Below are 288,358 nucleotides of genomic sequence, written 5' to 3' on the forward strand. Positions count from 1 at the left end.
ACTCTGCCACCCCAGTTCAGACATGGCTATATGCAAATCAGTGACCATGTGCCTCATGGGAACATTCCTGCCTGAACTGCCAAGCTATGTCTTCCATAGACCGGAAGCAAGCTTCCAAGGACCGGTTTCAGGCATTCCAGCCATCTTCAGACCGGCTTGCTTGAATACAGTGGCAAAGTGAGCAAGGGACTCACATCTGAGCGTACCCTGCCACACTTGTGGCGGCCAAAAGCGGTACAAAAGGGGGTGGTGATGGACAGAGCATCTGAATCAATCCAACACTCACACTCAGTCAAAAGATCTGGGTTTAGTCCATCACCGTTCTTTAGCCCACTCTGCCAACCCAGTTCAGACATGGCTATATGCAAATCAGTCTGACCCTGTGCCTCAAGGGAACAGTCCAGCCCGAACTGCCAAGCCATGTCTTCCCAGGACCGGAAACAAGCTTCCGAGGACCGGTTTCTGGCATTCCAGCCATCTTCAGCCCGGCTTGCTTGAATCCATTGGCAAAGTGAGCAAGGGACTCACATCTGAGGATACCCTGCCACATTTATGGCGGCCAAAAGCGGTACGAAAGGGGGTGGTGATGGACGGAGCATCTGAATCAATCAAACACTCACACCCAGTCAAAAGATCTGGGTTTAATCCATCACCGTTCTTTAGCCCACTCTGCCACCCCAGTTCAGACATCGCTATATGCAAATCGGTCTGACCCTGTGCCTCATGGCAACATTCCAGCCCGAACTGCCAAGCTATGTCTTCCCTGGACCGGAAACAAGCTTCCGAGGACCGGTTTCTGGCATTCCACGCCGTCTTCAGCCCGGCTTGCTTGAATCTAGTGGCAAAGTGAGCAAGGGACTCACGTCTGAGCATACCCTGCCACACTTATGGCAGCCAAAATCGGTGCAAAAGGGGGTGGTGATGGACAGAGCATCTGAATTAATCAAACACTCACACCCAGTCAAAAGATCTGTGTTTAGTCCATCACCGTTCTTTAGCCCACTCTGCCACCCCAGTTCAGACATCGCTATATGCAAATCGGTCTGACCCTGTGCCTCATGGCAACATTCCAGCCCGAACTGCCAAGCTATGTCTTCCCTGGACCGGAAACAAGCTTCCGAGGACCGGTTTCTGGCATTCCACGCCGTCTTCAGCCCGGCTTGCTTGAATCTAGTGGCAAAGTGAGCAAGGGACTCACGTCTGAGCATACCCTGCCACACTTATGGCGGCCAAAAGCGGTGCAAAAGGGGGTGGTGATGGACAGAGCATCTGAATTAATCAAACACTCACACCCAGTCAAAAGATCTGGGTTTAGTCCATCACCGTTCTTTAGCCCACTCTGCCAACCCAGTTCAGACATGGCTATATGCAAATCAGTCTGACCCTGTGCCTCATGGGAGCAGTCGAGCCCAAACTGCCAAGCCATGTCTTCCCAGGACCGGAAACAAGCTTCCGAGGACCGGTTTCTGGCATTCCAGCCGTCTTCAACCCGGCTTGCTTGAATCCAGTGGCAAAGTGAGCAAGGGACTCACATCTGAGGATACCCTGCCACATTTATGGCAGCCAAAAGTGGTACGAAAGGGGGTGGTGATGGACGGAGCATCTGAATCAATCAAACACTCACACCCAGTCAAAAGATCTGGGTTTAATCCATCACCGTTCTTTAGCCCACTCTGCCACCCCAGTTCAGACATGGCTATATGCAAATCAGTCTGACCATGTGCCTCATGGGAACATTCCTGCCTGAACTGCCAAGCTATGTCTTCCATGGACCGGAAGCAAGCTTCCAAGGACCGGTTTCTGGCATTCCAGCCATCTTCAGCCCGGCTTGCTTGAATACAGTGGCAAAGTGAGCAAGGGACTCACATCTGAGCGTACCCTGCCACACTTATGGCGGCCAAAAGCGGTACAAAAGGGGGTGGTGATGGACAGAGCATCTGAATCAATCCAACACTCACACTCAGTCAAAAGATCTGGGTTTAGTCCATCACCGTTCTTTAGCCCACTCTGCCAACCCAGTTCAGACATGGCTATATGCAAATCAGTCTGACCCTGTGCCTCATGGGAGCAGTCCAGCCCAAACTGCCAAGCCATGTCTTCCCTGGACCGGAAACAAGCTTCCGAGGACCGTTTTCTGGCATTCCAGCCGTCTTCAGACGGGCTTGCTTGAATCCCTTGGCAAAGTGAGCAAGTGACTCACATCTGAGGATACCCTGCCACACTTATGGCTGCCCAAAGTGGTACAAAAGGGGGTGGTGATGGACGGAGCATCTGAATCAATCAAACACTCACACCCAGTCTAAAGATCTGGGTTTAATCCATCACCGTTCTTTAGCCCACTCTGCCACCCGAGTTCAGACATGGCTATATGCAAATCAGTCTGACCCTGTCCCTCATAGGAACAGTCCAGCCCGAACTGCCAAGCCATGTCTTCCCTGGACCGGAAACAAGCTTCCGAGGACCGGTTTCTGGCATTCCAGCTGTCTTCAGCCCGGCTTGCTTGAATCCACTGGCAAAGTGAGCAAGGGACTCACATCTGAGGATACCCTGCCACACTTATGGCAGCCAAAAGTGGTACAAAAGGGGGTGGTGATGGACGGAGCATCTGAATCAATCAAACACTCACACCCAGCCAAAAGATCTGGGTTTAATCCATCACTGTTCTTTAGCCCACTCTGCCACCCCAGTTCAGACATTGCTATATGCAAATCAGTCTGACCCTGTGCCTCATGGGAACAGTCCAGCCCGAACTGCCAAGCCATGTCTTCCCAGGACCGGAAACAAGCTTCCGAGGACCGGTTTCTGGCATTCCAGCCGTCTTCAACCCGGCTTGCTTGAATCCAGTGGCAAAGTGAGCAAGGGACTCACATCTGAGGATACCCTGCCACATTTATGGCGGCCAAAAGCGGTACAAAAGGGGGTAGTGATGGACGGAGCATCTGAATCAATCAAACAGTCACACCCAGTCAAAAGATCTGGGTTTAATCCATCACCGTTCTTTAGCCCACTTTGCCACCCCAGTTCAGACATGTCTATATGCAAATCAGTCTGACCATGTGCCTCATGGGAACATTCCAGCCCGAACTGCCAAGCTATGTCTTCCCTGGACCGGAAACAAGCTTCCGAGGACCGGTTTCTGGCATTCCAGCCATCTTCAGCCCGGCTTGCTTGATACAGTGGCAAAGTGAGCAAGGGACTCACGTCTGAGCGTACCCTGCCACACTTATGGCGGCCAAAAGCGGTACAAAAGGGGGTGGTGATGGACGGAGCATCTGAATCAATCAAACACTCACACCCAGTCAAAAGATCTGGGTTTAATCCATCACCGTTCTTTAGCCCACTCTGCCACCCCAGTTCAGACATGGCTATATGCAAATCGGTCTGACCCTGTGCCTCATGGCAACATTCCAGCCTGAACTGCCAAGCTATGTCTTCCCTGGACCGGAAACAAGCTTCCGAGGACCGGTTTCTGGCATTCCACGCCGTCTTCAGCCCGGCTTGCTTGAATCCAGTGGCAAAGTGAGCAAGGGACTCACGTCTGAGCGTACCCTGCCACACTTATGGCGGCCAAAAGCGGTACAAAAGGGGGTGGTGATGGACAGAGCATCTGAATCAATCAAACACTCACACCCAGTCAAAAGATCTGGGTTTAGTCCATCACCGTTCTTTAGCCCACTCTGCCAACCCAGTTCAGACATGGCTGTATGCAAATCAGTCTGACCCTGTGCCTCATGGGAGCAGTCCAGCCCGAACTGCCAAGCCATGTCTTCCCTGGACCGGAAACAAGCTTCGGAGGACCGTTTTTTGGCATTCCAGCCGTCTTCAGCCCGGCTTGCTTGAATCCATTGGCAAAGTGAGCAAGGGACTCACATCTGAGGATACCCTGCCACACTTATGGCGGCCAAAAGTGGTACAAAAGGGGGTGGTGATGGACGGAGCATCTGAATCAATCAAACACTCACACCCAGTCTAAAGATCTGGGTTTAATCCATCACCGTTCTTTAGCCCACTCTGCCACCCCAGTTCAGACATGGCTATATGCAAATCAGTCTGACCCTGTCCCTCATGGGAACAGTCCAGCCCGAACTGCCAAGCCATGTCTTCCCTGGACCGGAAACAAGCTTCCGAGGACCGGTTTCTGGCCTTCCAGCTGTCTTCAGCCCGGCTTGCTTGAATCCATTGGCAAAGTGAGCAAGGGACTCACATCTGAGGATACCCTGCCACACTTATGGCAGCCAAAAGAGGTACAAAAGGGGGTGGTGATGGACGGGGCATCTGAATCAATCAAACACTCACATCCAGTCAAAAGATCTGGGTTTAATCCATCACTGTTCTTTAGCCCACTCTGCCACCCCAGTTCAGACATTGCTATATGCAAATCAGTCTGACCCTGTGCCTCATGGGAACATTCCAGCCCAAACTGCCAAGCTATTTTTTCTCTGGACCGGAAACAAGCTTCCGAGGACTGGTTTCTGGCATTCCAGCCGTCTTCAGCCCGGCTTGCTTGAATCCAGTGGCAAAGTGAGCAAGGGACTCACGTCTGAGCATACCCTGCCACACTTATGGCGGCCAAAAGCGGTACAAAAGGGGGTGGTGATGGACAGAGCATCTGAATCAATCAAACACTCACACCCAGTTAAAAGATCTGGGTTTAATCCTTCACCGTTCTTTAGCCCACTCTGCCACCCCAGTTCAGACATGGCTATATGCAAATCAGTCTGACCCTGTGCCTCATGGGAACAGTCCAGCCCGAACTGCCAAGCCATGTCTTCCCAGTACCGGAAACAAGCTTCCGAGGACCGGTTTCTGGCATTCCAGCCGTCTTCAGCCCGGCTTGCTTGAATCCAGTGGCAAAGTGAGCAAGGGACTCACATCTGAGGATACCCTGCCACATTTATGGCGGCCAAAAGCGGTACAAAAGCGGGTAGTGATGTACGGAGCATCTGAATCAATCAAACACTCATTCCCAGTCAAAAGATCTGGGTTTAATCCATCACCGTTCTTTAGCCCACTCTGCCACCCCAGTTCAGACATGGCTATATGCAAATCAGTGACCATGTGCCTCATGGGAACATTCCTGCCTGAACTGCCAAGCTATGTCTTCCATAGACCGGAAGCAAGCTTCCAAGGACCGGTTTCAGGCATTCCAGCCATCTTCAGACCGGCTTGCTTGAATACAGTGGCAAAGTGAGCAAGGGACTCACATCTGAGCGTACCCTGCCACACTTGTGGCGGCCAAAAGCGGTACAAAAGGGGGTGGTGATGGACAGAGCATCTGAATCAATCCAACACTCACACTCAGTCAAAAGATCTGGGTTTAGTCCATCACCGTTCTTTAGCCCACTCTGCCAACCCAGTTCAGACATGGCTATATGCAAATCAGTCTGACCCTGTGCCTCAAGGGAACAGTCCAGCCCGAACTGCCAAGCCATGTCTTCCCAGGACCGGAAACAAGCTTCCGAGGACCGGTTTCTGGCATTCCAGCCATCTTCAGCCCGGCTTGCTTGAATCCATTGGCAAAGTGAGCAAGGGACTCACATCTGAGGATACCCTGCCACATTTATGGCGGCCAAAAGCGGTACGAAAGGGGGTGGTGATGGACGGAGCATCTGAATCAATCAAACACTCACACCCAGTCAAAAGATCTGGGTTTAATCCATCACCGTTCTTTAGCCCACTCTGCCACCCCAGTTCAGACATCGCTATATGCAAATCGGTCTGACCCTGTGCCTCATGGCAACATTCCAGCCCGAACTGCCAAGCTATGTCTTCCCTGGACCGGAAACAAGCTTCCGAGGACCGGTTTCTGGCATTCCACGCCGTCTTCAGCCCGGCTTGCTTGAATCTAGTGGCAAAGTGAGCAAGGGACTCACGTCTGAGCATACCCTGCCACACTTATGGCAGCCAAAATCGGTGCAAAAGGGGGTGGTGATGGACAGAGCATCTGAATTAATCAAACACTCACACCCAGTCAAAAGATCTGTGTTTAGTCCATCACCGTTCTTTAGCCCACTCTGCCACCCCAGTTCAGACATCGCTATATGCAAATCGGTCTGACCCTGTGCCTCATGGCAACATTCCAGCCCGAACTGCCAAGCTATGTCTTCCCTGGACCGGAAACAAGCTTCCGAGGACCGGTTTCTGGCATTCCACGCCGTCTTCAGCCCGGCTTGCTTGAATCTAGTGGCAAAGTGAGCAAGGGACTCACGTCTGAGCATACCCTGCCACACTTATGGCGGCCAAAAGCGGTGCAAAAGGGGGTGGTGATGGACAGAGCATCTGAATTAATCAAACACTCACACCCAGTCAAAAGATCTGGGTTTAGTCCATCACCGTTCTTTAGCCCACTCTGCCAACCCAGTTCAGACATGGCTATATGCAAATCAGTCTGACCCTGTGCCTCATGGGAGCAGTCGAGCCCAAACTGCCAAGCCATGTCTTCCCAGGACCGGAAACAAGCTTCCGAGGACCGGTTTCTGGCATTCCAGCCGTCTTCAACCCGGCTTGCTTGAATCCAGTGGCAAAGTGAGCAAGGGACTCACATCTGAGGATACCCTGCCACATTTATGGCAGCCAAAAGTGGTACGAAAGGGGGTGGTGATGGACGGAGCATCTGAATCAATCAAACACTCACACCCAGTCAAAAGATCTGGGTTTAATCCATCACCGTTCTTTAGCCCACTCTGCCACCCCAGTTCAGACATGGCTATATGCAAATCAGTCTGACCATGTGCCTCATGGGAACATTCCTGCCTGAACTGCCAAGCTATGTCTTCCATGGACCGGAAGCAAGCTTCCAAGGACCGGTTTCTGGCATTCCAGCCATCTTCAGCCCGGCTTGCTTGAATACAGTGGCAAAGTGAGCAAGGGACTCACATCTGAGCGTACCCTGCCACACTTATGGCGGCCAAAAGCGGTACAAAAGGGGGTGGTGATGGACAGAGCATCTGAATCAATCCAACACTCACACTCAGTCAAAAGATCTGGGTTTAGTCCATCACCGTTCTTTAGCCCACTCTGCCAACCCAGTTCAGACATGGCTATATGCAAATCAGTCTGACCCTGTGCCTCATGGGAGCAGTCCAGCCCAAACTGCCAAGCCATGTCTTCCCTGGACCGGAAACAAGCTTCCGAGGACCGTTTTCTGGCATTCCAGCCGTCTTCAGACGGGCTTGCTTGAATCCATTGGCAAAGTGAGCAAGTGACTCACATCTGAGGATACCCTGCCACACTTATGGCTGCCCAAAGTGGTACAAAAGGGGGTGGTGATGGACGGAGCATCTGAATCAATCAAACACTCACACCCAGTCTAAAGATCTGGGTTTAATCCATCACCGTTCTTTAGCCCACTCTGCCACCCGAGTTCAGACATGGCTATATGCAAATCAGTCTGACCCTGTCCCTCATAGGAACAGTCCAGCCCGAACTGCCAAGCCATGTCTTCCCTGGACCGGAAACAAGCTTCCGAGGACCGGTTTCTGGCATTCCAGCTGTCTTCAGCCCGGCTTGCTTGAATCCACTGGCAAAGTGAGCAAGGGACTCACATCTGAGGATACCCTGCCACACTTATGGCAGCCAAAAGTGGTACAAAAGGGGGTGGTGATGGACGGAGCATCTGAATCAATCAAACACTCACACCCAGCCAAAAGATCTGGGTTTAATCCATCACTGTTCTTTAGCCCACTCTGCCACCCCAGTTCAGACATTGCTATATGCAAATCAGTCTGACCCTGTGCCTCATGGGAACAGTCCAGCCCGAACTGCCAAGCCATGTCTTCCCAGGACCGGAAACAAGCTTCCGAGGACCGGTTTCTGGCATTCCAGCCGTCTTCAACCCGGCTTGCTTGAATCCAGTGGCAAAGTGAGCAAGGGACTCACATCTGAGGATACCCTGCCACATTTATGGCGGCCAAAAGCGGTACAAAAGGGGGTAGTGATGGACGGAGCATCTGAATCAATCAAACAGTCACACCCAGTCAAAAGATCTGGGTTTAATCCATCACCGTTCTTTAGCCCACTTTGCCACCCCAGTTCAGACATGTCTATATGCAAATCAGTCTGACCATGTGCCTCATGGGAACATTCCAGCCCGAACTGCCAAGCTATGTCTTCCCTGGACCGGAAACAAGCTTCCGAGGACCGGTTTCTGGCATTCCAGCCATCTTCAGCCCGGCTTGCTTGATACAGTGGCAAAGTGAGCAAGGGACTCACGTCTGAGCGTACCCTGCCACACTTATGGCGGCCAAAAGCGGTACAAAAGGGGGTGGTGATGGACAGAGCATCTGAATCAATCAAACACTCACACCAAGTCAAAAGATCTGGGTTTAGTCCATCACCGTTCTTTAGCCCACTCTGCCAACCTAGTTCAGACATGGCTATATGCAAATCAGTCTGACCCTGTGCCTCATGGGAACAGTCCAGCCCGAACTTCCAAGCCATGTCTTCCCAGGACCGGAAACAAGCTTCCGAGGACCGGTTTCTGGCATTCCAGCCATCTTCAGCCCGGCTTGCTTGAATCCATTGGCAAAGTGAGCAAGGGACTCACATCTGAGGATACCCTGCCACATTTATGGCGGCCAAAAGCGGTACGAAAGGGGGTGGTGATGGACAGAGCATCTGAATCAATCAAACACTCACACCCAGTCAAAAGATCTGGGTTTAATCCATCACCGTTCTTTAGCCCACTCTGCCACCCCAGTTCAGACATGGCTATATGCAAATCAGTCTGACCATGTGCCTCATGGGAACATTCCTGCCTGAACTGCCAAGCTATGTCTTCCATGGACCGGAAGCAAGCTTCCAAGGACCGGTTTCTGGCATTCCAGCCATCTTCAGCCCGGCTTGCTTGAATACAGTGGCAAAGTGAGCAAGGGACTCACATCTGAGCGTACCCTGCCACACTTATGGCGGCCAAAAGCGGTACAAAAGGGGGTGGTGATGGACAGAGCATCTGAATCAATCCAACACTCACACTCAGTCAAAAGATCTGGGTTTAGTCCATCACCGTTCTTTAGCCCACTCTGCCAACCCAGTTCAGACATGGCTATATGCAAATCAGTCTGACCCTGTGCCTCATGGGAGCAGTCCAGCCCGAACTGCCAAGCCATGTCTTCCCTGGACCGGAAACAAGCTTCCGAGGACCGTTTTCTGGCATTCCAGCCGTCTTCAGACGGGCTTGCTTGAATCCATTGGCAAAGTGAGCAAGTGACTCACATCTGAGGATACCCTGCCACACTTATGGCGGCCAAAAGTGGTACAAAAGGGGGTGGTGATGGACGGAGCATCTGAATCAATCAAACACTCACACCCAGTCTAAAGATCTGGGTTTAATCCATCACCGTTCTTTAGCCCACTCTGCCACCCGAGTTCAGACATGGCTATATGCAAATCAGTCTGACCCTGTCCCTCATAGGAACAGTCCAGCCCGAACTGCCAAGCCATGTCTTCCCTGGACCGGAAACAAGCTTCCGAGGACCGGTTTCTGGCATTCCAGCTGTCTTCAGCCCGGCTTGCTTGAATCCACTGGCAAAGTGAGCAAGGGACTCACATCTGAGGATACCCTGCCACACTTATGGCAGCCAAAAGTGGTACAAAAGGGGGTGGTGATGGACGGAGCATCTGAATCAATCAAACACTCACACCCAGCCAAAAGATCTGGGTTTAATCCATCACTGTTCTTTAGCCCACTCTGCCACCCCAGTTCAGACATTGCTATATGCAAATCAGTCTGACCCTGTGCCTCATGGGAACATTCCAGCCCAAACTGCCAAGCTATTTTTTCTCTGGACCGGAAACAAGCTTCCGAGGACCGGTTTCTGGCATTCCAGCCGTCTTCAGCCCGGCTTGCTTGAATCCAGTGGCAAAGTGAGCAAGGGATTCACGTCTGAGCATACCCTGCCACACTTATGGCGGCCAAAAGCGGTACAAAAGGGGGTGGTGATGGACAGAGCATCTGAATCAATCAAACACTCACACCCAGTTAAAAGATCTGGGTTTAATACTTCACCGTTCTTTAGCCCACTCTGCCACCCCAGTTCAGACATGGCTATATGCAAATCAGTCTGACCCTGTGCCTCATGGGAACAGTCCAGCCCGAACTGCCAAGCCATGTCTTCCCAGGACCGGAAACAAGCTTCCGAGGACCGGTTTCTGGCATTCCAGCCGCCTTCAACCCGGCTTGCTTGAATCCAGTGGCAAAGTGAGCAAGGGACTCACATCTGAGGATACCCTGCCACATTTATGGCGGCCAAAAGCGGTACAAAAGGGGGTAGTGATGGACGGAGCATCTGAATCAATCAAACAGTCACACCCAGTCAAAAGATCTGGGTTTAATCCATCACCGTTCTTTAGCCCACTTTGCCACCCCAGTTCAGACATGTCTATATGCAAATCAGTCTGACCATGTGCCTCATGGGAACATTCCAACCCGAACTGCCAAGCTATGTCTTCCCTGGACCGGAAACAAGCTTCCGAGGACCGGTTTCTGGCATTCCAGCCATCTTCAGCCCGGCTTGCTTGATACAGTGGCAAAGTGAGCAAGGGACTCACGTCTGAGCGTACCCTGGCACACTTATGGCGGCCAAAAGCGGTACAAAAGGGGGTGGTGATGGACAGAGCATCTGAATCAATCAAACACTCACACCAAGTCAAAAGATCTGGGTTTAGTCCATCACCGTTCTTTAGCCCACTCTGCCAACCTAGTTCAGACATGGCTATATGCAAATCAGTCTGACCCTGTGCCTCATGGGAACAGTCCAGCCCGAACTGCCAAGCCATGCCTTCCCAGGACCGGAAACTAGCTTCCGAAGACCGGTTTCTGGCATTCCAGCCGTCTTCAGCCCGGCTTGCTTGAATCCATTGGCAAAGTGAGCAAGGGACTCACATCTGAGGATACCCTGCCACATTTATGGCGGCCAAAAGCGGTACGAAAGGGGGTGGTGATGGACGGAGCATCTGAATCAATCAAACACTCACACCCAGTCAAAAGATCTGGGTTTAATCCATCACCGTTCTTTAGCCCACTCTGCCACCCCAGTTCAGACATGGCTATATGCAAATCAGTCTGACCATGTGCCTCATGGGAACATTCCTGCCTGAACTGCCAAGCTATGTCTTCCATAGACCGGAAGCAAGCTTCCAAGGACCGGTTTCAGGCATTCTAGCCATCTTCAGACCGGCTTGCTTGAATACAGTGGCAAAGTGAGCAAGGGACTCACATCTGAGCGTACCCTGCCACACTTGTGGCGGCCAAAAGCGGTACAAAAGGGGGTGGTGATGGACAGAGCATCTGAATCAATCCAACACTCACACTCAGTCAAAAGATCTGGGTTTAGTCCATCACCGTTCTTTAGCCCACTCTGCCAACCCAGTTCAGACATGGCTATATGCAAATCAGTCTGACCCTGTGCCTCAAGGGAACAGTCCAGCCCGAACTGCCAAGCCATGTCTTCCCAGGACCGGAAACAAGCTTCCGAGGACCGGTTTCTGGCATTCCAGCCATCTTCAGCCCAGCTTGCTTGAATCCATTGGCAAAGTGAGCAAGGGACTCACATCTGAGGATACCCTGCCACATTTATGGCGGCCAAAAGCGGTACGAAAGGGGGTGGTGATGGACAGAGCATCTGAATCAATCAAACACTCACACCCAGTCTAAAGATCTGGGTTTAATCCATCACCGTTCTTTAGCCCACTCTGCCACCCCAGTTCAGACATGGCTATATGCAAATCAGTCTGACCCTGTCCCTCATGGGAACAGTCCAGCCCGAACTGCCAAGCCATGTCTTCCCTGGACCGGAAACAAGCTTCCGAGGACCGGTTTCTGGCATTCCAGCTGTCTTCAGCCCGGCTTGCTTGAATCCACTGGCAAAGTGAGCAAGGGACTCACATCTGAGGATACCCTGCCACACTTATGGCAGCCAAAAGTGGTACAAAAGGGGGTGGTGATGGACGGAGCATCTGAATCAATCAAACACTCACACCCAGCCAAAAGATCTGGGTTTAATCCATCACTGTTCTTTAGCCCACTCTGCCACCCCAGTTCAGACATTGCTATATGCAAATCAGTCTGACCCTGTGCCTCATGGGAACATTCCAGCCCAAACTGCCAAGCTATTTTTTCTCTGGACCGGAAACAAGCTTCCGAGGACCGGTTTCTGGCATTCCAGCCGTCTTCAGCCCGGCTTGCTTGAATCCAGTGGCAAAGTGAGCAAGGGATTCACGTCTGAGCATACCCTGCCACACTTATGGCGGCCAAAAGCGGTACAAAAGGGGGTGGTGATGGACAGAGCATCTGAATCAATCAAACACTCACACCCAGTTAAAAGATCTGGGTTTAATCCTTCACCGTTCTTTAGCCCACTCTGCCACCCCAGTTCAGACATGGCTATATGCAAATCAGTCTGACCCTGTGCCTCATGGGAACAGTCCAGCCCGAACTGCCAAGCCATGTCTTCCCAGGACCGGAAACAAGCTTCCGAGGACCGGTTTCTGGCATTCCAGCCGTCTTCAACCCGGCTTGCTTGAATCCAGTGGCAAAGTGAGCAAGGGACTCACATCTGAGGATACCCTGCCACATTTATGGCGGCCAAAAGCGGTACAAAAGGGGGTAGTGATGGACGGAGCATCTGAATCAATCAAACAGTCACACCCAGTCAAAAGATCTGGGTTTAATCCATCACCGTTCTTTAGCCCACTTTGCCACCCCAGTTCAGACATGTCTATATGCAAATCAGTCTGACCATGTGCCTCATGGGAACATTCCAGCCCGAACTGCCAAGTTATGTCTTCCCTGGACCGGAAACAAGCTTCCGAGGACCGGTTTCTGGCATTCCAGCCATCTTCAGCCCGGCTTGCTTGATACAGTGGCAAAGTGAGCAAGGGACTCACGTCTGAGCGTACCCTGCCACACTTATGGCGGCCAAAAGCGGTACAAAAGGGGGTGGTGATGGACAGAGCATCTGAATCAATCAAACACTCACAATCAGTCAAAAGATCTGGGTTTAGTCCATCACCGTTCTTTAGCCCACTCTGCCAACCCAGTTCAGACATGGCTATATGCAAATCAGTCTGACCCTGTGCCTCATGGGAACAGTCCAGCCCGAACTGCCAAGCCATGTCTTCCCAGGACCGGAAACAAGCTTCCGTGGACCGGTTTCTGGCCTTCCAGCCGTCTTCAGCCCGGCTTGCTTGAATCCATTGGCAAAGTGAGCAAGGGACTCACATCTGAGGATACCCTGCCACACTTATGGCAGCCAAAAGAGGTACAAAAGGGGGTGGTGATGGACGGAGCATCTGAATCAATCAAACACTCACACCCAGTCAAAAGATCTGGGTTTAATCCATCACTGTTCTTTAGCCCACTCTGCCACCCCAGTTCAGACATTGCTATATGCAAATCAGTCTGACCCTGTGCCTCATGGGAACATTCCAGCCCAAACTGCCAAGCTTTTTTTTCTCTGGACCGGAAACAAGCTTCCGAGGACCGGTTTCTGGCATTCCAGCCGTCTTCAGCCCGGCTTGCTTGAATCCAGTGGCAAAGTGAGCAAGGGACTCACGTCTGAGCATACCCTGCCACACTTATGGCGGCCAAAAGCGGTACAAAAGGGGGTGGTGATGGACAGAGCATCTGAATCAATCAAACACTCACACCCAGTTAAAAGATCTGGGTTTAATCCTTCACCGTTCTTTAGCCCACTCTGCCACCCCAGTTCAGACATGGCTATATGCAAATCAGTCTGACCCTGTGCCTCATGGGAACAGTCCAGCCCGAACTGCCAAGCCATGTCTTCCCACGACCGGAAACAAGCTTCCGAGGACCGGTTTCTGGCATTCCAGCCGTCTTCAACCCGGCTTGCTTGAATCCAGTGGCAAAGTGAGCAAGGGACTCACATCTGAGGATACCCTGCCACATTTATGGCGGCCAAAAGCGGTACAAAAGGGGGTAGTGATGGACGGAGCATCTGAATCAATCAAACAGTCACACCCAGTCAAAAGATCTGGGTTTAATCCATCACCGTTCTTTAGCCCACTCTGCCACCCCAGTTCAGACATGTCTATATGCAAATCAGTCTGACCATGTGCCTCATGGGAACATTCCAGCCCGAACTGCCAAGCTATGTCTTCCCTGGACCGGAAACAAGCTTCCGAGGACCCGTTTCTGGCATTCCAGCCATCTTCAGCCCGGCTTGCTTGATACAGTGGCAAAGTGAGCAAGGGACTCACGTCTGAGCGTACCCTGCCACACTTATGGCGGCCAAAAGCGGTACAAAAGGGGGTGGTGATGGACAGAGCATCTGAATCAATCAAACACTCACACTCAGTCAAAAGATCTGGGTTTAGTCCATCACCGTTCTTTAGCCCACTCTGCCAACCCAGTTCAGACATGGCTATATGCAAATCAGTCTGACCCTGTGCCTCATGGGAACAGTCCAGCCCGAACTGCCAAGCCATGTCTTCCCAGGACCGGAAACAAGCTTCCGAGGACCGGTTTCTGGCATTCCAGCCGTCTTCAACCCGGCTTGCTTGAATCCAGTGGCAAAGTGAGCAAGGGACTCACATCTGAGGATACCCTGCCACATTTATGGCGGCCAAAAGCGGTACAAAAGGGGGTAGTGATGGACGGAGCATCTGAATGAATCAAACAGTCACACCCAGTCAAAAGATCTGGGTTTAATCCATCACCGTTCTTTAGCCCACTCTGCCACCCCAGTTCAGACATGTCTATATGCAAATCAGTCTGACCATGTGCCTCATGGGAACATTCCAGCCCGAACTGCCAAGCTATGTCTTCCCTGGACCGGAAACAAGCTTCCGAGGACCGGTTTCTGGCATTCCAGCCATCTTCAGCCCGGCTTGCTTGATACAGTGGCAAAGTGAGCAAGGGACTCACGTCTGAGCGTACCCTGCCACACTTATGGTGGCCAAAAGCGGTACAAAAGGGGGTGGTGATGGACAGAGCATCTGAATCAATCAAACACTCACACTCAGTCAAAAGATCTGGGTTTAATCCATCACCGTTCTTTAGCCCACTCTGCCACCCCAGTTCAGACATGGCTATATGCAAATCAGTCTGACCCTGTCCCTCATGGGAACAGTCCGGCCGAACTGCCAAGCAATGTCTTCCCTGGACCGGAAACAAGCTTAAGAGGACCGGTTTCTGGCATTCCAGCTGTCTTCAGCCCGGCTTGCTTGAATCCATTGGCAAAGTGAGCAAGGGACTCACATCTGAGGATACCCTGCCACACTTATGGCAGCCAAAAGAGGTACAAAAGGGGGTGGTGATGGACGGAGCATCTGAATCAATCAAACACTCACACCCAGTCAAAAGATCTGGGTTTAATCCATCACTGTTCTTTAGCCCACTCTGCCACCCCAGTTCAGACATTGCTATATGCAAATCAGTCTGACCCTGTGCCTCATGGGAACATTCCAGCCCAAACTGCCAAGCTATTTTTTCTCTGGACCGGAAACAAGCTTCCGAGGACCGGTTTCTGGCATTCCAGCCGTCTTCAGCCCGGCTTGCTTGAATCCAGTGGCAAAGTGAGCAAGGGACTCACGTCTGAGCATACCCTGCCACACTTATGGCGGCCAAAAGCGGTACAAAAGGGGGTGGTGATGGACAGAGCATCTGAATCAATCAAACACTCACACCCAGTTAAAAGATCTGGGTTTAATCCTTCACCGTTCTTTAGCCCACTCTGCCACCCCAGTTCAGACATGGCTATATGCAAATCAGTCTGACCCTGTGCCTCATGGGAACAGTCCAGCCCGAACTGCCAAGCCATGTCTTCCCAGGACCGGAAACAAGCTTCCGAGGACCGGTTTCTGGCATTCCAGCCATCTTCAGCCCGGCTTGCTTGAATCCAGTGGCAAAGTGAGCAAGGGACTCACATCTGAGGATACCCTGCCACATTTATGGCGGCCAAAAGCGGTACAAAAGCGGGTAGTGATGGACGGAGCATCTGAATCAATCAAACACTCATTCCCAGTCAAAAGATCTGGGTTTAATCCATCACCGTTCTTTAGCCCACTCTGCCACCCCAGTTCAGACATGGCTATATGCAAATCAGTCTGACCATGTGTCTCATGGGAACATTCCTGCCCGAACTGCCAAGCTATGTCTTCCCTGGACCGGAAACAAGCTTCCGAGGACCGTTTTCTGGCATTCCAGCTGTCTTCAGCCCGGCTTGCTTGAATCCATTGGCAAAGTGAGCAAGGGACTCACATCTGAGGATACCCTGCCACATTTATGGCGGCCAAAAGCGGTACGAAAGGGGGTAGTGATGGATGGAGCATCTGAATCAATCAAACACTCACACCCAGTCAAAAGATCTGGGTTTAATCCATCACCGTTCTTTAGTCCACTCTGCCACCCCAGTTCAGACATGGCTATATGCAAATCAGTCTGACCATGTGCCTCATGGGAACATTCCAGCCCGAACTGCCAAGCTATGTCTTCCCTGGACCGGAAACAAGCTTCTGAGGACCGGTTTCTGGCAATCCAGCCGTCTTCAGCCCGGCTTGCTTGAATACAGTGGCAAAGTGAGCAAGGGACTCACGTCTGAGCGTACCCTGCCACACTTATGGCAGCCAAAAGCGGTACAAAAGGGGGTGGTGATGGACAGAGCATCTGAATCAATCAAACACTCACCCCCAGTCAAAAGATCTGGGTTTAGTCCATCACCGCTCTTTAGCCCACTCTGCCAACCCAGTTCAGACATGGCTATATGCAAATCAGTCTGACCCTGTGCCTCATGGGAACAGTCCAGCCCGAACTGCCAAGCCATGTCTTCCCAGGACCGGAAACAAGCTTCCGAAGACCGGTTTCTGGCATTCCAGCCGTCTTCAGCCCGGCTTGCTTGAATCCATTGGCAAAGTGAGCAAGGGACTCACATCTGAGGATACCCTCCCACATTTATGGCGGCCAAAAGTGGTACGAAAGGGGGTGGTGATGGACGGAGCATCTGAATCAATCAAACACTCACACCCAGTCAAAAGATCTGGGTTTAATCCATCACCGTTCTTTAGCCCACTCTGCCACCCCAGTTCAGACATGGCTATATGCAAATCGGTCTGACCCTGTGCCTCATGGCAACATTCCAGCCCGAACTGCCAAGCTATGTCTTCCCTGGACCGGAAACAAGCTTCCGAGGGCCGGTTTCTGGCATTCCACGCCGTCTTCAGCCCGGCTTGCTTGAATCCAGTGGCAAAGTGAGCAAGGGACTCACGTCTGAGCATACCCTGCCACACTTATGGCGGCCAAAAGCGGTACAAAAGGGGATGGAGATGGACGGAGCATCTGAATCAATCAAACACTCACACCAGTCAAAAGATCTGGGTTTAATCCATCACCGTTCTTTAGCCCACTCTGCCACCCCAGTTCAGACATGGCTATATGCAAATCAGTCTGACCCTGTGCCTCATGGGAACAGTCCAGCCCGAACTGCCAAGCCATGTCTTCCCTGGACCGGAAACAAGCTTCCGAAGACCGGTTTCTGGCATTCCAGCTGTCTTCAGCCCGGCTTGCTTGAATCCATTGGCAAAGTGAGCAAGGGACTCACATCTGAGGATACCCTGCCACACTTATGGCAGCCAAAAGAGGTACAAAAGGGGGTGGTGATGGACGGAGCATCTGAATCAATCAAACACTCACACCCAGTCAAAAGATCTGGGTTTAATCCATCACTGTTTTTTAGCCGACTCTGCCACCCCAGTTCAGACATTGCTATATGCAAATCAGTCTGACCCTGTGCCTCATGGGAACATTCCAGCCCAAACTGCCAAGCTATTTTTTCTCTGGACCGGAAACAAGCTTCCGAGGACCGGTTTCTGGCATTCCAGCCGTCTTCAGCCCGGCTTGCTTGTATCCAGTGGCAAAGTGAGTAAGGGACTCACGTCTGAGCATACCCTGCCACACTTATGGCGGCCAAAAGCGGTACAAAAGGGGGTGGTGATGGACAGAGCATCTGAATCAATCAAACACTCACACCCAGTTAAAAGATCTGGGTTTAATCCTTCACCGTTCTTTAGCCCACTCTGCCACCCCAGTTCAGACATGGCTATATGCAAATCAGTCTGACCCTGTGCCTCATGGGAACAGTCCAGCCCGAACTGCCAAGCCATGTCTTCCCAGGACCGGAAACAAGCTTCCGAGGACCGGTTTCTGGCATTCCAGCCGTCTTCAGCCCGGCTTGCTTGAATCCAGTGGCAAAGTGAGCAAGGGACTCACATCTGAGGATACCCTGCCACATTTATGGCGGCCAAAAGCGGTACAAAAGCGGGTAGTGATGGACGGAGCATCTGAATCAATCAAACACTCATTCCCAGTCAAAAGATCTGGGTTTAATCCATCACCGTTCTTTAGCCCACTCTGCCACCCCAGTTCAGACATGGCTATATGCAAATCAGTCTGACCATGTGCCTCATGGGAACATTCCTGCCCGAACTGCCAAGCTATGTCTTCCATGGACCGGAAGCAAGCTTCCAAGGACCGGTTTCTGGCATTCCAGCCGTCTTCAGCCCGACTTGCTTGAATACAGTGGCAAAGTGAGCAAGGGACTCACGTCTGAGCGTACCCTGCCACACTTATGGCGGCCAAAAGCGGTACAAAAGGGGGTGGTGATGGACAGAGCATCTGAATCAATCCAACACTCACACTCAGTCAAAAGATCTGGGTTTAGTCCATCACCGTTCTTTAGCCCACTCTGCCAACCCAGTTCAGACATGGCTATATGCAAATCAGTCTGACCCTGTGCCTCATGCGAACAGTCCAGCCCGAACTGCCAAGCCATGTCTTCCCAGGACTGGAAACAAGCTTCCGAGGACCGGTTTCTGGCATTCCAGCCATCTTCTGCCCGGCTTGCTTGAATCCATTCAGAAAAGGGGGTGGTGATGAACAGAGTGTCTGAATTAAGCAAACCACTCTTACCCAGTCCAAAGATCAGGGCTTGATCCATCACCGTTATTTATCTCACTGCACCATCCCAGCTCAGAACCTGGCTATATGCAAATCAGTCTGTCCTTGGCCCAGTGCATCATGGGAACAGGGCAGACTAAACTACCAAGCCAATTCTTCACCAGAAAGGAGACAAGCTACCGGGGACCGGTTTCTGGCATTCCAGCCGTCTTCAGCCCGGCTTGCTTGAATCCATTGGCAAAGTGAGCAAGGGACTCACATCTGAGGATACCCTGCCACATTTATGGCGGCCAAAAGCGGTACGAAAGGGGGTGGTGATGGACGGAGCATCTGAATCAATCAAACACTCACACCCAGTCAAAAGATCTGGGTTTAATCCATCACCGTTCTTTAGTCCACTCTGCCACCCCAGTTCAGACATGGCTATATGCAAATCAGTCTGACCATGTGCCTCATGGGAACATTCCAGCCCGAACTGCCAAGCTATGTCTTCCCTGGACCGGAAACAAGCTTCTGAGGACCGGTTTCTGGCATTCCAGCCGTCTTCAGCCCGGCTTGCTTGAATACAGTGGCAAAGTGAGCAAGGGACTCACGTCTGAGCGTACCCTGCCACACTTATGGCAGCCAAAAGCGGTACAAAAGGGGGTGGTGAATGACAGAGCATCTGAATCAATCAAACACTCACACCCAGTCAAAAGATCTGGGTTTAGTCCATCACCGTTCTTTAGCCCACTCTGCCAACCCAGTTCAGACATGGCTATATGCAAATCAGTCTGACCCTGTGCCTCATGGGAACAGTCCAGCCCGAACTGCCAAGCCATGTCTTCCCAGGACCGGAAACAAGCTTCCGAAGACCGGTTTCTGGCATTCCAGCCGTCTTCAGCCCGGCTTGCTTGAATCCATTGGCAAAGTGAGCAAGGGACTCACATCTGAGGATACCCTGCCACATTTATGGCGGCCAAAAGTGGTACGAAAGGGGGTGGTGATGGACGGAGCATCTGAATCAATCAAACACTCACACCCAGTCAAAAGATCTGGGTTTAATCCATCACCGTTCTTTTGCCCCCTCTGCCACCCCAGTTCAGACATGGCTATATGCAAATCAGTCTGACCCTGTGCCTCATGGGAACATTCCAGCCCAAACTACCAAGCTATTTTTTCTCTGGACCGGAAACAAGCTTCCGAGGACCGGTTTCTGGCATTCCAGCCGTCTTCAGCCCGGCTTGCTTGAATCCAGTGGCAAAGTGAGCAAGGGACTCACGTCTGAGCATACCCTGCCACACTTATGGCGGCCAAAAGCGGTACAAAAGGGGGTGGTGATGGACAGAGCATCTGAATCAATCAAACACTCACACCCAGTTAAAAGATCTGGGTTTAATCCTTCACCGTTCTTTAGCCCACTCTGCCACCCCAGTTCAGACATGGCTATATGCAAATCAGTCTGACCCTGTGCCTCATGGGAACAGTCCAGCCCGAACTGCCAAGCCATGTCTTCCCAGGACCGGAAACAAGCTTCCGAGGACCGGTTTCTGGCATTCCAGCCGTCTTCAGCCCGGCTTGCTTGAATCCAGTGGCAAAGTGAGCAAGGGACTCACATCTGAGGATACCCTGCCACATTTATGGCGGCCAAAAGCGGTACAAAAGCGGGTAGTGATGGACGGAGCATCTGAATCAATCAAACACTCATTCCCAGTCAAAGGATCTGGGTTTAATCCATCACCGTTCTTTAGCCCACTCTGCCACCCCAGTTCAGACATGGCTATATGCAAATCAGTCTGACCATGTGCCTCATGGGAACATTCCTGCCCGAACTGCCAAGCTATGTCTTCCATGGACCGGAAGCAAGCTTCCAAGGACCGGTTTCTGGCATTCCAGCCGTCTTCAGCCCGGCTTGCTTGAATACAGTGGCAAAGTGAGCAAGGGACTCACGTCTGAGCGTACCCTGCCACACTTATGGCGGCCAAAAGCGGTACAAAAGGGGGTGGTGATGGACAGAGCATCTGAATCAATCCAACACTCACACTCAGTCAAAAGATCTGGGTTTAGTCCATCACCGTTCTTTAGCCCACTCTGCCAACCCAGTTCAGACATGGCTATATGCAAATCAGTCTGACCCTGTGCCTCATGCGAACAGTCCAGCCCGAACTGCCAAGCCATGTCTTCCCAGGACCGGAAACAAGCTTCCGAGGACCGGTTTCTGGCATTCCAGCCATCTTCTGCCCGGCTTGCTTGAATCCATTCAGAAAAGGGGGTGGTGATGAACAGAGTGTCTGAATTAAGCAGACCACTCTTACCCAGTCCAAAGATCAGGGCTTGATCCATCACCGTTATTTATCTCACTGCACCATCCCAGCTCAGAACCTGGCTATATGCAAATCAGTCTGTCCTTGGCTCAGTGCATCATGGGAACAGGGCAGACTAAACTACCAAGCCAATTCTTCACCAGAAAGGAGACAAGCTACCGGGGACCGGTTTCTGGCATTCCAGCCGTCTTCAGCCCGGCTTGCTTGAATCCATTGGCAAAGTGAGCAAGGGACTCACATCTGAGGATACCCTGCCACATTTATGGCGGCCAAAAGCGGTACAAAAGGGGGTGGTGATGGACGGAGCATCTGAATCAATCAAACACTCACACCCAGTCAAAAGATCTGGGTTTAATCCATCACCGTTCTTTAGTCCACTCTGCCACCCCAGTTCAGACATGGCTATATGCAAATCAGTCTGACCATGTGCCTCATGGGAACATTCCAGCCCGAACTGCCAAGCTATGTCTTCCCTGGACCGGAAACAAGCTTCTGAGGACCGGTTTCTGGCATTCCAGCCGTCTTCAGCCCGGTTTGCTTGAATACAGTGGCAAAGTGAGCAAGGGACTCACGTCTGAGCGTACCCTGCCACACTTATGGCAGCCAAAAGCGGTACAAAAGGGGGTGGTGAATGACAGAGCATCTGAATCAATCAAACACTCACACCCAGTCAAAAGATCTGGGTTTAGTCCATCACCGTTCTTTAGCCCACTCTGCCAACCCAGTTCAGACATGGCTATATGCAAATCAGTCTGACCCTGTGCCTCATGGGAACAGTCCAGCCCGAACTGCCAAGCCATGTCTTCCCAGGACCGGAAACAAGCTTCCGAAGACCGGTTTCTGGCATTCCAGCCGTCTTCAGCCCGGCTTGCTTGAATCCATTGGCAAAGTGAGCAAGGGACTCACATCTGAGGATACCCTGCCACATTTATGGCGGCCAAAAGTGGTACGAAAGGGGGTGGTGATGGACGGAGCATCTGAATCAATCAAACACTCACACCCAGTCAAAAGATCTGGGTTTAATCCATCACCGTTCTTTTGCCCCCTCTGCCACCCCAGTTCAGACATGGCTATATGCAAATCAGTCTGACCCTGTGCCTCATGGCAACATTCCAGCCCGAACTGCCAAGCTATGTCTTCCCTGGACCGGAAACAAGCTTCCGAGGGCAGGTTTCTGGCATTCCACGCCGTCTTCAGCCCGGCTTGCTTGAATCCAGTGGCAAAGTGAGCAAGGGACTCACGTCTGAGCGTACCCTGCCACACTTATGGCGGCCAAAAGCGGTACAAAAGGGGGTAGTGATGGATGGAGCATCTGAATCAATCAAACACTCACACCCAGTCAAAAGATCTGGGTTTAATCCATCACCGTTCTTTAGCCCAATATGCAACCCCAGTTCAGACATGGCTGTATGCAAATCAGTCTGACCCTGTGCCTCATGGGAACAGTCCAGCCCGAACTACCAAGCCATGTCTTCCCGGGACCGGAAACAAGCTTCCGAGGACCGGTTTCTGGCATTCCAGCCATCTTCAGCCCGGCTTGCTTGAAACCAGTGGCAAAGCGAGCAAGGGACTCACGTCTGAGTATACCCTGCCACACTCATGGCGGCCAAAAGCGGTACAAAAGGGGGTGGAGATGGACGGAGCATCTGAATCAATCAAACACTCACACCAGTCAAAAGATCTGGGTTTAATCCATCACCGTTCTTTAGCCCACTTTGCCACCCCAGTTCAGACATGGCTATATGCAAATCAGTCTGACCCTGTGCCTCATGGGAACAGTCCAGCCCGAACTGCCAAGCCATGTCTTCCCTGGACCGGAAACAAGCTTCCGAGGACCGGTTTCTGGCATTCCAGCCGTCTTCAGCCCGGCTTGCTTGAATCCATTGGCAAAGTGAGCAAGAGACTCACATCTGAGGATACCCTGCCACACTTATGGCGGCCAAAAGTGGTATAAAAGGGGGTGGTGATGGACGGAGCATCTGAATCAATCAAACACTCACACCCAGTCTAAAGATCTGGGTTTAATCCATCACCGTTCTTTAGCCCACTCTGCCACCCCAGTTCAGACATGGCTATATGCAAATCAGTCTGACCCTGTCCCTCATGGGAACAGTCCAGCCCGAACTGCCAAGCCATGTCTTCACTGGACCGGAAACAAGCTTCCGAGGACCGGTTTCAGGCATTCCAGCTGTCTTCAGCCCGGCTTGCTTGAATCCATTGGCAAAGTGAGCAAGGGACTCACATCTGAGGATACCCAGCCACACTTATGGCAGCCAAAAGTGGTACAAAAGGGGGTGGTGATGGACGGAGCATCTGAATCAATCAAACACTCACACCCAGTCAAAAGATCTGGGTTTAATCCATCACTGTTCTTTAGCCCACTCTGCCACCCCAGTTCAGACATTGCTATATGCAAATCAGTCTGACCCTGTGCCTCATGGGAACATTCCAGCCCAAACTGCCAAGCTATTTCTTCCCTGGACCGGAAACAAGCTTCCGAGGACCGGTTTCTGGCATTCCAGCCGTCTTCAGCCCGGCTTGCTTGAATCCAGTGGCAAAGTGAGCAAGGGACTCACGTCTGAGCATACCCTGCCACACTTATGGCAGCCAAAAGCAGTACAAAAGGGGGTGGTGATGGACAGAGCATCTGAATCAATCAAACACTCACACCCAGTCACAAGATCTGGGTTTAATCATTCACCGTTCTTTAGCCCACTCTGCCACCCCAGTTCAGACACGGCTATATGCAAATCAGTCTTACCCTGTGCCTCATGGGAACAGTCTAGCCCGAACTACCAAGCCATGTCTTCCCAGGACCGGAAACAAGCTTCCGAGGACCGGTTTCTGGCATTCCAGCCGTCTTCAGCCCGGCTTGCTTGAATCCAGTGGCAAAGTGAGCAAGGGACTCACATCTGAGGATACCCTGCCACATTTATGGTGGCCAAAAGCGGTACGAAAGGGGGTGGTGATGGACGGAGCATCTGAATCAATCAAACACTCACACCCAGTCAAAAGATCTGGGTTTAATCCATCACCGTTCTTTAGTCCACTCTGCCACCCCAGTTCAGACATGGCTATATGCAAATCAGTCTGACCATGTGCCTCATGGGAACATTCCAGCCCGAACTGCCAAGCTATGTCTTCCCTGGACCGGAAACAAGCTTCTGAGGACCGGTTTCTGGCATTCCAGCCGTCTTCAGCCCGGCTTGCTTGAATACAGTGGCAAAGTGAGCAAGGGACTCACGTCTGAGCGTACCCTGCCACACTTATGGCAGCCAAAAGCGGTACAAAAGGGGGTGGTGAATGACAGAGCATCTGAATCAATCAAACACTCACACCCAGTCAAAAGATCTGGGTTTAGTCCATCACCGTTCTTTAGCCCACTCTGCCAACCCAGTTCAGACATGGCTATATGCAAATCAGTCTGACCCTGTGCCTCATGGGAACAGTCCAGCCCGAACTGCCAAGCCATGTCTTCCCAGGACCGGAAACAAGCTTCCGAAGACCGGTTTCTGGCATTCCAGCCGTCTTCAGCCCGGCTTGCTTGAATCCATTGGCAAAGTGAGCAAGGGACTCACATCTGAGGATACCCTGCCACATTTATGGCGGCCAAAAGTGGTACGAAAGGGGGTGGTGATGGACGGAGCATCTGAATCAATCAAACACTCACACCCAGTCAAAAGATCTGGGTTTAATCCATCACCGTTCTTTTGCCCCCTCTGCCACCCCAGTTCAGACATGGCTATATGCAAATCAGTCTGACCCTGTGCCTCATGGCAACATTCCAGCCCGAACTGCCAAGCTATGTCTTCCCTGGACCGGAAACAAGCTTCCGAGGGCAGGTTTCTGGCATTCCACGCCGTCTTCAGCCCGGCTTGCTTGAATCCAGTGGCAAAGTGAGCAAGGGACTCACGTCTGAGCGTACCCTGCCACACTTATGGCGGCCAAAAGCGGTACAAAAGGGGGTAGTGATGGATGGAGCATCTGAATCAATCAAACACTCACACCCAGTCAAAAGATCTGGGTTTAATCCATCACCGTTCTTTAGCCCAATATGCAACCCCAGTTCAGACATGGCTGTATGCAAATCAGTCTGACCCTGTGCCTCATGGGAACAGTCCAGCCCGAACTACCAAGCCATGTCTTCCCGGGACCGGAAACAAGCTTCCGAGGACCGGTTTCTGGCATTCCAGCCATCTTCAGCCCGGCTTGCTTGAAACCAGTGGCAAAGCGAGCAAGGGACTCACGTCTGAGTATACCCTGCCACACTTATGGCAGCCAAAAGAGGTACAAAAGGGGGTGGTGATGGACGGAGCATCTGAATCAATCAAACACTCACACCCAGTCAAAAGATCTGGGTTTAATCCATCACTGTTTTTTAGCCGACTCTGCCACCCCAGTTCAGACATTGCTATATGCAAATCAGTCTGACCCTGTGCCTCATGGGAACATTCCAGCCCAAACTGCCAAGCTATTTCTTCCCTGGACCGGAAACAAGCTTCCGAGGACCGGTTTCTGGCATTCCAGCCGTCTTCAGCCCGGCTTGCTTGAATCCAGTGGCAAAGTGAGCAAGGGACTCACGTCTGAGCATACCCTGCCACACTTATGGCAGCCAAAAGCAGTACAAAAGGGGGTGGTGATGGACAGAGCATCTGAATCAATCAAACACTCACACCCAGTCACAAGATCTGGGTTTAATCATTCACCGTTCTTTAGCCCACTCTGCCACCCCAGTTCAGACACGGCTATATGCAAATCAGTCTTACCCTGTGCCTCATGGGAACAGTCTAGCCCGAACTACCAAGCCATGTCTTCCCAGGACCGGAAACAAGCTTCCGAGGACCGGTTTCTGGCATTCCAGCCGTCTTCAGCCCGGCTTGCTTGAATCCAGTGGCAAAGTGAGCAAGGGACTCACATCTGAGGATACCCTGCCACATTTATGGTGGCCAAAAGCGGTACAAAAGGGGGTAGTGATGGACGGAGCATCTGAATCAATCAAACACTCACACCCAGTCAAAAGATCTGGGTTTAATCCATCACCGTTCTTTAGTCCACTCTGCCACCTCAGTTCAGACATGGCTATATGCAAATCAGTCTGACCATGTGCCTCATGGGAACATTCCAGCCCGAACTGCCAAGCTATCTCTTACCTGGACCAGAAACAAGCTTCGGAGGACCGGTTTCTGGCATTCCAGCCGTCTTCAGCCCGGCTTGCTTGAATACAGTGGCAAAGTGAGCAAGGGACTCACGTCTGAGCGTACCCTGCCACACTTATGGCGGCCAAAAGAGGTACAAAAGGGGGTGGTGATGGACAGAGCATCTGAATCAATCAAACACTCACACCCAGTCAAAAGATCTGGGTTTAGTCCATCACCGTTCTTTAGCCCACTCTGCCAACCCAGTTCAGACATGGCTATATGCAAATCAGTCTGACCCTGTGCCTCATGGGAGCAGTCCAGCCCGAACTGCCAAGCCATGTCTTCCCAGGACCGGAAACTACCTTCCGAAGGCCGGTTTCTGGCATTCCAGCCGTCTTCAGCCCGGCTTGCTTGAATCCATTGGCAAAGTGAGCAAGGGACTCACATCTGAGGATACCCTGCCACATTTATGGCGGCCAAAAGCGGTACGAAAGGGGGTGGTGATGGACGGAGCATCTGAATCAATCAAACACTCACACCCAGTCAAAAGATCTGGGTTTAATCCATCACCGTTCTTTAGCCCACTCTGCCACCCCAGTTCAGACATGGCTATATGCAAATCGGTCTGACCCTGTGCCTCATGGCAACATTCCAGCCCGAACTGCCGAGCTATGTCTTCCCTGGACCGGAAACAAGCTTCCGAGGACCGGTTTCTGGCATTCCACGCCGTCTTCAGCACGGCGTGCTTGAATCCATTGGCAAAGTGAGCAAGGGACTCACATCTGAGGATACCCTGCCACACTTATGGCAGCCAAAGTGGTACAAAAGGGGGTGGTGATGGACGGAGCATCTGAATCAATCAAACACTCACACCCAGTCAAAAGATCTGGGTTTAATCCATCACTGTTCTTTAGCACACTCTGCCACCCCAGTTCAGACATTGCTATATGCAAATCAGTCTGGCCCTGTGCCTCATGGGAACATTCCAGCCGAAACTGCCAAGCTATTTCTTCCCTGGACCGGAAACAAGCTTCCGAGGACCGGTTTCTGGCATTCCACGCCGTCTTCTGCCCGGTTTGCTTGAATCCAGTGGCAAAGTGAGCAAGGGACTCACATCTGAGGATACCCTGCCACATTTATGGCGGCCAAAAGTGGTACGAAAGGGGGTGGTGATGGACGGAGCATCTGAATCAATCAAACACTCACACCCAGTCAAAAGATCTGGGTTTAATCCATCACCGTTCTTTTGCCCCCTCTGCCACCCCAGTTCAGACATGGCTATATGCAAATCAGTCTGACCCTGTGCCTCATGGGAACATTCCAGCCCAAACTACCAAGCTATTTTTTCTCTGGACCGGAAACAAGCTTCCGAGGACCGGTTTCTGGCATTCCAGCCGTCTTCAGCCCGGCTTGCTTGAATCCAGTGGCAAAGTGAGCAAGGGACTCACGTCTGAGCATACCCTGCCACACTTATGGCGGCCAAAAGCGGTACAAAAGGGGGTGGTGATGGACAGAGCATCTGAATCAATCAAACACTCACACCCAGTTAAAAGATCTGGGTTTAATCCTTCACCGTTCTTTAGCCCACTCTGCCACCCCAGTTCAGACATGGCTATATGCAAATCAGTCTGACCCTGTGCCTCATGGGAACAGTCCAGCCCGAACTGCCAAGCCATGTCTTCCCAGGACCGGAAACAAGCTTCCGAGGACCGGTTTCTGGCATTCCAGCCGTCTTCAGCCCGGCTTGCTTGAATCCAGTGGCAAAGTGAGCAAGGGACTCACATCTGAGGATACCCTGCCACATTTATGGCGGCCAAAAGCGGTACAAAAGCGGGTAGTGATGGACGGAGCATCTGAATCAATCAAACACTCATTCCCAGTCAAAGGATCTGGGTTTAATCCATCACCGTTCTTTAGCCCACTCTGCCACCCCAGTTCAGACATGGCTATATGCAAATCAGTCTGACCATGTGCCTCATGGGAACATTCCTGCCCGAACTGCCAAGCTATGTCTTCCATGGACCGGAAGCAAGCTTCCAAGGACCGGTTTCTGGCATTCCAGCCGTCTTCAGCCCGGCTTGCTTGAATACAGTGGCAAAGTGAGCAAGGGACTCACGTCTGAGCGTACCCTGCCACACTTATGGCGGCCAAAAGCGGTACAAAAGGGGGTGGTGATGGACAGAGCATCTGAATCAATCCAACACTCACACTCAGTCAAAAGATCTGGGTTTAGTCCATCACCGTTCTTTAGCCCACTCTGCCAACCCAGTTCAGACATGGCTATATGCAAATCAGTCTGACCCTGTGCCTCATGCGAACAGTCCAGCCCGAACTGCCAAGCCATGTCTTCCCAGGACCGGAAACAAGCTTCCGAGGACCGGTTTCTGGCATTCCAGCCATCTTCTGCCCGGCTTGCTTGAATCCATTCAGAAAAGGGGGTGGTGATGAACAGAGTGTCTGAATTAAGCAGACCACTCTTACCCAGTCCAAAGATCAGGGCTTGATCCATCACCGTTATTTATCTCACTGCACCATCCCAGCTCAGAACCTGGCTATATGCAAATCAGTCTGTCCTTGGCCCAGTGCATCATGGGAACAGGGCAGACTAAACTACCAAGCCAATTCTTCACCAGAAAGGAGACAAGCTACCGGGGACCGGTTTCTGGCATTCCAGCCGTCTTCAGCCCGGCTTGCTTGAATCCATTGGCAAAGTGAGCAAGGGACTCACATCTGAGGATACCCTGCCACATTTATGGCGGCCAAAAGCGGTACAAAAGGGGGTGGTGATGGACGGAGCATCTGAATCAATCAAACACTCACACCCAGTCAAAAGATCTGGGTTTAATCCATCACCGTTCTTTAGTCCACTCTGCCACCCCAGTTCAGACATGGCTATATGCAAATCAGTCTGACCATGTGCCTCATGGGAACATTCCAGCCCGAACTGCCAAGCTATGTCTTCCCTGGACCGGAAACAAGCTTCTGAGGACCGGTTTCTGGCATTCCAGCCGTCTTCAGCCCGGTTTGCTTGAATACAGTGGCAAAGTGAGCAAGGGACTCACGTCTGAGCGTACCCTGCCACACTTATGGCAGCCAAAAGCGGTACAAAAGGGGGTGGTGAATGACAGAGCATCTGAATCAATCAAACACTCACACCCAGTCAAAAGATCTGGGTTTAGTCCATCACCGTTCTTTAGCCCACTCTGCCAACCCAGTTCAGACATGGCTATATGCAAATCAGTCTGACCCTGTGCCTCATGGGAACAGTCCAGCCCGAACTGCCAAGCCATGTCTTCCCAGGACCGGAAACAAGCTTCCGAAGACCGGTTTCTGGCATTCCAGCCGTCTTCAGCCCGGCTTGCTTGAATCCATTGGCAAAGTGAGCAAGGGACTCACATCTGAGGATACCCTGCCACATTTATGGCGGCCAAAAGTGGTACGAAAGGGGGTGGTGATGGACGGAGCATCTGAATCAATCAAACACTCACACCCAGTCAAAAGATCTGGGTTTAATCCATCACCGTTCTTTTGCCCCCTCTGCCACCCCAGTTCAGACATGGCTATATGCAAATCAGTCTGACCCTGTGCCTCATGGCAACATTCCAGCCCGAACTGCCAAGCTATGTCTTCCCTGGACCGGAAACAAGCTTCCGAGGGCAGGTTTCTGGCATTCCACGCCGTCTTCAGCCCGGCTTGCTTGAATCCAGTGGCAAAGTGAGCAAGGGACTCACGTCTGAGCGTACCCTGCCACACTTATGGCGGCCAAAAGCGGTACAAAAGGGGGTAGTGATGGATGGAGCATCTGAATCAATCAAACACTCACACCCAGTCAAAAGATCTGGGTTTAATCCATCACCGTTCTTTAGCCCAATATGCAACCCCAGTTCAGACATGGCTGTATGCAAATCAGTCTGACCCTGTGCCTCATGGGAACAGTCCAGCCCGAACTACCAAGCCATGTCTTCCCGGGACCGGAAACAAGCTTCCGAGGACCGGTTTCTGGCATTCCAGCCATCTTCAGCCCGGCTTGCTTGAAACCAGTGGCAAAGCGAGCAAGGGACTCACGTCTGAGTATACCCTGCCACACTCATGGCGGCCAAAAGCGGTACAAAAGGGGGTGGAGATGGACGGAGCATCTGAATCAATCAAACACTCACACCAGTCAAAAGATCTGGGTTTAATCCATCACCGTTCTTTAGCCCACTTTGCCACCCCAGTTCAGACATGGCTATATGCAAATCAGTCTGACCCTGTGCCTCATGGGAACAGTCCAGCCCGAACTGCCAAGCCATGTCTTCCCTGGACCGGAAACAAGCTTCCGAGGACCGGTTTCTGGCATTCCAGCCGTCTTCAGCCCGGCTTGCTTGAATCCATTGGCAAAGTGAGCAAGAGACTCACATCTGAGGATACCCTGCCACACTTATGGCGGCCAAAAGTGGTATAAAAGGGGGTGGTGATGGACGGAGCATCTGAATCAATCAAACACTCACACCCAGTCTAAAGATCTGGGTTTAATCCATCACCGTTCTTTAGCCCACTCTGCCACCCCAGTTCAGACATGGCTATATGCAAATCAGTCTGACCCTGTCCCTCATGGGAACAGTCCAGCCCGAACTGCCAAGCCATGTCTTCACTGGACCGGAAACAAGCTTCCGAGGACCGGTTTCAGGCATTCCAGCTGTCTTCAGCCCGGCTTGCTTGAATCCATTGGCAAAGTGAGCAAGGGACTCACATCTGAGGATACCCAGCCACACTTATGGCAGCCAAAAGTGGTACAAAAGGGGGTGGTGATGGACGGAGCATCTGAATCAATCAAACACTCACACCCAGTCAAAAGATCTGGGTTTAATCCATCACTGTTCTTTAGCCCACTCTGCCACCCCAGTTCAGACATTGCTATATGCAAATCAGTCTGACCCTGTGCCTCATGGGAACATTCCAGCCCAAACTGCCAAGCTATTTCTTCCCTGGACCGGAAACAAGCTTCCGAGGACCGGTTTCTGGCATTCCAGCCGTCTTCAGCCCGGCTTGCTTGAATCCAGTGGCAAAGTGAGCAAGGGACTCACGTCTGAGCATACCCTGCCACACTTATGGCAGCCAAAAGCAGTACAAAAGGTGAGGTTCCGTGACAATTGTAAGTGGTGTTTTCGACTCACACGAATATGGTCGAGTCTAGTATCTATGAACCGCAAATGACGAGTTTAGCAAGTGTGCGCAGTTTCGCTGTGCTAACTTAAACCGTTCGTTTGTTATGTGGGTTTGTCATCTGTACCCACGGGTTCCATCTTAGATACGGCATCCATTTTGTCTCTTGCCCTCAAGTAGCCAGCGAACGGACGCTGTCCGCTTCGCGACCCTGGGACTCCCAAGATATTTGCGGAAGACACATGTTCTTTGAAAGTGTCTTTATGACGAGGGGGATGCTACTGTAAGGCAGATGGCGCCGCTCGAGGCTCATCTTGCCGCACGGGCTTATTGTCTCAGTTGTGCATCTCATTAGGCACGTCCCTTTGATGCCTGTATCTCGTGCTTCTCGACACCCCCCTTTTACACCCTTTCCGATCTCCCCACTGTCTCCGTCTTCCTCTGCACCTGTCTTCGTTCCTGTTTCGATCTACTTTACTGCTGATTGGAATTTGCTAATGGTGGGAAGATGGGTTTTTACAGTTGGGAACCGCCAAATGTTTCCGCACTTATGTTCCGGATCTTGTGTGTTTCAAAGTGATCTAAGCGACCCCTCTGAGAGCGACTTGTGGGAACCAGGTTGTAAACTATTGTGTATCATGTTATCCTATGGGTAGAAACTGTATAAAAGGAGCGATCCACAAATACAATTTGAAGCAGTCTCCCCGAACTACACTCGATGTACTTCTTGTGACTTCTGTGTTCCCTGCAGTAAATAAACCTTGACTCTTTGACGCCGAAGGAAGTGTCCCGTGTCTCTGTGACTTGTACGCCGGAGCAGGTTACCCACGAAGGTTTCAGGTGTTGTGCCCTGGCACCGCTGGGTCCAAAGAACCCAGTCCTTCAGTTGGCGCCCAACGTGGGGCTGCATCAGTGGTACCGGTCCAAGCCTGACGATCGTGAGGAACTTCGTGTGAAATCTCCGAGGGAAGGTGCACCCCGCTTCATCGATCCTGTTGTCGAAATAAGTGGCCCGAAGACTTTTCCCGCGAAGATTCCCGCCTCCTAACGGCTGCGACGGACTGCTACCCTGACTGTAGACCTGTTTTGGCGCCTGGCGTAGACCTTGGTATAGCGAGACGATTGACGGGCCTTCCTGAGGACGCCATTGATCTTTGAGTTAAGTATTTGTGGGTCGCTCCCAGAGTTCTTTGTTGTAAACACTTTAGCGAGTGTTTTTGTTGTAGACACTTTAGCGGGTGTCTTTGTTGTACACGCTGTGTGAGTGTTTTTGTCGGTGACACTTTGCTAGCGTACTTTGTTGTTGTTGTATTTGTTTGACGACTGCAGCCGCCAAAGACCGAGGGTTTTGTTCTTGCTGGGACTTGGTAAATCCCGTAACCCTTGAAGTTTGTGAAACTCGGCTAGTGTGCAAGATGCCTGGTCGCAGTACTTTGTTCAGTTGCTTTAGACCTTGTGGTGCGGATTCCCTGCTGGAGGACTCGTGTCCGATACCTCCGGTTGGAACTCCTACTTATGACCTATATAGCAAACATGGGCTAGGCCCGATTGCTTTTAACGATTATTGGATCAAATATACAAAGAAAGACGGCGATCTTCGTTGGCCACCTCACGGTAGCTTCGAAGCGTCGATCTTAGATAATTTGGAAATAAAGTTGTTCGAACGTAAATCAAGGCCGGCCATGTTTGATGCCTTTCGGTTCTGGCGCAAAGAAGCCCGATAGAAAGAGATCAGACAAAATAAACGTAGTCAGCGAGATACTGTTGCTACTATAGTGAAGAAAGCTGAGCAGTTTCAGCGTGATAAGGAGGATAAGGATAAGGAAGTGTTTGAGAGATTACAGCGTATGTCCATAGACAAATGCTATCCTGTTTTGTCTACGGAGTCGGTTAAGAAGGAAGAGGCAGTTGAGGATTCTTTAATGTCCTATCTTATGAAGTCGCCACCTCCGTACGTACAGGGTACCACAGTTCCTGTGGTCCCTGCCGTACCTGCTCTCCCACTTGTTATTCCTCCGCCAATTCCTCAACCTGCACCCGCTCTTCCGACTGTTCCTGCTCCTGTGCCTGTGTCTATTCCTACTGCTCCTCCGCTTCCACATACTCCTGTTCCCGCTACTGCTCACGCTACTGCTCCTGTGTTGTTAACCCCCGTCGTTGCTAATGTCTCTACTCCTTCTCTTGTTAGTCCTGTGTCTTACTCTTCTCCCTCTACTCGTAATCGTGATTCTCCCCTTGCGACAAACTTCTTTCAGTCGCTCGGACCTGTTTTTGGGTCTGCAGGTTCTGATGGTCCACAGAGACGTAGCCAGCTTCCTGGTAATAGAGAACGTGTTGCGCTATACAATATGGCGATGGGTTGGATGATAAACCCTGTTAGAAATCCACCTCGTGTTGTCCTCGAAACGTTTGATCAATTCAACATACCTACTCAGAGATATGTGTTTGATGAAATGTGCAAGTTCTTACATGATCAGATAGCGGCTGTTGCGCCTGACGAGGTGCTGACCGCCCTGTCTAATCTTTGGCTTCAGTTCGCAGCTGGACTGATAGTCGACACTAATGTCCGACGTGCTATTGAACGGTTGCTATCTCTTCGTCCTGCTCCTATTCCTCATGCATTGTTCGTTGAGGACATTGAACAACGAGATGGGTCTGGCCAATATCCTATGCGAGAAGTTCCGCCAGTTTGGGTACCCGCTGATAATACTAATGCTAATGCTCCAATACCAGCACATTTCCAGAGAGTGTGGATACACCTCCCTTGGAAACGATCGGAAGTGCTTCAGGTGAAACAAACTTTGCCTGACCCTCGCAAAAATCCTGCGGGGTATTACAAAGAATTATCGCAGCTCGTAGACGCTACGATAATGAATCTGGCCGATATCGACATGTTGTTTGGCAATGTCGTACCGCAACCGGTATGGGCCAAGATTCGTCACCAAGATCACGCGAATGAATTAGGTGGTGATTGGGCTGCCATTACAGCGGCAGACGCTGGACAAGTGGCTGCTACTAAACCCGATCAGTTGATTGAACTTCTTCCCCAGCGAATCATTACGTTAATGAAAACGCTTATGCCAGCTATGAGGGTAAATTGGGACAAGTTGTCAGCCTGTAAGCAGAAGAAAGATGAGAGTGTTTCAGACTTCTTTACGAGGTTCGAGGAAACATTCGTCGATCATAGTGGGCAGGATATGGGTACTGAGGGTGGACAGAGGTTGTTTGTGGATAAATTTGTATCGAACTTATTGCCCGACTTGTGCAATAAATTGAAGAATTCAGAAAGTGCGTGGGCCGTTTCTACCTCAGCTCAGATATTGGCTACGGCACAATATTACGAAAATAGAGAAAAAGAGGAAAATGACCGTGCCGATAAAAAGACGAAAGAGCTGAAAACTAAAGTGTTGTTACAACAAGCATATCCGCCGCGTTCTAATCAGAATGCGCCTCAGCAGAATAGATCGCAGTCGCAATCAAATCGATCGCAGCCGCGTAATGATTCATCTTTTCAGAGATCTTCGTTGGGGTACAACCAATGTGCTTATTGTAGACAGGAGGGACACATTAAATTCAATTGTCCTGCTTTAAATGATCGTAGTGGTGGTAATTCGTCTAGAGGAGGTCGTGGTGGTTCACAGAACGCATCACGTGGTAGAGGTCGTGGTGCTCAGAACGACCGTTCTGATAACTCGTCAAATTCTAATAATTGTTTCGATCAACGTGGATCATCGCAAGGACGATCTGCGCAGTACAATGTAGACGATTATTACGTCGATCAGGGAACTGACGATAGTAATTACTAGGACAGCCAAAGACAAGGAGAGGGAGTGGTATCAGTTCCGGTTGATCAGAGAGGGCCTTACGTCGCAGTTGCTACATCGGGCGTCGTTGAGCCTTTTCTGTTGGACACTGGTGCAGCGAAAAGTTCTATCATGCATTCGAAACTCCCTGGCGCACCTTTGTCTGGCTTAACAAATGTATCCGTTGGATTCTCTGGCGCCCCCGTTAGCAATCCAGTTTCGCGCCCTTTGCCCCTTAAAATTGGGCCACGTGAGCTCGAAGCTCCATTGATTTTGTCTACTGGTTGTGGCGAAAATCTTTTGGGTCTGGATTTGCTTAAACGCTTGTATGCGACTTTGTATTGTTCTCCTGCGGGTATAAAGCTTACGTTAGGAGAGAGGGTAGTCTCTCCCATGTACTTGTCCCTCGATAAGCTTCCACCGGAATTGAGTTCTCTTCCTGCATCTTTGTGGGCGACGGGTCCAAACGACGTGGGCCTACTTGATATCTCCCCTTATGTTGTTCAGTTGAAATCGAATGTGCGATTGCCACGTATTCCCCAATATCGTATCTCCCTGGATGGTGAACGAGCTTTGTTAGCGATCATCTATGATTTGATCGAGAAAGATGTCATTGAAGAAACTCGGGGAAACGTGTGCAATAGTCCTGTACTGCCCATTCTTAAACGTACTGATCCTACCAAACCGCCTGTTTATCGTTTTGTTATTGATTTACGGGAGGTGAATAAAATTGTGGTTCCTCAATTCCCTGTTGTGCCTGACATTACGGCGCTACTGACTCTGATTCCAGCTACGGCTTCATGGTTTTCGGTGATTGATTTGAAAAATGCGTTTTTCAGCATCCCGATTGCCGAAGAGAGCAGGGACCTTTTCGGTTTCTCTCTTGGTGGACGTAGCTTCCGGTTCAAACGCGCTCCTCAGGGCTACTGTGAAAGTCCATCGATTTACAGTCAAGCTTTGAAGGGTCAACTAGATGCGTTTAGGTTGCCGGTTGGTGCGGCTTTAATCCAATACGTCGACGACTTATTGGTGGCTGCTGATACTCAGGACATTTGCAAAATTGCTACAGTGTCGTTGCTGCAACATCTCTGTGAGTTAAATCACAAGGTGTCACCTTCTAAACTCCAATATTGTTGTCAAGAAGTAACCTATCTAGGTCACTTATTGTCAAAGGAGGGAAGGAGATTGACCCCAGAGAGAATTGCAGCGATTGCGCGCATGGCTGTGCCACAAACCCAAAGAGATGTGCGTGCCTTTCTAGGTATCACATCGTACTGTAGGCAGTGGATTCCTAATTTTTCATTGCTAGCGAAACCATTGGTGGCTCTTACGTGCAAGGATGTTTCGACTCCTTTACCATGGACGGAAGAATGTCAGAAAAGTTTTTCTGAATTACGTGATTCATTGTGTTCGGCCCCTGTGTTAGGTACCCCTGATTACAGCAAGCCGTTCACGTTATATGTTCACGAGAGGGAAGGTTGTGCGTTGAGTGTCTTAACGCAACCTTTTGGTGGTAAGCAACGTCCATGTGCATATTTTTCCTCGACCTTAGACCCAGTAGCTAGAGCATTGCCGAGTTGTTTGAGAGCAACTGCGGCAGCTGCGGTCTCCATCCGACAATCAGCAGGATTGGTCATGGATAATATGCTTACGGTGATGGTTCCGCATGCAGTCGATACTCTTTTGAACCGTACGAAAACTCAGCACTTGACGAGTGCGAGGTTATCTGGGTACGAATTGACGCTCTTGGCAAGCCACATTCAGATAAAACGTTGTAATGTCCTAAATCCGGCAACTTTGTTACCAATTAGTGCAGAGTCAGATGCAGTAACAGAACATGACTGTTACTTGCGGACAGAGGAGGAAACAAAAGGTCGTGTGGACCTTAAAAACACCCCATTGGAAGACCCGGATGGCACCCTGTATGTGGATGGGTCATGTTTTAAATTGCCGAATGGTGATGTGACTACTGCTTATGCTGTGGTGACATTGAATACTGTTGTTGAGACTGCGAGATTGAATCAGAATTCTGCCCAAGCTGCAGAGCTGATCGCTCTTACTAGAGCATGTGTATTAGCAAAAGGTAAACGTGTGAATGTGTACACCGATAGTCAGTATGCTTTCGGTGTAGCGCATAGTTTCGGACGATTGTGGCGAGAACGTGGTTTCTTGACGTCACATGGCACGAAAATACAGCATGGCCAGCTTGTGAACGATCTTTTGGATGCATTGACTTTGCCTGCTCAAGTTGCAATTGTTAAATGTAGTGCGCATCGTAAGGTGACGGATGATGTTGGTCGTGGTAATGCGTTTGCAGATGAGATTGCTAAGGAGACTGCCCGGAACCTTAGCACTCGAATGTATGTGACGAATTCGGTTAGGTGGCCTACAGAATCAAGTATGTGTGAGAATACTATAGAGAGTGTGAAAGCAATTCAGAATGAGGCCACCGACACTGAAAAGATGAAGTGGAAAGAAAGTACGGGAAGGTTGGATGTGAATGGTTGCTGGATTGATTTGTCAGATCAGAAAAGATGGATGTTGCCTGATGCGTATGTACTGGCCGTTGTGCAAATGGCACATGGGTTAGCACATATTAGCGCGAAAGGTATTTGCAAGTTGTTGGCTGATGTGTGGAAGAATGATGGAATTACTAAGTGTGCTGAACGTTTGGTGAAGAATTGTATGGTGTGTATAATGTACAATCCTGGCAAAGGAACCCCAACTCCCCCTGGCAGTTTTGCTCCTCCTTCGTATCCCTTTGAGGTGATCCAATTGGACTTCATCCATATGGAGCGATGCAATAACCTGAAATACGTTTTGGTTGTGGTTTGCGCATTCTCCCGATGGATCGAGGCCTATCCCCTCAAAGATAATACTGCTTTGTCTACTGCGAAAATCCTACTGAAGGAATACTTTCCTCGGTATGGAATGCCTAGAGTTGTGTGGTCAGATAACGGAAGTGAGTTTGTTGGAAGTGTGATGAAGAGTGTGTGTAAGGGCCTTGGAATTAATCAGAAATTCCATAGCGCCAATCATCCCCAGTCAGCTGGATTGGTTGAAGGGTACAATGGCACCCTTAAACTAAAATTAGCGAAGATCCAGGCTACGACTGGACTTTCGTGGCCTGACGCTTTGCCTCTAGCATTACTGTCAACTAGGGCGACTGTACACTCCCGAATAGGGCTTAGTCCCTATGAAATAGTGTTCGGCCGTCCTGCGAATGTGTGGGGGGTTCCTAGGCCAGGTATATTCGTTGATCTTGAGTACCCGATGTTGATTGACTACTTACATGACTTGACTGCTAAACTGAGGTTAATTCATCAACAGGTTTACGACGCCTTGCCGACGCAGACGGAGGGTCCAGGCCACCAGCTCCAGCCTGGTGATTGGGTTGTCACCCGAAATTTTTCGCGCAAGAAGAATCTGGACCCCCGCTTTGTTGGACCTCACCAGGTGCTTTTGGCCACGAGGACTGCCGTTCGTCTTGAGGGACGGAAGAACTGGGTACATGCTACCCATTGTAAGCGAGTCCCTATTCCTTTGCCGGCAGACCCGTGGGTGAGGAAAGGCATTGCGTCAACAGAAGCAGCGACATTGCCGGCGTTTGTACCTTTCAGTGACGCACAACTTGTTGGTGAACACTCAGTGCAGCAGAAAGCCATTGTTGGAACATTGTCAGCAAAAGACTCAAGACCAGACCAACGAACTGATCAGCAGGACGCTGTCTCTTCGACAGATCCTTTGTTTGACGAGCAGACACGTCCTGGGAAACATCGATATTCTTTGCGTTCTCATACTAAGGACAAATAAATTTTTTCCTTGCTTTGCTGAAATTGATAACTGCAATATCTTCGTTTCCCATGATCAACTTTGAACAATTCGTATCACTGAAAATTGTTTTGTACATATATCAAGATTTTTTCTTGTATCTTTTTCCTTCCACAGCTGAATTATTTGTGCTAAATAAAATACATATTGTGTATTGAGGGCCGTAGGGCCGCGCGCGTACTTCCTTCTGGACAGTAGGTCTTGACGCTAGGTTAAAGGCCGTCGGTTCCTAGGAACTCCTGGGAATTGACTATTGCTGCACAGAACGAAGTGCGTCAAGAAACGTTGCGGACGGTCGTAGGGAAATGGCATTTTTGAAGCTGAATGATTTGGAAGGAGCTCAGGCGTATAGAGTCAAACTGCAGAAACTTAGTCGTACTAAATGTTTTGTATTCCAATTGTTTGTATTGTTTTTAACTGCTTCCGCATTTTTGGCGGGTGGGGTGTATTACACTATGTCTTACTTCTTACTACCTACCCCTACTCCTACTCCTTACCCTAACATTACTTCTACTGCTTCTCCTCATTCCTTTCATATGTTACCAGAACACGAACAGGCTAGACGTGTAGAATTCCGCAACAATTCCTTTATCCAGCTCCTCCATCAGCATCAGTTAGTGGTTAACACTACTAATTGTTGGGTGTGTGGGTTGATGCCACATACTACGGGTAAGGGAATTCCATATCTGGTGTTACCGTATAGTTCCCAAGGGTCAGCTCGAGCATACCAAACAATGCTTCGAAGCGCACTAGGTTTCCACCCCTCTCCAGAACGTTCCCCCAAACCGGGTCCTACCTCATGGCAGTGGGTGGTATCGATGATAATACAGGATTTGGAAGATGAGATCTATGATGCTTATCTCATCCCTAAGGCAGAGGTACAAGCCTATAGGGCACCGAATAAAGGGGAATATAGTACGTTCACTAATGAAAAGCAGCTTAAAAGCTCGTCTCCAATATGGGTCGTACCCCACACTGGTAATCTTTGTCTTGTGGGTCGTGGCTCGCAAGCCTCACTTGGAGTAAGTGCTTGCACTGAAAGTTACGTTCTGTCAATGTCCCCGATCCCTGTGCTTCTGGCTGCCAAGGGTACGTACTTCATCTGTCATGATCGTGCATACACATGGTTGCCCGCAGACTTCATGGGCTCATGTTTTGTTGCAAATCTGTTGCCTCCGACGTTTACTGTAGATGCCGATTATCATAAGACTAGAGTTGTACGAGGCGTAATTAGTGAAGAGGATACTGCCGGTCAAGAGGCAGGAGACTTTTTCAAGGGTTTCCTCCCGTTTTGGGGACCTATGGTTAATAGTAGGAACCTGAGACATTTGACTCGAGTGGTAGAATCGACAGCTAACATTACTGCCAGTGCCCTTGGTAATATCACCACAGAACTTCAGGCGGAGAGACTTATGACATTACAAAACCGTATGGTTTTAGATGTTGTCTTAGCAGATCGCGGTGGGGTATGTAAAGTGATCCATTCGAGCTGTTGCATTTTCATTCCAGATAATGCTCCTACTGTCTATCAAGCCATCTCGAAGTTGCACAAGATCTCCGAATCCATACACGTGGATGTAGGGGATTGGACGCTACTTGGTTGGTTTTGGGGCCTGGTGTCGACTTGGGGTTGGAAGATTCTGACGATCATCGGGGTTGTGGTAGTGTTCCTGTTCACGTGTTGCCTTTGTGTGCAGTGTGGTCCTGCCTTATGTGGCCTCTGTGCTACAACGTGTATGAGACAACCATCTGTTACCAAGGGGACTCGGTTGGACAGAGCTATGCTACAACGACATCTTGATGGTCTGATGAATATCGAGTATGATTCCGACTAGTGCTTGCCTACATGAGGGCAAAAGGAGCGTCTGAGGTTCCGTGACAATTGTAAGTGGTGTTTTCGACTCACACGAATATGGTCGAGTCTAGTATCTATGAACCGCAAATGACGAGTTTAGCAAGTGTGCGCAGTTTCGCTGTGCTAACTTAAACCGTTCGTTTGTTATGTGGGTTTGTCATCTGTACCCACGGGTTCCATCTTAGATACGGCATCCATTTTGTCTCTTGCCCTCAAGTAGCCAGCGAACGGACGCTGTCCGCTTCGCGACCCTGGGACTCCCAAGATATTTGCGGAAGACACATGTTCTTTGAAAGTGTCTTTATGACGAGGGGGATGCTACTGTAAGGCAGATGGCGCCGCTCGAGGCTCATCTTGCCGCACGGGCTTATTGTCTCAGTTGTGCATCTCATTAGGCACGTCCCTTTGATGCCTGTATCTCGTGCTTCTCGACACCCCCCTTTTACACCCTTTCCGATCTCCCCACTGTCTCCGTCTTCCTCTGCACCTGTCTTCGTTCCTGTTTCGATCTACTTTACTGCTGATTGGAATTTGCTAATGGTGGGAAGATGGGTTTTTACAGTTGGGAACCGCCAAATGTTTCCGCACTTATGTTCCGGATCTTGTGTGTTTCAAAGTGATCTAAGCGACCCCTCTGAGAGCGACTTGTGGGAACCAGGTTGTAAACTATTGTGTATCATGTTATCCTATGGGTAGAAACTGTATAAAAGGAGCGATCCACAAATACAATTTGAAGCAGTCTCCCCGAACTACACTCGATGTACTTCTTGTGACTTCTGTGTTCCCTGCAGTAAATAAACCTTGACTCTTTGACGCCGAAGGAAGTGTCCCGTGTCTCTGTGACTTGTACGCCGGAGCAGGTTACCCACGAAGGTTTCAGGTGTTGTGCCCTGGCACCGCTGGGTCCAAAGAACCCAGTCCTTCAAAGGGGGTGGTGATGGACAGAGCATCTGAATCAATCAAACACTCACACCCAGTCACAAGATCTGGGTTTAATCATTCACCGTTCTTTAGCCCACTCTGCCACCCCAGTTCAGACACGGCTATATGCAAATCAGTCTTACCCTGTGCCTCATGGGAACAGTCTAGCCCGAACTACCAAGCCATGTCTTCCCAGGACCGGAAACAAGCTTCCGAGGACCGGTTTCTGGCATTCCAGCCGTCTTCAGCCCGGCTTGCTTGAATCCAGTGGCAAAGTGAGCAAGGGACTCACATCTGAGGATACCCTGCCACATTTATGGTGGCCAAAAGCGGTACGAAAGGGGGTGGTGATGGACGGAGCATCTGAATCAATCAAACACTCACACCCAGTCAAAAGATCTGGGTTTAATCCATCACCGTTCTTTAGTCCACTCTGCCACCCCAGTTCAGACATGGCTATATGCAAATCAGTCTGACCATGTGCCTCATGGGAACATTCCAGCCCGAACTGCCAAGCTATGTCTTCCCTGGACCGGAAACAAGCTTCTGAGGACCGGTTTCTGGCATTCCAGCCGTCTTCAGCCCGGCTTGCTTGAATACAGTGGCAAAGTGAGCAAGGGACTCACGTCTGAGCGTACCCTGCCACACTTATGGCAGCCAAAAGCGGTACAAAAGGGGGTGGTGAATGACAGAGCATCTGAATCAATCAAACACTCACACCCAGTCAAAAGATCTGGGTTTAGTCCATCACCGTTCTTTAGCCCACTCTGCCAACCCAGTTCAGACATGGCTATATGCAAATCAGTCTGACCCTGTGCCTCATGGGAACAGTCCAGCCCGAACTGCCAAGCCATGTCTTCCCAGGACCGGAAACAAGCTTCCGAAGACCGGTTTCTGGCATTCCAGCCGTCTTCAGCCCGGCTTGCTTGAATCCATTGGCAAAGTGAGCAAGGGACTCACATCTGAGGATACCCTGCCACATTTATGGCGGCCAAAAGTGGTACGAAAGGGGGTGGTGATGGACGGAGCATCTGAATCAATCAAACACTCACACCCAGTCAAAAGATCTGGGTTTAATCCATCACCGTTCTTTTGCCCCCTCTGCCACCCCAGTTCAGACATGGCTATATGCAAATCAGTCTGACCCTGTGCCTCATGGCAACATTCCAGCCCGAACTGCCAAGCTATGTCTTCCCTGGACCGGAAACAAGCTTCCGAGGGCAGGTTTCTGGCATTCCACGCCGTCTTCAGCCCGGCTTGCTTGAATCCAGTGGCAAAGTGAGCAAGGGACTCACGTCTGAGCGTACCCTGCCACACTTATGGCGGCCAAAAGCGGTACAAAAGGGGGTAGTGATGGATGGAGCATCTGAATCAATCAAACACTCACACCCAGTCAAAAGATCTGGGTTTAATCCATCACCGTTCTTTAGCCCAATATGCAACCCCAGTTCAGACATGGCTGTATGCAAATCAGTCTGACCCTGTGCCTCATGGGAACAGTCCAGCCCGAACTACCAAGCCATGTCTTCCCGGGACCGGAAACAAGCTTCCGAGGACCGGTTTCTGGCATTCCAGCCATCTTCAGCCCGGCTTGCTTGAAACCAGTGGCAAAGCGAGCAAGGGACTCACGTCTGAGTATACCCTGCCACACTTATGGCAGCCAAAAGAGGTACAAAAGGGGGTGGTGATGGACGGAGCATCTGAATCAATCAAACACTCACACCCAGTCAAAAGATCTGGGTTTAATCCATCACTGTTTTTTAGCCGACTCTGCCACCCCAGTTCAGACATTGCTATATGCAAATCAGTCTGACCCTGTGCCTCATGGGAACATTCCAGCCCAAACTGCCAAGCTATTTCTTCCCTGGACCGGAAACAAGCTTCCGAGGACCGGTTTCTGGCATTCCAGCCGTCTTCAGCCCGGCTTGCTTGAATCCAGTGGCAAAGTGAGCAAGGGACTCACGTCTGAGCATACCCTGCCACACTTATGGCAGCCAAAAGCAGTACAAAAGGGGGTGGTGATGGACAGAGCATCTGAATCAATCAAACACTCACACCCAGTCACAAGATCTGGGTTTAATCATTCACCGTTCTTTAGCCCACTCTGCCACCCCAGTTCAGACACGGCTATATGCAAATCAGTCTTACCCTGTGCCTCATGGGAACAGTCTAGCCCGAACTACCAAGCCATGTCTTCCCAGGACCGGAAACAAGCTTCCGAGGACCGGTTTCTGGCATTCCAGCCGTCTTCAGCCCGGCTTGCTTGAATCCAGTGGCAAAGTGAGCAAGGGACTCACATCTGAGGATACCCTGCCACATTTATGGTGGCCAAAAGCGGTACAAAAGGGGGTAGTGATGGACGGAGCATCTGAATCAATCAAACACTCACACCCAGTCAAAAGATCTGGGTTTAATCCATCACCGTTCTTTAGTCCACTCTGCCACCTCAGTTCAGACATGGCTATATGCAAATCAGTCTGACCATGTGCCTCATGGGAACATTCCAGCCCGAACTGCCAAGCTATCTCTTACCTGGACCAGAAACAAGCTTCGGAGGACCGGTTTCTGGCATTCCAGCCGTCTTCAGCCCGGCTTGCTTGAATACAGTGGCAAAGTGAGCAAGGGACTCACGTCTGAGCGTACCCTGCCACACTTATGGCGGCCAAAAGAGGTACAAAAGGGGGTGGTGATGGACAGAGCATCTGAATCAATCAAACACTCACACCCAGTCAAAAGATCTGGGTTTAGTCCATCACCGTTCTTTAGCCCACTCTGCCAACCCAGTTCAGACATGGCTATATGCAAATCAGTCTGACCCTGTGCCTCATGGGAGCAGTCCAGCCCGAACTGCCAAGCCATGTCTTCCCAGGACCGGAAACTACCTTCCGAAGGCCGGTTTCTGGCATTCCAGCCGTCTTCAGCCCGGCTTGCTTGAATCCATTGGCAAAGTGAGCAAGGGACTCACATCTGAGGATACCCTGCCACATTTATGGCGGCCAAAAGCGGTACGAAAGGGGGTGGTGATGGACGGAGCATCTGAATCAATCAAACACTCACACCCAGTCAAAAGATCTGGGTTTAATCCATCACCGTTCTTTAGCCCACTCTGCCACCCCAGTTCAGACATGGCTATATGCAAATCGGTCTGACCCTGTGCCTCATGGCAACATTCCAGCCCGAACTGCCGAGCTATGTCTTCCCTGGACCGGAAACAAGCTTCCGAGGACCGGTTTCTGGCATTCCACGCCGTCTTCAGCACGGCGTGCTTGAATCCATTGGCAAAGTGAGCAAGGGACTCACATCTGAGGATACCCTGCCACACTTATGGCAGCCAAAGTGGTACAAAAGGGGGTGGTGATGGACGGAGCATCTGAATCAATCAAACACTCACACCCAGTCAAAAGATCTGGGTTTAATCCATCACTGTTCTTTAGCACACTCTGCCACCCCAGTTCAGACATTGCTATATGCAAATCAGTCTGGCCCTGTGCCTCATGGGAACATTCCAGCCGAAACTGCCAAGCTATTTCTTCCCTGGACCGGAAACAAGCTTCCGAGGACCGGTTTCTGGCATTCCACGCCGTCTTCTGCCCGGTTTGCTTGAATCCAGTGGCAAAGTGAGCAAGGGACTCACGTCTGAGCGTACCCTGCCACACTTATGGCGGCCAAAAGAGGTACAAAAGGGGGTGGTGATGGACAGAGCATCTGAATCAATCAAACACTCACACCCAGTCAAAAGATCTGGGTTTAATCCTTCACCGTTCTTTAGCCCACTCTGCCACCCCAGTTCAGACATGGCTATATGCAAATCAGTCTGACCCTGTGCCTCATGGGAACAGTCCAGCCCGAACTGCCAAGCCATGTCTTCCCAGGACCGGAAACAAGCTTCCGAGGACCGGTTTCTGGCATTCCAGCCGTCTTCAACCCGGCTTGCTTGAATCCAGTGGCAAAGTGAGCAAGGGACTCACGTCTGAGCGTACCCTGCCACACTTATGGCGGCCAAAAGCGGTACAAAAGGGGGTGGTGATGGACAGAGCATCTGAATCAATCAAACACTCCCACACAGTCAAAAGATCTGGGTTTAATCCATCACCGTTCTTTAGCCCAATATGCAACTCCAGTTCAGACATGGCTGTATGCAAATCAGTCTGACCCTGTGCCTCATGGGAACAGTCCAATCGAACTACCAAGCCATGTCTTCCCGGGACCGGAAACAAGCTTCCAAGGACCGGTTTCTGGCATTCCAGCCATCTTCAGCCGGGCTTGCTTGAAACCAGTGGCAAAGCGAGCAAGGGACTCACGTCTGAGTATACCCTGCCACACTTATGGCGGCCAAAAGCGGTACAAAAGGGGGTGGAGATGGACGGAGCACCTGAATCAATCAAACACTCACAGCAGTCAAAAGATCTGGGTTTAATCCATCACCGTTCTTTAGCCCACTCTGCCACCCCAGTTCAGACATGGCTATATGCAAATAAGTCTGACCCTGTGCCTCATGGGAACAGTCCAGCCCGAACTGCCAAGCCATGTCTTCCCTGGACCGGAAACAAGCTTCCGAGGACCGGTTTCTGGCATTCCAGCTGTCTTCAGCCCGGCTTGCTTGAATCCATTGGCATAGTGAGCAAGGGACTCACATCTGAGGATACCCTGCCACACTTATGGCAGCCAAAGTGGTACAAAAGGGGGTGGTGATGGACGGAGCATCTGAATCAATCAAACACTCACACCCAGTCAAAAGATCTGGGTTTAATCCATCACTGTTCTTTAGCACACTCTGCCACCCCAGTTCAGACATTGCTATATGCAAATCAGTCTGGCCCTGTGCCTCATGGGAACATTCCAGCCGAAACTGCCAAGCTATTTCTTCCCTGGACCGGAAACAAGCTTCCGAGGACCGGTTTCTGGCATTCCACGCCGTCTTCAGCCCGGTTTGCTTGAATCCAGTGGCAAAGTGAGCAAGGGACTCACGTCTGAGCGTACCCTGCCACACTTATGGCGGCCAAAAGTGGTACAAAAGGGGGTGGTGATGGACAGAGCATCTGAATCAATCAAACACTCACACCCAGTCAAAAGATCTGGGTTTAATCCTTCACCGTTCTTTAGCCCACTCTGCCACCCCAGTTCAGACATGGCTATATGCAAATCAGTCTGACCCTGTGCCTCATGGGAACAGTCCAGCCCGAACTGCCAAGCCATGTCTTCCCAGGACCGGAAACAAGCTTCCGAGGACCGGTTTCTGGCATTCCAGCCGTCTTCAACCCGGCTTGCTTGAATCCTGTGGCAAAGTGAGCAAGGGACTCACATCTGAGGATACCCTGCCACACTTATGGCGGCCAAAAGTGGTACAAAAGGGGGTGGTGATGGACGGAGCATCTGAATCAATCAAACACTCACACCCAGTCTAAAGATCTGGGTTTAATCCATCACCGTTCTTTAGCCCACTCTGCCACCCCAGTTCAGACATGGCTATATGCAAATCAGTCTGACCCTGTCCCTCATGGGAACAGTCCAGCCCGAACTGCCAAGCCATGTCTTCCCTGGACCGGAAACAAGCTTCCGAGGACCGGTTTCTGGCATTCCAGCTGTCTTCAGCCCGGCTTGCTTGAATCCATTGGCAAAGTGAGCAAGGGACTCACATCTGAGGATACCCTGCCACACTTATGGCAGCCAAAGTGGTACAAAAGGGGGTGGTGATGGACGGAGCATCTGAATCAATCAAACACTCACACCCAGTCAAAAGACCTGGGTTTAATCCATCACTGTTCTTTAGCACACTCTGCCACCCCAGTTCAGACATTGCTATATGCAAATCAGTCTGACCCTGTGCCTCATGGGAACATTCCAGCCCAAACTGCCAAGCTATTTCTTCCCTGGACCGGAAACAAGCTTCCGAGGACCGGTTTCTGGCATTCCAGCCGTCTTCAACCCGGCTTGCTTGAATCCAGTGGCAAAGTGAGCAAGGGACTCACATCTGAGGATACCCTGCCACATTTATGGCGGCCAAAAGCGGTACAAAAGGGGGTAGTGATGGACGGAGCATCTGAATCAATCAAACACTCACACCCAGTCCAAAGATCTGGGTTTAATCCATCACCGTTCTTTAGCCCACTCTGCCACCCCAGTTCAGACATGGCTATATGCAAATCAGTCTGACCATGTGCCTCATGGGAACATTCCAGCCCGAACTGCCAAGCTATGTCTTCCCTGGACCGGAAACAAGCTTCCGAGGACCGGTTTCTGGCATTCCAGCCATCTTCAGCCCGGCTTGCTTGATACAGTGGCCAAGTGAGCAAGTGACTCACGTCTGAGAGTACCCTGCCACACTTATGGCGGCCAAAAGCGGTACAAAAGTGGGTGGTGATGGACAGAGCATCTGAATCAATCAAACGCTCACACTCAGTCAAAAGATCTGGACTTAGTCCATCACCGTTCTTTAGCCCACTCTGCTAACCCAGTTCAGACATGGCTATATGCAAATCAGTCTGACCCTGTGCCTCATGGGAACAGTCCAGCCCGAACTTCCAAGCCATGTCTTCCCAGGACCGGAAACAAGCTTCCGAGGACCGGTTTCTGGCATTCCTGCCGTCTTCAGCCCGGCTTGCTTGAATCCATTGGCAAAGTGAGCAAGGGACTCACATCTGAGGATACCCTGCCACATTTATGGCGGCCAAAAGCGGTACGAAAGGGGGAGGTGATGGACGGAGCATTTGAATCAATCAAACACTCACACCCATTCAAAAGATCTGGGTTTAATCCATCACCGTTCTTTAGCCCACTCTGCCACCCCAGTTCAGACATGGCTATATGCAAATCGGTCTGACCCTGTGCCTCATGGCAACATTCCAGCCCGAACTGCCAAGCTATGACTTCCCTGGACCGGAAACAAGCTTCCGAGGACCGGTTTCTGGCATTCCACGCCGTCTTCAGCCCGGCTTGCTTGAATCCAGTGGCAAAGTGAGCAAGGGACTCACGTCTGAGCGTACCCTGCCACACTTATGGCGGCCAAAAGCGGTACAAAAGGGGGTGGTGATGGACAGAGCATCTGAATCAATCAAACACTCACACCCAGTCAAAAGATCTGGGTTTAGTCCATCACCGTTCTTTAGCCCACTCTGCCAATCCAGTTCAGACATGGCTATATGCAAATCAGTCTGACCCTGTGCCTCATGGGAGCAGTCCAGCCCGAACTGCCAAGCCATGTCTTCCCTGGACCGGAAACAAGCTTCCGAGGACCGTTTTCTGGCATTCCAGCCGTCTTCAGCCCGGCTTGCTTGAATCCATTGGCAAAGTAAGCAAGGGACTCACATCTGAGGATACCCTGCCACACTTATGGCGGCCAAAAGTGGTACAAAAGGGGGTGGTGATGGACGGAGCATCTGAATCAATCAAACACTCACACCCAGTCTAAAGATCTGGGTTTAATCCATCACCGTTCTTTAACCCACTCTGCCACCCCAGTTCAGACATGGCTATATGCAAATCAGTCTGACCCTGTCCCTCATGGGAACAGTCCAGCCCGAACTGCCAAGCCATGTCTTCCCTGGACCGGAAACAAGCTTCCGAGGACCGGTTTCTGGCATTCCAGCTGTCTTCAGCCCGGCTTGCTTGAACCTATTGGCAAAGTGAGCAAGGGACTCACATCTGAGGATACCCTGCCACACTTATGGCAGCCAAAAGTGGTACAAAAGGGGGTGGTGATGGCTGGAGCATCTGAATCAATCAAACACTCACACCCAGTCAAAAGATCTGGGTTTAATCCATCACTGTTCTTTAGCCCACTCTGCCACCCAAGTTCAGACATTGCTATATGCAAATCAGTCTGACCCTGTGCCTCATGGGAACATTCCAGCCCAAACTGCCAAGCTATTTTTTCTCTGGACCGGAAACAAGCTTCCGAGGACCGGTTTCTGGCATTCCAGCCATCTTCAGCCCGGCTTGCTTGAATCCAGTGGCAAAGTGAGCAAGGGACTCACGTCTGAGCATACCCTGCCACACTTATGGCGGCCAAAAGCGGTACAAAAGGGGGTGGTGATGGATAGAGCATCTGAATCAATCAAACACTCACACCCAGTTAAAAGATCTGTGTTTAATCCTTCACCGTTCTTTAGCCCACTCTGCCACCCCAGTTCAGACAAGGCTATATGCAAATCAGTCTGACCCTGTGCCTCATGGGAACAGTCCAGCCCGAACTGCCAAGCCATGTCTTCCTAGGACCGGAAACAAGCTTCCGAGGACCGATTTCTGGCATTCCAGCCGTCTTCAGCCCAGCTTGCTTGAATCCAGTGGCAACGTGAGCAAGGGACTCACATCTGAGGATACCCTGCCACATTTATGGTGGCCAAAAGCGGTAAAAAAGCGGGTAGTGATGGACGGAGCATCTGAATCAATCAAACACTCACACCCAGTCAAAAGATCTGGGTTTAATCCATCACCGTTCTTTAGCCCACTCTGCCACCCCAGTTCAGACATTGCTATATGCAAATCAGTCTGACCATGTGCCTCATGGGAACATTCCTGCCCGAACTGCCAAGCTATGTCTTCCCTGGACCGGAAACAAGCTTCCGAGGACCGGTTTCTGGCATTACAGCCGTCTTCAGCCCGGCTTGCTTGAATACAGTGGCAAAGTGAGCAAGGGACTCACGTCTGAGCGTACCCTGCCACACTTATGGTGGCCAAAAGCGGTTCAAAAGGGGGTGGTGATGGACAGAGCATCTGAATCAATCAAACACTAACACTCAGTCAAAAGATCTGGGTTTAGTCCATCACCGTTCTTTAGCCCACTCTGCCAACCCAGTTCTGACATGGCTATATGCAAATCAGTCTGACCCTGTGCCTCATGGGAACAGTCCAGCCCGAACTGCCAAGCCATGTCTTCCCAGGACCGGAAACAAGCTTCCGAGGACCGGTTTCTGGCATTCCAGCCGTCTTCAGCCCGGCTTGCTTGAATCCATTCAGAAAAGGGGGTGGTGATGAACAGAGTGTCTGAATTAAGCAGACCACTCTTACCCAGTCCAAAGATCAGGGCTTGATCCATCACCGTTATTTATCTCACTGCACCATCCCAGCTCAGAACCTGGCTATATGCAAATCAGTCTGTCCTTGGCCCAGTGCATCATGGGAACAGGGCAGACTAAACTACCGAGCCAATTCTTCACCAAAAAGGAGACAAGCTACCAGGGACCGGTTTCTGGCATTCCAGCCGTCTTCAGCCCGGCTTGCTTGAATCCATTGGCAAAGTGAGCAAGGGACTCACATCTGAGGATACCCTGCCACATTTATGGTGGCCAAAAGCGGTACGAAAGGGGGTGGTGATGGACGGAGCATCTGAATCAATCAAACACTCACACCCAGTCAAAAGATCTGGGTTTAATCCATCACTGTTCTTTAGCCCACTCTGCCACCCCAGTTCAGACATTGCTATATGCAAATCAGTCTGACCCTGTGCCTCATGGGAACATTCCAGCCCAAACTGCCAAGCTATTTCTTCCCTGGACTGGAAACAAGCTTCCGAGGACCGGTTTCTGGCATTCCAGCCGTCTTCAGCCCGGCTTGCTTGAATCCATTGGCAAAGTGAGCAAGGGACTCACATCTGAGGATACCCTGCCACATTTATGGCGGCCAAAAGCGGTACGAAAGGCGGTGGTGATGGACGGAGCATCTGAATCAATCAAACACTCACACCCAGTCAAAAGATCAGGGTTTAATCCATCACCGTTCTTTAGCCCACTCTGCCACCCCAGTTCAGACAGGGCTATATGCAAATCGGTCTGACCCTGTGCCCCATGGCAACATTCCAGCCCGAACTGCCAAGCCATGTCTTCCCTGGACCGGAAACAAGCTTCCGAGGACCGGTTTCTGGCATTCTAGCCGTCTTCAGCCCGGCTTGCTTGAATCCATTTGAAGTAATCAGGGTTCCCAAGGCCTACATGTTCCGAAGATAACCCACTTACATTCAAGAACTGTTGGCACGGAAACTGTAAAAGTAAAAGAACAAGTTTATTAAGACCCCATGGGGTGGTGGTACACTCATACAGCACCCTTCGGTAATGCAAGAGGTATCACACCGAACATCGGTGTGACCCTTCTTTTATATGATTCTACAGGTAATAAAACGTACACGCGGCACAAAGTTACAGAACATTATGTACATATAAGGGCATATTTTGGAATACTGCCAGCTCATTGGAGGGTTTCAAACCCACTGGTCAGTTTGCGGCACATTCCTGAGGAACGACTGGTCAGTGTGAACTGCGCATGTGTGGCTTGACCAGTACTAAAAATAGCCTGTTGCTGGGCAGACTGAAGTGGTCAGTGGAACGGACAACGGACTAAAGGGCACGCCGGCCACGAGGCCGTTCATGATCTAAGATGGCCGCCAACACATACAAAATGGCGTTTCTGTGTATAGCTAATTTAAGCAGGAATCGTGTAGCAAAGCTAAGCGCTAACCCAGCCACCGTCAAAATACGACAGACGACCCTTTTAGCGTTTAGCTGAAGCTACCTCATAGTGGACATAGTCAGGGTGTTCATCTTCTATGTCAATTAGCATTATTTGTGTTACTTCTTTATGAAGCATCATTTTATCATGGGCAAGAGCTCGTCTCGAGGGTACACAAACTGACAAGCACATAGAACAAAAAACTGGGCCACACTGGATACATAAACAAATAGAAAACAGAATTCCCACAATAATACATAGAATCGTTAACAGTTTCCATCCCCAGGTGGTGAGTATTGACCAGACACATCCTGACAGAGTCCAAGTACCATTATCGGGATGTATTTCAGCCGCTATCTTATGTAGTTTAGTGATGGCATCATATACAGAAGGTGAATTATCAGGTATGTAAACGCAACAGCTACTTCCGATGATTCTACATGCCCCCCCACGATCAGCTAACACTACATCCAAGACCATCCGATTCTGAAGCGCAACAATTCTAGAAATCTGTACTTCTTCAGTGATATTTCCAAGTGCAATTGCGGTATCATTAGCCACAGCCTCAACAACACGAGTTAGTCGTCGGATCTTTCGACTGTTCAAAGCTGCCCCAACGAAAGAGAACAAACCCAAATTGAAGTCCACATATTGTTGCAAAGTAGTGTCCGTTTGGTAAACATCATCCAAGACAAGGGAGCGTTTATCACGATTCAAAACAAAGTCGTGATAGAGGATGTAGTTGTTGTGATACATGGGTGGGGCAATGAATACAGGCGGCAATACAAAAGACACGTAGCAAGTGCCTGACCATCCCAAAGGAAGCTGATGATAACCCTTCGTTCCACAGATAAAGTAAGTATTTCGGGAAGTGACAAACGATATACCAGTAGGACTATCAAACGTAAGTGTAGTGTTACATTCACTTCTCCCAACAGAAATTACACCTTTATTACGTATACATAGGTCTGCTTTGGTAGCGATAACGTTGATAACATGTGCATTCGATACATTGACATTTCGCTGGTTGCTATACATTCGTGAAGCAGACACGTTGTCAGGGCGGTACTCCTCATATTCAAATCGAGTACCCTCAGCTTGTGGATACCCATCCCGATCATGATGGCACAATTTATTCAAACGAAAAAGCACTCCCCCTTTTGTGGGCCATCTCAAAGTAAAGAGGAGAGTATAAAATGCATTACAAGACCCATTATGCGAAAACGGTAGAGGGATGAGTGGAGTACCCCCTTTCTTCTGATGCCCAGGCAACATCCCACACACCCAGCAATTTGAAGTGTTTGTCATATTGTGTGTATGATGTAGGATCTGAATAAAACTATTGTTCAGATAAGTCTGTCGGTGCCGCTCTTCATGATAGGGCAGGGTGAAATGGAAATGTTCAGATGGAGCCGGGGTAGTTGGCAGCAAATGTTCACGTGCAGGTACCACAAGTTCGACTACCCAGGCTATTGCCGCAATAACTACGATAGTCAGAACAAAGAGAATGGCACCCACGAGTCTCTTATCTCGTACTGCTGATAATGCCATAGTTCTGAAAACCTTCGCTGAGTCTCAATAATTCGATTTAGTCACAAAGTTTTACATACACGTACGTGTATACCTAAAAAAGAAAAAATGTGGTGCTGAACTCCGAGGTAGCCGTTGTTTTCTTCTCCGGGCCAAGACGGGTGTCGCTACACTGGCAGAACTGATCCCCCCCCCTTGGAATTCCCGGTTTCCGTTTCACAAACCTGGAGCGGTAACCAACCAGTTCAAAAAGGCAAAAATCTTCTTATCGAGGGCGCAAGTTGTAGCGCTCTCGTCCGGCAACCGTGTGGTCCGGGAAGGCTCCCTCAACTTCGGCCGACGTCACAGCTGGGCTCTTTTCTTTCTCCAAAATCTCTTTGTAGTCAGTCAGCACAGCAGGAGTCACCAGGTCCGGAGAGACACGTCGACAATGTGTCGAATGCACCCACCGCTTCCTGTTGGTCACTCGTACAGCGGTGCGGGTTGCAAGGAGGACCTGTTCGGGGCCCTTCCACCTGGGCTCCAGACTGCTTGCTCTCTCAAACGAGCGAATCATCATATGGTCACCAGGACGGAGATCATGGCCCTCTCCAGTAGAGTTGTCAGGGAGCGCTTCTCGAACCTGTTGGTGAATAGAGAGCAAATCATTTGTTAATCGTGCCAAATAATCACTCATCATAACACAAGGCACATCATGTATTAATCGCGGCTTGGGCACCCCCCAGATATTCATAGGGCGCCCAAACACCACCTCATAGGGCGTAAGGCCAGTTCGTGAGTGGGGTACTGATCTAAGAGAGAGAAGTGCTAGCGGCAGAGCATCTGGCCACTTCAACGATGTAGACGCCACAATTTTGGCCAGCTTAAGCTTCAACGTTGCATTGTACCGCTCGACCAGACCTGCTGACTGAGGGTGGAATACAGCATGAAACTTCTGCTGAATCCCTAACCCCTTCAGTACATATTCCACAATCTTTCCAACAAAATGAGGCCCATTATCGCTCCACAGAAACTTGCAAATTCCAAAGCGAGGAAAGAATTCCTTAAGCAACACCTTAGCTGTTGTCAAATCCGTATTATCTTTCGTGGGGTAGGCCTCAACCCATTTACTAAAAGCACATACCACCACTAGGACGTACTTCAGGTTATTGCAGCGCTCAAGTTGGATGTAATCCATTTGGAGTACCTCAAATGGTGCAGAAGGTGGAACGAACCCTCCTTTCGGAGTATGGGTCCCCTTTCCAGGATTGTGTTGCAAACATACCAGGCAGGTCTGCACTACTCTCTTTGCAGTATTAGCCATCTCGGGATGTTCCCAAACTCGTGTTAAGAGCCGAGTGATTGCAAGAGCTCCGACATGCGCCAGTCCATGTGTCATCTGGACCATCGCCTGCAAGTAAGCTGCAGGCAATTTCCACTTTTCCATGTCTTTGCTTCTCCAACAACCCTCGTCATCTAGTACCCCATCTGCTGCCCATGCCGCAAGTTCAGATTCAGTAGCTGATTTTTGAATATCCAATATTTCTGCTCTAGCATCACTCCATCGCTCAGCCTGCGATTGTACCACATACATGGGGGAGCTAGTTCGGGACATAGCCGTTTGTCTAGCTATGCTGTCTGCAAAGGCATTTCCTTGACCCACTTTATCCGTAATCTTTTTGTGGGCACTGCATTTTACTATCGCTACTTTCTTTGGGCCTAGCAGCGCATTTAGGAGATCACGCACTAGTTCTCCGTGCATAATGTGTTCTCCGTGAGATGTCAAAAACCCACGTTCTCTCCAAAGTAGCCCAAAGTCATGTGCCACTCCAAAGGCATACCGGCTGTCCGTGTATATGTTCACACATAAACCAGCACTCAGTTCGCAGGCTCTTGTTAAGGCTATCAGTTCTGCTGCCTGAGCCGACTTTTGTGGTATCCCAGCTGTTTCTACCACTGTCTTAAGTGTCGAGATTGCATAGGCTGCGGAAGTCGTGCCATCTGGCAGCCTTAAACACGATCCATCAACCCACAGTTCCCCATCCACATCTGGAAGTGGGACATCCTGTAAATCAACACGACCCTTTGTCTGTTCCTCGGTCAGGAAAACACAATCATGATGTTTTTCTTCCTGACCCTCCTCAGCCGGATAGGGCAATAAAGTGGCAGGGTTCAAAGTAGCGCATCTTTTCAGTGTAATGTGTGGCGCCAAAAGTGTCAGCTCATATCCTGTTAGCCGTGCACTCGTGAGGTATTGGGTCTTTGTTTGGTTTAACAGAGCATCTACTGCGTGAGGAACTAACACCAACAGTTTATGTGATAACACTATTCCCTCACTCTGTCGTATGGCCACTGCTGTTGCTGCTACCGCTCGAAAACACCCAGGCAACCCTCGTGCTACAGGATCCAGAACAGCAGAGAAGTATGCACATGGTCTCTGCTTATCCCCGTGCAATTGCACTAATACTGACAACGCGCACCCATCATTCTCGTGCACGTACAATGTGAAAAGTTTCGTATAGTCTGGTGTGCCTAACACGGGTGCGGAACAAAGGGCCTGCCTCAACTGTTCAAAAGCCTTCTGACATTCATCTGTCCACTCAAGGGGCATTGGTGTAGCTTTGGACAGTAATGCTAGCAAAGGTTTTATGATATGTGAAAAACCCATGATCCATTGTCTACAGAAGGACGTCAACCCTATGAAGGCACGTACATCTCTCTGCGTGCGTGGGACTGGTGTGTCTAAAATTGCTTGAATTCGATCAGATGTTAATGCACGCCCCTCCTTAGACAACAGATGACCGAGGTAGGTCACCTGAGGTCTACAGTATTGGAGCTTCTTCTTCGAAACCTTATGATTATTCTGTGCCAAAAAGGAAAGCAACGCAAGTGTACTCTGTTCACATTGTGCATAAGAGTCAGCAGCCAGCAGAAGGTCATCCACGTACTGGATAAGAGCAACACCAGACTGCAATTTAAAGGAATCCAACTGCCTTTTCAAAGCCTGACTATAGATGCTAGGACTTTCAGTATATCCCTGGGGAACACGACAAAATCTATACGATTTATTATTTAGCGTAAAGCCAAACAGGTATCTGCTATCAGGATGAACAGGGATAGAAAAGAACGCATTCTTTAAATCAATGACACTAAACGTGGTGGCCGTTGGTGGAACCAAAGTAAGCAGGGTCGTAATATCAGACACCACCGGATATTGAGGAATGACAATTTTGTTGATCTCTCGCGAGTCAATAATAAAGCGATAGATTTTGCCGTCAGTATCTCTCTTAAGGATCGGAAGAATAGGGCTGTTGCAAACATTATAAGGGACCTCCTCCACAACCCCTGCAGAAATCAAATCCTGAACAATATGTGTCAATGCAATTTCACCTTCTCTCGAAATCTTATACTGTGGCACTCGTGGTAGAGGGGCCCCCTCCTTAACAGTAATATGTATCGGTGGAATACGCATCTCTCCCACATCCGTATCTGAGGTCGCCCATAACATGTGCGGGAGAGAGGCCAAAGCTGAAATATCTGAGATTGCGTAAAACCTGTCAGGGTCAGGATAATTATCATTCAGGATAACCCGCACTCCCTCCGGAGCGCAACGTATTGTCGCTCGAAAATATTTAAGCAAGTCAATACCCAGGATATTGTCTGGGGTATGGGGTGATAACAAAAATTGACCGAAACTAAAGTATTTGTCAAGACATAGTGCAAGGGGCTTGGACAATGGGCTGGGGGAGGGCGTGCCATCAAACCCTACACATGTAATCATTTCGCCAGACAGGGGAGCCCTCGGAACCAAGTTTTTCGACAAAGCGCTACGTGTAGCTCCTGTGTCGACTAGAAATTGATCAGTAGAACCCAGAATACCCGCTGTTACATATGGACCCTGCTGATCTACCGGCACTTCAACTGATTCCTTACCCCATCCTACGCATTCCTATGCATGCACATAATCCTGGTGTTCCACATTCTCTCCCTCCAAAATCTGATATTGATTCCGCCTATCAAACGTATTTCGTTCATCCTGGCCACGGCCCTTCTCCTCAGTCTTTCCACGATCACCTCCGCCACCTCTCGCTCCCGTATAACCTCCTCTTGGCCTTCCGCCCCCTCGACCACGCTGACTACGCTGCTCACGAAGTACCGGACAATCTTCGGCCCAATGCCCAAACTCCTTACAATAAGCACACTGATCCTCCGCTATGTCCGTACGACCATACGACGTATTTCTTCCACCCCGTCTACCTCTATCATTCCCTCTACCCTGTGTTCCCCGAACCTGCGCCAACATCACCTTCGTTTTCAATTCCTTCGCCTTTTTCTCTACACTTTCTTTAGCCTCCAATTCCTGCCGCTCATAATACTGAGCCATAGTTAACAAGGACGCAGGGGTCGCCGTGGCCCAGGAACTTTCACTCAACTTCAATCGTTTGGCAATCTCCGGTAGGAGATTAGCCACATACTTATCTACAAACAAATGTCGACCCGTATCGTCTGTCAAAGATTGACCACTGTAATCATGGAATGCCTCCTCAAAACGCGTAAAGAAATCTGAGACCGTTTCATCGAGTTTCTGTTTGCACGATGTCAACATAGTCCAATCAATCTTTTTAGAGGGAACAAGCGTCTTTAATTTAGTCAGAATAGCTGCCGGGAGATCTAGAATTAACTGACAAGGCTTACATGCTGGTTCCCTGTCTAAATCTGCAGCATTAATTTCTTTCCATGTGCCCCCCAATATCGTTTCATCATTATTTTTACGAATTTGCCGCCACATATCCGGTGGCAGAATTAACCCAAAGAACAAATCTATGTCCACAAGAGTCATCACACAAGACGAAATAGCCCCTTCCACCCCTTCATAAAATGCCGCCGGATTTTTTCGAAGATCAGGTAACGAATTTTTCAACGCCATAACGTCTGCTCTATTCCACGGCGTATATACCCAATTATACACAAAATACCCTTTCGCATCCTTTGACAATTTATCATCATCCGTACCTTCCCCTTTGGGTGGAACATACAAAGGCGCGGCTTCACGCATAGGCATAACATGCAATGCAGAACTCTTATCTGAACCACGGAGAGGGCACTCCTTAGTCTGCCCATTATTTCCCGAACCGGACTCCTTTTGCCTCCTTTTCCGCTCCTCCCGCAATCCGGCTGTCTCATCCCGTAGCGCAATCAGTTGCTTGAATAGGTCGTCAACATCTGAAAGATCAAAATCACCTTTAGCCAAATTCTCACGATATACTGACAACGATTTAGATTCTAACGTATCTGAAAGTTCCCGATACGCGCCTACAACTTCATCCGCCAAACTAGACAGAAAATACATTAATTCAAGATCCGACCACGCTTTCTTTTCTGTTAACAACTGCTCCTGAGAAACACAATTCTTATTCACTTTACGAGCCCAACTCCGCAAATGAGCGGACCTCGCCGTAGTAAACCTGAGGGCAGATATACCCTTGTGATCCGACTTATCCTGTCCATCGTCCTCTGAATCCCCAGCTGGAGCCGTCGGCGAAACATACGGAGGTGGTGACCGATCTAACAAAGAAAAATCATCAATTTCATCATTAAGGACAGGATAAAGTGGTCGGCGGATAGGAAATTGACCAGTCGTCTGCAATTTACGTTCCCGCTCCTCCCTTTCTTTCTTCTCCTGAGCCTCCTTTTCCTCAAGCTGTAAAGCCTTATCCCGAGCAGCCTTGCGCTGCTCTTTGTCCGCCAAGGCAACCTCACGCTTCATTCGCTCGCGCACCGCTTTCTCCCACATTCGCACGCAATCAAACATATTTTGTCTAGACCTGCGTTGAAACAAACATTGCTCTACAAACTGTACTTTACGTAAATCGAACGACCCATGTAGAGGCCATTGCAATTCAGGATCGGCCTTTGTATACTTATGCCATAATTTGCTGTACATAATAGGGGGAAGGCCATGCTTAATGTACATTTCACGATTTGGTGTTCCCTCTGGGGGAGCCGGCTGTGCTTCCGCTAACCTAATTGAGGTACCCTCTCCAAGACAGCACATCCCTCGGAGTGTGCTGAAAACAGGCATGTTCAAAAGGTATCACAAAAGTGTGACACCGTATAAAAAGGCACTTACAGTACTTCACACAAATGTGCCGCTCAAAGGGAAAAAAACAAAGTTAGAGAAACATCTCTACATGCCTGCCTATGTGAAGTGCACTACACATATAAATTCAAAGATCACAAATTCACAATGTTAGCTAACTCAAATCAAAACGTAGGACTTCGGCAAGCGTCCGAGGACTACCTTACCGATCACAAATCACAGAATTTCAGTAAGCGTCCGAAGACTACATTACCGAACACAAATCATAGAACTTCAGTAAGCGTCCGAAGACTACCTTACCGAACACGAAGCTTACCCAAAGTCTCAAATGTCCAGATTCCAACTGCCAAAGTCTTGTAAGCCAAATCAGCCAAACGGCACTTTCTCAGCGATGCAGACACTCGAAAACTCAGTCGGAGACCGGCGCCACCTGGAAGGTCAGATCGGAAGGAAAGGAAAAAACACCGTGGCAGCCAAGACTCGGGTCACTCGTGGCAGCGCGCATCCATGGCGAATTTCCAAGCCTTCGTCACGACCTCTCCTTCGGGCATCCGAGTCGCCGATGAGTCCCTTTGTGGTCGCCAATTTGAAGTAATCAGGGTTCCCAAGGCCTACATGTTCCGAAGATAACCCACTTACATTCAAGAACTGTTGGCACGGAAACTGTAAAAGTCAAAGAACAAGTTTATTAAGACCCCATGGGGTGGTGGTACACTATTACAGCACCCTTCGGTAATGCAAGAGGTATCACACCGAACATCGGTGTGACCCTTCTTTTATATGATTCTACAGGTAATAAAACGTACACGCGGCACAAAGTTACAGAACATTATGTACATATAAGGGCATATTTTGGAATACTGCCAGCTCATTGGAGGGTTTCAAACCCACTTGTCAGTTTGCGGCACATTCCTGAGGAACGACTGGTCAGTGTGAACTGCGCATGTGTGGCTTGACCAGTACTAAAAATAGCCTGTTGCTGGGCAGACTGAAGTGGTCAGTGGAACGGACAATGGACTAAAGGGCACGCCGGCCACGAGGCCGTTCATGATCTAAGATGGCCGCCAACACATACAAAATGGCGTTTCTGTGTATAGCTAATTTAAGCAGGAATCGTGTAGCAAAGCTAAGCGCTAACCCAGCCACCGTCAAAATACGACACATTGGCAAAGTGAGCAAGGGACTCACATCTGAGGATACCCTGCCACACTTATAGCGGCCAAAAGTGGTACAAAAGGGGGTGGTGATGGACGGAGCATCTGAATCAATCAAACACTCACACCCAGTCTAAAGATCTGGGTTTAATCCATCACCGTTCTTTAGCCCACTCTGCCACCCCAGTTCAGACATGGCTATATGCAAATCAGTCTGACCCTGTCCCTCATGTGAACAGTCCAGCCCGAACTGCCAAGCCATGTCTTCCCTGGACCGGAAACAAGCTTCCGAGGACCGGTTTCTGGCATTCCAGCTGTCTTCAGCCCGGCTTGCTTGAATCCATTGGCAAAGTGAGCAAGGGACTCACATCTGAGGATACCCTGCCACACTTATGGCAGCCAAAAGTGGTACAAAAGGGGGTGGTGATGGACGGAGCATCTGAATCAATCAAACACTCACACCCAGTCAAAAGATCTGGGTTTAATCCATCACTGTTCTTTAGCCCACTCTGCCACCCCAGTTCAGACATTGCTATATGCAAATCAGTCTGACCCTGCGCCTCATGGGAACATTCCAGCCCAAACTGCCAAGCTATTTCTTCCCTGGACTGGAAACAAGCTTCCGAGGACCGGTTTCTGGCATTCCAGCCGTCTTCAGCCCGGCTTGCTTGAATCCAGTGGCAAAGTGAGCAAGGGACTCACGTCTGAGCATACCCTGCCACACTTATGGCGGCCAAAAGCGGTACAAAAGGGGATGGTGATGGACAGAGCATCTGAATCAATCAAACACTCACACCCAGTCAAAAGATCTGGGTTTAATCCTTCACCGTTCTTTAGCCCACTCTGCCACCCCAGTTCAGACTTAGCTATATGCAAATCAGTCTGACCCTGTGCTTCATGGGAACAGTCCAGCCCGAACTGCCAAGCCATGTCTTCCCAGGACCGGAAACAAGCCTCCGAGGACCGATTTCTGGCATTCCAGCCGTCTTCAGCCCGGCTTGCTTGAATCCAGTGGCAAAGTGAGCAAGGGACTCACATCTGAGGATACCCTGCCACATTTATGGTGGCCAAAAGCGGTAAAAAAGCGGGTAGTGATGGACGGAGCATCTGAATCAATCAAACACTCACACCCAGTCAAAAGATCTGGGTTTAATCCATCACCGTTCTTTAGCCCACTCTGCCACCCCAGTTCAGACATGGCTATATGCAAATCAGTCTGACCATGTGCCTCATGGGAACATTCCTGCCCGAACTGCCAAGCTATGTCTTCCCTGGACCGGAAACAAGCTTCCGAGGACCGGTTTCTGGCATTACAGCCGTCTTCAGCCCGGCTTGCTTGAATACAGTGGCAAAGTGAGCAAGGGACTCACGTCTGAGCGTATCCTGCCACACTTATGGCAGCCAAAAGTGGTACAAAAGGGGGTGGTGATGGACGGAGCATCTGAATCAATCAAACACTCACACCCAGTCAAAAGATCTGGGTTTAATCCATCACTGTTCTTTAGCCCACTCTGCCACCCCAGTTCAGACATTGCTATATGCAAATCAGTCTGACCCTGCGCCTCATGGGAACATTCCAGCCCAAACTGCCAAGCTATTTCTTCCCTGGACTGGAAACAAGCTTCCGAGGACCGGTTTCTGGCATTCCAGCCGTCTTCAGCCCGGCTTGCTTGAATCCAGTGGCAAAGTGAGCAAGGGACTCACGTCTGAGCATACCCTGCCACACTTATGGCGGCCAAAAGCGGTACAAAAGGGGATGGTGATGGACAGAGCATCTGAATCAATCAAACACTCACACCCAGTCAAAAGATCTGGGTTTAATCCTTCACCGTTCTTTAGCCCACTCTGCCACCCCAGTTCAGACTTAGCTATATGCAAATCAGTCTGACCCTGTGCCTCATGGGAACAGTCCAGCCCGAACTGCCAAGCCATGTCTTCCCAGGACCGGAAACAAGCCTCCGAGGACCGATTTCTGGCATTCCAGCCGTCTTCAGCCCGGCTTGCTTGAATCCAGTGGCAAAGTGAGCAAGGGACTCACATCTGAGGATACTCTGCCACATTTATGGTGGCCAAAAGCGGTAAAAAAGCGGGTAGTGATGGACGGAGCATCTGAATCAATCAAACACTCACACCCAGTCAAAAGATCTGGGTTTAATCCATCACCGTTCTTTAGCCCACTCTGCCACCCCAGTTCAGACATGGCTATATGCAAATCAGTCTGACCATGTGCCTCATGGGAACATTCCTGCCCGAACTGCCAAGCTATGTCTTCCCTGGACCGGAAACAAGCTTCCGAGGACCGGTTTCTGGCATTACAGCCGTCTTCAGCCCGGCTTGCTTGAATACAGTGGCAAAGTGAGCAAGGGACTCACGTCTGAGCGTATCCTGCCACACTTATGGCGGCCAAAAGCGGTACAAAAGGGGGTGGTGATGGACAGAGCATCTGAATCAATCAAACACTCACACTCAGTCAAAAGATCTGGGTTTAGTCCATCACCGTTCTTTAGCCCACTCTGCCAACCCAGTTCAGACATGGCTATATGCAAATCAGTCTGACCCTGTGCCTCATGGGAACAGTCCAGCCCGAACTGCCAAGCCATGTCTTGCCAGGACCGGAAACAAGCTTCCGAGGACCGGTTTCTGGCATTCCAGCCGTCTTCAGCCCGGCTTGCTTGAATCCATTCAGAAAAGGGGGTGGTGATGAACAGTGTCTGAATTAAGCAGACCACTCTTACCCAGTCCAAAGATCAGGGCTTGATCCATCACCGTTATTTATCTCACTGCACCATCCCAGCTCAGAACCTGGCTATATGCAAATCAGTCTGTCCTTGGCCCAGTGCATCATGGGAACAGGGCAGACTAAACTACCAAGCCAATTCTTCACCGAAAAGGAGACAAGCTACCGGGGACCGGTTTCTGGCATTCCAGCCGTCTTCAGCCCGGCTTGCTTGAATCCATTGGCAAAGTGAGCAAGGGACTCACATCTGAGGATACCCTGCCACATTTATGGCGGCCAAAAGCGGTACGAAAGGGGGTGGTGATGGACGGAGCATCTGAATCAATCAAACACTCACACCCAGTCAAAAGATCTGGGTTTAATCCATCACTGTTCTTTAGCCCACTCTGCCACCCCAGTTCAGACATTGCTATATGCAAATCAGTCTGACCCTGTGCCTCATGGGAACATTCCAGCCCAAACTGCCAAGCTATTTCTTCCCTGGACTGGAAACAAGCTTCCGAGGACCGGTTTCTGGCATTCCAGCCGTCTTCAGCCCGGCTTGCTTGAATCCATTGGCAAAGTTAGCAAGGGACTCACATCTGAGGATACCCTGCCACATTTATGGCAGCCAAAAGCGGTACGAAAGGCGGTGGTGATGGACGGAGCATCTGAATCAATCAAACACTCACACCCAGTCAAAAGATATGGGTTCAATCCATCACCGTTCTTTAGCCCACTCTGCCACTCCAGTTCAGACATGGCTAAATGCAAATCGGTCTGACCCTGTGCCCCATGGCAACATTCCAGCCCGAACTGCCAAGCCATGTCTTCCCTGGACCGGAAACAAGCTTCCGAGGACCGGTTTCTGGCATTCCAGCCGTCTTCAGCCCGGCTTGCTTGAATCCATTGGCAAAGTGAGCAAGGGACTCACATCTGAGGATACCCTGCCACACTTATAGCGGCCAAAAGTGGTACAAAAGGGGGTGGTGATGGACGGAGCATCTGAATCAATCAAACACTCACACCCAGTCTAAAGATCTGGGTTTAATCCATCACCGTTCTTTAGCCCACTCTGCCACCCCAGTTCAGACATGGCTATATGCAAATCAGTCTGACCCTGTCCCTAATGGGAACAGTCCAGCCCGAACTGCCAAGCCATGTCTTCCCTGGACCGGAAACAAGCTTCCGAGGACCGGTTTCTGGCATTCCAGCTGTCTTCAGCCCGGCTTGCTTGAATCCATTGGCAAAGTGAGCAAGGGACTCACATCTGAGGATACCCTGCCACACTTATGGCAGCCAAAAGTGGTACAAAAGGGGGTGGTGATGGACGGAGCATCTGAATCAATCAAACACTCACACCCAGTCAAAAGATCTGGGTTTAATCCATCACTGTTCTTTAGCCCACTCTGCCACCCCAGTTCAGACCTTGCTATATGCAAATCAGTCTGACCCTGCGCCTCATGGGAACATTCCAGCCCAAACTGCCAAGCTATTTCTTCCCTGGACTGGAAACAAGCTTCCGTGGACCGGTTTCTGGCATTCCAGCCTTCTTCAGCCCGGCTTGCTTGAATCCAGTGGCAAAGTGAGCAAGGGACTCACGTCTGAGCATACCCTGCCACACTTATGGCGGCCAAAAGCGGTACAAAAGGGGATGGTGATGGACAGAGCATCTGAATCAATCAAACACTCACACCCAGGCAAAAGATCTGGGTTTAATCCTTCAACGTTCTTTAGCCCACTCTGCCACCCCAGTTCAGACATGGCTATATGCAAATCAGTCTGGCCCTGTGCCTCATGGGAGCAGTCCAGCCCGAACTGCCAAACCACGTCTTCCCTGTACCGGAAACAAGCTTCCGAGGACCGTTTTCTGGCATTCCAGCCGTCTTCAGCCCGGCTTGCTTGAATCCAGTGGCAAAGTGAGCAAGGGACTCACGTCTGAGCATACCCTGCCAAACTTATGGTGGGCAAAAGTTGTACAAAATGGGGTGGTGATGGACGGAGCATCTGAATCAATCAAACACTCACACCCAGTCAAAAGATCTGTGTTTAATCCATCACCGGGTGGTGATGGACGGAGCATCTGAATCAATCAAACACTCACACCCAGCCAAAAGATCTGGGTTTATTCCATCACCGGGTGGTGATTGACGGAGCATCTGAATCAATCAAACACTCACACCCAGTCAAAACATATGGGTTTAATCCATCACCGAGTGGGATGGGTATGCTCAGACGTGAGTCCCATGCACTCCACACCACTGGATTCAAGCAAGCCGAGCTGAAGACGGCTGGAATGCCAGAAACCGGTCCTCATAAGCTTGTTTCCGGTCAAAGGAAGGCATGGCTTGGCAGTTCAGGCTGGACTGTTCCCATGAGGCACAGGGTCAGACTGATTTGCATGTGGCCATGCTTGAACTGGGGTGGTGTGGAGTGCAAAAAAACAATGGATTTTGGCCCTGATCTCTGTACTGCGGTGAAAGGAATGACATTGTTCTGCATTCTGTCCATCAACTGTGGTTTTTGCATTTGTCACCCCTTGTGGGATGGGTATGCTCAGACGTGAGTCCCATGCACTTCACACCACTGGATTCAAGCAAGCCGGGCTGAAGATGCCTGGAATGCCAGAAACCGGTCCTCGGAAGCTTGTTTCCGGTCCAGGGAAGGCATGGCTTGGCAGTTCGGGCTGGACTGTTCCCATGAGGCACAGGGTCAGACTGATTTGCATATGGCCTTGTCTGAACTGGGATGGTGTGGAGTGCAAAAAAACGATGGATTTAGGCCCAGATCTCTGTGCTGGGGTGAATGTATGACATTGTTCTGCATTCTGTCCATCAACTGTGGTTTTTGCATTTGTCACCCCGAGTGGGATGGGTATGCTCAGACGTGAGTCCCATGCACTCCAAACCACTGGATTCAAGCAAGCCAGGCTGAAGATGGCTGGAATGCCAGACACCGGTCCTCGGAAGCTTGTTTCCGTTCCAGGAAAGGCATGGCTTGGCAGTACGGGCTGGATTGTTCCCATGAGGCACAGGGTCAGACTGATTTGCATATGGCCATGTCTGAACTGGGGTGGTGTGGAGTGCAAAAAAACAATGGATTTAGGCCCAGATCTCTGTACTTGGGTGAATGTATGACATTATACTGCATTCTGTCCATCAACTGTGGTTTTTGCTCTTTGGAGGAGGTGTGGCATAGTCCCCCTCCCCTAGCCTCAATGAGGCCCCAAGGACCCCATCTCCCAGGTTGTTTCTTAAAGTAAGAGTAGGGTGTGCACACCCTTCCCCTAGCCTTAAAAGGCTTTTGTTTTTTATTTTACAAAAGGGGAGGTGGCTAGCTCACACACTGTGTCACGGGGGGCCCACCCACGGGACACAGTGGTTTCCCTCTCTGTATACCGGATACTTTGAGAACCATAGACATTTGTTTGTTATAGAGAACCTTTAACAGCTTGTTTGCAATTTGGAAATAAAGATATAATTAATAGTACTACTAATACAGTTAACGTCAGATGAATCCTTAGACTCAATGTGTGATTTAACACTTGCTTGAGTAAACACTTACAAAACCAGCTGCTTGTTTGTATAGTGCCAAGTACTGCAAGCAAGGAGATCAGGTAGGAGAAGGGCTAGCAGAGGTGCAAAATGTGAGCTGTTATCAGGCAGTGACTTTCCATAACTTCAGTTTTCTGATTTTTCCTTCCAGGTAAAACAGTCCTACAGGGATATCAGGGGGAAATGAGGCAATCAAGGTGGGGAGTCAGGAAGAAGAGCCTAACATTGATGAATGAAGTCAGTAAAAAGGGTTATTGTTGCACATGTTTTAAATGTGCCTTACAGCAAAATACCAACAAACATCCTGTAAATGAAGGAAGTCACAAGAGATCATCCCATTACTCAAGGCATCTGTGATTGCTGCTTTTTTTACCCCCTCTTCTTATCATTTGAGCCCCCTTTCTGCAACTGCCCTAGTGCAGGTCTTCAAGTTGCTCCTTGGGGCAGGCCTAGGAAAGTAGTGGTGGGTGAGCTGGGCTGCTCAGCGGATATGTGTCGCTCTCTCAGGAGAACTAGCACAGGTTAGTGCAGACCTGACACGTACATAGCACTGTGCTAACTGTAAGCTTAGAAACTCTGCTAGAAAAATAGGCATTCGAGGTGGAAAGATTTAGAGAGCCACTGGTGTTGTAATACAATCCCAAAATGAAACAGCAAGCCGAACATATACACTTCAGTATGCAAGTGACGCACGTCTACCAAAACAACAGTCCCCCACAAATAGTCCAGTATTATGAGTATTTAGCTCGTACGGTGTGCACCTCCACCACTCCCACTGTTTCTAGAGAGCAGTCACCAAGATCAATGTTACCTTTCTCACAAATTGGATAGCACCACCAATTCCAAAAGTAATTTTGTCCATCCACTGATTTTATAACAAGATTTTCTTTATTCTTCTTTTCCAACAAAAAACAGCCAAACACCCAATCCGTTTCATCTAACTTCCATGGACTTCCTCAAGGCTTAGTAAGTAAATGTAGTCTATATGGTTGTTGACTAATTAACAGAAAAAAGAATCTCAGGTACGTTATGGGTCCTTCATTGGAACTGTTCCCGCCAGGATCCAGGGTCTGTCTGATATTGCTCGGCACCTGTGCCGTGCTGAGCAGCAGTTCAGGCTGCCACATTCCATGTCCTCAGCTCGCGGTGAGGAGGACGTGGAATATGGCTGCTTGAACTGCTGCTCAGTGCAGCACAGGAGCCGAGCAATATCAAGAATATTCAATAGCATAAATTGATAATATTATTATGTACAGACCCACGTGTGAGAAGCATTTACCACACCTAACAAAGATCTTACATGAATTAGCAGAAGCCAACTTCCATGTAAATGTAAACAGATGAAGAGTATATTATACAAGGGTTAAATACCTAGGACACCTCTTAGGAAATGGCGTCATTGAATCCCAATATGTCCAATGAAGGACACATACCATACCTGTGACTCTTTTTTCTGTACATTAATCAACAACCATAGAAGACTACATTTACTTACTTAGCCCTGAGGAAGTCCACAGAAGTTGGACGAAACGCGTTGGGTGTTTGGCTGTTTTTTTTGTAAAAGAAGAATAATGTTAATGTTAATGTTAATGTTACTTTTAAAGCGCAAACAATCATCCTAGGTAGGATATCACGGCACTATGATTTCTGTGATAAGCGGTGAGTTGATACTTGAATAGTATAGAATTAATCGGATTTAGGAAAAAGAATGGTTTTCAGTTTTTTCCTGAAAGTCATGTGGCAGTCCGTAAGTCTGAGATCTTTGGGCAGGTCGTTTCATCTGGTTGCTGCCAGGTGGACAAATTGCAAACAAAACAGGTGATGGACCGAATGTGGATCAATGTCACACATTCACCCCAGTCCAAAGATCTGGGCCCAAATCCATCGTTTTTTTGCACTCCACACCACCCTGGGTTAGACAATGGCGATATGCAAATCAGCTCTGACCCTGTGCCCCATGGGAACAGTCCAGTCCGAACTACAAAAGCCATGTCCTTCCCAGAACGGAATCAAGCATCCGAGGACCGGACCGGTTTCGAGGTAGCACCTCTCATCAGCCCGGCTAGCTTGACTCCAGTGGTGTGGAGTGCCTGGGACCCACGTCTGGGCATCCCCAGCGCACTTATGGCGGCAATTGCAAACAAAACAGGTGATGGACCGAATGTGGATCAATGTCACACATTCACCCCAGTCCAAATATCTGGGCCCAAATCCATCGTTTTTTTGCACTCCACACCACCCTGGGTTAGACAATGGCGATATGCAAATCAGCTCTGACCCTGTGCCCCATGGGAACAGTCCAGTCCGAACTACAAAAGCCATGTCCTTCCCAGAACGGAATCAAGCATCCGAGGACCGGACCGGTTTCGAGGTAAAATCTCTCATCAGCCCGGCTAGCTTGACTCCAGTGGTGTGGAGTGCCTGGGACCCACGTCTGAGCATCCCCAGCGCACTTATGGCGGCAATTGCAAACAAAACAGGTGATGGACAGAATGTGGATCAATATCACACATTCACCCCAGTCCAAAGATCTGGGCCCAAATCCATCGTTTTTTTGCACTCCACACCACCCTGGGTTAGACAATGGCGATATGCAAATCAGCTCTGACCCTGTGCCCCATGGGAACAGTCCACTCCGAACTACAAAAGCCATGTCCTTCCCAGAACGGAATCAAGCATCCGAGGACCGGACCGGTTTCGAGGTAACACCTCTCATCAGCCCGGCTAGCTTGACTCCAGTGGTGTGGAGTGCCTGGGACCCACGTCTGGGCATCCCCAGCGCACTTATGGCGGCAATTGCAAACAAAACAGGTGATGGACCTTTTACTGATATGAATTGCATGAATTGCATGTAATTTTAATATATCATGTTTTTAAGGTGATCTGGATGCTGTGTAACTTTTATGGTTTTTATGAATGAAACCATGGGCTACCATGCTCTGATCAGGAAATATCGGACCCCCTATTATAAAGACCGAATAGAGGGAGCGGATAATTCAGCCAAGGAAATGTTTGCTGTGTTTAAGGAAGTTACCTCTCTGTCCAGCTCCGCCGCACCTCAGAAAGGCTCGGCTGAACCTTGTGATCGGGTGGCACAATTCTTCGCGGACAAAGTTGGCAAAATGTATTCCTCTTTTCCGGTGGAGGCCAGAACAGATGGCATGACAGAAGAGGCCAGTGTAAAATATGATGGAACTGAGTTACTAGTATCCTTCAGTACTCCCCAGAAGGACATCCTTATTGATATAGCATCTAAAATTAAATCAGGCTCCCCCAATGACCCGGCGCACGCGAAAATACTTAGGGAAAGTATTAAGATGCTGGAACCCCACATACGCCATCTGCTGAATCTTTCATTTGGATCAGGAAGTGTCCCATCAGCGTGGAAAGAGGCAGTGGTACTCCCGCTCAAAAAAAAAACTAACGTTAGCGCGGAGCAGTTAGATAATTTGCGCCCAATCTCTCTTCTCCCCTATTTCTCGAAAATTGCAGAGAAACCGAGTCACAAGAAAAAAGAGTTAAATAAAGAAAAGGGGCAGGGTATAAACACCCTGACCCTCAGGGCCAAGAAAGCATTTTTCAAGTATTTTCTGCCGGAGTTGCATAGGGCGTGCAAATCCAGCTGAAAATTGTTTTGAAAAAAATAATCATGGTCTACCGCGCTTTGTTTCTTTTAAGCCCCCAGGTGGGAAATGTCCCGGGGCCATCTTCAATTATTATGCGGGGGCCCACGGGGCGCCCGTAGCCTCGTCCCCGGGGACCACCACCTCCAAGGGCTTAAAACATGCAGGGAGGGGGGTCTTCGGGAACCTTCAATGGCCCTGGGAACTGCCACCCCTAGGGCTGGATACAGGAATGCCCTTGGGTGCCCACCCCTGGGACATTGCTGTTTGCTATGGAAGGGGGGGACTCTGCTCCACTTCATGGAAGCAAGAGCAGAAAAACTACTCTTGCTTCCATAAAGCAAATCATTTTTGGTTTTAGGCAAAGGGAGCTGCATGTCATCAGTTTCCATTGTCCAAAACCAGTGCTGGCCCCCACAGGGGGTGGGTAGCCAGCAGGGACCATGGCGGCATTGGCATTCCTCCCGCAGTCCCCAATTTGAGGGCATGCCCTGGGGCATGGGTAGCCCGAGATCGACATTGAGTAATGGGAATGGGGCCATTTGTTTTCTATCATGTTTGGAGTCGCCACCTCATTGCAGCTCTAAGCACAGCCCCCATGTAACATTGCGGTGGATTCGCGGATCCACCTTAAATAAATAATTTAATAGTATATAATTTAGAAGGTAGTGTTGCATTTGTAATTTTTTCATATAAAGTTAGTGAGATTAAAGTTATTAATCACATTAAATTTAAGACAGTTATTAATAATATAAAAAAATAAAAGTTTAAAGTTAACCTTTAAGAGTGTATTGTGTTGTAGTACAATGAATTTATGCTTTTTATTTTGCAAATCCGCAATGAGTTCACGAATCCCCCAAAAATAAAAAGAGTATATATGGTTTTTTTTAAAGATCCATTGTTGGGTTTATAGCGTGGCTCTAAAAAGATCCCTTGTTTTCATAATGACTTTGTTGGAGCTACATGTAAGTGCGGATACTCTGTTTCCTTCATCTTTGAAGGGAACTCCATCACTTCTGTAGATGTCATTCATATAAAAACATTTATTGCTGTTATAGATGGAGCCCATCCTATGGTCTCTGAGGTAAGCAGAAACAGCGTTATTGACATTCTTTCCTAAGTTTCTCAATCTGTGGGCTGAATTTATTTGACCACTTCCATTTCTGTCTTTGGCATATATTAGAGTATACAAAGACAGTTTGAGGCAAAAGCAACATCAATTGTGCACAGGTACCCTTCATTAGCATTTCCAGACCTAGCCTAGTCAAAGTGCCTAGGCCATTGCCACCACAGTGAACAATCATGAGGTCAGGGGTTGGAGAAGCAAAACGATTTTAACCAAAAGCATCAATTGGTGCCACTGTAACCCTCACTGTGCAATCCATTTAACATCCACTTTTTACAAACCTAGGTCTTTGTCAATAGCTCTGGGTTCAGCATACTTTTTGAAGGAATGAAAAGGTGCCGGTAGCCAGTTGGTAGAATAGCTAATATCTAAAATGGTAGAGAAGATGCTACTTTTGAAAAAGCTAATAAGTGATTGGCTGCTCATCAACATTCTGCACTCAAAAATAGGATGCATGGTACTTTGCTGAGGACTCATGTTTCTGATTGGTTATTACTTACATTTATTTGTGTGCAGAAAGAGAGGGAAAGTTTGCCGTTACTGGTTTCACTTTGTTTACAGTGCTGCATTACATTTATTGTGTGCAAAAAAATCTTTTAGGAGTTCCTGATGTTTAATATCCTGCAATACTATTTCAAAAGGTGAGGTAAAAATTTGTAAGGTGTGTTATGTATTATGCAGTAGTGCCTCTCTGTAGTGACATTTTTTGATTTGAAAAGCATTATTTTCAAAGTTTGGAAATTATTAGAGAAGTGTGATGTTTGAAATATGTTGTGAAATGTACAGATGTGTATTGTAGTTTGTTTTATAGTAATGAAATGACAATTGAAATAGTTTCTGCATAGTAACATGTAACATAGTAACATGTGTACATTGGTATGTGGATTAGTGATTATGGTAGTTTGTATGTATTAGTGGGAAGATGCTGATGAAGTATGCCACATCATTTTAAGTGTCTCTTTCAAATGGGAAGGATAGTCTGTCAAGTTTCAAATTCTACATGCATATGTTTTACGCATCTGAACATGTTAGATGTATAAAAAAGAGGTATATATCTATTAAATGTTTCTTTTTTATATATATAATACCAGTAGCAATAGGTACAGACAGAAGCATGCATACTTTTGATAATGTGGTGAGACTTTTAAAAGAGATTTATGAAGGGTTGCTTGTTTATATTTGGCTAGGCCCAACACTCTGAGTAGTTGCAGAATAGCTGTAAGAAGTGATGTTTTAGACATGTTGGCAGATGGATTACTGATTATGGTAGTTTGTATGAGCCTGGTAAATAGTACAGTTGAAGGATGCCACATAATTGTAGGTTTGATCTTGAAATGAGAACTGCAGTATGTTTTACTGTCTGCATGGTTTTCTGACTGAGGTATGGCTGTACTTGCACATGCATTCTCACATGTGTTGTGCATCTGAAAATGACACTACAAAAACGTACAGACATATGCATGCATGCTTTTGGAAATGTGGCTAGGTCCAACACTCTCAGTAGTCGCTGAATACCGATGCTGCAGCATAAAAGTGAGGTTTAAGATATGTTGGGAGAGGGAATAGTGATAAGAGAATGTTGTTTGAGTCTGTGAAACAGTACACTTTAAAAACGCTGCTTAAATTTAGCTGTCTCTTTTAAATGGGTATATGGGAAATGTAGTCTGACAAGTTGAAAGTCCTTTATGGTCTTGTGACTGAGGTATGCCTCTATTTGCACATGTATTCTGACATGTGTTATGCCTATGAAGATGGTAGAGGTATAAAAAAAGTATACATGTGTTTGTATGTTTTTTTATGTATGATGCCACTAGGAAAAGGTACAGACACATGCATGCTTCGTTTCTAGAATATACTGAGAGTTACAATATACACATGCAAAGGGTTGCTGCTTTATATTTGGCTAAGCCCAACACTTTAGTTGGTGAATAGTGATGCTGCAGCACAAACGTGAGCTTTTGGAGTGGTGTGGCTCACTAGTTAGAGGCGGCAGACCCGGAAGCAGAGGTCGACCCGGGACCATGGTTCGATTCCCGACGCGGCAGGGTCTTGGGCCATGATCAGTGGACTCGATCATTCTCGCCTCGGTGCCTACTCCAACCATGGGTCCCACTCAGCACCTCTGGGCAATAGCTTGCTTAATCTCTACTAACGGCCCCATCAGCGCCGGGGATGCTTGTCTTCACCTTGGAGATGCCCAGGAGGGACTATCTCACAGGGAAAGCCAGGATGGGTTCCCCAGCGGTATACAGCGCCGGGACGCCCCTTTGCTGGGGCAGCTGTGCGCTTTACAAGTATACGACATAAGATATGTTGACAGAGGGATTATTGATTAGGCAACCTTGTATGAGTCTGTGAAAAAGTACACTTGAAAAACACTGTTTAAATGTAGGTGTCTCTTTTAAATAGGAAGCGGAGTCTGACAAGTTTAAATGCCTTTATGGTTTTGTGACCGAAGTATATATCTACTTGTTCTGGTGTTATGACATGTGTTATGAGTATGAAGATGGTAGAGGTAAAAAACACAGGTATACATATATTGGTATGTTCCTTTTATATATGATGCAACTAGTAAAACGTACAGACACATGTACGCATGATTTTATGAATATAGTGAGACTACTAACAGACACATGTGCAGGGTTGCTGCTTTGTATTTGGCTAGGCCCAACACTCTCAGTAGTTGTTAAATAGTGAAGCTACAGCACAAAAGTAAGGTTTACGATATGTTGGTAGAGGGATTAGTGATTAAGTTAACTCGTATTAGTCTATAGAAATGTACACTTCAAATGCGCCACAAAAATGTAGGTGACTCCTTGAAATGGGAAGTGCAGTCTGTTAAGTTTAAGGGACTTCATGGTCTTTTCATTAAGTATGTCTCTACTTACACATGCATTCTCACACGTGTTATGCCTAAGAAGATGGTACTGGTATAAAACACAGGTATACATCTATTTGTATGTTTCTTTTATATATGATGCCGCTAGGAAAAGTATAGACACATGGTTTCTTTCTGAAATACAGTGAGAGTTACAACAGACATATGCAAAAGGTTGTTAGTTTATATTTGGCTAGGCCGAACACTCTCAGTAGTCACTGAATAGTGATGCTGCAGTACAAAACTGAAGTTTTAGATATGTTGGCAGAGAGATTAATGATTAGACTCCCCCTTATTAGTCTATGAAAAGGTACAATTGAAGTACACCTTATAAATGTCGGTGTTTCTTTGAAAAGGGAAGTACAGCCTGTTAAGTTTAAGGGACTTTATGATTGAGGTATTTCTCTACTTGTACGTGCATTCACACGTGTTAGTATCTGAAGATGGTACATGTGTGTAAGACACATATATATGTATTTGTCTGTTTCTATTATGTGTGATGGCACCAGTAAAAGTTAGATATGCATGTTTGCATGTTTTCTATAACATGGTGAGACATGTAAAAGTAACATTGCAAAGATTTCTGTTTTGCATTTCTGGATTTCTCTTGGTTCTATCTGGACTTCTGTTCACTGTTTCTGCTCCTTGTTTGCTTCTTTCTTCATTTATCTTACCTCTTTGTGCATCTGTCCTATCTCTTTGTGTTCTTCTGTTGATTTGTTCCGCACTTCCCTTGTTTCTTTCAGCACTTCTTTTGTTTCTTTGTGCAATCCTCTAATGTCTATCTGCACCGGTTTTTCCTTTTTCTTCACCTCTCTTATCTTTGTGTGCACTTCTCTTGCCCCTTTTTGCACGTATCTTGAGTCTTTCTGCATCTTCTGTTTCCTGTTGTGGTATACCTCTGTTGTCGATTTGAGCAGCTGCCTTGCTTTTTTCTGAATGTGTCTTGTTTGTTTCTGCACTTCTGTTACTTTTTTCTGTACCTCTTTGCCCCTATGTCCTCATGTCTTACATTTTTCTGCACCTCTGTTATTTCTTTTAGTATTGCTCTTGTTTCTTTCATCATTGTTCATTCCTGTTTGCGCACCTCTCTTGCCTCTTTTTGCATTTCTTTTGCCCCTTTCTTGAACCTATTTACTAATTTTGTGCATGTCTCCTGTCTTTTTAAAGTGTTGTTTTCTGTCTTTCTACACTTGGGTTGCATATTTTTGTAATTGTCTTGCTTCTATCTGTACTTTTCTTGCTTGTTACTCTTTTTCTTTTGACTAGTTTTGGCATCTCTTTTATTTCTTTCTGTAGCTGAGTTGCTTGATTCTGCAACTCACTTAATGCTTTCAACACATGTATTCCTCTTTCTACAGTTGTCTTGCTTGTTTCTGCACTTTTGTTGCTGTTTTTGAACGTCAGTTGCTTCTTTATATACTTTATATACTTTATTCTGCTTTTTTCTGTTCCTCTAAAACTTCTTTCTGCACCTCTTTGGCTTTTTTTGCAGCAGTCTTTCCGGTATTGCATTTATATTGCCTCTTTGCGCATGTCTCTAGCCTGTTTCTGCATCTCTCTTTCATATTTTTGCACCTTTGTTGTATCTTTGTGGACCACTATTGTCTCTTTCAGCACCTCTGTGACTTCATTGTGCATTTCTGAGTTGTTGTTTGTGTTTTTCGTTTTGTATTTCTTTTTGCTGTTTCTAGGCCTTTCTTTTTCCCTGTGTCTTTCTGTCTCTGTCAGCAGCTTGTCTTCTCTTTATGCAGTTGTCTTGCTAGTTTTTACACTTTTTTTTCATTTGTTATAAATGCAACAGTAATGTCATTGTAAATATTTCCTTACTAGTTATTTTCAATATTGAGATGTTATTAATTTAAAACTGTTAATTGATTAAACAAACTATTAAAACTGTTCTATGTTTTTTAGAAAATTATTTTGAATTGGAGATAGCAAGAAAACATGAAAAGAGAAGAGAACAAAGAAAACAGAGGTACCTAAACAAAACAAAAAACGAGTCCACTAAGAAAGAACAAAATATTATTCAGGATAAAGTCTGCTCTGGTAATAGTAATAAACAATTTATTAAAACGGTTGTAGAGAGATTAAAGAGAGACAATAGTAATGAAAGGAAAAAGGAAATGTTTACAACAAATCCCAAGCAAATAAAGATATGTAATGAACAAAAAACATTAAGGGGTCGATTAGGATCGCGGACGGACTTGCGTCCGTCCGCGACCCCAGAGCAGGAGGGAACCTCCGCATGGCATGCGGAGTTCCCTCCTGTGCAATTAGGATGTGACCGCCACCCTGGCGGTCACATCCTCTATTTTTAACATTGCGGCAGGTGCGGCTTCAAGCTGCACCCGCGGCAATGTTAAAAATGCACGCATTGCATTTGCATGCAGAAAGAGGCAGGCACCGCGCGGTGCCTGCCGCTTTCTGCATGCAAATGCAGGGGGGTACCATAGGTACCCCCCATGTGCACCCCCCACCCCCCCTTCACCTAGGGGGCCCGCAACGGGCCCCCACAGTGAAGTTCCGTATGCTTTTCCACGGAGGAAAACCCGCCGCGGAAAAGCATAATTTACTGGCCATCCTAATATGGTGGACGGTGTCTGGAAGACACCGTCACCATATTAGAGCTTTTCCGCCGCGGTTGTAATCCGACCGCGGCGGAAAAGCTGCGGACGGAAACCAGGACCCACCAGCCATCCTAATTTGGCGGTGGGTCTTTGGTCAGTCTGCTGCGGTTTTTCCGCATCCTCGGGGCCGGCGTTGGCTTCCGCCGGCCCCGAGGATGCGGAAAAACCGCAATCATAATGACCCCTTAATTCTGGGAAAAACAACACGTCACAAGAAGACAATTAAAAAAAAAAGTGTGCAAATTTGCTAAAACTGGAAATACATTTACACATAGGTCTAAACAATATACCTTGACGAAGTTCACCAACTATAACAGTCAGAACTTAATCTATGCAATTAAATGCCCATGTCAACAACTATATGTGGGACAGACCACCCAAAAAGTAAAAAACCGGATACTTCAGCATGAAAGCAGAATCCGATGCAAAACACCAGGAGCACCTCTGGTTGAACATTACAATACAGCCGCGCATACCCATGAGGAACTAGAATAGTGGGTTATCGAAAAGGTTGAGCTACACCAAAGAGGGGGAAATATGGCATCAAGTTTGAACTATAAGGAGTGCCTCTGGATTCATACCCTTAACTCTGTCACAGAAGGGCTAAATGAACATGAGGAGACATTTTTACAAATGAGCAAACTATGAGGTCAAATGAACCATAAAGAGGAAGGTATACAGGAAGTATGCATAAGGGATGTCTGCTACTGGGTATAATTATAACTGTAAGGTACCCTTTAGGTTACACATTAACATATTGACTTTAACTGTGGTCGGCTGATTACAGTAATTATATGTGTTTGATATGCAGTAATGACTGTTAGATTTAATAACAGAAGATGTATTTCATATGTGACATTGACTCCCTGATTGGATAAGAAATCGTTTATCGAACTGGGTTGAAATGTTTTAAATATTTGTAAATATGGAATAACATGTTGATTGTAGGTAGCTATAATTGTGAAATGGGCCTTAACATAGGTGTAACATCCTTAAATCTGACTACGCCATAGAGAACCCATTACCTGAGCTTTCACGAGTTTCGGAAGAGTATCACGATGAGATGTAATGTTGAACGGTGATGAACTGTATATAATTGTAATGTTTAACATAATAAGTGCTTTTTAAGCCATTCTGACCCTGCATTTAACCAAAAATGTTTTTACATTCAAGTGATTTGCTAGACATGCGAAGCTCGATAAAAAATTGTTAAAAATGCTTAGCAGCTGACAGGTTTGAAAACGGGTTGTAAATGATATGCTATGAATAATTGTAATTTTAGAAGGACACGAGAACCTCAGGCAGCCTTTATTGAGATTTGGCCCTTACATAACGGCCTACGACTTACACATTGCAATTCCCCAAAAAACTCCATTCCAGAGTTTACTAATAGCCGCCAGAACAGAGTAGAAATGGAACATCGTCAATACGCAATCGACGTGTATCAGGGTTTATACGTATCCGTGTCTGTTGTGGTTCAAGGATCGACCGCCGGGAAGTTAAAGTAATACAGCTCCATGGGGGAAGAATAGAAAGTAAGTTTGGGAACCTCACTCGGCCAAATTGCACGCGTGCCTGGGGACATTTTTTAAAAACGAATTCTAATAACGTTCGGATACCGAGGGGCGTCTTGTGTTAATAAGTCCTTTATGAATATAACTTGTTTTAGAGGTGCTTGGTTCTACCTGCTGTTATTAATCAATGGAAATACCGACATCGGGGGTTGCTCCGCTTCGGCAATCAAATCGGCCGCATTTGCATGCATATTGTTGAGATGTAATTAATAAACGTTTCGGCACGCAGGGACAGCTTGCTTTAGGTACTTTATAAATACTTCTTACCGTATATACACTTGCGGATACTAACAAATTACCAATGGGAAGCTCCGTATTGAGAATGGGCTTAAAGCCACAATCGTTTATTTATTCACGTGGGCTAAAACAAACATTTTATTAATGGAAATTAGATTAACTTTCATTTAATGTTTTACGATGCCTTGATGGGATAGTGAAACTTGAAAAAGGGGGGGCAAACCTCATACCATATTCATAGAATTATTTCATCAAGACCAAATACCAATTGATTAGGCCTGGTCAGGTACATTTATTTATACCAATTATTTGTATTTTTTATTTATATCCTTTTTTTTGGTGAATTTGTTTTTCATAGGCAAAAAAAGACTATACATTTAAGACATATACAGTATAACATTACAAAGTAAGTATTTGGCAAACAAAACATGAATTGAAAATCAACAGTGCATCCAATAAACACTAAACATTAAACGTTACAAAATACATTTCATTCATATTTACAAATCAGTTTCCTATTGAAGACAAACTAAGCGATATTTGGTCACAAGAGTGAAATAGTGTATAGTTGTTTTAATATATCACTCAATGATAAAGTTAACTCTTGTTGGTATGTCGACGTGTTTCAGGTTCGAGGAACCAGTTCTCGAACCCTCATCAGGGCTTTGTTAGTTGTCTTTGTCTTTTAGGCAGGCGGTATCTTCAATAATATCGACGCGGGGAGCGTTATGCTGTGCTTATGGTTAATTTGTCCGTGTGCACCGTCCGTCGCCTCTTGGAGGGAGGGGAGATCGTGCTCAATATATCTGAGTCCCTTATATTCTTATCTTGAGGTTGCCTTTATATTTTCTTTGGCTTTCAATGGCTGTTCATTATAAAAACGACCTGCATTCGAACCGAAGTTCGATGTCTCCCTCGTTTTTTTAATCCTTTTGCGGTGGGCCCCAGGGGTCCGTTCTATCCTTCTTAGATCGTCAAACGCTACCTGGACTCAGTCGTGCAGAGCCTCCACTGGCAGGTTCACTGGATCGCCTCACAAACTGTGACGGCCATCTTAGTTAGATTTTAAATGCACTTGATGGGATAGTAGCAACATTCAATTTTTTGCAATAATGGATACTGTGAAAAAATTAATGAACTCACTTATCCAATTAAAACTGAATGAGTTTACATTGATTAATTAACCGATAAGTTAGCCCCTGTAAAGCTGGGACTCTTGGACCAACTATCGAGTTAATGCAAAAAGAATAGTCGCTATGCCACCTATAATCAATAGAAGAATTGATGAGGACATATAATATGAGAATGCTCTCATTCTTTACCATATAGGTGATCGTACTTGCGGCACTTGCCCTGGATACATCCATAATTCTCTGAATTGAGATCGGTTACCTATTAAGGTATGTATGTTTTAGAGTACACTCAGTTGTAGTTAAGGTTGCCTACTTTGAGGTACAAGTGTAGTGACATGACCACTTCATTTTCAGATATCAGGATTGATTCCTCGGTGTCAGATAGTGTCGGCTGACACATTGTTTCTGCCCTGCTGTCAATGAGAAATACACGCAGGACATCTTCCAAAGCAACAGGTGAGCGGTCCAGTTTGGCGTTGTCCAACGGCCTTTGCTCTAACACTTCCACACACACAGAAGCTAAAAGTTATTCCCGTTTTTTATAGGTTGTCCACCTGTAATATAGTCCTGATGAAGACCCGCCCCAGCTGCAATAGAATCAGCACCACTGTCTAGGGTCAAAAGGTCAACGTTAAAATTTGGGTCAGTCCTTATCTAAGTTTCAATACAAAGAAGAAAAATGTATCTGTTGAAACTATTGTTTTGAGTTTGGGACTGTCACATTGTAACCTTTTGTTTGTATATATCCATCAACTCACAAATCAAAACACTTGTCACTTTTCACTAGAACACAACTTGTCACAGATATACTTTTATGTCAATTTTGTTTTGTTTAGGACAGCCATTTTAAATGTGTATATTTGATATATTGATGTCAAAATTCCAAAAATAAGATAAATTCTGATACAATCCTCTAAAAGAGGTGTGTGTGGTCCCTTCCTATAGGGTGTTTTTCTTTTCAAATATGTTGTCATTATTGGATAAAATAACGTGTCTAATAACAGTGTAGAAACATTAAGAGATTTACCATTATATGAGGTTCATGAAAGAGATTGTTTTCCCGACAGAACCATTCCTGAAAGTAATGCACAACAATAAAATGCATAATTTAAGATCAGTTCAGGAGGCGGACGAGGTGCTGGATATAATCAGCACGGGGCTTAAAGAGAAAACATCTCAGCCTGGGCTTTAGCCTAGGTCTTGCTATTGTAGCCATTTCCTTTCATTTTCCTTCTCACTAGTACCTAACAGATAGTCAAATATTGACCATGGAGTTAGAGCAACAGATTATGTAATAGTGGTAGGAAGTAGCAAGAAGTGGCAGAAATGTGGTAAGGAACTGAATTGAATTGAAAATAAACTAACACAATCTATACCCACTAGGGATTAACCATTGACCATTTAATGTTAATGCCATTTTCTCCCTGTATTTCAATATCGGCGGATAAGTACACCTTCTCCTGGTGCGTCGTGCTAAGTCTAAGCATCAGGAGAGGGAGTAGTGATGACTAAAAGGACTTATTTTCACTCAAGTTTTTCAATTTGTCCTCAGGCATTTCCTGATATGAGGGCATGATCAACGGTGGAGGAATATCTATCACCTTCATAGGTTTGAACAATCTTTTGTCCTTCTACACCTGACTGTTCTAAGAGTTCAAGATTGTATTTTTGCATCACGCCATTGATTGTATCACCATGAGTTATGGGGAAAATGAGGATAAGCATCACCATAATCATTCCAAGATACCACATTTCTTACAATTAAAATCACAAGCCGAGATGAATAGGCAATTACCCCTTATGCCTTTTAAAAACATGTATAATTCCTCCTCTAAGGCCATTACTACTATATGTCTTTATATAAAAATTAATCATTAGTATACACTGATTTCTAGTAGTTCGAAGCCTCAGAAGTTGAAAAAAACATGTATAATTCCTCCTCTAAGGCCATTACTACTATATGTCTTTATATAAAAATTAATCATTAGTATACACTGATTTCTAGTAGTTCGAAGCCTCAGAAGTTGAAAAAAACTGCAAATTGTTATAGGCTTTTTTTTTAATTAGCAGAGATGTAACTGAGACCAGTATAGCTAATCCTCCTTAGGCCTTCCATTCTGGGAAGGGGTCGTTGGAGTAAAGACTGATACAAAGCCATCAATATGGAAATCTTCAGTATACCAGGTTTCTTGTAGAATAATTTATAATAGATTCAAGCCACTCTTCGTCTTCCATCTAACTTCTTATCCATGGTACGTTCCATATAGTGACAGTCAGATTTACATATGAAAAAGTAGTTGACTTGCCATTACATAAGGTTCCTTGATTAGTGGAAGTCATTTGATCCACTTCCTCTTGTAGTCAATCAAATTCGCTACACCTCCTAAGAGGTAAAAATATATTTGACAAGGGTAGGGGAGTGTACTGGTCTGCAAGAGTAGACCCATTTCTAGCATGGAAAGATTGTTCAGCGACAGGTTTATAGAAATGCTCCAGAGGGGCTGCGATAATAGTATAATTCTGATGATTCGATGTCATTACATATTTATATGACAATTCTCAAATTAGTGCTCTTACCATCTCTGGACAACGAAAAGTTACAACAATACAGTCCCATTGACAACGCTTTATCATATTACTGACCCAGTTTACTCTACTTATCATGATAATATTTTTAAATAGAAGATTATTGCTGCACTTACTGTTTTGGCCTAGCAATGCACAGCCTTGTACCTCAGGTCCGCCCCCCAAAACTCTGCAGCCTTGTCTGCCAACTTCAGGACTTTTTTAAAACAATTATATGAGGTGTTGCCTGAGGAGGTAAATGTTAGGAGTCTTGAAAATTCCTCATTGGTCAACAATTTGTAACGAGTTCAACCTCATTGCTATAAATTGTCGTTCTAGCTACATCAGTGTTTGGCAAGTCAGAAAATCTAGTATGCATGGTTGTATTCTCTTTCATTTGACTGGAGGTCACCAAGTCTAGTAGAATGGTGTTGGTCATCACATATGGACGATGTACCACAGTAAACCTGCTATCTGAGTCTTTACTATGAGTTGTACTAGAAGTTGTGTTTAAAGAAGATAAGTCTGCAATAGCTTTTGCTATCTGAGCGACATCGCTTTTGGCCATTTTAATTTTGGCCATTAATCTCCTTTTCAATAGTATACATTTTTCCATGCAGTTTTTAAAAAAGAATTGTGAAAAATCCCCCCCCCCCCCCCCCAGATGAAAGTATTTTTGACTTTGTCTTTTTTTTACTGCATAGTAGGTTCTGTTGCTAATGCTTTAGTCTGATGTTTACTCTTTTTGGCATGGGGAGACATCAAGTCAGTATTGTTTGATAGGAAGGATATCTCCAATGGTGAAGTCGAAACACATGGTACTTTTTTAGTATGTTTCCAAATCAAAAGGCTGTCCCCTTTAATAGTATCAGTGTTAAAACCATTGAAACCAGTATCTATGGTTACAATATCAGTCCTGGTTTCTTTTATGGCTGCATTTAATGCAGTCTTTGTAGCAGCCAGGCGCTCCTCTGCATTGACAATTTCATTATTAATTAGTCCCATTGCATTTTTCAAATAGTTTGTTATTGGGGTATAGTTACCTGTATTTTTCCCTAGCTTGGGGAGTTGGGCACTAATTTCTGTTTTTTCATGACTATAATGGGTGTTTCCCTGAGGTGATACTGCTATGACGTGCGCAATTAAGCCAGTCTTCTTACCGTAACTCTTTTCAGAAAGTCCAAAAGGGGTGGCCCAGCCCAGCCTTGTCCGGCCACGGACGTCCCAACCATGTCCCATGCTGCAGGAGCCACAGGCCAATTTGTACGGCACCTCCGGTGGCATGGCAGTTTTATTAAAGATTTGAAAGTCTTTGTCAGGACTTATGCCTGTCACACTTTCCACTCGGAACAAGGTTCGTCTTTTGCTTCCAAAGTGTACCATAATTCAATGAAGTCCATGGGTGTAGACCTGCATTGTTGTTCTCCGTATAGGCCTGAGGGCAACTCTGTTGAGGAGAGAATGAAGAGTGACTTAAAGCAATCCTTAACAGCAAGAGTATTACGCACAGGGTGTGGTTGGTTAAATCATCTCTTTAGGGTTCAATGGTCATGAAATGATCTCCCTAAAAGATCTCTGGGTGGGCGGACCCCGTACAAAATACTCTTTGGCATAAAGATGTATGTTCCAGGCCTTGATGGTCCAGATGTTATGGTAACAGCCGCAACCTTTGACGTGGATAACCACTGTACTGTCTTGCAGAACCTACAAAAATGCAGTAATACCCTGGCTCAAACGCATTTGCCTGAACCTCTCTCTTCAAGTTCGGACATTCAAATTCCTGTATCCATACACACTTTTGTAACCAGGTCAGAAAAACAACAATAGTCACTTTAGTATGGAGAAAGTAAAGCCCAAGACTAACTTTGAATGATGCTCAAAGGAAAGAGGGTTGGCTACCAAACAACCCTAATTTGACCCTCAGAGACGATGGACAAATTGTACTTACCCACTAATCTGAGCACTCAAGGGTTAAGAAAAAGTCAGGATTCAATCCGACAGTAGGTGCTGTAAAGTCCACTTTAACCCACTTCATCTGTTCGAGCCACAGGAGGTGTAATCAATAAATCGTCACATAACAAAACTAGTTGAAGTTCACACAGCCAATAAAAATTCCAACCAAGGTAGAATTGAACAGCCAGCATAGAACAGTTGAGCCAACACGTGGTTCGTCGATAAGCATGTGAAACCTCGACTTCTTCAGGGCTGTGAACATTTAAATAAGAGAAATAAAAAGCAATTATACAAAACCAAAATTGGCAATTACCTTCACCCACCACAGGTGTCAGACAGAAGAGAGATAACAGGAAAAGACAAAATATGGAAAAGAAAAACAAATAGTTGACACTGAGTGTAGCAGTGTGTGCCTAGATTTTATCCCTCATGTGACTAATCTGGTATCTCAATTGCTCCCAGATGCCTAAAAAATCCTTGGCTTGGGAGTCCTGCTGGGGTTTTAAGGTTTCTTTATGACAATTTAAAGAAGCCTGCAATTGATCTATTGCAGTGCTATTTTGAGTTCTTTTATTTTAATTCAATATTATTTATGTATTCAATATTAACTGTACCTTACTCAGAAAAATGCTTAATCCTGTCTCCCTCAAAGCACTGGACCCTTTTCATCTTTAACCTGCACAGGCCTTGTCATATTGCTTGTACATACAGTGACCTGGGGTGCCTCTAGGTCCAAACCTAGGCACTATGCAATTACTGGTGCCCAAGGTCTTCAGATGTCCCCACCCTCATTCCCTTGAGCACTATACAGATTATCACACTTTATCGTACCGATTGATCAATCAATCAATCAATGAGTCAATTTGTAGAGTGCGCTACTCACCCATGAGGGTCTCAAGGCGCTGGCGGTGGTGGGTGCTGCTACTGCTTGAACAGCCAGGTTTTGAGTAGCCTCCTGAAGGTTAGTAGGTCTTCGGTCTGCTGTAGGAGGATGGGGAGGGTGTTCCAGGTCTTGGTGCTGAGGTAGGACAATGATCTGTCACCGGAGGTTGTTCTTCGGATGTGGGGGATGGTAGCGAGGGCGCAGTCGGCGGAGCGGAGCTGGCCGTTCGGGGTGTAGAAGGTGAGTCATCTGTTGAGGCATGCTGGTCCGGTGACGTGGAGTGCCCAGTGCGCGTGTGTGAGGAGCTTGAAGGTGATTTTCTTGTTGACGGGCAGCCAGTGCAGGTCTCTCAAGTGGGGTGGGATCTGGCTGTGTCGAGGGATGTTGAGGATCAGCTGTATGCATTGAATGCGTCTCCGCAGTTTGGCAGGGACTCCCGCATAGAGGGCGTTTCCGTAGTACAGCCTGCTGCCGGCGAGTGCCTGGGTGACCGATCTTCTTGTTTCGGTAGGGATCCATTTGCAGGTCTTGCAGAGCATGCAAAGGGTGTTGATACAGGAGGATGAGACGGCGCTGACTTGCTTGGTCATGGGGAGCGTTGTGTAGAGGATGAACCCCAGGTTGTAGAAGTAGAGAAGTGTGGCTCAATGGTTAGAGCGGCAGACCCTGATGCAGTAGTCTGGCCAGGACCAGGGTTCAATTCCCGCCTTGGCGGGTCTCGGGCTCAATTTCCTCGGACCTGATAATTCTCGCATCGGTGCCTATTCTGATCATGAGCCTCACTCTGCACCTCAGGGCAATAGCTTGCTTAATCTCTACAATGGCCCCAACAATGCTGAGGATGCCTGACTTCACCTTGGAGGTGCCCAGAAGTGGGCTCCTCACAGGGAGAGGCCAGGAAGCACTCCTCGGCGGTACTCGTACAAGCACTGAGATGCCTACGGATAGTCTTGCGCTATTTAAGTGCGTAATTATTGTTATTATTATTAATTAATTAGGTTGCGTGCGTGGTCGGTGGGTGTCGGTGCTGTTCCTAGGGCGGTCAGCCACCAGGAGTTGTACCAGGCTGAGGGGGTGGAGCTGAGGATGTGGACCTCTGCCTTGTCCGAGTTCAGCCTCAGGTGGCTGTTCTTCATCCATTCAGCGACGACTTTCATTCTTTTGTGGAGGGTGGTTTTTGGCAGTGAGGGAGTCCTTGGTGAGGGAAGGGAGCAGTTGTGTGTCATCGGCGTAGGAGATGATGTTGAGGTCATGCATTCTGGCGATGTGGGCGAACGGGCCATGCAGATGTTGAATAATGTCAGGCTGAGGGATGACCCTTGGGGTATGCCGCAGATAATTTTGGAGGTTTCAGAACAGAAAGAGGGAGGCGGACGCTCTGGGTTTTTCCGGAGAGGAAGGAGGAGGTCCATTCAAGAGCTTTGTCTCAGATCCCTGTGTTGTGGAGGCGTGTGCGTAGGGTACGGTGGCAGACCTTGTTGAAGGCAGCTAACCAAGAGGATGAGGGCCGCGGTTTCGCCGTTGTCCAGCAGGGCCCTGATGTCATTGGTGGCAGCGATGAGGGCAGCTTTGGTTCTGTGGTTGCTGCAGAACCCTGACTGGGAAGGGTCCAGGATGTTGTTCTCCTCAAGGTAGCGGGTCAGCTGTTGGTTGACGGTTTTCTCGATGACCTTCACCGGGTACGGAAGCAGTGAGATAGGTCGGAAGTTCTTGAGGACTCTTGGATCTGCCTTGGGTTTTTTGAGTAAGGCATTCATCTCAGCTTGCTTCCAGCTCTCCGGGAAGGTCGCATTCTCGAAAGAGATGCTGATGGCCTTGCGGAGATGGGGTGCGATGGTGGCGCTGGCTTTGTTGAATTTGTGGTGTGGGCAAAGGTCTGACGGGAAGCCGGAGTGGATGGTGGTCATGATTTTGATGGTGTCGTCGTCGTTGATGTTAGTCCAGGTGAGGAGGGGGTCGCTTTGAGTGGTGGCTGTGGGGTCTGAGGTGTCGTTGGCTGTCGGGGTGGTCAGGTTGTCGAAGCTGTCATGGATGTCTGCGATCTTGCGATGGAAGAAGGTGGCAAGGGAGTTGCACAAATCTTGGGATGGTGGGATGTCGTTGGTCCCAACCGTGGAGTGAGGCTTGGGATTCAGGTGGAATGGCAGACGTGTTGACAAGGGCCACTGCCCTGCGTTTGGTATGCTTTGTTTACTCTTGGAGGATTGGGGAGGGGGAGTTTGTTGAGGTGAGACAGAGGTTCAAGAGGTCTTTCAATAGATCAATCTCAAGCAGCTCACAGACACACTCCCCAGTCGAAAGACTGTTATGTTTTATACAAGGAGTGAATTTACAATGGTAGGCCAGCCTAAATGAGAAACGGGTGCCTCTCCAAGATTGACTGGGCAGTGTCAGTGCATGTCAGTCTACGGAGCCTGACTGCTCCTGTTCCGCCTCTATTTTAAAGGTTTAGCTGAAAAGAAGTGTAGCATGTGTATAACTCAGAACACCATATTCTTAAGGACTTATCGCCTAGTTATCTGCACTTTAGCGTTGCAAAAGTGGCAAAATAGTCATCGTCCCATTCTCAAGCTGGTGAAGACGGCTGAAATCGCCAGTTTTCCAGCGATATCTTTCACAAAAAACATTGCCACGGATGAGAGTGACAACTAACGCTAATGATATGCAGACTAGGCGATCCCTTGCAAAAACACACAAAAACACCACTTCATGACATTCTCAACTATCAGCCAGATCAGCAAAGTGATCCAAAAACAGATGATAAGGAGCGTTGGCAGCAGGGAATGAACACCTGCCTTTTACTGGTGTTAAGCAGGACGACAACCTGCAGTATAAAAGGGATCCCAGCCCAGAGCCATATCCACAGACAAACACATGTCATGGAGCTACTGATCATGCAGCTCGGAGACCCAAGAGGCCCACAACACTCACCGCCACCACCCCCAGGCTCCCCCCAGTGCACCCCGCCGGACCACCCTCCCCCCCGGACTACCACACTGAATAAGACAGCGGTCCTTCCGAAAACGCACCAGCCTCACAGATTTAATGCCAGAGAAAGTAATTGCCCACTAGAGGCTCAAAAGGACAGCCATCCTCTGCATCCTGACCCTCATTGCCCACAGGCTAACGGTACCAACACAGCGGAAACCAACATCCCTCTGCAGACAAAGCTGCTGGCTGTGCTGCATCTGTTTGCCTCTGGTACCTTCCAACTAACAACCGCCAACCGCCAACCGCCAACCGCTAACCGCGTCGGAGGAGTCTCACAGTCAGCCCTATCAAAGTTCATCACAACTGTCTTGGATGCCATTGTGTCTTGGTACCCCAGCACCTTCACTTCCCCTGCACTGCACAGGAACAGCTAAAGACCAAGCAAGGCTTCTACACCATAGCTGGCTTCCTGCACGTGTTGAGGGCAATTGACTGCACACATGTCCTACTTGTGCCCCCTGCCGACACTGCACACAATTACCGCAACAGAAAGCACATACATTCCATCAAAGTGCAGGCAATAGTGGACCACAGGGGACTCTTCACCAACGTTATTGCCAACTACCCAGCCAGTGTGCATGATTCCTACATCTTACGACAGTCCATCATCAACCAGCGCTTCCAGGATGACACCTACGGAAATGCACTGCTCGTTGGTAAGTACCAGATAAACACACTACACACCTCAACTCCACAATCATGCAATTCACAACTGTGGGAATGCACACGTTACAACATCTTATACAACATGCCAACCAACATGCCCACCTATCAGACACGACAACACAAGGAAGTGTAGTAACAGGGGCCAGCCATGTAGACAAACCATCCACGTCATGGCACCTCTGCCACACAATAGCAGGATGTGGTGAGAGGTGGGAACCAAGTATGTGTGAAGGAGGCAATTACCCATGAATCAGAATGAACACAATGCCAAGTGAGGCGGTGATGTGCTGGACAGACTCAAGTATGCAGAGCTTAGACATGTCCATGTGGACATATACTGCTGGTGTATGTAGTGTCGTAGACAGTGGACGCAATAATGTTACCTTAGACACTGGTGTAGACCTTGGACATGCAGCTATGTCGTCCCCCCTAGTAGGTGTAACCTGAGTGGGCTGGGCTAGCGTAGGAGTGGAAATTAATAGCCAGTGGCTCAGGGCGTGGTTCACTTCCGGGATGGCCACCAAAGAAACTACTGCGTGTGTCTCTGTGTATGCCATATCCTCACCAAAGGCCTACAAACACAGGGCCGACCACCTTCAATGGCCAATATCAATGTCATTGTCAGGCTTGTGGTCCTGCGCAGTTGTCATGACAATGGTGTGTTTTAGGAGTGCAAGTGATGCAATCGCGCAGCGCACACAAGTAAATAGGCTCGGAGAGAATGAGGAGCAGCTGTAATGCAACGTAATACACATGGATGCTGTTAATATGCCACATGCAAGACATGCCAAACGTGAATCCCATTCTCCCACACATCACACACCAATATACTGATAAGCCTGCCAACACCGAATGCAGAACTACCGATTGACACATCTCTCCCCCCTGTCACAGGTGATCAAGGATATGCACGCTGCCCGTGGATGATGACACCCCTCTGAGCCCCGAACACCCATGCCCAGAGGCAGTACAATGCGGCCCACAAATGCACCAGGGGCATTGCAGAGCACTCATTTGGTGTGTTAAAGTCACGTTTCAGGTGCCTGGACATCACAGGTGGAAGACTCCTGTACAGCCCGCAAAAAATGTGCAAGATGATCATTGCATGTTGTGTATTGCACAACATATGTGTGCGCACCAATGCCCCATGGATCCATGTGCCAGATGCACCGGACGATGATGAAGAGGATGAGGCAGGTGGACCACACCCCAGTGCTGCAGCAGCAGGAATAGCCCTAAGGGACACTATCATTAACAATTTCTTCACATGAGCACGTCACATTGGGACTGTCCTTAGCTATCATGAGACAGGCAAAATGACCATAGGTACAATATGTGCAAATAAATTAATTCCAAGACACATTCAATGTGTGCATGTCACTCCTCTGCATTAGAACATCACTTTGACACGTGTAAGTGCAACATTTAGTGTTGACAATTTTACCCATGTCAGGATCCTGTTTTCCTGTGGACTGTACCGTGTCTTCCTCTGCTTCCTCTCCTTGCCCTTCCCTGACCTCGGGGTCCCAGGCTGGTCCTCAGTGGGGCTTGTTGTGTTCTTGTTGTCCACTGTACTAGCTTCGGCTACCTCAATGGTGCTTAGCAGTTGTTTGTGTTCTGTTTGTGTTTTTTGTCGATGCTTTTGTACTGATTTTTGCTGCCTGACTTGTTGAACTTGCAGACATGGCACTGCTTATCACGGAATTTTTTATGTGAGTTGGGCCCAAACCAACCTTTTCGCGTTCAGGTTTGGATTTTTATCGCCGTTCCTGTAATGTTATCGCAGACATTTGACACGTTATGGGGAAACTATCACATGTTACCGCTGTATTATACAACAAACCAAAGCACACAGCAGCAGACCAAGGTTTAGCACATCAACTTTTTCTGTTTCCAAATTTCTAATGGTGCAACCACTCTCTCCATCCGCCACCAAGGATGTCCGTCAAACAATTATACAAGAAAATTTGAGAGGTGCACTCGGTAAAGTCAATGATACAAAAAGTTCATTGATTTTGTGATTGTTCTGTTCTTTCTTTAATGTGTTCTTTATTTTCTTTTAAAATACACATGCACAGCCAATGCATTTCTTTCCCTTTCGTGCCTTGGGAATTTTGTCAGGGCATACAAAAAATGATCGTTCAACTTCGATGGTCCAAAGCGTGATCGCACTTACAAGGCTAATGCTGAGGGATTGATATAGGTGATGTGGCCCCAAAGTGCCTGGATAGTGTAAAGATAACGTTTCCAGGACGGGTATCCGGTTGTAGTATCCCAAGTTGGCCACAGTAGTGCATGAAAAGCGAGAACGAGTGTAGATCCTGGCCCCCTGGATAGTGTAAAGATAACGTTCCAGGAAGGGTATCTGATTGTGGTATCCCAAATTGGCCGCAGTAGTGCGTGAAAACGAGAACAAGTGTAAATCCTGGCCCCCTTAAAAGATCAGTGTAGATGAAGGGCGGGTGGCCGCTGGTTGACAGGTAACGTCCAGACAGGCTATAGGGTCGCTCTTATGGTGCGAGACCTGTGATAGGGTCTCTGTAGTCTCCTGCTCCTCCCCGTGGAGTTTTGGAAGCTTTACACTCGTTCTCGTTTTCACGCACTACTGTGGCCAATTTGGGATACTACAATCAGATACCCATCCTGGAAACGTTATCTTTACACTATCCAGGCACTTTGGGGCCACATCACCTATATCAATCCTTCAGCATTAGCTGTGTAAGTGCGATCACGCTTTGGACCATCAAAGTTGAACAATCATTCTTTGTATGCCCTGACGAAATTCCCAAGGCACGAAAGGGAATGAAACGCGTTGGCTGTGCCTGTGTATTTTAAAAGAAAATAAAGAACACATTAAAGAAAGAACAGAAGAGTCACAAAATCTATGAACTTTTTGTATCATTGACTTTACCGAGTGCACCTCTCAAATTTTCTTGTATACATGTTACCGCTGTGTTGACATTGTGACGTTGACACAGAGTTATTTTCCCGCAATATGTGACAGTGCATTAACCTATTTTGGTGAAGATTATCGCACGTTCTGAGAATATCCCCCAGAGTCTGTTTAGCTGTGTCACAAGCTATTTTCTGAGCTTCACCTTTAATTGTGTGTTCTGTGTCGGAAGCCAAATGATATGTTGTGGAGTTCATCACAGAGTATACAGTAAGTCTCACAAAAGTGCAGAAAAGTAACTCTCCCCTTTCATGGAATTTGGTACTGGCGAGCAAACAATGAATGATATTTTTGTTTGATGGAACGGTGCAGATCTGCTGTTCTTAGGGTTTTCATTTAGCGCAATGTAATTGACATCTTATTGCTTCCTCCTTCAGATCTTTCTTTATGGTTCTGCTCTACTATAACTGTTATTAGGTGTGGCTCTCAAGAATAGCCAGCCGAGGTGAGGCACATGCTCTCACTGTTTCCTAAGCTGTGTGTGCATAGTTCACTCAACTAATGGTCTCTGCAGCATGTGTTTCAACTGTCCTAGGCCACCACAATTCCATTAAGCTTAAAGGCATGTTTTTCGTCATTAATATTTCTGACTCACACAGAGCATGGCTTAGTCACTACCATGCTCCTCCTGGCCCAATAAAGACACCCTAGTTATGAATGGGGTTACAATAGACTGCAATATGCCAGAACGGTCACATTCTGCAAAGGCCCAGAAAAATAACATGGGTTTTAAACCAACTGGTAATGGGGCTGAATTCATTGTGTATCCAGGTGTTTTCATGCAACAATAAAAATGTCAAGATAACTCTGGAATAATGGAGTCCTGGAGCAAGATCAGCGTTTTGTCTAATGACAGTTTACACAAAAGAACATGAATCACGCATATTCGCAAAACTGTATTTTATGAGGATTCGCTGGCAGTTCATCCCTTTTTACTAGCTTAATGCCCTTCTATTTCTGGTGCTTTGCAGCAGTTGTAAAGATCTTAGAGTTTTGTTTTGCTGCAATGGGTGTAATTTCTGATACATATATGTTTCCCTCATCTTCATTGTATGATTTTGCTGGCAAGAAAGTGTGACTCATGGTCGTTGAATGTCACTCATGATTACACTGAAATTATGACAATGTCACATATAAGCAGTCCGAAACGTTGGCAGCTACGAAACCCTCCTGAAGCTGGATCGAGTAGGCGGTGTCCCTGGAGGTCGAGACACCCAGACATTATAATGGGAGTCGATCAGACCTAAAAAAAAATCAATATTAAAAAGATAAACAAAGAAGTAAAAGTATCCAACTGTGATCTTGTGGGCTCCCTCCTACTGGATCAGGATATAACTGATAGGAAACTGTATGATTTCTGATCCCTCATCTGCAACCCAGTGCTTTCTTCCACGGACTGGGGTGGGACTACATCCCCAAACCAGCTGTGCGGCAGGCACGGTGGGCAGGAAGAAGGACTGTCATGGTCTTAAGTGCCTCATAGCTCCCGCAGCACTGGGCATGCATGGGTTGCGTCCGGATGCACAGGCTTAGACATTGCAAGGAAGAGGCTGGGCAGGGCCTACTTTCTTTGGCCTGCAATTCATCATCCACCATGGTTCAAGTAAGATTGTTTTATTTTTCTTTGGACTATATAGTGTTGTAATTTGTACCAGCTGTCTTGCTCCAACTGAACATGGGGAAATGAAAGGCAGGGTATGTTATGACATCTGCAACTTGTGCCAAGAAACCTAGAAAGCCTGCAAGGTATAAGTCAGGCTCCTCCCGTTTCAAAACTGATGATATTACGTTAGGTGCAATTGTTAATCTAATAGAGGAAGTGGAATCTATGCTTCAAGCCAAAACTACTATTTTTAAGGGAAAATCACCAAAGGTCCCAGCCATGTTTAATAAAGTTAAAACTTCAACTATTTCCAGTGTGGTTACCAACAGCATATGTTAAGCCTTTACTAAAGTAATCCCCTCCATTAGCGGAACTAGGTTCTATGCAGAAAAAAATATTTTTTCTCTATCGAGTCACAGAGTTAAGTTTGACGGCCACTGACACCCGCAATTGTCATTGTTCCGAATATACCGTGCACCAATAGGTTCTCTCCCTTAACCTCTGAGGAAGACTTCGACCAGTTTGACTAGTTAATAATAGAATCCATGGGACTTACCACAAAAAAGACTGCTGATCAAATAATGGTGACAGTGAATGATTGCAAACACTTCATCAAAAACAAGACTATTTAAAAAGCTTATATTTAAGCATAATTGACCAGATTACGTACTGTCATATAGTTACTGCTTTTCTATATATTGTGTTAAGTTAGCATGAGTTTATTAAATGTTTAAACAACATATTTTCCTTCGGCTTCAGTTTGCACACAACACATAATTGTTATTGTAGCTTTCAACCTAGACGAAAGATGTGATTTATTTGAGAATAATATGTTATTGCTCTGATATCAGTTGTGCTTGGTACACTTGGTACACTGTCTGCACACTGAGAACTGCACCCTCTAAGAATAACCTAACACAAGGTTGCTGGGAGGCCTGATCCTCGCACCACATTAGACATAACACAAATAATGTTGCTGCCAACATTGGGCATTAAGCGGGTTTAAGATAGAGTTACAGAGAATGCAAAAACACACTTGATGGTGCTTCGCATGCAGAGAGTTGGTAGCTGATGATGTGATCTTCTTCTGCTGACATTTAGAGGTTTGGGCCCGCCCTGCTAAAACCCAAATGAGACCTTCTTAGATATAATATAGTATGCTAAATAGGGTGCGCGAAATAGGTGATACAGATTTCTATTGATTTTTGCATTATAACATGCTATCACCGTTCGCTTACTATGGATTAGTGACTATGCTGATAACTTGGTATTATATAAGATACTGCGTTTGAGAACCTTGCATTGAAAAATAAATTTTTCAAACTTGCACGTGTGTTCTTTTACTCCCCGTTGTGGTTTGAAATGATTACAGAGCGAAAGAGTGTTCATGTGTTCCACGATACCTGAGGTAACCCAAGTTCATGTTCTGGTTTGTCTAAATCATTGGGAGTTTGTTATGACCATTGAGACACTGTAGCTAGCTCGGTAAGGGGATTTCTGACACTAAGGTGAGTTTTGGGTCATCCTAATTCACTAAGGTTCTAGATCTCTATGCACAGTTCTGTGGGAGAACGGAAACCCTGCTACAGTACCTAATAACCGGCCGGTCATTTCGGCTGTGAAGGTCCGTGCAATGGAAGACCTCAGAGTATACATCAACTCCAACAAAAAGGACCAACAGATGCTCCAGGGGAATCATCTTGGATTATACAACAATGCTCCAGTATGATACCCACACTTGATGGGAGGGGCAATTATCCTAAGAGAGAATTTAGTCTGCCAGGGGTCCACTCTTCCCTTCCTCACAAGGATTCAACAATAGCCCAGCAGGGGTATCACTGACAAACTTTAGCATTCCAAAAAAATAACTCATTGCTTACTCATCACCCTGTGGGGCATAATGAATACTATGGCTCGAGGAGCACCTATTTACAACAGCATCATACCTTGACTACCACAGCATACTCGCCATCAATCAACCCCGAAACCAATCCAAAGAAAACAATATACTTGACACGAGGGCCGAAACCAACTCCAGGTTCTTTTGAGAACCTAGACGGCCTGTCTCTTAAAGTCATCCACTGGTTTGGGACAAAACCTAAATGTCTCTCCATAATCAGACCAGATATCACTTACATCAAGAGATGAATGTCTAACTCATCTACTCACAATTACAAACTGGCTATACTGAGCAGTGATTGGTTGGCAGAGAGCCTTCTAAATTTTTAATTACATACATGTCAACTCCCAGGGGGACAAGAGACTGGAACCAGGATTAAGACCTTACCTCCAAATACAACCCCTGCAGGGGGCTACTCTACAAATGTTTGCAATCCCAGCCAGCAGGGTTCTAACGTCTTTGAGCACAATGAAGTGTCCAATTTGAACGTTGTTAATTAACTGAATCCCCAAAATTAACCAGTCACAATCTCTGCCCACAGAAACGTTTATCCCAGTGATAATAGACTTCCTGAGAAATGTTTTAATTGTGATACCAATGATGTAACTGAGCATGTACTGGAGGGGAAATCCGCAAGCCCTAAAGTCAGTAGGCCATAAGGATGATAATGATTCACAGCCTAGTCTTAATATGATCTCCTGGAATCTTACCGGGATAAAGCACGAGTAGATTGATTGTCCTATTTAGATGGGTGTGATGTTTGCATAATCCAGGAAACATGGACTACAGAGAAGGTTTATTTAAATGGATTTTCCTCTTACAAAGTTGAAGTCAAATCCCAGAAAAATGTAACAGGGCCAGCGGAGGGTTGTTGATTTTGATTAAATATGACTTTTCGGAAGGAGCGCACGCAGCGCCAAACAAGATGGCCGCCTAGCCCCTGAGCTCCGCATCGCCACAGAAATGTCGCTGTAATTTTCGCGGCTCTAGAGTCTCTTTCGTCATTGAAATGGAGAGTTTCATGCATGAAGGTGTCTCTGAGTGACACCATGTAATTTCTATGGCAGCTTTGCTTTTTTGAGGTAAAACCATTTCAATTTGCTCCAGCTTCTTTGTGGCCGCCATTTTGTTTTCCCTGAGAGGCTTTATTTGCTCTACTCTTCAGGTACAATGCTGCTTTCTTGACTTTCACCACCAAATATTGATTACCTGCTATTTTATGCCTGGCTAGACTTTTTTCTCATTTTAAAGGAGGATTACTTGATATTTAGCTGTTTGCACAGTTAGTTTTTTGAACTCGCTTCACACTCTGTGGGGTATTTGCTGGTGCCCACAACATTTTGCCTCCATTGCTCTGTGGGTAGGAGTAAGAAATTACTACTTACAAAAAAGAGTTCTACTGCTCATTCTCAGGTGTTGCACTCTCCTCCCTCTGACTCTACACTTCACAATACTAGCATTATGGTGCAAGACCAACTCCTGCTTGCAAGCAATGAACACTAAATGGGCTTCTATGTACTCTCATATTTCAACAGTGGAACAGCAAGTTGATCACCTTTAAAATGTTTCCACAAAATTGGTTACCCTTGAGAAGGAGGTCCTTTCATTGAGGAAATCAGCGAAGGACCTTGAAAATAGAAATAGGCGCATTAATCTACGCTTATATGGTCTTCCTGAGAATTTGGAGGGTGATGATCCCATTCCCTTCTTCAATAATTTTCTCTTAAAGCTTCTTGAGCTTCATGCATCTACAAATCTAAATATTCAAAGAGCCCTCAGCCTGGGCCCCCGTCTATCTTCGTCATCTGCTCCATCCATACCACAGGGTTTGATTTTTCTATTTTTTAAATTTACAGACTTACTACTAGTTTTAAATGCAGCTAAACTCATAAAACAGCTCATCTGGTCAGGCTTTAAGTTATTTCTCTCTCAAGATGTTTCCTCAGCAACAGCTAAACGGTGGAAATAATTCCTGGATCTTCGGCCAGCTTTGCATATACTTGGAGTTTAATATGGACTATTTCATCCGCGTTTATTCAATGTTACTTACCAGAACAAAACTTCTACTTTTGAGGAACCGGCAGAAATGAGGAAATTCATTCACTCACAATCTACATCGTCAATGGAAATCTCTGGCCCTCTATTTTCTACGTCCTCCATACCCCGAATTTCTTCTTTTCCATTACAGGATTTAATTCGCTTGGTTTTTCTTAATGTTTTTCTCTTCGCAGGTTATTTTTAATAACTGTATTGTATCATTTTACTCTTATTTCTTTTTGTTTTTGTTTTCTCTCCTGCTACATTTCTGCAGGTATTTATCTTCTTTAATATATTTCTTTCTCTGTTTCCTATCTATTGCATAAGATCCCACGCTGTGATGCTCCCTAACCCGGTTGGTTGTGCCATCTTCTCCCTTGTGTCGCCACTCCTCGTATTTCTCTTTTGTCTACCCTCAAAAGGTACGTATTACAGTCATCAATCCCTTTATTTTCTCATTTTATATTCCTATTTTGTAATTAGTGGTTGTCAAGTGCTGTCTTCTCTTATTATTTCTTTTTTAATTCTCCTCTTTTTTCAGTCCTTTTCCCTCCTTCTTTTCATCTCCTTCCTTTTCTCTAATGTTTCACTGACGTATGGCTTGTATGTTTGATTATATTATTCAATGCATCTTTTTTACTACTGCATGTTTTGTTTATGTATTTTCGATGGTTTTACATTCAGAGTTATTTCTTGGAATGTGAAAGGTTTTATTAAACCGATTAAAAGACAGATCGTACTATCACATCTTGCCTTCTATAACCCTGATTTGGTTCTTTTACAAGAGACCCACCTTACAGGAGCTGCTACATTAAAATTAAAGAGAGGTTGAGTGGGTTCAGTTGTATTCTCTCCTACTTCTAATAAAAACAACTGTGTTATAATTTTATCATAAGAAATTGAACTGTAAAATTATATCGCAAGAAATTGATACGAAATGCAGATGGTTGTTAGCTCAGTTGTTAATAAATGAAATTTCTTTGACAGTGTTTAATGTTTATGGTCCTACTCATCCTGATTGTTCCTTTTGGCCTCTGATTACACAGAAATGTATTCAATTTAGGGATGATTACTTTATACTAGGAGGTGATTGTAATCAAGTAGTTGATCCCTTTCTTGACCGCCAATCTCCGGTACACTTCACTCCTCACAAATCTCATAAATATTTTTTTGACACTATCTCCCAAACACATCTCGTTGACTCTTGAAGACTCTCTCACCCCAATACTCTTGACTTTTCTTTCTTCTCTCCTCACAATTTCCTCTCCCTTTTAGATTATGTTTTTCTCTCACAATATTTATCTCAAAACCTGGTATCTTCCTCTATAGAACCTGTTGTTATCTCTGATCATGCTCCAATTATAACTGACCTTGACTTACAACCTCCACATCCCAGGTCCTCTTGTTGGCGTGTTAACAATTCTCTTCTTCTTGACCCACTCTTCTCTTTCTCTTTCATTACTTTTGTTAACAATTTTTTTGACCTAAACAGGGACCCCATTACCTCCCCCTATATATTATGGGATTCCTTTAAGGTTAACGCGAGAGGTTTCATCATAGACTTTGTTTGAAAGAAAAAAGAAATTTCTTCTTCAACAACATAAAAGCTACCATGACGCTTATTAATGCCTTAGAGCATAAATTCTATACTTCATTGGCAGATTCGGTCCTACCAGTTCTTATACGTGCCAAATTAGCATTTAGCAAAGCTACGACTAACAATGCGTCTGCCATACTTCTCCCTAGTAGTGCTCGTTATTATGGAGGTCGCAATAAAGTTGGAAAACCTTTAGCGAATTAACTTAAAACCCTTAAACGATCATACGCTGATTGACTCTATTTATTCTTCAGATGGTCCTCTCCTTCACAAAGATCAGGACATCCTTAATGAATTTAAGCTATTTTATAAAGATCTTTACACCCCAGATTCTCCTCCCTTCAGTTCCCTCATCCAGTCCTATCTTGATAACCTTCCAACCCCTTCTAATTCTCATCTCAATCTTTCTGATCTTGAAGTAGACTTATCCCTTAATGAACTATCCTCTGCTCTAAACGCTATAAAGAATGGTCTCTCATCTCCTGGCCCGGATGTTTTTTCAGTTGAATTTTATTTGTATTTTTCTAACTTATTAATTCCTAAACTCTTAAATCTTTTCCACTCTTTCTTTCTCTCTGGTAAAACAAAGGGTAATTTTCAAGAGGCCACTATTTGCCTCATACATATAGAGGGACGCGATTCTATGTTTTGTCAAAACTACCAGCCTATTTCCCTGGTCAATGTTGATTATAAACTATTTGCCAAAACACTTGCTTTACGTTTAGAACCTCTTATGCTCTTTTGATTGACAAGGAGCAATGCGGTTTTGTCAAGGGGCAGATTGACCTTGAATAATTCTCACCTCTTTCTTAATGTTTTAAACAAAGTTCCTTCCCTTTCCACATCCTTGGCGGCCATGTCTGTCGATGCTGAAAAATAATTTGATAGAGTGGATTGGCCCTTTTTATTTACATCTCTAAAAATTCAATGGTTTTGGTCCTAAATTCACCTCACTTATTTCTTGATTAAATTCTTCCCCCAGAGTCTCTTTACTAGTCAACGGTTGTATTTCATCCTATTTTCCTCTTTAACGCGACATCCGTCAAGACTGCCCCCTTCCCTCCCTTCTTTCACTTACCCCCTTCTTTTTGTCTTATCCTCAATCGTAATATTGACTCTATATCTGTTTTTTTCTTATGGTGTTCAACTTACGCGGATGACATCCTACTTTTAATATCTGCTCTCGAAGTCTCCATTCACCCTTTATTACATGAATTCACTCCCTTTCCCTTATATCTGGATACAAAATCAATTCAGATAAAATAGAAATGCTCCCTCTCCCTAAATTTTGTCTTCCACATTCCTTCTCTTCCACTGGTTTTGCATGGAGCAGTTCTAAAATAAAGTATTTAGGTATGTGATTCTCCAACTCCATTACCTCTTCTATTGAATTAAATATGACTGCAGTCCTTTCTCGGATTGCCAAACTACTTTCCTCTTGGAATCCTCTCTTTCGTGCTGGGGTCGGTTAGACTCAATTAAGATGATGATTACCCCTATTTTGATTTATACTCTTTCTATACGTCCTGTCCATATTCCTGCCTGTTATTTTAAACAAATTGATTCTCATCTTTCTACATTTCTCTGGAAGAACAAAAGAGACAGTATTTCTTTATCTTTTCTTCGCAAGACAAGAACTAATGGAGGTGTAAATTTTCCAGAATTTTGCCTTCATCGTATATCATTTTGCTTTTGCCAGGCCTCAAAATGCCTCCTCTCTGAACCTTACCCTTTCACTCCCCTTTGGATTTCCATTGAACGGGCCTTATTATTACCCTTCTCTTTAAAGGAAGTTCTAGCCTTTTCTGCCAAAACTCCTCTTACCTCCCTCCCTTTGTTTAAAAACACTTGTTCCTAATTGAAGCCTTTGACCCATCCAAAATCTATTTCTAGAGAATCCTTCCCTTATTACTATCAGTAGCAGAACCATCTTTTGGAGATCCTGGAGATCAAAGGGCATAATTTGGGTTAAAAACCTTTTTGATGGCCTATCTCCATGCTCCATTCCCCAATTTCAAGCTACATTTCTTTGTCCCATCTTTCCTCAGTTCAAAATTCTCTTCTCAAGATCCTTCTCTTGCTACCCAAAGCTTCTCTTATCTATAAACATTTCTCAGCTCCTAACCCAGAACGTATTAATAGCAAACTTTCATGGGAATTTGACCTAGGATGTAAAGGGTCTTGCATCTTCTGGGACAAATTTTGGTCCAGTTCTCTCACTCAATCTATGTGCTTCCTCTATCATAGACTTTATCTTACCCCTACCTCTATAGGTAGATTTTCTCATTCTGCTGATAAAAACTGTTGCACCTGTGGCTCTTCTAATGCTGACTTTCTATGCCTGCTCTTCCTTTGCACTTCGGTTTCGAATTTTTTTGGGGAAGTTTGGTCCTATATTTCTCACCTGTTTAATATTTCGATTCCATATTCCATTTGTCTTCTTTTCTCTGGGAGTCTATCAGACTTCTTTCCCACAAACATGGTCTCTTTGACCTAATGCTTGCTTTAGCTTTCCAAAACATCAGTCTCAACTTTAATACACTTACAAAACTTTCTATTCAACACTGGTGGAATAGTCTTTGTTATTTTCATCGACTTAATATTGCTTTTGCCTCCTCCTGCAGGCCAATGGTTAATAGAGATCTCTTTTGGTTACCTCTCACTACTTATTTAGACAATCTAGTGTTAGTAATTAATTCCCATTAAATGCTGAAAATGTTAAATCTCCTTGAATGTCTATCTTCTCTGTTCCTTTTTTTTTACCTTTTATTGGCTTATTGTATATATTAATTGGATTGGGATTAATTACATTCCTTTTAAATATGCATTTTCTCATTTTATCAATGTGTTTACGTTTCCACCTCCCCTCCCTACCCGCTCCCTCCCCTTATTTCCTCAATAATTGAAATAGCTATTTCTTCTGTTTTTATACTAGCCATTCTCTCATTATGTTTCTATTTTAATATGCTTTACTTTGTTTTACTGGTTTTCTGTAAATTATTCACATAAAGCTTTATATACTATAGCTGTTAGAGGTTGATTGCCCTAACATAATGGGGATTATAGTTGCATTGCCCACAGGAATTCGACTGGCTTTTATAAATGTATATGTTCGATCCGTTCTTTATTTTATCACGTTTAGATGAGATAATCGAGTCCCTTCATTTCAATACTATGATAATAATTGGAGACATTGCAATACATCCTTTGAAACTTCCTTTCATATTAATGAGCTATTAGAGAAAGCGGACGAATTCTGGAATAAACCCTCTGTGACTGGGTAACCCTGAAGGAATTTCTCTGCTGCTGCATTGAAACTAGCTTCTATGACAGTTGTTAGAGGATTAAGAGCATGCAACAGGCGAACTACTTCTGACCCTGTGAGGACCGGCACATTTAAAAGAGGCCTTAACTGTTATTGATTGCATTTTCTTAGATGCAAGACTATGGCCACTACTGGATGATATGAGAGTGGGCCCCGTGTGGATCCGCTGCATAAAGGCCACATCTATTACATTTAGCACCAACAGATGTCCCCCACTTAGAGATCTTACTTTGGTTATAGTACATATCATACAGGGCCATATAGTGTTGAGTGTGCATCCTCCCTGTCATCAGAACCTGATTAGCAAGCCCCAAGGATTCCCTAATATTAACATCCTCAATCCCCAATTTTCTTTCCAATTTTCCTTGGCAGACATCTACATCATCATAAAATGTCTCAACTATTTGTGCATAGAATTGACCAATAGATGTTTTTTTCTTCATTTTTTCGATAAGCAGGATCTTGGCAAACTGTTGTTCAAATCCGGATCCTTGCCTATTTAAAAAGCTACGAATTTGGAGATATTTAAAGAACTCGTGTTTGCCTAAACCATATTTCACTTGCAAGTCTGCAAACAACACTAGTTGACCATCATCACATAAATCCCCTAGGCAATGAATTCCTTTTGATCCCCATCTGTTAGTCACCTGATCCCGGAAAATTATTGGAAGAAGCCTGGGAGCGTTAAATGGAGTATAAACATTCAGCTTAAAAAACACTTAACTGACCCTTAACTTGCTTCCAAACAGAAGAGGTGGCCTTAAGAATTTTTAATTTGGTTTTCTTAAAATAACTTGGTTCTATTATTTTAATGAGGTATTCATTAGTTCCGTCCCCCAGCCCAATTTCATATATTGATGGTCTATGACATGGCAACATTTCAGCCCTCTCACCGACTACCAAGGGACTAATACATTTCAGCATGGCTGCCCAATAATACAGCATAAAATGTGGAATCCTCTAGCCGCCACAAAAAAAAAATTCTGGTATTAGTTAGAGAAACGTGAGTAAGGTGGGGATTTGTGCACCCTGTCCTGAAGAAGGTGCTTCTGGCACCGAAACATGTCGATGCACACAACAAAGAGGTAACGCACATTGTCAGCGTAGTGACCTCCAACCCTCATTTTTAACAGCACCGGCCCGGGGGCTTATTAAATAATTTTTAGTCACCCCACGAGCCAGGTTCTTTTTAACTATCACTATTTCCCAAACCCCACAATACACTCACATTTATTCAAAATACCCCCTCACCAACACCACACATAGTTTAACAAGTGCTCCTACGTCTCCGTAGGTCGCAGCACGCCGTACCCCGTAGAGGGGTACGATGACCCCGATGATGAAGCATGACACCAAGGGGCCTGTTGGTGTGTGAGGGGACCTAAAAACATAAAGGTGTTCCCCACTGTGGAGGAGACACCCTTAATCTCAAGGAGTGGATTCTAACTGTTTATTTAAATTACCCTCAAAGTGGTCTCGGTTGTTTGAGCCCAATCCAAGAAAGAAATCAAGCTCCTCACATGATCGGAAGTATCTCTTCCAGGGATAAACCCATGTTGGAAATTAGAGACCAGCGCATAAATAACTCCAGCTAAGCGCCTGGCACTAATTTTAGAGTAGATTTTACTGTCAGAGTTGATTAGTGAGACTGGTCTGTATGACGAAGGCAGTAAATCAGGCGTATCCTTTTTCAAAAAAACAATAATGGTCGTTTTGCGCAAGGACTTTGGCGCAGTTCCTGTTTGCGCGGCCAAAAATAAGGTCGTAAATTCTGGTTTTAAAACTTGGCAAAACGTCCTATAAAATTCAAGGGGGATACCATCAGGACCGATGGCCTTGCCGCTTCCACTTCCTCCCAAGTGATGTCTGCGTCTAATTCTTCCATTTGATCATGTGTTAATCTTTGAATTTCCATATCCAAACAAAACTCCTCCAATTTCTCTTCTACTCCAATTAAATTGTCTGCTGCGTACAGCTGATGATAGAATTTACCAAACACATTAAGCACTTCCCTTGAAGTATCCTGAACTGCCCAATATGATCCTGAATCTTTTTGATCCTATTGGCTATCTCTTTCTGATGTAGTCTTTTGGCTAGGATCCGACCAGGGTTCTTACAGACTTCATACATTTCAGACCTATACATGGCGATCTTAGTAGCTAATTTCACAGCAAAATTCTGATATATCTTCATTTTTTGGATGGCGATATCACATAAAATTTGCTCCATGTTTTGACCCCTGATTACTGCCCTCATAAGTTCAATTTCTAATAGACTTAATTTATTTATCCCATCCTGAACTTCACCACGCACCTTTCAATGTTTATTATAGAGTAACTTAATGTTTCACCTCGGACTCCCGCCTTAAATGCACCCCAGACAATAGAATCTGAAGTGGAGCCCCGATTATTTGTAAAAAATTCAGAAATCCATCTACACATTTGTTCACAATATACTAAATCCAACAAAAGTTTTCATTCAAAAGTCCAAGCTCTTGGTAACAGTCTGCTACTAATATCCAGTTCTAACACAATAGGATTATGGTCTGATATAATCTTAGGTTTAATATCAAACCTAGCATTTCTTATTTCCTCAGATGTTATAAAGAAATAGTCAAGACGTAGATGTTTTCTATGAGGTGCAGAATGAAAGGTTTCACCCAAGGCTCCCTTACCATTAGCACACCATACATTCCCCAGCCCAAATTCTTTGACTAGCCCTCTGGTAGCTTTGAAAACTTTAGTCTTCTTACCATTATATAAGCGATCACTCATTATATCAAAACCAGCCTCCAAATGGAGATTAAAGTCCCCACAAAGGATCAACGGAGATGGCCATGCCACCAATTCAAGAGTCAGAAAATGCATTATCTCTGGATCATCCAGATTGGGACCATAAATTGAACAAATCGTCATTGGGACGCCCTCGATCCATAATTCAATATTAACCCACCGTCCCCACACATCTTCTTTAACCCGTTTGCAAGCCTCCAAACCAAATCTTTGCAAGATCGCTACCCCTCTAGTGGTCGAACTCTGCTGAGTACAACCCAATAATTCCATACCCAGATCATTCAACCACTTACAAAAATTCCATGCAATGTGCATCTCTTGTATACAGAGCAGATCCACCTGCATTGCAGTTAATATTTGGGCCATAATCCCCCTTTTCTTTATATCATTCAGGCCGGAAATGTTCCATGAGCACACAGAATGTTTACCCATCATTATACTGAGCTTCATTGGACTTTCCTTGCTTGCTTTGCCCAAACCTTAAGCTATGTTCAAACAGTAGAAAGCGCATGGTTTTATTCACCATAGCCTTGATACCAAACACATACCCAATCCATACAACACTGTGCCTTGCCCCTCCCCCAACCTCTCCTACCGCCCAAGAGCTCCCACCCCCTCCCAAACCCCTTCCCAAAAGAGGCATAAGGACTGAATAGTCCGTTTTGTGATGGAGAGAGAGGATTGTGTACACTCCTCTTACCCCCACCCCCCAGCGTAAAAAGAAAAAAACAAAAGACTGACTGCTGAGCAATGTTCCCACTATATTGGGCTTAAAAATTCCTTCGCTTTAGGAAACAACAGTGGTCCCATGCAAATGAATTTACAAGAACAATGAATATAGACACAACCGATTCTATATTGAAATGACTTGTCCAGCCGTCTAAATCTTTTACTTCAAAAGGAATACACAAGAAATTTTCATTGACAATTTCACATGGTGGGGCACAAGCCTGTACCCTACTTAAGCACATACAGATTAGTACATTCGCATTGCCATGAGGGATTGAAAACCGACTGATCCGGTACCCTCTGCAACCAACGTGCTCCAATTCAGTGACGCGTCTCCTCGGCTCCGGATTTTGGGAGTCCCAGGCTACAAACGTTCGATTCTGTAAGCTCTAGGTCATTATCCTAGGCAATAGAGGCTTGACCGAATTAGGCATTAATCAATGTCCTGATGATGATCCCCATGATTAAATAGTGGGATCGAAATGCCGTCGACCTTTAATGTACCTTATACATTGTTTATACCATGTGTTACGTAGATGTAAAGGTGCATTTTGATTTATCTGTTCTAATTGTTATTTCAGAACCTTGAAGCTTTTGCCTAAAAGCCCTGTTCTTGTTCACTGTTTTTTCGAATGTACTAATCTGTATGTGCTTAAGTAGGGTACAGGCTTGTGCCCTACCAAGTGAAATTGTCGAAGGAAATTTCTTGTGTATTCCTTTTGAAGTAAAAGATTTAGACCTCTGTCTGGCTGGACAAGTCATATCAATATAGAATTGATTGTGTCTAAATTCATTGTTCTTGTAAATTCATTTGCATGGGACCACTGTTGTTTCCTAAAGTATGCTCCCCAAGGTCCTGTGCTGTACCCTAGTTGTTCTAAATATAAAAATTCCTTCGCAGCAATCTCAGAAACAAAAAAAAGCAGTTTGAATAATTTTAAGTTTAGACGGATTAAGGAAAAAGGCCTGTGCGCCTTTGACTTGAAATAGTGGAATTAGCTGACGCAGATGTAATCTCTGTTGGACTGTAGCCTAGCAAAAATCAGCACGAACAAAACATTTGCAGTTCTTCCCAGGTCTCTTCCGGTCTGGCCTTGCTAGATTATACAAGTACTCCTTAAGCAGAAAGTTATTCAGACAAATCAGTATGGCCCTTGGTTTTCCATCAGACCCCTTGTACCACCCTGCAAGTGAAAGGGAAATCTATGCACTCTCTGCAATTCTACTTCCCACTTCCATGGACTAAGTTTGAGGAAGGCCTCTGAGAATAAGTCAATAACAAATTGTCGTATATCTTTGCCTTCTTTTCCTTCTGGAACTCCTAGTACACGTAAATTGTTCTTTCTAGAACGGTTCTCTGAATCAATGAGTTTCCAATTAATATCATCTCTCACAGAATGTAGAGAAGTTACATCTGCTTTCTGCTGCACTATCTCATCCTCGATTATAGATATTCTTGCTTCCGCTTCCCCAATCCTTGTCAACATCTCTGTACATGTCTTAATGACACGACGCACTGTATTTTGAAGTTTACGGACTGCACCCTGTGTGCGTAGTCCCTCTGCTTTAGTTTCCTCCCGATGTGTCATTATGGCTTGATAAATAGTAGACAAGGTGAACCCCTTAGCTGCTAAAGCACCAATACTGTTGGTATTTCCTGTTGCTCCAATGCCGCAGCCCAGACCTCCGTTCATCTCCCCAAGCTGTGGTGAAAATGAATAGTCCCATCCCAGTGACCCAGTTTTATTGGGTATGTTCTTAGAAGCTGATTTGGAGACATCCCTTGCTTTCCGCACAGTTCCTTCATCAGCAGAGACATCCAAGCTTGTTTCATCGTCATCCTGCAGGGCAAAGCTAGTCTTGCTTCTATCATCTGTCCAATCTCCTCCAATACTCTCATTGTCCGAGGAATTTGATGGATCTGACCCGAGTCCCCAGAGTCCAAGTCTTTCATCAAATCTATATCTAAATTCTCCATGCTAGCTCCAATTTCTTTTTGTACATCTCCAGGGTTCCCATAAACCAAAGATGAGGATAAAGATGGGGATGGAACCTTCTGAAGATTAACTGCAACTCCCGATGTTTGCTGAGGAAGAGTCACTATTTCAGGCGCCTCTGATAAATCCCATGATTCCTTCTCCATATTCACATTGATATTGTTATTCCCACCAGGTGGTATTTCATTCTGATAAATTTCAGATCTGTCACCTTCATTGCCACATCCTAAGTCTGGCACATACACAGTCTCTCCATTCACTGTTAGCACCGTTGCCCCTTGCTGCATTGAAGAAGATAGTGACTTTTGTTTCATTCTGGGCTCAGATGTGGCATTTGTTAGTGCAGTTGGTGTTGCTACTTTGTTGCCAAACAGAGAAATTACTGAAGCATCCGGTGAAACAGTATCAAGGCGCTTACCTTTCCCTTGCGTCTTTTTAAAGATCCCCGGAATTTTTAGTTTCACTGCGGCGCCATCTCCGTGTGACCCCAGTAGGAGAATTAGTCTTTTCCTAGGTACACGAGCAGCACCGCCTCATCTGTTGCCAGCAGAGACTGAAACATGTGCAGGGGGGTTCGACATAGTTGAAGCTGCGGCCCGAGTCTTGGAACCCTTGCTGGCGTTCTTGGGCGCCATTGCCGTCTGGGCGCTCCAGGCCTGAATTTCCAGCAGACCCTCTGACTGAGCAACAACCGCTGCCTCTGCCTCTCGCCGGCGGAAACCAAGCGCTCTATAGCTCCACCGATATCCAAAAGAGCGCAGTGAAACTAGGCTTGCGGAAACCGCGGGGATCTGTCTAAATACAAGTAATGCCAAAGCCACAGCATGCCCAGAAGTTCTTGAGCCGACTCTTACTTCATTAGCCGCCAAGAGGTTGGGCAGGGGGGGTTAGCGCCAAGGAGCGTCCACAACCTGCCTCACACGGTCACTGACGCGACCGCCATCTTGCCCCTAGACTTAGACTTAGAAGTAGATGCTTGAATAGTTTTCTCCCTTAAAGACACTGGAAGAGCTATTACTCTACTAGAATCAGCCAAGGCCCTAGGGCCAGATAAAATCCCTGCTGACATGTAAAAAACAGAACCCCAGATTTGGACTTGTTATGTAAACCTATTATCCAAAGCCATCTTGGATGGTAGAGAAACCCTGACCCATAGAGGAGGGCAGATGTAATTCCGATTACAAGAAGGGCGATGATGGTGCCCCTTCCAATTACAGGCCAATAAGTCTAATTGACAACTTGCAAAAGATCTCCACGAGGCAGATTTTAGACTACTAAAATAGGTGTAAGAAGAGCACATTTTATCTCCTCTACAGGCAGGATTGCACTCAAAGACCAGTACCTCTGACCAGGTGTTCGGATTCGCCACTCTCTACTGTAAATATGCTTGACTCTTACAAAAGGTCTATGTAGCTCTATGTAGAATTTATCGTTCTTAGAGTTTCATTCAACCTTATTGCCAGAGATAACTTATGGGGAGTACAGACAAATATGGGTGTCCCATAAATCGGCTCCATCTTATCATAAAGCTCCACACTAAGAACTATGCCCAACTGCGTTTGGGAAATAAAGGCGAACTTCAACTAACAGATCCCATCCCCGTCAAATGTGGAGTGCACCAAGGGTGCGTACTTACTCCAACATTATTCACTCTGTACATGACTGATGTAGTGAAAGCACACATGGATTGCAGGAATGATTCACCAACTTTGAATAATAGGAAGGTGTCCATTCTTTGAACAGATCTCCCCGAGCACTCAAATGTATATTCCTAACATATATACAAAATCTAAAACGTAAAAATAGTACATTGACACAGTCAAGAAATCCGTAGTCCATATAATGATCCAATATCACAGATGTTTTCCATCAAGGCTGATTTAATTCTCAGTAGTTCTTGCCTTCAGAAATTAGTGTCCATAAACAGCAGCCTGAACTTTTGCATGACCAGGGTTTGGAGCTCAATGCTAACAAAACTGAGTTTATGGTGTTTGGGATGGGCGCTTCTAAGAGTTTAACCATTAGAACTGGTACTCAAGAGATTACATAGTTTTGACTAATTAGGGGTCAGACTGACAGGTTCATTTAAGTAGCAAATCCCAGAGAATGGTAGCTGTGGAATAGAGGGTAGAACAATCAGTTATACAACAGTATATTTCTGGCATAGTCTAATTTCTTTCCCTTATGAACACGTACCGGTATCTTGTATATCAATAAATAGTTTTATTAAATAGAGGATTCCACGTTAGATATCCACGGCTTACTGTGCTAACAAGAGGTGGGCATATCATAGCCCCTGTTGCTACACTAACAATTGTCAAGATCTTGCCTGGGACTTTGTATACTTTGCAATACCTACGTCCAATACATGAAGTGGGACTGATATAGATATGTATATAGGATAACCCTGGCGTAGTGTGCGGAGTGGGGCTATGCGGAGCTACGCGAAGTGGGCACAAAACTACGCCCACCCGCGCACTCCGCGTAGCCCCACTATGCGCCGCCTGCCTCCCTCCCGCCCTCCCTAAATACTGCAATAAATGGCTAGAAAGCTTTTAAAAACACTTACCATGCGCATTAGTATTCGAAATGACGGCGCGAATCCAGGGACGGCGAGAGGGAGCCCCGGGGACGCGGCGGACAAGGTAAGTGTTTTTAAAAGCTTTCTAGCCAACATAGACAACATAGAGAGTTCAAGAACAGAATCTCCATGAAATTATGATTGCCACTTGTATTGTTTCATATTGTACATTCAGAGGCTGTTGTTAGATAGAAAGTCACCACAATAAGAAAATGAAATATTATTATTATATTAAATAATACGATTTTGTCTGACTAGTTGGATTACTTGCCTATGAATTGCCAAATAGAAATTCATACAGACTAGTTGTATTATTCACTGTAAATGCTATATATTTTTGTAGAGTGCTGAGGTAAATATTGTGTTGTTAAGATACATTTAAGTGGCTAGCCCAAACCACCAAGAGCAGGCTGTTAATCGAACATAGATCCAATGCCATCCTGAAGTTGTATAAAAAGACAAATTCTTATTTGTTATCACCGGCACTGTAGGTTTATAGGACCAAGGAGCAAAGTGCTGCACTTTTTGGTGCTGAGGTATGGAACTATGCAGTACTCATCAATTAGCTTCAGCAGAGAATAGCTTTGCTCTGCAGCTTGTATCTCTACCATCCAGCGCCCCACTGACCCCACTTTTTCCTGATCTGGCCCTGAAAAGAACAGCTGATCTTGGCATTATACAAGCCTTTAGCATATTGGGTCTACCTTTAGTTTACATCTGTGCTTAGTGATTGCAGAGACTCCCTTAAAGATTTCTTAAAAATATCAGTGCCAAATGGGCACCATGCTTAAAATTTGTTTATGATTGGGTCATCTAAAACATTCTGCACAACATTTTCCACAGGCTTAAGTAGAACTTCTTAAAAGTCGAATTAGAAGACCAATCCGCTGCTTTTAAAATTCCTCCTAAACTAGCCCCCCACATAAAGGCCTTGCTTGCCATAGCCCCTCTACTTGAATGTGCTTCAAAAATCCCAATGTCAATCTCTGACATCTTCATAACCTCTTTCACCCACCTGGCTAAAGTAGGTGCAGAAACTGCTTTTAAGGCATTCTGTATGAAATAAGTAACTGAGAGCAATCTAATGCTCGCAAACTCATTGTTCTTTTCTCGTATTCTTTTAGACAACGAACTACACACAAAAAGTATTATGACTCTCTATATTCGGATAACAAATAGTCTTTGACATGGTCTTAGTTCTTTTCCTTATCTCAAAACACACCCCTCCAGGCTGATGACACCGAGAAGATACTTCTAAAGCCCTAATTTCTGAAAATCTTCTAAAAGAAACTAAACACAAAAGTACTGCCAATTTCCATGATAAACTCTTGAGACTCAACTCACAATTAGGTTTCCAACTATCCAGTTCCTTCAAAATCAACCAGACATCCCAAAGAAAAACTTATTTAGCTCTTGGTGGCACTTCCAAATGAACACTCTTAAACACCCTTTTCAACAAGACATTGTGACCAACCGGCACCCTGTCAACCAATGCATGCCCAGCAGAAGTTGCTGACCTGTTCAAGTTTACTGTATTGTAAGCAAGCCCTTTCCCAAACAGGAAAGACAAATAATTCACAACCTGCGCTACATTAATCAATACGGGATCCAAATCCATTTCCAAACACCAATCACACCACTTTCTCCAAGCCGACCTTTATGCCTTTGAAGTACCATTTGCCCATAATGCATTGATGAGATCTGAAGCCTCCATTGTTAATCCTGACACTTTCCAAACTCTCCTGAAATTAGGCACCCCAGAAGCCTCAGCTGTCCTGAAATCACTAGATTGTGGACCCTCCCTTGGGGATCCAAGAATATATCCTGATAATTTGGAAATAACACAGGATCTTCCACTAACATGCTCATCAAGTCTGGAAGCCAAACCTGAGCCTGCCACAAAGGTACTATCACCACTAAGAGTGACCTCTCCTTTCTCACCTTCAGCAAAACCCTCTGAATCATCGAGAATGGAGGAAAAGCATGCAGACCCTTCGACCCCTAATGCTGCAAGAATGCATTGCCTCTTGGCCTCTAGGTCCGGTTTCCAACTGTAAAACTCCTCCAACTGAGTATTCAACCTGTTCGTAAAAAGGTCCACCTGAAAATGACCCCATCTCTCTTGTATCTTTAAAAACACATCCCTGTTCATTCTCCAATTGCTCGCATCCACCAAATACCTAGAACTCCAGTAAGCTTCCACATTGCTCTTTCCCGGAATATACTGAGCCTGCACCATAATTTGATTCTTGATGCAATACCTCCAAAATTCCTTCGCCATCTCCGCTAATCTCTTTGACCGCGCACCACCCATTTTGTTCACATAACGAACCGCTGAAATGTTGTCCATTTTCAACAAAACACAACATTTCACTTGACCCTTCACAAAGCTCTTGATCGCAAATGATCCTGCAAAAAGCTCCAGGCTATTTCTATACATCTCCCTCTCTTTAATTGTCCAAAACCCTCCTGTTGTCACTACACCACAATTTGCCCCCAACCTGAAAGGCTCGCATCCGACTCTATTATCATCTCTGGACTCTCTCCGAAAATGGCTCTCCCATGCCATGTTTCCAGATTCATTAACCACCATTCCAACTCTTCCTTTCTTTCTAAATTCAAAATGGAATCTCCTGTGCTGGTACTACACAAGATTTCTCTCTGTTCACTACAAATCCCAAATCCTCCAACACCTTCATAGCGAACTCCGTTTTATCCTGAACCAAAACTCTGTCCTACGCCATAATCAGAATGTCGTCCAAATACACTATTAATCGGATACCCCTTGATCTCAGCTATGCTACTACCGGTCTCATTACTTCTCATTACCTCCGAAAAAAAACACCAAGGGGCTGACGTGAGACCGAATGGAAGACACTTGAACCTCCAACGTCTGCCCTTCCACCTGAATTGGAGTGAATCCCTCTGCTTCACACAAACCAGAATCGTAAGATAAGCATCCTTTAGATCTAACCTTGTCATCCAATCCCCTTTCCTCAACACATCTCTTAATAGATGAATTCCCTCCATCTTGAAATGGTTGTAACAAACCCAATCATTTAACTCTTTCAAGTTTATAACTGGCATCATTTTTTATCCTTTTTCTCCACAAGAAAAATATTGCTCACAAAACATCCTTGTGTTTCTCCTACAAACTCTATTGCACCTTTCTCTCCCAAAGCAATTACCTCCAGAGACACCAACTCTTCTAGATCCTTTGCAAATCTCAAGATGGTTGGAATCCTTACCTGTTTTGGATTTTCCATGAAATCTATTTGATACTCTGCAACAGTTTGCAAAACCCATGGTTCCTGAGTAATCTCTTTCCACCTTAAAACAAAATGGGCTAGTCTGCCGCCCAATTTTACTAGGGTGGGAATATGGTCCTGTTTTTATTCTTCCTCTCCGATTGGAACGCATTTCCCTTGATCTTGACCTCTGTCTCTGAGGGAAGAAACTTCCATAATCACCTCTTGAGCTGTACCCGTAACCATAATTGTATGGTCTGAAAACCTCGGCCGGGGAATCGACCCAGCATCCGCCCGGCCGAGCCAAAAACCTTCCTGATATTTTTTTGTGCTTTTTGTATGGAATTAAAAGTTCCTACATATTTTCCCATATCTCTTACAAATTCTTTCCCAAATAACATACCCTGACTCTTCTCACCAAGCTCCTAAGAAGCCAGGTCAGCTAACTTGGGATCAATTTTAATTAATATACTCTTTCTTTGTTCCATACATAAAGCTGTGTTCGCATTGCCCAATAGGCAAACAGTCCTTTGCACCCACTGGCGCATTTCTTCTATATCAGCACTTTTACTGCTTGAATGTGCCTCTTCACACATATCGAAAATCCTAGTTAGAGGAACCAAAATATCATTCAATCTGTCCTGACAACCCTTGAGTACTTTGTCAAGACCCCTCCGTGGGTCCCTGCCAGACTTATTTAAAAATGCATCATTTTTAAATCCAACTCGAGTGTAAGCCACTTAATCTTCAAACTCGGTCTAGGACACTCAGACCTTAGATGAGTTCTTATTTCCTTTGGGATCTCTCTAAGGATCCAATATGATATATACTTTGCAAAGTGTTCTGCAGGCATCCACTGCAGAGATAATGGATCCTGAATTACCTGTGGGTCTAAAATATCTTTTTTCTCCTGTTTAATCTTTTCATCCTCAACCTTCCTCCTTTTCCGTTCAATTACATCTTCATCCATGTCATCAAAAGTTGACGAACACGTGATTTCAACGTCACCACTAGAGGATGATGAATCGCATACCACCACACTGTGGCACCTTTTTCTAGCCTTTGAAGCTAACCCTTGGGCCTTTATAGTCTTTTTACTTTCCTGAACCTTACGTTCGTTCATTTCCTTTTGAATTTCTCTGTAATTCAATATTCTTTCTCTTTGCGATCTATTTTACACCATTCTGTTTAGACCCACATGCAACAACTTCCACCTCCTCTGTGGACCAAAAAAACTCCTTTTCGTGAGGTTTGTCTCTATTTCCTTACTCCTTTAAAGTCCTCTCCACTGAACTCACTATTTTCTTATCAATACTCGCCGAAAATTCTCCAAACATTTTGTTCTTATACTGTCTCAATCTCTACTCAAAACCTGACTCCTCATTTTTATCAATTTCTCTTTTAAATTCATTTTTCTAAAATAACTATGCTTTCTTATCCTCTTATTCAAAAAACACTCCTTACAACTTAAAAAATATAGATTTATATCTCAACTGCTTTCTCTTCACGCGTCAACTCCTCCTTCACCAACCAATCGTTTACCGGTGAAGAGATTGTAACTTTCATAAACTGTCAAACTTCTTCCCAAAATATGTTTGTGCCCATTCAATAACAAAATGCCTATGCTTTCCCAAACTTTCAAAATGGCTGCCCGACGCAATGTACAGTGTACGGGAGCCGAAAAAAGCCAAACATTCTTTCCTCAAATGCGTTACAAAACAACTGTTGATAAGCGCGCATGAAGGAGTCACCCGCTCTGCTTTGCCATGTCTTCACTCGCCACAAAAACAACTCTCTAACGCGCTTCAAAACAACATCTGAAGAGACACGCTTATTATTTACACTCGCTCCGCCATGAAACATACTCCCGCTGAGGAAAAGCATGCCTGAAACACGCTCGCTCTAAATCAGCGAGTCATCAATAGAACTTCACGTGCCAAAGAATCCTGCCTCTCACGCCTCGCACCTCTATTCAAAATACGCTTGCGCTGCCAACGGTAGGGCTACTCTTTTAAATATCTTTAAAACAATTTTAACATCAGGCTCTCCTGCCTACCTATCCTAGCGATTTTTTTTGTTTTGTTTTGAAATAAACTCAAACCGAAACACTACAATTGATTTCCAAATAACATTACAACATAACTAGAGCGAAGCAAGATGGCGGACTGAAGCCGCCACAGTGAGGACGCTTCTGCCGGACTTCCCGACCTTCATGTTAAGCTGAACTAAACCAAACGGCATCAAGAAAACTAGGAGGATGGAGAGATAGAGATACGTTTCTCTTTTCGTACAATTGTACGATGTATGCAGACGAGCGGACGATCTAAAAGCCTGGGATCCTAAGCAGCTTTAAGCTTTGGCGTGCCTGGTTGTGAGAGCAGCGTTAAACTCTTTTAGTTTTACTTACTTGCTGCTGCTTGCTCGAGAGAGGAAAAACGCGGTACAAGCATCACGCTACGTGGAGTCAGCAGCAGCGGTAGTAACGAGAGTAGCGGAGTGCTGGAAATCCTGGAGACGGCGGCAGCTGTGAGACGAGCAAGGCGGAGTTAGTGGAGCTTCAGCCAACCCGTCCAACAAGTGAAACTACGCGAAGCAGAGCCACAGAAGAGCGGAGCAGAGCGCTGCTGCAGAGGGGAAAGCGTCAGGTAGGAGCAAAAGCTAGCAGCTTACCCAGTTGAGAGCTCAGAGCTCAGAGCGGCAGTGAGGGTTAAACGAAAGTGGCGAGGACCAGGAGTAAGAAGAGGCTTGAGAGCGGTGCAACAATGGCCCCTAAACAAGCACCCAAAAAACCCCCTCGCACGAATAAACTGCTGAAGGAGGCTAATGAGGGAAAAGAAACTGTGGTGCCGGTGGGGGTTAAATCAACAATAGCAGCACCAGAAACTGTAACAGGAACAGCTACAGCAACAGCGCTAACACCAATGGCTGCTACCAAGCCTGCCTCTTCCGCAAGCACTCTCACTCCCTGCATACAAGGAAACCAAATCAGTAAACCAGTAGTAACCCGCCCGCTGACATTACTGTCCCCAGAGGGGAAAGATACAGCATTAAGTGTTGGAAAGAATGTAAAAGGAAAGAATGTAAATGTAACTTTAAGCAATAAGGGGCTAGCTAGTCCTCCGGTTTCTTTTACTACTGCCCCCATGGCCAATAAACATACAGACGCTGGCTTTACCACCACTAATGGCGTGCCTATAACTATAGATGACACCACTACAATGTCAGTTAACACAACCCAGTCCGAGGCAGATGTGGTGCAGAGCTTCCCCGAAAACTGTCAAGGTCCTGAGGGGGCAAACAGGGGGGTTCAGATCCCAGGATTTGATATGGAGAGAGGTAAACTGATCAAGGATGTTATAGCTAATCAACCTGACTTACCAGCTAACTCAGACAATGATATTGTGATTACCAATTACACAAGCACAACCATAGCAAATGCCTCAAATGAGACTGCAAATGAAAATGGAAAGGGGGAAGATCTAGCCAGAATTGACCTTTCAGCAGCAGAATCTAACGAGGATGAATATGAGGACCTAGGGGATGGAGATGGAGAGGGCCCCGAGGGTGAGGAGACTGAAGAGACCGAAGATGATTCCGCGATAGTGATTAACGGTAAAAACACTGGTCTCTTAAAAAGGAAAGGGAAAGCTAAGACCAAGGTTAAGAAGGGCAGGGGCTTGAACTTTAACACTCTGCCGTCGACATTGACATCTGCCAGTGCCCGGGAAAAACTTTTGAAAGATCAGAGCCCACTACGTAAGTGGATACAGGCAAAAGGAGGAGTTAAAACCATTGCTAAACGCCTCTCTGGCAACAATAACACAAATAAACTTAAGACTATATCTGCCAGTAATAATATACCTCCAGACTCTCTGCAGAAAACTTCACTGAATGTAATAGGTAAAGGCTCCAGCTCCGCTACTATAGCGGGCGAGAATGCTGACTCCTCGTCTTCCTTTTACGTTGGCAGTGAGCCCCAGACTACTCAGGCCCCTCATACTGCATCAGACCCAGCACCGATACCAACCTCACCTCTACAACAACCATCTCAAGCAACTACAGCCTCCCCCACGGGAACTTCTTTGGATCTAATTTTGAAGACGCTATTAGAACATCGTCAAGAAGTTCAGCTCAGCTTCTCTCAATTAAGGGAGGACAACTGTAAAATGCAGAGTTGTCTACAGGAGGTTAGAGGTAAACTACACAATGTCACCGAGGAGATTGTTGAAATACAGCAGAGGATTGTCACAGTTGAGGAAACTCTTGCTACTACTGTAGTATCCTCAGAATGCCAGGATAGAGACATTCTGGTACTTAAGAATAAGGTTGAGGACTTGGAAAATCGCCAACGGCGCCAGAACCTGCGCTTCTTTGGAATTCCCGAGGGGTCAGAAGGGGCGGACACCCGGGCATATATGGTCAAGTTTCTGCACAAAGCCTTCCCTGATCTATCCGATTGGGATTGGGATTCCCAAATACAAAGAGCTCATAGACTACCTTTGTTCACGAATAAAAAAGATGGCAGATTTCCTAGACCTATACTGATTTATCTGGGAAATTTCTTATTAAGACAGGCTATTTCCATCAAAGCCAGGCCCAACAAACCGGTGACTGTGGATGATGTTACATTCTTTACGAAGTCAGACCTTAGCAAAGCTACAATGGATAAACGATGGGAGCTGCGAAAACTGATAGACCCTTTAAAATCTATGGGGGCAGTGGTCTATCTCCAGGAGCCCGCCAGGCTTAAAGTTATAAAGGCTGGCCACACCCACATATTCAATGACTTTAAAGATGCTGAACAATATCTTTCCTCATTGGCAACTGATCACTAGTTTTATTAAAGAGGGAAGGGAAGAGGAGGAAAAGGAAAAAGAAAAAAAAAGAAAAAAAAAAGAAAAGAAAAAATGATATTCGATAAAATATAGAGAGTTGGCTATCTTAAAGGGGGGGAAAAAAGTTATTTTCTTTCAGTGTACTTTTTCACACCTTTCTATTTCTCTCTACTCTTCTTATAAGGCATTAAGGTACACACGTATGATTTAATACGGAGGGAGGGGGTCCTTTAGAAGCTCCCACTGACTGGCTGCCCATCCAGCGGCAGCAGAAGATAGGGGTAGGCTTCCGGGTAGGTACAGGGTGTGGGGAGGGATGTAGGTTGAGGTTGGGGGGAGTTTGTGGGAGGGATGGGAGGGACCTAGGGGAAACTGAAAAAGGTGACACAAGCAGGCACAATGGCAGGTACAAATTTACAATCTTAGAAGTGTTCTTTTTTTGAAGCAATCGTTCAAGACATATCTGAATTAAGACATGTGTCAAGTTAACTGCCTTGCTTGGAACGTTTCAGGGCTTAATAATAAAAGTAAAAGACAACTTGTTTTCGAAGAATTAAAAATGTACAACCCTCACTTTGCATTATTAAATGAAACACATATACGATACCAAGATAGGAAAATATTGGAGCAAGGGGGGTATGAGCTTATAACATGTACACCATTGAATGCCTCTATCCGTGGGGTAGCTATACTCAAGAGAAAGTTATTTAAGGTTGAAGTTAATAGGGTAGCGTCGGACAAAGCTGGAAGATGGGTAATTGCTCAAATTACGCTATCTAATTCTAAATACACCCTATGCGCAGTGTACGGGTCTAATCATGATGATGCAGCAATATTCGACCGGTTAAACATTGAACTACTAGGTTGGGAAGGGGAGATATTACTTATGGGGGACTTTAATTGTGTTATAAACTACGCAAAAGATACTACTAAGGGCATTCCCTCACAAAGAATGCGCAAGACTAGGGCATCTATTTTAGAACTAGCCCGTATACATAAACTGAAAGATATTTGGAGGCACCTTCACCCCATGCTTGCTGGGTACACCTATCACTCTATACCACATAAAATGTACTCACGCATAGATATGGCTTTTTTTGAAGCAATCGTTCAAGACATATCTGAATTAAGACATGTGTCAAGTTAACTGCCTTGCTTGGAACGTTTCAGGGCTTAATAATAAAAGTAAAAGACAACTTGTTTTCGAAGAATTAAAAATGTACAACCCTCACTTTGCATTATTAAATGAAACACATATACGATACCAAGATAGGAAAATATTGGAGCAAGGGGGGTATGAGCTTATAACATGTACACCATTGAATGCCTCTATCCGTGGGGTGGCTATACTCAAGAGAAAGTTATTTAAGGTTGAAGTTAATAGGGTAGCGTCGGACAAAGCTGGAAGATGGGTAATTGCTCAAATTACGCTATCTAATTCTAAATACACCCTATGCGCAGTGTACGGGTCTAATCATGATGATGCAGCAATATTCGACCGGTTAAACATTGAACTACTAGGTTGGGAAGGGGAGATATTACTTATGGGGGACTTTAATTGTGTTATAAACTACGCAAAAGATACTACTAAGGGCATTCCCTCACAAAGAATGCGCAAGACTAGGGCATCTATTTTAGAACTAGCCCGTATACATAAACTGAAAGATATTTGGAGGCACCTTCACCCCATGCTTGCTGGGTACACCTATCACTCTATACCACATAAAATGTACTCACGCATAGATATGGCTTGGGCAACGACCCATATTTTGGAGTGTTGTAAAATGGAGATTTGCCCTAAGGTAACATCTGATCATAATCCCATAATGGTAACCTTCAAGATCGTATCTAAAAAGACAGAACCCAGGCTATTCTCTTTCCCCAGACATTTGATCTCTAATACGAGGTTCATTTCTTGTTTGAAAGAACATATAAAAGAATTTTTAGAGTTTAATAATGATACGGCCAAAATTAACTCAGTTTGGGATTGTTGTAAAGCTAGCATCAGAGGCTTTGCCCAACAGTTTATTATACAACAGAATGCCAATCGTAAGGAAGAGATCCGTTTAATTATATCAAGGATAAGGGGGTTAGAAGAACATTTGGCCGAAATTACTAGGAAAGAATGTGTGGGGGCCTCTCACAACCTAAACAAAGCTAAACTAGAACTTAAATTGATAACGCTACGATGTGAGACTAAGAAATTTTTAAGAGATAAAGTCATTACTAAACTACATAAATATAAACTTTTGCAATATGAGAGCGGTGACAGAATAGGTAAAACCCTCGCTTATAAAATTGCTGACGACAGAGCCACTTCTTTAATTAAGAGCATAGAAAGTGCAAACGGTATTAACTATACTCGCTCAGATCAGATATTGCAACAATTTGTAGAATACTATACTAAATTGTACACCCCAGAAGGTGTCCCCCCTACGGAGCTAGTTGAAAACTATATCAGAAACAATTGGCGGCTAGAGAAGGATATAGTAGATATGGAAGGACTAGAAAATGACTTTACTCAAGAAGAAGTAAAATTAGCAATTTTTTCTCTTCCCTCTGGGAAGGCTGCGGGGGATGACACTTTGCCGATTGAAATTTATAAAATTTGCTGCGAGGAACTACTTTCATTATTTTGTTCAGTCATTAACCAGATAAGTACAACAGATAGGGCCCCGACCTCTTGGAACACTGCAAAAATTATCTTTTTCTTAAAAAAGAACAAACCACCTACGGAGTGTGGGTCTTACCGCCCAATTTCCTTGATTAATGCCGATGCCAAGGTATTTGCTAAATTAATTGCCACAAGACTTTCTCCCCTCATGCCTAAGCTGATTAGTGAACACCAACATGGCTTTGTAGTGGGCAGAGATACAACTCAACATGTAAACACAGCTATAACCTTGTTTGACATAGCCGCCATTAATCCCTCCCCACTCGGAATGATATTACTCGACGCTGAAAAAGCTTTTGATCGAGTGGGGTGGGATTATCTCTGGGTAATCCTTAAAGAAATCGGGTTTAAAACTAAGTTTTTAACAAAAATTCAAGCACTTTATGAGCGCCCTAATGCTGTAATTGGGTATGATTGTTTACTTTCTCCTAAATTTTCAATCTTGAGAGGGACCCGGCAGGGATGCCCGCTATCACCCCTATTATTTGCCCTTGCCATGGAACCGTTTATTAATGCTATACAAGCGCAGGTGATGATAAAACCATTTACAACTGGGACAAATTCGCTTAAAATTACTGCTTACGCGGATGATTTGGCAGTTTATACAACCGATGTAATTGAAGCTATGGCAGGAATTATTAAAGAAGCAGATGCATTTGGCGAAGTTTCAGGATATAAGTTAAATTTAGGCAAGACCCAAATTATAGCCAATTACAAACCACAGATACAGGTAACTGGAATATGCCACGCTGCTACCTATCTAGGTATTAAGATAACATCCAATATCAAGGACATTTTGGCATTGAACTATGATGCTTTATTAAAAGAAACTCAGACTCTCCTTAAAAAATGGCATAAGGTGCCTTTAAATCCTATTGGGCGAATCAATCTTATTAAAATGAACATTTTGCCAAAATTTTTATATTTATTTAGATGCATTCCTTTGAAGATAAATAAAATATTCTTTAGGAAACTTGATGGCATATTGGGCAGTTTTATATGGGGCTTTAAAAAGAATCGTAGAGCAATCTCATCCTTGAAATTACCTTTCATTAAAGGAGGGCTTAACTTTCCAGATTTCAGACTGTATTACTTTGCCTCATTTTTGGGACGGTTACAGAGCTTGTTTAATTCTAGCGATCCATATTTTTTCCACCAATTTATGTTAGGATCAAATTCCTTACAATTCTTGGCCAGAAATAATGACCCGAATTACTTTAAAAGAGTTAAGTTCAAGACAGCGAAAGATATAATAAACATATGGAAGACAGTCATGACTCAGAATAAAGCATCATTCTATCACTCTCTCTTAACTCTTTGGAATAACCCGGGACTACCAAGTATTTTTAGCGATTCAGGATGTAAGATATGGGCGAACCGAGGCATAACAAGATTGGGGGACCTATATGGGTCAGCAGGATTCCTTGATTTTGATACACTCAGGCTATTATATAAACTACCGGCAAACACTTATTTTAAGTACATACAAATACGCGACTTCCTTATAGGGAAATTAAACCTTAAAGAGATCGTTGACTCAGACTTTTGGCTATGTATGTATAAAGGAACGGGGAACAAGAAAAATACTATCAGCCAAGGATACAAATGTTTTATTGAATGCAAGATAGATGACTGTCCCAAATTAGCACTGAAATGGGCTTCACGGTTTACTACCGGTATTTGTTCAAATGATATTTCCTCCTTTTTAAACAAAATCGATACATTAGTCCACTCTTCAAGCTTAAAACTACAAGCATATAAAACGATATGTCAACTTTACTATACCCCTTTACAAATAAGTAAATGGGCTCCCAACAACGCTTTCAGTGATCGTACTAAATGCCCAAAGTGCCATACTCAAGCTACCGATTTAGAACATATGCTAGTTCTTTGCCCTGTTCTTGCTCCCTTTTGGGACAATATAGAAAATATTCTGAGATCGAAACATCTAATTGAGCTTACATTATCATCAGATATGATTCTCTTAGGCCTGCAACTCAACACTTTATTATTTCAAGACCTAATTTTTATTTTATTAGCATGCGCAAGGCTGGTTATAGCTCGAGCATGGATAGCGGAACAACCACCTCATGCAAACGAATGGTGGTGCTTGGTGACAGAGATTCACCACATGGAACTACTGGTAGCTAGGAAAAGAGGTGCAAAAGCATTGGCCAAAATAGATAGAATATGGGGCTGCTTGTTCCCTACCTGCGAATTGAATTAATGCGAAACTAAGCCCTGTTCTATCTTATTATTTTGCAATTCTTTTTACTTATTCTATTCTTTTTTCTTATTTTCATCTTTACTTTTTTTTGTTTTCTTTTTGCTTCAATTGCTTCTTGTAATATTCACATAGATGATAGAAGTTTTGTTAAATGAAATATTCTGTATGTGCTCCAATTGCTTGTGCCACCTTTAAATAAAAATGTTTAAAAAAAAAAAAACATTACAACATAACTAAACAGAACATGTATACTCTTTTTTCACAATTAATAATAAAATAATATTCCATTTAACTAACATCTAGTTATCATTACATCATCAAACATTTAAAATGATTTCCTTTAAAATATTAAATCCAAACTTAACAATCCTAAAAAAGTATTTATCTCTAGTGTGAGCAGCAACAGAAGAGGAAGATTGCTGCAGGTGTTTATACAATATGCATGGTCAGTGTTTTGGAATGTTTTAATGTTCTAATTCTAAAGTTTCTTTTGCTGCTGTGTGAGGAGCAATAAAAGTATTATTCGTAATATTGGCCTCGGGCCTTTGACATAAAATTACTATTTATGCAATTCAAACCCAGCTGTGAAGCACTAGAGCGCTGAACATTAGACGAGGGCTTGGGAGACGGTCTACGAGCTTGCGTGCATCAAGTGGGGATTAGACAAAAACATGGTAGACACCTTTAGGCACCAGGAGATGGAGGGATTTGCCCAGATTCACACAATGCTGAGTGGAGCGCCGAGGCGGGCATTCGAACCTGGGTCTCCATGTTCCTCAGGTAGCAGCTCGAGGCACTGGGCCACATCTCCTTCCTCAGTAACTGTTCTGTACCCTACCATGGACAACAAAAGATAATACAGATGCGTACAAATACCACAATTAAATGGTAGCCTTTGCAAAGTCTTTAAACGCCAGCATAGGCTTTTCTACCTCTTAGTCAACCGTCTTTGGTCTTTATTATAAGGTGCCAGCCACAGCGCCTCGCCATTACAGCATGGGAAAAATACAAGAATTCCGCTACGTGTGATTCTTAAAAACGACATTTTCCCTGTTTAAATCATATGAAATGCCTCATCTAAAATCTACTACCATGTAGAAACATGTAGGCAATGGTGTGAAACACTGTGATTCGCCCAGGTTTGTCGCCAGTCTATGCTTGCCATAAGGGCTCAACTTGTGATTCACGATTAATTCAGGAACTCATATCAGTAATACTAGCGTGGCACCTGTCGCCTAAGGAAACCTGGACCCTTTCAGTAAAAAGTATTTAAATAAAAATGGTAGTGGTAAAATAATGGCTGTCCGTGCCTTTAAAACTTGCATTTCCAGGAAGTCATTCACACGTGTTTTCTCTCAATGAAAATATGTAATTTAGGCAGATTTGCCAATAAATTATTAATAAATGGTGTATGCTTAAGTATCTTTAAAAAACATTTTTTGTTTGTGCCCAAAGTGTTCTATGCACTTGGATATGAGTTAGTATTTGCTTATTGAACGGGGAAAAAGATGTATGATGCTTAGGAGCAACTTAATATGTAAATGTCTATCATAACAAGCGTGTAAATACTTGAGTGTGCACCTAATAAACTCCACATTTGTCCTAATACTAATCTGCAAGAAGCAGATCTACGCTATCTCAAAAGTTTTACATTATGCTCAGCTCCTGAGCTAGGATTTTTCAAGACCCAGAAAAACTTTACTTTTTGTCTCCCATTCATTTGGAGCATGTCCGTGGGTTATAATCTGGGGTCACATTGTGGTGAACTCCTAAAACGGCTGCCTATCACTTTAAGGCCATTTGGTACAAAATAAGGCAGGCAAAGTTTGGAGACAGACTAACCTTTCGTGACAACAAGCAATAATTTATTATTTTTTCTCTTTATAAGTAGACCCTTATTTCTGAATAACAGGTCTTTCCTTTCCTGTTTATGTAAAAACACTTTAATGTTACATTGTTTTAGGCATCCAGAGACATTGCTCACATATTTAGTCATTTCTGTTAGTGGATGCTGGGTAAGTGAATGGTCTCACTTTGTTTATACAAGTGGTTCTGCTGGCGGCTCTCGGCATCCTTTGACCTCCTTTGATGTTGAAGTTCAGACCAATAATTTACAAAAATTGTTTCAATGTCTAAAACAACTTCTGCATCTGTACTACAGAGGAATTGCACATTTGACGACCCCAAGCCGCTCTTTGACATTTATGAAATGCAAACCTACTGTTCAGTGTGCATCTTATAAGAATGTCGTTTGTATTTATGCTTTTATGAGTGTTTTACCTCGAATAAAGCTAAATTTGATTGGCATCTTATAAATGCTTGTCTAAATATCCGCAGGTCACAGAATGCACATGTATTATACTGATGTACATTGATATGTTTCAGCACCCCTAGCTCCTTTGTCGAGAATGACCTCTGAGGATTGATCAAATGTCAAAAATCAAGCGTGAAAAATAATTAACCTGTTTAGGCTTGTGGGAAATAGCTCAGATAACAAAGGTACTCTATGCCACTCTACTCCATTCTACAACTCTCTCCGCAACTCCCTCTATGCCACTCCATGCCCCTTTACTCCACACTGCTTTATGGTATATAACTGTGCTATACCCACTGTACTACAATACTCCACTCAGCACCACACCACTCTACACAACTATATGCCACTACACTCTGCGAAACTCTATACCACTCCACTCTAACACAATGTACAACAAGCCACTCCACTCTTCGCCACTGCAGTCTACCACACTGTACTCCACTCTATAGGCCATGTGTACAAAGGCATTTTGAGTTTCAGAACAGTGTGAATCGCAGTTTCAAGCTTTTAGGAAATGCATAATGCCATTTTGATATGTTCAAAAGGCATTTGTGGTGGTGCAAAATGTGACCTCTATCTAGCAGAAATCGCATTTTTAGAAATCTCTAAATATGAAATCGCCAATAGCGCTTTTTTAGCGTTAGCAAATCGCTAACCGCATGTACAAAGGATCTCCTAATTGCATATAGTTGCAAAATGGCCATTTAGGAAATGCAATTTGCCATCAATCTTGATCAGATGGCATCTATAAAAAGGCACTCAAGAAGCATCTAGCTCTTTCAGAATGGTATCCCCCTATGTTTAGCGAGGAGGATGAGGATTTTAGCTGGCTGGCGGAGAAGGTGGGGGAGACAATAGCGAATATTTAGGGTGAGGGTCACCCTGTTTGAACAGACAGAGGATGAGATTTTTGAGTAGTACAGACTCCGTATTGAAACCTCTGCTTCAGACCCCAAAACTCTGGAGCAATGCAATCCCACCACAAATACATGTATTGTGTTGCCCACACCTTTTAACTTCTGGCAGTTACCAGGAAGTCATAGAAGTGGCGGAAGGGTTGTCGCAAATTGCCTTTTCCAGGTTCTTTCGCACATTTCTGGACATCATGGTTAGCAAAGTTAACCAATGCATATATTTCCCAAACATTCCCCAATTATTGCAACAGAACAAATTAATGTTCTACCGGGTTGCACAGTTCTCCAATGGGCTGGGTTTATGGCAGCGATATAGCCAGATATCCCACCGCAGCAAAATAATACATATATAGGAACAGGAAAATCTCACTATCACTCAATATGCATTTAGTGGGTGATGGCTCCTGTATCATAACAAACCTGGTGGGCAGGCAGCACATATGACTCCTTCATGTTCCATAACAGTGAAAAACAAAATCGACTCTCACAGGGTGAATTTGGCAATGGGTATTTAACTAGGTAAGAGAAATGCTGACTCAATGAATACAGTGGCCAGAATTGTTTGTGTAATGTGACCTAAGGATTTTCCTTCTCATGCTCTTAAGGAAACAGTGCATATGCCATGCATCCCTGGATACTCACACCATACCTGACTCCAAGGTCAAGAAGTGAAAGGCAGTACAACATGGCACACAGGACAATGCATTTGATCATTGAGAGGACATTTGGGAAACTGAAGTTCAGGTTCAGCTGTCTCCACAAGACTGATGGAGAAATACTGTACAGACCTGAGATGTGCTGTAAGATCATCGCCACATGTGCCATGAGGAACGCTCTGCAAAACATGACCATTGAGGATGAATCTGACTCAGATGATGAATTACCACTACTACAGGTGCAGCACGCTGAAACACGTGCAGCAGAGGGCTCACCAACAACTATTTTTAAGATAGGTATGACAATTACAACATCTAAGAAATGGACATCACACATGATCATAATGCAAGGTGCATAACTGAAAGATCACCTTTTACTCAGGTTATGGTACTAATGTATCTTTCCCAAATCAACATTATCCATTGCCGATGTAACATTGTGTCACCTAGGTAACTAAGTATGTAATTACAAACAAAAAACATTAGTGGGTTCACTACTTCCAGCCTCTGGGGTGGGTTGGGTGCCTTGTCAGCAACACTGACCTGTGGAAGCAAGGACCTGTCAGACCCAGAAGTGTTTTGACTACTTGTACGCCTGGTACTGCATGACTCCTGAATAGATGTGCCAATGAGCCTATAGCCTTCTCTGCTCTCAGGTGAGGGCAGAATGTTGGGGATACAGAGGTTGAGGATCTGTATATTTTCAAGGGCTGTGCCATCCTATTACATGCCACTCCACTCCACTCTTTATGTCACTCCACACCACTCTGTTCTCCACTCTGCACCACTCCGCTCTACACCCCTCCACCTGACACTATGACATGATAACTAAAATGTGGAACTCTCTAGCATTAGAAATGCGACATGTGAGTAATTTTCAAAACTTCAGGAAACATCTCAAGACCTAGTTATTTAAGCAGTAAGGCTCATGTTTAGTTACCTTGTCAGTAAACAACGCCACCCAGATGTTTGGGCAATTATGTACACTATCAATACCAAATAAATAAATAACCATTTCTGCTGTGTCCACAATGAACAGCATATTCAAGCAATTGAAAACTATGAAAAATAAAAGAAAGTAACAAACCCTTCCTTCTCTCTCTTTGCAAGTCTCCTTATTGATTGAAACATTGATGATAACCACTCCTCAGAAAAGTGAAACTGTTTGTAGACAGATCTAATAATATTCTCTGTAAAGCACACTGATGTTCTTTGGAGGCAGGCCTGTTTTTTCGATCACTTGATTGATAGGTGGCAAATAAACCTACATCTACTTCCTTCTTCCACAGGACGAGACCCAAAAGGGATCCATGGAATTGTGGGGAAAAGTAGTACCAGGGTCAAGAAGGTCCACATAATTTTCCTAATGCTTTTACTATTCTTATGTTGTCTCCAGAGGTCTCGGGAATACGCTTAGCTGACCTATGTCTCTACATGCCTCATTGACCAGAAAAATCGGTGAAATTACTCAGTCCCAGAGCAACTATGCAAACATCAGAACACACCATGATTATCTAAGCAAGAACACAATAACCTAATATCTGGCTCTGAACTAGACTGCCTCTTCAACTGAAGCTTCGTAATAATACCACAGCTCTCATTTCCAACTTTAAAGCTCTTGACCTCCACTGGACCAACTTTCTTGTCAGGGCTCATTGAATCACAGCCCATTAAGGCACTAATTTCAGTGAAAGGAAACATTCTGGGTAGCTTGCTTGGCTATCACATCATCATCTTTGATGCCAACTTTCCCATTGTGCCCATTCACTATCAGTCTTCTACAAAAATACAAAGACCAGACCATGGACATTACTGAACTTGGGTGCATTTTGGGAAGAGATGTCTGCACTGATCACAGTTACTCGGTTCTACTAACAGAATCCTGGATTTTGGACTGAATGATTATTCTTAAAACTACACAAAAACAGAAACATTATTGGAGGTAGACTCACTTAACACCAGAACATAACCAGAACCCTGAAAAGAAAATGGAGAAATCCCATGACGGTGATTGAGAAAACAATTACTGAGACATCACACAATATGCAAGCAATTATCAAGAAAGCAAAATGACTGCACTACTAAGAGCATATTTTGGATGATTCATATCAAACTAAAGAAATAATATGAGTTCCATAATCAAGACAGCAACTGAGACAATGTACCAAGAGTTCCAGAATTAGCAATTATTTCATTAGAAAAGTTGACCTTCTGAAGTCTCAAAATCTGTAATTCTCCTTTTTTACTTTTTCTAAGGCTAAATATGAATTAAAAGCTTTGTACGTTCAAGGCACTCTTCAAAAATACACAAATAAGCCAGTCTATTACTGGATTCCAGCTGGTCTTTGCTCTTAAAATATATTTAAAAATATCTTCATATGATTGCCACTGTCACCTTAGCTAGAGCGATTATTATTCCATTCCTCTTAATTGGGGAGTTACCCCATAAACGTAAAACATTTGATATGAAGCCACAGCTTAAGAAGCAAGGACTTGATGAATTTGACTCAGCAAATTCGAAGTCAATATCCAATGGCTCATTCCCAGGAAAAGTCACTAAGAAAACATTCACTCAAATCTCAGATTTCCCCCAGCCAAAACAACATCTTGTCTAACAAACAGATTGGTTTCCACCCCGGAAAAGGTACAGAATTGGTGTTAATTGCATCCTGGGATAACCTCAATAACGGAGGCAACTGACTGTCATCTTCCTTCTCAGCCTGCACTCAGCATTTGACACCGAGGACCATCAGCTTCTACCCTAAAAACTGACTAAGACTGGAGTCAAACACACTGTTCTCAACTAGATTAAGATCCACCTTGCAGAAAATGTCCAAATCAGAATGCTTTCTCCAATCTCTACTTGCAGAGCGATTTCTCACTTGTTTTTTAATGTTTACCTGTAACCCTAGCCAGAATGTGTAAACAATTTTAACCTTATCTGCTCTAAATATTCTCGACCCCCAATTCATCGTAGACCTGGAAACACCATCAAGCCTAGACACTGCAGGACTTACCTAGCACTTGAGTGCAATAGACACATGGGTGCTATAGCCATCTCAAACTACAAAAACCGAGATCCTCAATGGTGTAGCATAGAAAAAAATACGACCACATCACTTCCTGCCCTATGAAAAATGGACAGCCGCCAAAAACCACCCAAAAAAGTAAAGAATGTAGGTATGTACATATATTCAACCCTCTCTTTCTCTATCCACATGTCAACCTTGTGACAAAAATGTACATTCTTCATCATGAGAATCCTACACAGGATCTTCCCCATGTGGGACTCTTTAAAAGTCCTGACAGCTAGAGTCTAAATTTTGTCAATGACTATGTAAACGGACTTCAGGTTGAGCTTCTGTAATGCTCAACAAATTACAAAAGATCCCAAATGATGTAGAAAGAGAAGTGCTAAAGTTAAACAGGTACAACCACATATGCCTTACCCTCAAGGGATTGTATGACAAAATATATTGAACAATAAAATAGTAAAAAAAGAATATTGGGCTAGATTTACAAACATTTTGCGCTGTTTGTGTGACAAAAGTGATGCAAACTAGCACCACATTTTTCAGTTTCATTTTTGTGCTGAAATGTTGCTTAAAAGTAGCGCAAAGCAGGTCCGAAATTCTGCTTTGTGTTACCTAGTGTCAAAGGGGATTTACATTCCCATGCAACCACCTATGCTTTTTGTCACAAAACCCTAACTATAAAACATTTGAGACAGGGCTTTGCGTACAGCAAACATCCAAAGCAGGGAAAGTTATAAAAGTTGTCTAGGCATGGTATTTTTTATTGGAAGGACCCCTTCAAGTACAAAGGCTATGCTAGACTCAAACACAGACCTTTTCACTATGGCGTAAAGGTGTGTTCATTGTTCTCAGCAATAAAAGTCTGCACCAGTGATAGGGAGATAGGAGGGGGATCCATTTCTTTGCAGATATGGCACTCTCCTGCTCTCTCCTTCTCATGCAGTGCAGCACAGCATTTTTGACTGCTGCACTCCATTGCATAAGAAGTTAGTAAACCTGCCCGTTGTGTAAAAAATATGATCTACATAAATAGTGAGTTTACAAAATTGGTATATAAACTACCAAATTATTGTGTCAAAAATAACAAGGATAACTCCCCGGGGCAATTTTACATTAGAATGTGTTGGGGGGGGCAAATATAAATAAAAATGTGGGGCCCTGTACGGGCCCCCTCAGCCCCGGAGTCCGCCACCTCCCTGGGACTAATAAATCTAAATAGGGGGGCCAAGCAGCCCCCCCACTGACCCAGGGGCTGCCACAGCCTGGGATGCATACTTTTCTTTTTAAAAGATGGGGAGGGCCTATGGCCTCCCCCGCAGCCCTACAGACCAACACCCCCGGGCAAAAATGAAATCATTAAGGGAGTCATTGCAGGCCCTAGGGACCACCAACTCCCCGGGCTAAATACAAGATGGTAGGGGGACCACATGGCCCCCATCCAGGAGCCCTGGATGGCACTGGGGACCACCACCCACCAAGGCCAGCTTCAGCAAAATACTGGGATGCCCACCAGTGGGACATTGCAGTTTGCAATGGGTTGGTGGGAGCACCGCTCCCCCCAAGCAATAGCAAACACTGGTCCGCCTCATGGAAGCGATAGCATGTAAAATGCTCTTGCTGCCATGAAGCGGAGCAGATTTGCTTATGGACAGATAGAGCTGCAGGTTTGCAGCTCCTTTTATTCAAAAGCAATGCCGGCTCCTGCAGAAGGTGAGGAGCCTGGAGGGACCATGCGGGCCTTGAAGCTCCCCTTGCAGTCCCCAACATGGTGGCCATGCCCTAGGGGTTGAGGTCTCCGGGGCAATATCGGCCCAGGGAGGGGTACCGCACTGGCCCCTTCCCAATTAGAATACAAAATTATTGAAGTTCTTCCCCTGGGGGATGGGGTCTTTGGGGCCTTAATAGGCTGGGGAGGGAAGCCACGTGGTGCCCTTCCTATTTATTTAAAAATGATGCCCTCCCTTTGTACTATAAAAAATTTAAATAAAGAATGGGGTCCCTGGGGCCAAAATCAGCCAGAGGGGCCCTCCCATTTTTGAAATATTTTTTTTAATGATCAGGCCCGGGAGGTTGGGCTTCTTGGGGGCTGAAATGGTTCAGGGAAGGGGGCCACGTGGACCCACCTTCTTAAAAAATATTATTTTTTAAAAAGCCTCAACTCGGGGGAGGCCAGCTCCCTTTCTCCACTACTCTGCAAATACACCTCCTGGTGCGCTCCTGGTTGAGGGATAAGGTCCCCTTGGTTGCTAAGGGTCCTTGGGTGCCAAGAAGACCTCCTGGTACCTCCTGTAAGTCCATGTGTAAAGAAAATTCCTAGAAGGTTAATATAGCCATATAGCCCGCCGTAGAGGGCTATACGGCTATTAAAGGCCCTTTCCAGTGTTAAAGGCCCCGAGCCGAAGGCAAGGGTCTTTAACAAGGGAGAGGGACTTTAATAGCGGTATAGCCCATCTACGAAGGGCTATAAGGCTATTAGAACATTCTGTCACTAGAGGACAGAATGTTCTAACAAAAAAAACAAAGTCTTTTGGGAGCGTGAGGGGATTGGAATCCCCTCAGGTTCCCTGAAGCCTTTGTTCACAGCCAGAGCTGTGAACAAAGAAACATTGGAATGTTGGAGCTCCAGGCTTATACCAGCCATTATAAGCCCTGAGCACTCCATTGTTTTCAATGGAGCTCCCAACATTCCAATGTTCTAATCATGCATCAAATCAATATTACATTTATGTCCACAATAATAAATGTAAGGCTAATAATGTATATATATATTAGACTGAACAATAAATGTTAAAAATGTTTTGCAGGGTTGTTTTATTCATCAGAGCTTTTTCATATCATAAAAAATAAGCAATATAAATACATAGGTGATTTTAAATACACAAAAAAACAACATATTATTTATAAAAACATGCAATACTCTAATACATTTTTTTTGTTTTTGTTTGTTTTTTTGGTGTCCTCATTTCGCCCTTGGTAGATGACATAGGAGCACTAGGAGAGGGAAAAGAACTATACTGTCACAGGTAAACTGGTAGTGCCATCAACCGACTGATGCAGTGTTGGCACTCAGTATTGTTCAACCTCTCAAAGATGCGGCGCAAGATGATAACCATGAAGGAGCGATGTTGCTGCAATTCAAAACCCATTGGGTAAATCTGAGGAGGAGAGTAGGAGAGTAGACCAAGCTGCGTTAATCATTGGACAGTGGGAAAAAAAAAACACAGTCAGAAAAAAAATCACCTAGACCCAATTTGGATGTACCATGTTACAACGCATACCATTACAACTACCTACCATTACAACGCTACCATTACAACGCATACCATTACAACGCATAGCGCTTAGAGGTGCTGGATAGTGGTAAGTATAATTTACTATTCCAACTCCAGTCCCCGTGGACACTAGGGAAGGTGTTGGATAGTAAATTAAACTTATTCCCTATCCTAGAGCGCCCCCCAGCGCAATGCGTTGTAATGGTATGCGTTGTAAAAGTTGCGTTGTAATAGTAGGTAGTTGTAAAAGTTGCGTTGTAACAGGTGTATACCCCCAATTTAAAAGGTGCCAAATGTCACGTTTATCAGGGTTACCAGATCTTGCTAGATCAATTTTAGAAGTTTGCAGGACTGAGATATGCCAGTCTAATAATGTAGGAGGCAGTGGCTCCTTCCATCTCCTGCAAATTTCCCTCCTGGCCAATAGGATACAATAGAAGAGGAGTTTTTTGACAGGACCTTGGACTTCTAACGATGTTCCGAAGATTACGAGCAATGCGTTGATTGGGATTTCAAAACCCAAAGATGTTATCAACTGAGTACTGATAGAGTCCCAATAAGGTAGCAGTAATGGACATTCAAAGAACATGTGTAGATCTGAGGCTGCAAGCTGCCCACACTTAAGGCATGCCACAATAGAATCAGTTGCAAACTTCGATAGCCGCTGTGGAGAATAGTACGCCCTATGTAGCGTAAAAAGATGGTTCCTATGCAATCACGCTGGCTTCACAGTATCCCACAAGATCTTAAAGGAGGAATACTAGATGTTCTCGAGGTCTTTTCCAATAAAAGAAGAGCTCCACAATGTTGTGGGAAGGATGAAATCCCTGTCGACCTCTTCCAGTAACAAGTTGTACCAGAATGAAATCTCCTTAGTTACCGAAGGTTTGTCCATCATCAAGGTCAATATACTGCTATCACCTCCCATTTGGAATCTACCCCTGACAGAGCTCTGTGTGTGGGACCAGCTTGTCATCTGTAGATATTTGAATCTAGAGAGACCTAACCCCACTCTAGCTGATAAGTAGTCCCAAGGTAGCAAGGAGCCATCTAAAAAGAGATCCCCCCAAACCTCCAGGCCAGCCTCTCTCAAGGGTGTTGCCAAGCTATCAAGGAGCCACACTGGACAACCCGGGGAATCCCACAGTGGCAACCTTCCTGCAAAATACCCCACCTTTATGGTACCTCTTAGTTTAACCCATTTTCTTGTGAATCCCAACAAAATCTTCAACTTAACCTTTTTAAAAAAACTTAGGATCCCCAAATTTAAGCAAAAAACCCTGCTGACCTACTCCCTCTCCTCTAAGTAATGTGGCAAAAATGCTACCTACTCCCACGTTTGTCAGCGTCCTGGCATGGGAGAATTGAAACCCCCATGCATATAGCTTTAGGTCAGGTGCTGCCAGACCCCCCTTTTCTCTCATGCGCCTGGTCTTTTTCCATGCTATCCGAGGGATGCGATCATTCCAGATAAAAGATCTAGGGCCGGATGTAGGTCGGTCGGTAACGGCCGAAAATCTGTATTTTCGGCCGTTACCGACCGAGATTCACAAAATGGTATGTAGGGCCACACATTTTACAGATTCGGTAAATTTACCGATCGGTAAATTTACCGAATCTGTAAAATACCGAATCGGTATTTTTACCGATTCGGTAACAATGAGATGTAGGTGGGACTCGAGTCCCACAAGCCTTACAGAATCGGTATTTTACCATGAAGTCCAACTTCATGGTAAAATACCGATTCCGGTGTGCATGCACATGTGTGCATTGCCACCTGTGCCATATGACAGGCAGACCTGCCCTTAGGGCAGGTATGCTTGCCACATGGCCCCCGAATCTTTTTTGGGGGTGCTAGAGGGTGTCAAAGGGACACCCCCTGCACCCTTGTCAAAATCGGTATTTACCGATTCGGTAAATACCGACCGGTAATGCCCCATTCATTCCTATGGGCTTCAAAGCCCATAGGAATGAATGGGGCATTACCGGCCGGTATTTACCGAATCGGTAAATACAGATATTTACCGATTCGGTAAAAGGAACATCTGGATGTTCCTACATATCCACCCCTTAGATTTACCCATTTTTAATTACCGAATCGGTAGAATTCGGTAATTAAAAATAGGTAAATCTATTTTACCTACATCTGGGCCCATGAGTTTTGGCTAATTCCAATCTCCCACACAACAGATCAAGGGCCAGATGTAGGTAGGCATTTACCGGTCGATAACGGCCAAATTCGGCCGTTACCGACCGGTAAATGCAATCTGAGATGTAGGGCCCTGTATGTTACCGATTCGGTAAATTTACCGAATCGGTAAAATACCGAATCGGTATTTTTACCGATTCGGTAAATTTGATATGTAGGTGGGACTCTTCTGAGTCCCACAACCCTTACCGAATCGGTATTTTACCATCAAATATATTTGATGGTAAAATACCGATTCCGGTGTGCATGCACATGTGTGCATGCACACCTGTGCCATATGACAGGCAGACCTGCCCTTAGTGCAGGTATGCCTGCCACATGGCCCCGAACCTTTTTTGGGGGTGCTAGAGGGTGTCAAAGTGACACCCCCTGCACCCTTGTCAAAATCCGTATTTACCGATTCGGTAAATACCGACCGGTAATGCCCCATTCATTCCTATGGGCTTCAAAGCCCATAGGAATGAATGGAGCATTACCGGTCGGTATTTCCCGAATCGGTAAATACCGAATTTTACCGATTCGGTAAAAGGAACATCTGGATGTTCCTACATACCCCCCCTTCTTATTTACCGATTCTTAATTACCGAATCGGTAAAATTCGGTAATTAAGATTCGGTAACTGAGTCCTACCTACATCTGGCCCCTAATGTGGCCTTGAAGTTTTGTTAGGGTAGAAGGCTTAAAATGCAGTGGGACAGTATTAAACAAAAAGGAGATTTTGGGTAAAATAAACATTTTAACCAGGTTAGCTCTACCCAGAATAGAAACGGGGAGCGAAGACCAAGACCTCATACGTTTTTTACAATCTCTCGCCACAATATCGAAATTCAACGGTTCGATTTTGTCTATATCCGTAACAATGGTGACAACAAGATAGCGCATAGAATGACTTAGCTGAGCCCCTGCCACCGGCTCCGCCTCATTCCACAGCTTCATCTTCGTTTTGGATGCATTGATTTGATATCCAGATATCTCACCATAATTATGAGCCAATGCAAAGGCATTTAAAGTGGGCTGGAATCGGGAGCAGGACCTTTGACCAGGCAAGACGCAATTCTATCGCACAGCGCTTAGATTCAGCAGCGCAATTTAAGTAGACAGCCTCGAACTTGTGAATATTTTTAAAATACCCGTTTTGTATTTTCTTTAATGGTTGCTTTATTCTTACCCTGTTTTAACGCCCCCTTACTTGCTCCATAATTGTTTATCACCGCATTTCGCGGGTCCTTCTTCACTCGCCTGTAATTCAGGCAGCGCCATCTTGGGGGAATTGTACACAGCAGTGCCATTCAGGGCAGCGTGCTAGGCGGCGAGAACACAGAAAGGCATTTAAAACGGCCATGCCTGCGCGCAGCGTGAGCACGCCGGAGTCACGTCAGAGTCCAGCCCGTCTGTGCCCGTCCGTGCACGGACGGGCCCAGGGCCCAGGACTCTTGGTCGGAGCATTACATACTCTTCGGATACTCTGCATCGGCTTCACGCTAATGAGGTGAGGTTATGTTCGAGTACCATCGGCAAGTGAAAAGATTTACATATCTTTAAACCCCCTAAGGCGAGGCCCAATGGTAGTCAATCTTCGTTGAAGGTTGTGAGCTTGAATACACGATCTCTCCACAAGCATCATCTCAAAATATTTACCCTGCTCCAAGAGGAAGATATAGATATTTTAACTTTAACGGAAAGATGGCTAGATGGAAACTCAGAATTGAATATCATAGCAGCTCTCCCTAAAGAATATGATGCAGTCTGGCAAAATTGTGCTAACTTCTCCCGAGGTGGAAGAGTCGCAATCATATTTAAGAAGTACATCAGAGTTGAAAACGTAATAGGGGAATCAGTGGATCTGGCAGATCTACTTGGAGTAAAGGTTGTTTTTTAATAACTCATGTTTTGTGATTCTTACAATCTGTCGGCCCCCTAACTCTACGTTTGCCCCCATTATATCAGATATCTGCACCAGATACCAAAAGGTGGTGGTAACTGGTGATTTTAATCTGCACTGGGAGAAAATTCCTAAAGACTCGGTATCCCGACAACTGGAGTTTTTTATGTCCTCAATAGGCCTGAAGCAGCTGGTAGAAGGTGCCACGCATAACAGGGGACACACGCTTGACCTCGGTTGGACTTCGGATCCTGAAGTGATCTTTCAAGGCGCCCTACCCTGCGTTTGGTCGGACCACTACTTGATCAATTATGTTATCCTTATCAATGGGAAACTTTTAACCCAAGCCCCGGAAATGAAAAAAAATCGACAATGGAAGAGGGTTGACTTACAAACCTTGACAGATACTCTTTCACATTGCATCAACCCTCTCAGCGGCAATCTAGACCAGGATTATACAAATCTAACTCAGAGTTTAATTCAGGGGATCGATCAGATAGCCCCGGAGAGGCTACAAAAAGCAAAAGGGCTGGGGAACGGTGCGCCGTGGTTCACCCCATCTCTGAGAGAACATAAAAAAGAGCTTCGTCGTGTGGAAAGGAGCTGGAGGAAGACTAAGGAGGAAACTGATCGTGAACAGTACAAAACCACATTAAACGCTTATAAGAAATTGATTCTGGTAGCTAAAGCAGAATACTTTGACACCTGCATAAAGCAGGCGTATAACGTTCAGAAAGAAACTTTTAACATCTTGACAGAATTGACAAAAAAAACGGTCAATACTGACACAAAGATCGACTGTAACACTTTCCAACAGTACTTCTTAGAGAAAGTGGAAAATATTCTCTCTGAGATTAAAAACAACATAGTAAGTGAGTTTATCCCGGCGCAGAATGCTGAAATCCCTCAACACTGTACCATCTCAAGCTTCCCTGAGATCGATTGCACAAAGCTTGAGCAATTGATGAACAGCATCAAATCAGGGTCACCAGCCGACCCCTGTCCCCCCAGGGTCTTCTGGGTGGTGCGCCCCATCCTGGAAAATCATATTGCCTCCTTTCTCAATATGTCATTGTCGAAGGGCTATCTTCCATCTAGTCTTAAGGAGGCCCGAGTTAGTGATGCTCTCGGTGCTGGATGAGCTTAGAGGCATGGCTGACAGTAGGAAACCAAGTGCCCTGATACTTTTAGATCTGTCAGCTGCATTTGATACTGTCAGCCATGACCTGCTCCTAGACAGACCGGCCAGATTTGGAATAAAGGGCTCGGCATACAAGTGGCTAGAATCCTTCCTCACAGGGAGGCGACAGAGGATCCGGCAGGGAGATAGTATCTCCGATGTAGGTATGGTGGAGTGCGGAGTCCCGCTCGGCACTATCCCCACTACTTTTTAATCTCTACCTACAACCTCTGATCGAGTCCTTAGTGCACATGGGTTGTCGAGTGTTTAACTACGCAGATGACACTCAGCTGTTATTTAGCATCGAGAACTCTACTGTGGCTCAGGCCCATGTGTAAGAGGTCCTTAGGTACACAGTCAGCTGGATGAATGCTAACCTACTGAAAATCAACCCCAAAAAGACAGAAGTTTTGGTGGTGTCTACTGGTACATCTCCTTGGGGTGACCTGTACTGGCCGCAAGAACTTGGTCCTACTCCAACACCAGCAGCAAATGTTAAAAGTCTTGGCATAAAGGTTGACCAAGAACTATCAATGTCTGCCCAGATTTCTACGGTAGTTGGAACCTGCATTGGCCTAATTAGGCAGTTGCGTAGGCTAGTTCCTCTTCTCTCCCAGTCGATGCTTCGCTCGGTAGTGTCAGCCACAATTATATCACGACTGGATTATGGCAAACAATCTGATCAATAGATTGCAGGTTGTGATGAACAACGCGGCGCATCTAATTTTCAAACTTCCCAGAAGAACTCATGCCTCCCCCTTATTGCTCAAGCTTCATTGGCTTCCCGTAAAACAGAGGGTAGAGTTCAAGAGCTTGTGTATAGCACATAAAGCAATATATGGACAGGCACCTGTCTATATAAAGGACCGTTTGATGCCCTATAATCCTAAACGATCGCTCAGATCTTCTGATGCTCAGTTGCTGGCCTGCCCTCATTTTAAAATGACAACAAAGGGCGGAAGATCCTTTTCCATACAGATTCTACAGCTGTGGAACAAGTTCCCAGATGTTCTTTGTAAAGAGGCCAACCTTCTACATTTTAGAAAGCAGCTGAAAACACTTTTGTTTAGGGAAGCCCTTGGCCCCATTTAATTATATGTCATTTTTATTCCCTCTGGTTGTTAGAATTGTTGTGTTTCCTTGGTCTAAATCGTCTTGAGACCTGTGGGTGAGTTGGCGCTATACAAACTAAAGTAACAATAACAATAATATATAAATCAAATAGGAGAGGGGAGAGGGGGCAGCCCTGCCTGGTACCCCGAGCGATGTTGAACGGGTCTGACGATTCACCATTGACCAACAAAGAAGCAGTGGGGTTTCGATACAGTAGGCTCACCGCTCTGCGGAACCCATCCCCAATGTTGAATTTCCCCAAGACCCCCAACAGGAATGTCCAATTCACCCTGTCGAAGGCCTTGGTGGCATCCAACTTGATAACAGCTAGGGGCAAAGAGTTCGCAGTCGCCATATCGATGGCTCCCACCAGATCATAAGTCAGCTCGAAGAGCTGGCGACCCTTCACAAAACCTCGCTGGTCCTGATGTAGAATACAAGGTGCCACCTCCCCCAATCTTTTTGCGAGGACAGATGCAAAAAGCTTGTAGTCCGAATTTAGAATGGAAATCGGTCTGTATGAGCTGCAGCTCTCAGCTGGTTTACCTGGCTTCAATATCAGAGTAGTTGAAGCGTCATTCCATGAGTCGGGAGGGAGCAACCCTCCTGGAAGATCTGATTGAACAACTGGGTTAGGAAGGGGACTATTGTTGGTAATAAGGCCAGATGAACTTCAGAAGGGAGGCCATCAAGACCTGATGCCTTGCCCTTCTTACTATCTGCAATGGCTCTAATGACCTCTTCATCCGTAATAGGTCTGTCCAAGGTAACTTTCTGGTCGGGCGAAAGGGTAGGAAGGGATACTCCGATCAACCAATCGTCAACTTGCCTCACCTCGATAGTTTTGTACTCATGATAGATGTCCTTAAAAAAATCACGGAAGGCACTTCTGATATCGCTGTCTGCCGAGTAAGCCACTCCTTCTAGCTTGATATGGTCTATGTTATTTCTGACTCAATCTGTTTTTACTTTCCAAGCCAGAAGCTTACCTGCACATTTTCCATATTCAAAATGGGCCAGCTTACTGGCCTCCCATCTCTGGAGAACTCGTGCATTCAGGACTGAACCCAGTTCCCCTTTTAATGTGAGTAGCTTATTTTGCTAATCTTTCAACATTTCTGGTGAAGCGGCAGGATGTAACAAAATGTTCTCCTGCACCTTAGCCATATCGGCTTCCAGCGAGGTGACCGTTTCTCTATAGATCTTGCTTTTATACGAGACCTTGTTGGTGATTAGGCCTCGCAAAAAAGCCTTAAATGCATCCCAGACGCAACCCGGGGAAGAGGACCCGATGTTGGTATCGAAAAAACTCTGAGCTTCAGATTTTAAAGAGGTGATATCGTTTGGAGCATTGAGAAGAGAGCGATCGAACGACTATGTTCTTGACGTGGTTTTTAACAGCCCAGCCAGTTCCAAGCAAATAGCCGCATGGTCAGATAGATGGAAAGGAAGATAGGAGACATTTTGCACCAATTTGACTAATTCCTGACTGACCAGAGCTAGATCTATTCTTGACTGATGCTGATACTTATAAATACGAAATGAAATGCCCTGGTTTAACCCAGATCTTAGTCTCCATATGTCCACATAACCAAACTCCCTCATTTTGTTGAGTAAAAAGGCCCTAGTTTTAGATGGAAGTGTTGGTCTATCAGACGGGGATTTATCCAAATTAGGGTCCAAGACCACATTGAACTCTCCGGCCAGAATAGTTGGTGCCGGGAAGAGGAGGAGATGAGAAAACACAGAGCTCAAAGCTGATGGATCGTCCTGGTTAGGCCCGTAGTAGCCCACTATCGTCACTGGAGCCCCAGCTATAACTACGAAGACAATGAGCCACCTGCCCCCAGAGTCTGCAAGTTTTTCAACTAGCCTTGCTTTTAAAGATTTTTTTAAAATGATCGCCACTCCTCTGGTGTTGGAGTTTTGTGCGGTAGATACACAAAAATCGACCCATCTATTTTTTTTAACGAGAGACAGCATCTCATTTTCTGTGAGATGGGTCTCTTGAAGTATAAGTACCTGGGCATCCGAGTTCCGAAGGTACTGCATTATCTTCCACTTTCTTGGACTAAAACGCAGGCCATTTATGTTCCAGGAAAGAACTTTTAGCTTATCCATAGGAACAGTTTCCACTCTCCCCCACCCGAGTACTAACAACTAAGACAAAAAACTTCTAATATAGATGCCGATGTTTACCTTGAGACATATACCTATACCTCTCCATAACCAAAAAGAAAGCTTCGAGCAAAAAATGAGGACTTTTAAAAAAAAATTTACTTGCACCCCCCCCTCGTGCCCCCCTGAACCTCCCCCCACCCCATGGGAAACCCTTGCTCTATCTATCTGGAATTACCAGAAGATAGCGCCCCTACTGAGTTCCTGTCTTAACTAACCATTCCCTTTTACATGTGCATAAGTGAGAGAAAGAGAAAACAGAAGAAAAGAATAAATGCCTCTACAGGAAGGGAAACAGGACATAAGTTTCAAATTTTGACAATATTCTTTAATTTTTACAGGTTTCTTAATCCAATGTTTTATCACTATTAGTTACACCAAATAACCTATTTTGCATATGCTAACCTGTAGCCATATATATATATATTTTTTTCCCTTCCCCACCACCTTTAACTTTACTCATGGCTATAGCTATACTTTTGTTTTTCTCACAGGCGCAATACTCCACTGTTTTAACTTGAGGTCCCCTTGTTTTTATCCTTATTGTTTTCCCTCCCCAAAGAGATCAACAGTTCATCTGCTGCCTGCACTGATCGAATATTATGCATTGTATTATTGTGCATAACCTTCAGAGCAGCTGGGAAGACTAGCTGAGCTACTGCCCCTAGACTCCTAAAGGCATCTAACCTCCTCCCAAACTCCCACTGCTTATCAAGTGTGGTCCTTGAGAGGTCGGATCTAATCTGGAAGTTGAAGCCCTTCCCATTCAATGACTTCTTCTTAAGGGCCAAACTCAAGATGGTCTCTTTAAGAGTTTAAGTGTGGAAGTTTACTAGTATTTTCCTCAGCTTTGTCCTTTGGGGGTTCCTCCTGAAGGGGTCTCTATAGACACGTGATGTATTGCTTGATATCCAACCCCTCGCTGCCTTCCGGGATATTAAGAATGCGGAGGTTGCTACGAAGCGCGTTATTCTCCAGTGACTCCATCCTCTCCGCCAACATCAATTCCTCTCGACGCCACAAAGTTTTGCTTTACCTGCCGTGAGGGGAACGGCTGTTACTCTTTCACGACCCACCAGCTTGAGGGAGACGCCGTGTGGAGAACGGCTGCCGCGCTAACGCCGCAACATCGCATACAGCCACTGGGGGGCCAATAGACTACACCTCCCAGGTGCCCCGGCGGCTGAGTCGCGTCCCTGACGCCACCTCTGCGCCCGTAGGGGCCACAAAGGAGAAGAGCGCCGAGCGCTCTGTGGGACGCCACAAAATTTTGCTTTACCTGCCGTGAGGGGAACGGCTGTTACTCTTTCACGAACCTCCAGCGCGAGGGAGACGCCGTGAGGGGAATGGCTGCCGCGCCAACGCCGCAACATCCCATACAGCCACCGGGGGGCCAATAGACTACATCTCCCAGGTGCCCCGACGGCTGAGTTGCGTCCCTGACGCCACCTCTACGCCCGGAGGCGCGACAAAAGAGAGGAGCGCCGAGCGCTCTGTGGGACGCCACAAAATTTTGCTTTACCTGCCGTGAGGGGAACAGCTGTTACTCTTTCACGACCCACCAGTGCGAGGGAGACGCCGTGAGGGGAACGGCTGCCGCGCCAATGCCGCAACATCGCATACAGCCACCGGGGGGCCAATAGACTACACCTCACAGGTGCCCCGCGGCAGAGTCGCGTCCCTGACGCCACCTCTGCGCCCGGAGGCGCCACAAAAGAGAGGAACGCCTCTCGCCCCGCGAGTCACGCACGGGAGCGCCCGGGGCTAAGCCCGGGCAAAGGGTGGGCCCTCTGTGGCCCTCAGAGGCCTGAAGAGACTGGACTGGGCCAGGGACCCTACATCATTTTAATCGGACTTCTATTGTGTATCACGCACGTGAGACTTTATTTCATATTATTGTCATATTTCTTATGAGTTAGTAGTGGATATTGCTTGTGCGTATGCTGTGTGCCTTTACTGTTTAATATGTCTAAATCCAAAACGGATAAATCTGTAGTGGGTCCCGCCACTTTAGATAACTATTTGGTTAAGAAAGTAAACCAGATAAATAATGAAAGACGTGCCTCTTTAGGGAAGGGCACTGCGATAGTGGACTTGCCAGAACTATCCCCCACTAGGATGACCTTAGACGCTGTGGCAAATACAAGTGGTGTTACCATAGTGGAACCACCAATGCCCATTACAGGGAGTGTTGAGGTTCACTCAGATCAACACGCCCTGCTAAGCGAGGAAGTGGGTGTGCCAAATGAGGCCCAACCTGATATCAGGCCGATACGAACCTGTAGGACAGCTCAACAAAAAGGGGTGGGGAAGCATAACGCAAAAAAAAGGACGGGAAAGTACTACATAGCCCTGCCATAACCCCTTTTGTATTGACAGGAAATAATGATAATGACAAAGGTCTTAATCTAAACTCTGATCAGTTTGCTTCTCTCATTAAAAACCTAGAAGCAAAACTAACAATAAAGATAGAGGAGTTAATTAAACCACTAACCAACAAGATTGAGACTCTGGTCACGGAAGTGGCCAGGCTGGGCGGTTTGTTATCTACACACCTGAGTGCACCAACTAATGGTAGCGTATACTTGGGTGTAAAAGGGCAGGAAGCAGTGAAATCTAAAGACCATTTGAATAAGGGGAATACTGTTGCAGCAGCTGCCAATGGGACAGAAGCATTAAACACATCGGCCGCCCCTGTGGCAGCGGCTCTGCGGACACAATCTAATATAGCCCCTCAAAGTGGCAGAGCCCCTGGACCCCCTAGACCCCCCAGGTATAATCGATGCCTAAATCTACCACCAGACTGTGCACCGTTTGTGGCAGTACTGACCAATGTTCCACCTTGTGGTACCCATCCCGCCTCTCCTTATGATTAATCTCACGCCTCTTTGAAAAATAAGACAGTGGCGTGGCTTAATAAAAATTGTGGCTTTCCCATTTCCTATTCGGAACAGATAATGGCAGTAAGGCGGGTAAATTGGGTAGGTCCTTCTAAAAAGACGGGCAGTGGGGACTGCATAGTCATAAACTTTAAACACCCCCAGCATGTGGCAGCTGTCCTTCTGAGAGCCTCCTCATTAGTCTACAATGAGAACAGTATTTGTGTGCGCCCACTGGGATACTTCTACGCACATTTGTGCAAACCCACACCCCAACAAAGATTAACTAGGCGGGTGTTTGAACCACAGACACCAGTCCAGGACGCACAATTTATGTACAACATCACCAATCCTTGTGGCTCAGGTGGTTTGAATGAAACCTATATTAGGATTAATAGTGCTGGACGCTATCAGTATGGGTCTAATGTTAACACACAGAACAGGTACGAAGTGCTGTCTGGACTTGAGCTGTGTGATTGACGGGGGGTACCTGCAGCTCAGGGTACTGTGGCTACAGGTGAATCTATACATATAGAAAACCCTCAGGTTATAGCGTCTGGATGTTACGTTGTTTCTTGGAATATTGCAGGCCTGGCTGCCAAAATGTCTGATGAAAATTGGGTTACCTATATAAAACAATTTATGATCATCTGCCTACAAGAAACATGGGTGGTGGGATGTGATCTCTTTCTGAAGGGTACAAGGCTTTTTATGTGCCAGCCACATCATCGATAAGGGGTAGGCCTTAGGGGGGACTTGTAATATTTGTTTCCATTTTAATATCCTGCAAGATACGAAGAATTGAATCACAGCATACAGTCGTGATGGGCCTAGTACTATCCGGAGAAAACTATCGGGTTGGCATGGTGAATTTTTATAATGCTACTCATGATAGCGCAGGCACGAGTCAAATTTCTATATTAAATTCTTTTGTTTCTAGTTCTTTGAAAGATCTTGGCCATAACCTCATGATTATGGGGGATTTTAACGTGCACCCTTGTGGTGATCCGCTGAAGAAATGTTTATCAGAGTTGCACTGTGAACGTATGGGTGGTCTCCATATGGAACATACTGTGAAGGGAGAATTATGTAATTATTTGTTGAACAACTTTGACCTTTCATTGGCTATGAAACTCAGGAACCCGCTAAAATGTTTTGATATCCCAACTTCAAAGGGCATGGTAGGGGCACCTTCATAGATCACATGCTTGTTTCTCTGACGATGCAGACTTTCTTAGATTCGTTCAGCATTGTTTTAAGTGAATTTAGTGACCATAATCCTCTAACAATCTGTTTAAAAGGTTCCTGGGTAAAAAAGGTAAATAAGAACCACTGCATAGGTAGGCTGGGAACAACAGATGGGAGGAGGCGACTTAAATGGTCAATGGTCTCTCCGGATATTCTCTATAAATATATTGTTGAAAGTTGTACAGAGGATATCAAAGACTGTATGCTTGAGGGGGGAGACCCCAGGCAGGTTCTAGCTGCTTATCAAAACGTATCGGAGAAGGTGTCAGAATTACTATCTGTCCCGAATAAGAACCAGGTAAAAGTGGGACCGAGGTGGTTTAGCCATGATTGTACTAAAGCTGCACGCAAACTTAGGTCTGCTTTGTCAGCTACCCCGAGGAACCGGGAAGATGTAAAATTATGCAGAAAGGAATACAAGGTTGTCATTGCTTCCCGCAAGGAGCTTTTAAGAAGAGAGGCCTGGGATGAAATACTTGACCCCTCCACCTTGAATTGCAGCACCAAATTCTGGTCACTGGTTAAAAAACATTTTCTGGCAGATGAACCAGGTGATGGACTTGACTGCTGCATAACGAAGGAGGAGTGGGAATGTCATTTTAAAAACCTGTACTATACTGCGGATCCTGTATCCATTGATGTTGCCTCCTATGATAGGGGAGGCGATATTAAATTTGATAAAAGCGAGGTATTGGATGCCATAGAGGGTCTCACAGCAAATAAAGCTCCGGGACCTGATGGAATCCCACCGGTTCTCTATAAATCAGACCCAGACTTTTGGGCACCCAGTCTGGTAGCAGTATTTAACGCTGCCGCTACAGTGGGTTGTCCAATGTCTTGGGGATTGTCAACTATTGTCCCTGTCTTCAAGAAAGGAGATAGGGGAAGTGCTCTCTGTTATCGCCCAATATCACTGATAGATTCTATGGTCAAGATTATGGGGAGAATCTTACTGCAGCATTTAACAAGCTGGACTGCTGATAATAACATTATGTCAAATTCCCAATACGGCTTCTGTGAAGGCCGTTCTACTATAACACAGTGCCTTAACCTGTTTCTCAAATTGAGTAAATATACTGTTGTACAGAAGGGAGCAGTTCACCTTGCCTTCATGTATCTGTCATCGGCCTTCGACTGTGTCAACAGGGGAAGGCTGTGGCAGACCATGAAGGAGAAAGGTGTTGACAGGGGGATTGTGGACTTCTTGATGGATTTGCACAGTGATACCAGAGCTAATGTTAGGTTCTCATCAAATGGGGAAACCACTGGAAATTTTAGTATTAAAAAGGGAGTACGTTAGGGTTGTATCCTGGCCCCATTTCTTTTTAATTTTTATACTAATGACTTAGATGCCGTACTACAGGAGGTGAAATCTGATTGTCCAGAGTTGGCAGTAGGGGTATTCCTGTACTTCTATACGCAGACGATGCGGTTTTAATTTCAAGAACAGAAAAAGGTTTCCAAGCACTTTTGAATGCTTTTAATGACTTTATGAATAATAGGGACCTTATGGTCAACAACTCTAAATCCTATATTATGTATGTTGGCCGTCAATCAAAAAAGAATTTTATTTTTAAACTAGACGATGTCCTGATCCCCATCACCCATACATTTTCTTATCTCAGTGTTCTATTTGACACAAAGCTTAGCTGGGCCCCACATGTGGCAAGAAAGAAGGGGGAAATGACAAGAGAAAAATGCCTCTATTTTTAACTTTGCTACTAAATTGGGGAAAAAGCCAAATGTTGCCATGATGAAACTATACAACGCCAAATCAATAGCTACCGCCATTTATGGCAGTGAGATATGGGGCTATGCCAGTGGCGATCAGTTACAGGTTACTGAAAATAATTTTTTAAAGCGTCTGCTCTGTGTCCCAGCCAGTACATCGAATCTGGCGGTACATGAAGTATTTATCCGACATAGTTGGATTAAGACCACTGACCTGTTGGGTAAAATTATGGTTAAATCATGATATTCCGTTAACCCATGAGATAGTGAAAGATCTTGTATCACATGAAAATGCAATGTGTGTACCCTGGCTTAAATATCTGAAGTCTCAGTTCCTGCAGCCTGGACGCTTGAACCTGTTTGAATACCCGAGTGAGATAGTAAAGGGTGATGTGGCAGCAATTAAGAGGGGTTTTTATATGGACAGAAGGGCCCAAAGAGAAGAAGTTGAGCTCTTGAAACCTAATGTTAGGAAATATGTCATGTATGGAACTATACCTAACATGCTCCTTTACTTCCCATGAAAAATTTCGGCTGACAAGGTTCAGGTTTAATATCTTTCATCACCTTTTAATCAGACCAAAGTTGGACATTTTTAAGAAAACTGCAGCTCCCTGTGGCTGCGATGGGAAGTCTCCACAGGATATGCTGCATTTTATATTTTTATGTAGGTTTTATGAATACCCCCGTAAACGCTATCTTGTTACCCTTTTAAAGAAACTAAATTGTAATTAAAAAAGACCTGCACTCATGTATTTACAGCTCCTGCACAGTGATCGTGTCCTCAAGGTGATAGAATTTTTAAAATTAACTATGAAAATAAGGAAATGCTTAGATGAGTGACTATATATCTCTGAAGGATGATGCACTAACGCACTTTGTTGTTTTTCGGCATTATATGCATTTTAATCGTGATTTTGGCTTTGCCTACTTACTCATTAATGACATTTGTATGATCTATGAAATATGTATCATTTGTTTTGATGTAATGGTGATTTTAATTATGAAATGTTTATTGAATTTGTGCTTTTGTGGATTGAAATATACCCGAAATAAAGTCTTATTGAATTAAGAATTAAGATCCAATCTCAGGGATTCCTTTAACAATCGAGTGATGTATTGCTTGATATCTGACCCTTCGCTGCCTTCCGGGATATTAAGAATGCGGAGGTTGCTACGAAGCGCGTTATTCTCCAGTGACTCCATCCTCTCAACATCAATTCCTCTCTTTTGAGCTTAACAATATACGTCTTGGCTTCGTCCAGGTGCAGAGACAGACCTGTCACTGTATCCTCCAATCTTTCCATTCTTGTGAGAAGGCTATCAACTTTGCTATCTAAAGACTTACAAAAGTTCCGAATTTCGGACTGGATAGTTGTCGAAGTCTCTCAGCCTTTCTTGATGTCTGCCGACAAGGATGAGAACATCAACTGAAGATATAAGGCCAGAGATGCTATCCATATATGTATCAGAGGCCGTAGCCCCCGTAAGTTCTTCTGTAGTGACTCAGTGTTATATAACAACCCTGATGACAACGACACTGGGTTAGGCGTCAGTGTCGATGGCGCTGTAACTAAGTGTGTTAAAGGAGACAAGAGAGTCGGTGGTTCCATAGAAGATTCTAATACTGTGGCAAAATTGTGATTATATTTCTGTTTTTTTCATCCTCCTCTAAGTCTTACTCAGTGGAATTCTTGTGTGCTGGTCGGAGGCCTCGCCCCCTTTCTCCATTACTCTGCAAAAGTGACTACTACTTTAAAAACCATAGAAATTGAATGAAAAAAACAAAGATTACAGGGATGTTATAGTTAGGAATTAGCATTTACAAAACCTTAGAAATTCACTGAAAAAAACAAAGGTTACAAGGACATTATAGTTAGAAATCAGCATTTCAAAAACCTTAGAAATTCATGGAAAAAAAACAAGGTTACAGGGACGTTAGAGTTAGGAATTAGCATTTAAAAAGCTTTAGAAATTCACTAAGTGAGTTTACAGATTTTACTCATGCAAAACCAGAAATTCAGTTGGTATAGTTAGCTGAGTTAACTATAACTCTCACCCCCACTATGCACTTCTTTGTACCTCACATATTAAATCACTGATGACATGGTCAGTGACATCACTCATGACATCACTCATGACATCATTGATGATATCATCCACAGCATCCCTAACGCACCCACTCATACCCCTATAGAATCTTTAATACACCCTTCTGCCACTCCCACACAATCAATCACAAACCCATTCACAGAACCATGAAGATAAGGATGGTGCACAAAATATAAAAGTCCAGAGATTTATCGTTTCGTGAAAGAATGGTTCCTTTATTCATTCAATTTTTAAAAGGCATCAGCCAACGCGTTTTGTTCCTTGCGGAACTTCGTCAGGGCTTCTTAGTTTCTTGAGAGTCCCATAAAGCGATCACAAGATCAATAAAGAAAGCCTCCAAAGTATGGCTAGGTCACGCTCTTCTTAGTTTCTTGAGAGTCCCATAAAGCGATCACAAAGTCAATATAGAATGCCTTCAGAGTATGGCTATATCATGGTCTTCTTAGTTTCTTGTGAGTCCCATAAAGCAATCGAAAGGTCAATAAAGAAAGCCTCCAAAGTATGGCTAGGTCACGCTCTTCTTAGTTTCTTGAGAGTCCCATAAAGCGATCACAAAGTCAATATAGAATGCCTCCAAAGTATGGCTGGATCATGTTCTGTATATAAAAGTAGAACCAGATCACTAAATATACGGGTAGCCTGGTGGTATATAGTTCAGGGCAGATTACAGCATGAAAGGATTGCTGATCTTTCATAATTATGTTGTCACAGTCCGCATATCGTGGGGAGACCTACCCTTAGTCTATGTCTATGTCTAAGGTCGGTCCAATAGTTCCGTACGTGCAATGTGTCACCCTTGGTAAGAGCGCCAGCAAGAAGAATAATATTACAACTGAGATAGCTAATAGACGGGCATACATAACCCCAGATAGCTATTAATAAAATCGCCCATTTACATTCGTCCTCCATGATCCCACCGCAGCAGTTCCTCGATGGTAGCCAGCTCAAGAGAACCATACCAGTACATGCACTGCTTATGACCTCACATATTATATCACTCATGACATGGTCAGTGATATCACTGCTGACATCTTAAATGACACCACTGATGATATCACCCAGAGACTGTGAGTGTTTAAAAAAAGTTTATCAGTGTTAAATACATATACTAAGGTGTGTTGGTAAACCAGTGGGTGTATGAGTGTCTGAATGAATGATTCAGCAGGTGCGTGACTGACTGTGTAAGCAAGTTGGTGTCAAAGTGGCTGAATGGGTGTCATGAGTGGATACATGAGTGGCTGTATGGGTGATTTATTGGATGCCTGAGTACCTGCATTGGTGTCTGAGTGTCTGTGTGGATGGGTGAGAGTGTGTGTGACTGCCTGTATGGATAAGTGACTGCGGCAGTCAGTGGCTGTATGGGTTAGTGATTGTGTGTGTGAGGGGCTGTATGGGTGGATGTGTGTATGGCTGTATTGGTGAGTGAGTGGAAGTATCAGTGGTATATGGGTGAGTAACTGGGTATGAGAAAGGCAGTGTAGGTGAGTGATGGGGTATATAAGTGACTGTATGGGGAGTAAGTGGCTGTGTGATTGACTGTATGGGTGAATGAGTAGGTGTGTGAGTGGCTGTATGGGTGTTTGAGTGGATGTCAGTGGCTGTATTAGTGAGTGTGTGTGTATATATCTATGAATCCGTGAGTGGGTGTGCAAGTACAGGCATGGCTCTGTGAACGGGTTTGTGAATGGTTGTGTGGGAGTAGGTGTATGAAAGGTTCTATGGGGGTGTGAGTGGGTGCATAAGTCATTTTCTGGATGATGTCATCAGTGATGTCATTTAAGATGTCATGAGTGATGTCATTAGTGATGTCACTAACCATGTCATGAGGGATGTAATATGTGAGGTCATCAGCAGTACATTGCGGTGGCAAGTGTTATAGTTAGCTCAGCTAACTTTACTGCTGGCTTTCACTGGTTTTGTATGAATGAAACCTAAATCTAACTACCATGTCTCTATAACCTTTGTTTTTTTCAGTAAATTACTACTATTTAATTTCATTTTGTAACTATAACGTCCCTGTAACCTTTGTTTTTTCTGTTAATTTCTATTTTTTTTAATGTAGTAGTCCCATTTGCAGAATGGGGGAGAAAGAGGGCTGGGCCTCTGAAAACCTTTCAGGAATTCCACTGTGTAGGACTTACTGGAGGTACCAGGAGGGCTTCTTGGCCCCTAAAGTCCCTCAATAGGTAAGGGGACTTCACCCTCTACCAGTAGTACACCAGGAGGCACGTTTGCAGAGTGGTGGAAAAAATGTGTGTGGCCTCCAAAGAACTCTTAGCAATTCCCCCATGTGCGATTTACTGGTGGTGATAGGAGGGGTAGCTGGCCCCCAAGAGCGTCTAACACAGGTGGATGGCTAAGAGCCTGTCAGAGGCCATGTCCCCTTTCTCTACCCTTTGTAAATGTACCTCCTGGCACACTACTGGTTGGGAAAATAAGCCCACTTTAGTCCTGAGGAGGCACTTTTACAGAGTGATGGAGAAAGGGTGTGTGGCCTCTTGCAGAGTGTGTGTATCCCCTTCCCTGGGTTGGATTTGGCCGTGGTTACCCCATCCCCCGGGGCCAGGCAATTTTTTAAATGGGGAGGGGGGGCTGCATGCCCGATCCTCTGTGTACCCAGTTGTTTATCTGAGAAATCTTTAAATACCTCCGTAACTACTGACCGATTTACACCAAATCACAAAAAGGCTCTTCTATGGACCAACCTCTACCTTCCTGCCAAATGTGGTGCAATTCCGTTCAGCAGTTCGGGCTGTAGCCGTGTCTAAAGGTCCTATGGGCATTAACATAGGCAAAACGCGCTTTTAAGCACCCCCTGGTTCTCGGCCCCTTGTTGATGGATCACTCCGAAACTTTCAAGACAGCTGCCGAAGTGACCCTTGTATCATTAATTCTTAATGGTTCAGAAACCCTTCTCCATCATTACCTATTACTTGTTTTACATGAAAGTTCAGCGCAATGCTCATGATATTCCACGCAAACAATACATAGAATTCATGTTATCCTTTAAGTATATTTCACGGAAAGTTCTTTATTCATTTTCTTCTTTTAATCATCACCGAGTAGACCCTTTATTTTGTCCTCACTGGACTTCTTCAGGTCTCTTTTCAAAATCCCTTTTTACTGAGGATGCTACGCTGTTGCATATGTCATCTATGTAGTGCCTATCATTTCTAGAGAGTTGGTTTATTGGGCCCTATGACTGGCTCATGTTTGTGGAAAAAGCATGTCGGTCTGCGCACTGGACAACTCTGTCGAGGGGTTCTAATTTGCTTTTACAAGTGAGATATTAAAAAAAATTCAAAGCTTGCAGATACATTTCCAATGTCAGAGTATGTGTGCTCCATGCATAAACTTAATTGAATTAAATTAGATTACATTTGTGATTGCGTGCTAGTCAAAGAAAGTAAGAAATAAAATTATTTTTTACTCTCTTTGACTTGCACGCATTTACAAATTTAATACATATAATTAAACTTCTACTAGGGAAAATAGGTGATATATGCGTATATTATGAGTCCATGTTCGCTCTACCGATATATAAACACACAAAGAACCGACTTGCTCTGAACAGTTAGCTGTATTTTGAAGACATTGTAAAAAAAAAATGTCATTGATGCTTGTATGGAATTTGGTGTATCGACGCTTTTTTGAAATTGAACAGCTGGACTAACAGCTTGGTGGCAGTGAGCAAGTCCTGTGAGGGAAGTTTTATGTTTTTTTTAAAAGCTCCCCCTATGTCAAAAAAATATGGTTAACTGTTCAGAGCAAGTCAGGTCTTTGTGAGAAGAGACTCCAGCGGATCCAGAACACCTCAGCCAGACTCATCCTCGACATCCCACGACACAGCCACATCTCCGGACATCTGAGAGACCTGATTGGCTCCCCGTCAACAAAAGAATCACCTTCCGTCTCCTCACCCACGCACACAAAGCCCTACACGATCAAGGCGCGAGCTACCTCAACAAACGCATCAACTTCTACGCTCCCAAACGCCACCTCCGATCAGCCAGCCACGCCCTCGCCGCCGCCCCCCGCATCCGAAGAACGACTACAGGAGGAAGGTCCTTCTCCTACCTGGCCGCCAAGACCTGGAACTCCCGACCGACCGACCTGCGCCTGACCCAAGACCACCTCTCCTTCAGGAAGAAGCTCAAGACCTGGCTGTTCGAGCAGTAGCAGAACCCCCCCCCCCCCCCCTCCCCCAAGCGCCTTGAGACCCTCCGGGTAAGTAGAGCGCTCTATAAATGTCTTGATTGATTGATTGATTGTGTATTTATACATTATTGAGTGTGGGGCGATCTGACTGTTTACCCACTGGTGCTCCTTTTGTGTTTTCACTCTACCGATGTACCAACAAACATACATATTTGGTTCTAGAGTTGGCCATCTCCCCCACTTGGGGTTTATTCAGAATTTTTTGAATTTTATTTTTCAATATATATTTTTTCATTTTCAATTTCATGTGCACGCATTTAGAAATTAAATACATATATCTATACTACCACTCAGAAAGATAGGTGATACATGCGTGCATCAGGTAGTCCGTGTTCGTTCTACTCTGAGCTGAGATGGCCTCCTGTGCCTAATACATCTCCCTCCTGCTTCCACAATGCACTGGGGTTAGCAAGCTTACATGATTGGTATTTAGCGCTTAGTATTTCTTCCGTGTCTTCTACCTGCATACAAATATTCTATTTTTCTGGAGATTTACTTTGTACATGGAGAAATATTACAGATGTATTCCAATGCAAGTGGGATCTTTACAAGGCCTACATCCTAATTGAAGGTACTTATGTAATACGATCCATACCAAAGTGTTTTTATGGTATTTCTAATGGCACAGTACACCTGTATGATATGTATGCTAGGACCTTCAGGGTACTATATTATTGCATGTACAGATATCGGTTAATTTATGGAAACGCAAATAGAAATACATAATTTCAGCCTATATATGTTTTTTCTTAATGTCTAAGACACATGTTGTATTTAAGACACACTGATTAGTGATGTTGTATCCATTGTGATCAAGGCCAGCAATGGCCCAAATCTGTCCTGCTATAGAGTAAAGCAGAATTTTGTATTGCACATATTTCTGGGTGAGCGTCTATGTTGGGGAAAGGAAGTTGGTGACTTTGTATGTTGATGCCGGCGATCTCGTCCCGTTTGACGCTCAACCCCTCATCCACCCCAGTGCAGAGACATCACGAGTAATTGGGATTGGAATATATATATATATATATATATATATATATATATATATATATATATATATATATATATATATATATATATATAGTCGCTCCAGGTTGTCCACCTCTTGAGTAGCACACGAGCAGCAGCTTAATTTATGTGTAGGTGAGGACGGGGATCCGCTTGTAGATGCCGCTCCGTAATGGATCTGCCGACGCGTTTCGAAGCTACATCTGCTTCTCTTCAGGGGCTTTAACGGAGGCGGTGTGCGCACCCGCTGACACACTTCTCCAATTTTCTATGACACACCCGTCGATGGGAGGCTCCGATGAGACTGTGCATTATGGGAAGTGTGGTGCGGAAAGCACACAATCAAGTCCTGTATGGACCCCACAAGTGGGCCTGTCCTCGATCCCATGTACGGCTGCTGTTTCACTTCCGTGACCCCCAAGGATATCGGGGTGGTGCATACTCCGCAAAGAGTTTGGAAGAGTAATATTTACTATTTCCTCTCCAATGTAAGGAACAGTAGGGAATGTGTTAATCTGTGAAAGGCATAGACATGTTTTTCCTACTATAATCTAAGCAACAATATGGAAAGTGTTGAACTTTGGGGAGTCAGATTAAACATCCTCACTCCAACGTAAGCAACATCCAAGAAAGTGCTAGACTTTTGGTGGGGGTTATATTTACTATTGCCACCTCGGTATGTAAAGTGTTGGTCTTTGGAGGGGCTGTATTTATTAATTCCATTACAACATATGAAAACAAATGGACAGTGTTGTATCTAGAAATTATATACATAACTTAACAATATTCTATATTTTGTCACTGAATATTTCTGTGATTATATGTTTACGATGATATTCATGTCACACAATATTTTGTTATTCATATTTCACCCCTCAAGGATTTGCCCAGGTTCTTTGTGGCCCATAAATCTCATTCAGTGCTCTGTGTAATGTCCACTGGGCCCTCCATGGAGCAGGAGTACCCTTCCTTCTACCAGAACTCAGGCTCTTCCACCTAATGAGGACTCTCAGATCCAGAATGGCACTGTATAGTCTTGTAATCTCCAGAACTGGCTCCTGTAAAAAACAGTTGGTAATCAGCCAACCCCTTGAATATCGAAGTGCTATAAAGAGCTGGTTGTATCCTGAAACATAACACCAGCTGGACCAAATCTCAGCTGAACCACTGGTCAATAAATGCAAGCCTCTATCATACACCTTCAACTCCTGTTAACTTGCAGTTTTTATATAACTCAAACTCGACCTGAAGGTGTTGTAGTGCTTTGCATGAGTGCCAGTTACGTGTGTGGTAGCCCCAAAGAGGACCTAATACACATAATTTGTCACTGTAAGATGCTATCCAAGGAACGGTCACACCTAAAGGAAAGTTATCGGTCCATGAAACTACGAACATGTAGATCAGCCATTATTGGAAGCCTGGATACTACTGCTCCAAGAATTCACTGCAAGCTGGTGAAGTTCTTGCAGGCATTTGAGAAACGTATAAAAACAATATGAACAATTAATGCTTTGAATTTTTAACATTGTAACATTTTTTTAGCGACAAATTTATTAATTTTATAATTGTGTGTGACATTCATCAAAATTGTTATGGTTTTAATTAACTAAACAATAAAATTTAAATTTCAAATTTCAAAAATTTCAAATAGTGCTTTGCATGAGTGCCAGTTACGTTAAACAAGGCCACATTCTGTATTTTTCAGCACAGGGAGATTGAGTCATTTGTCTAGAACCACAGGATATGGAGCGATTACACAGATGATTGAGGCTCAAGCTCAGGCAGCAGTTCAATTCCTTAAGCTACAACTACCATTCATGCTTGGATAGCTGGCAGGCTGTCATGTACGATAAAGTTATCCCTGGTGTTAAAGAAATGATGCTTCAGGCTTAGACTTCAGGGACCTTACTTATCCCCCAAGTTAGCAGCCAAGGTCCCATATAGAAGTATGTCATACTAAACAATCTTTAACCGCATCGCTGCTGTGGCGATTTTTGCGCTGCGCGGCTTTTTTCTCTTTTCCGCGTTACATGACGAGCTCAGCTCGTCATCAGCACACGCCACCCGTGGGTGATGACGAGCTGAGCTCGTCATCAGCATCGAAGGGGTTATATAGCAATGAGATACCTGATGCTACAAATGTCCTGCAGTTTACAGTCCAGGAATAAGACAGATGAACTGTTCTACACTGATATTAGTGCTGTGGCACAGATAGGAAAGCAATGCTGTTAGGTGCACATATATAACAGGAGTTTTCCAATCACAAATACCGTTTTTCAAGTTTTCAAGGCAAAGCTATGCTCTGAGAACTAATAGTGCAGTGGCGCGGCAAGTGTTTCTCGCACATGCAAGATGCACCATGGATTTGAGCATCCCCACACAGACCAGAAAGCAGTAAATGCAAACCTCAATCGCAAAGCACTATAACTACCTTCAAACACAGAGCAAGCTCTGCACATTGAGAGACACCGAGCAAGCTTTCTTCGCACAAAGTGACAAAGTGACAAAGTCAGCACAAGAGAGCACTTTGGGTCTCATTTTTGAGGCCACTTGCGTCACCTTTTTTGATGCTTCAGTGGCGCAGTGTGCTTTCCCATCATCAGTGATGTCATTTGAGATGTCATCAGTGATGTCATCAGTGATGTCACTGACCATGTCATGAATGATGTAATATGTGACATCATCAGCAGTGGGTTGCGGGTGCGCGAGTTATAGTGAGTACAACTAACTATAACAGGGTAATTTAAATGGTTTTGTATGAGTAAAATGTCCATCTAACTATAACTGGTGTGAAACCTATGGTTTTTCAGTGAATTTCAAAGGTTTTTTAAATGCTAATTCCTAACTATAACGAGTGTGAAACCTATGGGGCCTTATTTATGAGCCCCTTGCGCCTCCGGAACGCCACTTTTTGTGACGTTCCGGTGGCGCAGAAGACTGAGTGATATTTATCAGGTAGGACTAAGCCACTTTTTGTGGCGTAATCCTGCCTGATAAATATCAGTTCCTTTAACGCAGTGTCCTGCGTTAAAGGGGCGTGCAATGGGTGTTGCTGGGGGCGTTCCCAGCAGCATCCATGTACTTGAGTAATTTGTAGCATCCTCAAAGTCAGTCTTTCAAAAATTCCAAAGTAAAGGACATGATAATCCAAATCCAAATGTTTCTCAAGAAAAGTCATAAACCGTGTCCATGGGTCATATCTGCCCAAACGCCGATATTCCGAACGATTGAAAATGACTTTTCTTGAGAAACATTTAGATTTGGATTATCATGGCCTATACTTTGGAATTTTTGAAAGACTGACTTTGAGGATGCTATAAATTACTCAAATCTGCCCGAATTGTGTGGGTAAAATTGATACCTAGTCGCTTTGAATAAGAACGTACTTACGACTCGTCTACCTTTTGGAAGAAATATCTAGTTATATGACAACAGGATACCGACATAACTTGAAGGAAATAAGAACGCCCTGAAGAAGTTCTGTTGTACAGAACGAAACGCGTCAGCTGGCTGTGGTACATAAACTTAAGGAAAATAAAAGCATTTGAATATACACCAAGATTCAGCCCTTCAATAAGGACTCTAAGCGATATGATTTGATTGGACTTGTTGTGCAAGTGGTGCTGTGCCAAACTTTGGAATGTTCTCCAATACTCTATACTACTCACTCTCTACTACTCCACTACTCTCTAATACTCGCTCTCTACTACTCTACTACTCTCTCTCTACTACTCACTCCCTACTACTCACTATCTACTACTCTCTACTACTCATTCTCTACTACTCTAATACTCTCTACTACTTTCTCTCTACTACTCACTCCCTACTACTCACTATCTACTACTCTCTACTACTCACTCTTTACTACTCTCTACTCTCTACTACTCACTCTCTACTACTACTCTCTCTCTCTACTACTCACTCTTTACTACTCACTCTCTACTACTCTCTACTACTCACTCTCTACTTCTCACTCTCAGCTACTCTCTACTACTCACTCTCTACTACTCTCTACTACTCACTCTACTACTCACTCTACTACTCACACTCTACAACTCACTCTCTACTACTCTCTACTACTCACTCTCTACTACTCTCTACTATTTTCTCTCTCTACTACTCACTCTACTACTCACTCTACAACTCACGCTCTACTACTCACTCTCTACTACTCTCTACTACTCACTCTCTTCTACTCTCTACTATTTTCTCTCTCTGCTACTCACTCTCTACTACTCTCTACTACTCACTCTTTACGACTCTATACTACTCACTCTCTACTACTCTCTACTACTCACTCTCTACTACTCTCTCTCTACTACTCACTCTTTACTACTCACTATCTACTACTCTCTACTACTCACTCTCTACTTCTCACTCTCAGCTACTCTCTACTACTCACTCTCTACTACTCTCTTTCTCTACTACTCTCTACTACTCACTCTCTACTACTCACTTTAGTACTCACTCTCTACTATTCACTCTCTACTACTCTCTACTACTCTCTCTCTACTACTCTCTACTACTCACTCTCTACTACTCTCTACTACTCACTCTTTACTACTCTCTACTATCTACTACTCACTCTCTACTACTCTCTCTCTACTACTCACTCTTTACTACTCACTCTCTACTACTCACTCTCTACTTCTCACTCTCAGCTACTCTCTACTACTCACTCTCTACTACTCTCTCTCTACTACTCTCTACTACTCACTCTACTACTCACTCTACTACTCACACTCTACTACTCACTCTCTACTACTCTCTACTACTCACTCTCTACTACTCTCTACTATTTTCTCTCTCTACTACTCACTCTAGTACTCACTCTACTACTCACACTCTACTACTCACTCTCTACTACTCTCTACTACTCACTCTCTTCTACTCTCTACTATTTTCTCTCTCTGCTACACACTCTCTACTACTCTCTACTACTCACTCTTTACAACTCTATACTACTCACTCTCTACTACTCTCTACTACTCAATCTCTACTACTCTCTCTCTACTACTCACTCTTTACTACTCACTATCTACTACTCTCTACTACTCACTCTCTACTTCTCACTCTCAGCTACTCTCTACTACTCTCTACTACTCACTCTTTACTACTCTCTACTATCTACTACTCACTCTCTACTACTCTCTCTCTACTACTCACTCTTTACTACTCACTCTCTACTACTCACTCTCTACTTCTCACTCTCAGCTACTCTCTACTACTCACTCTCTACTACTCTCTCTCTACTACTCTCTACTACTCACTCTACTACTCACTCTACTACTCACACTCTACTACTCACTCTCTACTACTCTCTACTACTCACTCTCTACTACTCTCTACTATTTTCTCTCTCTACTACTCACTCTAGTACTCACTCTACTACTCACACTCTACTACTCACTCTCTACTACTCTCTACTACTCACTCTCTTCTACTCTCTACTATTTTCTCTCTCTGCTACACACTCTCTACTACTCTCTACTACTCACTCTTTACAACTCTATACTACTCACTCTCTACTACTCTCTACTACTCAATCTCTACTACTCTCTCTCTACTACTCACTCTTTACTACTCACTATCTACTACTCTCTACTACTCACTCTCTACTTCTCACTCTCAGCTACTCTCTACTACTCACTCTCTACTACTCTCTCTCTCTACTACTCACTCTCTACTACTCACTTTAGTACTCACTCTCTACTACTCTCTACTACTCACTACTACTCTCTCTCTCTACTACTCTCTACTACTCACTCTCTACTACTATCTACTACTCACTCTTTACTACTCTCTACTCTCTACTACTCACTCTCTACTACTCTCTCTCTCTACTACTCACTCTTTACTAATCACTCTCTACTACTCTCTACTACTCACTCTCTACTTCTCACTCTCAGCTACTCTCTACTACTCACTCTCTACTACTCTCTCTCTACTACTCTCTACTACTCACTTTACTACTCACTCTACTACTCACACTCTACTACTCACTCTCTACTACTCTCTACTACTCACTCTCTACTACTCTCTACTATTTTCTCTCTCAACTACTCACTCTACTACTCACTCTACTACTCACGCTCTACTACTCACTCTCTACTACTCTCTACTACTCACTCTCTTCTACTCTCTACTATTTTCTCTCTCTGCTACTCACTCTCTACTACTCACTCTTTACAACTCTATACTACTCACTCTCTACTACTCTCTACTACTCACTCTCTACTACTCTCTCTCTACTACTCACTCTTTACTACTCACTATCTACTACTCTCTACTACTCACTCTCTACTTCTCACTCTCAGCTACTCTCTACTACTCACTCTCTACTACTCTCTCTCTACTACTCTCTACTACTCACTCTCTACTACTCACTTTAGTACTCACTCTCTACTACTCACTCTCTACTACTCTCTACTACTCACTCTCTACTACTCTCTCTCTCTACTACTCTCTACTACTCACTCTCTACTACTCACTCTCTACTACTCACTCTCTACTACTTTCTACTACTCACTCTTTACAACTCTCTACTACTCACTCTCTACTGCTCTCTATTACTCACTCTACTACTTACTTTCTGCTACTAATAAAAGCAAAGCTAAAAAGCCATCTCATTACAAACAGAATGGCTTTAACTTAAACAAGGGCGAGATCTACTGCATTTTCAATGCTTGTTTACTTTGGTTCCATCAAGAAGGCATTCAGATGTGTCACACATTTGCCATAAATTCTGAAAGTTAGCACTCTAGTTGCTCATTTGATCACTATAGTAAAGCTACTGCTCACCAGAAAAGTCTGCTGCTGGTATTCAAAGTGCATGTTTCAGTCTGCATGTCAGAATTTTTTCAATGAAATAGAAGATGGTTTGAGAAGTCAAAATGTGCCCTAATTTTTCTTTCTTCAGCACTAATCATAATTTCTATGGCAAAATTAACCCCTTCATTTTGTTCCTTTGCAAATTAAATGTTTTAAGTGTTACCACTTTATTCCAATCATGATGACTTCAGGTGTGCCATACTTTTGTCATAAGTAAGACTGTTAGCGCTCTAGTTGTTCTTTAGAACACTCTGGGACATTCTGTTATTGGGCTATACTTGGGCTACATCTGGGGGATATTTGGGCTACATTTGGGCTCTTTAGTCTCTGGTGGCCATTTTAGGAGACTTATTTGTTATGAAGTTTCCTAATTTCCTCATTTACTAGTCTCCTCAGTAGGAAATACTTTCAGTTTTCTACTTTGATTCCATTAAGAAGGTATTCAGATGTGACACACATTTGCCATAAATTCAGAATGTTAGCACGCTAGTTGCTTATTAGATCACTGTAGTAAAGCTACTGCTCACCAGGGGAGTCTGCTGCTGGTATTGAAAGTGCATGTTTGCAGTCTGCATGTCCGAATTTTTTAATGAAATAGAAGAGGATTTGAGAAGTCACTCAAAATGTGCCCTAATTTTTCTTTCTGAAGCACTAATCATACTATCTATGGCAAAATGAACCCCCTCATTTTGTTCCTTTTTAAATTAAATGTTTTCAGACTTACCACTTCATTCCAATCAAGATGGCTTCTGGTGTGCCATACGTTTGTCATAAGTAAGACTGTTAGCGCTCTAGTTGTTCTTTAGAACACTCTGGGAAATTCTGTCATTGGGCTATACTTGGGCTACATCTGGGTGATATTTGGGCTACATTTGGGCTCTTTTGTCTCTGGTGGCCATCTTGGGAAACTGCATGTCAGAATTGTTTAATGAAATAGAAGAGGATTTGAGAAGTCACTCAAAATGTGCCCTAATTTTTCTTTCTGCAGCACTAATCATACTTTCTATGGCAAAATATACCACCTCATTTTGTTCCTTTTCAAATTAAATGTTTTAAGAGTTACCACTTTATTCCAATCAAGATGGCTTCGGGTGTGCCATACCTTTGTAATAAGTAGGACTGTTAGCGCTCTAGTTGTTGTTTAGAATACTCTGGGAAGCTGCAGTAGAACACAAAGGAATCAACTGACAGTCTCTGTCCTTGTTGGATGTACATGTTTTACTGAGAATGTCAGACTTCATTCTCACATGACTGAGAAAGATAATGTGAATTTACAGAAAATATGCTTTCAGTTTAGCTCATAGATCCCCTTCCAAACCACTGTGGGAAAAGCATGAGATAATAGTTTCTTTGAAACATGATTCATGATATCCCAGCAGAAGGCTTTTTCACATGGTAAAATCACCTTAGAACATACCACCATTCCTAAAATGAGTATGGTATCATCAACAAATGATTTATAATGTAACTAAAGTCCTAAAACCTTCTATTAACTGCAATGCCTTTTAATGAGGTGCTCTCATGTATATTGGTCCCAAGATGGCTGCCAACACTTCTTGGATAAAGTGCTGACAGCCATTTTCCGTGTCTAATCGTCCTATGGAAATTAACATGGGGAAAAAATGTTTTGGGACCCCCCTTTTTTCTTGGCCCCCGCTTGACAAATCTTCCCGAGACTTTCAGGGAAGGAGCGGGCCATCTTCTTTGAGAAATTCGCGAAGATTCAACAACCGGCGCCAAAGTTATTCCGAATAGATTGTTGCGGATTTCCTATGTCCTAACTATATCTACCTACTGGCAAAGGACAGTTCTCTGCATTCACTTAAATGTTTTCTTTTTTCCAACAATTATCCTGCAATACTATTTGACTGCATCCTACCGAGATGTTGCTAGGTAATTCTAGTCCCTTACCCATTCAATCATACTTAAATAATTTTTGTAAGTTCAATAAAAACAGGCCCTACTATTGAAGGCCTATTCAATTCATCAGTCTCTGATTGAGAAAAGTGCCATGGTGCTACAGTACTATAGACAAAAAGTGACCTGTGTCTTGGTACTAATGATTACAGTGACTGCCATTAATAAAGTGCATACATGATAATTCAAAAGTTTAGAGAGAAAAATGTGAGCAAAACATAAGTTTAAATTGATGTACTGATGTACAAATACACAGTCTGGTACTGAGTGCCCAAATTTGCAAAGCCTCCATTAAAAACACAGTAAATATCACCCTGCGACATGCCTAAAACAATTGATAAAAAGACAAATAGATACAAAAACTACCCAAAATGTCTTAAAATCAATCATTAAAAAGACCCTTTACAGAGGATCCCAGTCTGTTAGCTTTGTGTTTTAACTCATCCTCATGACAGCTAAGAGTGGTATTTTGTTCATTTTCAGAGGTCTCAACTTCATCTGTACACAACAATTTATACAATAACAAAATTATTAATAAAAGCAGTTCCGAGTAAAGTTCAAATCTTAGATCTATCATAAAAATGTGGGGAGGTCCTCTGTTGCATTTAATCCTCCTGGCCACTTGGAGTTGAACTCTAAGATGCACTTTGTCTCTGTTCATCTGAGGCAGGTTTCCCTGTCACCTCCTCTCTTTATCAGGGGGATAGATTCTATTGCATAATATCTAAGACATTTGAGATTGCTGTTGTGAACAGCCTGAAAATGTCTTGCAACAGGGTAATTCTGATCCTTGTTCGTGATTGCCCTTAGATGTTGTAAGATTCGTTAGTGCACCTGCAGTTTGGTGCTACCTATATATTTTAAATGACACTCGCAATCCAGGACATAAACACAGTATTCAGTTTTACAAGTTAAGTGTTGTTTGATTTCTCTTCTAGTCCCTGAAAATGCTGTCATATAGGTTTTTGTGTTAGGACCAAACTGACAGGCCTTGCATGTTAAACATCTGTAGAAACCCTTTCTAGACGGTAGCCAGCTATCTTTCTTGAAACTTTCCTGACTGTTTTTAGCTACCATGTTACCCATACTCATTGCTTTACGAAAAGCTATTACCGGGTTTGAGGGCATTAGGCCACCAATCACAGGATCATCCTGTATAAAGTGCCAATCGTGTCTAATAGTGCTCCTCAATTCCCGTTCTTGTTTTGAGTATGTCAATATCAAGTGGACAGGATCAGATTTGTCTTTTTCACCTCCCTGTTTGTTCTTGGATTCATATTCAAGGAGTTCCTCTGTAGGCTTCGCTTGTGATTTCCTCATAGCGGCCTCTACCAACACCAACACATTGCTTCGGGCGATTGGGCAGTCCCTCCCACGGTGCGCTTCTGCACCGATCCATCCCTTGTGTGGCCCCTATCAATGTGCCTGCAAAGGATGGTCGCTCGACCAGCCAGCGGGTATTCGGGACTATGATATCTCTGCAGCCCCACCCGAACGCATAAGTGTGCCTCACCCGAGCCAGTGTCGTGTTCGTGGTCTGCGCATATTAAACCTTAATACCAGATCTCTGGTTAAACATCATCTGTCTATCATGGACCTTATCACCGACGAGGAGCCAGATCTGTTTTTCATCACTGAGACCTGGCTCCAGGACACAGATGTAGCCATAATGAATTTGGCTTGCCCTCCAGGATATTCACTTTTTACATGGAACCGCCTGTCCAGAGGTGGAGGTATTGCCTTAGCTATAAAATCTATCTATGCGTGCACTTGGACGGGTCTGCATATTGCTGGGTGCGAAAGCGCCCTGTTTAAGATCACCATCAGTCCCCAGTTCACGCTGTCTGGGATGGTCGTGTACCACCCCCCAGGCAGTGATGTAGAATTCAGGGGAGCTTTCCCTGAGGCGGTTAGTACGCTAGCTAGTGACTGCGCCAATGTTTGCATCTTAGGTGACCTCAACCTCCATTTTGACAATGAACAGACCTCGGCTATCAGTGGTTTTTTGGCGGATCTGGAGGCCCTTCAGCTGACCCAACTTGTCACTCAATCTACACATGTGGCTGGTCACATTTTGGACCCATTTTTTACTAACTTACCAGATGTCCAAGTTTCGGCTATTTCTCCATTGGGCTGGACCGATCACTTTCTGGTGTCCGTCTGGCTACCTCTCCCCGAAACCCCCATTATTCCATCTCCTAAGCAGATCCCTCGGCGGCACTGGAATAAGCTCAGGCTAGAGGACCTACATTACATCATGGCTGAAGAGCCACTAGGCCCTCTGCTCAACGTCACCTCGGGCTACGACCAATTCTGCAGCTGGATTACCAAGGCGCTCGATAAATTGGTGCCTATCATCTTAAGCAAAACCAGCTCCAGGCAGTCGAGCCCTTGGTATGATAGTGCCCTCCGCGCTCTGAAGGGTTCATGTAGACGGGCAGAAAGGGAGTGGCGGAAGACGTATGATGTCGTCAAAAAATCCGCGTATTTGGCTTCCGTCAAGCTCTACCATCGAGCTATTTGTAGAGCCCGTGCGGCGTTCTATGCGACGGAATTCCGCAACAGCCAAAATCCATCGAAGACCATCTTCAAAGCCCTCAAAAATCTGATGGCTAAGAGAGCGGTTCCGCAAGTGGATGGTTCTACCTCCCATTGTGAGACCTTGGCCACTTTCTTCTTGGAGAAAGTTAAGACCATTTATCAGTCGTTCCCCAGCACGACGCTGCCACTCATTCCTCTGAATGGCCCTCGCAGCTGCCCGGCTTTACACTCTCTCCCTACTCTTTCCTGGGATGGGTTTGTCAAGCTGGCACTACGAGTCAAGTCCGGTTCTCCTGCGGACCCGCTCAGACCTGCCCTCTTTAGAGATTCCTCTTTTCAGGGGCGTACTGTAGTGTGTTCGCTGATTAACCTTTCCTTGACTTCAGGTACGGTTCCTGCCAAGTGGAAGCAGGCGGTGGTTTCCCCGATCCTGAAAAAAACCATCATTGGATCCTTTAAAACCGGAAAACTACCGCCCGATTTCATTGCTTCCCTGGCCGGCCAAAGTCATGGAGGCTCACGTCAACCTGGCTTTATCCGAGCATATGGCCCGGGCCAATGTCCTCGACCCTATGCAGAATGGATTCCGTGCTGGTCACAGCACGGAGACCGCCCTTCTGGCAATGGTAGAACATCTGCGGAGTGTGTTGGATGCAGGTCAAACGGCAGCGCTTATTTTGTTAGACCTTAGCGCTGCCTTTGACACGGTGTCCCATCGCATCCTTCTGCACCGCCTGGAGGACATTGGCATCTGTGGCTCTGCCCTGCAGTGGTTCCGTTCCTTCCTTAGTGATCGCTCCTTCTGCATTGCCACCCCCCCTTTTCAGTCCAAATTCCATCAGCTGGACCTGGGGGTCCCTCAGGGCTCCTCGCTGAGTCCCACGCTTTTCAATCTGTACGTGCGGCCGCTGGCTGACGTCGCCAGGCAATGGGGCCTAACCATGGTCTCGTATGCCGACCACACGCAGCTAGCGGTCACGATCAGCGGGGATGCCGAACAGGATGCCCCCAGGTTCCGAGATGGACTGAGAGAGGTGGCCAGCTGGATGACTAACAACTGTCTCCAGCTGAACGCGAAAAAAACTGAGGTGATGATCGTTGGAAGGGGAGCGGATCGCTGGGGGGACGCCTGGTGGCCTCTGGAGCTAGGGCCGGCCCCTACACCAGTGATTGAACTTAGAAACCTGGGAGTGTGGCTAGATCACACCCTTTGCTTCACTACCCACACTAAGGGAGGGGCGGCATGCTGTTTCGGTGTCCTGCGTGGGCTAAGGCCTGTGCTCAAATTTTTTGACGCTCCGACGAGACAGCTGGTTATCCAAGCGACGATTATCTCCCAGCTGGACTATGCCAGCTCGCTCCTGCTGGGAGTTAACCAATCTGAGATCGTTCGCTTGCAGCGCGTGCAGAACGCGGCTGCGAGAGCAGTGGTGGGTCTGCCGAGGTCCTGTCCCATTTCCAATACTCTGCGGTCACTACATTGGTTAGCGATCAAAAGTCGAATACACTTTAAGGCCCTCAGCCTTGCTTTTAAAATTTTTAAAGGATCGAAACCTGAGATCCTCAATAATCTCTTATCCGCCTATGTCCCGACGCGCTCTCTCAGATCTCTTGGGCAATCTCTTGCGGTTATCCCGCGTTTCAGGCTTAGCCGGATGGGCGGTCGCTCTTTCCGTGTGAGAGTTGCGGCTCTCTGGAACTCCCTTCCTTTGGAAATCCGCCTGCTAGAGGATCTATTAGCATTCCGTAGTGCCGTGAAAACTCACTTGTTTTAATTTATTTTATACTGACTTCTGCACTTTTCTGTTTCCTTTTGCGTTGTGTTATGTTCACCTTTTGCTTGCTCCAGGACGCTCCTTAGCTGGAGCATCTGTGCGCAAAATAAATGATAATAACATAACATAACATAACATAACATAACATAACATAACATACCACTCTATACCTAAAACTTCTGTCTAGGAATCTGGCTAGGCTCTCCACTTGCTTTTCCTTCGCATCCACTGCATATATGTCGAATGCGAAGCATCTCCCCATACGGTATGCTTTTTATCAAGCATGGGGGATGTTGCGTGGAGTAATGTATTACCCTCCGTTGGCTTTCTAAAAAGGGTAGTTGTTAAGATGTTGTTTTTATAAAAACCTGCACATCTAAAAATGAGTGTTTGCTGATATTAAATGTAAAATTTAAGTTAAGATCATTCACATTGATTTCATCTATAAATTTCAATACACTCTCCTCGGTACCACGCCAAACAATAAAAAGGTCATCAATGAATCTCAACCAGGAAACTATATTGTGGGTGCAGGTGTGCTCAAACTCACACCTGAGGACCAGTTTCTCCCACCAGCCCATAAAAAGACAGGCATAACTGGGGGAGAAACTGGCCCCCATGGCCACACCTTGCACCTGTTGATAAAATTGGCCATAAAAAAGAAAATAATTATTCTCTAAGCAAATAGACAACATATCCAATAACATTTTCATGTGATGTGCAAACTCCATTGGTCTAGTGCTCAGAAAATAATCAGCTGCCCACAGACCGTCTCTTTGCTTTATACTCGTATACAAAGAACACACATCCAGTGTTACCAATAATAAATAATAATTATGTTATGTCCTTAATTTTACCAAGAAAGTCACTAGTGTCTTGGGCATAGGACTCCAATTTCTTCATATGAGTTTGTAAAAAGTAATCGATGTATTTGGAAAGGTTTTCCAATGGCCCATCACCTGCTGCAATGATGGGTCTACCCGGCGGTATAGTTAAATTCTTGTGCACCTTAGGTATGATATAGATATAAGATAACAATGGATGTTCTTTGTTGATGAATTTATGTTCATTCCCACTCAGAAGTCCTAAACCTTTCCATGCTAACAGACTTTTAAGCAATGTATCCTGCATTGTCTTATATTTTATTGGGGTACTCTTTCTGTAACATTGGATGTTATTTAGTTGGCTATATGCTTCCTTTAAATAGTCTGTTAATGACCATAGGATGATGTTCCCGCCCTTATCAGAGTTTTGAATCATCAGATCTTGTAATCTGGCAATCAATTGGTTGTAATTTCTTTCCTGGTTCGTGTATTTTGTCCTTGTTCTATTGTTTGTGTGTGTCAGCTTTTTAATTTGTGCGACTAAATGTTCGTTATTATTATGTTTCTTATATAGCGCCTGAATCGACCCCCGAAGGGGTATCTCCGCGCTTGCCTTGGGAACCCGTCCTGGCTTTTTCCCTGTGAGATAACCCCTACAGGGCATCCCCAAGGTGAAAGCCAGGCATCCTGCCGCGGGGGGGCCGTTGTGGAGATTAAGCAAGCTTAATGCCCAGAGTTGCAGAGTGTGAACCCATGATTAGGTCAGGCACCGAAGCGAGAATTATCGAGTCCATGGACATTTGAGCTCAAGACCCTGCCGCGTCGGGAATCGAACCCTGGTCCCGGGTCTGACCTCTGCTTCAGGGTCTGCCTGCTTTAACCAGTGAGCCACACTTGAAGGTATCCAAGCCATCATGACCTGCCAGAGGGACAAAATTCGACTTTAATTTGAATGGGGTTACTGGTTTCTTCTGCCCACTCATAGTTGTTGATTCTTGTGAGACCCTTTCATCACCACTCGCTAATTGACACAGGTCTTGATACAAATTTAGATCTGAGACCCGAAGTCCTCTCAATTCATCTCCTGATACTGAGTCCAATATTTGTTCTGGTGCTGATTTTTGAAGGTGCATTTTCTTGAATTTTCAATTTCCGGATAAATTGATAAATATCCGCCCTTGTCCTAGTATAGTTAAAACTTGACTCCGGACAAAAACTTAAGCCCAAACTCAAAAGTTGTTTTTCCGCTGCTGATAGCTCAAGGGTACCCAGGTTAATTATGGATTTTGTTTCGTGGGTCTCAGGCACACTTCCCAGAACTGACTCATTTCTGTTTACGATTACTGGTTTTTCTGGGCACGTCCTCGGCCCGCCTCTTTGGTTTTCCACTGTTTGCGGGCCTGTCGTCTCCCCTTCTCCTCTGGTATTTTGTTTTGCCACTGTGCCTTGGAACTGTGGTCTCTGTGTGTCCCTCCTGCTCTGTTTTAAAATGTCCAATTCTTCCCCCATTGTCGGCCTAATGCCTGCAGTTTTCCTGGAACCTTAGTTATCGGATTCAGTCTCAGGTGCTGAGCTGGATATTGAGGAAAGCTCTATTGGATGTTTTTCTACCCCCTTGTTACCTTCATTTCAATTACTTGCTTTGGCCGCCCACAAGGTGTCATGGTGGCGCGCGTACGTAAAAGTCTGCCCATTGGCATAATCATCCTGATCTCTTTTAAACTTATATATTTTGCGTATCTTTATTTTTTCTTCTTCTTTCGCCAATCTGCTTGTCATGTCTTCACTCATTTTTATTTCCTGGCGTGAATCTCCTCCACCCACATATACTCTCCTCCAGGGCATCTATTTTCATTTGAAGATCTGCCCTATCAATTTCGGCATACTTTACTAAAATTTGGACCAAACGTTGTGAGGATTCAAAGTTACATTCACCCTGTTCTGCCATCATTAGGGGGTTGGGTGCCTCATAACTGGGGGCCAATATAATACGCAGCCCCCTAGGGATTCTCCCTATATCAAGATATCGCTTCAAGGAGCGTGCCTCCCACCACTTAGACTGTTCTTGTCTTTTGTATTTTTCTAGCAGCTTGAAGGAATCCTTTAAACTAGCAGAATCTGTTCCAACCTCAATGTTGACTTCCTTATTTACAGTCACTTCGTTCTTCAAGGCATCGGAGAACATCTCTTCAGCGGCGAGCTCACAGACTCTACGCACGTCGTCTAATATTATTAAGGAAAACTTGAATATATGCTGTTTTTTACACAGTATTAGCTGTTTGTTTGTGAGCTTGTTATCCAGAATCCGACCACTGGTTAGAAAAACGGTAAGCCCAACTATTTCTTCACTTATATACTGTGCGCACACCTCCTACCCGTATATCCACAGTCTCTTTGATCCAGTGCTCTTACCGAGTTTGCAGACTTTCCCGGTTGCCGCCTCGATCTTATACCTGCTTCACCGAGCGGTATTCTGAACATCAGGCAGCATCCCCGCTACTACTTAGGCACAACTGTTCAGCAGATAATGAATTTATAAAACATAGCCAACAGGCAATCTGCAGATTACAACAACGAAAATATCCAACTCAAGTCGTTGAAAGAAGTTTGGAAAGAGTTATGACTCAAAATGACAAGATATCCTGAAAATCAACAAAAGGAAAGATGAAGAACTTGATGAAGCACCTATAAGGATGATAACCACGTTCAGTGCTGAAAACAACAAACTAACAAGAATTATGAAAAAACATTGGGGAATTTTAAAACTGGACCCCTCCCTATCGCAAATTATAGGAGACCACCCGAACATAACCTATCGACGGGCAAGGAACATCGGAGACAGAATAGTACACAGTCACTTCCAAGATACCCCAAATAAGATATGGCTACAAAGGGAGGGCTTTTGGCCTTGTAAATACTGCAAAGTATGTAAAATTGCCAGCCCCACAAAAGAAATCGAAATCAGAAATGGAAATAAATGGAAAATAAACCAACATCTCACTTTCACAAGCACATTTGTGATATATATGGTGGAATGTCCATGTCAAAAACGATATATAGGGAGTACAATCTTCGAGGTGAAGAAAAGAATTTTAGAACATGTCAGCGCGACAATCCATAAAGATCGCATGAATGCGATTGCAAGACATATGGAAAAGGATCTCAATGGCAATTGGGAGACATGGAAATATTGGGCCCTGGAACAAATTCCTATGACAGAAAGAGGAGGTGATCGAACGAAAATCCTATGAAAGAAAGAATCAAAACATATCTTGAGATTCATACCCCTGGACACCAGAGGGTTAAACCAAAATGAAGAACTCTATGTACATCTTTAAAGCAAATTTAAGAACTTAAAAACCTCGACATCCTGGAAGAATGATATGCTCACTAGAGAGCAAAAAACAAAGGAACAATAATGGATGAACATCCTAACTCAAATGAGAGACTAAAACCATTGACTTTAATATCATCTCGAGCCCTCTGAGATAAAGAATATTAGAATTCTTAGTTGTGAAAGTAAATATATCGACTCACTAAAGAGTGGTGAAATATTAAATATGACTTAAAGTAGACTCTAGAGTCTATGAAACAAATATTGCCTCACTATAAATTGTAAATTTTAAACTATCACACTACGCACAAAATTCACAGCACTTAAATTTTGAAACTTACATGTTTTGCAAACACTAAAAAAGCACATTAACCACAAAGCACTTCACCAACAAACAGGAAGTAATTGTGTGCCTAGAGACATAAAAGACATCTGTCTTTTGTGCTGCATATCCCATGAACAAGCCTTATGTGAAGGCGAACAGCGTTGGGTAGGACAAGCTTGCAATAAAGCCTCTTTAAATTTCCAAGAAACCCGAGGGAGTGCGTTTTTAATGCAATCGTTGGATTGAACTGTGCTAAAATGAATACCTCTAATAAAAGAGAGAGGGACCCCAAGACCAAAGGGATAGGGTTCCACAATTGACGTTAGTCTGAAAGAAATTCCCATTGGGTAAAATAGCAACAGTACATAAGTACTCACAAGCATACGGACAACAATCAACAAGGAAGCAATGTAGATAAATAGGATTAAACCACTATATGTGAAAACACTCTCAAAACATATCAAATTATAAAAACAATTTATTAAAGATACATTACATTAAATAAAAACTGAAATTTGGGAAACATATAAGGACAGTGTAATAATCAATAAAAACAACATTCAATTAAAAAGGAGTGTACAGGAAAAAAGGATAGAACACATTCATAAGAAAACAAATATGGTTTCCTCCTTATAGTATATTCCTAGATTTACTCCTTAGGCGTCGACGCGTTTCGGCGGTGTAAACATATTAATCCGCCTTCATCAGGACAGTAGGACAATACAGTTTCCCAAATCGATTCTGAAATTTAAATAAAACCAATCTTAGGCTTACCAAGTTCATAACATATGGTAATCAGAAAAACACAATCTTTTAAAAAAACGTAATGTATTTAAATCATTGTACCAACATATTTACAATGCTTCCAAGACACAGTACATTAAGCAACTCATCAAGATACATAACATACACAGTTTAAACAACAGCAGTTCAAGGTTTGTTATTTTTCTACAACAACCTTAACAGTACTGATATTTATGTATTCAGGCCTGACGTAGAGTTCAGGAACATTTAGATTTCTTTTAGGGTATCGATACTGAAATTCCCAAGTTACATAGAGGGAGAGGTGGCACTAGATAAAGAGCATTGGTACATCACCTACCTCAGATGTATGATAGGTCTAACCAATATTGCAAGGGGTTTTCCGCCTCCTATGCGTCAGAACACGGAATTCGTCCAGCGAATTCTTTATCAGTTCAGATACTTATTCAGGTACCTATTCACAAAGAAATGAGTTTCAGAATATTGCAGGGTAGCTACTTACGAGGCTACTTCACAGAATTCACATTGGACTCTGACTTATATAGTTTGTCTGCATCGCCATTTGGGCTGTGTTTTATACGCTTCTAACTTTTGTAATGCTATGCCTGTTTATTTCTTTGCATGCGCAACTACTCGTAAATTCACCTATGTTTAATTCAACATCAAGTGAGAAAGAATGTAATTGTTAGCAGACCATTCTCAAGTCTTTTATATAGCCAGTATTATTATACATGGCGATTTCATACACTTAAACCAGAGACTTAGTTCATGTACTTACTATTTAGTTTTTAGTGATGAAAGGCGTAAGCACGTCTTTGCAGATCGTAATCTTTTCCAGTTAAATGACTGGACACTGCAAGAAATTTATATACATATTTGAGCTACGCATGTTTTACCGGGTTTTTTCAGATATTAGAGATGCGTGTTAATTCAAGTAGTATACTTACGATTGATTAAAAATGCTAGTGCATGAGCACGCAGTAGTGAAGATTACACTTTAGAATTCGGTACTGCTTAAGCGCAATCAAAATACAGCATGGGTTCCGGGATTTATCCAAAGATACCCGCTGTGCAAGGAGAATCCTCTCTCTAATCCCTGTATGATTAAACAAGAAAGAAGGGTCAAATACCGTTATTAAAAACGTACTTCTTTCTGAGAAGCGCTATTGCCATATAGCGTAGCCCCTTTCAGCGGTATGCGTACCTTAGTCTTTTGATCGTCAGACGTCCTGCGTGCTCCTCTCCGTGTCCCCGGCTAGCAATGTTTAGAGAAAACACACGGATTTAAATACCCAGCATTACGCGGGTGTGTGTTGATGACGAGGGCGGGAGAAATAGAACGGGAAAAAAGACTACTCGTCGATAATGATCGCGTCAGTCAATCACCCGTGTTTAGTTAAAAAATGATTTATTTCCGGGATATGAAGTGCACAAAGTGTTCTATATATAATAATACAATAGATGATATTTGTGATTTATAATCACGGAGCGTTTTAGTGTCACGTTAAATAATGACGAAATTAGTAAAACGTGAAAAAAAGACCGTGAAAAAGAGATATCCTCGCGTTGGTCAATAAACACATCCAATTGTAAAGACGTATTTTTTCTTCTTTATGACCACTTGTTTTTTTCATTAGGTTAGCGATTTGATTTTCTAATTTATGTTTTCTTCGATATCTTCCACGATTATCAAGGAAAAAAGGGGTTTTTTAAAAATGGGTTTGAAGTAAATTCTTCGTTAGGTTTTTCAACTCAAAGGTTATAAAATAAGGATATACTTAGAATCTAGGAGCCTGATTATTATTATGGGCAAGGGAGTTTTATTTATAGACAGATTGCTTATTCACATTAGGGAGCATACAGCTGACATGTTCATAAATTTATGCTCCAAACTTACTAACAGGAACACCATGGAGCCAAAGGTATCCTAAATTGCTCCGATGATCTTGTCCCATTCTTCTCTTGAGTTTAGCCCTCTCCTAACAGTATCTAAAAAGGAGATGTACCACTGCTCTCTCTCTTTTCTCCTAGTAACCATATTGCCACCTCGTTTGCCAATTTTTATTTTTTCCAATACGAGCCAGCCAAATTCTGAATCTTTATGGCCCTTGTCAATGAAGTGCGCTACAATTGGGGCAGTGGTTTTTTTCGTTCTTACTGCTGACCTATGTTCCTGGAGTCTGGTTCGTACCTCTCTCCCGGTTTCTCCTACATAGGATAAGCCGCAAGGGCACTGCAGTAAATAGATAACATTTCTGCTTCTACAGTTATTGTGAGTCTTACATGTTATTTTTTTTGAATTACAAACAACATCTGATCCCACAATGCATTGGTCACACATGTTACAGCTTCCACATTTTGTTGTACCAATAACCTGTGTACCGTCAATGGTTCTTTGTTTTTCTACAGATTCATCTTTGTAGGTATGGACCAATAAGTCACGAAGGTTACTATTCTTTTTAAATGCGAATAACGGCTTTTCCAGTATTATATCTTCTTCGTGATTCAGAATATGCCAATGCCTATTCACGATGTTTTTAATTTGGTTACTCATACTTGAGAATTTACTCACAAACACAACTTTGTTGAGTGGCTCTTTTTCCTTAGGGGTATTGCGGATCAGGGCATCACGGTCAAAGAACCGTGCCCTTTTCATAGAATTTGACAACAATTTCTTAGGGTAACCCCTATCTTTCAGTTTGAGCTTGAGAATTTCTGCGTGTTTGTAATAGTCGTTCAAGTCAGAACAGTTTCTCCGAAGGCGGAGAAACTGACTGAAGGGAATACTTTCCCTCTGGGACTTAGGATGGAAACTGGAAAACTCCAGTAATGTATTCTTTGCCATTGGCTTGGTGTATAATTCTACTGCCAAGGCTCCATCGTTGTTTTTTATGCATATATCGAGAAATTCGACCCTGGTGGTACTGAAAGATGATGTAAATTTCAGGTTGGGATCTCCTAGATTAATCCACAGGAGAAATTCTTCCAGAAGTTCAATTGGCCCGTCCCAAATAAAAAAGATGTCGTCAATGTAGCGGTACCAGCCCGCTACATTTTCGAAGAAAGGGGCCAATTCGTTGTGGATATGTATGTCTTCAAATTTGCCTACATAAAGGCAGGCCAGACTAGGGGCACAGGTGGCCCCCATGCTGGTACCTTTGAGCTGTTTGTAATAATCATTTTTGAAAAGGAAGATATTGTTGGTGAGAATAAGCCTCACACAGTCTACTATAAAGTCTTTGTTGGCCCCACCAAGATCTTGTTCGGACAGAATTTCGTCGATCACTTCTGTAGTTGCCTCCTGGGGGATATTCGTATAAAGAGACTCAATGTCTAGAGTTACCAGACACTGAGTCTCCTCACAGAAGGGCTTCCCCTCAATCAATGATATAATGTGCGCTGAGTCTCGCACATATGATTTTAATTTGCAGACAATGGGTTTTAAGAAGTGATCGACATATTTGCTAATTGGTTCCAGTAGTGAATCTATACTACTCACTATTGGGCGCATTGGTGGATTGTGTCTGTCCTTATGGAGTTTGGGCAGTCCATAGATGGCAGGAGTTCTAGGTTCAAGATTATTGAGAAAGCAAAACTCTTCCTCACAAATATACCCAGATTCTTTGGCATCTGTGAGGAGAGCAAGGCATTCACTCGCTACTCTTTTTAAACTGGTTTCGGTGGTGCGGACATAGTGTTCATCAACCCTGAGGAGACCCAGCATGCGTCGTTCATAATCCTCGGTATCAAAGACCACCACACCACCACCTTTATCAGCTGGCTTGATGGTCAGACAGCTATCATTTCTCAACTGCTTAATGGCTTCTCTTTCGCTGACAGAGATGTTATGGTTATGGCACCGTTTTTCATTGCTGAAAAGTTTATGGATGCCACTTTCAACTGCCATTTCGAAAGTTTCAATGTTTTTATTCACCATGCTAAGGGTGGGGGTAAATTTAGATTTAGGTTTTAGACCGGAGATGTTTGTCTTTTCTCTATACTCTCTGTCCTCAAAAAATCTTTTTAATCTAATTTTTCTGAAAAATGAACGCAAGTCTTTTTCAAATTGGAATTTGTCCAAATTCGTGGATGGGACAAAACTGAAACCTTTACTTAAAATTCCTATTTGTACATCACTCAAAGTTTTTTTCGATAAGTTAACTACTGGTAATTTGGTTGTTTCCAGTATTTCTTGTTCCGGGTGCTTAAGTATTCTTGCTGCGGAGGTGCTGGGTTGTAATTCTGTTGGGGAGGACCCTGGTTGTAGTTCTGTTGAGGGGGGCCTTGGTTGTAACTGTGTTGCCCTTGATTCTGATATTGTTGTCTCCCTCGGTTGAACTGCCCTTGGCCTCGATTCCCATTGTAACCCTGTCCCCTCCTCGGGCGTGGTTCTAAAAAAAACCCTTGGTCATATCCATTCCTACCTGCCTCATTAGGTTCTTCCTCTTCAGATCCAGAGCATGAAGAGTTGGAGAATGTTACTTGCTTATTACCACCTCTTGAGTAGATTTGTCTATTGGGGGGTCGTTCCCAACTTCCATTGTTTTTAGTTTGGAAGTAGTTCTCTTTTAGAAAGGGATAGGTTTTGTCTTCAGAATACATCTCAATATCTTTTTTTAGTTTGTTTGTTTTTTTATTTATCAGGTAGGTACTGTAGCCCTCAACATCCCTATTGATGTCAGCCAGCTTTTTCTTGGCCTCTTCAAGGGCCGGGCAGTTTTTAAGTTCATCTTCTAATTTCTCAATCTCTTCTTTTTCTAGGATGAGTAGGCCCTGCGCTGTTTCGATGATTAAGAGCATCCAGTCTCTACTGCACCTATTTGAAATAAGAGCCCAGGTCTCAAGGAACTTTCTGTTCTCTGTGAATACACCCGGTTCGTTGCGAACCTGTAGTCCAATGGGGATGATACCAGATGTTAGGTATTCTACTAAGAAGTCTGCATGGGCTTCCGTTCCGATTAGTTTTTTCTTAAGATTCACAAGCTTACCCCAGTTTTATAAAAACAATTTATTAAAGATACATTACATTAAATAAAAACTGAAATTTGGGAAACATATTTGTTTTCTTATGAATGTGTTCTATCCTTTTTTCCTGTACACTCCTTTTTAATTGAATGTTGTTTTTATTGATTATTACACTGTCCTTATATGTTTCCCAAATTTCAGTTTTTATTTAATGTAATGTATCTTTAATAAATTGTTTTTATAATTTGATATGTTTTGAGAGTGTTTTCACATATAGTGGTTTAATCCTATTTATCTACATTGCTTCCTTGTTGATTGTTGTCCGTATGCTTGTGAGTACTTATGTACTGTTGCTATTTTACCCAAAGGGAATTTCTTTCAGACTAACGTCAATTGTGGAACCCTATCCCTTTGGTCTTGGGGTCCCTCTCTCTTTTATTAGAGATTCTGTGAACAGTCCATTTGGACTGGAGAGTTGCTTCCTGCCTTTGAGCACAATATTTATATCTTAAGGGACGTTTAGCCCTGATGGATAAAATTAAAACGTTCGGCTTTAGCGAAGACCAACTCCACCGCATTATAAGCACTAAAAGCGGGAATAGGATCACAGTAGCCTCAGGTAAAGGAGAAAACTGGGGTAAGCTTGTGAATCTTAAGAAAAAACTAATCCGAACGGAAGCCCATGCAGACTTCTTAGTAGAATACCTAACATCTGGTATCATCCCCATTGGACTACAGGTTCGCAACGAACCGGGTGTATTCACAGAGAACAGAAAGTTCCTTGAGACCTGGGCTCTTATTTCAAATAGGTGCAGTAGAGACTGGATGCTCTTAATCATCGAAACAGCGCAGGGCCTACTCATCCTAGAAAAAGAAGAGATTGAGAAATTAGAAGATGAACTTAAAAACTGCCCGGCCCTTGAAGAGGCCAAGAAAAAGCTGGCTGACATCAGTAGGGATGTTGAGGGCTACAGTACCTACCTGATAAATAAAAAAACAAACAAACTAAAAAAAGATATTGAGATGTATTCTGAAGACAAAACCTATCCCTTTCTAAAAGAGAACTACTTCCAAACTAAAAACAATGGAAGTTGGGAACGACCCCCCAATAGACAAATCTACTCAAGAGGTGGTAATAAGCAAGTAACATTCTCCAACTCTTCATGCTCTGGATCTGAAGAGGAAGAACTTAATGAAGCAGGTAGGAATGGATATGACCAAGGGGTTTTTTTAGAACCACGCCCGAGGAGGGGACAGGGTTACAATGGGAATCGAGGCCAAGGGCAGTTCAACCGAGGGAGACAACAATATCAGAATCAAGGGCAACACAGTTACAACCAAGGCCCCCCTCAACAGAACTACAACCAGGGTCCTCCCCAACAGAATTACAACCCAGCACCTCCGCAGCAAGAATACTTAAGCACCCGGAACAAGAAATACTGGAAACAACCAAATTACCAGTAGTTAACTTATCGAAAAAAACTTTGAGTGATGTACAAATAGGAATTTTAAGTAAAGGTTTCAGTTTTGTCCCATCCACGAATTTGGACAAATTCCAATTTGAAAAAGACTTGCGTTCATTTTTCAGAAAAATTAGATTAAAAAGATTTTTTGAGGACAGAGAGTATAGAGAAAAGACAAACATCTCCGGTCTAAAACCTAAATCTAAATTTACCCCCACCCTTAGCATGGTGAATAAAAACATTGAAACTTTCGAAATGGCAGTTGAAAGTGGCATCCATAAACTTTTCAGCAATGAAAAACGGTGCCATAACCATAACATCTCTGTCAGCGAAAGAGAAGCCATTAAGCAGTTGAGAAATGATAGCTGTCTGACCATCAAGCCAGCTGATAAAGGTGGTGGTGTGGTGGTCTTTGATACCGAGGATTATGAACGACGCATGCTGGGTCTCCTCAGGGTTGATGAACACTATGTCCGCACCACCGAAACCAGTTTAAAAAGAGTAGCGAGTGAATGCCTTGCTCTCCTCACAGATGCCAAAGAATCTGGGTATATTTGTGAGGAAGAGTTTTGCTTTCTCAATAATCTTGAACCTAGAACTCCTGCCATCTATGGACTGCCCAAACTCCATAAGGACAGACACAATCCACCAATGCGCCCAATAGTGAGTAGTATAGATTCACTACTGGAACCAATTAGCAAATATGTCGATCACTTCTTAAAACCCATTGTCTGCAAATTAAAATCATATGTGCGAGACTCAGCGCACATTATATCATTGATTGAGGGGAAGCCCTTCTGTGAGGAGACTCAGTGTCTGGTAACTCTAGACATTGAGTCTCTTTATACGAATATCCCCCAGGAGGCAACTACAGAAGTGATCGACGAAATTCTGTCCGAACAAGATCTTGGTGGGGCCAACAAAGACTTTATAGTAGACTGTGTGAGGCTTATTCTCACCAACAATATCTTCCTTTTCAAAAATGATTATTACAAACAGCTCAAAGGTACCAGCATGGGGGCCACCTGTGCCCCTAGTCTGGCCTGCCTTTATGTAGGCAAATTTGAAGACATACATATCCACAACGAATTGGCCCCTTTCTTCGAAAATGTAGCGGGCTGGTACCGCTACATTGACGACATCTTTTTTATTTGGGACGGGCCAATTGAACTTCTGGAAGAATTTCTCCTGTGGATTAATCTAGGAGATCCCAACCTGAAATTTACATCATCTTTCAGTACCACCAGGGTCGAATTTCTCGATATATGCATAAAAAACAACGATGGAGCCTTGGCAGTAGAATTATACACCAAGCCAATGGCAAAGAATACATTACTGGAGTTTTCCAGTTTCCATCCTAAGTCCCAGAGGGAAAGTATTCCCTTCAGTCAGTTTCTCCGCCTTCGGAGAAACTGTTCTGACTTGAACGACTATTACAAACACGCAGAAATTCTCAAGCTCAAACTGAAAGATAGGGGTTACCCTAAGAAATTGTTGTCAAATTCTATGAAAAGGGCACGGTTCTTTGACCGTGATGCCCTGATCCGCAATACCCCTAAGGAAAAAGAGCCACTCAACAAAGTTGTGTTTGTGAGTAAATTCTCAAGTATGAGTAACCAAATTAAAAACATCGTGAATAGGCATTGGCATATTCTGAATCACGAAGAAGATATAATACTGGAAAAGCCGTTATTCGCATTTAAAAAGAATAGTAACCTTCGTGACTTATTGGTCCATACCTACAAAGATGAATCTGTAGAAAAACAAAGAACCATTGACGGTACACAGGTTATTGGTACAACAAAATGTGGAAGCTGTAACATGTGTGACCAATGCATTGTGGGATCAGATGTTGTTTGTAATTCAAAAAAAATAACATGTAAGACTCACAATAACTGTAGAAGCAGAAATGTTATCTATTTACTGCAGTGCCCTTGCGGCTTATCCTATGTAGGAGAAACCGGGAGAGAGGTACGAACCAGACTCCAGGAACATAGGTCAGCAGTAAGAACGAAAAAAACCACTGCCCCAATTGTAGCGCACTTCATTGACAAGGGCCATAAAGATTCAGAATTTGGCTGGCTCGTATTGGAAAAAATAAAAATTGGCAAACGAGGTGGCAATATGGTTACTAGGAGAAAAGAGAGAGAGCAGTGGTACATCTCCTTTTTAGATACTGTTAGGAGAGGGCTAAACTCAAGAGAAGAATGGGACAAGATCATCGGAGCAATTTAGGATACCTTTGGCTCCATGGTGTTCCTGTTAGTAAGTTTGGAGCATAAATTTATGAACATGTCAGCTGTATGCTCCCTAATGTGAATAAGCGATCTGTCTATAAATAAAACTCCCTTGCCCATAATAATAATCAGGCTCCTAGATTCTAAGTATATCCTTATTTTATAACCTTTGAGTTGAAAAACCTAACGAAGAATGACTTCAAACCCATTTTTAAAAAACCCCTTTTTTCCTTGATAATCGTGGAAGATATCGAAGAAAACATAAATTAGAAAATCAAATCGCTAACCTAATGAAAAAAACAAGTGGTCATAAAGAAGAAAAAATACGTCTTTACAATTGGATGTGTTTATTGACCAACGCGAGGATATCTCTTTTTCACTGTCTTTTTTTCACGTTTTACTAATTTCGTCATTATTTAACGTGACACTAAAACGCTCCGTGATTATAAATCACAAATATCATCTATTGTATTATTATATATAGAACACTTTGTGCACTTCATATCCCGGAAATAAATCATTTTTTAACTAAACACGGGTGATTGACTGACGCGATCATTATCGACGAGTAGTCTTTTTTCCCGTTCTATTTCTCCCGCCCTCGTCATCAACACACACCCGCGTAATGCTGGGTATTTAAATCCGTGTGTTTTCTCTAAACATTGCTAGCCGGGGACACGGAGAGGAGCACGCAGGACGTCTGACGATCAAAAGACTAAGGTACGCATACCGCTGAAAGGGGCTACGCTATATGGCAATAGCGCTTCTCAGAAAGAAGTACGTTTTTAATAACGGTATTTGACCCTTCTTTCTTGTTTAATCATACAGGGATTAGAGAGAGGATTCTCCTTGCACAGCGGGTATCTTTGGATAAATCCCGGAACCCATGCTGTATTTTGATTGCGCTTAAGCAGTACCGAATTCTAAAGTGTAATCTTCACTACTGCGTGCTCATGCACTAGCATTTTTAATCAATCGTAAGTATACTACTTGAATTAACACGCATCTCTAATATCTGAAAAAACCCGGTAAAACATGCGTAGCTCAAATATGTATATAAATTTCTTGCAGTGTCCATTCATTTAACTGGAAAAGATTACGATCTGCAAAGACGTGCTTACGCCTTTCATCACTAAAAACTAAATAGTAAGTACATGAACTAAGTCTCTGGTTTAAGTGTATGAAATCGCCATGTATAATAATACTGGCTATATAAAAGACTTGAGAATGGTCTGCTAACAATTACATTCTTTCTCACTTGATGTTGAATTAAACATAGGTGAATTTACGAGTAGTTGCGCATGCAAAGAAATAAACAGGCATAGCATTACAAAAGTTAGAAGCGTATAAAACACAGCCCAAATGGCGATGCAGACAAACTATATAAGTCAGAGTCCAATGTGAATTCTGTGAAGTAGCCTCGTAAGTAGCTACCCTGCAATATTCTGAAACTCATTTCTTTGTGAATAGGTACCTGAATAAGTATCTGAACTGATAAAGAATTCGCTGGACGAATTCCGTGTTCTGACGCATAGGAGGCGGAAAACCCCTTGCAATATTGGTTAGACCTATCATACATCTGAGGTAGGTGATGTACCAATGCTCTTTATCTAGTGCCACCTCTCCCTCTATGTAACTTGGGAATTTCAGTATCGATACCCTAAAAGAAATCTAAATGTTCCTGAACTCTACGTCAGGCCTGAATACATAAATATCAGTACTGTTAAGGTTGTTGTAGAAAAATAACAAACCTTGAACTGCTGTTGTTTAAACTGTGTATGTTATGTATCTTGATGAGTTGCTTAATGTACTGTGTCTTGGAAGCATTGTAAATATGTTGGTACAATGATTTAAATACATTACGTTTTTTTAAAAGATTGTGTTTTTCTGATTACCATATGTTATGAACTTGGTAAGCCTAAGATTGGTTTTATTTAAATTTCAGAATCGATTTGGGAAACTGTATTGTCCTACTGTCCTGATGAAGGCGGATTAATATGTTTACACCGCCGAAACGCGTCGACGCCTAAGGAGTAAATCTAGGAATATACTATAAGGAGGAAACCATATTTGTTTTCTTATGAATGTGTTCTATCCTTTTTTCCTGTACACTCCTTTTTAATTGAATGTTGTTTTTATTGATTATTACACTGTCCTTATATGTTTCCCAAATTTCAGTTTTTATTTAATGTAATGTATCTTTAATAAATTGTTTTTATAATTTGATATGTTTTGAGAGTGTTTTCACATATAGTGGTTTAATCCTATTTATCTACATTGCTTCCTTGTTGATTGTTGTCCGTATGCTTGTGAGTACTTATGTACTGTTGCTATTTTACCCAATGGGAATTTCTTTCAGACTAACGCTAAAATGAATACCAGCTGGACCCTGCCGGAAAAAACGCACCGCCCCACAGTGGAGCGCCAGCATCAACCAGGGTCACGCTACAGGTGAATATATATATATATATATATATATATATATATATATATATATATATATATATATATATGTATGTATATAGAGGAAGGCGTATTGAAGATTGAGTGGGTGTATAAGTGTCTGAATGGATGAATTAGTAGGTGCCTGACTGTCTGTATAAGTGAGTGATTAAACATGTTTTACTGAATGCATGGTTTAATGTCTATCAGTTGGTGTGTTAACTGTTTTATGGGTTTGTGGTAGCTAAATGAGTGTCTATGTGGGTTGTTGATTGATTGTCTGAGTATCTGTATGGGTGCCTGAGTGTCTCTGGGTGGGGGGTATGACTGTGCATAGATGTGTGAGTGGGTGATTCACTGGGTTGATAGCTTCAAGAGTGCATATGTGATAGACTGTATGGGTGGGTGAATGTGTGTATGGGTGCATTGGAAAGTGAATGAATGTCTCAGTGGTACATGTGTGAGTAACTACATATGTAAAAGTCAGTATATGTGATTGCTGGAGTATATAAATTACTATATGTGAGAGTGAGTGATTGTGAGAGTGGCTGTATAGGTGTATGAGTGCATTTGATAGTGCTGTATTGATGAGTGACTGCATGTATGAGTGACTGTATGGGTGAATGAGTAGATGTGTGTGTAGACCTAGGAATCAATGACTGGGTATATAGTAACTGCTATTGGTGTGTTTATGGTTTCGAAAATGGTAGTCTGTATTTTAGAGTGGGTGTATCAAGGTTATATTAGGGTATGAGGAGATGCATCAGATTATCACGTGAATTATGTCATCAGTGATGTCACTGACAGTGTCATGAATGATGTAAAATGCGATGTTATCAGCAGTGCATTGTGGGTGCGTGAGTTATAGTTAGCTGAACTAACTATAACAGCCGAATTTCTCTGGTTTTGTACGAGTGAAATGTCTAACTAACTATAATGTCCCTGAAATCTGTGTTTTTTTCAGTGAATTTTGAAGGTTTTTTAGATGCTAATTTCTAACTATTCCTACAAAGGTAGGACATGTGCAGAGAGAGGAAGAAAGGTGCAGAAAGAAGCAAGAGAAATGCAGAAAGAGGTAACAGAAGTCCAGAAAGATTAATAAAAATGCAGAAAGAAGCAAGAGATATGCAGAAAGAACCAACAGAGGTGCAGAAAGAGGCCTTGTTACAAAGTCATCCTGTGCCCCCAACTTTTTGCTGACTGATACTGGTGGTAACTGACTGACTACCCAGGCCCGGAGCCAGTGCCATGCTGAAAGATACTTAGAATACAGTAAAAAATACCTACATACACTAGGGTACACTATGGGTTGAGTTATACCTGTGGTTGGCATGAACTCCCCTTAAGGCCCTATTACATAATAGGGCAGGTGAATCAAAACTACCTTTAAGTCAGAGGTGCAGAAAGAGGTAAGAGAAGTACAGAAAGAAGCAAGTGGTGCCGAAAGAGGCAAGAGAGGTGCAGAAAAGAGCAAGTGAAGTGCAGAAAGAGGAAACAGAGGTGCAGAAAGGCACAAGAGATGTGCAGAAAAAAGCCCGAGAAGTACAGAAAGAGGCAAGAGAATTGCTGAAAAAAGCAAATTGGTGTATAAAGAGAAGTGCAGAAAGAACCAACAGAGGTGCAAAAAGAGGCAAGAGAGGTACCGAAAGATGGGAGAGAAAGGCAGTAAGAAGCAAAAGAGGTGCAGAAAGAGGCAAGAGGGGTGCAGAAAGAGGAAAAAGCAGTGTAGAAAGAACCAAGTGATGTGTAGAAAAAGGAAGAATGGTGCAGAAAGAAGCAAGTGAGGTACAGAAAGAGCAAGAAAAGTGCATAAAGAAACAAGAGAGTGCAGAAAAACGGAAGACGAGTACAGAAAGAGATAACAGAGGTGCAGAAAGAGACAACAGGGGTGCAGAAAGAAGCAAGAGAGGTGCAGAAAGAGGCAATACAAGTGCAGAAAAAAGCAACAGAAGTGCAGAAAGAGTCAAGAGGGGTGCAATAAGAGAAGAAAGAAGTGCAAAAAGAAGCAAAAGAGGTGCACAAAGAGGCAAGAGGGGTGCAGAAAGAGGCAAGAGCAGTGCAGAAAGAACCAAGAGATGTGCAGAATGAGGCAAGCGATGTACAGAATGGGGCGAGAGATATGCAGAAAAAGGGTGCAGAAAGAAACAAGAGAAGTGCAGAAAGAGGCAAGTGAGGTGCAGAAGGAAATAAGAGAACTGCAGAAAGAGGCAAGAGGGTTGCAGAAACAGGTAAAAGGGCTACAGAAATAAGGAACAGGTGTGCAGACCGAGGCTCGAGAGGTGCAGAAAGAAGGAAGAGGGGTACAGAAAGAGGCTAGAAAGATGCCGAAATTTGCAACGGAGGTGCAAAAGAAAGCAAGCGCAGTGCAGAGAGAACCACAAGAGGAACAAAAAGAAGCAAAATCAGTGCAGCAAGAACCAACATAGGTACAGAAAGAGGCAAGAGAACTGCAGAAAAAGGCAGGAGAAGTGCAGAAAGAGTCAAGAGATGTGCACAAACAGGCAAAAGGGATACTGAAAGAGGCAAGAGGGGTGCAGAAAGAAGCAACATAGGTGCCGAAAGAGGTAAGAGAGGTGCACAAACAAGCAAGGAATGGTATAGAAAGAGGGACAGGGGTACAGAAAGAGATAAGAGGGATACAGAAATTTGAACGAGAGGTGCAGAAAGAAGCAAGTGCATTAAGAAGCAAGAAAAGTACAGAAAGAAGGAAGAGAGGTGGAGAAATAGGAAAGAGGGATACAGAAAGAGGCATGAGGGATGCAGAAATTTGCAAAAGAGGTGCAGAAAGAAGCAGGAGAAGCACAGAAAGAACCAACAGAGATGCAAAAAAGGCAAAAGGTATGCAGCAATAGGTAGGAGAGGTACAGGAAGAGGCAAGAAGGGTACAGAAAGAGGTAGGAGGGGTACCAAAAGGAGGAAGAGAAGTACAGAAATAAACAACAGAGGTGCAGAAAGAGGCGCGAAGGGTGCAGAAAGAGGTAGGAGGAGTGCAGAAAGAAGGAACAGAGGTATAGAAATAGGCAAGAGAGGTGCAAAAAGTGGGAAGAGAGGTGTAGAAAGAGGCTAGAAATTGCACAAAGAGGGAAGACGGGTGCAGAAAGAGGCAAGAGGGGTGCAGAAACAGGCAAGAGAACTGCAGAAAGAGGCAAAAGAATTGCTGAAAGAAGCAACAGAGGTATAGAAAGAAACAAGAAAAGTGTTGAAAGAGGCAAATGAGATACAAAAACAGGCAAGAAAGGTAGAGAAAGAGGGAAGAGGAGTGTAGAAAGAGACAACAGGGGTACGGAACAAAGCAAGACGGATGCAGAAAGAAGCATGGAAAGTGCAGACTGGAGCAACAGGGTACAGGAAGAGGCTAGAGAAGTGCAGGAAGAAGCAACAGAGGAGCAGAAAGAGTAAGAAATGGGCAGAAAGAGCAAAGGGAAGTGCAGAAACATGCAAGAGAAGTGGAGAATGAGGCAAAATAAATACAGAAACAGGCAAGAGATACACACAAAAAGGCAAGAGCTGTGCAGAAAAAAGCAAGACTTGTACAGAAAGAGGCAAAAGAAGCACAGAAAGAGGCAAGAGAAGTGCAGAAAGAGGTAAGTGAGGTACAGAAAGAGGCACGAGTGGTACAGAAAGAGGCAAGTAAGGTGCAAAAATAGGCAAGAGAGGTGCAGAAAAAAACAAAAGAAGTGCAAAAAGAGGCAAGTGAGGAACAGAAAGAGAAGAGGCAGGAGAGGTACAGAAAGAGACAAGAGAACTGCAGAAAGAGGCAAGAGAACTGCAGAAAGAGGCAGGAGAAATGAAGGAAGAGGCAAGTGAGGTACAGAAAGAGGCAAGTGAAGTACAGGAAGAGGGAAGAGAAGTGCAGAAAGAGGCAAGAAAAGTGCAGAAAGAGGCAAGTAAGGTGCAGAAAGAGGCAAGAGAGGTATAGAAAGAGGCAAATGAGGTACAGAAAGAGGCAAGTGAGGTGCAGAAAGAAGCAAGAGAAGTACAGAAAGAGGCCAGAGAAGTGCAGAAAGTAGCAAGTGAGGTGCAGTAAGTGGCAAGAGAGGTACAGAAAGAGACAAGTAAGGTGCACAATTAGGCAAGTGAAGTGCAGAAAGAGAGAAGAGAAGTGCAGAAAGTGGCAAGAGAAGTGCAGAAAGAGGCGAGTAAGGTGGTGAAAGTGGCAACAGTAGTGCAGAAAGAGGCAAGAGAAGTGCAGAAAGAAGCAAGAGAAGTGCAGAAAGAGGAAATAGAAGTACAGAAAGAGCCAAGAGATGTGCAGAGAGAAGCAAGACAAGTACAGAAAGAGGTAAGAGAAATGCAGAAAGAGGCAAATGAAGTGCAAAAAGAGGCAAGAGATATGCAGAAAGAGGAAAGAGAGGTAGAGAAAGAGGCAAGTAAGGTGCAGAAAGAGGCAAGAGAGTTGCAGAAAGAAGCAAGAGAAGTGCAAAAAGAGGAAATAGCAGAAAGAGGCAAGGGAAGTGCAGAAAGAAGAAAGAGAAAAACAGAAAGAAGTAATAGAAGTACAGAAAGACCCAAGAGAAGTGTAGGAAGAAGCAAGAGAAGTGCAGAAAGAGGCAAGAGAAGTGTAGATAGATGCCAAAGAAGTGCAGAAAGAGGCAAGTAAGGTAAGACACAGGCAAGTGAGGTGCAGAAAGAGGCGAGAAGTACAGGAGGAGGGAAGGGAAGTACAGAAAGAGGCAAGAGAAGTGAAGAAAGAGGCAAGTAAGGTGCAGAAAGAAGCAAGACAAGTGCAGAAAGAAGAAATAGAAGTACAGAAAGAGCCAAGAGAAGTACAGAAAGAGAATGTACGTTGTTACAACGCATGCTTTTCCCACACATGACTTTACAACGCAGGTTTTTCAACGCAAGTCGTTACAATGCAACTTGCATTGGGGGGTGCTGGATAGTGAATAGTTTAATTTACTATTCCAACTCCAGTCCCCGTGGATAGTAGGGATGGTGTTGGATAGTAAATTAAACAATTACCTATCCTAGAGCTCCCCCAGCGCAGTTAGTTGTAATGACTTGCGTTGAAAAACCTGCATTTTAAAGGTACTGCGTGGTAAAAGTTGCGTCATAAAGGATGTTTCCCATAGAAAGAGCCAAGAGAAGTACAGAAAGAAGCAAGAGAAGTGCAAAAAGAATCTAGAGAGGAGCAGAAAGAAGGTAGAGAGGTGTAGAAAGAGGCTAGAGAGTTGCACAAAGAGGGAAGACGGGTGCAGAAAGAGGCCAGACTTGTGCATTAACAGGCAAGAGAACTGCAGAAAGAGGCAAGAGAATTTCTGAAAGAGGCAAGTGAGACGCAGAAACTGGAAAAAAAGGTAGAGAAAGAGTGAAGACGAGTGCAGAAAGAGACAATAGGGGTGAGGAAAGAAGCAAGGCAGATGCAGAAAGAAGCATGGAAAGTGCAGAATAAAGCAACAGGGGTGCAGAAAGAAGCAAGCGAAGTGCAGAAAGAAGCAAGAGGGGATCAGAAAGAGTAGGAAATGTGCAGAAAGAGGCAAGAGAAGTACAGAAACATGCACGAGAAGTGGAGAATGAGGCAAAAGAAATACAGAAACAGGCAAGGGATGCACACAAAAAGGCGAGATGTGCAGAAAAAAGCAAGACTTGTGCAGAAAGTGGCAAGAGAAGTGCAGAAAGAGGCACAAGAAATGCAGAAAGGGGCAAGAGAAGTACAGAAAGAGGGAAGTGAGGTAGATAAAGAGGCACGTGTGATACAGAAAGAGGCAAGTAAGGTGCAGAAATAGGCAAGAGAGGTGCAGAAAGAAACAAGAGAAGTGCAAAAAGAGGCAAGTGAGGTACAGAAAGAGGCCGGAGAGGTACAGAAAGAGATAGGAGAACTGTAGATAGAAGCAAGAGAAGTTCAGAAAGAGGCAAGAGAAGTGGAAAATGAGGCCAAAGAAATACAGAAACAGGCAAGGGATGCACATAAAAAAAGGCAGGAGATGTGCAGAAAAAAGCAAGACTTGTGCAGAAAGAGGCATGAGGAGTGCCAAAAGAGGCAAGAGAAGTATAGAAAGAGGCACGAGAAATGCAGAAAGGGGCAAGAGAACTGCAGAAAGAGGGAAGTAAGGTGCAGAAAGAGGCACAAGTGATACAGAAAGAGGCAAGTAAGGTGCAGAAATAGGCAAGAGGGGTGCAGAAAGAAATAAGAGAAGTGCAGAAAGAGGCAAGAGAAGTTCAGAAAGAGGCTGGAGAATTACAGAAAGAGGCAAGTGAGGTACAGAAAGAGGCAAGTGAGGTGCAGAAAGAGGCAAGAGAGGTACAGAAAGAGTAGGAAATGTGCAGAAAGAGGTGAGAGAAGTGCAGAAACATGCAAGAGAAGTGGAGAATGAGGCAAATGGAATGCAGAAACAGGCAAGGGATGCACACAAAAAGGTGAGATGTGCAGAAAAAAGCAAGACTTGTGCAGAAAGAGGCAAGAGAAGTACAGAAAGAGGCAAGAGAAGTGCAGAGAGAGGCAAGAGAGGTACAGAAAGAACAGAGTGAGGTGCAGAAAAAAGAAAGAGAAGTACAGAAAGAGGCAAGAGAGGTACATAAAGAAGAGAGTGGGGTGCATATAATGGCAAGAGAACTGCAGAAAGAGGCAAGTGAGGTACAGAAAGAGAAAAGAGAAGTGCAGAAAGAGTAAGAAATGTGCAGCAAGAGAAGTAGAGAAAGAGGCAAAAGAAGTGCAGAAACAGGCAGGAGATGCGCACAAAATGGCAAGAGAAGTGCCGAAAGAAGGAACAGAAGTGCAGAAAGAGCCAAGAGAAGTGCAGAAAGAGCCAAGAGAAATGCAGAAAGAAACAAGAGAAGTGCAGAAATGCGTAAGAGAAGTGCAGAAAGATGCAAGAGAAGTGCAGGAAATAGTAACAGAAGAACAGAAAGAAGCAAGTGAAGTACAGAAAGAGGTAATAGAAGTACAGAAAGAGGCAGGAGAAGTACAAATATAACCAAGAGAAGTGCAGAAAGAGGCAAGTGAGGTACAGAAAGAGACAAGTAAGGTGCACAATTAGGCAAATGAAGTGCAGAAAGAGCGAAGAGAAGTACAGAAAGAGGCAAGAGAAGTACATAAAGAGGCAAGAGAAGTGCAGAAAGAGGCAAGTGAGGTGCAGAAAGTCGCAATAGTAGTACAGAAAGAGACAAGAGAAGTGCAGAAAGAGCCAAGAGAAGTGCAGAATGAAGCAAGAGAAGTGTAGAAAGAGGTAAGAGAAATGCAGAAAGAGGCAAATAAAGTGCAGAAAGAGGCAAGTGAGATGCAGAAAGAGGAAAGAGAGGTAGGGAAAGAGGCAAGTAAGGTGCAGAAAAATGCAAGAGAGTTGCATAAAGGTGCAAGAGAAGTGTAGAAAGAGGTAAAAGAAGCTGAGAAAGAGGCAATTGAGCTACAGATAGAGGAAAGAGAAGTGCAGAAAGAAGAAATAGAAGTACAGAAAGAGCAGAGAGAAGTTATGTTATAAAGGAATTTGTATCGCACACTGCTACTCAAGAGTGTCCTGGCACGTGGGGGAACAGTAACATGGGAGGCAGCAAGGGCTAGATGGTTTGTTTAAACAGATGAGTTTTTAGGCGCTTTTTAAAGGTGGACAGTTCTTTGGTGTGCCGAAGATCATCCGGCAGAGCATTCCACAGAGTGGCAGCCTTGACCGCAAAGGACTGCCCCCCAAAGGCGCGCTCTCCGAAATCTGGGGATCACCAGCCGTCTTTGCAAACCAGAGCGGAGGGGTCAGCTGGGAGTGTAAAAGGCAAACCTGGAGCTGATATAGGCAGGACCCGAGCCGTTAAGTGCCTTGTGAGTCATGGTAAGAGCTTTAAAGTTCACTCACTGAGCAACGGGCAACCAATGCAGGTTGCTTAGCTGCTTGTGAACGTTCATACAACTTGAGATGTTAAATAAAAGCCTAACTGCAGCATTCTGAATGACCAGCAGCTTTCCCAGGAGGTACCCTGGGATGCTGAGGTAAAGGGCGTTGGCATAATCTAGGCGAGACAAGATGAGCGCCCTGGCCACCGTCTCCTTTGCCGAGCGAGGTAGCAGGGGAAAAAATCTCCTCGGAGCTTTGAGCGTGCCAAAGCACACCCCTGACAGTCTCTTGATCTGTTTGTGATAGCCTAGATCGCCCCCAAACCAAATTCCCAGATTCTTATCTACTCCACAGACTCCCGTGGGGCATGGAAACCCAGGAGGCCAGAGAGACTCTCTAAAAGCCGGGGGGGAATGGCCATAGAGGAGCACCTCAGATTTCTCTTCATTGCACTTCAGGCTAGCCTGAGCCAACCAAGAGAATACTGATGACAAGTACCTCAGTATGGAGGTCCTCACCTTTCCATGTGAAGAGAAGCTGGGTGTCATTGGCGTAAGCCATAATTTTGGCACCCAGCTTCTCTGCCAAATAGATCAGGTGTGTAAGGTAGACATTGAACAAGAGAGGGCTCAATGTGGACCCTTGAGGGACATCAGTGGCCCCTCTACTATCCGATGGCGAGAAAGGGGGCACCACACCTGTTGGGAGTGGTTGTCCAAGAAGGATTTGACCCATTCCCAAACTGTCCCTGTAATACCGATGTCAGACAGGCGGGAAAGGAGCTGGCGGTGGGGTACCGTTTCGAAGGCGGGAGAGAGAATTCGAGCAAAATCAGAGCCGCCCTGCCGCCCGCATCCAGGCACTCCCTAATAGCCTCCGCGATATCCACTAGTGCTGTCTCGGTGCTAAAGGATGTCCTAACCCCGGATTGCGTCGGTAGAAGAGCTCCCGAGGATTCCACAAATCTCTCTAGTTGTTTAAATGTCACATTTTCACACACCTTGACTAAGGTTGGAAGCAGGGAAATGGGGCGGTAGTTTGAAAGAAGAGTCGAATCTGCTGAAGGTTTCTTGAGGAGAGGGAGGAGTTTGGCATGTTTCCATTGCAAGGGCACTCTTCCAGATTGCAGTGAACCATTAACCAGCACCACAACCTCCAGAGAAACTATCTCTGCCACCCCACTCAGGACCCTAGCAGGGCAGGGATCTGCAGACGAACCTGATTTTAATGATTTTAGGATGGCTAAAACATCCCTCTCCTCTGCTGAGATAAAAGGCGAGAAGAGCTGGATGGGTGCAGTGGTGCATGGGGCAGGGTGTATGAATGAAGAGTGTTGCACTAAGGGGGTAGTCCGTAGACCGTCTGGAATCTTTTGAATTTTAGCAATAAAAAAGGTGGATAGATCGTCACACCATTGAGAGGAGATAAGCGGGGTGGAGAGTTCAGCAACAGGTGTCAGGAAGCTACGAACAATGGCAAACATTTCTTTGCTGTTATTCTTGGCCTTAAAGATTCATTCAGCAAAGAAGTTGCCTTTAGCTTCTTTAATGGCTGCGTAATACTCCCTCTGGGTGGCGCGAAGTGCCACTTTAGCACGAGGGCAGTACTCCTGGCGCCATCCCCGCTCTAATTTTTTACATCCAAATTTCAATGCTTTAAGGGATTTGGTAAACCATGGCTGAGAGGGAATGCTCTGAGTGGGGCATCTCAAGGAGGATTGAGGGAGAGAGTTGACAGCCTGGCTGATTCAGTTCGAAAACCTTTCCACCGCTCCATCAAGATCAGAGGCCACGTCCGAGAGCGTGAAGGACAGTGCTCTGGCAGGGCCGGGATGTTAATCTTCTTAGGATACTGTCCTACTGCCTTGCCAGCCGGCAGGGGAGAACTGCCAATATTCCATGAAAAGCTAACCAGAAAGTGATCCGACCAGGTGACAGACCTGGGAGCTGACACATTGAGATCAAAGTTGGAATATACTGGATCTAATAGGTGACCACATTTATGCGTGGCATCCGGGACCCACTGGGTCATATGGGTCAAATTACATAGATCCTACAGGTCCTTCGCCCCAGGGGCCAACAGGTTCTCCAAGTGAACATTAAAGTCTCCTAACAATATAAACCTGGAGAACCGGAGCACACGCGAGGCAATAACCTCGTCGAGAGATTTAAGGAAGGTGCTCGGTGGGCCCGGGGGACGGTAGGCCAAAACCCCGCCCTATGTAAAGTGAGGGGAAATATTCAATGAGAACTCCAGCGCTTCGCCTTCCATGATCTCCCCCGTGGATTCTTTGGTGAGAGTCCACATTTCTCTGAAAACCACTGCAACACCACTCCCTCTGCCTGACTGACGGTCAACTCTTACTATCTTATAGCCCGAGGGATAGCTAATTCGACCACTGGGGAGTAAGAATCATTCAACCAGGTCTCAGTAACAAATAGAAGATCCAATTGTTCGTGAACAATCAGCTCATGCAGGTCGGCGGCGTGTTTCGCCAGTGACTGTGCATTGATGAGAGCCGTGCGAACTGTGGAAGGGGAGGGGGTCAGGCTGTTTCATAAGAAAGTGAAAGCCAGATGAGGGGCAGGTCCTCGCCCTATCATTAAGGACCTCCCACTTCTGAAGTGCAGAAATAAACAAGAGAAGTGCCGAAAGAGGCAAGACAAGTGCAGAAAGAGGCAAGTAAGGTGCAAGAATAGGCAAAAGAAATGCAGATAGAGGCAAATGAAGTGCAGAAAGAGGCAAGTGAGGTTCAGACAGAGGCAAGTAAGGTGCAGAAATAGGCAACAGAGGTGCAGAAAGAAGCAAGAGAATTGCTAAAAGAGGCAAGAGATGTGCGGAGAGAAGGATGAGTAGTGCAGAAAGAGGCAAGAGAAGTGCAGAGAGAGGCAAGAGAGGTACAGAAAGAATAGAGTGAGGTGCAGAAAAAAGAAAGAGAAGTGCAGAAAGAGGCAAGAGAGGTACATAAAGAAGAGAGTGGGTGCATATAAAGGCAAGAGAACTGCAGAAAGAGGCAAGTGAGGTACAGAAAGAGGAAAGAAAAGTACAGAAAGAGGCAAGAGAAGTGCAGAAAAAAACAAGAGAAGTGCAGAAAGAGTAAGAAATGTGCAGCAAGAGAAGTAGAGAAAGAGGCAAAAGAAGTGCAGAAACAGGCAGGAGATACACACAAAATGGCACGAGAAGTGCTGAAAGAAGGAACAGAAGTGCAGAAAGAGCCAAGAGAAGTGCAGAAAGAGCCAAGAGAAGTGCAGAAAGAAACAAGAGAAGTGCAGGAAATAGTAACAGAAGAACAGAAAGAAGCAAGTGAAGTACAGAAAGAGGTAATAGAAGTACAGAAAGAGGCAGGAGAAGTTCAAATATAGCCAAGAGAAGTGCAGAAAGAGGCAAGTGAGGTACAGAAAGAGACAAGTAAGGTGCACAATTAGGCAAATGAAGTGCAGAAAGAGGGAAGAGAAGTACAGAAAGAGGCAAGAGAAGTACAGAAAAAGGTAAGAGAAGTGCAGAGAGAGGCAAGTGAGGTGCAGAAAGTCGCAATAGTAGTACAGAAAGAGACAAGAGAAGTGCAGAAAGAGCCAAGAGAAGTGCAGAATGAAGCAAGAGAAGTGCAGAAAGAGGTAAGAGAAATGCAGAAAGAGGCAAATGAATTGAAATAAGAGGCTAGTGAGATGCAGAAAGAGGAAAGAGAGGTAGAGAAAGAGGCAGGTAAGGTGCAGAAAGAGGCAATAGAGTTGCAGAAAGAAGTTAGAGAAGTGCAAAAAGAGGAAAGAGAAGTTCAGAAAGAGCCACGAGAAGTGCAGAAAGGTGCAAGAAGAGTGTAGAAAGAGGCAAAAGAAGCTCAGAAAGAGGCAATTGAGGTACAGAAAGAGGAAAGAGAAGTGAAGATAGAAGAAATAGAAGTACAGAAAGAGCCAAGAAAAGTGCCAAAAGAGGCATGTAAGGTGCAGAAATAGGCAAGGGAAATGCAGAAAGAGGCAAAAGAAGTGCGGAAAGAGGCAAGTGAGGTACAGAAAGAGGCAAGTAAGGTGCAGAAATAGGCAGGAGAGGTGCAGAATGAAGCAAGAATTGCAAAAAAGAGGCAAGAGATGTGCAGAAAGAAGGAAGAGAAGTGAAGACAGAGGTAAGAGAAGTGCAGAAAGAAGAGTGTGAGGTGCATATAAGGGCACGAGAACTGCAGAAAGAGGCAAGTGAGGTACAGAAAGGCAAGAAAAGTATGGAAAGAGGCAAGAGAAGTGCAGGAAAAAACAAGGGAAGCACAGATAGAGTAAGAGATGTGCAAAAAGAAGCAAGAGAAGTGCAGAAAGAAATTGAAATTGAATTGAATTGAAATTGAAAATTCCATTTATATAGCGCATAACCACCCGAAGGCCTCGCAGCGAAAGAGGCAAGAGAAGTGGAGAAAGAAGCAAAAGAAGTACAGAAACAGGCAAGAGATGCGCACAAAAAGGCAAGAGAAGTGCTGAAAGAAGGAACAGAAATGCAGAAAGAGGAATTAGAAGTGCAGAAAGAGCCAAGAGAAGTGCAGAAAGAAGCAAGAGAAGTGCAGAAAGGCGCCAGAGAAGTGCAGGAAGAAGTAATAAAAGTGCAGAAAGAAGAAAGTGAAGTACAGAAAGAGGGAAGAGAAGTGCAGAAAGAGGCAAGAGAACTGTAGAAAGAGGCAAATGAGATGCAAAAAGAGGTAAGAGAGGTACAGAAAGAGGCAAGCAACGTGCAGAAAGAGGTAAGAGACATACGAAAGAGGCAAGTGAAATGCAGAAAGAGGCAAGAGAGGTGCACAAAGAGGCAAGAGAAGTGCAGAAAGAGGCACATGAGGTGCAGAAAGAGGCATGAGAGGTACAGAAAGAGGGAAATGAGATGCAGACAGAGGCAAGAGAAGCACAGAAAGAGGCAAAAGAAGTGCAGAAAGAAGCAATAGTGATTTTCACACCATTAGTACCAATTTAACACCCACATCTAGCAATAAGTAACAGTTGACCATTCCAGCTTTGTAAAGGACCTTTCACCATGCTGTAACACTTGTCACTGTGTTTTTGGTAATGTTTGAGCTCTTTGAGCTAGAAACAAGGTTTTTTTCTTCAAGTCTGCACATTATATAACAGATCCATGTATTAAGCGGCAAATGCGGAAAATGAATAATTATGTGAAAATCAGTGCAGCTAAACAGTCACATACTTCCAGTGGCCTTGCTCATACCTCTGACTAGGTCCGGAAGTGCTCCTCAGTGGTTCCTGCTTATTTTTCTCTCATTGAGTTTATAGCTTAACTTCTATAGAGACGAAGAAGACTAAACCTGAGGTTACCACTCCACAACACAGACTACCATACCAGATAATTACTCACTTTAACACATAATCCCATTCTACATAATTCCTATACACTGAATACCAAATACTTTCTATCCACATAATTTCACTGCACAACATACCACATAATTCCACTACACACAACATACATGCACTTCATTCCAAAAAACATTAGTAAAATCGTTTACATTTACAACGCCAACAGCTTTAACTTGCAAATGTGAAACCTATCACATTGCATATGCTTCTTTAACTACTATTTGCTTTTGCAGAGTGGTGGAGAAAAGGGGCTGGGCCCTTGACCAGCACTCAGGAATTCCACTGCGAAGCACTCACAGGAGGTACCAGGAGGGCTTTTGGCCCCTAAAGTCCCTCAGGAGTAAAGTGGACTTCTTACCCCAATCCATAGTGTGCCAGGAGAAATATTTGCATAGTGCTGGGGAAAGGGGTCGAGGCCTCCGAAAGACTTCTTAGCAATACCACTGTGTGGGATTTACTGAAGGTAATAGGAGGGGTAGTTGGCCCCCAAGGAAAACCTTAGGGGCCAATTACCCCTCCTATTACCTCCAGTAAGTACCATACAAAAGCAATAGCAAGTTCTCAAAGCATGCCATGGCTCCTTTGCCCACCTTTATGCAAACATGCTCCCTGGTGTGCTCTTAGATGGGCATTGACGTCCCCTTCGCTGCTGGGGTTTGTAAAGGGCTGACTAGCCTATCTGACTCCTCCAGTAAGCTCCAGATAGGTCGATTGCTGAGGGTGGACACTCCACCACTCAGCAAACACGCCTCCTTCATGGTAGTGAAGATCAGATACCATAGGACAACACAGATGGTCGACAGGGATGGGCATGTATGTTTGAATGTACCTGAGGGCTTCTGCTGGAGGTGGCTATTCTCTTACTGCTGTGCTCAACCAGACTACCCACTGTTGTGCAGTGAGGAACTTTGACCACAGAAGGTGCCTAAGATCGATGGAGAGATGCCCTGATCTGCCTGCCAAACAGAACCAGAGCACTGCAGTCACGGGTGCCCACGGAGATGGGAATTTCTTACAGTGGACTATCGGCTTTAACAGCTTCATGGTGTAAAAACTAATGAGAGGAACTCTACTATACTGTGGTGCATAGTCAAGGGTCTGGTTATTTGGGTCCGATGCCCTCCTCTTTACTCCCCATTATTTTAAAAAGCTGTACCACAGAGTTGTCGGAGGTCTGCTCCCTTGCTGGTCTGACTCAGTGCCCCTTCCCTAGAAGGAAATAAAAGTCTGTAGTGGAGAACACTATTGCTGAGCCTACTTCTATAACTACAAAAACTTGTGACAGAGCTACTATGGGTAAGATAAGGTCCCAACAGCCAACAATGCAGCCCAGTTCTGTGGAATCCTCCCCCGCAGTGCTGGTTACGGACATCACTGTACAAAGTGGTGTTGTGGGTATCCTACCAGCAAGTACCTCAGTGAGGGCATTAGCTCAAGGCAAGCTGCCATAAACCTGCAAGCTGTCCCTAGGCTAAACATGTGTAGTTGATGGTTTTTGAAGTTCCTGGTCCACCTAGGAGGGAAAAAAGAGCATGTCTATAACTTGACCCTATGCTCCTCTTGTTGAAAGAGTAAGAACTAAACCCGGATTCATAAAGCGTATACCAAGATGCTTAACAGGAGGCCCACAAATTTGGTATACCTTCTAGTCACCGACTTACCTGAATCATGTTTCTTTGGTAACATCCAACAGTCTTGTCAGCCTGAAGTGATTGTTCATCTTCTTCACCTTCATCACAGACACCGTCAAAGTGTTCTCATGAGTACAGTTTCCACTATATGAAGAAAAAACATATTTTAATGATTAAGTACCAATAGTCACACATTCCCAAACCACACCCATTAACTTCTTTCATACTCACCCTCATACCAGGCAGAGTTGCATAGTAAGTAGCACTTTCAGAGGCAAAGCATTACATCAGAAACTCTCACGCAGAACATGGTTTATATCAGTAAAACCATGTAATACTAAACCAAGGGCAATCAAATCACTACCAAAAATACATAGGGCACCCTCTCTTGACCCCACATCAAATGTGACTGACTTGCCACTGGTTTCTGTCCACCCACTTGTCAGTCAACACAGTATACTTCTCCATATCCTTTTCTGTTAAGTTAGACTGCTGCTTCTTATGCAGTAGAGCAGTTCTATTTACTCTGCACTGTCCTCAAGGTCATGCAAGGTTAAGCTCATTGTTTCTCCAAGGTAAGATCAAAAGATGGTCACAGAACAGGGCCCTGCCTTCTAGACTAACAACCCATCTGACAATCTTTCTTACAACAAGATACCGAGAGACAAATGATTGCTTCAGGTTCACCAAACAAGCCATGTAGCAAGAGGCACAAAGTCAGATGCCTATGCAGGATAACAGAAATCCATGTTATGTCATGTTATTTCGGAAGGGTATCCCGGTGCTAAAGCAGGAAAAGTTTAGGCCAGAGTAGGGCCTAGGTGAAGAGTCAGGTCTTCAATTTCTTGTGGAATTCAAGAACTGAAGAGGTGGCTCTTATGTGCAGGGGCAGATCATTCCGGCTTTAGGTGGGCGGAAGAAGGCATGACTGCCAGATCTGCTTCTGTATATGCAGGTGTGTGTGCAAGTAGGAGTCTGGCTGAGTGGAGGTTTCTGATAAGTGTGTGGGAGTTTATGTGGTTGTTGAGGTATGTGGGGCTGTATCCCTATTAGGCACCTTTGAGTGTAAGGACTAACTGAAATAACAGAAGACATCTGGTGCATTACTTCGGAGCAGAGTAGATCACTTTTAAGTTTGGTGGGGAGCAACCTTTCATATTATGAGCACAGAAGTAACATCCTTGGAAGTCATTCCAGTAAAATCAAACAAAACCCAAATGCCTTAGATGTCACTCATCACCCCCCACAAACTCACCTCTCTCCCAGACACTGACAATACACTCAGACACATTTACAATACAACTGATGCACCCCATGCTAATGTTATGTTTGTACATTCTGAAGTCCCATGACCTCAAAAGATATTACATTATACATGGCACCTTCTATGACATCATTGATAATATCACAGTAACATTTGCAGTAGAATTATTGATGAGAAAACTGTGCATGGCAAGGGTGTGAGTTATAGTTACTTGAAATAGCTCTAAATATAACAGCTGAACTTCTATGGTATTGTGTGCGTAAAATCTGAACCTAACGATAGCGTCTCCGTAACCTCTGTTTTTTAGTGAATATATATATACATGTATACATGCATAGACACACACATACACACATGCATACCAACAGATACCCACACTCACAATAACCAGGCATCAACTAGGAGGTTTTTATGGATCAAGATGGTGGACTGGCTATGTGCTGCAGGTTAACTTCCTGAGTTAGATGGGGTGGTCTTCTTAATGAGTTTCCCTGGCCTCCGGTGTGATCCCTCGCGGCTGGAAACAAGCCAAACTTCTGCCGCTTCTGAAAAAACCGGGACTGGATGCCACGGTCCCTGGTAGCTACAGACCCATATCCCTCCTACCAGCACTCGCCAAAATTTGTGAGAAAGTGGTTCTTCGACAACTGGAGAGCTTTGTAGAATCTTCCAACGCTCTTCACCCGGCCCAATCGGGCTTTAGGGCGACGTATAGCACTGAGACCGCGCTGGTGGAGATGACGGAGTCTATCCGGGATTGTTTGGACGGAGGCGGCAGAGCGGTCCTGATATTACTGGACCTCTCTGCCGCGTTCGATACCGTCCCCTATGAGCTCCTTCTCGCCAGGCTGTCTGCTATTGGTATTGGGGGGGTTGTTCTTGCCTGGCTGTCCTCCTTTCTTTCTGATAGGACACAGCAGGTCTGGATGCCACCCTACGCCTCAGAACCTAAACCACTTCTTACAGGTGTCCCCCAGGGATCTACTCTTAGCCCCTTACTGTTCAACGTTTATATTACCCCTCTGGTTTATTTGGCGGAACAGTACGGGGCTAAGATCATAGGGTATGCTGATGACACTCAGTTGTTGTTCACTTGGCCTGATGATTCTTTGGATACTTCTGTTGTCCATCGGTGTCTGTCCTCAGTATTTCGCTGGCTGACCATGGCTCAGCTAAAGTGCAATGAGGACAAATCTGAGGTGCTTTTCTATGGTTCCTTCCCCCCCTCGTTTAGGAGCACGCTGTGGCCTCCGAACATTCCCAGCCCTAAAGTGATGGGGGGCCCTGCAAAAAACCTTGGGATCTGGTTTGGGGAGGATCTCAGATTTGAGGACCATATAAAGAAGCTCACAGGTACCTGCTTTGCCACTTTGAGAATGCTACGCAAATTCTTCCCCTTGCTCCCTAGGGATGCCAAGGAGACGGTGGCGCGGGCTCTCATACTGGCAAGACTGGACTACGCTAATGCACTGTTCAGTGGCATTCCGGCTTACCTGGTTAAACGCCTGCAGGTTATCCAGAATGCTGCTGTGCGTTTGATATTCAATGTCCCTAGATGGAGGAGTGTGCGTTCCGATCTGCTCACCCTTCATTGGCTCCCAGTTTCACAACGCATTTTGTTTAAGTCCCTGGTGCTGGCGTTTAGAGCTACCCACGACCAAGGTCCAGCATATTTAAGACACAGATTTGCCTTTTATGTCCTTGCCCGTACCCTCAGATCATCCACTCTGTTCAAATTGTTTCTTCCCCGTTTCAAGCGAGCCAGACTCGGCGGTCAATCGATTGTCGTGGTCGCGGCTCGGGCCTGGAATGCCCTCCCTCTTCATTTACGTTCCATGCAAACTGTGGCACAATTCAAGAAACATTTGAAAACTCACCTGTTCAGGAGTGTAACTTATGTGTAATTTAAGCTGTTTCTTTCTTGCTGCTCTTTTCTCTGCCTTTCCCATTTTCGCGCCAGGATACTCTCCAGTAATTGAGCGCGCTACAAAATAATTTATACATACATACATATACATACAGTTATGGCTTTGTTGTATTCTTCCAACTTCTTCACCTCTACACACAGACACACCACTGCCTTTCCCTTACCCTTAACATGCTTATCCAATTGGCAGCATTCAGTACTGGCCCATTGAACCTTCTTTGTGACTGTCATCTTTAGAAGCATCTTGGGAAAGGTATTTTACTTGTTCAGCCATCATCTCTCCACCCGTTTGTGATACATGTTTTGATGTTTGTCACTCTCACTCTCACAGTCACACCCAATGCTGTTTGGCATCCCCCATGGGCCCATCCAGAGACCTCTATTCATCTGTCTTTGCACCACCACTCATGGCAATATGATCACTTCTTCGAAATCATAAACTATCTTTATGCTGATGAAACACCAATCTTTCTCTCCTTTGCCAGATATACTCTCTCCCCCAATCAAAAACCTCTGGCTGTGACTCCATCAACTTCTTCCTGACATCCTGAGATCTTCCCTCTCTACCAGGAAGCTGGGTGTTCCTGTGAACAGCAGTCTCCTGTTAATATTATTTACCTAGCACCACAAGAACTGCAAGAGTCCAACTATTCACCATCAAGAGATCACATAAACACCTTACTTCAGGACAGGCAAAAGCATTATCTCTGTGTGAGTCAAGGGGATATTAGAATGCTTCATGTACTTGCTATTAGCTCTTTCTCAATGCACATCACTCCCCCAATAATCCGGAGTGTTCCCCTTCACAGCTAGTGTTAGACTGATACAGAGGGCGCTGAGGAGCACAGAGCTGCAGAGCACACGAGCAGTGGTGAGGAGGACAACGAGGAGACGCCGACTCCAGCCGCCACCTTTTGCTCACTGCCGGGCTTCCCGGGCGCGGTTGCACTGTTCTGTGCCCTCGGACGTGGCTGGTGCGCAACGACTCCCGAGATTGGCGAGCAGGCTGGGGTGCGGCAGTAACTGCAGCTGGATCCACGAGCCGGACGCTGCAGGGCACGGCAACTACCCCAATTGTCGTTCCGGGTGCCGGCCGCCAGCACCCGCCAGACGCGGTAATAGCCGCGAGTGTTTTGTTGTGTGCTTTTTGAGTGCGTGGCCAGGCTGAGACCCCCGGACAGCCACGGCGGTAGGCTGTGCACACTGCACATTGTAGAAACGCCAGCGGGAGCGGCCCGAGAGAGGCAGGAGAGAGCTGCCCAGGGGGTCGTGGGAGCAATCCCGGAGCCATCTTGGAGGGACTGCGAGAGGGACGGCGAGAACGGAAGCGGGACCCGTTCTGTGGGTTCTGTGGGTCACCCCGTCACCCCGTGAGCCGCCTCTCCCCCCCCCTCCCCAATATCTGGAAAAAAATTTGACTAACGAAGAGACTGCTTGCATTCAGCCAGCCAGCGGTGGTGGAGTTACTAACTGTGCTTTGGAACAAGTGAGCAGGCGCCAGCAGGGCCAGTAAGGTAAGAGGCGGAGGCGGAGGGGGAGTTGAAAGCAAGCGCGGCAGCCATTAGAGGCGGCCGCAAAGTAAGAGCCGGGGGCAGACACAGAGAGGCTGGTTGACTAGGTCCTCCCAGCCTGAGTGCCTCCCCGTGTGCTCCGCTTGCTACCCTGCACACCTCACTCGCAGTCTGCAGTCATTTCTGCAATTTGCCTCCTGCCATCCTCCACCACCCCACCATTCCTGTTATAAGTGGCAAAACCAAACACTATAACTCATTATAAACTTTTTACAAAGCAAACTGAGTTAATACACATGTTAAACTGTAAACAGTGACAAACGCTATAAAGAAGGGGAATATTCAACACCAACGCTTCCAGCTTACCGCGCTACCTCGTTACCTCATTACTGACCACAAGTCAAACGGCACTGTCCACCTAGAATCAGCATGAGGTCGGGGAAACCACGGGGCGCGGATGCCACAGCTGCGACATCACAGGGGAAGACAAAGAAGGTTAAGGGGAGCCCCACACGTATGACCAGCGAGGTGGTAGAAGGGGAGGAGGTAGCCGAAGGGTCAGCCGTGGGTAGGAGTAGGATTTCCACAAAGTTATCCCCGGAGGACCAAGGCTCTGGGACAACAGCCCCTGCCACTGTTCCCACAGACCTTGTAAACTCCGCAATAACCCCCCTAGGCATGTCGCACCAATCTGACAATCCTGGTCCATTAAGCTTGGATGAGGGAGCCAATAAGATCAATCAGGACAGCACAACCAGCAGTCCCGCAACGAAGAATGAGGGAAATCTTTCGAGAGATGTAACGCCACTTTCGGTACATAGTGAACAAGCCCCTCATTTAAAAGCAAGCAAAAGGCATTGAATAAAGTTTGCCAAAGACTTTCCACCGGGAGCGTGAGTCGGAACACATCTCCACCTCACGACTCCGGCCTCAAATGCAACAGTACACAATATAACGCTTACAGGGAGGGAGCAAACAAGGAAGTCCTACAGTCCGTATCACCACCAAACCGACCAAGGTGTTACAGTGAATCCTGCAAAGTCCAAACGGTAAAGTCAAGAAGGAACTCTGGGTGCAAGGGGCCTGGCCCCCTCTGGTCAAACGTTTTAAAGACTCAACAAATAGCTAAAGACTCAGAGCAAGCTAAGGGGGAACCACCCTCTCAGCCTCTACAACCTACCCATTCACTACCTGCGCGCGCCCTAGTACACTGGGCCCCGGACGCAACTGACGACTCGGTCTTCCTAGAGCAGAGTCTGCAGAGTGCACATTTAATTCAGAACACGTCCCCAACAACAATTGAGGAATCCCTTCTGCAGCCTCAGGCGCTACCCCGTGTTGAAAAACAGTGCCCAAATCCACAGGCAAACTCTCACAGTCCAACGACTAGTCAGCTTATGCCGGGTTTGGAAACAAAGTGCCGCTCTGCCCCAACTGGACGAGATACTGATGACACTGATGCCATTAAAGATCGCCTGACACCGAAGCCACAGGAACTAAATCTAATAGCAACTGAGTCTGTAACACTCAAACGAAGCACACAAGAGTTATCAACTCAAAACAATCTAGGCCCTGGGAAGGAAGAGAGTAGTGACAAAAACTCAAGGAGCGACCAACTGCGGGAGCATCTAACGCATTCAGACCCCTTTGCATATCCGCCTATATCACCTATTCCCATTCATTTTCAGGGGGATTCGTCAGGGAATAGTCAAAAGGTTTCCATCTGGCCGCAATTATTAAAAACAATGGAAACCATAGAAGCGGCCATGTCCTATCACGCGGACAAGATGGATACTCAAGTTGATTTGCTCCACCTCCTAGCGTTTCACGTCCAGGGAATTGAAGCAAACCTACAAGACTTAAACACTACGATTACCAAGGTCCAATTAAATAAGGATCACACATTCTACACTTGTCACTGCTCCAATATAATAGACAAGCTGGCCACATTACCCAACCTGATGACCCAGATACTGGGGGCCATCAAGGACTCGCCAAAAGACTCTCCCACGGAAACAACCTCAACAGCAAGGGAACCAACCGGCACCTCCTTAGAGGGCACCGGCAGGGTGACAAGGCAGACCAAAGCCAGCAGGGGCGAAGAGCGCTCGGAATTTCCAGACCATCTACACTCTCCTCCAGCAAAGGAAAACCGGTCGCCAGCAAGACCAGATGAGCATAACCCGATTAATCGTACAGAGGCGGACGAGCTAATTCAGGGGCAAATTTCCAACGTCGTGCCAATCGCCAACCAGATCAAACAGGCTCCAACGCTTACAAAGAGAGAACGAAAGCGACTAAGGAAAGCCAGAAATGCGAAAGCACACAACCGACGGGTTCCACAAACTTTCCTGGAAAAATCTACCAACAATCCCGAGAATAAGGAAGCCAAACAGCATCCCGAGAACGTTCCATTTCAAACTAGAACAACGTCAGAGCAAGGGTCTACACCGACGGCCCACCCACCAACCAAGGCGCCCTCGACTTCAGAAGTAGCAAAATGTGAAACAACGACAAAGACGAACGCATTAAAAGTGTTCAGCATCTTTAAACCCGCGAGTCAAAAACCAGACCATAAAGTACCACTTCAAGAGCCGGGAAAAAAAAAAAATAAACATTGATCAAAAGACGGATTTAAGTGACAATAACTCACCTAATCAAGCCCCAGACTTTAAATGTCAAGTTAACTTAGACAATGTCGCAACGATAAAGGGAATTAACCCTCGAGACACACAGGGTGGAGATTCTCACGTATCATTAGCCCCAGTCCCTAACAGACAAGATTTTGCTAACAGCGCACTGATGGTAAGCTCACAAACACTAGTGCCAGAGGCGGACCAAGCAGGAACGGCCCATCGCTTTATTGAAGAGAATAGACAACCTAAAATCCCAAAACGGCCCACGACAAGTAATAAAATCGAGTTTAACCCACAATACAGTTCAAGAGGGTCTTATGATATTCTGAACAGAGGGGCCATTTTAAGACTTCTAGAAGAACTACCAGGTCTGCGACATTTAAAATCGAGCGACCTCGAATCAATTGAGTTTAAACCGAATCCTCTTCAAGCAGGCTCCGACTCAACAATTACAACGTGGACCAACCATTTCACCACAGATCTAATCCTGTCTCATAGGGAGGCTTTCGCCGCATGGGGCATTGAACTAAAAATAGTGGAGCCAGCGCGTTATCCCAGCCCACTGCGGAAACAAAACCCAAAAATATGCCTTCTAAAAAACGCCAAAGGGCCAGATTTAAGAAGTAGTACTGAAGTGGAAGTGCAGGGATTGAGGCAAATTACAATCACTTTCGCACGCCAAGAGGCAGACATGCCCGAAAGGCCCCAACACACTATTCGGGCACAATTACATAGGAACGTAGTTTGAACTGACAGCAGCCCAATGACGAGTAAAAAGCAAGGCTGCAAGATTTGCTCATGGAATATCAACGGTTTAAATGCGAAGCTGGAGGAAGATGACTTTATTGAGTTTATAACCCAATTTAAAATTCTATTGTTACAAGAAACATGGCAGACCAAAAATTCCCCTCTAGTGGGGTACAAAGAATTCCTTGTTCCAGCTCAAAAGGATGGACGCTCCGGTAGGGCCAAAGGGGGCCTATCCATTTTTACATCAACAGATTTCACCTGGTCACCAACTTGCATCGACTTAGACTCCACATGGATGCAATGTATTAAAGTGGAAATTACCCCTAACCTGGGACTTCTGATCGTGAATATCTATATGCATCCCCGTGGAAAATATAAAGGGAAAAGGATAAAACAACTAGTCTCTACAATCAAGTCATTGAAATCAATCTACCCAAGTGAAAACATGATAATAACGGGAGATTTTAATCTGAACCTAATTGGTGGACAGGAGGGACCCCCCTCCATTAATATCGAACCACGGCAGGGCAATCAATGCAGACAAAATGCATTGGGCAGGAAATGTGCTTCAGAACTAGAAGCTCTACATCTGTACACTTTAAACGGGAGAGGCCATTTGGACAGACCAGCCGCTCTAACGAGGGTCTCCAAGAACTCAGGCTCCACCTTAGATTACACCCTGGCTGACCCAGACTTATTCCACCAAATTAGCGACTTCCAGATTCAGGAACGCGGAGAAAGCGATCATTTCCCACAGACCCTCATCCTGACCACCCAACCTACAAAATCGGAGAAGGCAGCACCCTTGTCCTTGAACACAAAAATCTTTAACCTAAAACGGCTAAATTGGAACGAAGGAAACCTCTCTACTCTAATGGAGTCATGCCACGTATTGTACCAACCAGCTGAAACATCAAGAGACATAGTTAAAACTTGGGAAAATTTCGTAATGGAGATCAATAAGAAACATCAATTCAACAATAGAGGATCCAAACCCATAAGGAAAAGAGGCGGGGAATGGTACACACCGAAACTGCGCCAATTAAAAAGGCAAATAAATGCATTCCTTAGGGCCGAACGTAAAAAAGTCTCTCAGTTATCACAAACCACGCTGAACAAAATTGAATCTCTAAAAAAAGAACTAAAAAGAGAGATCAATCTGGCCAAGCGATTGCATAGGGAAAAACTAGCATGCTCCATACTCCACGCAAGTAAATTGAATAACTCAAAAGATTTTTGGACAAAAATAAACTTTATGCTAAACGGCAAACATCGCCAGTTTAACTCGGACATGACGGACCAGCTTTGGAGCAGTCACATAGACTTATTATACAATTCCACTGACAACAACAACGAGTGTCCAGAGGAGCCCCCCCGGTTCAGCCCGAGCACAAAGCTGGCTCCAAAAAGCAGTGGGCACTCACCGATATCTAAGAACACAGGAGACATGGAATTGTTCTCTTTAAAGCAGGTCTCGAACACTATAAAATCATTGAGAACAGACGGAGCACCTGGACCAAACGGGCTTCCCAATGCCTTATTCAGGAAAGATCCAACATTTTGGGCCAGCCAACTAAAACCACTTTTTTGGTCACAGTCTAAAAACCGGGAATATTCCCGAATCATGGAGAGGCAGCATTCTTCATCCAATTCACAAATCCGGGTCCCGCTCAGACCCTAACAATTATAGGCTAATAGCCTTAATAGATGTGGAGGCCAAGATCTATGCCTCCAATCTGCTGGTAGAACTGGATTCTTGGGTGAGCAGTACAGGGATAATTCCCCGGACACAAACAGGCTTTCGGCCAGGACTGGGCACCTTGACCAACTTATCCGCCTTAACCCTCCTTGTTAACAAAGCAATTCACAATTCCACCCCGCTGTACACTTGCTTCTTGGACCTAAAAGCGGCTTTTGACAAAGTGCCCAGATCCATTCTTTGGGCCAAAATGAAAGCTTGGGGCGTGCCGCCAAAGTTGCTGGGAGCAATCATCGAGCTTTATTCAGACACCTGGGTCCAAGTTAAAAAAGGAGATGGTCGACGCCTGACAAGGAAATTCCACACAACCAATGGCTTAAAACAAGGCTGTGTACTAGCCCCCAGCCTCTTTAATATCTACACCGCGGATCTAGAAAGCGACCTACGTACCACTCAGGGCGATCCTCCAAAATTGGCTAATTCACCTATAATATCTCTTCAATATGCAGACGACATAGTGCTCCTGTCAAAAACCCCCATCGGCCTACAACGCTTGATCTGCAAACTGTCGCAGTACCTCGCGAAGGCACAGCTGACTATAAACCTAAAAAAAACAAACACTCTATGCTTCTGCTGCTCTAGAAAGAAAAAACAAAATTTTGTCTGGAAGATAAATTCTACTCCTTTAACCCATGTAGACAAATATAAATACCTAGGAATCTTTTTGGACCATCGACAAAAGTTTAAACAGCACCTGGAACAGGGGAAATCCAAAGCCAAGCAGCTTCAATTTGCTTTTAAAACTGTTCAAAAGCAACTAAACGGACATTCCACCGGCCACATTCTTAAGATTGTAGCCGCAAAATTTCTGCCATCACTAACATACGGCTCAGAATTACTGGCAACCCGGGACTCCACAGCGTTAAACCTCGCCCAATCCAGGCTGTTCAAAAACCTCTTCCTAATTCCGCGCCATATTTCTCAAGCTCAAATTCGCTTGGAGTATGGTCTAACCAACCAGCTCCCGGCAAGACAAGGAGCACTAGCCAAATATTACTGGCACATGAGGGACGCAGCAGACGAATCCCTGGCCCACCTTTGCTGGTCAGAAGTCGAAAAACAAGCTGGCCTACCAAACTCAACATATAAGACCTTGAGGCAAGCTCTTGAGGCACTAAAACTGGAAGAATCCTGGCTTTTGCCCATGACTTACTCCGCTTTCAAGCTGATAACCAAGAAAGCAGTCAAACAAGCATCATTACTCATGGACAAAGCAGCAGTGGCCGGCAAAAACCATGCCTGGATCGTTTTGCCATCATATACCAACTTAAAACCTCAGGAATACTTGAAAGAATGCTTCAGGGACCATCACAAAAGGAAACTTAGTCTCTTAAGGCTGGGCTGCTTCTCTTCCAAAGAGCTTACTCCTAAATGGCTACGGTCGTGGGCAACTCCCGAGTGCCGTCTCTGTGGCAACGGTGCAGAATCTTTGCTGCACCTTATATGCATATGCCCGGCACTTCAGAATCTTAGAAAAATGCTTCTTCGACCACTTCTAAGAGAAGCTCAGGTGAGAACTTGCAGAGCGGCGGTGATAAGATGCTTAAGTGGATCTTGGATAGAACTTTCATGTAAAACCATAACATTTTTGAACTTCGCCGCCATAGAGCTGGAAAACAGGGCGGTAACCAAAGAGGTCTCTGGACAATAGGCCAGGCCTCGGCCGGCTACGGACTCTTCTCTTCCTTTTCCTCCTTTCCAAACGGATGTCTTTTTGCACTATGAGTTAAAAATAACGTGCCCCCCGTTTGAACTACTGTTATTTTCCCACACCTCTACTTCTTTCCCTTTATCATGAGTTAAAAACATTGTGTTCCCCGATAAATTTGCATATTTTATGATACCAGTTTTTAACAACATTCAAAGTTGAATTTCTTTTGTTCTTTTTTATGATGTACACGCTGTTTGCATGGTGGTAAGCCCACCCTTTTATGATTTTTTAAATCAAATAAAGTATCATTATCTATCCACTCCCTCAATAAATTAATGAATGTTGCCATGCATATTATATAACTTACCTCATCGCTGTCTAACCACCATAATCGACTAGTTGGTTCTCAATGCAAGGTATTTAACATGATTTTGGTTCTATCGCTAAACTGCCACTGCTCCTTACATTCCACGTTCCCAACCTCCATCTATGCTGCGGCAGCCTTTACTTTCTCACAGTCAAGGAAGATACAGATCCAACTGCACTGAGATGCTCTCCCCACTGACACTCATGCCTCCACCTTCTTCTGAGAACTTAGGCATGATCTATCAGCCTACTTGCTTGAAGAGAAGAGCAGAGACTAACAATAGCCAGGAAACAAACTGCGGGCTCCTATCACACTAACTTAGTGATTGTAAATGTGTCTATATCAAAATGATCAGACACATGTATATGCTCTGCAGCTGAATCTGTGTTTATTATGTCTGTATACATCCACCACAAGTCTTTGTATATGCCTAAACCTTTAGACAGCTCCTTTGGACAGTGTTGTGATAATGTAAGGCAACTCTGCTATAAGTGATAGGTGCATCACTTTTCAATAAAGCAGTTCTAGAGTACTGGGAGGTCACCACATCCTAGGTTCATGCTGGCTTCTTACTTCAGTTAAAATGCCTGATATTCTTTGGCACCGGCAATTTCCGGAGACAGCCTCTCTGGAGAAAGGAGGGTGTAATAGGATCCTGCTGCCGTGCTTTAACTCTTTATGAACATTGGTGCAACTGCACTGAAGACCTGAAGGGAGCTGCTGTTAATCTGCCTCTAAGGTTTGGCTAGTCCATAGCACATGCAGTGACCTAGGGAGGTGCCCATGTGAGGACAGACCTGCTTTGAAGGGCATTTCTACAGGGACTAGCAGAGGAATGAGTGGATACCAATTTCCCACTGCATTTTGTGCCATGCACGCTCCACACCCAGCCAAATGAGCCGTGACTTGGTAATAAAACCTATTTGAAAATAAAAACTAGTATTGTTTTTCACTCGGCCTCTGGGGATTTCCCAGTTTTAATCATGCTAGTATGCACCTCAGCCTGCATCTGTTCCACGTCAGACCCATCATCTCTAACGTTGGGCTCATCTTAACTTAGAAAAATCCCAGTGCCTTGATGTTTGCATGCCTTTGGACACACAGACCACAGAGGAATCAAAAGATGTGGTGTGGGGCTTCCCTTGGTTATGATGGCTGGCATTGCGCCAGAGGTAACGGCCCTCCATAGAACGTCTAATGCTATGGAAACAGTAACCAGTTGGTGCATGAAAAGGCTATGCACTTACACTCAAGTAGCAAGGAATAACAGTACAATATTTGCCTTGTAGTACAGGACGTAGGGTGTGTGTGGGACCCGAGCAAAATCCATGATCTGCCGAGGCCAAGTGATGCACTGTCTCTCGGTCTTACACCACTGTAAGGAGAACTTTAGTAACCAACAGCTGTGTAAAGCCAAAGAGCCTATACTTTCCCGCCCCCAACCGGTGCACAGGGCTTGTGCTGCTGCCTATGAATGTAAGCTGCCAACATGCCCAAATGAGGCGAGTACTGCAAATAACCATCAGATTGCAATCAGAGTAACAAATACAAGTTTGCATTATTGCCCTTCTGGCCCAGCTTGTCTCTGCAATTTTTAAGATGGTTTTATATGGTTGTTGCTCTCGTGAAATCAGGCTTGCAGTACTGAAATAATATGCAATCAGTATTTACTAAGAATTCAATGACCAAACACCAATGAGCAAATTATGGACTGACCTGGCCAGCCCAGCACACACACGTCTTGAGAAGGGAAGGCATTTATCAGTTGTTTCTAAGCTCATCGTGGATCCTGATTTCAAAATAAAGCGCAGGGTCTGTGTTCCCAGAATGGATTGCTGTAGGCCTGGCTAGGATACACATGCTACACTGTTTCTGAGACTCCCATCAGCATGGAGCAGATCTTACTAACCAATAGCTGTAGAGCAGTGTATGTATGCTCTGCGGCCCATGACTGCATGAAATACAAACATCTGGGGAAAAGGTATATTCTAGACCTGTTTGGGTGATCTGTGCACTCTCACCTATGCACTCTAATCAGTACGACGTTAGTTTAATATGGATTTAAGCATTGCAAATGCATGATTTATAATTTGTAAAGCATTCTGCATTTCCTGTACATAAGCAATGTTAAAAATGACTGGCTGCTGTGATATTCGTTCTTGCTTCAGTCACTGTTCCAGTTCACATTAATGCTGATTTACAATATGGTTGTGTTTTTGAAAGCAGCTGAGGATGTGACACACAAATTAGAGTTCAGACAGTGATTTCACACTCTTTACAATTTAAATACATTCAGACACCCTGAATAGATGCCAAGTGGCAGCAACAAAATTCAGTTTGAAAAGGCTGAGATGGGCAGGAACATAAGTGTTTGCAACAAAGCACCCTATCCATGAAACTGTAAATTAGACCTGCAGTTTATAAATGGCTAACAGACAAACCAGGGTACAGCACTGTCCCAATGAACAAATGCCAAACGGTCAAATGACAAAGTAAAGCACTGGGACCAAGAGGCAATAACAATCTAGAGGGCAGAGGGAACCCATATCTGATTGAATATATGCTGAAATCTGACCCACTCACTAATAACTTTTCTGAAAGCAAAATAAAAGCCGGAATAAAACAAACAAGGGGTTACAAGATGGTACATTTTAATGCCAACCAGCAGACAAACACTGTAAAATGTTTTAGGACTGAATACTAATGCACAATATTTTAGGACTCCAAACACTGCAAACAGAACCGTCACAAAAAATTTGACTACTTCCAAAGTATCACGCAAAAAATAAAGCACAAACACAGGAACATCCTCATATGTTACTGTATTTTTTTCCTGAACCTCACTAATGTGATTAAAAGAAAAGGAAACGAGTCCTGAAGGCAAGAAACCAACATGACCAACAAACTCTTCAAACAAAACTTTCTGCAATTGCAGATCCCCGACAAATAAAACCTAGGACCTCCAGACGTAAAACAGGGCTGAATAGCATCCAGCCACGCAAGTACCAGTGGAACCCATATGTGGATAGAAAACCACTGCTTTGTTATGGACTGTGGCTGGTATGCCACAAAAAAACGACTATGTAGATTTAGTTTCTTGCACTTTGTCGATGTGCTTACCTGGTGAACAACCTTTACAACAAAACTTTTACAACGCACTACCATTACAACGCAGGCATTACAACGAAAACCATTACAACACATTGCGCTGGGGGGCGCTCTAGGATAGGGAATAAGTTTAATTTTCTATCCAACACCTTCCCTAGTGTCCACGGGGACTGGAGTTGGAATAGAAAATTAAACTTTTCACTGTCCAGCACCTCTAAGCGCTATGTGTTGTAAAGGTTTGCGATGTAAAAACCGCGTTGTAAAGGCATGCGTGGTAAAAGCATGCGTTGTAACGTCATACATCCACTTACCTCTCTGCCAACTTACCCAACACAACCAAACACCCACAAAACATCACCAAACATTCAATCTGCGCCAGCTCACAACATTCAAGATACTCTTTCAAATTCCCCCAAACACCTACAATCACACCCCCCCAGCCAGGTAAAAACATTCATACCACACACCCTACACAGCTAAATAGCACCCCAATCACCCTGGAAAACACTATGATACATGCAGAGATACCCTTATACACCCAAAGGAACAAAGACCTGGACCTCAGACATGACCAACATCACAGACATCCACATGCATATCCACAGAGAGCAACACCCAGTCTAACATATCACAAACCAGTACATATAAAGCAACACTTATGAATACTCAAATACTCTCACAATGTTTATACTGTGCTATTTGTAATGGGAATCATCTCCCTGTGTCTGCTTGTTTCAGCATAAAGGGAAGAAGAGGTTGCTGGGGCGAGGCACAAGATCACAAAAGCTCACCTGAGTGATAAAACCACCTACCTTTTCACCAGATTCTCCTCACACAACACAGCATTGTAAATACATAGCTCCTTCCAACCCAACAATGTCTGCAAATTGTAGTCCGTGAGGATGTTTCACTTTTTGCAAAAATGCTTGACTCCCACAATAGTATGTTTTTGAAACCTGGGGAAAGTGCAGGTCCAGCCAGACACTTTTCTTTCAAGTAAAAAAATAATACTGCAATGTGTACCTTGAAAATGTGCAGCAGGAGAATCCAGCTACCCTTTTGCTTTATGCAAATTTTAAATATGTATTAGTGTTAAAGACTGCATGAATCGCTGTTAGCATGGTCTGAAAGCCATTTTGTACTTGGTAGCCATTTTAGTTAGCCATGTGCTTTCTCCCTCTTCCAGAGCCTTGCACATGCTCAGAAAGGCCTACTAGTAGAGTGCACCTGTTCCTAGTAAGTAATGCCAGGCTATTCTTGCTGATGTAAGCAGAAATATCTCTCCTCCCACTTTGTTGAGCAAGGACCCCCTGACCTCATTGCCAGGGCAGCCACTACCCACGCGGCGAAGCTACACCTGACTGTGCCCGTGTTTTTCCCAGCTGATTGCTACTGCTGGGAAGGTTTGTTCCTGCTCACTTGTCACTGTTGCACCTGTTGCTGTTTGCCTGTCACCTGCCTGTTAACTGTTTTGTACTGTACCGCCTTTCTGCCTTGTTTGTTGGTATTTTTGCTTCTATACCCTTGTGCCTTGTTCCCCTTGCTGCCCCTGCCATCTGCTCTGCCGCCGCTGCGTCCCCTGCATCCCCTGCGACCCCTCCCCCGCCCCCTTGCCTTGAGTCTCCTTCGCCGTCTCCCGCTGCTGCGTCCCATGCGGACCCGCCCCCTCCCTTCCATTCGCTGTTCTCCTGCCTCCCAGCTGCTCCTCCCTCCCACCTCCCCTTCTTACGGCAGCCGCTGCATGGCAGTGAGAGTGACCCCCTGACCCCGTTGCCAGGCAGCCGCTCCCCACGCCGCGCAGCTCCACCTGAATGTGCCCGTGTTTGTTCCCAGCTGATTGCTGCTGCTGGGAAGGTTTGTTCCTGCTCACTGGTCACTGTTGCACCTGTTACTGTTTGCCTGTCACCTGCCTGTGTACTGTACTGCCTTTCTGCCCTGTTTGTTGGTACTTTTGCTTCTATACCCTTGTGCCTTGTTACCCTCGCCCCCCCTGCCATCCGCTCTCCCGCCGCTGCGTCCCCTGTGGCCCTGCCCCCCTCCCCCTTGCCTTGAGTCTCCTTTGCCTATTCCCGCCAATGTGTCCCCTGCAGACCCACCCCCTTGCTCCCATTCGACGTTCTCTCCCCTCCCAGCTGCTTCTCCCTCCCTCCTCCCCTTCTTATGGCGGCCACTGTGTGGCCGCGCGCAGCGGGTGCTCGCAGCAGGCGTGTACAGCGGGTACGTGCAACTGGTGCACCGCTGGCGCTCCGAAGGCACGCCAAAGGCAAGCCCGTCTGCGCCCGTCCGTGCCTGGACCTCGCCTAGAGCCAGAACACCTGGACCCCACGACCGCCACAACACCAGACTCCGATTCGAAGCCAACACCCTCCACGCACTCAATGCCGGGTGAGACCACACCTGCTTCCTGGCTGCCCCAAATCTCACCCACGGACCTTTCTCCACACCTGCAGCTTCACCTGTGACAGAACCACCAAAGCACCAAGGACCGTACCCAACCACCTCCGCTGCATAGTCCTAAACACACGCTCCGCACACAAACATGCCGTAGAGCTCTGGGACCTGCTCGACATCTCTGCACAAGAAGTTGCCTTCCGGACCGAGACCTGGTGGAACGACTCCTCGGCACCCGACATCGCCATAGCCGTCCCGGACGGCTACAAGATCTCCTGCAGAGACCGTACCAATGGAATTGGAGGAGGACTAGCCATCGTACACAAGTCCACCCTCAAGGTCTCCACCCACGCTGACGACACCATCAGCACCGCCGAACACCTGCACTTCCGGATCCACACCGACCCCAACACCACCCTCAGAGGAACTCTCGTCTACAGAAACCCCAGACCCCGGCCACAGTTCAGCGACTCCATCACCGACCTCGTCAGAACCCACGCACTGGCTACCATGTACTACATCCTCCTCGGGGACCTGAACTTCCACCTCAAGAACAACAACGATGCCAACTTTGCCACCCTGATTGACAACCTCGCCCACCTCGGCCTCGGTCAACTTGTCACTGCTCCCACCTACGTCGCCGGCCACAAGCTTTTCCCCATCTTCTCCGCAAGCCCCCACGTCTCCTTCGACCACACCATCAGACTCCACTGGACCGACCACTGATGCATCCATTTCACCTACAAGAAGCCCACCACGCACCACCGCACCCAACAGCTGCCCCGCCGCTGCTGGAGCAAAGTCACCGAAGAACAGCTGACCACCACTCTCACCCAGACCCCACCCACAAACCCCACTGATCCAGACACCGCCGGTAGCAACTTCAGACAATGGATCAACGACTGCGCCAACACCCTCGCCCCACTCAAGAAACCCCCCAACAGCCGCACCAGCAAGAAAGCCACCTGGTTCACCGAAAAGCTCCAGACCTCCAAACGAGCATGCCGGAAACTGGAGAAGAAATGGCTCCACGAACAAACATCAGACAGCTATGCAGCTCACAAAGACACCACCCTCAGACATCACCACCTCATCAGATTAGCCAGGAGATCTTCTTTCAAAACCTGCCTAGACACCAACGCACACGACAGCAAAGTGCTCCTCAGCATTGTGAAGGAACTCTCCAACCCCAGCGCCAACACCAATGACATCCCGCCCTTGCTGGCCACCTTCTTCCACCTCAAGATCGCTGAAATCCACAACAGCTTCAACACCACGACTGCCTCGACTATGCCAGACTACACCCCCCTGCGAACACCACCCGCTTCAAACGCCTGACCTCCTGGTCCAACGTCAACGACGATGAAACATGCAAGATCATGAACTCCATCCACTCAGGATCTCCGTCAGACCCCTGCCCACACCACATATTCAACAAAGAAGACTCAGCCATCACTTCCCAACTATAGAAGGTAATCAACATCTCCCTCGAGACGGCCACTTTACCGAAAAGCTGGAAGCATGCTGAGATTAACGCCCTCCTCAAAAAAAAACAAGGCGGACCCCGAGGGCGTCAAAAATTTCCGGCCCATCTCCCTGCTCCCATTCCTGGCGGAGGTTATCGAGAAAGTAGTGAACACGCAACTGACACGCTACCTCGAGGACAACAACACCCCAGTCTGGATTCCGAAGAAACCACAGCAGAGAGACAGCCCTCATCGCCGCCACAGACGATATCAGGATCCAACTAGACAACAGCGAAACATCAGCCCTCATCCTCCTGGACCTGCCAGCCGCCTTCGACACGGTCTACCATCGCACACTAAAGGCATGCCTCCAAGAAGCCGGAATCCAAGAGAAGGCCCTGGACTGGGCGACATCAATCCTCTCCGGCACATCCCAGAGCGTCTGCCTCCCCACTTTCCACTCCGAAGCCTCCAACATCATCTGCGGCGTACCCCAGGGCTCATCCTTCAGCCCGACGCTGTTCAACGTCTACATGGGCCCCCTCGCTCAGTCACCCGCCAGCACGATCTCAACATCATCTCCTACACCGACGACACCCAGCTGATCCTCTCCCTCACCAAGGACCCACACACTGCCAAAAGCAACCTCCATGAGGGAATGAAGGCCGTCGCTGAATGGATGAGGAACAGCCAACTGAAGCTGAACTCGTACAAGACCGAGGTCCTCATCTTGGGAACCTCCGCCTGGGATGACTCCTGGTGGCTGACCACGCTGGGAACAGCACCAACATCCACCGACCACGCACGCAACCTGGGAATCATCCTCGACTCCTCCCTCTCCATGTCTAAGCAGGTCAACAGTGTCTCCTCCTCCTGCTTCAACATCCTCCGCATGCTCCGCAGGATATACAAGTGGATCCCCACCGAAACAAGAAGAACAGTGACCCAGGCCCTCGTCAGCAGCAGGTTAGACCACGGCAACGCACTCTACGCAGGCATCCCGACCAAACACCTGCGGCGACTTCAACGCATTCAAAACGGCTCCGCCCGACTGATCCTCAACGTCCCTCGCGGCAGCCACATCAGCCCCTTCTAAAAGACCTACACTGGCTCCCCTTCAAAAAGAGGATCACCTTCAAACTACTAACCCACGCACACAAAGCACTCCACAACACCGGACCAGCCTACCTCAACAGCCGAATCAGCTTCTACACCCCCACCCCCATCTCCGCTCTGCCAGCCTCGCACTCGCCGCTGTCCCCTGCATCCAACGAATGCGAGGAGTGGCTTCCTTGGATGATACCTCCGCTTCAGTATCAATTTCCTGATGTGCCCCTACTTCTGGAGGAACAAGCATTGTAGGCAGTTGTGCCGCTCCATGAACCTCTAGTTGCACCTCTCCATGCACCTGTCCATGCGCCTCTCCTTGCGCCTCTACTTGCGCCTCCTTGCGGCTCTACTTGCGCCTGTCCTTGCGCCTCTACTTGCGGCTCTCCTTGCGCCTCTACTTGCCTATGTACTTGCGCTTGTACTAGTTGCACCTGTGGTTGTCGTTGCAGCTGTGGTTGTTGAACACTTGTCAGCTGAATTACACCCGGAGTTGATTGGATGGTACTTTCTTGTGATGAGCCAATATCACTGGTCGATGGTGAAAGTAAAGTGGCTGCCTCAGCAGCACTCATGGTCTTGGACCTAACTTGGCGTGGTGGCACTGAGCCCAATGAAGCGGAGGTGCTGCTTCCAGCTTGGTCCCCGGCGGACACCGATGCTGCTGCAGGCGTAGTTTTTTTTCCCCAAAAAGGTTTCGGTGGGCACACCAGTCTCCTTGGTAGGTAGTGCCACTTGCTTCTTCTGCTCCTTTTTACTGGCAGTGGCACTGGCAACCTATTTCGCCGATGCGCTACGGCCACCTTTCTTTGGACCCATCTTCAGCAGGGCCCAGTTGCACGAGTTGCAGAGTTGTCTTGTCTGTGGCCACACATGATGCCACGTGACGTTGTGCTGCACACACCGCTGCAGGACTTCTTCCCTGTACTGGTGGTTCTCTTGTTCAAATAAAAGCAATGGAAGTCAGAGGAACATCAGTTAAACACCCCCCAAAAAAAAACACACAAAAATCACCACAATCCAATGCCATCCATGCCCTCAATGATGTTTACATGCAAGACACCCCACAGAAAGACTTGGTCCATGCACCACTGAGTACCCCTGGGCATATTGGATGAAAGCAAGGCAAAATGGGTACAGGCCTGAGCACACTGCCTGGCTTCAAAATTGGCCCTTGACCCCCAGCCACATGGCCAGGCCCTGCCTGGATCAGCCCTCAAAATGACCCCCACCCACATGGCCAGGCCTCAACAGCACCCAAAAAGTCAAAAAACACACAAAAATCACTACAATCCAATGCCATCCATGCCCTCAATGATGTTTAAATTCAAGAAACCCCACAGAAAGACTTGGTCCATGCACCACTCATTACCCCTGGGCCTTCTGGCTAGTGAGGCTTTACAGGCACCCCAAAATTTAAAAAAAAATCATCATATAACAGTGAGCTAAAATTCCATGATATAAATGAGAATTACATTTTTTTTTAAATCACAAAACAGTTGTATCATGCACCCATGACTAACCCTGGGCCTACTGGATACTGTGGCTACCCACAATATATATTTTTTTTAAGTTGTAAAAAAAGTTTTAAAACTGTAGTTGCAGCAACTGCAATGCCCCAAGCAAACAACACCAACTTACTTGCAAAATCTCAAGTCCAAAAGTGATCCAAACTCCAAATCCCAAAAATCCTCAAATACAAATATCCAGCAGCAGCCACAAAAAGTAATCCGTCCAGCTCCAGATCCAAATCAAAAGTGACCAGGACATGGACAAAGCACTGGGATGAGCCTGCTGGACAGGAACAGGAAGTTGGAGACTCTGGGGCACTTCCGTCCTCCCACCCACCCCCAAAAATGTACTCCTTGCACCAAAAAGTGCAGCCAAATGTCAATCTGAGGAGTTATTCTGATCAAAATTATCATTTTCAGAAGGTTTATGCTTCCTGCGGTGGATTTCTTGTGCAGAATTGCAATTTTTGCAATTTCGGGAAAGCGAGCTGTTCAGTTCTTCCGCCGGAAGTGAGCTGCCCGCCGCATCTACGTGTTCGCCATTGTTTACTCCCGCAATGCGCAATCGCGGGCCCTTATGACGTACTCGCGTGTCAAACTCTCGCTGTGCAAGATGGCGAGCCGCGATGACGTACTTGTGTTTAAAAAAACTCTTGCGTGATCATGCAGCAAGATCGAAAATGGCGCAGCACACGCAAACCGACAGAAAAACAACTCGGCGGACTCAGAATCACTGTAAGTCAACGCCACGCGCGCGATATTGTATTTTTCAAGCGCGACCAAGCAAAATAATTTGCAGCTTGCGAATTTGCGCATTTTTGGGCAAATTCGCGCGATTCGCAGACCGCAAATTTGCCAAAAATCCGCAAATTCCGCGAACGAAACGGATTTTACGCCCACGCTACACAAGTGCCAAATGCCACACTTGTGAAGATAAAATTAGAATTCATACTCAATAAGAATAAAATAGGGAAAAAAAGAAATTGAGTGCTTTGCAATAACTTGGACTAAGATACAAAATGTTACAGTATTTTCCTTAGATACATTGTATTAGATATTAAAAGGCATTCACATCATCTGAGTAAATTGGTTGTTGCTTAAATAAACACAACATTATCAAAATGAGAGATTTTGAATGCCTCAGTTTTTAAATAGACTGTGACATGCTTACTTTCATTACCAGTGAAAAAAAAGTTTTCCAACAGCTTTGTTTAAACTCTCTCACTGAGAAGAAGCTGTCTGACACAACAGATGGGGATTAAACTCTGTCAAAACATTACAAATATAGAAAATGTTTTTTTTCTCCGGAGAAAGGTGCAGAATTCGACGCCTGCTGGTCAGAGCAACAGCTGCGTCAATAATACATGGCTATTCTTGGTCCCAAGCCACATGGAAACTGCTGAGTCAACTAAATTTTAAATTAGTGCAAACACCTGCATTACAGACAGTTAATTTTAAAAGTTACAAAAGATAGTTTCATTATTTTGGATAACAGAGAAAAGATTAGGAGGGATTTCCTTTCTTAATGGCTTTTTACATAAGCAGATCTGTGGTTCTGATGTAAAATAATAAATTAGAACAATTGCCAATGCTGAGACTGACTACTCCTTTATTTATTGACTAGTTTCATGAAAAAAAGCATGAAATTCTGCTTTAAAGATTGCACCTTAGTCATGAACAAACTCTTCAATCTTCATTTATTTTTTTCAAAGAACAGCATAATTTGTTGTGCATTTCAATACAAAACGAACATGAACACTACAATGAGACAAAATCTAGACAAACTATGAAATATTCACAAAACTCTTTATCAATGTATATTCCATACACTTTTTTTACATTCATATCACATTCACACAAGGATCCATCCTACACACAAAGGTCCCTTTGCCACATTTAAATGTGTATTTGAACAATTAAAGCAACACGAATCAAAGAATTTAAATTACTCAAGTCTTTTCTCAAGGAAATTGTTTTCCTATATACAATGTTAACTTCTGGGTGACCAGGGACCAGGTCGGTCGACGCGTTTCAAACCCCGACTGTTTAAGGGTTCTCCTCAGGACCAACAACTTTCTACAAAAAACAAACAACAAAACAACATGTTTTAGACTAACTGCACTTAAGCAAGACCTTTGGCCTTAGGTCTAATCTACACCCTTCAAGACGCTTTCCTACCTTCAGTTATCCAGAACATGGTTGGGATCCATAAATACCACAATCCATACGTCATACATAGAAATCACTGGAAAAGGAGAGTAGTTGACACTCAGATACAAACATAAAGAATGATGAACTACTCCATTCTACTTGCCGTATAAAGTTAATTGGCTGCTGCCTTTCTGTTTATTCCACATGCAGACGTTAAAATGTCCTCAACGCCTACGAGTTAAATAAATGTCCCGTTTAATGCGTGCTCGTCATAAATTCAACCGAATCCATAACTAACTAAAGCCGATTAGGGATGCTTACCCCGTGTTGCTGAGTTAGGCAATTCCAACTTGCTCGCAGCGTCCGCTGCTTCGATTACGGTCTTCTTCACCAACTAGAAAAAAGCCCAAAACGCGCCGTACATTACTCCTCTTTTCTGTGGAGAAATGTATGTACTCACTATGTTGAAGTTTTTTTTTAAGTTCTTTATGTAATAGGACTCCCTGTTAAATTAGCAGTTTTAGATTGTATTGCTGCACCTACAACATGATGGCATGTTCTTAAGCGTACGATGTAGGTGCTTTTATTAAGAGAAATAATTTTAGAAGTTTCTGCAGTCCTGTACAAGTAATGTAAAGTCTATGAGTAAAACTGTAGAACATGTCCTTTTTTCTTGATGGTTTTCAGATGAATGATGTAGGAATACACAAATTTAAGGATTTAGAGTATGTCTGTATTGTTTATCTCTTTTCCTCAGAATTTAGTAAATGATCACAGACTTCCTTAGCAGCTTCAAGTAGTGTAATAGGTCCAGGGTTTTTTTACTCTCAGATAGATGAAGTGGTTCTTGGGTGCCTTGCTAATATATGGGGCGTCCCAAGACTAGAAAGTATTCTGAGACTATCCTCTCTGTTGATAGATTATTTGTATGTTTTGTCTAATGACCTTTTGTTCTGTCCACCAATAGATATTTGCTTCCTTACAACCATTGCCAGAGGGGCCCGGACATCAGATCCAGCCTGGGGAGTCAGCATCAGTCCAGCTTGAAGCCAAGATGAAGGTAACCGGCACAGGAGTTGCTGGCAAGTAGGACCTCAGAGAAAGGCAGAAGCACTGGCATGTGAAGTGTGTACCCCTGCCACTGTCTTAGGCGAAAGACAGGGTCACAAATCAGAAAGGAGAGGTCGTGGATCAGGTTTTTGATGCCCAGCTGAGAGAATCACAGACCGACCATAACGGCAAGAAGACTTTTGCTTGAGGGCACCCCTTTTGAAACGAGGGTTGCTTCAGAGATCCCAACATCAGGTCTCTGAATCCTGGTCCCAAAGTAAATACAATTTTGCACCTTTGTTTCTTGATCAAGATTGCCTGGGCATATTGAATACAATCTTTGGTCCCAACAAAAGAGCAGTGCGCCAGCAGACAATACAGGAGTTAGGGAAGGACTTGAGTTCAGGTTATAGGTGCTGTGTCTCTGGTGCCTGCTAGATTGAAGTGAAGAAAACTGGTGCACTGCCTGAGACACTGGAAAGGATCGTTGAAAGACTTTCTCTTCTCAGACTGGGCCGTGATTCCTGAGTTGCGAGTTGTGCTGCTCCACCGTGGGAATAACAAGAGCCTGCCTGTGAAGTTCAAACGGACACAGGGAAAAGGCTCCCCTCTGCTGGGTGTACAGCAGCTTCAATTTCCCTAGGACTTCTTTTTGTTAGTAATGTACCCCTTTGGTTGTCCCATTTTTGAGGAGGAGCAGCCCTTTGCGGCTCCTCGTACTAATTCCTATGGCCCTGTGTGGTCATCCTGGTCCCCTGGAACTAAGATTATTTTTCACTTTATTAATTGATACTCTAGCCCTCATAAAACACTGGAAAAGTCTACATAGAATTAGACGAGATGGTCCTAGGATTTGCTTTCTGTTTGGGGTTGTAAAATATTGATAGTTCTGTTTGTGATAACAGTCATTACTCTCTCCTGCTATCTGTATGACCCAATGTTCTGTTCCATTTGTACTCGTGCGTGTACCTTATATATACCCAATTAATAAAATGTTTAGAATTAAAAATGCCCACCTAGCAATGGATTAGGATATTGATGAATTTATTAGAATAAATTAGCAAAATATTTTCTATGTTCCTACTAGATCACAGGAATGTATTTAGCTCATGCTAAATGGAGTATCTGTTAAATATTGCAGGAATCACTGTTAGCATGAGCTGAAACCATTTTATACTTGGGAGCCATTTTAGTTAGCCATGTGCTTGCCATGTGCTTTCTCCCTCTTCCAGAGCCTTGCACATGCTCAGAAAGGCCTAGCTAGTAGATTGCACCTGCTCCTAGTATGTAACTGTCAAGCTATTCTTGCTGATGTAAAGAGAAAAATCTCTCCTCCCACTTTATTGAGCAAGCAAATTTTGTATAGACATATTAGTCAGTAAGTATTTTTGTATGTGCCAGGACCTCCCCTTGGTTTTTTGCTGACTATGTAACCTAGAAAAAGCAAGCCAGAAGTAAACCTGTTAACCCAGTTGAGACCGGGTAATAGTTATAACAATAATATAATGTCTCAACAGGGATATCATGTACGCAGACAAATAAAGAGTGAGTAAATCACACAGCACCAGGCAAGGAGAACCAGGGAGACCAGAGGATAGTTCACAGTTATTATTTGTATATAGAAGGACACAGGAACAAATAAATTGTGGTAACCAAAACAATCAAAGGTGTACTGGCAAGGTGAAAGTGAATAGATGGCGCAGTGACACAAGTGATTATATAACAACGTGAGACGGCACAGAGTAGGCAAATATAATGTGAGGGTCAAAATACAATATTTACACATATATATACAAAACCTTTCTATCATTTGCAATTTGACCAAAATGATGCTGCAAATGGCGTTGCAGGGTCGACGGCGTTTCAACCTCTATGATTTGAGGTCATCATCAGGACAATGGTTACATAGCTGTGGTCCTGTGCTCTTTCAAATAGGTAGACAGATTACAGGTCTGGAATCCAAGGACACGTCTTCAACAGGAGTCGAAGTCAAGGAATAATCAAGGAAAAAGGTTACATCCGAGGGCTTTAATAGGGGATAGAGACTCAAGCTCGATGTATAACTGAAGAAGCTCCGTAACCGGGGAACTAATTCCAAATTAACGACGGGGCGTGAGCATGCAAAGCAAGTCAGGCATCCGCGTGAACCAAACAGCAATCTGTATTTGTAAATTCCTTCCGTGCCACCGGGAAGTAATGAAAAACGGTAGTGACCAGGGAACAGGTCCGACGATTCAAGCGTCTCTGGACATCATTTTCATTGCTATTACTTCATCCCTTCATATTTATATGTGTATTTACTGCACACTTTGATGCTCGAATTTTATCACAAATATTTTTAACATAGCAGCCTGCATGATTCAATGTAAGGAAAGTATGATGTGCCCTGCTCCATTCATGTTGCAACACTTGAATACTCTATCTTGTGCTGCCCCATAAGCACATTGCTACCTCCACCCATGTTGCAAATGTATTACACTTCAATACAACTCTGGAACTTGCCTGTTCACACTATTTTCATTACGGCCATGCTTACAAGGCCTGCTGCCACTGCTGGGAGACGAGAGAACGTAATACTACAAGTGACTCTTTCTCACGAGAACATAAAGCAATTTAGACAAGGTAAACATATAAATATAAAAATTACACCCATTTTACACCTCTCTGCAACGCAACTCTGTGGCACTTACTGGAGATACCTGAAGGGCTAGTTGGCCCCCAGGGACCCTCTGGCTTCAAGGGTACTTGATCCCCCAACTTAAAATGCGCCACAGAGCGCGTTTGCACACTTGCCACATCAGGCCCCGCCCCCTGCATTCACCAGTGTGCAAATGCATCCCATGGTGCATTTTAAGTTGGGGGACTAGCCCACCAGGTGCCTTCAGTAGGTGCAACAGAGTAGCATTGCAGAGAGGTGTAAAAAGTAGGGGTGGGCGGAATTTTCGTAATCGCATTATGCAAATCTCAGCGAAATGGTAAAAAATCTCTGCGAACACGCAGAAATTCTGCAAACACGCAGAATTGCTTGTTCGCAATGCTTTTTTACTGTTCGCATTTGCTGTTTGCGTGCTCGGGGGGAAGTATCCTGCAAACATGCATTTGAGAATGCCAACAATAAAAAAAATTCGCGAAGTCGCGGAACGCTGAATTTTGAGTAATTTCACGTTCTCCGCAGAACGTGAAGTTACCCAAATTCTGCAAACTCCGCAAGCGGAATGGAATTTACCACCCAGCCCTAGTAAAAGGGGCATTGTCTCCTACCACCTCTCTGCAATGCAGCTCTGTGGTGCTTACTGGAGGTACCTGGTGGGCTAGTTGGGCACCAGGGACCCTCAGGATTCAAGGGGACAAACACAGGTTTCAGGGACATTATAGTTAGTTGGACATTTCACTCATACAAAACTAGAGGAATTTGGCTGTTATAGTTACTTAAGCTAACTATAGCTCGCGCCCCCACAATGCACTGCTGATGACGACACATATTACATCAGTCATGACATGGTCGGTGACTGATGACATCTCAAATGACATCACTGATGACATCAGTGATGACCTCATCCACATGATAATCTGATGCACCTCCTCAGACCCTAATATACCCTTTGATACACCCACTCTAAAATACAAACTACCATTTTCGAAACCATAGACACACCTAAACCTGTTAGTACATACCCACTCACTAATTCCTAGTTCTACACACACATCCACTCATTTACCCATACTGTCTCATACATGCAGTCAACCATCAATATGGCATTATCATATGCACTCACATATCTAGGGGATTATAAAAAATTAGTGATAGAGGCTTTTCTTTTTTTACGGTAGATTTACCGTACGCGTACCATGCACGTACGTACGACGTACAGTGTGAAGTCTGTAAGTCGTCCCGTGAGCATACCTAAGCAGGAAAAAATCAATTAAAAAAATATATTTTACAAATATCTATCACGTTTATGAGTTTATGTGTTGGTTGGTTCTAATGAAACCTTTTCTCTTTATTAGTACTTATAAGTAAGTACTTATCCATAGTCTAAAGTTATTCAGGAGCAGTGTTTATAGCATGCTGAACTTTTGACCTCTGTTGACAGTTGACTTTTGTATGATGTGTTGGGGGTAGGGTGGAAAGTTATGTCAATTGGAAAGGTTTGAAATGTTGAACCAATAGAAATGTGTGTTTGGTTTTGAATTATTGTGTGAAGGAATTTGATTTGTTATTAATGTGTAAATTGAGAGGGAAATGTGCCATTTGTTTGGTTCTGCTGCAAGCACTGAAGCAGAGAGATTCTGTGTAAGACTATCTGCTGTGTGAGTGGCATTCTTCTTAATCTACCAATCAGTTTGAAAGGTGAGTTGATAACTTGTAAGGGACTGTATGTGGTGCATTTTATTTTTAGTAAGAGTAATGTGTTTATTCTTGTAAAGTTTTTGGAACTATATTCTGAGTTTGTCTGCATTTGGATAACTATTGTGATAAAATCATTTGGTAAGGTAATGTGTTTAGTTAGTCACCTTTGTGCAATAAAATGCAGTACTAAAAAATGTAGAATGTGTGCAGTCACTTTTTTAGTTGTAGAATACTTAATAGTGTTGCTTCTTTAAAATTAGGCTTGTGTTCTAAATCTACAATTTTTTTAGTCAGTATACATAGACTGCTGCATACACTTTTGGGCAGATGTTCATGCCCCTTGGGCCTCTTTCTTGTTCTATTGTGTCTCATTTTTGGATGTAATGTTGGCAAAAAAATAATGCTGCAATTTGGAAATGTATTTGCAAAATGAGTCAGGATTGTCCACTGAAATGTAGTGGTTATATACATGGAACGTGTACAGTCACGTCAACGTTTTAGTGCGGTAAATGTGTTTTGGTAAAATGTATGCTTTTAAATTATTTTGTCTAGAATCACACTGAGCGTCTGTGTAAATTAAAGAATTATACTTGCACCTTTTTTCATAATCTCTGCTGTCTCTCTCACAGTCTACCTCTCTCTGCTTATAGTGTGCCCTGTCTTCTGATATTTCCCTTCTTCTCTTATTTTCACTTGTCTTTTCTCATAGTGCCACTACTTCTCATACTCCCTCCTGTCCTCTTAGACCCCCTCTGTCCTCATTGTCTCCTTCTGTCTCCTAATTGTCCCCCTTCTTTTTATAGTGTCTCCTCTGACATCTTAATTCTCTCATCATATCTCCTTCTTAATAATTCCTTAGTCAGTATACATAGAGTGCTGCATACACTCTTGGGCAGATTTACAAGTCCCTGGGCCTGTTTCTTGTTCTATTGCATCTCATTTTTGGATGTAATGTTGTAGAATACTTAATAGTGTTGCTTCTTTAAAATTAGGCTTGTGTTCTAAATCTACAATTTTTTTAGTCAGTATACATAGACTGCTGCATACACTTTTGGGCAGATGTTCATGCCCCTTGGGCCTCTTTCTTGTTCTATTGTGTCTCATTTTTGGATGTAATGTTGGCAAAAAAATAATGCAGCAAATTGGAAAAGTATTTGCAAAATGAGTCAGGATTGTCCACTGAAATGTAGTGGTTATATACATGGAATGTGTTCAGTCACTTCAACGTTTTAGTGTGCTAAATGTGTTTTGGTAAAATGTATGCTTTTAAATTATTTTGTCTAGAATCCCACTGAGCGTCTGTGCAAATTAAGGAATTATACTTGCACCTTTTTGCATAATCTCTGCTGTTTCTCTCACAGTCTACCTCTCTCTGCTCATAGTTTCAACTTTCTTCTGATATTTCCCTTCTTTCCTTATTTTTTATAGTCTTGTCTTTTCTCATAGTGCCACTTCTTCTCATACTCTCTCTTGTCCTCTTAGTCTTGTCCTCTGTCCTCATTGTCTCCTTTTGTCTCGTCTCCTTATTGTCCCCCTACTTTTTATAAATTCTCCTCTGACCTCTTAATCCTCCCCCTTTCTTCATATTTCCTTCTTAATAATTCCCCAGTCAGTATACATAGAGTGCTGCATACACTCTTGGGCAGATTTACAAGCCTGTTTTTTGTTCTATTGTATCTCATGTGAGGTTCCGTGACGATTTGAACCCGTGTTTTCAACATTGTCATAAACGCATAATTTTGGTATCAGTGAACCGCAAATGATCCATTTAGCATACCCTGGTGTTTTCGCTATGCTACGAGCAAGAGCACCCCTGTTATAAACACATTTCTGATTCACCCATGGCATCCATCTTAGAGTATGGCAGCCATTTTGTATTCTTGCCCTCACATAGTCAATGGACACACAATGACCTCTGATTAATCCATTTTGTTTAAGGACACGTAAGCCTTAGCCGGCGATTCACCTTGCTAGTGACACGTACACCTTAGGACAGAAACGCTGTGGCCGCATGACTCGGCAAAAGCTGCCTCCCCAGCCTGAGGCCAGTCCTGCTATACTGGTTCTCGTGTTTGTTGGCCTGATCATGATTAGGCGGCCGAAGCTGGTAGCCTTGCCCATTTACGACCCACAAACATCTCTTATCCTGCTTTTCTATCTCCTGCACCTGGCTCTACTCCTTTCCTTCTGGGCCTTTATTAGGGGGAGGTAACGAAATTTACGATGAGGCGGTCCGGCTCTTGAATGAAAAGTTGACATGAGATTATGATGGAACAGTGGGAACCCCTCGTTCGTAATGTTTTGACATCAGATATTGTTGACGATTCTTGTGTAACACCAAATATTTATTGTTTAGGACATGGAGGTTTAGAAATGTACTAGCATGTAAAGAATGTTGCCCCAAGCTGAAAATCTAGTATTTAAGGAGCAACCCACTTTGTACAAATCGAACAGGCTCCTAGATTCTGCCCATGTGTAGTTTCTGTGACTTCTGTGTCCCTGCAGTAATAAACCTTTGGTCTTTGACGCCACCATCGAAAAGCCTGTGTTTCTGTTTATTTGTGCACCGAGACAGGGAGAACTCCGGGGTCTTCGGGTGTTGTCCCTGACACCTCTGGACGGAACCAAAAAGTCCAGAACTCCAATTGGCGCCCAACGTGGGGGATGTCATTCGGTACTGGTCCAAAAGCCTGAAGAGTTCGAGAAGCTTCGTGTGAAGATTCCAGAGGGAGGCGCCCCACTTCATCGATCCCGGCATATCGCAAAAGTGGCCCGACGTTCTCTTCCACGAGGGTTCCCGTTCGGACGGCCGCAGTGGTCCGCTGCCGTGACTGTCGCCCTGTCTTGGACCCGAGGTGCAGACCTTAGTACGGCGAGACAAGACGGGTTTCTCCTTGGTGACGTCTTCAGTGCCTCAGTTAAGTATTAAGTGGTTGCTAGTTGTTTGGTTACTTCGTAAGGGTTTGCTCCTGTTTGGATAATCCTTTTTAGTTCTTGGTTTGGTTTGGTTTCGTAAGATTATCACTGGTTGTTCTGGTTACGATAATCATTTGGTTTAGTTTGGGTATCGATACATTTGTTCGCTTTGGTAGGCCTAAGTTCTTGGTTCAAGTGCGCACCTTTTGTGTTTGTGTCTGTTTGTGTTCCGGATTATAAAATGGTAAGTCGGAAAAGCTGTATGTTGTCTTGTTTTGGTTGCAACAGGGATTCCCGGTTGGAGGACTCATGTCTGGTTCCTCCGATTGGAACTCCTCTTTATGATCTTTATTGCAAGTTCGGTGTGGGCCCTATCTCTTATAACGAGGTATGGATCCGCTACACGGAAAAAGACGGTGTCCTTAGTTGGCCACTGCATGGTAGTTTTGAACCTGAAATTCTTGACAATTTAGAAGTGAAATTGTTTAAGAAGAAAGCCCGGCCGGCAATATTTGATTCTTTCCGTTATTGGCGAAAAGAATCCAAACAGAGAGAAACTAAAAAGCTGAAGAAAGAACAGAAAGAACAAGAGTTGACTTTAGAACAGTCTGCCAAGCAGCTGCAACTCAATGAATCTGAGAAAGCGATGGAGGTGGCCAATAGAGAGCGTAATCTAGCGATAGACAAGTGCTACCCTGCCTTGCCATCGAGTACAACTAAGAAATTAGAGGACCCTGAAAAGGATCCTCTGTTGTCTTACTTGTTGAGGTCACCCCCACCATATGTACAAGGTGCTACAGCTCCACCTTTGCCTAATGTTCAATTACCGGTTGCTGGACAGCCTGGTATTCCTGCTCCCCTGAATCAAGCTCCTGTCGTCCCTGTGGTTATCAATGTTCCTCCTGCACCCCCTCTTCCAGGGTTGCCAGCTCCAGCTACTCTGCCTATACCTGTACCGCTGAATCCTGTTGTTTCACAAGCTACCTTGCCTGCTACCCCTACTGTTGCTGTTTCTTCTGTCCCGACTACTACTCTTCTTCAAACTTCTGCAAGCTATATGACTCCGCTTTCTGTTCATCGGAGAATCACTGATTCTGTCGCTAATATTATATCTCCCTTTTACAAAACTTTGATTAGGAGTCCTGTCTCTGTTCAGAGACGTAGTCAGCTTCCTAGTAGTGAAGAACGTGGAATATTAGACTCCACTGCCCTTAGATGGATTTCGAAGATGGGAAGATATAGTGTGCGAGATGTATTAGATACATTTATGCAATGGAAGGAACCGACACAACGCTATGTGTCTGATGTCATGTGTTCCCTTTTACGTGAAGAATGGGAAGAGAGCGAATCTGAACAAGTACCGGATGAATTAATCCAAATTCAACAAAAATTTGCTGCAGGTATGATAGTTGGTCAAGAGATAAAGGAAGCAATGGAATTAATTTTAGATTTTAGATTCGATCCTTCCCTTCGCTCACCAAGAGAATTAGAGAAACGTAGTACGAAACAAGGTCGACAATATCCTATGAGAGAAGTTCCTCCAATATGGCGCGAAGCCGTTCAAGCTGACGCAGTAGTGTGGCTCACTGGTTAGAGGCGGCAGACCCGAGAGCAGAGGACGGCCCGGGACCAGGGTTCGATTCCCGGCGCGGCAGGTTTCTGGACCAGGGTCAGCGGACTCGATAATTCTCTTGCCTCGGTGCCCACTCTGATCAGCGATCACACTCGGCAACTCTGGGCATTAGCTTGCCTCATCTTCACTAACGGCCCCACCAGACCGCCGGGGATGCCTGGTCTCACCCTGGAGATACCCATTAAGGGACCATCTCAGGGAAGCCAGGAAGGGTTTCGCAGCGGTCGAAGCGCCTTGGGACCCTACGGGTAAGTAGTGCGCTATATAAATGCCAATACATTTACATTTACATTTATTGCAGCCGCTCCGGCCCAATTCCAGAGAGTGTGGATACACATTCCGTGGAAACGAGCTGAAGTGCTAGCAGTGAAACAGGCCTTGCCAGATCCGCGGAAAAATCCAGCCGGATACTACAAAGAATTGGCGCAAACAGTTGAAGCTTGTGTAATGAATTTAGCAGACATTGACATCTTATTTGGCAATGTAGTACCGCAACCAATTTGGGCTAAAATTCGTAAAGAAAATCATCCAGTTGCCCTAGGTGGTGATTGGGCAGCTATAATAACGACAGATGGTCAACAAATAGGTGGTTCTAAACCCGAACCTCTAATTGCTGATTTACCTGGTAGGATAATCGAATTAATGAAAACTTTGATGCCAGCATTGCGCGTTAACTGGGACAAGTTATCCGCATGCAGACAGAAAAAGGACGAAAGTGTCTCCGACTTTTTCACAAGGTTTGAAGAAACTTTCGTAGATCACAGTGGTCAGGATATGAGCACAGAAGGAGGCCAGAGATTATTCGTTGATAAATTTGTGCACAATCTGTTACCAGAGCTAAGTAATAAATTAAAAGATTCTGAAAGTGCGTGGGCTGTCTCTACGACTGCACAAATACTTGCAACTGCTCAGTACTATGAAAATAGGGATAAGGAAGAAAAAGAAAAGTCAGATAAGAAGACGAAAGATTTAAAAACTAAAGTCCTTTTGCAGCAGGCATATCCGCCTCGCACGAATCAGAATAATCAGAATAACACACAGCAAGGGCCATATCAGAGGACAGATTATGGTTCTCAGAGACCACAATATCAATGGAATCAGTGTGCTTACTGCAAGAAGGAAGGTCATTATAAGAATGAGTGTCCAGTTTTAGCACAAAATAATGCTGCAGCAGCTCAGAGAGGTTGTGGTGGTTCTATGCAAAATTCTAGAGGTCGAGGACGAGGTGCTATGCCTCCACAAACGAATGATCGCCCTTCTAATTATTTTGATCAGCGAAATGGACAATCTACACAACCAAATAGATCTCAACAGTATCACGTTGAAGACTACTGTGAAGTTAGTGAGGAATTTCAGCAAAATGAGTACTAGGACAGCCATGGACAAAGAGAGGGAGTAGTATCAGTTCCAGTAGATCAGAGTGGGCCTTATGTCGCAGTAGCAACATCAGGTATAGTCGAACCGTTTCTGTTGGATACTGGTGCAGCAAAAAGTTCTATCATACATGCGAAACTCCCTGGCGCACCTTTGTCTGGCTTAACAAATGTTTCAGTAGGTTTTTCAGGCGCCCCTGTTCACAACCCCGTATCTGGTCCTTTGTCTATTTCTGTCGGACCACGTCAATTGAAAGCACCCCTGATTTTGACGACTGGTTGTAATGAAAATCTGCTTGGTTTAGACTTGTTAAAACGCCTATATGCGACTCTGTACTGTTCTCCAGCAGGAGTACAGCTTACATTAGGTAAGAGAACCATCTCCCCAATGTACTTGTCAATGGATGCGCTCCCACCAGAGCTGCGTTCTCTCCCTGATACTCTTTGGGCGACTGGTCCTAACGATGTTGGTCTTTTAGAAATTTCACCATATGTAGTCACTTTGAAAGCAAATGTCAAATTTCCAAGAATGCCTCAATACAAGATATCTAGTGAAGGTGAACGAGCGCTTTTATTGATCGTGCAAGATTTGATCAAGAAAGGCGTAGTAGAAGAAACTAGAGGAAATGTCTGCAACAGTCCTGTACTGCCGATTCTGAAACGCACTGATCCTTCTAAGCCTCCAGTCTATAGGTTTGTAATCGATCTTAGAGAGGTTAACCTGTGGTTCCAGACATTACTGCATTGTTAACGTTGATTCCTGCTACAGCCACATGGTTTTCAGTCATCGACTTGAAGAATGCCTTTTTCAGCATTCCGATAGCCGAGGAAAGCAGGGATATTTTCGGCTTCTCTCTAGGAGGCCGAAGCTTCAGGTTCAAACGTGCTCCACAAGGCTATTGTGAGAGCCCATCCATTTACAGTCAGGCATTAAAAAGTCAGTTAGATTCTTTTGTACTTCCTACTGGTTCTGCTTTAGTGCAGTATGTCGATGATCTTCTAGTGGCTGCTGATGACAAGGAAACTTGCAAAGCAGCTACAATTTCCTTATTGCATCATTTGTCTGATTTGAACCACAAAGTATCTCCTTCCAAGATGCAATACTGTTGCCAAGAAGTGACCTACCTCGGTCATCTCTTGTCAAAGGAGGGAAGAAGGTTGACCCCAGAGAGAATAAAAGCAATTACGCAAATGAATGTTCCTAGCACACAGAGAGAAGTACGTGCCTTTTTAGGTATTACCTCATACTGTAGGCAATGGATCCCAAATTTTTCTCTTTTGGCAAAGCCATTGGTGGCTTTGACTGGGAAAGGTGTTCCGAGTCCGGTGCCATGGTCTGCCGAATGTCAGCAAAGTTTTTCTGAATTACGAAATGCATTGTGTTCAGCTCCTGTATTGGGTACACCCGATTACAGTAAACCATTTACACTCTATGTCCACGAGAGAGAAGGTTGCGCGTTGAGTGTTCTGACGCAACGATTCGGTGATAAACAACGCCCTTGTGCGTATTTCTCATCAACATTAGATCCGGTAGCCAGAGCGTTGCCTAGTTGCTTGAGAGCTACAGCAGCAGCTGCAGCGTCCATTCGACAATCTGCTGGTTTGGTCATGAACAACATGCTAGTGGTCATGGTTCCTCATGCTGTGGACACACTCATGAACCGAACCAAGACACAACACCTTACCAGTGCTAGATTATCAGGCTATGAGCTGACACTGTTAGCGAGTCATATTCAGATCAAAAGATGCAATGTATTGAATCCAGCAACATTGTTGCCGACTAATCAGGAGTCGAGTGATTCCGAACCACATGATTGTTGTTTCAGAACCGAGGAAGAGACAAAAGGACGTATTGATCTTAAGGATACTCCGTTACCAGATCCAGATGGCACGTTGTATGTTGACGGGTCTTGTTTTAAATTGGAGAGTGGTGATGTGACAGCTGCCTACGCAGTAACGACTTTGAGCACGATTGTAGAGACTGCAAGAGTGAGTCAGAATTCTACCCAAGCTGCAGAATTAATCGCGTTGACAAGAGCGTGTGTTTTAGCTAAGGGAAAGAGAGTGAATGTTTTCACAGATAGTCAGTACGCATTCGGCGTTGCCCATAGTTTTGGACGATTGTGGAAGGAAAGGGGTTTTATTACGTCCCATGGGACTAAGATCCAACATGGTCAGCTAGTCAATGACTTGTTGGAATCTCTAACCTTGCCGAATGAAGTTGCGATTGTGAAATGCAGTGCTCATCGAGCAATCACGGATGATGTTGGACGTGGAAATGCCTTTGCTGATGAGACCGCTAAACAGACAGCTAGGAATACGATGAGTAGAATGTATGTTGCAACATCTGCAAGATGGATTACTGAATCAGGAATGTGTGAGGATACAGTGGAAAGTGTGAAAGCAATTCAGGAAGAAGCGACTGAAGAGGAAAAGCTTGCATGGAAAGAGAATACGGGTAAATTGGACTCGAATGGGTGTTGGATTGATTTGTCGGAACAGCAGCGTTGGATGTTGCCTGATGCGTATGTGCTTGCGGTAGTAACGATGGCGCATGGAGCAGCGCACATCAGTTCTAAAGGGATTTGTAAGATGTTGGCTCCAGTCTGGAAGAATGATGGAATTAGTAAGTGTGCAGAAAGAGTGGTGAGAAATTGCATGATATGCCTGATGCATAATCCTGGCAAGGGAATCCCCACACCCGCTGGTTACTTCGCTCCTCCTTCCTGCCCCTTCGAAGTGATCCAATTAGACTTTATTCACATGGAACGTTGCAACAACCTTAAGTACGTTCTAGTGGTAGTCTGTGCTTTTTCAAGGTGGATCGAAGCATATCCACTAAAGGACAATACTGCTTTGTCCACTGCCAAAATCATTCTCAAGGAATATTTCCCCAGATACGGCATGCCACGGATTGTATGGTCAGATAATGGAAGTGAATTCGTAGGGAAAGTTATGCAGAGTGTGTGTGCAGGTTTGAACATAAAACAAAAATTTCACAGTGCGAATCATCCCCAGTCTGCTGGTCTAGTTGAGGGCTACAATGGCACCCTCAAACTGAAACTTGCCAAGATACAGGCCTCCACGGGCTTGTCTTGGCCAGACGCACTACCTTTGGCTCTGTTATCCACCAGAGCGACTGTACATTCTCGAGTAGGGCTTAGCCCTTACGAGATTGTGTTTGGTCGACCTGCGAATATTTGGGGGGTACCTAGACCGAAGGAATTTAAGCAGCTGGAATATCCAATGCTAATTGATTACCTTTTTGACTTGACTGCTAAATTGAGTCTCATTCACCAACAGGTTTTCGATGCTTTGCCAAAGCCACCGGAGAGTCCAGGTCATCAGCTGAAGCCCGGTGATCAAGTAGTCATCAGGAACTTTGGACGAACCAGAAATCTCCAACCCAAATTCGTCGGACCATTCCAAGTCCTGTTGGCGACGAGGACTGCTATACGTGTGGCTGGCAGAAAGAACTGGATCCGTGCGACGCACGCTAAGCGTGTACCTCTTCCAATTCCTTACGATAACTGGGTGAAAAAAGGAATTGGTGCCTCTGAAACCCAACCAGTTCCTAGATACATTCCTTTCAGTGATGCAGAACTAATTACTGATCCACCGAACCCTGAATCCACTTCTAAAACTGCTCCTCTGAACTCTGAACATTTGCTTCCTGCATCAAACGAACACTTGCCATCTGAGGACTCGAACATTGTAATTCCTGCTGAAAACAGTCTGTTTCCAGATCAAACAACGCCAGGAAAACTGAGATATAACCTCCGTTCTCATTTTATGGACAAATAAAGCAGGAAACTGCCTATTTTTCATATTTCAATTTGATACATTGCCTCCAGCCAGGAAGTTTGCTAATATTTTGCATTTCTCTATGTATATTTTGTTGTTGTTAAGTATCACTCAGAAGACTTGCGTAGGTTGAAGTTTGCAGGTTTATTCATAAGATTAAATTCCATGCGAAAGCACCCACAACCAGAGCCGTCCAGTCGTGAGGAAGCCAACGTCCAAAGTGACGTGCGAGGAATCCTCACGACTGAAAGGCAGGATTCCAGAACCAACAAGAAGATCTCTCGTGCAGCAGCACGAGAGGGCAACGAAGGAAGAGTAATCACATTATATAACATCTTCCCCACTAAGGAGAGAAACAAAGCAAACATACAAATGCAAACAGGAGAAATTGCAGGAACAATGGAGAGGGGTTGCAGTGTAAAGCTAGATTACTCTAAAACATAGTCTCTCAATCTGCAGGATAACTGTTTTAAACGAAAAGCCCTTTTGGTTGCCACTTCAGGGGTTTCAGGAGTTTCCTGAGAAGTCGAATCATGTGGAAGGGAAGTTTCCTCGGATAAAGAGGACTGAGGGCTGGAGTGCGAAGTTTCAGCAACGGGATTAGAGGAATGTGGTTGGGAGTAAAGAAAATCAAACCAATCACAATGCTCAGAGTCTGAAGTGGCATGCTCCTTGATGACATGGGCTTGAAGTGGAGAGATCTTGACAAGAGCTCGCTTGTTCCACCGTCCACTGTCATCAAGAAGGGCTGAGGTTTTACTAACTTGGGTGACCAAATTAGGGGAGGAAAATTTGGACATACCTTTGGAAACTCTTTTTGGATTTTTGACAAGAACCATATCCCCTTTTTGCAAAGGTTGATCAACAGAATGTTTACCCTGATCAAAACGTGATTTCATTAACAGTTGCTTAGCAGACACATGATCTTGAACAGAAAAAGAAGAGTCAGATAAACCAGAATTCTTATGCAACCAACTGGGATTAAGAACGGAATGAACTCTTCTTTTTCTAAGTAAGCTAAAGGGTGAAACCCCGGTGGTCGAATGTGGAGAAGTATTGTAGGCCCACACTTTGTCATGAACAAAGGGTAAAGGGTCGAGTCGAGAAGAAATAGCGGTTTGGACACCTTCCTTAATGATGCGATTGCATCTCTCAACAAGGCCATTTGAAGACGGGGAGTACAAGGCAACTTTGTGAGGAAAAATATCGTTACGTTTGAGAAAGGAACACATCTTTTGAGAGACAAAATGAGTTCCGTTGTCGGTAACGATGGATTTGGGAAAACCTTCAATGTCAAAAACAGACTGCAAAAAATTAATGGCGTTGTCAGTAGAAGCAGAATTGCAAAAAGAATAATAAAGCCATTTGGAATAATAGTCAACCAGGAGTATGAGAATCTTGTGTGCAGAGGGTAAAATATCATAGGGACCAGAAAAGTCCAAGGCTACTTTGTCCCACGGGCCAGCCGGTAAAGAGACAGGACATAAAGGAGTGGAAAGAGTCTTCCAATGTTTATCGGAAAGGATACACTGAGTGCAATTGTCAATCATATTTCTAATATGAGAATCCATAGAAGGCCACCAGTAAAATTGTTTGATGCGCTGACAGGTCTTAAATATGCCGAGATGACCCTGATGAGCAGAGCGAATGATATGATCACGAACAGACTGAGGAGGAACAAATAGATCGTTGCGCATGACCATATCATTGACCAAGGAAAGTTCTTCCGAAACATTAGCAAAACCCTTAAGATCAGTGGATAGGGTTCTACGTTCGGGCCATTTGTTGACAATGAAATTCTTAACTTTACAGAGAACAGGGTCATTGGCATAAGCTGAATTCCATTCTGCTTCAGAAATGGGTTGACATTCGGCAACGGCGTCAATGGTGGCAACAACACATTCAACATCATCATTAACAATTGAATCATCAGTAAGAGACATTCTAGATAGGCAATCAGCCCTGAAATTTTTACCTCCGGGAATGTGTTTGATGACAAAGTGAAATTCGTGAAGCTTGGAAAGGAGACGAACAAGTCTAGCAGAAGCTCTATTGGAGGCACTGTCAGAGAGCATGTGCATGAGGGGCTTGTGGTCTGTGTAAATTTCGAACTCGCGACCCCAAATATAGGATTTAAACTTTTGAATAGCCCAGACGCAAGCCAGGGCTTCTCTTTCAATTGTGCTGTACCTGGTTTCAGCAGGAAGAAGGGTTCTGGAAGCGAAAGCAACCGTGTGTTCTTTGCCCTCAACCCACTGACCCAGGACAGCACCCAAACCAGTGAGACTGGCGTCCACAGTGATGAAGCACGTAGAGCCGTCACAGAAGGGGTTCAAAGCAGGTGAATCTTCGATGATCTTTTTGACTTGCTCAAAAACTCTTTGCAAGTCTTGGGACCAAACAAATTTTACACCTTTTCTTAAGAGTGTTCTTAAGGGTTCAACGATTTGAGCATAACCATGAACGAATCTGGCGTAATATTCAGATAAGCCAAGGAAGGAGCGAAGTGCGTCGCGATCCTTGGGAGGCTCAGCGTCACGAATGGCTTTAATTAAAGAAAACTTGGGTTTAATGCCATTGGGGGAAAGGGAGTGACCCAAGTAATCCAACTCTTGGACACCAAATTTGCACTTATCGTGTCTAACGGTCATGCCAGCTTTTTCTAGGACTTGTAGAACAGTATTAAGAGTTTGGTTGTGCTGAAAAGAGTCATTGGCGTAGACCAAGATGTCGTCTTGGTACGCTTGTACGCCAGGGATACTTTGAAAAAGGTTGTCCATTAGTTTTTGGAAAATGCTGGCAGCAGAGGCCAAACCAAAGGGAAGCCTAAGGTACTTGAACGCACCGAAGGGGGTGACGAAGGTTGTTAACTCCTGAGACCTGAGGGATAAGGGAATTTGGTGATAAGCGGATCTGAGGTCAAGGAGGGAGAAGAATTTAGCCCCACCCAGATTAGCCAAAAGGTCGTGAATTTTGGGAAGGGGGTGGCAATCAACAATGATGTTATTATTGAGGGAGCGTAAATCGGCACACAACCTAACCTCACCGGTCTTCTTGCGGACTAGAACAATGGGGGAAACCCATTCGGAAGAATCGCAGGGGGCAATGATTCCTTCGTCACAGAGATTTTTAAGGACGCTTTTGAGTTCATCTCTAGCGCTCAAGGGAAGAGGGCGAACCTTGTGGACAACTGGTTGAGCATTGGGTTTGAGACGAATTTCATGTTTGAAACCAATCACAGTGCCAACCTTATTTTGAAATAAGTTTGGGAAAGAACTCAGCAAGGAGTCAATTTTGACAATGGGAAAAGAAAGATCAGAAACGTCAAAGTTCCCAGAATCATGACTGGTATAATAGTCATGAGGGATGTCACCTAAAGCAATGGGTTGATCAGAACCAGGCTTGAGGATCAAGCCCATTCTGGCTAAGTCAAACCAGCCTACGACGTTCCTGCCCTTAATGGCAACATAGACTTTGGTGAAAGTGTATCTTCCAAGACAAGCAATGTTGGAATAAAAGAACCCCAACATATCAATGTCTTTTTCGCCAAATGCTTTGAGATGGAGATCAGACTTTGACAGAACAACTTTAGGCCAATTAGCAAAAAATGTAAGATCAGACAAAATGGTGATGGGAGAACCAGAATCAGCTTTAACCTGGAGGGTGATTGTACCGACTAGCAATTCACACAAAGGACTCTTAATTTTGGTAAATTCAAGAGAATCACATTCAATTGATAACATAACATCATTGAGTCTGGAAGAACAAGAGTCTATATTTTCCTGGATCTCGATATTATTGACTCTAGTGAATCTCTTGCGACCCCTGCAGACAGAAGGAAAATGACCAATTTTCTTGCAGGAGGAGCACTTTTTACCAGAGGCGGGACATGTGGGAGAATTGCCAAGATGGTTCCTGGATCCGCATCTGTAGCAAATGAGGGGTTTTCTATTTGTTTGTCTTGAAGAACTGTTGACAAGGTCAATTGAAGTGAAACCAGAAGATTGTTCAACTAAATGAACAGAAGGTTGAGAAATGCTCTCTTGTAAAATCCTAGAAGAATAGGTTGCACGCTCAATTCCCTTGGCAATATCAATAGTCTCAGTTAAAGAAGGATTTTTGCAACTTAAGAGACGCTCCTGGATTTTTTTTGAATGGCAAGCAAATATGAACTGATCTCTAGTAGAGGTATCTGTACTAGCACCAAAGTCAGAAGTAGAAGCTAAGATTCTAAGTTGAGCGATGTAGTCCTCTACCGATTCATCAATACTTTGTCTTCGTTTGAAGAAGTTATGGCGTTCTAAAACAATGCTAGGCTCATCATCATATTGTTTATTAAGGCGAGCAATGGCTTCTTGAAAAGCATCCCAGTTGTCACCAGATTCACCAGCGGGAGAAGCAACAAGTGGTAAATTTTCGAAGACTTGTTGGGCAGCAACTCCCAGACAACCATAGAGAATGGCAACTTTGCGAGGAGGATCGTACTTGGTGGCGTCAATGGCTACTAAATAATTTTCAAAACCTTTTAGCCAATTGCGCCAAGCGAGAGTGGGTTTACCAGGAGTTTGTAGGAAAGGAGCTGGTGTTTGAAACTGTTGACCAGAAGCCATCGTTGATGAGATGAGGTTGAGAAGAGTGATAGGCAGAAAGCGTGCCTATCGCTGATGAAAATAAACGTGGCAAAGAGCGTGCCTATCGCTGTGATGGGTAAACTTGGTAGGCAATGAGCGTGCCTATCGCTGATGAAAATAAACGTGGTAGGCAAAGAGCGTGCCTATCGCTGTGATGGGTAAACTTGGTAGGCAATGAGCGTGCCTATCGCTGTGAAATATGAGAATGAAAGGCAATGAGCGTGCCTATCGCTGTGAAATTGATGAAAGTGCTGTAAAATTGATGGAAGCGCAGTGAAATTGAAGAAAGCGCTGTGAAATCGATGAAAGCGCTGTAAAATTGATGGAAGCACAGTGAAATTGAAGAAAGCGCTGTGAAATTGGTGAAAGCGCTGTGAAGTAAATAAAAGCGCTGTGAAAATGGTGAAAGCGCTGTGAAAATGGTGAAAGCGCTGTGAAAATTGTGAAAGCGCTGTGAAAATTGGTGAGAAGCGCTGTAAAATTGAAGGAAGTACAGTGAAATTGATGAAGGCGCAGTGCGTGTGAAACGCAAAGCGGTGGACGAAGGCTTTAAAAGGAGCAGAAAATGGCCGCCGGCGTCGTCGTCTAGGAGACGGGAACACGTGGTTTTCTAGAAGCAGTGGAGCTTGTTTTGAGGCGTGGCGCGCGTGTGCGCGAGCAGGAAGTCGGAACGTTGCGCGCGTGAATGAGCGCGAGGCAGCAACCGACAGGCAGAAGCAGCGCCAAGGAGCAAGCCCAAAAACCAAATAAATTGAGGCCGGGAGGCAGGAAATGGACAGGAAAGGTGTCCAGAAGCATACGACCTGGTGTAGCAGGAAGCAGACTGGAGGCGAGCTGAGCAGAGAAGGCACAACGAGCAGTGGTCGAGTTCCGGTGAGTAGGCTGGCGGTGGGTGCAGGGAAATCCCATCCTCGTCGCCAATAATGTTAAGTATCACTCAGAAGACTTGCGTAGGTTGAAGTTTGCAGGTTTATTCATAAGATTAAATTCCATGCGAAAGCACCCACAACCAGAGCCGTCCAGTCGTGAGGAAGCCAACGTCCAAAGTGACGTGCGAGGAATCCTCACGACTGAAAGGCAGGATTCCAGAACCAACAAGAAGATCTCTCGTGCAGCAGCACGAGAGGGCAACGAAGGAAGAGTAATCACATTATATAACAGTTGTTTTAATTGCATTGCCGTCTGGGTAGCCGTAGGGTCGTGGCCTTGTACCTAGTTGAATCTGCGGGGGCCAGACACAAGGTCGGTCTTTCTGTCAGTTCTGGGAACTCCCAGGGCTGGTAGAGGCATTTTCAACTACGTACATACCATCAGTGGTCGCGAGCGGTTGTAGAAGATGGAGCTTCCTGAGCTGCACCGAGAGAATGTAATTTATGTCCGCAGAAATAGACTCTACAAGATTCTTCATAACAAATGTTTTCTGATACAATGTGCATTTACGTTTTTGATTGTTTTAATAACGTTGGTGGGTGGAATCGTCTTTGGAGTACATCTAATTTTTGCACCGATAACAAGTACCGTACCTCCCCTTGATCTTGTTTCTTCTACTGTTGCTTCTTACCATTCTTTTCATCCGTTCCCTGAACATGAGCAAGCTCGACGCTCAGAATTTATAAATAACACTTTTGTACAACTCTTGCATCAACACCAACTGGTAGTTAACACGACAGACTGTTGGGTATGTGGATTGATACCACACACTATGGATAAAGGCATTCCTTATCTGGTCTTGCCTTTTAGCTATAATGGATCATTTCAGGCCTTCCAGACTATATTTGTCTATGCCCTTGAGACCTATCCTCCGCGTCCACCACGTTCCGCTAAATATAACTCCGCTAATAAAGCTTTAGTCAAGGGAATCATTGACATGATTAAAGACGTCAATAACACCCCATCTTATCCTAGGGATGAATTACGAGTATACCTGAGTTGGAATTCTATAGAGTATCGCATTAGTTTGGGTGAAAGCAAGCGTAAGAGCTCCACTCCAGTTTGGGTCGTGCCTCACCGAGGTCAAGTCTGTTTGCAAGGTAATGGGAGAAATCCAAGAGCTCAGCTGGGGAAGAGTGAGTGCGTTGAGACTTACGTATATCTGTCGAACTCTTCCCCTGCCTTTCTTACTGCTAGGGGTACCTACTTCATCTGTCAGGACAGGGCATATACATGGTTGCCTGCTGACTTTTCAGGTTCATGCTATATTGCTTGACTATTGCCTCCAACGTACACTGCTTCTCCAGATTATCACAAGACCTGAGTAGCAAGAGGTGTTTTCAGCAAAGAAGATACCGCTGGTCAGGAAGCCGGAGACTTCTTCAAAGGTTTCCTTCCGTTCTGGGGGCCTATGGCCAATAGTAGAAATCTACGTCAGCTAACACGGGTAGTTGAATCTACTATTACAGAAACTGCTGGTGCCCTTAGTAACTTAACAGCTGAGCTCCAGGCGGATCGTCTCATGACGTTGCCGAATCGTATGGTTCTTGACGTAATACTTGCAGATCGAGGTGGGGTATGCAGAATGATCCAATCGAGCTGCTGTGTTTTCATACCCAATAATGCTCCGACTGTATACGAAGCGATCTCTAAGCTACACAAGATTTCCGACTCTATTCACGTAGACAAGGGAAACTGGTCCTTAATGGAGTGGCTTTGGACTCTACTATCAGCGTGGGGATGGAAGGTTCTGATGGTCATTGGTATTATCTTAGTATTCCTGTTCTCGTGCTGCCTTATTATCCAATGTGGTCCTGCTTTGTGTAGTCTCTGTGCTGCAACCTGTCTTAGAAAACCACCTGTGTTTGGAGACAAGGTACGAGAAAAGATGAAATGCAACAGCATATCACTGACCTAATGAACATCGAGATAGACTCTGACATAGACTGAGTAATTGCCTATGTAAGGGCAAAAGGAGGGTCTGAGGTTGCGTGACGATTTGAACCCGTGTTTTCAACATTGTCATAAACGCATAATTTTGGTATCAGTGAACCGCAAATGATCCATTTAGCATACCCTGGTGTTTTCGCTATGCTACGAGCAAGAGCACCCCTGTTATAAACACATTTCTGATTCACCCATGGCATCCATCTTAGAGTATGGCAGCCATTTTGTATTCTTGCCCTCACATAGTCAATGGACACACAATGACCTCAGATTAATCCATTTCGTTTAAGGACACGTAAGCCTTAGCCGGCGATTCACCTTGCTAGTGACACGTACACCTTAGGACAGAAACGCTGTGGCCGCATGACTCGGCAAAAGCTGCCTCCCCAGCCTGAGGCCAGTCCTGCTATACTGGTTCTCGTGTTCGTTGGCCTGATCATGATTAGGCGGCCGAAGCTGGTAGCCTTGCCCATTTACGACCCACAAACATCTCTTATCCTGCTTTTCTATCTCCTGCACCTGGCTCTACTCCTTTCCTTCTGGGCCTTTATTAGGGGGAGGTAACGAAATTTACGATGAGGCGGTCCGGCTCTTGAATGAAAAGTTGACATGAGATTATGATGGAACAGTGGGAACCCCTCGTTCGTAATGTTTTGACATCAGATATTGTTGACGATTCTTGTGTAACACCAAATATTTATTGTTTAGGACATGGAGGTTTAGAAATGTACTAGCATGTAAAGAATGTTGCCCCAAGCTGAAAATTTTGTATTTAAGGAGCAACCCACTTTGTACAAATCGAACAGGCTCCTAGATTCTGCCTGTGTGTAGTTTCTGTGACTTCTGTGACCCTGCAGTAATAAACCTTTGGTCTTTGACGCCACCATCGAGAAGCCCGTGTTTCTGTTTATTTGTGCACCGAGACAGGTAGAACTCCTGGGTCTTCGGGTGTTGTCCCTGACACCTCTGGACGGAACCAAAAAGTCCAGAACTCCACATGCATGCCCTTATCCTGCTAACTAAGGTACTGTCCAGCAAGGAGTTATATACTGCTTTGCCTCAGTTGGTAAGATTATTTGTTACATTTCTCGATGTTAAGTATAGTGTACAGTATTTGCCAGGTGTGCGGAACAAGCTCGGGGATTTGTTAAGTATATTACCACTTCCAGTGATAGATGTGCCAGGGGATGACATTGAGGATCATAGTGTAGCAGAGATAGAAGGAGTGGATGTTATTTCACCAAGAATGGCAGAAGGCAATCAAGGAAGATTCTGTTGTGACCGAGGTGAGTGTCAAAACTTCTGAAGGGTGGCCTGTAAAAAATGGATCACTGACACAACATCGACAGTCAAAATATCGAGAGGACAAAATATCGAAGTAAAAATATCGACTGCAAAAATATCAACTTCCTATCTTCAAACAGGTAAGTACAAAAATATCGACTCCAAAATATCGAGTGTAAAAAATATAGACTGTCAAAATATCGATTTTTTTTAAATGTCTTAAAAGTAAATTAAAAGTAATATAATATTAAAATAAATTAATTTAAACATATTTATAATACTTAAATAAACGTAAAATTGAGAAATAATTAATGTAACTAAAAAATATATATATTTTAAATACATATATATATATATATATATATATATATATATATATATATATACACACATATTATTTACAAAACATATACAATATTTTTACCGTAGGATAGCGAAAGGGTTAAATTTACTGTAACGACTCCAGTGAGTGCAACAGTAGGGAAAGCATTGGATAGCGTAGGGGTAAACATTTACTATTCCCACTCCAGCGAGTGCAACAGTAGGGAAAGCGTTGGATAGCCTAGGGATAAAAATCACTATTCCCACTCCAGAGACTGCAACTGTAGGGAAAGCTTTGGATAGTGTAGGGGTAAAAATTACTATTGCCACTCCAGAGAGAACAACAGTAGGGAAAGTGTTGAGTAGCATAGGTGTAAAAATTACTATTTCCACTCCAGAGAGTGCAACAGTAGGGAAAGCATTGGATAGCGTAGGGGTAAAAATTACTATTCCATCTCCAAAGAGTGCAACTGTAGGGAAAACGTTGGATAGCGTAGGGGTAAAAATTTCTATTCCCACTCCAGTGAGTGCAACAGTAGGGAAGGCGTTGGATAGCGTAGGGGTTAAAATTACTATTCCCACTCCAGTGAGTGCAACAGTAGGGAAGGCGTTGGATAGCGTAGGGATAAAATTTACTATTCCCACTCCAGCGAATGTAACAGTAGGGAAAACATTGGATCGCGTAGGGGTAAAAATTACTATTACCACTCCAGAGAGTGCAACAGTAGGGAAAGCGATGGATAGCGTAGGGTTTTAAATTACTATTCCAACTCCAGTGAGTTTAACAGTAGGCTAAGCGTTAGATAGAGTAGGGGTAAAAATTACTATTCCTACTCCAGAGATTGGAACAGTAGGGAAAGCGTTGGATAGCGTAGGGGTAAAAATTACTATTCCCACTCCAGTGAGTGCAACAGTAGGGAAAGCGTTGGATAGTGTAGGGGTAAAAATTACCATTCCCACTCCAGTGAGTGCAACAGTAGGGAAAGCGTTGGATAGTGTAGGGGTTTAAATTACTATTCCAACTCCAGTGAGTGCAACAGTAGGGAAAGCGTTGGATAGCATAAGGGTAAAAATTACTATTCCCAATCCAGTGAGTGCAACAGTAGGGAAAGCGTTGGATAGTGTAGGGGGTAAACATTCCTATTCCAACTCCAGTGAGTGCAACAGTCCAGTGCCGGTAGAAGTGGGCGTCACCTCCAAAATGACATCATATCGCCCGCAGATTCTCAGACGGGTGGTGTGAGTCACAGCGGAATGCCGCGTTTGAGGGTCTACCTGGGCCATCATGATTGTGGGCCCGTAGTGTAACAAGCTGAAACCTCGAAAAATTGACTGCAGCATATTGACCCCTATGATTGTGACATTTGAAACAACCTTGCCCAGGATGCATTGCAGCGATGACGCACATTTTTAGGGGTAAAAATTACTATTCCTACTCCAGAGATTGGAACAGTAGGGAAAGCGTTGAATAGCGTAGGGGTAAAAATTACTATTCCAACTCCAGTGTGTGCAACAGTAGGGAAAGCGTTGGATAGTGTAGGGGTAAAAATTACTATTCCCACTCCAGTGAGTGCAACAGTAGGGAAAGCGTTGGATAGTGTAGGGGTTTAAATTACTATTCCAACTCCAGTGAGTGCAACAGTAGGGAAAGCGTTGGATAGCGTAGGGGTAAAAATTACTATTCCCAATCCAGTGAGTGCAACAGTAGGGAAAGCGTTGGCTAGTGTAGGGGTAAACATTACTATTCCAACTACAGTGAGTGCAATAGTAGGGCAAGTAAATACTTCTTATTTAAATATAAATAATATAAATAGTAACACCAATTACAAATTAATAAAATATTTTACAATTGTGTTAAATATATTAACCCCTTGCGTGCTGATGACAGAACGGTTCCGTCATCAGCGTCGGTTGAGCTGTGCAAGGCGGAGTCAGCACAGGCGAAGAATACGCCCTGCACGCAAGATGTTAAATAATCAATTTAGAATACAAATACAAATTATTTAATAATAAAAATTACCTACTAATACTAATTATTTACCTATTAATAATAAAATATTTAACAATTTAAAAGTATTTTGAAAAATTAACTCAATACATTTTTTATTCAAAAATGTAATTACTTACAATTAAATTACTTCTCAAGCTATTCCCCTAAAAACACACAACCCACTACAGAAATTAATTTAATAAAAGTAACATAATTATCAATTAATCAATTACAATAAAGTACAAAATATATTTTAATTAATTACAAATTAATAATTAATTTACAATTAATTCTACATAAATACCAATAATTAAAATAACATATTTATTAATTATAATGAAATTACTTCCCACCCTATTCCCCTATAAACCCACAACCCGCTACGGAATTATATTACACAAAAATTAAATATTAATATTAACTTACCTTAAATTCGATATTTTTGTTGTCTATATTCTGTCTAGTCGACATTATGTCCATTCTGTATTTTTGAATCGATATTTTTGCTATTCTAGTCGATATTAATTTTTTTCTAGTCGATATTTTTGTAGTCTATATTATGTCTAGTCGATATTATGTCTATTATATATTTTTGACTCGATATTATGTCTAGTCGAAATTAAAAACTCGATATTTTGACTCGTTACAGTAAACAATAACTTAAGATAGCATGATACTAAGGAATGACCGAATCATTCCAACGGAGAATCTGCGGTCCAAAGCAATGGATTTGTGCCATGAAGATCTTTTAGGTATTGACAAGACTAAAAACTGTATAAAAGTGTTGTATTGGTGGCCAGGAATGGGGTTGGCCAATACAAGAAATGTCATGGATTGTATATCATGAATGAACTCTGAGTCAAGTCACACTTAGTCCGCCATTGTGTTCTATCAAGGTTACGGAAATGCCTTGGGAAAGAATCAGAGTGGACATAATGGGTCCAGTTTCGGATTGTTCAATGCAAAAATATCCGATTGTAGTGGTTGACCATTTCGCTAAACGGCTGCAGGTGAAAGTCGTAGAAAATATTGATTCCGGGACTGTAATCAGGTTCTTGGACAAACTTTTCCTGAAGAAAAGGCCACATCAGTCACGACTGACAATGGAGTGCAATTCATTGTAGAAGCCTTTGAAAAATTATTGAAATGAAATGTGCCAAACATTATAATACTTCACTCTATCATTCAGGTGGAAATGGTGCAGTGGTAAGATTTAACAAAGGATTAAGGAAGCATTTCAGTTAGCGAAGAACAACAGTATGGTTTGGGAAATAGAATTATATCGTACCATTTGGCCTTCAGGATAGCACCTTGTACCACAATAAGACATGGTGCTTTTGAATTGATGAGGGCAACAACCGCATTTTCAAACGATAATGTTGGTTGGATGTTAAAGACGAAAAGAGTGACTTGGGACCCCAATGTTGTAAAAGATAAAGTTAGCAAGGAACAACAGCTAATCAAGAAATATTATGATGTCAAGCATGAATGTCAGGATACCGAATAGCAAATATGGTCTTAAATTGCTGTTGGCCAAGGATTCTATGATATTTGGTTTTATATCGCATAATTTTTTAACAAACTTTTAATGTGTCTTAGGTGTAAGTTTTATGAACTGAATTGTAATAACTAAACATGTATTTAATTTCTAATATATATTTGTAATGTGTGGAAGATGAAGTTTTGAATTGCTTTTTATGGTTTTTATTAACCGAAATAAAGAACTTTGACTGACTGAATAGCAAATAGGAGATGTAGGTAAAGTAATAAAAACACAGGAATGTTAAGAAGTGGGCAAACAGGTACTCAAGACCACATAAAGTGAAACAAATATTTTGTGATGCCGCTTTATTGAGCAATGGTAAGGTAAGACACATGAGTTCTTCATCTATATGTAACATGGGAAAGAATAATGAATAAAACAAAACTTTGATTGGTTAACAAAAGTTTGATTGGTTAACAAAAGTTTGATTGGTTAACAAAAGTTTGATTGGTTAACAAAAGTTTGATTGGTTAACAAAAGTTTGATTGGTTAACTGAAGAGGGGGGAGTGGCCAGTGGAGTGTTTCATACACCTCATATGCATGATTGTGAGGGAGTAGCTTCTCGTGTGTTTAGTAATAATGAAACAACGTGTAGGACTGGAAGGTTTGGAAGAGTTCTGAAAAAACCTACCAAAGTGAAGGATTACATATTTGATTAACGAATTTATGTTTATACATAATATTAGTAGTTGCAGGAATTTAAGTGGGAACATTTCTAACTTATTTCATTATACTTTATTATTTTATCGAAAAAAGGGAAAATGTGTAGTGATGATAGAATGTTATATATGCTTAGACTGTTGTCTATGGCAGTGTTAGAATGGTACTAAAAAATCTGAAATGAAGGAGTTGGAGGTGTAATCTGGTATGGATAAGAGGCTTCTGTGGTGCACTGTACTAGGATCATATGATAAAGCTTATTTTGGAATACTAAATCATAGGTGTACCCTAACACAAAGTGTATCCTAATGCATGTTTGTGCTTTCACTTAGTGTTCAACATAGCAGTGGGTGTTTTCAACAAAGCACTGGCCCTGGGCATGCCCATCAGTTCCCAGGACAGTCTCAGAGTCAGCAAAATAGCATCCAGGGGTCTCAAATAGGGCAAAAAAGGGGGGGCACTGCAAACAATCCCTGATTTCCAACATCGGTGTTCCCCTTTTCTATTCCGGCAAGGGCATGCCAGCAAACATACCGTATGTCATTTTACAACTTTATCTGTTTCGGTATTTTTTTACATTGTTTACAGATGAGTGAAATATTAAAGCATCTTGTGCAGCAATCTCTAACAGCTGGCAGCAATGCATAAACAAACGTGACAATAAACGTGATAACAAACGTGAGCTCTGCCTGCAGCTAACAGCAAGTGCCTTTGTTGTTTGTTTGTATATATAATATTGAAGTATGCTACCGGAACTCGTGCTGTGCCAAATAAATATGATAAAGAAACAAAATTTGGTCAAACAGCCAATTTGAGGCAAAAGCGAACTCTCTTCAGGTTACCTTACTTCATCTGGTTTTGTATGTATATTTAAGAGGCACATTTTTAACACTGTATACATTTGCACTGATCTATCATATGAGGAGCCCTGAGATTACAATTAAACAGGACTTTCCCCCACATGAAATGCATGTTTTATTTTCCCATTCTATACATAATGATGTAGATTAAATACAAATGTTAGGAATCTTAGTGCAGAACTGCTATGCATCACTGCACACGGGAACTCTCTTGCTCATACTATGACATAGTCCAGGAAAACACTGTACAGGTATACCATGCTGCCCTCAAATTACCTGATTGTCTCCTAGTCAGCAGGATGAGTCCTGTGAGGTCCTGCTGCTGAGACCCTTTCATGGTTCCTTCAAAAAAAGAACTAACTCCTTCTCTTTAAACATCCTCTCCCATCTTAATAAATATTCTTCCCCATAAATCAATAGCATGTGGACTTACTCTGTATTCTCTTTAAGTCAGGTATAATAATGTTTAAGCATGGTCACTCCTGAGCTCTACTGTTTTGTGGCTCCCCCACTCTCCTCATTCATTCAGTTCCCCAAGGATCCTCGCTCAGTCCCACGCTCTTCAACATCTACATGGCCTCCCTCGCAGCCATCGTCAGACAACTCGGGCTCAGCATAATATTGTACGCCAATGACACCCAGCTCATCCTCTCCCTCACAAAGAACCCCGAAGACACCAGACTCTGCTTCCAGGAGGGAATGAGGGACGTAGCAGCCTGGATGAAAAGCAGCTGCCCAAAGCTCAACTTGGAAAAGACCAAGGTCCTCATCCTTGGACCCTCCACCTCAACCTGGGACAACACCTGGTGGACCTCCACCCTCAGGAGCCCTCCAACACCGACAGACCACGCACGTAACCTCAACATCATCCTCGACTCCTCCCTCAACATGACCGGCCAGATCAACTCCATAGCCTCCACCTGCTTCTACTGCCTCTGGGTCCTCCGCAAGACCTTCAATTGGGTCCCCCCAGAATGTCAAAAAAGCATCATCCACACTCCGATAACCAGCAGGCTGGACTACGGCAATGCCCTCTACGCAGGAATCAACAAAACAGTTCGCCACAAGCTCCAAACCATCTAGAACGCTGCAGTCAGACTCGTCCTCGGAACCCCTCGGAACGAACACATGACCCAACACCTATGAGGCCTCCATTGGCTCCCCGTCGAGAAGAGAGTAACCTTCAAACTGCTCACCCACGCCTACAAATCCCTCCACAACATCGGACCCAAATACGTCGAGAGAGTCGCCTTCCACGTACTCAAGAGGAACCTCCGATCTGCAGAGCTCGCAGAGACCCCCCCTCCCCACATTCACAGAACCAGAGCAGGCAGAAGAGCTTTCTCCTACATCGCTGCCAGGACCTGGAATGAGCCCCCTGTCAACATCAGACGCTCTCCCAATCTTCACACTTTCAGGAAGAACCTCAAGACCTGGCTCTTCGGCTGAACTGGAGCTGCACACCCCCCCCCCTCCCCCAGCGCCTTGATACCCTCCTGGGTGAGTAGCACACTTTATAATTCCCTGATTGATTGATTGATTGATAGTGTCACTACCTATGTTTTTTGTTGTTGATCTATGTAAAGCTTTTCAATACCCTTTCGAGTCCAGTTCACGCTACGTAAGATTTCCATTTAATTAAATAAATAAGTTACAATGTATTCAACTTTCTAGACATGCACCAGTGGGTATTTGTGGCTTACTCCGGTTTGCTGTGAGCTTCTAAAATTTTGAATAAATTAGTAAACGTCTCAAAGGCAATTGATCATGAAACATCTCCACACACCTTTCATCCCAACAACAGAGAAACTGACATTGAGAAGCCACCATAATGGTAACACCTTTCATCACCTCAATATGAATAGAGTACCTGATACTGACGCCTATATGCCAGTTCCCTCACAGAACCTGAACCCCTTTTTAATTATGCCATCTCTTATCAGACCTAGAAGAGACCCGAAGATCCTTGACGCTGTTTTCAGTTCACAAACATCTGTACCTCATAAAAACAACCTTCAAGTTTTAAACTCCAAATTAGAAGATACTACCAGTGGCAACCGCTCCATTAGGGTGGAGGAGTGCCACCCCACCTCTTCCACCACCAGTACATAAAACAATAAGAAAACAGATTTTAAACCCATTTTATTATCGTTTGATTTTAATCCCCAGGACCCGCCCCCAGGACTTTGACGAGTTTTGGGGAGGGGTCCAGGAAATGACACTGCTGGTGGGGAAGTGGTGGGCACTCCCTTCACTGTGCATGCTGGTTTTGGCTGGCCGTCTCAGGCCGGAAAAACCCGTCATGCGCAGTGAAGCTCTCCACAGTCTCAGCTGCATTGCTGGGGCTGGAGAGAGCAGGCACAGCCTCCTAGTCTGCCTGGAAGCGCAAGTTGCCGACGTTTAGGCAAATCCTCATGCGAGATCAGCTTCAGGATTAGCTGCAGGGCAGACTAGGGGCCTGTGCCCAGCCCCAAATAGAGAAGCAGAAAGGGCTGATGTGCGCGAGACTGCAGCAACGGCAGCATTAAGGTAACCCTCCTTGCCTTCCTCCTCCCCCTCCCTCCTCCGGGCTGGCGCCCCCGCTTTGGCAGGGAATGGGCCATTACTGGATACTAAACTTTTGCATTGCATTCTTTTTAAACTACAGATAGACTATCTTAAGGGCAATCAAAACTGCACACTCACAGTGACAACCTGGACCTCTTACTACTGTTCTAGACATTTATTCTTCTTCCAATTCGGGAGCTTCTTCCATCTTACACATTCTTCAGAGAGTTTGTCCTGTTGCCTAGTTCATCCATGCCTTTTGTGACTTCTTTCAAGTTGTACTTCAGGTCCAATGCTTTGAAGTCAGAGAAAAACTGCTTCATGAAACTCTTTGTAACTTTCTCATCATCACCACTTGTGGTTTCTTTTATGTCTAGGATATATGGCTCTGCGAGCATGGCTTGCCTCTGATCTTCTGTTTCTATGTCTAGCTATAACAGGTCTTAAATATCTTGCCAACACTTACTTGCTGCCATCTTGAGCATGGAATTAACCGCTTTGGCTTAGGCTACGCAGATGTTATTAAACTGCCACTGTTTGGTTGAGGACATCTTTGTGAAGTACATGTATCCTAGTTAGTTTCAGTTTTTGTGTTTGGACAGTGTCCTCTCCTTAAAACTGTACCATTGTTCCACAATTTGCCCCACTTTAGGCTCCATGCAAGCCCTCTTAAATGGTGCCCCTGGTACCTAGGGCATTGGACCTAAAGAAGGTTTGCAAGGGCTGCCGCACAAATTGTGCCAACCTAAGGGGTCCCTCACCAAGCTCATGCAAACTTCCATTGCATGCTGCTTGCCTTGGTGCAGAGAAAAATGAAGAGTTGACATGGCACACACACTGCGTGTGGTATGGGTAAGTCATCCCTACAGCAGGCTTTACATATTATGGCATTTTATCTTTTGTAATGGTTTTTATTAACTACACAAATAAATACATTTGACTTGACTTTACAGCAAGCTTTACAGTGTGCACTATGCCCATGTGTGGGAATAGCTGCAGGAGTGGATGTGTCTCTGTAATATCTAAGTTCACCCTTACCACAAGTGCACAGGGAATTCATACTAGTTACTCATTGTTACAAGTTTCCCAGCTACACGAGGGCTTCACTGTACCCCGAGATGTTTTCTGCCAAACATTTCTTCTTGATAAACCCACACTGATGCCAGTGCTGGATTTCTTAACAAATGCACATCTTAAAGGTGCCCCCTGAAAATCTTCCGATCCCTACTGTATTCAGTGACTAGTCTCGACCACCCAGCCACCCTAGACAAGTTTCTGACCCCCTGAAGTGACACACTTCACTCTTGGAGGTCAGAAACAAAGCCTGCTCTGGGTGGAGGTGTCCACACCTCCTCCAAACAGGAATTGATTTCTTGGGCAGGAAGCTTCAAAGGCCCTGCCGCCTTTGATATGTGATGCAGGCCTCTACAGATAGTGAAGATGCTCACTTCCCTGTCCTGACCCCACTTTTTGGAGGCAAGACAGGTGTGAAAATTAGTAAATTTAGGAGGTGTGTCCACATCAAGCCAGCACAACCCCTAAGTTGGACCAGCTGTTGTGGACCTCACTGTTCAGATTTCCCCATCTTATTTTGGATGGTATGTGCATTCTAGTGTTTGGGTTATGCCCACTTCTCACATGAAGTGGTGATACAGAGGGTGTAGACCCACTAAAGGTAGGCAGCCCGTTCACTACTACCTGTATCTCACATTAGCAGCCCAAAATTGAGTATTTATGTGGCAACCCTGAACCCAAGAACTCAGATTTGATGGATCAAGAGAAGAATGATGAAGAATATTCACTGCCTGGTGAGAACAGCCGAAGAGCTGAGAACTATTGTTGGGAAATCCTGCCTGCTCACAACTCTCTCGACAGTCGCGATGGGGTGGCTCGTCCTGCAAGCTGGAGAACTACCATAGCCTTTGAGCGTCCCAGCTGTTCTGATTTTTCCCCTGCCAGCTGTTTGCCTAGAACGACAAGAAGCATCTTTGTGCACCAGCCCAGCAACCCTAACCACTCTGCACCCGAGCAAACCCGGCCTGGATACCAAAAAACTGTCTGAGCCCCCTTGCTCTAAGATCGTTTGTGACCTAGGCTCCCTTTTGGGAGCTCTCTGACTTGTCCCCAAGTTCCACTCAGTAGTCTGTTTCCAGGTGGCCCCCTTCACCGTAGTGAACACAGCTACAACCTCACCAGCACCCTGCTCCCAGTAAAATCCGGGATCGTGGACATACCCGACCACGGGGGGATCCACTGTTGCAGAGACTGGGTTGTTTGCAGGCATATCTTTCTCTGGCAGGGCCTCCCTTCCTGTGGCTGCTGCAGATGTGGATGGCCTGGATGTAGTTGGACCACAGGAAGCGGTAAATGGTGGTGGAAAATCCCTGCACAGGGTTGTGTTGATGTCCTGCAGTACACCAATGTGCTGGCTCATGTTGGTGTTGTGGGTGACCAGCTCCTGCTATATGTCTCTCTGCAGCTGCTTTATCTCCCACATTTCCGTCAATACCTCATCATCAAGTCTTGGGAGTCCTGATAGATTCCCAAAACTTGGTTGATGGTGGCCTGGGTGTGAGTGGCCCCTGTGGCCTCACTTTGCCGGTCCACAGTAGTAGTTTCAGTTGAGGAGAACAGGTTAACCTCGGGCTAGGTAGGCCGAAATGTCTCTGACTAGAGCATTGTATGTAAAGCTGTTCCGCGCCACCGAGTGGGGCGCCTTGCGTTGGGGGTAGGTTCCACACCCAGGCTGTTCTTGTCTCAGGTACCTTACCTTTACGAACAGCCCCACGGGAACAGACTGCGGGGCCCTCTAGGGTTACTCTTAGAGTCTCCCCTCTAAGAGCAGGACCACTTGGCCTGCTTCCTGATTGACCCAGTGAGGTTGTATTTATCTCCTTTATTTTTGTGTATCTTTCTCACTGTGTAGTACCTAGCACCCGAGGTCCTGAAGAATTGCCAGTAAGGCAAGAAACATGTCGACCTTTTTAGAGGGTTGAGTTAGCTTAATGTGCACCTCACGGTTCCTTTCTCCCCTCCCACCATTTTAACTAAGGGAGTCAGCCACGTGAATAAAGTCCCTTGTGGACTGACTCACCTTTTTTAATCTCACTTTTCCCTCACGACTACACCTTCACCAGACCCCTTACACGCACTCAAACCATTGGCTGGAACAAAAGATCTCCAACAAAGAGCGCCTACGGCGCCCGTCGGACATTGCAGCGCCAGTCTGACGAGGAGCAGGAGACCAATGATGAAACATGACACCTAAGTTTCTTGGTGAGTGAGGTCTTCTAGTTCCAACAAGGGAACACCCCGTTCCTTGCTTCTGCTCTTATCCATATTTACACACACATACCTCTTTTGTTGTCCCTGGGGAACTTTGTATTCTTTTGCTTAATAATGTAAAGTACTCAGACCATGAGAAGTGAACATCTATTGTAATATGTCAGGCAAGTGAGAATGGGCAAAATCACTATTGCATCTTGTTTTCCATTAGAGAAACAGGGCCTTATGGTAATTGCAGTCATTTCAATCTCTACTTCCCAACACTTGCAAAATGGTTGGTGTAACATTTGAGCTGGGCCATGCATTTACATATTGACACGTATCATGGGTCCTGGGATGATAATATAATAGTAATACACTTACAGACACCCTTCCAACATGTGGCACCTAAGGAAATTGATACATGTGATATTATATTCAACAATACACATTAACATTGACAATCAAACATCTCTAATACTCTCGGTATTGCATGTTTGGAAAGTAGATAGACAACACAATAGTAAAAGCTGAGATGAGAGCATACTGGACATTAAAGTGTTAAGATCATCAGTGGGGTGCAATTTAACAGACTCTACTCCCACATCTTTTCCTGTCAACCTCTCAGAATGCAGGATGGCCAAGACCTTCTCCTCCCAGGGAAAGAGCTGTATTGGGGATATGAGAGAACCACTACCTGCCGACCGGGTGTTGCTTGGAGGCGAGAGAACGCACCTTCCGCCTTAGGTCACTTCACCACTTTCTTATTTCATCCTTTGTGCGCAGATTGATACTTACAGCATTTGCTCTGTGGCTATCCTATCCCACATGTCCCCTTTTTCTACTTACAGGAGTCTATTCTGGCTGTACTAATATGATTTTGTTCACGACTGACAACTCCGCCTCTGAAAAACATGTATTTTTTGATGCAGCATTACTCTAAAAAAAGTGAGTGGCAATGAAAACAAAACACCAAGGGATAATAGAAACAAATCCAGCAAAAGTGTGTGGAGAGCGTTAAATTGAATGGGGGGAAAAGGGCTGCCTTATCTGACCAAGATTGCTGCTCTGACCTGCTGTGCTGCAGTGGACAGGCAACGGATCATGTTCTGGGATGGGGTGTGTTTTATAGTGTGATTTCTAGTGTGTCCACTTGGCCAATGGATATCAGCTGTGTTATTTATGTATCCATCCAAGGGGCACAGCTATGGTGCTTTGCTGAGAGTATGCCATGATGGCCACCGCCATTGAGGAACAGCCGCAAGGCGACTGCCAGTACAACTGTGTATTTGTAATGTGTTCAGCAGTAGGCCGAAGCCCCAATGGAGAACGTGAACCCGACATTGCAGTCTGCTGTGGCTCAGGCAGGAACCACTCTGTTGACGGAGGTTCAGGAAGCATGCACCATAATACTGCAGGAGGATAACCGCAACTTCAACGGTCTTCTTGGGACGGGTGCCGAGGCGGTCGGCGGTGAGACCGCCAAACTCGTAATCGAGCCTTAAATGTTGAAACAGAAGCAGTAGTAACATCTTAAGTACTGATACATTTGTGATCAAATATATTTCTATTAGAATGACCTTCAATTGACTCTATAACTTCTTGCCATCCAACATGATCAGTTTCTACATCTTCTGGTACCTTAGTTAGCAAGTCCAACTGTATGTTGGATTGCATGCATATATTATACAGCACAGTGCACACCAAAATCACTTTGCACATCATTGGTCTGGTGGTTCATTGGAGTAATGTGTCCATTGCAGGGGCCTGTGTTTGACCTCATGGTCACAGGTTCAAATCCAGATGGGTCAACTCAGCCTTTCATCCATCTGAGGTCAATAAAATGAGTACCATTGAGTTGGGTAACACTAAACATCTGTTATTCAGCGCCAAGAGACCTCTGGGTGAATGTGTGCTTTACAAAAACACATGTTATGTTATCGATAGCCTGTAAAGTCTTTTCCCTGCTGACTGATCCAGACATCATAATCTTGACATCAGCATTCCTAAAGTACTTTCCACAATGTTACAAGTGTTTTTTTCAGAGACTCGTTAAATTTCTAATATCCTTCACAATGTGGTTTGCAAATGAAGTCATCAACGAGGCCTGACAGCCATTTCCTTAATCAACCAAATAAAATGATAACAAAAATGTATATAAAAAAATAACTTAGACACAACATATTAGTTAAAAAAACTAATACAGAATACATGAGTGTTGCATGGGAACACCCACAGCAACATTCGAATCACGCCCCTAACACACAAAGTGTTGCATGAGAAGGGGCGATATTTCCAAGCACACATAAAGCCACGCAAGGTGGCTTTACACGACGTTGTAAATTTTGGGCAGCAAGTTGCGCTGCCGGTGCATCGTGCAAAGTGACCAACCGGCAGTTTAAGGGGCTTGTAAATAAGCCCCCATATTTCTAAAGCTTTGCCCAACACTTGAAAACCTACAAAGCTCAGAGAAGAAGGTCTTGTCACCTACAACAGCAGCATAGAAACCTCGAGGTGTGTGCTGTGTGATCTCCAAGAAAGGTGACAGAAGTGCACCAAAGGAAACATATTTGTTCTGTATCATTATCTCTCCTTGCAACAAAAAAAGCTCATATAAATAAAGCACTCAGACTGAAACATAAAGAAATTATCCACTCGCAGCAGCCTCCACACAAAAAATGTGGAGTACTGCCAGGTCGCAACGTCAATTTAAGCAGAATCACTCACTTCAGCTACTCCAACTACTGTACCTTCAATGATATACTAGGAAAGGTACAAAAGGAAAATGTAAGTACCTCTCGGTCCCTATATGGAGCCATGCACCTCCTGTACCAATAAGGTGGCTATATGTGAGTGCAAACCAATACTTGTCACAACATGCGTGATAATAAAAAAAAAACAATGACTAGTCAAAATATGCATGAAACTATAACCAACAGGCAGGACCTTTGGCCTATGTGTATGGATAGTTTAAGCTCTGCTAACAGTTAATGGTCTATATTACCAAACCTAAAGGCAAACTGCTTGATAGGCTGGTTACTTCTCCTAATGGGTAACATGTATTAGGCAGTAATAGATTTACTCAGAGCTCACTCACAAAGGACCTCTGCACTCATTGCGGAGGCCCCACAGCCGGGACGCGGGCCCGCACTCCTGGCAGAACCTCTGCAATGGGCAATTGCAGTACAGAGGTCCCACCACAAGGGAGGGGCTCTGCCACTAGGGCGGGGCTCCACCACATTGGTGGGGCTAAATCGAGCCCACTGTGTTTAGATTCAGGTTACTAACACTTACAGATCTGAAGACGCGAGAGTCCGTCCCCTAATATTCTTTACAGTATTCAGATTAAGGTAAATAATGCGTTTACAGATGTGAAGAACTGAGATTTCCTCCCCTTATATTCCTTATGGAAACCTACACTTGTGTAGTGTGTATGCGTATGAGCTCTGAGACCCAAAGGGGACTGACACTTGCATCACAGAAGACCATGCCAGTCATCACCCATTGAGGAGGATCAGTGGTGAACCTGGATTGTCCTGTCACTTCTCTTCCAAAGTATCTACTGCCCATTGCATGTATGGCCCTTACAAGCAGCCCTCAATCTACAGCCATGTACACCTGCTTTTCAAATTCACCCGTGTTTGTTCATGTTTATTTAATGTTGAGTGCTCACTGGTAGAGTGCCTTTCCCTGGTGGCACGTGCGTACTAAATTACCAGATTTTGGAGCGATATTCCGCTCCAAGACCAGTGGCACAGCCAAATGCTGCCTTTTCGCTACTTGTCCACATAGTTATCCATCCGGACCTCTCTTCAAGAGGTACAGCCGCATTGTTCATCCAAAGCAGTATTTATTAAAAAAACAATGCATTTTGGGCCACTCTGGCCCTTCGTCAGGGGTAACTACAAACAATAAAATGAGCGTTATTATTTCATAGACCAGTATGTGTGCATCAATCAATCAATCATAGACATTTATAGAGCGCTCTACTTACCCGGAGGGTCTCAAGGCGCTAGGGGGGGGGGGATGCTGCTACTGCCCGAACAGCCAGGTCTTGAGCTTCTTCCTGAAGGCGAGGTGGTCTTGGGTCAGGCGCAGGTCGGTCGGGAGGGAGTTCCAGGTCTTGGCGGCCAGGTAGGAGAAGGACCTTCCTCCTAATGTCGTTCTTCGGATGCGGGGGACGGCGGCGAGGGCGTGACTGGCTGATCGGAGGTGTCGTTTGGGAGCGTAGAAGTTGATGCGGTTGTTGAGGTAGCTCGGGCCTTGATCGTGGAGAGCTTTGTGTGCGTGGGTAAGGAGACGGAAGGTGATTCTCTTGTTGACCGGGAGCCAGTGCAGGTCTCTAAGGTGTCCGGAGATGTGGCTGTGTCGTGGGATGTCGAGGATGAGTCTGGCTGAGGCGTTCTGGATCCGTTGGAGTCTCTTCTGGAGCTTGGTGGTGGTTCCGGCGTAGAGGGCGTTACCGTAGTCCAGTCGGCTGGTGACGAGGGCCTGGGTGACAGTCTACATTCAAAACATACAAATAATATTTGTTATACTTCAATCCCTTATATCCATCACTTTTCAAGCTGTCAAATGTATGAACTGAGAATTCTCGGGCATATTATCCCCTGAACAATGCGGCTGTATGTGTTCTTGAAGAGAGGTCCGGATGGACACATCTTGAGCATGAGAAACCAATGAAAATTGCATGAAAGATTTGATCAAACATATGAGTACATGGAGTAAAATAGAGTATAACTATGTGGACAAGAATGCGAAAAGGCCACATTTGGCTGGCCACTGGTCTTGGGGCGGAATGTCGCTCCAAAATCTGGTAATTTAGAGGAGATGTTTAGAGCATTACAGCCCCAGCGCCTTTCATTAGAGACACTGCTGTCAGAAAACCCCAATCCAGGGAAAAATGGAAGTTGTAACAGGTAGATGGATGAATTCTCACGCAAAACCAATTTATTTTGACAACAAAACCGAATAACTTACCAGAGAAGCAATATTAGCATAATAGATAGATCAACAGCAGGTTATATTGTTATGTACCTAGGACTGCTGGCATTACTGGAGACAACAAACAAGAAGATAACAATGGCCATATTCAGCACAAGGTGAGAGAGGTTATAGGAAGTGCTGCTCCTACAAAGGTCAGGAGCTATTGGTCCTAAAACAGAAGTTCATTAAGTGTCTTGTCTCCTCCCCAGAGGACCAATAAATTCATCTTGTTTTTTACTATAACATGGCATTAAATGTATATTCAAATGTATATCTGATGCTTTTCATATGTGTTTCTGTACCCGGCTGTACCTTTTACACGTTGCACTATTCTGCGATGATGTTAATGTAATAAACTAGAAATTATTATTACATAAACAAGATGTTGGTCATCTCGTATTAACTTGTTAAACACAGTTAAACAAACCCAGCATCCTCATCTGATCCAGGCCATTGTCGGTGTTGTATAAACACATAAGAAAGAACATGTTGCAAGAAGCAAAGTAAATAAACTATCTTCTTTTCATCCTACAAAGGCGCTGCATTGTGCGATATTTGAGGGAATATTTCCCAAACATTTGGGAAAAAAAGTTTGGTTCTACAAATTACTAGGCCCACGTGGTTTTGTAGCGCGTGGTCTGACCTGGACCTAAAATAGAATTCCAAGCCAGAGATTTGCAGGGGTTTTGAACGACAGTCCTTCCACACTGGCTGCTCAGAAGGCAGTGATTGACAGATTCTAATGTGAGATGGGGACGGGACACTGATGCATGCTGTGTCAATGCCCATTGGCAGGATCCCACATCTGTTTGTACATCACAACCTCAAATGCAGATGCAGAGATGGACGTCTGTTTGCCCTTGCAGGCCTCCACCCCTGCATTCAGAGAGGTTCACAAATAGAATCCACACCCCTTTAATACTAACTGGGCAGTGACTCTGTGAATCCTACCGACTGCCATTTTAACTTTGTGACGGATCCGTAAATCCGGACTAACACATTAACAGATCAGTGCATCCATCACAGCACAAAAGTAATTTTTTAGTCACATCTCAAATGTCTGTGCCAACATTGGATCTGTCAAGGGACCTAGGACTACTGCATCAGGCCTTATTTTACGTTAACATGTTAATCTTATGTTCATGCTTAGGCTTCATACTGCATATTTCCAAACTCCAAATCGGTGTTTTGCATAATTGCATTGACAGCAAAATCAAGGATTAATATAGGTAGAAAGTGGATTTAACTTGGAATAAGCGGAAGAGCATCTTAGGGGCAGGTTTACAAGCCCTTTGCAACACTTTTGAGCCGCCGTTGCATCACTTTTGTGACGCAGCTGCGGTGTAATAAATACGGCCAATTTACAACGTGATGCATCTAGGGAGATGGGTCACTTTGTAAAGCCCCGCGTCGCATTATACATGCATCAGGTATAATGTATGCAGGGTGGTCGTTCCCAAATAGGAAAGCCTTGTAAACGTGACGCAGTGAATTCTACAAGAGTTCACTGAGTCACTTCTAAGATGCATCAAAACCTTACGCTTGCTTGAAGCAGGCATAAGGAATGACACAGTGTAGTGGGAATAGGCCTCAAAATGCATTGCTGGAGTTGCGTCATGCTTGCAACACGACTCCAGCAATACGTGACTCTTGCCCCAACAGATGCGTCAGAATTTCTGACACATCTGTCAATTTTTGCGCCATGGTGCGGCGTATTTTAAAGATGTTGCCTCCATGATAGCGCAAGGGTTTCTCAAGGTGGCGCTTGGACAGTGATGCATTTCTACTGATGCGTCACTTTCTTGTAAATCTTTTCCTAGGAGTACAACCACCACTTGGTCACTATGACTTACTCCTAAATCTAGTATTTTATCTGCTAGACCCGTGGTACTCATAGAACTGCCCGTGGGCCACCAGTGGCAAGCCAGGCCTTCCTTGGCAGCCTGCGGACCTGGCAGGAAATTGACCCAGGGTCCCCCTAAGAGAGAGAGTGGAGAGAGAGAGAGCGGAGAGAAAGTGGAGAGGGGGAGAGTGGAGAGGGAGTGGAAAGTGAGTAGCGAGAGAGAGACTGACTAAGAGAATGAGATACTTACTGACAGAGAGACTGACTGACTGAGAGAGAAACTGACAGAGAGAGAGAGAGAGAGAGACTGACTGACAGAGAGAGAGACTGTCAGAGAGAGAGACAGATTGACTGACAGAGAGAGAGACTGACTAAGAGAGAAACTGACAGCGAGCGAGAGACTGACTGAGACTGGCAGAGAGAGACTGACTGGCTGAGACTGACAGAGACTGACTAACTGACTGAGAGAGACTGACTGACTGACTAGGAGACTGACTAACTGATTGAGAGAGAAAGTGAATGAGAGAGATTGAATGACCAGGAGAAAGACTGACTGAGAGAGAGAGACTGACTGACTGACTGAGAGAGACTTACTGACTGAGAGAGGCTTACTGATTGAGAGACTGAGTCAGAGAGAGAGAGGGAGAGAGAAAGAGAGACTGACTGACAGACTGAGAGAGAGAGACTGACTGAATGAGCAAGCAAGACTGACTGAGAGAGAGACTGACAGAGAGAGAGACTGACTGAGAGAGACTGACTGAGACAGAGAGACTAACTGACTGAGAGAGAGAGACTGACTGAAAGAGACTGACTGACTGAGAGAAAGAGACTGACTAAAAGAGAGAGACAGAGAGAGACTGACTGACTGACTGACAGAGAGAGAGACTGAGAGCGAGACTGACAGAGAGAGAGAGACTGACAGAGAGACTGACTGACAGAGAGAGACTGACTGAGCGATAGACTGACTGAGAGACTGACTGACTTAGACTGACTGATGGAGAGACTGACTGACTTAGAAAGAGACTGATTGACTTAGAGAGAGAGAGACTAACTGAGAGAGAGATACTGACTGACAGGGAGAGAGAGAGACTGACAGGGAGGGAGAGAGAGACTGACTGACTAAGAGAGAGAGAGACTATCTGACTAAGAGAGACTGACTGACTTAGAGAGAGAGAGAAAGAGAGAGAGAGAGACTGGCTGACAGAGAGAGAGAGAGACTGACCGGCAGAGAGAGAGCGACTGACTGACTGAGAGGGAGACTGACTGAGAGAGAGAGAGACTGACTGAGAGAGAGAAAGAGAGAGAGACTGACTGACTGGGAGAGAGAGACTTACTAACTGAGAGAGAGAGACTGACTGAGAGAGAGAGAGAGAGAGAGACTGACTGACTGAAAGAGACTGACAGCTGAGCAAAAGAGACTGCCTGAGAGAGAGACCGACAGGGACAGAGAGAATGACTGAGAGATAGAGACTGACTGACTGACTGAGAGAGAGAGACTGACTGATAGACAGAGAGAGAGACTGACTAAGAGAGAGAGAGAGAGAGAAAGGGACTGACTGACTGAGGGAGAGAGACTGACTGACTGAGAGAGAGACTGACTGAAAGATGGAGACAGAGAGAGACTGACTGACAGAGAACGACAGAGAGAGAGAGAGACTGACAGAGAGACTGACTGACAGAGAGAGACTGACTGAGCGAGAGACTGACTGAGAAACTGACTGACTGAGACTGACTTAGAGAGAGACTGACTGACTGAGAGAGAGACTAATTGACTGAGAGAGAGACTGACAGAGAGAGACTGACAGAGAGAGACACTGAGAGGGAGAGAGAGAGAGAGAGACTGATTGAGAGAGAGAGCCTGACTGACTGAGAGAGACTGACTGAAAGAAAGAGAGAGAGAGAGACTGTCTGACAATGAGAGAGCGACTGACTGGCAGAGAGAGAGAGAGAGCGAATGACTGACTATGAGGGAGACTGACTGAGAGAGAGAGAGAAAATGAGAGACTGACTGACTGGGAGAGAGAGACTGACTAACTGGGAAAGGGAGAGACTGACTGAGAGAGACTGCATGAGACTGACTGACTGAGAGAGACTGACTCCTGAGAGAGACTGCCTGAGAGAGAGACTGACAGAGAGAGAGAGAATGACTGAGAGAGAGGGAGACTGGCTGACTGACTAAGAGAGAGAGACTGACTGATAGAGAGAGAGAGACTGACTAAGAGAGAGACTGACAGAGAGAGAGAGTGACAGAGAGGGAGAGACTGACAGAGAGAGTGACTGACTGACAGAGCGAGACTGCCTGAGAGAGAGACAGACCGAGACTGAGAAAGAGACTGTCTGAGAGAGAGACTGACTGACAGAGTGAGAGACTGACTGAGAGAGACTGGCTGACTGAGAGATAGACTGACTGAGAGAGACTGACTAACACAGAGAGACTGACTGACTAAGACTGACAGGGACTGACTGACTGACTGAGAGAGAGAGAGAGAGAGAGAGAGAGAGAGACTGACTGACTGAGAGAGAGACTGACTGATGGAAAGAGAGATTGACTGACAGAGAGAGAGAGACTGACTGAGAGAGACTTACTGAGCGAGAGAGACTGACTGAGAGAGAGAGGGAGAGACTGACTGACTGAGAGAGAGAGACCGACTGACTGAGAGAGACTGTTTCACAGAGAGACTGACTGACTGGGAGTGAGAGACTGAATAACTGGGAGTGAGAGACTGACAGCGAGAGAGAGATCGAGACTGAGAGAGAGAGAGAGAGAGAGAGAGAGAGACTGACTGGCTGAGAGAGACTGACTGACAGAGAGAGACTGACTGACTGACTGAGATAGAGCAACTTACAGACAGAGAGAAAATCTGATGGAATTGGGGTCAAAGTGTGTAGCAAGCTATGCAATGCCTCTTAAGATTGCTATTGTCTGCTAATAAAACTGTATTATCAAACTGTGCTCTTTGTAGTTACATCTGCTTTTGAAATACAGCATTGGCAAATTGTCTAATGTTTTGAAAACAGGTTTGATTTTTTTACTATAGCCCCCCCCACCCACCCCCCATGACCACGTACCACCAGACCTCAATACTTACTGGGATAGGGCAGATTATCGCCCCTAACCCAGCTACAGATTCTTAATGCCCTGAGGATGCCCCAGGCCATATGGCCGATGTTAAGGGACGAAACACGTGCTGGCTATAAATGTTCTCACTTTGCTACGAAAGACAACAAAATAAATTGGAATTGACTCCAGAAAACAATTGATTTCTTTCACTCGTTCTGATACATCCACAGTTACATCTAAAGGAACATGTTTCTCTTGAAGCACTGGTGTCAGCTAAGCCATAATAATATGCAAATTCATGCCATTTGGAAGGAGAATGTCTATAACTTAATTATATTCCAGTATACAAGAGATGATACACAATTTTGATTGCAAATATTATGGACTGTATATGTTGTACCTCAGTTTTTGATTAAGGTCAATAAACTTATGGATTCAGAAGGGTATCTGACGTTGAGGATATACAATGCCAGGCATTTATTCTGGTATACCCAAGAAACAATTTAATACACTCTGAAGGATATCACCTTATCCTCTGGAAAAGAGTAAAGTTTCTTGGACCGTATTGCATCACACTATCAGAAGTAATTGCAATACAGAAAGCGCCTCTCATGTGACCAGTTTCATCTCACTGGTGCATTTGCAAGTACAGATAATACTACATTTGAAGCTTAAGATTAGATGCAGGTTGATTGTCATGGCTGCTCTACATGCAGACACCTATCAAATGATGATTACCAACAGCATGCATCTCAATTCTTGTGAGTGCCAATAGGACCTGCAAGAGTTTGTATATGATTTCATAGTAAAGCTATTTCATGGAATACCATTACTGAAAAAACATTTCATCTAAACTGTTTAATGGAAATTTTCAAGAATGAATAGCATTTACCTTTTAAGTTTTTCTGGTCGGAATTGGCTTTTGGGTGCTTATTTATTAATTATAAATGTTATTGTTGCAGGTCTTAATTTCATAAACATTTTGGTTGTATGTATTAATTTCAGTGCTTTACTTCAGGGGACATTAATTTATATTTATATTGTCTACATTTTCAGACAATTACTTCGGATGCTTTTAATTCTCTGACCCATCACCACCCGTAAACAATATCCATCACTGACCCCTCACAACCCCTAAACACTATCAATCCCTGTCCCCTGAAACCTTTCACCACACCTAAACAACACTCATTGTTGAAGCTTTAAAGCACTTTCACCCCAATATTCCACCATCCTGAACCCTAAAATCCCTTGCTACCTCTAACCCCACCCACTCCTGAACCCTAGAACCCCTTTCTCGCCAAAACCCCACCCATCCCATACCCCTTAAAACACATCAGCACACCCAAATGCCACCTTTCCTTGAAATTTAAAAAACCCTCACTGCCCTTCAGGGCCGGATTGTCCGTAGCGGCACAAGGCATTTCCCCAGTGGGCCGGATAAGTGGGGACTAGTTTTGTGCCCCAGGGGGCAGTTTATTCACTGGGTGCTGGCTTTGCAAAATCGGACCCCTGTAACAAAAGCGGGAGCGGTGCTTCTTGCTAGCACCTCCTCCCTCCCAGGGCCGGTCGAGCAGCAATCTGCCAGGGCTGGTTGCTGTTCCAAGTCCGACATTGCCACCCATAAAAACCCGCCATCTATGACTCATAAGAACACATCATCCTAAACTACTCATCCTTGAACCCTACAAAACCCCTTCTACTTCTTAACGTCCTTCATCCCTGAATCCTTAAAACCCCTCACTACACTAAACTCCACTCCATACTGAACAATAAAAACTCTTCACCAACTCAGCCACTACACATAATTGAACCTTAAAAACCCTCACCAGTCCTAAACTCCGCCCATCCATGAACTCTAAAACCTCTCGGCACCCCAGCACTCCACCCATCGCAGAACCCTAAAAACAACATTCTAAGCCCAAACACAAATTATTCCAGACCTCTAAGAACCCCCTCATCACCCTAAAGATGATCCATTCCTGAGCCCAAAATCCCACAGCAGTCCTAGACGCCACCCAAGGTTAATGTAATTTGGGATTTTCTTTTCAATTATCTTTCCTTTAAATGCAAAATATTTCTTTTAAATTTAGAATTTTTGTATTTCCTTAAACTTGTCTTTTCTTAACATTGGTTTTCCATGATTTGGTTTCCCCAATGTAGTTTATATGTGTTTGTTTTTCCATCAATTCACCTGCTACCTCTGCAAGATACTTTGTCCATGATAATGGATTAGATGTTAACTTCAATCCCTGCTCAAACCACAGTTTGCAAAGGAATTAGAATTACGAGATTTGCATTAATTAGAAGCCTGTATATTTCCACATGTAAACTTCAGCTGGTCAACTTTATAGGTGGAAAATGTCCACTAAGAATGAAGCATTTGGTGTAGAAATTGAAACATTTTGCACATATCCCCTCATTTTCACACAGGGTCAGAAGTAATTACAGCATCTAGTAAATGCAGCACCCTGCTGGGTTGGTATTTGCACTAACTTCCTCAATCCCCTTATGTATCACTCATGATCATGTCCTGGTATGTAAGATCTGGTCATGTTTGATAGAAAACGAGGAATATGATGCAAGGTGCAAGCTAAAAGCTTCTGGCCAGTGGTACACAGTGATTTTACGGTCACAGAGCTCGAATTTGAGCCTTACGTCCTCAAAATGTTTTATGTAAATATGCAAAACCCAAATTGGGTTTTGGTAACACATTACCGAATCACAATTTGTTACTGAATTATACAATCAGTATTTGGAAGGGGCGTGTTATGGGGGTCCCTTCCACATACCAATTCCTTAACTTATGTATTAATGTTTTGCAACTGAAATTCGATCGCAGAACCTGAATATTTAACCATCACATCCAAATTGGTTGTAACCATTCGCAAACAGGAAACAGGAAGACATCCATATGGGCCACCATCACTTTTGTAAAAGTTAAGAAAAACATTTTAAGAGCAGGCACTAATCTACAGAGCTGCTGTCTGATGCTAAAAATGTTTTTTAAATGATAGATTTTCCTTCTTAAACTCATTCCGTTTTCCTTTTTGGAAAATGTGTTGCATTAAAAAAGAAAGATTATTTAAAAGCAATCATAAACGTGGTGTTCTGCTGACCCCAGCAGGCCACCATGACTGTGACTCAAACCAATTTTAGTGGGTGTCAGGATGCAACCTACCTCTTGCATATTAATGAGGTAGGTCAAATTGTTCATTGCATTACGTATGGATATTTTGTGAACAAACCAATTAATACATATGTTGGTTCATAAAATACCAATATATTTGGTAGAAGTCAGTCTGTAAATTGCACCCACCTCGACCAAATCTATTTTAGTAGATGCCTAATGTGAAATCGCAAATTGCATATCATTATTTAATTCAATTTACAATTATTAGGTCGAGCCTGCGCTGCTCTGTGAGACTTTTTGTGGTGGAGTAGGTAATAGAAGCCCTGCCCAACCGCCTCCTCTTCATTAGTTACCTCCCATGGCGACTGGCCCATTTACTTCGGTTGTTACTCGGTATGTATTATTTTGACTGTGAGCACTATTTTCTTTATCCAGTTTCTCTTACTGCAGGCACGACATGCTTTGGTGCCTGCTTTACAACCCAGCCCTCCCTCTCACAGTCTTCCATTTGGCTCCCGCCCCGGGGCACTCATGAGTAGCTGTGCACGATGTAAATGCCTGTAACATAACATAACATAACATTACCTGTAGAAAATACACTAATAAACCCCCCATCATTTCAATGACTTGCACCAGAGCTTACCAAGATTGACCATACCTCATTCAAACTGCACCTTATTTATCACCTAACAGGATCTGCTGATCAACTACTCAACTTCTTCAGTGAAAATTAGATCAATTTACTTAATAATATATTTCTTTGAAACTTTATTCTCCCATCTAATGATCAAAATGACCCTTCAGTATCCCTCCTCTCCTCCTACCTCAACAATAACAACCTTCAGCCATTCTGCTCAGAGCCAACTCACTTTAGGTGAGCCACTTTATAATTTATCAATGTAAAAGAAGAAAAAGTGGATTTGAGTCTACCTTTGCAGATCCCACCATAACTCTACACCCACTCTTCCTCCTGGTGGAGACAGGAGCAGATGATGATACGATCCACTATAACTGCATCAGTGGAGTAGATATACATCTCTGATAGAAACTAGAGGGTGAGGGTCTACCAAAATGTTTTTAAGAGACTCTGGTTTCAAGATTTCAAGATGGTGTAATTTCACTCCCATTTTGATATTTCTGGTATTGGAGTAGAGAACTGAGTGGACCCCTCTTTGCTTCTCTCTCCCCTTCTTTGATTTTTTTCTGTGCATTGCAGCACCGTACAGCAGTGGGAGAACCATACTATGGTCAATACCACTCCAAGGTACGGTAACTGTTGACTTACACAGCACATACTTCACTGAGATATAGGAGGTCGGATACACCTGGTGGACAGTGGGTCTTATTACAACTCTTTTTATCTTGCATACAACATAGACACTAAACCACGGCACAGTACATAACACAACATGGCTGAAAACCTGGGCCTCACTTATACGGATGAGGAAATTGACTTGATTCTTTCAGGTCCCCCCATTGCTTAATGACTGGAACATTACACAAACAATGGCATAAACCGATGACTGGGACTCCCTGACAGATTTGAGAAAATAACACATCAGAACTACCATCCATGGTCTTATGACATCAGAGCATTTGCCTGCTAATACAGCACCAAGAGGTGTCTGGGTCAGTAATGCCCCTAATATATGCTTACTTACATCACCTTGAAAATACTGGGCCTCCATCTCATGAAGATGCATACTGGACTGGCTAGTCCTCCTAATTTAAAGTGCTAAAAGAGTCTCTAAGGCTAAAAATCCAGCTAAGTGCAACTAAACTCAAGACCATGGTTCAAGTAAATGTAACAGTCTTAAAAAAAGACTGGAAGAAATATGTCTAAAATTAGAGACTTCCACACACAAACCAAGATACAAAAACTAGGAAAAGATCTCAAACGCTTCTCGCAAGAAAAAGTGTATCTTGTAATAGAGGAGATTATAACCCTCAAAAGGATCAAGTAAGGGAAAAATCTGATTACGATTCCTGTTGAAGATGTTCATCAGACTTCACTGGCTGAAGCAGCAAAGAGAAAAATAAAGACTGACAAAGAGGAAGAGGCAGAGGGAGCCGTCGCGGCTGCTACTAACCATGGCAGGAACCTAACTACAATGAACAACTAGTCCCTTTTTTCCAACTATTCCCCCCACAATTTGGGGCTTCCGTGAACCCTTAAATGGGTTGACACCCACCACGCTTCCCTCCCATGTTCGGTCGGGCCCCCTTTTCTAGGAAGAGGCCAGAGTCAAGGAAGAAAAAGAAGGAGGCCAGATGGGAAGATGTGGACTCAGGAATCCAAATCAGGAGCACAAAAAAACCCCGGGAACAAGCAGTAGCAGTTGCTAATATTTAGTGGAGAAGTGTGGCGCAATGATTAGAGCGGCAGACCCTGACCCCGCCGCCGCGGGTCTTGGGGTCAAAAATTCCACGAACCTGATAATTCTCGCCTCGGTGCCTATTCCAATCATGGACTCCCACTCTGCAACTCTGGGCAAAAGCTTGCTTAATCTCCACAACGGCCCCCACAACGCTAAGGATGCCTGGCCTCCACCTTGGGGGTGCCCAGGAGTGGACGCCTCACAGGGAAAGCCAGGATGGGTTCCACAGCGGTATTCGTACAAGCGCCTTGAGACCCTTGCGGGTAAGTAGTGCGCTATACAAGTATCCATTTACATTTACATTTAACCTCACTGATTTGCCTCTCATAGAACAGCAGACCTCCATCCTTAATAAAGGTCTCGGCTTTGCACCCTTACCCACCTTTGTCAAGTTTTGTCTCCATTTCGAGATGGCGGAGTTCTGCAGAAAGTTGCCCCTGCCACATCTTTATAAATAGTTATTTATTCATTTTGGTACAATATCAGTGTGTCGTTCAAGCAGTATCTCAGGTCCAGTGCTAGGTATAGCAATGTGAGCTCAATACACTATAAAGAGCGTAGCCATTATAATAATAGCAATGGGGTATAATATTACCAGTAGCACCCATGGCCATATTCTCTCATTGATCTGAAAGTCTTGAGGTATTGTTCCAGGCGTTGGTACGTGTGGCTAGTGTGGCTAGTTGGAAGAATGTCTTATCTTCTGTTGCACTTTCACTCTTTTCAAAAGTCTGCTGAGGAATAATGCAGAGCCTCAGTGATGATACCTGTAAACAGAAAAGTAACCATTGGTATCTGTCTTCAAGTAATTTGAAAGGTTAGCAAGCACTTTTATTACTTAGACACTTTCAATATGAAAAAAACAAAGTGAAGAGGAAGGTAACGATGTCTTGTCACTGCTTGTAGACTGAGGGGTTGGGGCGTTGATGTTCCAGACGCCTTTAGTTGATTTATCATTGGGGCCCGCTTGCACACTCTTCCTTTCTCTAGTGTGTGCAGCATGCGCAACCTTTTAGGGTGAACTGGGATACCATTTTCACTTGGCACCTTTCGTGGAACGCATGTTTTACTGATTCATTGATGTGATGCAGGGGAAGGTACTGGAGTCTCCTGTGGTGGTGACGGAGTTATTGATTTCTTTGTATGAGGGCTGTGCTGTTAATTGGGCATGCTATAATTGTTCACCAGCTGAGGTAAGGAATCCCTTCATAGCCCACAGCTGGCAAAGATCATGGGCCACCCCCAAAAGCATATTGGCTGTCTGTGTATATATTCACTATTCTTCCTTCATGTTGTTAATCTTGCTCCATACCAGTACATATCTAGCCATGCCCACTGCATAAGGATTTTGTAGTGAGCCTGTGTTATTGCTGATGCATGAACCATGAACCACTACATCTCCATCTCCATCGGGGAAAGGTGTGTCTCTTAAATCAGGTCGAACATTTGCATACATATCTGTCCCTAGCACACATGGACAATTCTTCTGTGACCCATTGCTAGGTATGAAATCAGTAGTGACACAATGTGTGGGCCAAGTTGTCAGAGAAACAGAACACATTTGCATCAGTGGAGCCTCCTAATCAGATATGAGAGGGTGAAAAGATGTATCATTAAGCACATGCAGGCAAACATGTCAGAAAGCGGAAGCTTTTCTGTCACTGTAACACTTTTGGGAATCAAAATACTCATAGTTGTCGAACTGTGCCAATTCCTTATTCCTGGATAACATTTGCAATCATCCCTAAAAACCGCACCTATACAATAAAGTGTATGTTCAATCTGTTCCCATTGTATCCTGAAAACATTATAATATGAAATACAGTTATTCAATGCACACTATCCTTCTGCATTTGCATATTCTCGTTACTAAACATCAATATATAAACATAATATTACTACTTAATATGCCTCCTTGTTAGTCCCTGGCAAATGCTGCATTTAAAATGCATTTTAGTGCACCTTACAATTTGTTATAATAATATTTTCTGCAACTCTGAAGAATCTAGCAAAATTTGGGAATAACACAAATCAATTTTCATCGTCACTGGAGACTGTGTGTGAGGATGAAGGTGGCGGTCTGTGAATGTGTTATACTACACTATCTGGAAAGCAAGCCAGTTACCTAACTACCATGTTGTGGGATCCTAAGCATTTCATTCCCCCCCCCCCCTTTTCCCTTTTATTATCAAATACACGAAAACCTCGAAATAATGGACTGAGTAACTTAGCAATTTACAACATCTTTCTGAATAATGGGAACCCAGGCCACCCAGATCATTCATCTTTTAGCTCAATACTGGCATTGGTGTCATGGTTGGGAGATAGCTAATACGTTCAAATGCATACTTTAAAAACTAGCACTTGAAACAGGGACAATACCTATCAATGCACTGAAATAACCCGATGTACAGAAATGAAAAAGTTCAGCATGTTCATGAAATACACTTTGAACTTGGAGAACTTTACAAGACTGTCTTTAATACTGTTATCCTGAAAGTTATGCTGGGCAAAGCACTCCGGCACTCTGACAACAAATGTCTCCTGTTGTAATGTACTCAGGTGAGATAGGGCTGAGGTGGGGGGCCTTGGGATGCCATTACTCTGGCCCTTACAATGTCAATTTATAACAGACTGACCATAGAATAAGACATAAACAGACGTACGAGAAAAAACAAACACCTCTTCACTGATGTTCTGCGTTTATAAATGAAAATGTTAGGAAACAAACCGTGGGACCAAACATATTAAAGTGCATATATATTCAAAATAACAATTCTTCTTTGTTTTTTGTTAATGGACTTTAAACAAACTATAAGCTGTAACAGTATTAAATCCTATTTTAATAATATGCATTTAAGTATGTGCGCTCCTTTCCATTCTCCACTGTTAAGAATACATTTAAAAAACCTAGGATTTGTTTTTTTCAACCTGGCGGTGTGTTCCTGTTCTGTTCGTACCCACAGAAAACTGTTGTAGTGTGTGGTTTGGTCTTGGCGCAATGCCCAGAACCTGTGTACAGGCAGGATCGTTATTTCAAAGGCGGGCCAGAATATTCTCTTTTCACCCTTCAATATATCGTGACATTAAAAGCCTTGCTAGACAGAACATTTCTCAGTGCATCCATAGAGCCTTACTAACTTCATTGGCCTGCCAATCATGTTCCTCTATCCCCAATTAGGATCGAGCCTGCTAACCCTTCCTGTGTTCTGTGCCTCATACGTATTCTTCTCTAACATGCTACCCTCAGACACTGCGTCTGATCCTCTGCAATATTGCTCATAAAGGCCAAAAAATAAACATGTGTCCTTTTCCATAACATCATATGCAAGGTATAGTATTTCAATGAACTGCTCTTTTGAACCGACATGTAGGGGCTATTCACTCCCTTTAATTGTTGGGGTCAGTCAATTTGTAAAACAACATTGAGCAAACAATGACAACGGTGCTGGTGAGTAACTATTGCTGTTCACTTACTCTATACTTTTCCACTCTCCCTGTAATTTTCCTCTTTTCACTTATTACTCTTGTCAACCCATGCTTATGAAGTTCCCGTTGTTGTACTTTGCCATCAGCATAATGAGGCTATTAAGAGAGGACACAGTTAGTTTTGGCAGGATGTGTCGATTATCACATTTTTTAAGCCAGGAAGTACTTATTATTACCCATGGTGGTACCTGAATCTATTCTTGTGAACACTGGCAGATAATATCACGCAGAGCTTGTCCTGTATCGACCAGTCGTATGTGTGCAGTAAGGAACATTTTAAATAATGTTACTCTATCTTTTAAGTCGTGGAAGTTATGTTCTGCTAGATGTAGGAATTGCCTCTTTAACCATTGCTCTAGGAACTCCTCACTCACCCTATGCATGACTCTACCTTGTGCATTTGTTATACAACGTACCAGTTGCTTCACCTGCTGGACATAAGGTGCAGGTGGTCCACTGAAGTGGTGTCTCTGCCAACGTGGATGGGGACAGGTGTCCATTCGATGGCCTTGCTGGGGGTAACTGAACCAAGTTGGTCCTTTCTTCTCGTTTTGCCCTGTCTATTGTTATATGCAATGCTATTTATCCCTGACCATCATCCTCCCACCATTTGGCTGTAACTGTTGTGACCTCATAAATTATTTGCCTGTAATTATTCTTTTCAGCTGGCCAATATTGGCGTTGCCCGAGCACAGATTCCACATGCAGAACCGATGGTGTCCTGTATGAGAGATGGTATTATACTATAGCTATAATCAGATACATTTTCCTCTGTCAAACTGTGTGATCTAGCATTTATGGGATGCATCTGTGATGTAGCATCCCCACTTTCATCTCTCCTCCCTTGCTGTTGATCCCACTGGGCTATGGACCTGTGAGTAAATGGACCATGTTATATCAACTAAACCTCCCCTGCATATTTTTAGCCCATCATCACAGCCCATGGCCGTGTTCTGTTCTTGGCCTCTCAGTCCCTCATTTATCTGCTGCAGGGACAATGTGTTCTTTTCTTTTTCTGTAGCTGTTACTAATGTCAAGCACTGACCATCCTCAGATGATGAGGCATGTATTGGTGGTCTGTCCATTGTACCTTCAATGGTGTATTGCATGGTGCAATGTTACCTCCCCTTTTGCACTGCAACACCTTTCATCAGTCTTTAGACTTATTCATTTAATCTTATTCAATGACTTTCGCAATCATTTATAGCGCCCACAATGTTAAAATTGTACAACTTCCCAACAACTAGTTCCACAGCGTAATCTTCCATGCTCCTCCTTCCAGGAGAATACTCACGGTCACAATAAAGATATCCTTATCTAAAAAACCACAATAGTCAGTTCTTTGTCATGTTATTATCCTCTATTTTCAAAATGTTGAAAACAACAATGCAGCTGCATTACTTGTTAGGCACTCGTACCCCAACTATTACTTTTTTGTAAGTGTATGTGGGAAGGAGTCAGTTGTCCCAATTGCAGTAGATAAACTTACAGGCACATTTTGATATAGTGACACCAAAGATAGTCAGCAGACTGGCTGTTCATTCCCGAGGGGTAACAGAATGGATAACAGATATGTTCATTCAATCATGCAGTGATCAAACAGCCAGCTGCTCTTTGATAAATGAAGTAGAGAGAGACATTCAGCAAACAATGTGATATGAAATGGCATTTACTATTCATAGATAGGAAGGAAAAAAACAGATGAAGAGTAATTCATTCTCTTGCTTTCTTTGCGGGCCATGTAGACCTACAGAGGTGCAGCTGAACGAAATTGTAGAATCACATGAAAAGATGAGGCAAAAACTTGTGAACTCTGCACTTACACAGGCATAGACATCTATCTTCTATCCATACTAATATTATAAAGAGAGAGCCCAAACCTTTGAGGCAGGTAATCTCAGGAACCACAGCACCAATCACAACACCCAATACAGCGTTGGAAAGGGCAGTTGCAGCAGAAGGACATAGGCTATGCAGACGCCCACCATATACATTTAAAATGTATAAGAACCGTGCCAGCAAAGTAGTCCCTTGTGGGCGTGTCTGCGTTGTGCTGTGGGCTTGACAAACGCTGGGGGTGTGTGGTACGTTCCGCCCTTCATGCCATGTCTCATATTGTGTGATAATCCCACCCTGCTCCCTTTAAATACCCCTGCACCCCATAATCATAACCCACACTTACTCCTTAAAATACCCCAACACCCTTAAACACTAACCCATCTTAACCCTATAAATATACCATGTACCCAAAACCCAAACCTAAACCCTAAAAATACGCCTGTACCCCAAAATCCCAAACCTAGCCCTGAACCCTATAAATACCCCTGTACCTCAAAACCCAAACCTACCCCAGAACCCTAAAAATACACCTGTACCCCAAAACCCAAACCTAGCCCTAAACCCTAAAAATACCACTGTACCCCAAAACCCAAACCTACCCCTGAACCCTAAAATACCCCTGTATCCCAAAACCCAAACCTACCCCGGAACCCTTAAAATACCCCTGTACCCCAAAACCCAAACCTAGCCCTGAACCCTAAAAATAACCCTGTACCCCAAAACCCAAACCTATCCCTGAACCCTAAAATACCCCTGTACCCCAAAACCCAAACCTAGCCCTGAACCCTAAAAATACTCATGTACCCCAAAACCCAAACCTAGCCCTGAACCCTTAAAATACCCCTGTACACCAAAACCCAAACCTACCCCTGAACCCTAAAAATACCGCTATAGCCCAAACCCCAAACCTAGACCTGAACCCTAAAAATACCCCTATACCCCAAAACCCATACCTATCCCTAAACGCTAAAACTACCCTGTACCCCATAACCCAAAACTATATCTGAACCCTTAAAATACTCAAACACCCCAAAACATATACCTCAGTACCCCAAAACATATACCCCTATACCCAAACTTACCTTATCCAAACATTTTTAAAAAACATGCTTTTACCATTCATGCATTTACAACGAATTTCGTTGTAAATGTATGCGTGGTAAAAGCATATAAAATGTAATGCCATGCGTTATAATGGCATTGCGGAGTCATGGTACTTACGTAATGAAGTATGCGGAGTGATGGTATGCGGAAAGAAAGTTGCGGAATAATGGGTGTTTACGCTCCCCCGGTAAGTACATTGGTGGCAGGGCGGCCCACATCTCCAGCAACATGCTCATATTTTTTCACCACCGATTTGAAAAATGCATAGGTCTCTCTCATTGATGGCCAGCACCGACATACACTTTTAGACACACCTCCCACCACAAGTTCTTGAATTGCAAACTTTAGAGCTGGGGAGCTACGTTCGAATCTCGGCATCAGCTCAACATCCTGTGATTCCAGGCAAATCGCTTTGTCTCCCTGTGCCTATCACAAATGAATGTGTTCCTCTGTAATGTAAATTGTGCTCATGCCATGTTTCGAGTTCGCGCTATATAATATTGCAAGGAAAAATAAAGTAGGGAAACTCGAGTTCATACACTACTGAACGCGCACTCTTAAGTGCATCAGCAGTGCACTGTGAATCGGAGCGTTTCACAGGCCTGTCACAGATAAGAAATGTATCAAAACGAAATCCTACAAAACAATATACTACTGGCCGGCAGCAATTCATACCCGGACAACGTCGGGACGGGCTGCTAGTACTAATATAATAAAGAGAGAGCCCAAAACTTTGAGGCGGGTAATCTCAGGAACCACAGCACCAATCACAACACCCAATACAGCGTTGGAAAGGGCAGTTGCAGCAGAAGGACATAGGCTATGCAAACGCCCACCATATACATTTAAAAGGTAAAAGAACCGTGCCAGCAAAGTAGTCCCTTGTGGGCGTGTCTGCGTTGTGCTGTGGGCGTGTGCTGGGGCTGTGACAAATGCTGGGGGTGTGTGGTACGTTCCGCCTTTCATGCCATGTCTCATATTGTGTGCTAATCCCACCCTGCTCCCTTTAAATACCCCTGCACCCCATAATCATAACCCACCCTTACTCCTTAAAATATCCCAACACCCTTAAACACTAACCTATCTTAACTCTATAAATATACCCTGTACCCCAAAATCCAAACCTATCCCTAAACCCTAAAAATACCCCTGTACCCCAAAACCCAAACCTAGCCCTGAACCCTAAAAATACCACTGTACCCCAAAACCCAAACCTACTCCTGAACCCTAAAAAAACCTAGCCCTGAACCCTCATAATACCCCTGTCCCCCAAAACCCAAACCTACCCCTGAACCCTAAAAATACCCCTGTGCCCCAAAACTAGCCCTGAAACCTAAAAATAGCCCTTTACCCCAAAACCCAAACCCACCCCTGGACCCTAAAATAACCCTGTACCCAAAACCCAAACCTAGCCCTGAACCCTAAAAATACCCCTGTACCCAAAAATCCAAACCTAGCCCTGAACCCTTAAAATACTCCTGTACCCCAAAACCCAAACCTACCTCTGAACCCTAAAAATACCCCAATAGCTCAAAACCCAAACATAGCCTTGTAGCCTAAAAATACCCCTGTACCCCAAAACCCATAGCAATCCTTAAACGCTAAAACTACCCTGTACCCCATAACCCAAAACTATATCTGAACCCTTAAAATACTCAAACACCCCAAAACATATACCTCAGTACCCCAAAACATATACCCCTATACCCAAACTTACCTTATCCAAACATTTAAAAAAACATGCTTTTACCATTCATGCATTTACAGCGAATTTCGTTGTAAATGTATGCGTGGTAAAAGCATATAAAATGTAATGCCATGCGTTATAATGGCATTGCGGAGTCATGGTACTTTTGTAATGAAAGTATGCAGAGTGATGGTATGCGGAAAGAAAGTTGCGGAATAATGGGTGTTTACCCTCCCCCGGTAAGTACATTGGTGGCACGGCGGCCCACATCTCCAGCAACATACTCATATTTTTTCACCACCCATTTGAAAAATGCACAGGTCTCTCTCATTGATGGCCAGCACCGACATACACTTTTAGGCACACCTCCCGCCACAAGTTCTAGAATTGCGAACTTTAGAGCTGGGGAGCTACTTTCGAATCTCGGCATCAGCTCAACATCCTGTGATTCCAGGCAATTCGCTTTGTCTCCCCGTGCCTACCACAAATGAATGTGTTCTTCTGTAATGTAAATTGTGCTCATGCCATGTAATCAAGTTCGCGCTCTATAATATTGCAAGGAAAAATAAAGTAGGGAAACTCGAGTTCACACACTACTGAACGCGCACTCTTAAGTGCATCAGCAGTGCACTGTGAATCGGAGCGTTTCACAGGCCTGTCACAGATAAGAAATGCTATCAAAAAGATATCCTACAAAACAATATACTACTGGCCGGCAGCAATTCATACCCGGACAACGTGCTAGTATATCATAAAGAGCTGGGGTCCGACCCTAGGTGGTTTAGAGCACCTTTAACCCATCTTGTATTGTTAATCCAAAAGGGGTATGAGTATAATCATAAGGAGAGATGGAATCTTAATTTTATAAGTAGCAGTGCACAGACATAGGGTAATGTGCAATATAAAAACAATGTGGAAATGTCTATTAAGTAATCTAGCACTATTATTGTATGAAATGGTGTCGTCGTGTCAAAGTCAGATCAGTCAAAAATGTAGATGTACAGTCAAATTTGATAACTGATGAACACGGGTATTAACAACAAAAATCACAAAACTCAAGAAACCTATTAATGCAAAACAAGCAAAACAATAAATTACGTATCCCTCCCCAGTGTGAAACAAGGCATTTACCCCCTCCTTTTCTCAGCATCCGACTCCTTCCACCCCTGGAGCCAGTGAGTGTCCACAGGCAAGACAGGTAACTGCAGAATTTTACCCTCCATGAAATATCAGTAGTCTTGTGCTGCCTATTTTCAGAGAGTTACTGCGTGGTCAAGGAAAAAATTTGAATGTTTGCCCTTGCCGAACCCCAGTGGTGAAGGTGATGGTGCAGGAAGTATAATCCAAGTACAAAGCATATCACCAAGGAGCTAGATGAACCCTGAATCATAGACAGCAAGAGAATAACAGGGGAGTATCTGCAGTTACAACCCTTCGCGATGCTGGGTGCGCTCAAACTGCGTTGGCACCGGTGGGCCCACTTCCAAGAATGCCCACTGAATCCTCCTGACCCTGGTCCCACTGAGCAGAGTCCCTGGACCTATCAGTCTGGTTTGAGCACCACTGGCTGCCTAGAAACACAACCCTAATCTCAATTCTGAATGAAGCACCAGCTGCAAACAGTCTACACCTCTAACTAACATGTAAATCTGGAGGGGATGCTAATCACCAATCCGCTGCCAGTCCCTCCAAAAAAGGTCCTAAAGGGGCTCGTCAGCCCACTCTTGTCTGAAATCCCTCAGAACTCCGGCTAGCCAATAGGGTGTGCTCTAGCTGCGATGGCACCCTAATCTTCCCTTTTCTGTCCCCTTAGAAACAAACAGATGCAGGTCCCCTTTGGACCAGAAAAGAAATCTTGGAAAAGAATACCAACACACCGGGCAGTAAAAGGAATACACAGAGCCACTGTTGAAACATAGGGAGCAGGTGAAGAGAACAGAGAAAAAATATAAAATAGAGGAACAAAACTTACCAAGGAGTTGACCAGCCAGTGCTGAGTAGAGCGTCTGGCCCTGCCTGCTATGAAAATCACCGCAGGCAGGAGGAGCAGCATTTTGCCCACTTTCAGACCGTCCTCAGACTGTCACTGCAGGCTGAAACAGGGTCTGGAGGCAGAAATCCACCCTCTCATGGGGGGGTGGGGGCCTGGAAGCGAAGGTCAGCAGCAGATGACCAAGGTTCAAGGTAACGCATATTCTCAACAAATGTAAAAACAGGAAAAAATCTCCAAGACCCAAAAATCAAACTCTGTCACAAGAACCTGAGTGAGATAAAGAAAATGTATTTAATGTGACAGGAGCCTCGGTTGGGTGCTGAGTGCTCGAATAGCAGAAGTAAAACACAAGCATTTATAGACACAGACCACAACATTTCATTATAATTTGTCTGAGTAACAGGTAATGTCTAGACCCTCATGTCCCGGCAGGTGGTGAAGAAACATTTTGTGAATGGAAACTTACCGTACATTGTTACACAAGAATACGTTGGAAATCACCCTATGTGCACGTGACAAGTCCCCTGTATCTAAAGCCAGATAGTTAACTGTGCAAGCCTTGCAATGTGTCGCGTTACAGGTAGCAAAGTTCTAACTCTTATTTAAGACTGTCACAAGGGAAAGATGGTGGCCACCGTGTCAACCAAGTGAGCTGGTTATACGATTCTCTCATGGCTAACTTCTACCCCCCTCCTTACTCGGTCCCGAAGCAATGCAACCAGGAAAGAAATAGTATGGCTTCCCTGCATCATCTGGCGCTCTTGGTTGTGGTTCTGGGGTCTCCCTGCACTTTGAGACTGGCTCGCAAGGACTCTTTCCAGGGCGGCCTTAGGCATGTGCAAGCTGTGCATCTGCACAGTGCCACCAAACCCCAGGGGCCTCCACGCCAATATATATCCTTAATATAATAATCCTCTGAGGATGAATAGATATTTGCGTGGCGGCCCCTGGCAGGGATTTGGCGAACTCCGGCTCTGTTCCACTTCCTAACACTCTGACCCCACCCCCCTCCTGAGCTCCTGGGGGCTCTGCCCCGCCCAGACCACCTCTTCCAGGGCCCCCTACCTATGCTCCCTCCCCAGGGCCTCCATGAGCCTAGAGCCGCCCCTGCTGCTACGGCTTTTGCTTCCCTTACCTGCCTGATCTTCCTGATGCCGCCAAAGACTTCCACTAGAGGCACTAAGGCCCGGGTGGTGCCCTTAGGCTCTGGAAGCCCTGGGAAGCCTGCTTTGGATGGCGATGGTGCAGACGCTGGAGTACCGCAGTCTGCGGCGGGGTATCAACTGGATCCTCAGGAATTGGGGAGCGAGCAGGCAAAGGAGGTGCCCCAGCCCGCGGGCATCAGACGGTCCCCACGCTATTTAAGGCACAGGCTGGAAAGAACAAAATAACGGGAGCTCCATCTGCTGGAGACAATGCCGCTATTAAAACTGTAACAATGTCGGTTATGTCTGGGACAGCTACAACACCCCAGGAAGGACTTACTCAAGGTACTGAATCCTCTTCCTTGATGAGGGTAAAAGTGCTAAGTGTGGAGAGTGCGGGGAGAAGGAGCACTGTAAGGTGAAAATCGATCCCCGGACACTAGTGGGCATGAGGACAACCAAGAGACTTTAATTACTGCTGCAGGTCTGCAGGGCATAGTGGATGGAATATCTGATAAGCAACAAGGAATAAGCTTCAAAGGAACTGTAGTTTCTCAAGATAGTAGTCCAAAAAAAGCGGTGGGGAGCCAGAAGGATGGGAATAACCTTAGCAAGAGGGCTGATATATTGGAAATGGATCTGCAGGGGCCTCAAAAAGAGTGTTCAACTTCAGGTTTCATAAATGAGGGGGATTCAGGGGATACGTTTTATTCCATGTCGGATCATTCCCACTCCTCAGGGGATGATAGTTTCGTAAAAAAATTGGGCTGAAGATGAAAGTGATGTAAGTAGCTTACGATGGGAAGAGGAAGGGGTAGCAGATAAGTCTTCGCAAGGTTCATAAGCGGTATTATATGATTTGGTTAGAACAGACTAGAAAAGGATGGGAAAGGGCTGTGAGTTTTTTGTGAGACAAGATTTTTGTCAGAAGACAATTGAGAAAAGATGGCAGCTGCACCAATTGATCCCATTGTTTCAGGCAAAGGGGGCGCACGTTTTTTTTCTCAATCCTGATAAACTTAAAGTGGTATCTTAGGGTCAGACACAATTCTTTCCTTCTGAAGTCATAGCAAAATAATTTAAGCAATAAATATAGGGAGGATATGCATGCTTGATGGCTTTAGCAACTTATATCTACTATGGGTTAGTTATGGAATGCCTATCCTATGCTTTTTCTGGTATTAGAATTGGGTCTTTTTGTCCAGGGGAAGGGGTTGGTGGCCTAGTTCTTCATCACCAGGGACCGGCAGTCCTTATGCCTCAAGAGGTGGGTGGTAGGGGGGTTTCAGGTTGGAGGGTGGGTAGGGGGGTGGTGTGTTGGGGGTTAGGGGGGCTTGGAGGGTAGTACAGTTAGTGTTTTTCATGTGTTGTCATGGCGTTTTTCTTTATGTAAGAATGAAAGTATTTTGTGGCATGACCTGCAAAGTTTATCCGCACTGATTGTACTGTTTGGCTAGCCCTGGTAAAAAGTCTGTATCCTATAAGGATGATGGATAGAAGGGGTAAAATTTGTATCTGTTCACTGAATATATGTGGTCTGAACGACAGGAACAAAAGAGGTTTATTGGCCAAGGTTATACAATTTATGCAAATAGATGTGTCATGTCTTGCAAGAGACCCATATACCTTGGAGTTAATGTGGCTGGCTAAAGGAATTGGGCCTTGACTTACTGGTTTGTACTCGTCAAGGTACGACAACAAAGGGGGTGGCTATTCTAGCAAAGCAAGGTGTTGGAATTTGTAAATGAGTTAAGGAGGATAAATTGTGGCAATGGGCGATTCTTGAGTTTGTAATTAATGAAACCCACTCTCACTTTTCTTGATCTATGGATCGAACTTGGATGACTAAGAGGTCCTGAATCATTTAAGAGTAGAGCTGGCTCTATGGTCACATCCGCTAATCATCTGTGGAGATTTTAACATTCATTTGGATAGTAATTTCAATCTTCTCAGTAATTCTCCATATCAAGGAAGAAAGGTCAGGATGTTTAAGGCTCTCCAAGGATTAGTTAGGGAACACAGATTGGTTGATGCCTGGTATAGGCATAGACAAGAGGTTCCGAGGTTAACTTTTTATTCGGCCCCTCATAACAAACTAGTCCGACTGGATTCTTTTTTCATTTCACATCAAATGGCGGAGAGAATTAGCATTAAGATCTCCCCTAGAATCATTACTAGTAGTAGAACTCCCATTAGGTGGCATTTTTAAGAGCTCAGAGGATTTGGACTTTTGAAAGGAAATTGCTGCGTCATCAGGCATATTGTGAGCATTTGGCTAAATAGACTGTAACATTTCTTAACATAAATAGGAACACTGCTTCTGAAATTGTAGTGAAAAGATCTGGTAACTCTATTTCAGCTGGCTCAAAGAGGGCGAACTCCTGACTATTGCCGGAAGACTACTATAGTAGTATTAAAAAAAAAAGACAAACCTGAACTCAACCCATCATCATATAGACCAATCTCTCTAATTAATTCTGATAGTAAGATCTATTCTAAAATAATAGCTTCTAGGTTCGGAAAGATCATCACTCCTTTGGTTTCCATCCGCCAACATGGGTTTATCCCAGGTAGGGACACGACTGATCATGTCAGACATGTTATTGCCCTTCTTGACTGGGCTCAGGCCACAAAGTCACAGCTAGGGATGGTCATGTTGGACAAGGAGAAAGGGTTCTACAGGGTCTCCTGGCGGTTTTTGTAGTTTGTCCAGCGATGGAAGGGGCTGTGTACTAAATGTATTCAAGCAGTACAAG

At 44.8% G+C, this 288,358-nt stretch overlaps 1 long non-coding RNA gene across 1 annotated transcript; it reads left to right on the top strand.

The window, feature by feature from the left end:
- Positions 1-80,779: 80,779 nt before the first annotated feature.
- LOC147726239 (uncharacterized) lies at positions 80,780-185,219 on the top strand. Its single transcript, XR_015309425.1, has 5 exons — positions 80,780-80,850; positions 80,938-81,039; positions 81,129-81,225; positions 98,462-98,556; positions 185,011-185,219. It is a non-coding gene; the product is annotated as an uncharacterized LOC147726239 (long non-coding RNA).
- The last annotated feature ends 103,139 nt before the right edge of the window (positions 185,220-288,358 follow it).

Source organism: Lissotriton vulgaris, chromosome 3_1 (assembly GCF_964263255.1).
Source record: "Lissotriton vulgaris chromosome 3_1, aLisVul1.2, whole genome shotgun sequence".
Lineage (NCBI taxonomy): Eukaryota > Metazoa > Chordata > Amphibia > Caudata > Salamandridae > Lissotriton > Lissotriton vulgaris.